This window comes from Sus scrofa, chromosome 2, assembly GCF_000003025.6.
Source record: "Sus scrofa isolate TJ Tabasco breed Duroc chromosome 2, Sscrofa11.1, whole genome shotgun sequence".
Lineage (NCBI taxonomy): Eukaryota > Metazoa > Chordata > Mammalia > Artiodactyla > Suidae > Sus > Sus scrofa.
In genome coordinates this window covers 15,372,451-15,611,289 of record NC_010444.4, presented here as the reverse complement: position 1 = coordinate 15,611,289, position 238,839 = coordinate 15,372,451, and the positions used below count along the sequence as shown (strand labels likewise).

General features: G+C 42.7%; 3 protein-coding genes across 16 annotated transcripts; 1 reads left to right on the top strand and 2 right to left on the bottom strand.

Annotated features, from left to right (window-relative positions):
- C2H11orf49 (chromosome 2 open reading frame, human C11orf49) lies at window positions 4,664-210,140 on the top strand. 3 transcript variants are annotated; one of them, XM_005660916.3, is made up of 9 exons: window positions 4,664-4,814; window positions 50,370-50,472; window positions 101,384-101,514; window positions 184,357-184,441; window positions 201,946-202,031; window positions 204,320-204,515; window positions 205,126-205,235; window positions 207,625-207,688; window positions 207,965-208,692. In XM_005660916.3, exons 1-9 carry the CDS (start codon window positions 4,769-4,771, stop codon window positions 208,137-208,139), a joined length of 996 nt encoding a protein of 331 aa, XP_005660973.1. In that variant the 5' UTR covers window positions 4,664-4,768; the 3' UTR covers window positions 208,140-208,692.
- ARFGAP2 (ADP ribosylation factor GTPase activating protein 2) lies at window positions 210,060-220,743 on the bottom strand. 2 transcript variants are annotated; one of them, XM_013994334.2, is made up of 17 exons: window positions 220,593-220,743; window positions 220,305-220,423; window positions 219,687-219,759; window positions 219,042-219,173; window positions 218,874-218,954; window positions 218,082-218,163; window positions 217,748-217,804; window positions 217,071-217,112; window positions 216,656-216,708; window positions 216,143-216,279; window positions 215,909-216,040; window positions 213,678-213,806; window positions 213,464-213,598; window positions 212,219-212,345; window positions 211,968-212,061; window positions 211,745-211,863; window positions 210,060-211,282 (listed from the first exon to the last, which is right to left on the bottom strand). In XM_013994334.2, the coding sequence occupies exons 1-17, from the start codon at window positions 220,662-220,664 to the stop codon at window positions 211,262-211,264; spliced, it is 1,605 nt and encodes a 534-aa protein (XP_013849788.1). In that variant the 5' UTR covers window positions 220,665-220,743; the 3' UTR covers window positions 210,060-211,261. The 2 variants fall into 2 exon arrangements, with proteins under 2 accessions (XP_013849788.1, NP_001231481.1); NM_001244552.1 differs by lacking the exon at window positions 217,071-217,112 and having other exon boundaries at window positions 220,593-220,687.
- Window positions 221,397-230,993, bottom strand: PACSIN3 (protein kinase C and casein kinase substrate in neurons 3). Of its 11 annotated transcripts, none has more exons than XM_021085224.1 (11): window positions 229,821-229,925; window positions 226,341-226,413; window positions 226,005-226,094; window positions 225,699-225,855; window positions 224,733-224,968; window positions 224,465-224,620; window positions 223,689-223,864; window positions 223,434-223,554; window positions 223,129-223,265; window positions 222,341-222,462; window positions 221,397-221,956 (listed from the first exon to the last, which is right to left on the bottom strand). In XM_021085224.1, the coding sequence occupies exons 3-11, from the start codon at window positions 226,056-226,058 to the stop codon at window positions 221,841-221,843; spliced, it is 1,275 nt and encodes a 424-aa protein (XP_020940883.1). In that variant the 5' UTR covers window positions 226,059-226,094; window positions 226,341-226,413; window positions 229,821-229,925; the 3' UTR covers window positions 221,397-221,840. The 11 variants fall into 11 exon arrangements, with proteins under 11 accessions (XP_020940883.1, XP_020940882.1, XP_013849812.1 ...); XM_021085223.1 differs by having other exon boundaries at window positions 229,704-229,890; XM_013994358.2 differs by lacking the exon at window positions 229,821-229,925 and adding an exon at window positions 229,299-229,419.

The window sequence follows — 238,839 nt, the reverse complement described above, 5'->3', positions numbered from 1 at the left end:
GTGAAGGAATATATATGTCTCCATGTTAATGAATTTTGCTTCATCCTAATAATGGTGAGTTAAGCAATGTTTTCAAAGTAAGAAAGCAATGTGGTTAAGTTTGAATTTTAGAGCAATAAACTCTTGTAACAATGTAGAGGATGGCTTGTAGGAGAAAGAAAATTGACAGTGGAGACTGCAGCTTTTTATCCTAAGATTCTAAAATGTGGGAATTTCCACAGTCTCAGTTTATTTAATGATTCTTAGTAGATTCCCTCTCATCCACCTGAACTAGTTCTCTTAGCTTGTCTACATGCAGGATTGTCTCTGTGTCTTTTGTTGAGTTAGTTGCTTTTTCCCTGGGTATTTAAGAAATGGTGACCTGTTACAGACAGTATTTAGATGTAGGGAGGAGTCATCAATGCTGATTGATTTTTCTTCCTTTTTTCCTTTGGCCGCGCCCATAGCACGCAAAAGTTCCTGGACCAGGGATCAAACCTGAACCACAACAGTGACAATGCCTGATCCCAGGGAACTCCTTTTTTTTTCTTTGATTTTTAAATCTCCTTCCCAATGATGCCTTGCCATTTGTTGGCCTTTTTATTTAATGAGTTTTTGTCATGAATTGGTTCCCATGAATCCTACGGATTGGATGGCTTTCATTTCTAGACTTTCAACCTAAAATGGGGGAAAAGTATAATTAACAGGCATTTATTCTGTGAATTACTATGCATGGTCCTAGAAATATAAAGACAAATGGAAACTCTTCCTTCCAGGAATTCACAGTCTAGTAGGAGAATTCAAATAGGTGTGTGTGTGTGTGTGTGTGTGTGTGTGTGTGTTTGTGTGTGTGGTCTTTTTAGGGCCCCATCCTTGGCATATGGAAGTTCCCAAGCTAAGGGTTGAATCAGAGCTATAGCTGCTGGCCTACGCCACAGCTACAGCAATGCTGGATCTTTAACCCACTGATGAAAAGCCAGGGATGGAACCGAGTCCTCATGGATACTAGTCAGGTTCATTACTGCTGAGCCACAGTGGGAACTCCATTTTTTGTTTGTTTTTAATAACATAAATGTTTATCAAGGTGCATACTCCAGGACAGAGGAGGCACAGCTAATTTTTGTGGGCTACCAAGAAAATTTTTTCCCTGGCAGTTTTCTTGTGGCACAGTGGGTTAAGGATCCAATGTTGTCACCGCAGAACCTCAGGTCAGTGCTGTGGCATGAGCTCCATTCCTGGTCCAGGAGTTTTCACATGCAGCAGGTGCAGCCAAAACAAAACAAAACAAACAAAACAAAAGCCCCAAACTAATAAAAAAAATTCTTCCCTTTTAAACTGTATAAAAGTATAATTCTCAACTCTTTTTTGCAGCATTTGAAAATATAACAAGGTGCAAGTCTGTAATTGTCTTTGAGCGCCAGTTCAAGTTAAACAATGTCCTCTTAACCACTTTCTCACATTAGCTATTCTTAAGTGTCCAAGAGTTTGTGAACATTTCTTTTTCCTTGTAAATTCTCCCAACACTCTGGACTGTTGATCTGTGGCAGTCTAAAATGATTTGTCTGTAAATAGCACTTTTAACTAAACATGTAAATCTCATACAGTGGCATCACACCTCGCTTCTGCTTTGTTCTTATGGAAGATAAGTCTTTTAAGAAGAGCCTAGTAGCTCAGCATGAATTTCATGACCTGCATTTCTTAGTAGCTACTTTGCCTTTAGCATCTTTCTGCTTGATGAGTTGATAAAAGCTTGTCCTAGTTTCTTGAACCTGTTTTGTAGCAATAATTCAGACTGCGTTTTTCTTTCCCTATTGTTTCCTTGAGGTTTAAATCTTTTTGGTACATTTATGTTTGCTTTTCTGTAGTTTTCAATTCCAGGGAGGATTTTCTTCCCTATCAATTTCTTCAAAGGTCCTCTGCAGAGCCAGAGATGTCTATTAATTTTTTCTTTATAATTAGGAATTGTAATCTGATAAATTGATGTCTCAATGTATCCTCTCTTGTATTTTTCCTATTGTTTTGAGTTCAATGTTTCCATTCCTTATGCTGTGGTACTGACTGACACATCTCTTGCCCTCTCCGTTTTGATCAATTTCATATCACTTGCTTAGTTTCAGGATTGTGAGTTGATTTCTGATTTACCTCTTTACCCGGATGGTTATTTGCTTATGTAAAATTCTCAGAAGTATGTAATGGTAATTTAAGAACCCAAAAAGCCCATCTAAATTGAAGGCTGAAAAAAAATTTTTTTTCTTTCCTTAACACTCAGCAGGGACACAGAAATACATGTGATGTGAGCAATTCTTGTGTGTATTTTCCCTTTTAAGACCCAATATTGCGTATGTTTCACCAAAAAACTTCCTCTGCCACGGACAGGTTGCCAAAACCTATTCATGTAATAAATGGCAGAAGAGAAATCTAAAAGTAATGCCTTCTTCTTTTGGGAGAAACAAACGCTATCTGGAAGGTCATCACTTCTGCTTAAAAAACATTTTAAAGATTTTTCAAACCACGCATTGTTTGTTTTCAGGTTAAAATATATGCCTATTACAGAAAAATTTAAGACTGCAGAAAAGTATAAGAAGAAAAATATAAACAGTAATTCCACCACCAGTAAAAGGCTACCTGCTATTTCTGTGCAGCCCCAAATTTTCTTGAAGACTTAGCCAAGCGACCACCTGTCCTTTTCTAAGTGTTCCTCCTCAACAGAGTGTTTAGGACATTAAGAGTGAAAGACTGACTTTAAATATAAGGGCCCTTGGGATTTTTATGGAAGGGCTGGAGTTTAGGAAAAACCTACAAATTGCTCCAGAGATGACATCTTGTTCTTATTTAGCTTTCTTTGAGTCATTAACAGTCGGGCGCCACTGGTGCTGAAACTTATCATTATTATAACCGCAAATGGGTTAATGCCCAAACAAAGCTATATTCTTGGGGCTGGTTCTCAGCTCTACCACACAGACCCCAACAGCAGCACCTTCCAAGTCCCAGGATAATGCTCCACAAATAAGAGGATGTCAAATGTTCAGCCAGGACTCAAAATTCTCTTCTTTTATCTGGGAGCTCCCAGTTGCTGGCAGGGCAGAGCAAAAGGAAAAATAAATAAATAAAAACCAAGCCAGCAAACCCTTAAAAAAGAGGCTGAGTGGTTTAGCGGTCAGACCACTAGCCTGGAGGTTGGGATCACTGAAATCTAGTTCCAGCTCTCCCACTGATTGGCTGGATGATGTTAGACAAGTCATTTTCCTGACATGTTCCTCAGTTTTCCTACTTAGAAGAGGGAGAAGTGCATTAGAGAGTTTTAATAAGAACAAATGAAATGATCTGCAAGTAGCTTCAGGTTGCTTGGGAATAGACTGGAATTGTAATCCTTAATAATTACCCTCCTATTCCTTTATTTATATTACAGGAAAAAGTCAGTCACAGGTGTGAACTCCCATACCTTCAAGTCGCACTGAGGTTTGGGGGGGTAGGAGGCAAGGGTGAAGGAAAAAGGCAAACATTTGAGCAAATCTGCAGGGCTTCACATCAAATACCAAATTAGGAAATTTATTACCTCAAGATAACAAATGCTGCTCTGAGTTTGGCTCTGTCCTTTTATCCTTACCGCATGTAAACTCAGAGTGACTCACAGGAGCCTAGAAATGAGACATTTGTACAGTTTTATGGAAAGGGAGAATTAGGAGGTTAGAAGCTTCTGCTGGAGAAGGCTAAGAATAGACCACTCAGAACACAAAGAGAAGAACCTCCTCTTTCCTTTTCCTCCCAGTGTAGGTGGTCCACTGCTTTCCCAATCATTCCTTTGATAGAATGATTTTTGGGTTTTGTTTTTTTCTTTCTTTCCACAAAACCTCACCTTGTGTGTGGGAGAACTAACGAAAAAAGTGAGGACAGAGTGGCTTTTTTTCTACTAGGTTTGAACTGTGACAAGCGATATACACCACTAAGCTGTTATTGAGAGTGGAGAGGAGCAAAAAGAGAAATATCCGAATGTCTGGGAACTTGAAAACCAATGAATGTTCTCCCCCTCCTAGAGGAAAAGTAAGCAATTAGGGATATGAGAAAAAAAAATTCAAGAGGTGTCCTTGTTTGCGCACTCCATCGTTTCACGAAGATAAATGTCTTCGTAGGGGGAAAAAAAAAGACACTTGGGAAAGGAGTAGAAGTAGAAGGAAGGGCTATAAAGATAAAGAAGAATTTGAGAGGAAATATCAATGAAGTCAAAGAGTATTTAATGAACACTTTCTGGATGCCAAGCCTTGCCATAGGCAGAAAAGTCACAACCTTGACCTCAAGGAGAAGCCAAGGTATATGATGCGAAAGTACTTTGTAGTAAATTAAGATGGTAAATAATAGAGAGAGAAAAATAGGTAAAGGATACTAAATATTTATGGGAATTTAGGGGTGGGATTTATTCTTGTGAATTAGGATAAAAGTCGTATAAAGTAGGAATAGTTATGAAATTCAGAAACTTGGCTGTTTGGAGGGCTGGCAATAATTCTTCGATACCGGGAATTATGATGGTTTCAAACGAACTCTTCACCTCAAATTCTCCTAGAAGCAAAGCCTCAAGAAAGGGACTCCCCGGAAACTACTACCGCCACTAAGCGACCGCTCCCGGAACTGGTGTGGCCAGCTTGGCGTTGCGATACGGAGATTCTTTGCGTGACACCCACTCCGCCTCCCCGCCTCTGCTCCTGCCGCGTGGGTGCCATGGCAACGGAGGGAGCCTGAGACCTGGGTTCCGGAAGCCGGAGAGCTGCAGCTCTGAAGCTATTCTGGTCAAAGGATGCTGAGTCCGGAGCGCCTAGCCCTGCCGGACTACGAGTATCTGGGTAGGCGCTTCCTTCAGCTTTGGGAAGGAAAGACGAGCTGACGAATTAGACTAGGGTCTGGGGAAGAGGCGGGGGCGGGGTCTGAGTTGGAAAGAGTAGGGTGGGCTAGGGAGGGGTGGGGAGGGGGAGGGGACGGTTCAGGGCCTGACCGAGCCAGGCCCAGCGAGGAGGAGAAAACGGCATCTGGGGAGTATATAAGGTCTGAAGTGTACCCGCTGGAGCTCAGGCAATGTGGATTGTTCTCAAAGCAAGACAGGCTGGAGTTGAGAATTGGGGGCCCTTTGGGGGGAATGATTGACTTGCTGCTGGTGGAGTAACCTTGAAACCTTGAAGTGCCAAATCATTCATTCTGTGAGCAATCTGTTATAGCGGCAACTAACAGTTTTGAGCGTTTCTTTTACATTAGGCACCGTGCTAAACATTTTACACGTATTCTTTATTGATTCTTCATAACAGTCCTAGGAGGAAATTGTTTTTCTTCCATTTTGCAGACGGAGAAACTGAGGCTGAAGAGCTAACTTGCACCAATAAGGCCACTCAGCTAGAAAATGGTAGAGCTAGGACCAGAACCTAATATGCTGACTCCTGAGCTTGAGCTCTTGACCAGTAAGACTGTGGCTGTGGTACTTTAGACACACTATAGTACCTTCAGTGTGTAAGGCATTTACTGGGTGAAAAAAGGATATATGTGTGTGTATATTATACACACACACATATCTATAATCTATAATATACATGCGCATACATACATGCACACAATTTTGAAATATTAATAGACTATTTTTAGACTATTAATAGACAGCAATTTTAAGCTTACGGAAAATTGAGCAGATACTAGTATTCCCATATACTCCCCCTCTCTCCCACCCAGTTTCCCCTGTAACATCTGACATTAGTGTAGTACATGTGCTACACTTGATGAACCAATATTGATGCATTATTAACTAAAATCCACAGTTTACATTAGGATTCACTCTGTGTGTTGCACAGTTTTATGGGTTTTGACAAATACACAATGTCACGTATCCACCATATAGTATTATGCAGAATGATTTCACTGCCCTGAAAATCCTCTATGCTCTATTCATCCTTCCCTCTATCCCCCAACCATTGGCAACCACTGATCTTTTTACTGTCTCTAGAATTTTACTTTCCCAGAATGTTATATAGTTGGGGTCTTGCAGTATGTAACCTCATATAGTTGGATTCATATAGTATGTAGCCTTTTCAGACTGACTTTTTAAAATTTATTTATTTTTGGCTGCCCTGCGGCATATGGAGTTCCTGGGCCAGGGATCAGATCCAAGCCACATTTGCAACCTATGCTGCACCTGCGGCAAAATCTGATCCTTAACCCACTGTGCTGGGCCGGTATAGAACCTGCATCCCAGCACTCCACAGACACCGCCTATCCGATGCACCACAGCAGGAACTTCCAGACTGACTTTTTTCACTAAGCAATATGCATTTAAGATCCCTTCATGTCTTTTCCCAGCATGATAGCTCATTTCTTTTTTATCACTGGATAATATTCGCTTGTATGGATATACTATACGCATTTTTTAATGAGAAACAATTCTAGTTTAAAATTTTGAATTAGTAATATGGAAACTGTATTAAAAATATAAAAAGTCTCTTCCAAGCCCTTTCCCCTCGTCTGTCAGTTTCCATCCATCCCCAGCACCCCTTAGTAACCACTAGTACTGGTTTTCTGTATCTTTCTCCAGAGTTTAGTTTAATATGTATATAAGGGTGAACATACTTTTTTCATTTAATATAGCTCACAGTGATTTCTGTGTCAGTAGGGAGCTTTCTCATTCTTTTAAAAAAAATTTTAGCAGAGTTCCTGTCATGGCTCAGTGGTTAACGAACCCGACTAGGATCCATGAGGATGCTGGTTCGATCCCTGGCCTTGCTCAGTGAGTTAAGGATCCAGCATTGCTATGAGCTGTGGTGTAGGTCAAAGATGCAGCGGGGATCCTGCGTTGCAGTGGCTGTGGTGTAGGCCAGCAGCTGTAGCTCCGATTCAACCCCTAGCCTGGGAATCTCCATATGCTGCAGGTGTGGCCCTAAAACAGAAAGAAAAAAAAAATTTAGCTACATACTATTTAAATAATTTATTGGACCAATTCTATGTTGGTAGACATGTTGTTTTTAGCCTTTTGCTGTTATTGAAAGTATCCCCACTGACTAACCTGAAATTTTATTCCATTACTAGTATATCTGCAAGGATAAATTCCACAAAATGAAATTGATGGGTCAGGAATATATGCATTTTAAATACTTATAGATATTGCTGAATTGTCTTTCACAGGGGTTGTACCATTTTACATTGCTGCTAGCAATGTAAGAGAATGCCTGTTTCCCTGTAGTCTTTAAAACAAAATATATCAAACTCAAAGCATCAGATATTTTCAATCTGTTAAGTGACAGTCCCAGGGTAGATTTAATGTGCATTTCTTTTATGAAGTTGAGTATCTTTTCACCAAGTTTATTTGGTTTTTCAAAGGTGTGTGTGTGTGTGTGTGTGTGTGTGTATGTATGTATGTATGTATACACACACACACACACAGAGGGAGAGGGAGAGGGAAAGAGAGAGATTAATTGACCACATCAGCTAATCAATTGAAACAGAATAGTTATATCACAGGTAATTTTGTATCCAATGAATAATAATGTCAGTGTCTAGCAATGCCTAGACTTTGCTAAGGATATTATGTATTTTATCTTATTTATCCAGAACTAACGAATCCATGAAATATTTGAAAAGCCTAATCCATTGTTCAGTTCCTTGGATGTTTGCCTCAAAGGCTTGACATATTTAAATTATATGCCTCAAAGGCTTGACATATTTAATATACTAGTGCTTTGGTGAGTAGAAGTTGGTGGTTCTTCAATAGGTGGCTTTTTGGAGTTCCCATTGTGGCACAGTGGAAACGAATCCGACTAGGAACCACAAGGTTGCTAATTCGATCCCTGGCCTTGCTCAGTGGGTTAAGGATCCGGTGTTGCCGTGAACTGTGGTATAGGTCACAGACACAGCTAGGATCTGGCATTGCTGTGACTCTGACATAGGCCAGCAGCAACATCTCCAATTAGACCCCTAGCCTGGGAGCCTCCATATGCCACAGGTGTGGCCCTAAAAGGACAAAAGACAGAAGAAAAAAAAAAAAAAACCATAGGTGGCTTTTTTCCAGGCAGACTAATTCAGTGGCAGTGTTGACAATAATTTATAAACAGATTCAAGATTTCATGTTGGTTGAAAAAGCTTTAATGTCCAGCTACTTACCTAAAGATTGAACCCTGGACTAGAGCTCCTTCGGGTTATGTTGTATATTTAGGTGTCTTAACTCCTTGTCCTAGTCACCATCTGGACATTCATACTGCCCTAAGCAGGGTCAGTATGAATTGGCTTCTTCATAGTTTGTCAGACCATACAACTCTGCTGAAATGCGTTTGTCTTTAGTTGAGAACAACCCTGCCCATTATAATTTGGTCTCTTTTAGAGGCATGCTGTTGCTGTTTTGAAACATTCACCCTCAGTTTAATGACCACTTAACATTAATCCCCTATAGATTAATTTAATGAAATATTTTATTTTATGATTTGAAAATTTAAATACCTATGGAAGTTTTTTTGGCTTGGCTTGGCTTTTCTGTTTTTTCTTTTTTTGTAAAGTCACTCACATGTCCAGGCCTAGAGAAGAAAATTCATATAGAAGAAAAAAATTGCAGAGAAAGGAAAGCTCTAGGTATTCAGTGCATCAAAAAGTGAAAGTTCACTATCCCTTGGCAAGTATATCTGGAGACCTCTTTAGTAGTCTGGTATAATTACAGGGATACCTATTCAGTGAATATCTATAGATTTTCCTTTCTACCTGCTAGCCAGGGCTTATATTTGCCTTTTTGACCACTAGTAAAGAAAACAATCTTTCATCATGTCGCGTAAACTGATCCATTCCCCTAGGACTTTGTGGATTAGGAACCTGTAATCATGGCCTGGAATGGCTGAGGATCTTAAGATCATCATTACAGAATCAGCGCAATGATGTTCCTTTGTGCATTCGTCAAAATGGAATGACAGAAACTGTGTTAATGCCCAGGCCTGAATAGAGAGAGGAGAGTCTGGTAAGGAGATGAAATAAATATGGAGCCCTTGAAAGGTTTCCAGCATTATGAAAGCTACTTATTGGAAGCTTCTGCCAGAGGCTGAGGTGTGTCTGTGTATCTGGTTGGGTGTGGAGAACTCTCTAGAGCAGAAGGGCAGCCTGTTCTGGTCCCAGGTTTGCAAAACACACCACCTACGTGCTGACCCAAATATAAGCATGAGGGTGCGATATTTATTGCTTTACACCACCCAAATTGGTGATGTACTTGCTTTCACTCATGCTCCAATTTGCCTTTTGTTTCCATGGAAACTGCTTATTCTCACTAACATTGGTCGTGGATTTGCATAATAGATAACACTAGGAAATCAGAGATGGTCTTTTTCCTTTGGAGGCTATACTTTTAGAGGAATCACAATAAATTGGATTTTTTTTAAGCTATAATTTTTGAGTACTTCATATGTGCTTAGCACTGTGCCTTAACTCATTTAATCTTCAAAACCACTATACAAGGTATGTGTTAGTATTAGTCCTATTCAGTAGTTAATATCGGCTCCTCATTTTCCAAATAAGGAAACAGAGGCTTAGGAAGGCTAATTGACTTGTACAAAGTCACATGGGCTATTATGTATAGCAAAGCAGGGATTCAAACCCAGGTTCATCAGTTTCCATGCGTGTTTTTTCCTCTCTACCAAGAAGATAAAAATAAACAAACCAAAATATCTTTTACCTGTGAAGGGCAGTGATCCTTGCTTACCTTCCTCCCGTTAAGAAGGGAGCTCTTAAACAATTCATTAGTTGCAAATAAGTTTCCTAAGAACAGGAATTGTATCTTACTCATCATCATATATCTACCTTTCGTAATATAGACACTTTATACTTGCATATGTGTTAAATTGAATATGAATAGTCTGACCTTAGGGTACCCCAAGTGTGAACAGCTAACAATAATAACGACTTATCAAGCACTTACTATGTACCAGGTAGCATTTTATGTGCTTTACATACAGTAATGCACCTGAAGATAGTTTCAGTTTTTATCTGCATGTCACATATGAGGAAATTGCACTATAAGGTATTAAATAACTAGTTAGTGAGTCCTGGAGGAAGAATTCTTATTCAGTAGAATTCTTATTCTTATTCTCCGGAGTCCATGCTGTTACATTCCATGCTTTGAATACCTTGAGGCAGCTCCAAATATGAGGCTCTAACTATTGCATAGACCTGCATGCGATTCAGGAATAAGATCAGGTGACTCTAAGGGCTTAATTTAACATTTCTGCCAGGAGGGGGCATCCTAGGCACCAGGATGGATCAGAGAGTAGTAAAATTCCAGTTCCCTCTTGCCATTGAACTTGTCTCTTAAAGGCAGGCAAGAAGGAAGATAACTTCCAAGAATAAACCATTTAGGAGAGTTTTAATGACAATTGATGTCCTTGGGATAGCTGTGTGACCTTGAAGAAGTTACTCTACCTCTCTGTGCCTTAGTTTCCTTATCTGTGGATAATAATGGCACTTCACCTCATATGTAGTCTTTTAGAGCAATACCTGGTTGCTGCACTGTATCTAAATTATAAAAAGAGGGTATATAAAGATGAGTAAGATATCTTTCCTTCTAGAGCACCTAGTAGGTGCTCAATAAATAGTAAATGCTATTATTATTACTATACTTTTATAAAAATATGTAGTGCATCTGTGGCAGCTGTAAAATTGTACTTCTCAGATCTATTATGGGAGAGGGGAGAGTAATTGACTCCCAACCCCAGCTCAAAATCCAACACTCTCTTCACACCAAGGTCATACTTCCTGCAGGTTGCTCCAGATGACTGGGTGGGAGCCATTTTATGCAAAATGTGACTTCTCTGATGGTGACTTAGGCTTGAGGACACCCACTGCACTACAGTCTAACACTCTCACTCTCTCTTCTGTCAGTGCACATTGTGATCCATCAGCTGTCCCAGCCTCTTCCAGCTTCCTCCTCATTTTCCTCATGGGCTTTCCCTCCAGTATATCTCTTGCATGTCTGATCCTGTCTTGTCTGCTTCTTGGAGTACCTGGACAAAGACAGCAGCCAACAGTCACTGATAGAGTCCCTTCCAGTCATGAGGTTAATATAGTTTCTTCAGGCCTTGGCAAAAGTTCTGACATATGATTCTGTTGAAGACTGTTAGGTGTTACTGATCTTTTTTTTTTTTTTTCTCATTTGCTGATACCACAGCACGATATTTACTTGTGTTGTTTCCAGACACAATCCTTTCTTTCTTTCTTTTTGGATGAATCCTGATAAGCAAACTTATTCTAATTTGAATATAATTAGTGAACTTTCCAAACCCATGCTAGGAAACATTGCTGTAAGGTAACTGAAATACTCTCGGGACTTTAGAGTACTTGGGTTTTTGCAGAGAGAAAGAAAATATTACAGATGTTACACTGACTTCCTGAATCTTTGGAAACTAGGATTATAACATATAAAAGCTAGTCACTTGAAGGAAGTAATGAACATGTTCACAAAATCATGTCTTTACTTTCTTCTCCCCACTTCACCTTCCTTTCTTTTCTTCCTAATTGTTCCTTTCTTCCTTCCTGAATATCTTCTCTCTATAAAGCAAAGAATGAGTATGAAGTCTCCCTCCCTATAGCAAACTTAGGCCATGGACGGGCGATGGGACATATTCATAAATGACTGTAACACAAAGTGACAGTATAATAAGTGCCATTACAGAACAGGTAAACTGTATGTATGCAGGTATCTTCACGCTTTCCCAGTTTGGTTGGCAGGATCATTAACCCACTGTACCACAGCAGGAACTCTTCATTATTATTTAAGTGACCAGTTTTGTATATTAATCCTAATTCCCAGTGACAGAAAGGTAGTGTTACATCTGTCATATTTCTTTTTATCTTTCTGCAACAACCCAAGCACTCTAAAATCCCAAGAGTATTTCTGTTAACTTTTTTTAAATAGCAATGTTTCCTAGCAGAGGGTTGGGTTTGGAAGGTTCACTAATTATAGTCAAACAAAAATAAGTTTGCTTATGAGAATTCATCCAAAAGCAAAAAAAAAAAAAAGAAAAGAAAAAAATGAAATTGTTGTGGCAGAGGCAGCAGTTCCCTAGGTAGCTCAGTTCTGGGATGTGCCTTTGGGAGTTGTTCCTGGGAGTTCAGACTAGAATCTGTGTCTTTCACCTTTCCAGGGATTCTTTAGTTACTTAATAAATATAATCAGTGTTTTTGTTGGGGGAGAAAGAGCAAGTGGGTTTTAAGACATGTTATTTGTCAACCCTTACCCACCCCCATTTCTCTAAGGTAACTGATTGCAGGTGATGTCAGTGTTATTACAGGGTTTAAAAATAGTTCTGTAAATTTTTTACCTTGCTTATCATTTATATATACAAGTAATCTTAAAATGTTTGCTATAAATACTGTGCAAAAGTTGGGGAAATCTTTTATGTTATACATACCACAATTGCTAAATGAGTAAATTTAAGAAGTTGAATAAAGGTTTTTTTTGTTTTTGTTTTTATTTTTGGCTTTTTGCCTTTTCTAGGGCCACTCCCGCTGGCATATGGAGGTTCCCAGGCTAGGGGTCTAATTGGAGCTGTAGCTGCCGGCCTTTGCCACAGCCACAGCAAGGTGGGATCGGAGCCTTGTCTGCGACCTACACCACAGCTCACGGCAACGCCAGATCCTTAACCCACTGAGTAAGGCCAAGGATCGAACCTGCAACCTCATGGTTCCTAGTCAGATTCGTTAACCGCTGTGCCACAACGGGAACTCCGAAGCTGAGTCAAGTTTTAAAAAGTAATAATATTAGATCAGAAGAGACAAATGCTCCATTAGCTTATCTCTAGTTCGTCATCCTATTTATATCCTTATTAGCCTTTAATATAATTATCTTCTTTATCTGTTTGTGTATTTTGTTATTATCTCTTTCTTACCATAAGGGCAGGCTTATTCTCTCAGTATCTCCAAAATCTAGCACAGTGCTTGCCAAGTTAAGTGCTCAGTTGTTAAATGAGTAGTCTGCTTTAAGTAGCAGAATAGTTTTCTTTGTTTGTTTGTTTTTTAATGGAAGAAAGGAATCCAGACAACATATATTTATTGAATTCCTACTGTATGAGACGCTAGGCGTTTTTTGTTTTTTTTTTTTTCCCTCCTTCCATTGACACAAAAAGGATGACCGATTAAAATCTTTCCTCCAAATTCTGTCCAGGAGTTGGGGATCACTGTTATTTGCATAAATATCACATTTACTAAATGAGTGAATTTAGTTTCTTTGTTGATACTGCATTTTCTTTGTTTTGGTTATCCAACAGTAAGATTTCATTCATTTTTTAAAATGGCGTTTTATGAAGAAAGGAAATTGTATACAATTTGGGGGCATTTCCTTGCAATCCTGTCTTCAGTTGGGTGTTGTAATATACTTTGATGAAGACTGGAATTACCCTTGTCAACTAATCTGCGGGTCCTCTGTGTGGGGAAGCCCTTGCACTACTTCCCTACGGGCCTTAGGAAATAGCTCATTCTATGATTGGAATTTCAAGTCAAAACACATTTATCTGAGCAGAATTTTAATGATTTATCAAAGAGAGGAGGGATTTTCCCAAACACATCTGAACTTACCAAATTACTGATCCCATTAGCTATGTTTTCTCTTAAGCACCTTTCTTTAAACAAAGTCATTACTGCTGAAATCATCCAATGTATTTTTCATAAAAGCTTTTGACTAAGTTTTGTTTGATTAGCAGGAACCCAGTAAAAGTAAATATTGTTTGAGAAGGCACTTTCAGAGCCCTTTCTTTTTCTTCATTGAATTAGCTTTTTAAAAGCGCTATTCTTTGGAGAGAGTAAGAGCCTTTTTCCAGCTGTCCTATTGTGTAGCTCAAGGTCTTGTTAATACTATTATCTGGCCCCGAGATTACAGGTAATTGTGATAAAACACAAGCTTCAGTTTCTGTAATCTCAGACAGAAATCTGTTTGTGCACTGGCCTTCATATCAGGTGTTTGTTAACTTCAGACATCTCTCACCTGGGATAGCCCCACTGGCCTCCAGTAAATAGGTGTAGCTGGCAGGGACAGGGCTACTTTGGAGCCATTGCCCCCCCACCCCCGCCTTTTTAAATAATGTGGCAGAACTCCTCCTATGGCCAGATTATATACACCATGTGCGCTAAAGAGGAAAATTATGTATTTTTAAATGGGCATGCTTGAAACAATAACACTTTTGAATGTGAAATGTACCGAAAGGCCACATGTCTCTGGCTTTGCTTGTCAAATGGAGAGGCTGCCAGAACCTCTCGGCTCCATGGTTCTCATGCCCTAATGTCCTGCAAATTGACACGTAAGTAGGCAACACACAAAGAAGCTCAGCCCATGAGAAAGTGAGTTTGGGCGCTTGGGCTGGCCTCCTTTCTCTCTGTGTGGAGTTCTTTCCAGCTTTGCTTCTTCTGTCCCATCTTAGTTTTTCAGAAAGGAGAGATTAAATGTGTCTGGTATTTCAGCATGTTAACTGTACAGGCAACATGAGGCGAGCACTCAGGCCACTGTTCAGCCTGTCATATGGAAGGAATTGCCTTTCAGGGGAGATTATAATTGTGTATGTAGCCACACAAATGCACATTCTGCCTGGAGGAAAATGAACAGAAGAGGAGGCCTTATGCTGCCACTCAGGTCTCTTTGTTGGAAGGCTGCATAAGAAGCCCTTACATGGCATAGTCAACTCTTCTGGGCTTAATGAGTCATCTTTTTGTGTGATGCCTACTTCAAAAAACAGGAAAAAAAAAAAAAAAAAAAAAAGATTGGGGTGGTTGGGGCGGGAGGCAGGGGGAGAAGAAGTAACACACTCTTCCCCAAGTGAGTTGCTTTTATTGGCCCTGCACCTTTGTCTAAGAGTTTTGTATGTTCCTGATGACATCATTTAGAATGCTAGTGCACAGACAGTAAACAAAAAATAATTTAGCTTTCAGGCAATTTAGAGAAATGATGATAAGCTTTATAAACAGTGAATGTATGAGCTTAAACAACAAGCATGACCCCAGTCCTTTTTGGAATGTGATGCGTTGAAAGATGGCTGTAGAGAAAACTTGAAGCTTGATGCTTTTGAATTACGTACATTTCAGACTTGAGGCCATGGTTTAGTGTTAATCCTTAGCACTATATTCTAGTTAGTGGATAAAATACAGACTACCATGTAAGACATTAAACCCTTTGAGCCATAGCATTTTACCTGTAAGAAAGGAAAAGGCCATATTACCACCTATCTCACAGGAATGTTAGGCGATTGAGAAGATAAACATGTGGAGCTCTTTATAAGGAAGGTATTTTGTAAATAGAAAATGACATTATTATTCTCCTTGACCAAATTTCCCCGACACATGGAGTTGGTAAAAGCTACCTCATAGGGGGTTGAAAGGATGAATTAATTAATACATGTCAAGTATCTTAAAGTAAACTATTTAATGAGACCTAAAATTGTTTTTCTTGGTAGTCTATAGACTACCAAACCTGATATTGAGACATGTGATTAACTTGTAGTCTTCCATGTGCCATCAGTCTTTTGCCTTGTCTCCAAGGACATGCATGGTAGAGGATAGAGAGTAGATGGGTAGAAGAAAACAGGCTAGGTCTTCAGGAAGAATGGCTTTGCCTTTTTCTCTTCAAGGTTATGCCTAGGAATAGTCTTTGGAGTCTTGCTAATCTCTATTGCCGTGTCTGGACATAGGTAGGGACTGTTTTGACCTTTGTTCTTCCAGTAAATATTTGGTTTTGATCTCATGGTTCTAAAGAAGAAACAAAGTTATAAGGAAAAGAAGTGATTGATTTGTCTCACACTGTGAACTTTTCTTATCATATTTCTTAGTAGTTAAGAGAAAATAATTATTATTGAAGGGCCTAACATTGAGTTCCCCAACTGGAAAGTTCTTAAACTCAGCCAAGTATTAAAAACAGCTTTGGTTGTTATCTTTAGAGGAGAATGGACACCAGAAAAGGATTTATATCTTTAAGTGACATAATTATCACTGACATCTCTACTTCCATTTTTGTTGGTATTTTCATAATATTTTAGGCAGTGAAACCTGAGAAGACCCAATCAGGTAATTTTCAAGTTTAAAATCTCACCTTTTGTTTCCATGTATAGTAACATTTGGGTAACTTCACCTCCCAGATTTCATTTTCTATTAGATGACTCCAAATGAGAAATACTATTTCATTTAAATTCTAAACCCTTAGAAGAGATTACTTCTCTCACATTTTTAAAAATACAGAGGTAGTATTTCCACTTCTAAGTGGGTAAGCCCCCCAGATACTCTCTTCAGTGGCAAATATATTCAAGGAGATGTACACGGGATGGCAGATGGGGTCATTCTCATGTTCACTAGGACTGGAGATAGTCAGCAGTCTCATTTAGTCCTTATAAGATATTTGTGATGTTGATACCAGCCTGTCCCCACTGTGCCATGGGGAAACTGAAATTTATGTTATGTAACTTGCCCAAGGTCGCTGAGCTAGTAAATGTGGAGGTGCCACTTGAATGAAGTTTATCTGACTCTAAAGCTTGTATTGTTAGCTACTTGACTTTTAGGTCTGATTTCTCAAGGCCCTCTTTCCTATTCAGTTCATAAGAATTTAAGGGTCAAAACTTAATATTTTAACAGAAATGTCTGCAGAATATCTGATATATTCCTGATATTCTTTGGCATAATAGAACATAATTTAATGTTTTCTTGATGATGGAATGTCATTATTTTAGACATTTGTATTGTACTGTAGATAAGTTATACCATTTACTCATGAGGCGGATATTAAGAAATAGGGACTTAGAGAACTTAAGTAAAATTTCCAGTGTTTATGTCGATAGCAGTTGGTGGATCTGCAATTTGATGCTAGTTCTTCAGATTCCAAATTTGGTGGTTTAGGTGCCTGTTGATGTTAGTTAAATCTGACTTTATAGCTATTAATTAATGACAAGAACTTCCCCCCCCCCCAGTGCTCAAAACTCCCCTCTTTCAGACTAAGGTTTCCTACTAGGTCATTAAGCTGTTGAGATGACTGAGATTTTGTACTTTAGGTGATTTTGTGCCACTAATCTCAGGGGGATGGTTAAGTAGCTAGTATAAAAAATCCACCGTTGTCGCCACCGCCCTCTCCCAGTGCAGTGACTCATATAAGAGAGAACTGTGTTTCTGTTTAACTTAACCCAAGTCCAGGATGTGGAAGGCAGGATCTACTCAAGGAAACCATCATAGGACTTCGGGGTAGCAGGGCAGCTGTGCCCTTTGGAAGACATGGTTTCTGAAGATCCTCAGTTGTAGTAGCTATTTCCAGTCACAGAAAAGAAAGGGGGAAAGATTGAGTCCAGGGCAAACACCTTTTAAACAAGTAAGGCAGATGTTGCAGGGGGAGGGATGGCCTGGGGGTTTGGGATTGGCATATGCACACTGTGGCGACAGGAATGACTGGCCAACAGAGACATACTGTTAACATGGGGAACTCTATCCAGTGTTCTGTGATGGTCTGTGGGGAGGGGAATCTGAAAAGGAATGGATGTTGTGTGTATGCATGACTGGATCACTTTGTTTTTGGGCAGAAATTGTTGCAACATTGTGTATCAACTGTCCTTCAATAAAACTTTAAAAATGGGAAAAAAATAAGTTACAAACATCACTTGTGCTCATATTTCATAGGTGAGAACTTAATATGTAAGGCCCCTGCTAATTACAGAGGAGCCTGGGAATTGTAGTCCAACTAGACAACTGTTTGTAAGAAGAATAGGAGCACATGTTTGGGGGGGCAGGTGCACACAATAATCTGCTGTATCTGGTATGTGCAGTGGAGTGTCTCTTCCACTCAAAGTGGGTTGTGTTTTTGGTAGTGGCTTGCCCTTTTCAGAAGCAAAGCTTGCGAGTCCCCATTGTGGTTTAGTGTGTTAAGAACCCGACTAGTATCCATGAGGACGCAAGTTTGATCCCTGGCCTTGCTCAGTGGCTTAAGGATCTGGCATTGCCGTGAGCTGTGGCATAGGTCCCAGACACGGCTCATATCCCATGTTGCATAGGCCAGCAACTGCAGCTCCCATTCGACCCCTAGCCTGGGAACTTCCATATGCTGTAGGTGTGGCCCTAATAAAGAAAATAAAAGAACCAAAGCTTGGATGTACCAGCTGGTGTTTGACTTGTCCTCCCCACCTCTACCTCTTCAACTACAAAGTAGTTCATCCCTTGTCCCTGTGTCCCTCTTCTCTTCTGCCCTATGGTACTGCTGAGCTTGACTGCTCCCTTGTTAGTATTCTCCCTTTCTCTCTTCCTTTCTGCTTTTTAGGGCCACACCCATGGCATATAGAAGTTCCCAGGCTAGAGGTCGAATCAGAGCTGTAGCTGCCAGCCTATGACACAGCCACAGCAATGTCACATGTGAGCCGTGTCTGCAACCTACACCGCAGCTCACAGCAATGCCAGATCCTTAACCCACTGAGCAAGGCCAGGGATCGAACCCTCAACCTCTTGAATTCTAGTCAGGTGGATTAACCACTGAGCCATGATAGGATGACAGGAACTCCCTTTATTTTTTCTTTCTTAACTCTGTTTCCTGTCATTTCTCTTGTATCACTTCTCTGTCCTTTGTAAACATTTACAACTAATCTGAGTAGTCCTTTTCTGCACTTTAATGAGCACATGCAATGTTAAGGTTTTAGTTCTTTGTTATTGCATTGGTTGCTGGGTGTTGGGATTTACTTTGCTGCCAGATAAAATCTTTTTGAGTGGGAGTTAGAGACCCGTTGTCGGAACCAAGATCTTGTCTCCAGAGAGAGTGTTTTATAATAAATAAAGATATTTATCTTTGTGGACTGAGAGTAGTTGGTAAGAGATTTAGAAGAACAAGGCAAAGGTGGTGCTGCAGAAACTCGGGGAGGAGTGAGTTTCATGATGGAGGGAGTGTTCAGTGATATCAGTGCCTCAGAGAGGTCAAATACGATAAGAGCTGCAAAAGAGATTGTGGCATTAGGTGAGGGGCAGGATGCCAGATTTTCTTTGGATTGAAGAGTAAATGGGAAGGGGGAGGGATCTGAGACCATAGGGAGGCTAGACCTGTTTCCAGAAGTTTGGTGGATTGAGGAAGGAGAAGAGGGGGTGATAGCAAGAGTAGGGAGAGTTTATTGTTGTTTTTAAGTTTTTAGATGGGAAAGACTTAAGGATGTTTATAGGCTGAAGGAAAGAGAGTCATTGTAGAGGAGAGGGGGAAGATGCAGGAGAAGAACAAGACGATTAAATGATGGGTAACTTTTTCAGAAAAGGTGGGAGGGAATTCTGAGATCAAGGACAGAGGTGCAAGGTTGTTTTGGGAGGTGGGAGTCAGGGCCATGTTTGTGCATTAGGCACTGTAGGCATTGTGCTTAATCTATAAACTGCTTTGAGATCATTGAAAACATTTGATACCTAAAACATATTTATTGGCGTTCATATAGTGGCTTAGGGGAAACAAATCTATCATCCATGAGGATGCAGGTTTGATCCCTGGTCTTGCTCAGTGTGTTAAGGATTTGGCATTGCCGTGAGCTGTGGTGTAGGTCACAGATGCGGCTCAGATCTGGCATTGCTGTGGCTGTAGCACAGGCCAATGGCTACAGTTCCAATTCAACCCCTAGCCTGGGAACCTCCATATGCTGCGGGTGGCCCTAAAAAAAGAAAAAAAATTATATAGACCCATAGTGTAATGTTACTTTTATTGTTAGAGTATGGACAAACATTTTGCTATATTTGAAAGCAACTTATAGGTAAGATTTTTCTCAATTAGCTGGAATTCCCAAGTGAGAGATCAGGTCCTAAGACGGTTTTAAAACAACTGTACAAAGGTATATTATTCAGCAGTTACAAAGAAGGAAATCCTACCATTTGCAACAATGTGGATGGACCTTCAGAGCATTTATACACACACACACACACACACACACACACACACACACACACACACATTTTTGCTTTCTAGGGCCGCAGCCACAGTATTTGGAAGTTCCCAGGCTAGGGGTCAAATTGGAGCTACAGCTGCCGGTCTACGCCAGAGCCTCAGCAACGCCAGATCCTTAACCCACTGAGCAAGGCCAGGGATCAAACCCGCAACCTCATGGTTCCTAGTTGGATTCGTATCTGCTGCGCCACAACGGGAACTCCAGAGTGTTATGTTAAGTGAAATTAGAGAAAGACAAATACTGTATGATCTCACTAATGTGTATGTAATATTTAATATGTATCTTTTTAAAATCCTGGACTCATCGATACAGAAAACAGATTGGTGGCTGCCAGAGGGGTAGAGGGTGGAGGGTGGGCAAAATGGGTAAGTGGGAAAAAGGTACAGACTTCCAGTGATACAGTAAATAAGTCCTAGGAATGTAATGTACAGCATAATGACTATAATTAATAATACTATGGTGTATATTTTTAAAGTTGCTAAGAGAGTAGATCTTTAAAGTTCTCACAAGACAAAAAGTTGTAACTATGTGTGATGATGCATGTAAACTTGACTTACTGTGGTGGTCATTTCACAATATATGCAAATGTATTGTGAAACTAATATAATGTTATATGTCAATTATATATCAGTGAAAAAAAAGAAAAAGAAAAAACCCTGACTCTACAAGGAATAATTGTATTTACACAACAGAGACAGAAAGTAAGGATGGCGAAGGACAGAGTTAAGCTTAGAAATGGAGCTGATCCAGCACAAATGAACATCTCCTCAGAAAAGAAAATCATGGACTTGGAGAAGAGATTTGTGGTTGCCTGATGGGAGGGGGAGGGAGTGGGAGGAATCGGGAGCTTGGGCTTATCAGACACAATTTAGAATAGATTTACAAGGAGATCCTGCTGAGTAGCATTGAGAACTTTGTCTAGATACTCATGTTGCAACAGAAGAAAGGGTGGGGGAAAAATATAATTGTAATGTATACATGTAAGGATAACCTGACCCCCTTGCTGTACAGTTAGAAAATAAAAAAAAAAAAAAAAAAAAAGAAATGGAGCTGAAAGTTGCCCTTCTTTACCTGACCACCTTGTCTTTGACGTATGATTCAAGGTTATCTCCTTAGAGTTAGAAAAGCAAAAGTAAAAGGCATAAGATATCAAAGAAAATTTGTGTTGGTTTCTATGGGAAAGAAGAAAGACAGTTTGACTGGAGGCAAGTAGAAGAATTCTGAACAGCATTAAGACATTTGAAGTAAGGATGTGTAATTAGATCCTTTGGGGAAAAAAAGGAAGCAATAAAGAACATTAACAGGAACAAAGTTAACTATGTAAATTGGAGTTCCTGTAGTGGCTCAGTGGCTAACGAACCCTAGTGTCCATGAGGTCGTGGATCCGATCCCTGACCTCACTCAGTAGGTGAAGGATCCGGCATTACTGTGAGCTGTGGTGTAGGCCAGCAGCTACAGCTCTGATTGGACTCCTAGCCTGGGAACCTCCATATGTGCGGGTGTGGCCCTAAAAAGACGAAAAACCCCCAAACAACTATGTAAATTATCCTCATGGATGCTAATTGGGTTCTTAACCCACTGAGCCACAGTGGAAACTCCCTCACCATCTCTTTTGATATTTTTCTGCATATTTTATTTTATTTTTATTTATTTATTTATTTAGGGCCACACCTGCAGCATGTGGAAGTACCCAGGCTAGAGGTCGAATCAGAGCTGTAGGTGCTGGCTTATGCCACAGCCTCAGCAACACCAGATCAAAGCAACCTACACCACGGCTTAACACACTGACAGATCCTTAACACACTGAGTGAGGCCAGGGATCGAACCCATGTCTTCATGGATACTAGTCAGGTTCGTTACCACTGATCCACGACAGGAACTCCTTGCTGCATATTTTAAAATAAACTGCTCTTCTTGATTTTTCAGTCTAAGATGTTACCTAATGATTTCTTATGATGGATTTAGTGCTTTTATACCCTCTAACTTCCCTTCCTCCTAGCCTTCCAATAAAATTATGATTTTTTTTTGGTTAAGTCAATATTCACTGTTTATTATCATGAAGGAAATGGTATGTATACATTAGTCATGTTGTATACTATGATTGCATTTCTCCTTTTTTTCATAGCTGTTTTGTGTGTGTGTGTGTGTGTGTGTGTGTGTGTGTATGTGTGTTTTCTTCTGGAGTTAATCATTGCCTTGTCTTTTGTTTGGTTGGTTTTCTATGGACTTGTCTCTAATTTCTGCCCAAATTCTCCAACCAAAAGGTTAGTCTTCTCTTGGTTCTGCAGACATATCAGGTATTCTCTGAATTTCAGTTGATTTTCTTCAGGATAAGTCTCCTGGAGTACTCCTTCACCAGTTCATTGTCCTGCTTTGCTCCAGTCTGGCCTGGATGCTCTCTAACTCCCTTGTCCCTATCATGGATAGTACTTATCTCTCTCAAGTTATACACTATATTTCCTGAAGTTTCTGTTTTCCTTTTTCCTTATATATGCTTTTTTTTTTTGTTAGGTTGCATCTTTCAGTAGCTTTCTGAGAAAGGGTGCATGCAAAATAAGATTTAGAGCCTTGGAGCTTCTGCTGTGGTGCAGTGGGATCTGATGCGTCTCTGCAGTGCCAGGATGCAGGTTCTATCCAGGGCCTGACTGGCACAGTGGGCTAAAGGATCAGGTGTTGCCAGAGCTCCAGCACGGGTGGCCAAAAAAGGAAAGCGAAAAAGATTTAGAGCCTAATGTGTTTCTTAAAATGTCTTTTTATTACCTTTACACTTGATTCGTAATTTGTGTAGGTATAAAATTCTATGTTGGAGATAATTTTCCCTTAGAATTTTAAAGGTATTTTTATTCTCCCCCCGCCCCCCGCCTTTTCCGCCACCCCTGAGGCATATGGAAGTTCCAGGGCCAGGGATCAAGTCTGACCCACATCTGTGATGTATGCCACAGCTGTGGCAACACCAGATTTTTAATCCTCTGCGCCTGCCAGGGGATTGAACCGGCAAATCCACAGAAAGGAACTGGATCATTAAGTCACTGAACCACAGTGGGAAGTCTATCTCTCTCTTTTTTTTTTTTTTTTTTTTTTTTTTTTTTTGCTATTTCTTTGGGCCGCTTCTGCGGCATATGGAGGTTCCCAGGCTAGGGGTTGAATCGGAGCTGTAGCCACCGGCCTACGCCAGAGCCACAGCAACGCGGGATCCGAGCCGCGTCTGCAACCTACACCACAGCCGCGTCTGCAACCTACACCACAGCTCATGGCAACGCCAGATCATTAACCCACTGAGCAAGGGCAGGGACCGAACCTGCAACCTCATGGTTCCTAGTCGGATTCGTTAACCACTGCGCCACGACGGGAACTCCCCCCATCTCTCTTATTTTTTAGCCTTCCATATTGCTGTTGAGAAGCTGAATGCCATTCTGACTTGTGCTGTTTCATGAAGATGTCCATTGGTGTGGATCATCTTTCTTTCATTGTCTTAACATAATACCCTTTCAGTTTGGATATTTATACCCTTCATTTCTGAGAAGTTTTCTTGAATTGTATTTCTCCTGTCTTGCTCTGGAACTTTTATTCCTCAGACACTGGACCTATGGATTCATGCTCTAATTTTCTTACCTCTCTTTCTTCTTTTCCATATTTTTTTGGTTGTTGTATTTTATGTGAATATGTTTGATCTTTCCAATCCTGTTGAATTCTAAAAATACCTGCTATTTCTATTCAATTTTTTTTCTGAATTCTTGAATACAAGATTTTATCTTGCCTTTCTGAGAATATTCATTGTGATGTTTCTTGTTTTGTGTTTTGGTTTGATTTGGTTGTTGTGTATGTCTCCTGCATTTTTTCTTTTTCTTCTGAGTTTCTTTTTTTCTGTTTGTTATTTTGGATGTGTTTTTCATGTAAGATGCTTTCCTCAGCTTTTGGAGCTTCTTGGTTATCTGTTTAAGTCCTGAGCAGGGTTGGGTCTTACAGATCAGTATGTAGACTTTAATCATCTGGTACCTCTATCTTCAACTGTTCCTCATGTCCCCAAGTTCAAAATCCTAATGATTCAACCTCTTTAATAGAGAATAAACCTTTAATGTCATTTCCAAGTGAAGGAAGAGTAGTAACTTTGCTACATGTTTAGGGAGAGGATCTAGAAATATAATTGGTTCTTATATAGACGCGTCACCCAATTATATTAGTTAGCTTCGGCTACCACAACAAAAGATTATAGACTGCATGACTTAAACCACAGAAATTTATTTTCTTGTGGTACTGGAGGCTCTAAAGTCCAAGGTCAAGGTCTAGCAGGGTTTGGATTCTGGTAATAGCTTTCTTCCTGGCTTATGGACATTCACCTTCTATCCATGTCCTCACATGGCCTTTCTCAGTGTATACATGTATGTGGGGGAGCTTGCTAGCTCTTCTTATAAGTGTCCTCAAAGAGCTCGGAGATCTTCTTATAAGGACACTAATTCTATTATTTCAGGGCCCCACCCTTCTGACCTCATTTAACCTTAATTACTTCTTTACTCAATATAGAACCACACTCTGGGTTAGCGTTTCAACATTTGAATTGGGGGCATGCAAACATTCAGTCCATAACATCAGCTTTATGTTTTTATCGTCATTTATATCCATGCCTTCAGAGGTTCTTATATCTCTAGTTCCTAAGCTCTAGTATTATGTAAGAGGATGGATATATACTAGGAGTGGAATTGCTGGGTCATATGGTAACTTTAACTTTTTGAGGAATTTTTCCAAAGTGGCTGCTCCATTTTATCCACTAGCAATGTATGAGGCCTCTGGTTTCTCATCATTTTGAACACTTGTTGTCTTTTTGATTATAGCCATTCTAGAAGGTGTATAGTAATATTTCATTGAGGTTTTGGCTTACATTTCCCTAATGACTAATGATGTTGAGCATCTTTTCATGTGTTTATTGGCCATTGATATGTCTTCTTTGGGAAAATGTCTATTCAAATGCTTTGGCTATTTTCTTTCTTTCTTTTTTTTGGCCACCCTGTGGCATATGGTGTTCCTGGGCAGTTCCCCAGTCAAGGATCAGATTCAAGAGCTGCTGTTGCGACCCACACTACAGCTGTGGCAATGCCAGGTCCTTAACCCACTGTGCCAAGGCAGAGATCAAACCTGCATCCCAGTGCTCCAGAGGTCCTGCCAATCCCACTGTGCCACAGTGGGAACTCCTGCTTTGCCTATTATCAATTGGTTTGTCTTTTTATTGTTGAATTTTAATAGTTCTTTATATATTCTGTGTATTAGACTCTTATCAGATATATGATTTGCAAATATTTTCTCCCACCATGTGGGATTTCTTTTCACTTTCTTGACAATATCTTTTGGAATACAAAAGTTTTAAATTTTTATGAAGTTCAATATATTTATTTTTTCTTTTGATTCTTATGCTTTAAGTGTTAAACTTAAACTGTTATTTAAACCAAGGTCGCAAAGATTTATACCCATTTTTTATCCTAATAGTTTTATAGTTTCAGATTTTACATGTAGCTCTTTGATCCATTTTGAGTTAATTTTGTATATGGATCCACTTTTGTATGTTGATATCCAGTTTTCCCAACACCCTTTGTTGAAAACACTACCCTTCCCTGTTGAATGGTTTTGGCTCCCTTGCCGAAAATCACTTGACATATATGTAAGGGTTAATTTCTAAGCTCTCTATTCTATTCTACTGGGTTTTTTGGTCTGTCTTATTGCCAGTGCCACAGTGTTTTGATTTCTCTAACTTTTTAGTAAGTTTTGAAATTAGGAAGGGTGACTCCTCCAGTTTTGTTCTTTTTCAAGATTGTTTTGGCTCTTCAGGGTCACTTGAAATTCCATATGATTATTAGAATGGGTTCCTATTTGTTCAGGGTTTAGCTCAACTATCTCCTCCTCCAAGTAGGTCCTTTGGTCCTTTCTGGTTTTTTTTTTTTTTTTTTTGGTCTTTTTGCTTTTTCTCGAGCCGCTCCCATGGCACATGGAGATTCCCAGGCTAGGGGTCTAATCGGAGCTGTAGCCACTGGCCTACACCACAGCCACAGCAACACGGGATCTGAGCCGCATCTGTGACCTACACCACAGCTCATGGCAATGGCGGATCCTTAACCCACTGAGCAAGGCCAGGGATCGAACCTGCAACCTCATGGTTCCTAGTCAGATTCGTTAACCACTGCGAAAGGATCGAACCTGCAACCTCATGGTTCCTAGTCAGATTCGTTAACCACTGCGCCACGAAGGGAACTCCTGATCCTTTCTGTTTAGACTGAGTTTCCTTCTTTATGTACATCTTTACCGTAGTTTTCACTGTATTGTAATTGTCAGTTTGCTTAAGGACAAAGAACATTGTTCTATTTGTTTTTATTTTCCCAGTGCTTAGCATATCCTAAATTTTCCATATAATGTTTCAATGAATGAGTGAGTGAATGAAGCATAAACTAAACAAATAGTATGTTAAATTTAAGTGAATTAAACTATCATCAAAACATAAATAACTAATATTTGTATAGTACTTTATTGTTTATAAAGTACATTTAGGTATATTATTTATCTTGTGAAGAAAGTATGATTAGTATCTCTTTTGATAAATCTGACATAAACAGTGTAAACAATAAGGTTAAATTAAAACATTTAGGAAAAGACTAAATGGGAAAATTTGAGATATATGGATCTTTTGTTAAGTATTTATCATAGACAAGGTACAAAGAAGTTTTTGGTTAATAAGACGCAGAAATTATATATAATGTATCCTCAAGCTATAATGCAATAAAATTAGAGATAATGAAAGTATAAGTTAAAAGTACGTAAACACAAGGATCTGGGAGTGGGGGGGTGGACTTATGGAATATGATAGTTCCCAGGCTAGGAGTTGAATCAGAGCTGCAGCTTCTGGCTCATGCCACAGCCATAGCATCTGTGACCTACACTGCAACTTGCTGCAATGCCAGATGCTTTAACCCACTGAGCAAGGCCAGGCCAGGGACTAAACCTGAATCTTGATGGGTACTAGTCAGATTCTTAACTTGCTGAGCCACAAGGTATTTTTTTAAAATTACTTTCCTTGGAGTTCCTGTTGTGGTGGAGTGGAAACTAATCCAACTGGTATCCATGAGGATGTGGGCTCGATCCCCGGCCTCGCTCTGTGGGTGAGGGATCCAGCATTGCCATGAACTGTGGGATAGGTTGCAGATGCGTCTGGGATCCTTTGTTTCTGTGGTTGTGGCTGAGATTTGATCCCTAGCCTGGGAACTTCCATATGTCATGGGGGTGGCTCTAAAAAGCAAAAAAAAAAAAAAAAAAAAATTACTTTCCTTTATAGCTGGGTAAGGTAATAAATTTGAAAATAAACTAGTTTTTAACCTCAGCACAATTAAAATCTATAGGCATTTACTGAAGCAGTACTTAGAGGAAAATTTATTGATATAAATATTTAAATTAATGAGAAATAAACAGATAATTAAACTTATACTTTACAAGTTTAGAAAAGGAGTGAAATAGAAAACCAAAGAAAATATAAAATAGAATTAAATTATAAAAATAAAATATGCAAATTGGTGATTTTTTTGAGCCTTCAGAAACAAGTAGTTCATAAATTACAAAGTTTGTCATAAACTCGGAAAAAACTGTGGTCTTTCTTTTTTTCTTTCTGTCAGCTTTATCAAGGTGTAATTTACATACAATAAAAATCACCATTATAAGGCTAAAATTTAATAAGCTTTGATATATGTATATATCCATGTAATCATCACCTCAAGTATGATATATAACATTTTCATCATCTGAAAAAGCTTCCTTATACCCTGCTCCTGTGTTGAAGCGCTAATCCCCAATGTGATGGTATTTGAAGGTGGGGCCTTTGGGATAATTAGGTCATGAGGTGGAGCCCTTATCATGGGATTATAAAAAGAGACACAAAAGAGATAATCTCTCTTTTCACCACTCGAGAATGTGGCAAGAAGGCGGCCATCTGCAAACCAGGAAGGCTCTTTGGCAGTATATGCTAAAGCTGAACATACTTTTACCCTGTGGCCTGGTCATTTCCTTCTAAGCACAGACCAACTGAAATGTGGACATAAGTTTACCAAAAGACTTGTGCTAGAGTGCTCGTAGTGACACCATTCCTAATAGGCCCAGACTGGAAACTGAAAAAATGCTGTCAATGAGGAATTGCTAAGTTGCAGTGAATTCAGTAATGGAATATTACACTGCAATGAGAATTAATCAGTAACTGCTGGAATTTCTGTTGCTAAGCAGAAATGAATCTGACTAGTATCTATGAGGACAAAGGTCCAATCCCTGGCCTTGCTCAGGGGATTAAGGATCTGGCATTGCAATGGCTGTGGCATAGGCCAGTGACTACAGCTCTGATTCAACCCATAGCCTGGGAACCTCCATATGCTGCCAGTGTGGCCCTAAAAAGACCAAAAAAAAAAAAAAAAAATCAGTAACTGCTGACAACTGCGTGGATGAACCTCACAAATATAATGTTGAATGAAAGAAGCCACACGCAAAATACTACCCACTGCATGATTTCATATCTTCAAAACAGGGAAAAATAATCTATGTATTTACCCTTGGGAGACCTACAGCTGGAAGGAGGCCCTAGAAGGTTTTCTAGAGTGATTATTGTGAGTGCAAATTCATACTTTTGTGTATATTACTATACTTAAATTCATACTTTTTTTTTTTTTTTTTTTGTCTTTTGTCCTTTTAGGGCTGCACCCACAGCATATGGAGGTTCCCAGGCTAGAGGTCTGATCAGAGCTATAGCTGCTGGTCTACACCAGAGCCATAGCAATGCCAGATCCGAGCTGCATCTATGACCTACACCACAGCTCATGGGAATGCCGGATCCTTAACACACTGATCGAGGCCAGGGATCAAACCTGCAGCCTCATGGTTACTAGTCGGATTCGTTTCTGCTGTGCCACGATGGGAACTGCCAATTCATACTCTTCTGTATACCACTAAAACAAAGTTTTTTAAAAAATTATGTTAGTTTTTAAACTGAAAATAAGCAATAGAATTGAGGTCCCAGAAATAAATGCCAGAGTACATATTTAATTTGTGACAAACTAAGTGTAACAAAATAATGTGAAAAATTCATTAGTTGAGATAATTGGAAGGAATATGGAAGAAATAAATTTAGATTCACACTTCATATGGTGCAGTGAATTTTTGTTGAATTAACATGTTAAAATACTTTTTTTTTTTTTTTTTTGTCTTTTTTGCTATTTCTTGGGCCGCTCCCACGGCATATGGAGGTTCCCAGGCTAGGGGTCGAATCGGAGCTGTAGCCACTGGCCTACACCACAGCTCACGGCAACGCCGGATCGTTAACCCACTGAGCAAGGGCAGGGACTGAACCTGCAACCTCATGGTTCCTAGTTGGATTCGTTAACCACTGCGCCACAATGGGAACTCCTAAAATACTTTTAAAAAATTTAAGTGAAAAATTAGAGTCAGTCCTTATGCCCATCAGTAAGAGAATAAATTATGGTATTTTTATAATAGGTATTACCATGCAAACATTGAAAAGAATGAGGTAGATCAATTAATATGGAAAGACATACATTAAATAGAAAGTGACAAAATAAGTTACAGAATATGTACAATATGGTTCCATTTTGTAAAAAACAAGCTGATGAACATTTGCAAATATATGTATGATCACACATAGAAAGAGTTCTGGAAGGATATAGAGCAATCTGTTAACAGTGAATACTCTGAGAAATTGAATTAAGGCGTGCTTACAAATGAGAAGCCTCACTTTTCATTTTATGCCCTTCTGTGTTGTTCTGTTACATTCATGCATTGCTTTTACAATTACATTTTAAAGTCCATATAAGAGGAACGTTAACCTAATTCAGGTTTACCAGTAATTTAATCTTTGTAAATTAAGATGTTTTTGAGTTAATTAAGACAAAAAGCTTTATATTGAGATGTCGGCAAAGAAATCAATCTTCTTTTCTTGAAGGTGGTATAGTCTCTCTGGAGAGCAATTTGACAGCATATAACAAGAGCCATAAAAATGAGTATATCTTTTGATCCTAAAGCCCTGCTTTGGGAATATATCCTAAGGAAGTAATTCAAAAAAGAAAATAAATTGTACAAAAATGTTTATAGCTACATTATTATTATTATTACTTTGTCTTTTTGTCTCTTTAGGGCTGCACCCACAGCATATGGAGGTTCCCAGGCTAGGGGTCAAATTGGAGCTGTAGCCACTGACCTACGCCATAGCAACAGCACTGCATGATCCGAGCCAAGTCCGAGACCTACATCACAGCTCACGGCAACACCTTAACCCACTGAACAAGGCCAGGGATTGAACCCTCGTCCTCATGGATGCTAGTTGGATTCATTAACTGCTGAGCCACGACAGGAACTCCACTGCATTATTTTTAATAAGATCTGGAAATAACCCAGAAGCAAATTGAGGTAGATAAATACAATGGAATATAATATCACTAAGTAATTCCTAAGAAGACTTTATGATGAGATGAGAGGGACCACAAAGATATATATGTTTTACTTTTTTTTTTTTGTCTTTTTGCCATTTCTTGGGCCGCTCCCACGGCATATGGAGGTTCCCAGGCTAGGGGTCCAATCGGAACTGTAGCTGCCAGCCTACGCAAGAGCCACAGCAACGCTGGATCCGAGCCGCATCTGCAACCTACACCACAGCTCATGGCAACGCCGGATCGTTAACCCACTGAGCAAGGGCAGGGACCGAACCAGCAACCTCATGGTTCCTAGTCGGATTCGCTAACCACTGTGCCACGATGGGAACTCCCGTTTTACTATTTTAAGATAAAAGAATTCCATATTTAAATAATATCTTAAAATGCAATAACAATATTATTGATCTGCTAATATTTATTTATCTTTTTAGGGCTGCACCCGTGGCATATGGAAATTTCTAGGCTAGGGGTTGAATTGGAGCTGCAGCTGCTAGCCTATGCCACAGCCACAGCAATGCCAGATCCAAGCCACGTCTGTGACCTACACCACAGCTCATGGCAACGCCAGATCCTTAACTCACTGAGCGAGGCCAGGGTTCGAATCCACAACCTCATGGTTCCTAGTCGGATTCCTTAACCACTGAGCCACGACAGGAACTCACTGATCTTCTAATTTTTAAAAACTGAATTAAACTAGGTGACCTAGTAAAGTTGCCATCAACTCTTTGCTTTTATAATCTCAAGAAAATTAGATTGAAATTAAAGTTTCTTTTGTCTTCTCCTTCTCTCTCTAGCACCATTCACATCTTTCTCCTTGGTTTAACATTTTCCTTAAATTGGGTCCATTAATGAGGCTCTTGACTGAGTCATTTTGTTTGGAAAAACAAAGTATAAATTCAGAGAGGTAGAAGAGAATGCGGTAATTTCATTCTCCATATCTATTTATATTAAATAGTATAAAAGCAAAATGTTCACTTGTGCTTCGTCAGGTTTCCAAATAGTTCTGGAGAGTAAAGTATCCTTCTCCCCCATAATTTAATGGGGAATTCAGTTGGGGGTTAAATTCCTTGCATAATGCCACAAGGACCAATCTATAAGTCAAGGATTAGAAACCAGGTCTCATATGACAGACCCTCTTGCTTATTAGGCTGTTGAGCCTGGCTGCCTCTTGGGGATGGTAATGCAGGGCTGGAATCAATTCACTATTTAAGAGCTAGACTAAAGGCCAGTTCACCTTTCCTTGAAGAGTTGGATTATTAAACTTTCCAATAAGAGGTTACTGGAAGCAATTGCAGAGGTGTCTCATACCACCAACAGGTGGAACTGGATGGAATCTGACAATGGTTGTCTGAAGAGAAGGGCCCATTAGAAGTTATCCTTCCCATTTGCTACTTCTTACTTCACGTGCAGCCCCTCATTAGTTCATTTTCCTCTCTAGTGCAAAATGCAGGATCAAAGGAAATAGTGCTGTCATCAGCTCTAAAATCGAACAGAATGCTTCCTCTGTTAGCAAATGGAAAAATTTTAAAGTCTTAATGTCAGTTCTGTGAAATACCAAGACATTGATTTGTGGTTGTTATGCAGTCATGGTATTTATGTTCCTATTAATTAATCAGCATTAATCATGGTCTGAATATCTTTAAGAATTATCTCACTGTGATTCAGTGGGATATGTTTACACTCATGAGATTAAAATTCAGGTTTTTGCTCTACCATTTATAGACTGCATGACCTTGGGCAATTTCCTCATTTGTAAAAAGGAGATAATCTCAGCCTTATCTGGCTCCTAGGTTGCAAGGTTTAGTGAGATAATGTATGCGAAAGAATTTAGTAAACTTTGAGGGGCATTACAGATGTTATTGCTCAAGTTATGAAAGTCAGTAAGACTATACCCTGTTTACAACAATGATGCAGCATTGAAGATGACCATACATGTCTTCAGATGCCAGGATGGTGTCTGCAAACAATCTGTCCTATCCTAGCATGCACTGACCTGAAGCATTTACTCACACTCATTGGTCTTCTGATCGGTACATGAATTTCGTCTCTTCATTTTTACTTTTGGGCAAATATTTTTAATGCTAACATTAGATTTGTCTGAATATAACAGAAAAACCTAAAATAACATGGTTTAAGTGAGTTAGAAGATTATTTCTGGAGTTCCTGTCGTGGCTCAGCGGTAATGAACCTGACTAGTATCCATGAGGACCTGGGTTCAGTCCCTGGCCTTGCTAGTGGGTTAAGGATCCAGCATCGCCGTGCACTGTGGTGTGGGTCACAGACACGGCTCAGATCTGGAGTTGCTGTGGCTGTGGTGTAGGCCAGCAGCTGCAGCTCCGATTGGATCCCTAGCCTGGGAATTTCTATATGCTGAGGGTGTGGCCCTGAAAAGACCAAAAAGAAGAAGAAGAAAGATTATTTCTCCTTTGTTGAAAAGAAGTCTGAAGATAGGCAATCCACAGCTGGTACGGAATGCTCCAAGGTGTTATCAGGAACTTGGGTTTTGTCTTTTTAGTCCAGCATCCTAACTGTAGATTCCAACTTTTGCTTCATGATCCATGAGGAACAAAGTAGCTCTTTATTATCCTCTGAGGTAAATAAGGGACATCTTTCAGCCAAATCTATAACATTTAAGTACTTTCTAGAAAACCCACTCAATATTGTGCTTATATTTTTTGGCTTAATCATGTGACCAAAGCCTAGCTGCAAGTGAAGCTGAGAAATATCATCTTTATGCCAGTGGCCATGTACCCAGGTGAAAATTGGAGTATGTTTCTAAGGAGGAAGAAGTTACTGAGGTTAGCAACTAGTAGTCTTTGCCACAGCATTATATAAATTTATGGGTGTTTTCTGTTATAAACTTCATATACACACACACACAGACACCTGACATTCACAAAAGGGATGCCTATTTCATTTTGTTTTGTTTTCTGGGTAAATTAGTGCACTTCAGTTATCCTGTGTTCAGGAATCATGTCGGTGTGATTGATGCCAATTCTAGGAAGGTGACCAATTAAGATCATAAGGCAAAAGATTCTGTGGTATTTTTTCTAGACAGCTTGTTGGGAGTTCCTGCTGTGTCAGTGGGTTAAGGATCCGGCATTGCTGCAGCTCTGGCAAGGTCACAGCTGTGGCTTGGATTTGATTCCTGGCCTGGGAACTTCCATATGCTGTTTGTGGAGCCAAAAAAGAAGAAAACAAAAAGACAGCCAGTTGGCCAGCAGAATGCATTGACTATGTTTGTGCTCAGTACCATGCTTGATGCTGCAAAAGATACATAAAGGTTATAATACAGACTCTTCCTCCTGTATTTTGGTCTTAGTGAATGGAGCCATCGTATTTCCAAATGCCCAAGGAAGGAACCCAGAAATCATCCTGAATTCCCTCCCATCCTTTGCCTCTTGTGTCCAATTACTTATCAACTTCCATTGATTCTTCCTCCTTTTTTTTGACCTGTCATGCCATTGCTACTTCCCTAATTCAGGCCTTTGATATCTTTGGCCTGGACTACTTCAGCCACTGCCCTACTTGTATTTGTACCTCTGATCTTTCTCCCTCCAGTCCTGCCACAGTGTTGCCAGAGTTATCTTTCAGAAATAGTCATCTGATTATCACTCTCTTGCTCAAAATTTTTCAGTGGTTTCCTGAAATCCGTGTTTTTGTTCTTTTTTTCTTTTTTTCTTTTTTGGGGCTGCACTGCACTGCAGGATCCAGGCCATGTCTGCAACCTATACCACAGCTCATAGCAATGCCGGATCCTTAACCCTCTGAGCAATGCCAGGGATTGAACCTGCAACCTCATTGTTCCTAGTTGGATTTGTTTCCGCTGTGCCATGGCAGGAACTCCTGAAATCTGTGTTCTTTATAAGACCCTTTATGATGATGATGCTGACCCGCCTTATCTTAGTAATCCTCAGTTATCTGTAGCTTTTCAGATCTACCATGCTTTTCACATCTTGATGCTTTTACATGTGCTGCTATGTCTATATTAAATATCCCCCTCCACTTGTTCACCTGGAAGATTCTTTCACATCCTTTGAAGCACTTTCTCCCAGATAGATGTAGGCACTCTCTTTTTTACATACCTCCTTTATAACAATTATTTTGCTATATTGTCTTGGTTTAATTTGTATGTCTGCTTCTCCAGTAGATGGTAAATAAACTCCTCAGGGACAAGAACCATCCTTAAGTATTAAATAGTTATTAAACAAATAAAGGAATGTCTTCAACTGTGATTTAGTTGAGGATATCAACAGATGAAGTAAGTGGAACGCTCTAAGTCAGTATGAAATCAAGTGCTATGTAATAAGTAATAGAAGTTCAGAAAAAAAGGATTGCTGGAGATTGGAGGAATTAGGCAAAGAATCAAGGAATATCTCTCCTTAGGGAGATAACTGAAAATTCTAGGGACATATTTTTATACTTGACAGTGTTTTATAAATAAATATTTCTAATGTCAAAACAAAGTACATTATATTTTGAAAACTATAACAAGTAAATTTAAAAGGAGAGAAAAACGAGAAAGGAAAAGCCCTAGGAAATACAAGGAGTATATTGATTTAATTTTGAACCCTCTTATCTATAAATGCTCTTTAGTTCCTTTTACTTTAGCCTTTTCTCATCTCTGAGGAAATCAAAATCCTGTTGTATAAATGTTTTATCAATACTGCTATATCACTTATAAGAATCTACTTTGAAGTGGCAATCTTTTAGAATATGTGTGTACACACACAGTATTAATATATGCTATTATTTATGTATCTGTATATGTAGAGAGAGGGGGAGAGAGGGACTAGGTAACACATTCACAGATTCAAAAAATATATAATAAGGCATACATTGAGAGGAATTTTTCCTACCCTGTCCCGTTTTATCCCTTTTCCCCCCTCTTCGCTCTCTAGACACCTACTTTTATTTCATTCAACCAATTCTCTCTCTCTCTCCCTTTTCTCTTTTTTTCTTTTGGCTGCACCCAAAGCATGCAGAATTTCCGTGGCCAGGGACCAAACCTGTGCCACAGCAGTGACAATGCCAGATCCTTAACTTGCTGCACCACCAGGGAACTCCACAATCAATTCTTTTAAATCCATTGATATGATTATGATTTGGTTCTCCAAGTTGCAATACTGTTGAGTTTTGCCATTTTTTCCCCCTGAAAAATCCTCCTTTTTCTAAAGTACTCTCTTTTCCTACCTCTTATCATAAAAGCATGTAATATTTACTTCATCTGGTTGTCTTCAAGTTGAGGGATCAGTATAATTCAATAATCTGATTATCAGTACTTAAATTATCTCCCAGCCAAGCATTATATTAAAGAAAGGTCATACTTTCTTTATTACACTTATTATAGGACAATCAGTGTAATAAAGAAATTTATAATAGTTTCTGGATTGTACCAGACACTTAAATGTACTATCAGTAGGATAAAAGAAGCCTGGATAATATCATTTGAGTATTCCTTTTAAAAAGTTAGGTCTATTCAGAGAGTATGAAAAAAATATTTCAAAATAATTCAGTTACCATCATGATTTTCCCGTTTTTTTAAAGTTTTACTGAATTATAATTGATTTACAATATGATAATTTATGCTGTATAACAAAGTGATTCAATTATACATATACACATATTTTGCTTCCTTTGTACAAAGCAAAACTTTGGCAATGTGTTTATATATTGAAATATAGGGAATTTTAGGGTCACGTATGATCAAGCCCAAGGACTTGGACCTGAATCAAGAGGGAAAGGAATGAAGAATGACTTCAATTTCCATTATCTTTAAAATGATGGGAGTTCCCGTTGTGGCGCAGTGGTTAACGAATCCGACTAGGAACCATGAGGTTGCGGGTTCGGTCCCTGCCCTTGCTCAGTGGGTTAAGGATCCGGCATTGCCGTGAGCTGTGGTGTAGGTTGCAGACTCGGCTTGGATCCAGAGTTGCTGTGGCTCTGGCGTAGGCCGGTGGCTACAGCTCCGATTCAACCCCTAGCCTGGGAACCTCCATATGCCATGGGAGCGGCCCAAGAAATAGCAAAAAGACAAAAAATAAATAAATAAATAAAATAAAATGATGGGAGTCGAATGATATGGTCTTGAAGTCCTTCTAGTCCTTAAGCTTTTATAATTCAGGAGCAGTGGTAAGAATAGTAATGAAGAGACTGGCTACTGATTCCAAGTTAAATAAAAAGAGAGAGGCTCACGGGACAATCTTATGGCACAGTCCTAAGTGATTTCAAGCCCTGGTGAAGAGGAATAGTGTGTTCAGTGGAAAGTTAAAAGGACAAGGAATTTCTGGGTTGGGACGTGATAGGTCATCATATGAAAGAAAAATGACCATGTGCTTCTGGAAAGAGAGAGTTGGGTTCTGGATATTTTTTAAAACATACAGGCCATGATCCCTTAAGAGAGCTATCGATGAACCTTAGGAGGTTCTTGAATGTTCTAAAATTATACACAACATATTAAGTTATAGCCTTTTTTTCTTTAAGAACATATTTGCAGCTTTAAGTGGACTCTTATCATGACCTAACAAAAAGCCACTCACTCATAAAAACAAATGATAGCGACACCAAATGATTAAAATGGAGAAAGGGTAATAAACTTTGTGGTCACGAAGTGGGTGAATGTGGTCATTGTGATATTTTCCGAGTAAGCTAGGTTTCAACCACAAAAGATACAGAAATAAGGGTTGAGAAAAATGCAAAGAATGGAGAGGAAGTTGCCGTCAGACAGCTTTGAGTCTTGCTTGGCTTGCCGTTATCTGGTGAGTGACCTTGGGCAAGTAAATAAGCTCTGTAAACCTCAGTTTCCTCAGCCGTAAAATGGGGATAAGAATGTCTACCTTAAATGGTGACTATGAAGATTAAATGAGGTACCACACATTGAGCACATAGTACAGGGCTTGGCACATAGTAGGTATTTGGTAAGCTTCTCCCCTCACAAGGTTTTAAGTTTTCTATATTTATTTTAGGGCACTTATTGTGGATTTCACTTGGAAGGGCTGGTCCTCAGTAAGTCCATCTTCTGAGAACTCCTCCGTGATGCTCACCCTCAAGATCATATCTTATTAAGTGGTTAGTCTAGAGGCTCTTTCCAATGAAGATTTGCAAGCTGGGTGTATAAAAGTCACACACTGGACTTGTTGCCTGGCAGCACGTGTCCCTGAGTGGTAGTACATGGCTTGCATTGTAATGTCATCCGTGCTGGGGCCAGCTGGCTGGACATGTACTGCCACATGGGCTAGGGACTCCATTCCTCAACAAAACAGCAGCCAGCACTAGGGTTAACAGAAAATGACAAACCAGGCATGGATGAGGGAGGCGCCAGCAGAGCAGCGGGATGTCCTTTGATTTGCTTCTGTTATTTGCATGTCTTTCTTGTGATGTCTGTGAAATGTTCAGAATGACAAAGTTTTTAAAAGACCTGCTGACTCCGCCTGAAAAATGTGAAAAACCTCCCATTTAGAGACCCATTATGTCCAGCTAGCCTGCATTTTCTATATCTTTTTCTTCATTTTTTATTAATGCAAACATTTGCATGAAGACAGAACCTTTGTTTCTTAAAGAGTTCATCTGCTCCTGCTGCTTACTGGCCCTGCCATGCAAGAGCACAACAGAACCTTTGTTACGCTTTCAGCAAAGCTGTTTATGAACGGTGGCTTACTGAGGACTGCTTCCTGTGCTGTGTGCTTCCATTTTGTCTAAAAGAAAAAAAAGAAAATAGTTCTGAGGAGTGAAAAGAATTTGGACTTTCTTTTATTCAAGCCTTGGATGTTGAAATGACAAGTAGCCCCCAAATTTGTGAGGAACTGGTAATTGCATCGAATGCATTTTTTTCACTTTACCTTGAACATAATGAGGCTCTTAGTCACAATAGAGGGAACAAGTGCTTTCTCACTGGAATAGAGAGAACAGTAAAAAGGCAACAGAAAGAAGGGTTGAGAACAGGACAAAAGTGGCTTCCGTAAGAACGCTAATATTGTAACAGAATGTGTTTTGGTACTTAGTGTTTCCCACCTGGGAGGCACAGTCCTGAAGTGGTTGAGATGAATAAAGGCTAGCGCCACAGTTTATAAATAGTGATGCATTTTACTTATTCATTCAGTAAATATTGGGATGACTGCTCCGTGGAAGACATGGAATGATCCTGAGTGGTATAGGGGATGACAGATAAATGAGTTACGGTACCTATCTGTCTTTAAGGAGTGGAAGTCTAACAAAGGGGTTTAACACATGTGTAACAGAAATAACTCTCTATCAAAGTAGCAAGTGCATTGGAAATATTTAAAATAGGTGTTTAGGGAGTTTAAGAAAAGGAAGATTGCTTCTGGCTGGGAGAGAATCAGGAAAGCTTCCTGTCGAGGTGGCATTTCAGTTGAGCCTGACGGGAAAGGTAGGCTCGGACAGGAGTAATGTGTCAAAAATTATGCGGCTCTGGTAAAATAGATCCAAAACACATTTTTATAGGGTACTTCGGTGTTTTACACCATTAACTTAGACTATATGTTAAGTGTTGGCGTGATTTTTTTCTTTTTCTTTTTAGGGCCGCACCTGCAGCATATGGAAGTTCCAGGCTAGTTAAATCGGAGCTGCAGCTGCCGGCCTACACCACAGCCACAGCAACATTGGAGCCAAACTGCATCTGCTACCTACTTGGCAGCTTGTGGCAATGCCAGATCTTTAACCCACTGAGCAAGGCCAGACATCAAACCTGTGCCCTCATGGACACTATGTGGGGTTCTTTACCTGCACCTGCTGAGCCACAGTGGGAACTCCTGGCATGAATTTTTTGTGTAAACTAAACTAGGTCCTTTCTGTCTAGCCTGTGCTCTTCCAGTCATTCATTGCATATGACTTTTGTGCACTTTGGCCTAGGCCTCTAAGCATTTATAAATATCTATGTTAGCATCCTTTACTTTCATAACAAAAATAGAAACTCAAAGGGATTATTGAGCATTATTACAGCCATATCCCATAAGCAGGGTGTAGACATAGTTCTGAGTGGGATTTGACATGTGAGACTCTCATTTGAAAAAGAATCCCTACCTTCATATAGAAGCAGTATCACTCAGAAGAGAGAGGATTGAAAATGCTCGTGAGTTTTCAGCTGCCTTAAATTAGAACTCTTCTCTCTCTTCCTGTATCTTCTTGCCATTAGATTAAATGAGATCCTGATGCTATTTTCTGAGTTGTTGTGCCAGTTAACTTTTACGAAATAGTTTGAATGTAAAGTGCTAATTAATTGATAAATTATTACATTAGTAACTTGTTGCATTAATATCACTAATCTGTATATTCATAGTTAAATTGCATATTACCAAACATAATTCCTAATGTTTTTCATAATTCATGATGAAAATCTATAAATGCATGGTTTGTCCCAAAAGCTACAACCTTTGATGACTATGTAGCACAATTAATTTTCACTTTATAACATTAATCCTTCCCTGCCTGACATGACATTATGAATGGCACATGATTTGCTCCATGTTTGTCAATTTGTAGTTTTTTTTAAACCCATGATGTTTTCTGGAAAATAGTTTTGTGTTTATGGAGTTGAATTGATAACTATAGTGCTGTGTGAATAACTATTTTTGCAAATTATCATTATGTCAGTTATTACTTGGGTCCTTCACGTGTCCATAGATTGTCACTGTGGGAAATGCAAGTGCTACTTCAGATTTCTCTGCTATTCAGGTAGTACATTTTTTAATGGTCAGCTAGCTGCGTGCTTCAAGTTTGGACCTCTGTAAAAGCCTCCTTAAAAAAAGAAAGAAAATGTGTGTAGCTTCTGCACTTGAAATTGCAAGACTCTAACATACTAATTCTGTATTAGGCGATTCAGGCTAGAAATACTATAGCAGTAAGATTTAAGTAGTTAGCCTTAATTGACATCCCCTCTCCCCCCTGCACCCCCCAAATCACCAGTTTTAGGAAGAAGAAGGGAAGAGGGAAGGATTAATGGTTGACTAGAGTCTGTTTGAATGTCAAGGGACTCAGCTTTGCACAGCTGTTAACTTGTACAATACCTTCCTTGGTTGAGGGAAGTAGACCTTAGTTTTTCATCCTCTCCTTTACATAAAAATCTTTAATCACCTCTTGTTTTCTGGTTGTCACAGGTGATGTTAACATATGTGTAATGCATTGTTTGCTTCTGGCAGATTTTTTAGTATTTGAGTTTGACTAGTTATATAGTAGCACTGTGCTGGTTTGGATGCCCGAATGTAATGTATTAGTTTTGTCTGTTTTATAATTAACTATTAGTGTAAAACATCTTTCCTTAATTTGTAAATTTGTTAAATTTGTTCTTAGAAAATTCTATGTGACATGAGTCATGCTGCATAGCTTTTTTAAGGGCTGTAATATAGTAGAGTGCAGACCAAAGACCTAGGTTCAAATCCTGTCTCTGCTGCTTAGCAGCCCATTAATCTTTAGGTACATGTCTGAGTCTTCCCTTTTTTTCACCTATAAAATGAAAATACAATAACTGTACCCATCTCATAGAATTGTTGTGAGAAGTGAATGAATTATTACTACCCATTAAAAATGTTTAGAATGTGGAGTTCCCGTTGTGGCTCAGTGGTTAATGAACCCGACTAGTATCCATGAGGACCCTGGGTTTGATCCCTGGCCTTTCTCAGTGGGCTGGGGATCCAGTGTTGCTGTGAGCTGTGGTGTAGGTCACAGACGAGGCTCAGATCCCTCGTGGCTGTGGCTGTGGCTGGCAGCTGCAGCTCTGATTAGATCCCCTATTAGACCTCTAGCCTGGGAACCTCCATATGTTGTGGGTGTGGCCCTAAAAGGACAAAAGACAAAAGAGTAAAAAAATAAAATGCTTAGAATGCTGTCTTGCATAGAGAGCTTAATAAATGTTGGTTGTCATTATATTTATAGGTTTGGCTACCATTAAGCAAACCCTGTAGGAGTTCCCGTCGTGGCGCAGCGGAAACAAATCAGACTAGGAACCATGAGGTTGCCAATTTGATCTCTGGCCTCACTCGGTGGGTTCCGGATCCAGCGTTGAGGTGGGCTGTGGTGTGGGTCTCAGATGCGGCTCTGATCTGGCATTGCTGTGGCTGTGGTGTGGGTCTCAGATGTGGCTTGGATCTGGCATTGCTGTGGCTGTGGCGTAGGCCAGCAGCTGCAGCTCCAATTGGACCCCCGGCCTTGGAACCTCCATATGCCGCAGGTGTGGCCCTAGAAAAGACAAAAAAAAAAAAAAAAAACCCTGTAATGATAAAGAGCTATTAAAAGAGGGAGGCCTCCTGCCTTTATATAAAGGGTATTTCTCAGGATGCTGACCTGTAAGTTGTGATTCATTTCCAGTTTTTTTCTGGGGGTCCATAGTTAAACTTGACACACAGCTACTTCATATTCAAAGCTAGTTAGTATTCAGGGATGCTTGATTTTTTTAACACCTTATTCTCTACTGCAAGTTTTAAATTTGTTTTTGTATTATACTGTTAATTGTGAACGCATGCTTTTGGTAAGGGATATAATTAGCTTAAATTAAATATCATACCAGAACAAAAGATAGGATAATAAGTTTACATGCTTGGAGTACAGAAGGCCTTTTGGGACAAGACACAAAACACAAAGGCCACAGATACTTTTTTTTTTTTTTTTTTTTTTTGCTGCTTTAGGGCCACACCTGTGGCATATGGAAGTTCCCAGGCTAGAGGTCAAATTGGAGCTGCAGCTGCCAGCCTACACCACAGCCACAGCAACACAGGATCTGAGCCATGTCTTAGACACCACAGTTCACAGCAATGCTGGATCCTTAACTCACTGAGCAAGGCTAGGAATGGAACCACATCCTCATGGTTACTAGTTGGGTCTGTTAACCACTGAGACATGACAGGAGCTCCCACAAATAAGTACTTTTGACTCTATCAACATTTTAAACTTCTGTGCAGTGGAAGATACCATAAACAAATTAAAAGAAAGCCATTAAGGTAGGTGTCTATATTTTCACATAGATAGAATTAGAAAAAAATAGAAGAAGAAAAAAGACAACCAGAGAGGAAAATGGGCAAAGAACACCAGCAGATTATTCACAGAAGAGAAAATGAAAATAAACTTGAAAATATGAGAGATCAGACATGTGATTGCCAGAGGCAGAGAGTTGGGGGAGAAGGAATAGGGAGAAGGTGGGAGTGGGTGGTGAGGCAGGGTGCAAATTTTTAGGAATCAGATGAATACTAGGTGTGTTAAGTACGGCGTAATGACTGTTAGCACTGCTATATGATATATGGGGAAGTTGTTAAGAGAGTCAATCCCAAGAACTATAAGAGCTCAAGGAGAAATTGTTCTTTTTGTTTTTTCCTTTCTTTTCATTGTACCTATATGAGAAGATGGATGTTAGCTTAACCTACTGTGATAATCATTTCACTCTCTCTATATTTTTTTGTCTTTTTGGGACTGCACCTGCAGCATATGGAAGTTCCCAGGCTAGGGGTCGAATCAGAGCTGCAACTGCTACCCACACCACAGCCATAGCAACTCGGGGCCTGAGACCTACACCACAGCTCACAGCAACGTCAGCAACACCAGACCCTTAACCCACTGATGGAGGCCAGGGATCAAACCCACGTCTTCATGGATACAAGTCAGGTTCATTACTGCTGGGCTACAATGGGAACTCCTTACAATATATGTTAAACCATTATGCTGTATTCTTCAACTTACACAGTGATGTATGTCAGTTATGTCACAAAGATGCATGTATCCTGTGATATGTCAACTCCATTTTGAGACATCTACCTTAGAAAAACTCTTGCACAGTGAAACAAGTACAAGACTGTTCAACCCAGCATAGTTTGCTATAGTGAAAATATAGAAGCAACCTCAATATTTATCAATAGAGAAGTATTTACCATTGGCAAATATTTTGTTCTACATTGTTTTGTAAAACCTCTCCAGAGGTGATTGAGTGAAAAAAGCAAGGGGTCAAAAGTACATGTCATTTAATTAAAAATAAAACCAAGCTCACAAACTGTGTATTTCTATATTTTATAAAGTATGCATACTGAACTGATAACAGGTGTTATCAGTGGGAACTGAGATTGGTCTTTTTTAACTTTTTCTGTATTGTTTGAATCTTTAAAAATAATGTGTAATTATAAATAAACATTTTAAAAAATTTAAAGATCATGGCAATACTTTAACTGTCTGGTTTACCAGTTGGAGCTTCTTTTTTAGCATTAACAATGGAGAGCCAGTAATTCTAGATAACATACAGTGTAAAATGGGACACATTGTAGGTCTTTGGCTTTTTCTTATTTTGTTTTGTTTTGTTTTTGTTTTTTGAGAGCTAGGGTTGTAGTAGAAGGACATGGGCTTTAGAGTCAAATCTTAAGTTTGAATTCTAGCTCAGTCATTTATTAAGACTTTGAGCAGGTTTCCTTAACCTTTCCGAGCTTCAAAACAGTCTGTTACCTCATCGGTTTGTATAATTGTTGCATGTGCTAGTTTTTCTCATTTCCTCATCTCCTTTGGTCAAAGGAAATTGGTCTAGTGTGGTCTAAGATCAAAGATGGTATTGTATGGTTGATAAAATATTTTACTGGAGCATACTGTATCCCTGGATCAGGACATAGCAGTAAAGATGGAGGATGTAAATAATTAATTTTAGAGGACTATTAACTTTTTAAACCATTAAACTCTCTATTTGTACTTGACAAGATCAAATACTATATCGTGTTAGTGATTTATCATGGTATTGAACTTGAAGCTTCTAAACAATTTACATGACAGGTTGTTGGTTAACAGGGTTACTTTTCTTATCTCAGAGAACAGTTTTAATTTAATTCAATATTTATTTGTTTCAGCTAGCATCTGAATTACAAGAGGCTTTAAAAACAAAAACATGTTTCAAAAGGACTCTGGCAAGGGAGGAAAAGTCAGATTTGAAGTTGAATATATGTATATACCCTGCTTTTCACTTGCATTGCTGTCGCTCTAATATCTAGTAATATCACATTTAGTAATTCATGTGAATTTTTATAGTGAAAGTTTTTTATTCTAGTAAGGGACTCTTTGTTAAATAATAATAATAATAATATGAATAAAATGAGTGGTATAACTCATGTAGGTGGCCCCTCAAGCAAAAACTTCCAAATAGAACCCCTAACCATTTAATTACAAAACAAACGGCTAATACTTTGGTGGTATTTATGCTTGGGAAGAGAGTAAAAAGAAAGTTTAAAGGCTGAAATGTGTATTTTCATATGTCTAGTGTTTTATATAGCCCAGGAATCCTTGAAGATAATCTATAAACATCCTTAGATAAGTAGAACTTTAAATAAGTAAGGGTGTTATGGTAGGTTGATCTCTTGGTATTCATTAGTGTTGAAACCCATTGTCTTATGAGTTTTACAATGTCTGGGAGAGATATACAGTAACAACTATAATAATAGCCACAATGATAACATAGTAGCTAATGTTTATTGCATCCTTACTATGTACCAAGCACTACACTAAGATTATTATATACATTATTTTATTTAATCTTCACTGCAACCTTAGCTGATAAGGTACTATTCTCCAATTTTATAGAAAGTTTGGGTAACTTGCTTAAAGTCACATAGTTAATAACTGCCAGAACTATAGAAATTAAATCTAGGTCAGCCTGACTCCAGAGAATTAGTATGTAGCAATAATAAATATGTAATCATTAATATGTTACCTTTTGTATATATCCGATGTTTTCTAAAGAAGTAGTTTATGTTTAGATATATCCTTGGTGATACCCATTTTATAGCAAGAGTGACTGTGATATAAAGAAATTTGAGTAGCAGGAGGTGATTCAACAGAACCAAGTTTCTGATCTGCAGTTGCTTTTATTAACAAGGTTCTCATAAATATCATACAGTGTTTACTGATATTTTACTTAGATTTTTCAGTGCAACATGTTGAAGTTGTAAGTGTTTATCTCAGACTGTGATGCTATCTAAGCAAGTCATGGACTCTTGGACCTTAGTGTGGATTTCAGAACAATGGAGCCTCTTGGTTCATGTTAGAAAACTTAATCCTGGTCTTCTTGTGGAAATCATAGCAAAGCAGAAGAGGAAAAACCAATCTGAAGTGTTTTTCCTTTTCCAAGAGGGCAGCTAAGGTGCCCAGATATCTTTGCCCTCTGGGGATGCAGGTGTGCAATTTTTATTCTTTAATCATTCACCCAAATTAAAGCCTATTCCTATGCATTTAAAAAATAATATAAAATGACACTCCATATTTTATTGCCAGACAAGAGCTTTGAACTTCTGTCTCATTGAAGTTTGATAAAGTGCAAGGATTTTCCAGAGTTGGGTGGTACCCTTAACCACAGAAGGAACATCGTGCTGGTAAGAACCACACGTGAAGGAAACCACCAGGAGCAGAAATTAGAGAGCTCTTCCCACTTGGCTTGTGAGGAACTCTCTGTAGGGAGAACTTCCAACCTCTGTAGACGCGTCTTAGCTCCTTCACTTCACGCACAGATGAAGAGCACCAGGGCTTTCTGTTTCCACTTTGTGAACCAGAGATGAGTGGAGTGGATACTTTGTGATGGAGTGGTTCTTTGTAAGAAACTTTGAAATGTGGGGACAAGTTCTAACTTCACACAAATGCTTATTGGCAGGCATACCTATGCAGGCAGGGACAGGATGCACACACACACTCACATACACTCGTATGAATTCATATGGACACAATTGGACCACATCTCTCAGATGGTTTTACTATCGATGTGCACCCCTGCTTTTGTGCTCTGTGTAAAATGAGGATCAAATTTATTTCTAAAATCGATTATAAAGTGTCAGAGATGAGGCAGTTTGTTATGTAGTGTCAAGAGCATGGGTTCTTGGTAGGAGACACACCTTGTTTTGAGTCTTGGCTTCTCTTACTAGCTGTGTGATCTTGAGCGAGTTACTTCAATTCTATAAATCTCAGTTGTCCCATTTGTAAAATGGAAATGTGATCAAAATATCTATCACAGGATTGTTTTGAAGACTGAATAATGCATGTAAAACAGTTATCACACTCTATGGCACGTGTTGTTCAATAAGTTGCACAGGTGCTTAAAATTGGTAGAGCTGTTAACTATTATTATATGTAATAAATGCTAAACACCTGATTGGTAGGTGAATATTAAACAGGTGTAGTCTTTTTATTTGTTTTCCTTTTTCCTTTTCCCCTCCTTCCACCTTTTTTTGGGGGAGGTACAAAGTCTATTTTCCAGAAAATTCCTCCTCTTTCAGGAAGACAATATTTTGATTCTAACTGCTCTGAAAAACATTTATCTCCTTAAAGGGCTTTCACACTGACTTTTAATTCCTAGAGCTAGAGAGGAGAAGCAGAAATGTTTGCTTCTAGGTAGGGCTCTTTGATTTCTACCATCAAAAAGCAAAACAACCAAAAGAATAAAAAAAATCTTTTTATTTATTTATTTTTTTTATTTTGTTTTTTGTTTTTGTTTTTTGTCTTTTTACTATTTCTTGGGCCTCTCCCGCGGCATATGGAGGTTCCCAGGCTAGGGGTCAAATCGGAGCCGTAGCCACCAGCCTACGCCAGAGCCACAGCAACACAGGATCTGAGCCGCATCTGCAACCTACACCACAGCTCACGGCAACGCCAGATTGTTAACCCACTGAGCAAGGGCAGGGACCGAACCTGCAACCTCATGGTTCCTAGTCAGATTCGTTAACCACTGCGCCACGACGGGAACTCCAGAAGGAATCTTTTTAAGTGGACGGAAGAAGGGAAGGAAAATACAAAGGTGAAAGTTTAGCTGATTTTAATGTTTGGCCATTTTTCCTCCCAATTTTATATATACTTAATTATAAAACAATTGATGCCAGACATTGCCATGGATTATTTCATGACTTCACTCCCAGTTTTGTCTATTTCTTAGAGAAACTGTTTTTCCAGTTGGATGAACTGTTGAAGAAGCACTGGTTTTGTTTTCAGATCTTTTGGGGGTATGGGGGTTGGAGAATATTTGCTGTAACTGATAGCTGTTAGTTTTGGGAAGCAGTCACATTGATAGACTAAGTTATGGAATGTAAACATGTCATTCATCTGTACTTTAGGCTGGTGCAAACGTGATGAAACGATAGGTCACCATTGTCAAATAAAGACTCTCCTGAGTACAGCTTGGGTAGATAAACCTATTTGCTTTATAAAGTCTCACTAGACTACCAGGACTTCAGGAATTTTTTTTTAAGTACCCCTTCTTACAAATTTTAGATAATTTCTCCATATTTTCCTGAGGGCTGAAACTATGAAAGAGACAAATATCCATCTTGGTAGCAACTTTTTAGAATTGCTTTTTTAGCAGGATCTTCATTACTTTGGGTTGCCTTTTTTTTTTTTTTTTTTTTTTTGGTTTGTTTTTAGCTCCAGATGAAAGGTGTTTCTGTTTTTTTTCCTTAAAAAAAAAAAAAAAAAAAAAAAAAGGATGGGAAATGGAAGCACTGAATTAGAAGTTTCTATGCGAAGTGTGCCAGGATACCACTGTGATACCTAAAGACAAAACTCATGGAAGGGGAACAAGCATTTGGTGGGCACCTGCTATAAGAGAAGCTCTGCTATCTTACTAGAGTAAGCCTCCAATAGCCCATTGAGATAGGCTTTTCATAAAATGTAGTGTCAGAGTTCCTGTTGTTGCTCAGCGGTAATGAACCCGACTAGTATCCATGAGGATGGGGGATCAATCCCTGGCCCCACTCAGTGGGTTAAGGATCTGGTGTTGCCTTGAGCTGTGGTGTAGGTCACAGATGAGGCTCAGATCCTGTGCCATTGTGCCTGTGGCGTAGGCCGGAAGCTGAAGATCTGATTTGACCCCTAGCCTGACAGCTTCTATGTGCCACAGGTGCAGCCCTAAAATGAAAAAAAAAAAAAAAAGTAGTATCAAGCAAATCAGGAATTGTGGTTTATGAAAAGTGGTAGTATTATTATCCACATATTACAGTAAGGAAATAGGCTTGCAGAGTAACTTGTTCAAAGTCACACAAGTAGGAATTAGGAAGGCTGAGAATGGAACTCAAATCTCTCAGATCTCCAAAACTTAGGTTCTTAACCAGTGATTCTTAAACTTCAGGATACATAAGAAATATCAAGGGTACCTGTTAAAAATTACTGGGCTCAGAGTTCCCGTCGTGGCGCAGTGGTTAACGAATCCGACTAGGAACCATGAGGTTGCGGGTTCGGTCCCTGTCCTTGCTCAGTGGGTTAAGGATCCGGCGTTGCCATGAGCTGTGGTGTAGGTTGCAGATGCGGCTTGGATCCAGAGTTGCTGTGGCTCTGGTGTAGGCTGGTGGCTACAGCTCCGATTAGACCCCTAGCCTGGGAACCTCCATATGCCACGGGAGCGGCCCAAGAAATAGCAAAAAGACAAAAAAAAAAAAAAATTACTGGGCTCTAATTAGAATTTTAAGATCACTAAGTCTGAGATAGTGTCAGATGATAAATTTGCATTGTAACAGATTTATCAGGTGATTCAGTTCAAGAAGTTAATTAACCATATTTTGAGAAAGAATGAAATTATGATTCTTTTATAAGTTACATGTGGAATATAAAATATGATACAAAGGAACTTATTTACAAAACAGAAACAGCCCCACAGACATAGAAAACAAACTTGCAGTTACCAAAGGGTAAAGGGAGAGAGAGAGAAATTAGGAGTTTGGGATTAACATATACAAACTACTGTATATAAAATAGACAGCATGGTTCTATTGTATAGCACAGGGAACTGTATTCAATATCTTATAATAACCTGTAATGGCAAAGAATATGAAAAAGAATATAGGTATAAAATATTATATATATATATATAAAACTGAATTACTTTTCTGTACATTAGAAACTAACACATTATAAATCAACTATACTTCAATTAGGAAAATAAATAAAGTTTAAAAAATAGATAAGGTAAATTGTTTCTTTCCATACTTGATAAAGAAGAAAACAGGAGTTCCTGTTGTGACACAATGGGATCAGCAGTGTCATGGGAGCACTGGGACGCAGGTTCGATCCCCAGCCTGGCACAGTGGGTTAAGGATCTGGTGTTGCTGCAGCTGTGGCTTGGGTCACAGATGTGGCTCCAATCTGATCTCCGGCCTGGGAACTCCATATGCCTCAGAGCAGCCAAAAAAGAAAAAAGAAAAGAAAACAGGTGAAAATCAAATAAGTATCCAAGATTAAGCTGTCTGAGCAGAGCCATGACTCCAGCCCAGTTCTAATACTCATTACACCCTTTATCCCTTTATTACAAGCCCATGATTGTCACACCTTTACCAGTCACAACAAATGTGGAAAACATGATTTCTGATAAATCAAGCCACACAGATTTCATGCTCTTTATTATTTACCAAAGTTATCACTTACAAACCTTTACTGAAATTTTCATGGTCCTTAAACTTTTTCAGTGGCTTTTTTTTTTTTTTTTTTTTTTTTTTTTTTTTGCCACATCCAAGGCATGCAGAATTTCCCAAGCCAGTGATCAAACCCACACCACAGCAGTGACCAGGGCTGCTGCAGTGACAACACCAGATCCTTAACCCTCTGTGCCACAAGAAAACTCCCAGTGACTTTTTTTTTTAATTAAAGAATTGAGTTTTCTTTGCAATCAAGTCATCCATGTTTCTGGTGTAGAATCACTTTTCCCCTGGGATAAATTTCTGAGACACGCAGAAGTGGAAGAGGATGGAAAGAGATAGGAGATAAGAATGCCCAGGTGCTTCTGCCAAATGATGCTGAAGCACCTCACCCTCATCACTGAAATGAAGAGTGAAGGGTTGATGTTAATACTAACAGCCAGTCAGATGGAGTAGGTCATGTTATATCGTCTCCCATTCTACCCTTTGAGAGTATGTCACTTATTTTGCCAGCAAGTTTTGTTTGCCTATTCCAGTCTACTTCCTATGGCAGAACCAGCATTTTGAGTGACTTTCATGGCCTCCTGCTGGGACTGGGATGATGATTTTTGTTTTGTTTCGTTTTTGGTCTACTTCTCACTCTCTCTTTCTCTCTTGCTTTTTCTTTATTTTTGTAGCCCAGCGACATGTCCTCACATACATGGAAGATGCGGTATGCCAGCTGCTAGAGAACAAGGAAGATATTAGCCAATATGGCATTGCCAGGTTCTTCACTGAATAGTAAGTACGTGAGTGCTTTGCCAGTAGGGCGGGCCCAGAAGAGGCTTTAGGAAGCAGCCAAGATATATGAAAAGTAGAGCAGGGCAATGCTGATTATGTAGTGGCAGTGACTGCTTAGCTTTGGTAGACTGGTTGAGGGCTGCCCAGACATGTTTTGGAACGTGCCTTTGGTGCAGCTAGTTTTGTCCAGTGGTAAGTCTCATGAGTGGACATAACTGCAGAAGCTCGACTGCTGGTTTGAGCTATTAAATCTGTTTCCTTAGGTTCCTCTTATAATTTTTAACTTTTCCCATTATTCGGATAGTCACTCTGATTTCCCTTCGTCATTGTTCCTTTAGTCTATGTTTTTCTTGGCTGATTTTTTTCATGGAAATGCTTCGGATGATATTCCTGTGCAGTTTTCTTTCTACAGGATATTGTGCCAGTCATGTAATGATTTAAGACTATTTCTAGAGGCAGGATACCTTCCATAGATTATATCTTTGAGAAGTTGTACAAATGTAAAATATGCTTGGAATGTGTAAAAGTCAAAGTGATTGTTATTTTCAATTTATTAAAAATGTTTTTTCTGTTTCGTTTTATTTTGTTTTTTGCTTTTTAGGGCCACACCTGCAGCATGTGGAAGCTCCCCTAGCTGCTACAGCTGCTGGCCTGTGCCACAGCCATAGCAATGCAGGATCCGAGCCACATCTGCGACCTATATCACAGCTCACAGCAATGCCAGATCCTGAACCCACTGAGCGAGACCAGGGATCAAACCTGCATCCTCATGGATACCAGTCGGGTTTGTATCTGTTGCACCACAAGGGAAGCTCCTTCACGTTTTATTGAGATGTAATTGACATACAACACTGTGCACATTTAAGCATAGTGATTTGATTTACATGCATCATGAAGTGATTGTCTTTTTTTAGAGCAAGTTTTTTTCCCTTTAATACTCAATTAAATAGATAGTTGTAGGTATAAGTTTTGTATGTACATAAATCTGGCTGAGGTGTTAGTTGGAGGCTGGCTTTCTGGTCCTCCTCATTTTTCTGAGACTCTTTCCCATTTTAAAGTTGACTTTGTCAGGGATAAAGTTTACTAATGACGATGTGTAGTAGGCCAGTGTGGTGCTCAAGAGCTTAATTCCTCTAGGTTTTAGCCCAGAGTTGCTTCAGCTCTCTCTTATGTGTCTTGGATCTCCCATCTAGGACACCACGGGTGCTCAGATCGTCAAATGGCCAGTTCTTATTCATGTCCCTGGTTGAGCTTAATTAACAAATGAGTTTTAATTAATGTTTCCCTGTGGGACCACTGCACATCATGAGGACTCCACCGCCCCCATTAGATCTCTCAGTCACCTGAGAAAACTGTAATCAGCCAGGAGGAGTCTGATCCCTTTTCTTCGGAGCAAACACTCTCATCTAATACCTTCACCTTTATCCCAGCAAATTTCATTACAGCAGATGAATTAAGGAAAAGCATCAGATCAGCCTCTTACCTAAACACTCAGTCCAGACCCCTAAGTCTCTTTCAACTAAGCAAGCTGAGGGTATTTTAGTCATTGGTTTATAGCCATAAGTTGACTAGTCACCTGCGATCTTCCCCAGGGAACTGCCTGATGGCGTTTCAGAGATGTTTCCCATATTGGCTTTATTTTTCCGTAGCTCACAAAACTGAGGTCTAGGTTAGAACCTCTGTCAAAATCTTTCCTAGGTTATCATCAGATGGATTAAATATTCGAGCACAAAACTGAAAGCAAAACTGAATCCTCACCAGCCAAAAGGAAGCCACAGAATTACCAATGGGATCTCCTGAAAGGAAAATCCTCAAATGGGAATCAAAGGTTCTCCAGACAGACAATGTCCAGGGAGCATGCTAAGCGGTTCCAAATTGGCTTCCAAGTCCCACTGAGCCCAGGACCTTAGTCCAAGGGACTCCTTACAAATAGGATCTCCCAAAAAGAAAATTCCCAAATGGGAACCGAAGGTTCCCCAGATGGACAAGATCCAGGGGGCCTCAGAGTGCATGCCAGGGGACTTACCCAGATGCTGGCAGAGGTGTCACAATATCCCAGATGCTACTTTTCTCCTTCCCAAAAAAGTTTCTTGAAGTGGAAAGTTTGGGTTGGCAGCAGAGGGAAAGGAAGGAGATCCCTGCAGGCTGGTGGAGCCTCAGCAGCTGCTAGGGTGGTCCTTGCCTTCCAACCACATTTCCAGCCTAGAGTTCCAACTCCCGAGATGGCCAGTCAGGTCTCTTCGGGGGCCCGGCTCTGTGGCAGGAAACTCTCAGTGATCTGGCCTCCAAAAGAGTCCTCTGTTCACCCAATGGGATACTGGTATGGAGAAAAACTTCAGAGCCTTTGATCAAGCTGAGAGCCCTGAGGGGCCGTCTGCCCATGGCAAATCCCAGACGAGCCCCCAAAATTTGTTGCTGAAGCCTCCGTCTGCTGGTGCCAAATACAAACTCAGAGACAGAATTTTGAGTGAAGGAGGAAAAGATAGCTTTATTGCTTTGCCAGGCAAAGGGGGCCACAGCAGGCCAGTGCTTAAGGACTGTGCCCCCATGAAGTGATTACAATAAGTTTAGTGAACATCTATCATCTCATATAGATACATAATTAAAGAAGTAGAAAAAAATTTTTTTTCTTGTGGAGTTCCCATTGTGGCTCTGCGCGTTAAGAACCCAACTAGTATCTATCAGAATTCAGGTTCAATTCCTGGCCTTGCTCAGTGGGTTAAGTATCAAGTGTTGCTGTGAACTGTGGTGTAGGTCACAGACATGGCTCAGATCTGGTGTTGCCATGGCTGTGGCATAGGCTAGCAGCTGCAGCTACGATTCTACTCCTAGCCTGGGAACTTCCATTAGGTGCAGCCCTAAAAACAAAAAAAAAATTCTTGTGATGAGAACTCTTAGAACTTACTCTTAACAATTTTCATGTATAACATACAGTAATGTTAATTATATTTATCATGTTCTATATTATTATATCCCTAGTATTTATTTGTCTTATAACTGGATGTTTGTACCTTTTGATTGCCGTCATCCAATTGCTCCTGCCCCCTTTCCACTCTGTTAACCCCAAATCTAATTTCTTTCTCTATGAGGTGTTTTTTTGTTTGTTTGTTTCTTGTCTTTTTAGGGCCATACCCATGGCATATGGAAGCTCCCAGACTAGGGGTCAAATTGGAGCTGTAGCTGCCAGCCTACACCACAGCCATAGCAACTTGGGATCCAAGCCACATATGTGACCTACACTGCAGCTCACTGCAACACCAGATCCTTAACCCACTGAGTGAGGCCAGGGATCAAACCCGCTTCCTCATGGATACTAGTCGGGTTCGTTACCGCTGACCCACAACGGGCATCCCCTCTTTTTCTATGAGTTTGTCCTTGAATTATAATTGACCTATAACACTACGCTAGTTCCTGTTACTCAACATAGTGATTAGATATTTCTGTACATTTCACACTGATCACTGCTGTAAATCTCGTTATGATATGTCACCATACAAAGATATTACATAGTTACTGACCATATTCCCTACACTGTACATTTCATACCCTTAACTCATTTATTTTCAACTAGAAGTTTGTACCTTTTGATCTCCCTTACCTATTTCTTTCCTTTTGATATCACAGAACTGTTTTTTAGGCTGATAATTAGTTTGTTTGTTTCTTTTTTTTTTTTTTTTTTTGTCTTTTCTAGGGCCGCTCCTGCAGCATATGGAGGTTCCCAGGCTAGGGGTCTAATCGGAGTTGTTGCCGCCAGCCTACGCCAGAGCCACAGCAACGCAGGATCTGAGCTGTGTCTGTGAGCTACACCACAGCTCACGGCAATGCCGGATCCTTAACCCACTGAGCAAGGCCAGGGATCGAACCCTCAACCTCATGGTTCCTAGTCGGATTCGGATTCGCTAACCACTGAGCCACGATGGGAACTCCTGATAATCGGCTTAAGACACTTCGTTTTTCATGAAAGGATGTGCTAAAGAAATACCAAGCATTATTTTTACTACCAAAATGCCACCACATTTATATAACCCTTTGTGTTCTTTTTTTTTTTTTTCCCCCTGTTTTACTGGAATTCTTCTAAGAAAGGAAGAATAGTTTCTTACAGGCTTCTACTTAAGGTGACTCATGAACTCAAGTCCATCCTCCTTGAAAACAGGTTTGTTTGTTTTTTTTTCCTTTCAAGGCTCCTTGAAGATCAGACTTCTTTTCAGATGGCCTAAATTTGGGTTGCTCTTAGGGGAGTTCTTGACTCTCCTTAGCTCTTTTGCTGAGCTAGAAATCTTGCAAATAAATCTAGATTTCTTATGGATTGGGATTTCAAGTTCCTGGGAAAAAACAAGTTTTCCGGGATCAGAGCTGGTCTCTTCTTCTAGTTTTCTAAAGGAAGGTAAAGTAGAGCAAGGAATCTTTCTTGTTCTCATGGTATAGGCTCGAGCAAATGAGGCAGGCAGGGAATGAAGACTCAGACTGAATAGCCTTGCTTGCTTTTATAGAACTGACAGGCCTAGGGGTCAAGTTTCTAGGCGATTTAATCTGTACCAGCACCCTTGAGGCTCCTTGTCAAGTGAAATATGATTCTTCTGGGGGCAATGCTTCTTTCTGGCTTTTTTCATTTTACTCTACTTCCCTTCCCCCATCTTCTTCATAAGTCTTCCCCTGTTTTAGTGGTTCCTTGAGGGTAGGCATCATTTCTTCTTCATCTTTGTATCCTCGGTGGCTGGTATGATGCTTGGTAGATGATAGATGTTAGGTAAATGTTTGTTGAATATATAGCTGTATATATATCTTAGGTCATTGCCTACTATCTACTCTTATTCTTGATTGTATTACTAATAAGGACTATCTCCTATCTTTTCTCTCTTTTTTGCTGATTCTCTTTGATAAAACTCTATATCCTGCCATTTAAGAAGCTGTATACCATGTATGTAGCACTCCAAAAGTGAACCCCAGAGAGGCTTATAACTGTTTCTGGATGCTGTTGAATGCTATTGACCGTAGCTTTTATCTATCAGTACATTGTTGAAAAAAAAATCATAAGGTTTTCCACAGTGCTGATCGAAATCAAGTGAGCTCTTTCATGCCTCAGGAAACTAAAAATTACATAATGTATGTGAATGGCACATACCTAACACTTCTATAACTCTAAGACATCATACTGGTCCGAGGCAAGTTATTTTAAAGTGAGCTGGCATCAAAGCTCCAAAATCCTTAAAACAAAAGAAAACAAATGACTTGAAAGATGTGGATATATGATCGAATAGGAAGTAGTATTTGGTGGACAAGGAGACTTGAATTGTTAGAAGCTTCTGATTTTCCTTTGATTGTGAATTTAATTTATCTAGTGAAAATCTTTCTTTCTAGGAGTTCCCGTGGTGCTTCAGCGGTAATGAACCTGACTAGAATCTGCGAGGACTTGGGTTCGACCCCTGGCCTTGCTCAGTGGGTTAAGGATCTGGCATTTCCGGGAATTGTGGTGTAGGTCACAGAACAGGTCGGCTCTGGCATTGCTGTGGCTGCGACTTAAGCCAGCAGCTGCAGCTATGATTTGACCTCTAGTCTGAGAACTTCCATATGCTGTGGGTACAACCTTAAAAAGACAAAACAAAACAAAACCCCTTTCTTTCTTAGATCTAAGTTTTGATTGATTTATAGAAGCATAATAAAGTGAAAAGAGCTCTACCCTGGGAAGAAGCAGAGTTCCTTATCCTTATAAGTCCTCACTTTTTAATCTTGGGCAAATCTCTGAAATTTCCTGTGTTTCAGTTGCTTAATCTGTGAAATGGGTATAATAAAGTCTTATGTGCTAATAAAAATAATGTAATAATTATATATTATAAAAAGCAATGTTTTATTAAACTCATACTATGCTTCAACAACTATAATTCTTTGAATTAGTTACTATTATAATCTCTATTTTATAGTGAAGGAAACCAAGACTCAGAAAGGTTAAATTAGCTTCTTTGAGTTCACAAGCTAATAAGTGACAGTTTGAAATCAAGCCCCATCTGCAGTGTTACAAAAGCCTCTATTCTCTATGCCTCCAAATTACTATAATGCCTAATTTTGTTTTGTTTTTATTTTTGTTCTTGGCCACATCCACAACATGTGGAAGTTCCCAGGCTAGGGACCGAACCTGTGCCACAGCAGTGACCCAAGTCATAGCAGTGACAATGCTAGATCCTTAACCCACTGAGCCACCCAGAAACTCTTGTAATTTCTAATGTTGTTGGAGGCCTAACCAGATAATATTCTGAGATCTCTTCTAGCGGTGATTCCTCAATTCTTTGAAATTTCCCTTATGAACTATGTGTCACAAAATTAATCACATAGTCCGGTGACCTCAGTTCATTGACATTGAAATGCTTAGAATTGGCCTGTTTTTTTTGGGGGGGTAGTAATACAATTGAGGCTGTCTCTAAATAATAGGAACCAGAATTTTCAAGAAATATGTTAACTATACACTTTTATCCCTCAGTTTCAAGTTCATACATTGAGATTTTCATATATTTAATGGTGGATGGTTTATCTTTAAACAACGATAAAGACTTGTTTATCTTTACAAAAAGTCTTGTTTTGGGAAGACTTTTTTTGCTGATTTTCTTCTATATGTTGGCTTGCCTTCTCACCTGTGCTGTCACTCCTTGGTTGTTGGTGTTTTCCAACAAATCCGTAATTGTTCCAGCAAATCTGGATAAGCTGTAAAACATGAGTAGCTAAGCTGTACTCTGTGTGTGTCTCTAAGACTGTGAGTTCTTTAGATCATATTCCTCTGGACACCCTTGAAAGAAGGATACTAAATCCCAGAGGATTTTCTTTTATGTTGTATGCAACCTCTACCTCTGAATATTGTCTTTCAACCAGTGGAAGGCAAAAGGAATTAATATTTAAAGGTGCCATTCTAAGAATAGACGGAATGTCAGCACTGGGTCAGGACCTCTGAAGAAGTACATCCAAGAAAATGAGGCTAGAGTAGCTGTAACTTAGAAACCACAGCAGAGTGTGACCAGGTTCTTGTGGTAAAGATAAAATGAGAAATGTGGTTTTTTAAGACATTGGAAAATAATGATGAGAGAAAAACAGGCTGAAATTTGAGAATTCCTATCAGAATTGGGAACCATTCTTCACAGGCTAAATTGATAGTTACCACACTGTGGCATCAGGGAACTTGACCTCCACATACTAATATAGAAAAGAATGATACTCTGTGGTCTTGGTTGGTGGGCCCAGAAGGGCTCCTTTTTTTATGATCAAGTGCCTTGTTTTTGTTTTTTTTAAATGATGATTTTAGCTTCTTCGGGAAGGTTTCATGTTGACTGTTTTGGTTGCAAGTACATACACAGATTACCTTCATTGATGGAGGTTTATTTTAAGCATATGTGAGAATATAAGCCAGTTTTCTTTCATGACTTCATTCATTCAGTAATTATTTCTGAGTACCTACTGTGTGCCTATGTGTACTTGGCTATACAATGATGAATAAGACAAATAAGGTAATTACCCTCATGGATCTAGGGGTTTAGTGGGGGAAATAGACAGTGAACAAGTAAACTAACGATGATGACAATAGCTGATTGTTAATATATACTTGCTACATGTTGGGCATTGTTCTAAGTATATAGCATGTATTATCTCATTTAATTCTCAAAATATCACAAAGTAGAGTATTAATATTATCTTCATTTCATACCTAAGGTAATTCAGGCACACAAAAGTAACATTCCCAAGACTACACAGCTGATAACTGTAACAAGATAAACAAGGAGGAAATAACTAGGATAATGTGATGTGTAGGAAAGGTCCAGGAAGGTCCCTTAGAGGAGATGACATTTGAGGATTTATCCTATGGAATGATTGGCTCATCCCATTCAAGAGCCACTAAGTTAGATCAGGTGACTTAACTTCTCTTTTACCTTTATTACCTAGACTTTCTGTGTCCAGAAAAGATAACTTGATGAATTTAATTTGCTGCTTCTCAGAGTTGAATACCCTTAACAAGCAGTAATCATAGAAAGCCACCTTAAAAGTAATTGGCCTTCTTCATGCACTGCTTTCATATAATAAGTAAAAATAATAAAATAGGAGTTCACTGGTGGCCTACTGGTTATGGACTCCATGTTGTCAGTGCTGTGGCTGGGGTTACTGATGTGGCTCAGGTTCGATCCCTGGCCTGGGAATCTCTGCATGCCTTGGGTGCAGCCATTAAAATTTATAAAAAAATTTAAATTAGTCATAAAAATTATGTTATCTAATATTTAATATGAATATGAGGTGAAAGTATAAGTTTTTAGAAAAAGAATATTAATAATTCCATTTGATACATATTAATTATTAGGATTCCATTGGGAATTTGAATAGTTTTTTTGTTTTTTTTTAACAACTGCACCTATGGCATATGGAAGTTCCCAGGCTAGGGGCTGAATCAGAGCTGCAGCTGCAGGCCTGTGCCACAGCCACAGCAACACTGGATCCAAGCTGCATCTACCACCTGGCAACGCCAGATCCTTAACCCACTGAGCATGGCCAAAGATCAAACAGAGACTGTGTTGGGTCCTTAAAACATTGAGCCACGATGGGAACTCCTGAATACCTTTTTTTTTTTGGCTTTATTAAGGCCACACTCAAGGCATATGGAGGTTCCCAGGCTAGGGGTCAAATTGAAGCTACAGCTGCTGGCCTACAACACAGTCACAGCAGTGCAGGATCCGAGCCACGTCTGTGACCTATACCCCAGCTCACAGCAACACTAGATCCTCAACCCACTGAGTAAGGCCAGGGATCAAACCCACAACCTCATGGTTCCTAGTCAGATTTGTTTCCGCTGTGCCGCGACGGGAACTCCCTGAATACTTTTTAATATACTCTTGTAGTAAAAGGCACTATCATCAAATTCCTTTTTATTGTTTTCATTAGAGTAAGTCTATGAAATGTGAACTTAATTCACTCTTGGAGAAAAAACAATTCCAGTAGTGTATATTGCTAAATCATTTAAAATGTAAGTTTAATGAAAACAATTTATGATTGTAAAATGTGTATTATTTTTTCTTTTTTTTTTAAATAAGTGCTCTAAGCCCTGTGAAGGATGACCCACTTCTATCCTGAGTAATCCAGAACAATTGGTGTGTAAACTTTCCATTCTAAAGTTGGCAGATTTTTTAGGATTATCCACCCCTCAGCATTTAAGTAATGTTGTATTGGGTTCTTCTTGTGCCCATGGTAGCAGAGGAGAAGATTTGGAGCAACAAAAACATCAGAAAACACTAGATTTCCAGGCTCACAGCTCTGAGTGAGGGATGCACTTGAGACTCTCCTGGACCATTTCTGCTCCATGTTTTCCCAACTTGTTGTCGAAAAGAGCGAAAATGTGGTGTGGTGAAGTAATGGTGACTAATCCCATTATAGGCTTCTTCAGAAGGAGTAATGCTTCTCCCAGCCTGCTCCCATTTTTTTTTTTTTTTTTTTTGTCTTTTTGCCGTTTCTTGGGCCACTTCCCACAGCATATGGAGGTTCTCAGGCTAGGAGTCTAATCAGAGCCGTAGCCAGCAGCCTACGCCAGAGCCACAACAACGCTGGATCCAAGCCGTGTCTGCAACCTACACCACAGCTCACGGCAACGCCAGATCCTTAACTCACTGAGCAAGGCCAGGGACCGAACCCGCAACCTCATGGTTCCTAGTCGGATTCGTTAACCACTGCGCCACGACGGGAACTCCCCCATTTTTTTTTTTTCCATAGTTTAGTTCTTAGCTGGAGTTGATACATTGTAATAGAAAATTATTCATTTTTCATTGTCAGCATCTGGATTCTCAGACTCAGATAATTGCTAGGAATAGATTTTGCCATAGCTAAAACAATCCTGTCCTCACTGTCACTGGCCCAGGCACTTCTGTAAAGCCATCACTTGTTAAATGTACAGAGGATCTGGTTCTTTTCTCTATTACCAGAGGTATCCTATAGCAAAAGGACACTAGGGAAACACAGTGGTGAGTTGAAAGCCACCAAAATCTGTTTTGAAACTTAAAAATCCAGGTTCATTGAGGATATAAGAAGCTGCTTATGTGCCTAGAATCCCTCTCGCTCCTTCAGTCCCTTCATGTTTTGATTACAGGAAGCCATCCAGCAGCACTTGACCTGGTAACTGAGGAAGCCATTTCACAGCCCACTGGTCCCCTGACTCGTTTAGAAGTTGGAGTCAGAGGTTATGGAAGTAATAATCGGGCCCAGATTCTCCCTGTCAGGAAAGACCTTACTTCCCCACCCCCACCTGACTGCAAGTTAAGAGAAATTTATCTGTTGCGAAACCATTCAATAAGAGGAAATGAAGGAACTCCCATCCTTGCCTGAAGTATTATCATGACCCAGTGATATTAGTTCTGTTTTCATGGGAGCTGCTTTTACGGCTAGCTAGTATAAACTGGGGGTATAATTCTCCACACTAAAATATTCCCCTCAGAGATATTATTTGATTTATTTTAATCTGTAAATAATATAAAGACTGTTTACTTGGTCCAATCCAAGCCTTGATAGTCCTTCCTATAGCAGCACTCTGATAAGCCCCTGAGTACTCACTCCTCTGGCTAGCAGGCAGACCTGCAAATCTGCAGTAACAGGTAGTTTCCTATTAGCAATGTAAAGTAGCTCATCAGAAGTTAAGAAATTTTAGTTCATCAACAATAGAACAATTTAAATTCATCAGTGCTTTTAATTTCTCCCCTAATTTTCTCAGAACTCTAGAAGATCTCTTGTGCTGGCGGCATAGGCCTGGCACGAGAGCAGGAAAGAATGACACAGCCTGGCACCTTTAACCAGAAGGTCTTTAATGAACTGGGATGGGGGTGGAGGGGAGGAAGGGGAAGGAAGATGGACAGATAGATTCTTGGCAGCCACACAAAGGTTCTTCTTCCCTGAGAAAAGTGAAATGAAAGTCAAATGAAACTTCTGTTATTTTGATTTGCTAAGATGTCTGTCTGTCCTTAGCTTTCAGCCCCATGGCAGGTGCATCTTTGCGGCCAGTGCCCCACAAAACAGATTGTTTCTCAGGATCCCTCCAGAGGGGTTATAGCCAACCAATTCCCTGTCTGAGACCATAGTTGAGATTTCTTTCTTCAACTATTGGATGCAGTTCTGACCAACACAGTGGAAACTGCTTTATGAGAACATGTCTTGAGTATGTACATTTAGGATACTCAGGATTACTCAGTTCTGGGGCTACAACAGTAGGTAATGCCATTTTCAGAGTGGCCATAGAAGCAGCCTTGAGTTTATCCCTTTGTCACTAAATAACATCAACAGCAAAGGTCTTTCTTAAGGCCCTTGTGTTGTATCTTCGAAGTAAAAACCATTGGTAGGGTTGATAGTGCCGATCTCATAGGGTTATTAGGCAAATCTAGTGAAGTAATAGGCGTAAAAGCCTGGCTATATATAATTCATTTTCATTAAGTCTCATTCTCTTTCAGCTCCAATTTTCTGTGATTTTTGCTTCCCTCCTACTTTATGGCTTTTTTTGGAAAGTGATAGTCTTCCTCTTCTTTCTCTTTAAATGATGTCAGAGCTGAAGATCTTGAGGACTTTTCAGTCTCTCTTATTTTCTTCTATTTGCTTACACTGCAGTTTTTGGAGATTAAAGACATTTGATGATTTTCTGCATGACTATTACCCATTTTGTGTTAGCCACTTCACTCATGGCTTAGTTTGTTCAGAGAATAGCCTGAGAAAGCTTTTCTTTTCTTTTCTTTTCTTTTTTTTTCATGTATAAGCTATTTTCTCACTTCCTGTCTATACCCTCTTTCCTCTGGCTGCCAAGATTTTGAAAATTCAAGGTATGATGGCAGGCCTGAGCCAGTTAGGCCTATCCAGCTTGTGTTGTTCCTGCTCTTAGCTCTAGCCGTACAGTGATGTGCTCAAGGTAATGAAAAGCAGACATTCTCTGCTGAGGTCATTGCTCGTCACACTGGCAGCTTGCTCCAGGAAGCTGTTTATCTGTGCTTGCTGAGCCAAGCTCCAGCCTCCAAACAGTTGGAATGTATTGAGAAACCACAGAGCCCAAAGAGAGAATGTTACACAGGCAGTTCCAGGCAGGGAGTGTATATTTACACCACACAAGCTGCAGTTTACATGTGTGGGGATAATTGTTCATCTGCTCATTCTCAGACTTCACCTTCCAGGCAATATATATGCCCTCTCAAGGGGGCTTAACGGAGAAAGCTGCACTGCTCCGTCCAAACTGCCCTAAACATCCACTAACTTGCCATAAGGAATAACAAGTATTATAGAAAATTTGATGTAAAAATTACCTTTTTAAAGTAGTGGGTTTTATTTTTTTTTGTTTGTTTTTTGTTTTTTTTGCCATTTCTAGGGCCGCTCCCACGGCATATGGAGGTTCCCAGGCTAGGGGTTGAATTGGAGCTGTAGCCACCGGCCAATGCCAGAGCTGCAGCAACACCGGATCCGAGCTGCGTCTGCAACCTACACCACAGCTCACGGCAACGCTGGATCCTTAACCCACTGAGCAAGGCCAGGGATCGAACCTGCAACCTCATGGTTCCCAGTCGGATTCATTAACCACTGAGCCACAACGGGAACCCCTTAAGGTAGTGTTTTTCTGAGTCATTTTTTATTGTTTAGAATCTTAAACCATACAGACCCGACGATCTCGAAAGCATCCCAAAACACTGTTCCTTGCATGGCTTTTCCAACTAAATATTTCTCTTCATGTCTTTATCAAAAGCAATTATTATTATAGAGCTTCAAATGCAGCCTCTATCAATAGGAATATAGATATGGTCATGCACCTATAAGGGGATGTAATTTGCTTGAGGAGATAAGGCTTGTTGATAAATCCATTAAATGGCATTAAATTGTGCTCTGAGATCTGAGAGTAAGGTGAAGCAATGGTACTGGAGTAGTTACATCATAGAGGAGTTTGTCTTGACCTATATGGTGGTTAATTTTATGTGTCAACTCATCAGGCTAAGGGGTACCATGTTAGCTGGTAAAATGTTATTTCTAGATGTGTCCCTGAAGGTGTTTTCAGAAGGGATTAGCATTTGAGTCAGTAAACTGAATAAAGAAGATTACTCTCACCAGTGGATATGGGCATCATCTAATCCATTGAGGGCCTGATGAGAACAAAAAGGCTAAGAAAGGTAAATTTGCTCTCTTTGCTTGAGTTGGTGTGTCCATTTTCTCCTGCCCTCAGACATCAGCACTTCTGGTTCTCAGGTCTCCAAACCTGAACTAGAACTTACACCACTAGCCCCTGATTCCTGGGACTTTGGACTCGGACTAGGATTTAAACCACTGGCTTCCCTGGCTCTTAGGCCTTCAGGCTTGGTTGAATTACACCACTGACTTTCCTGGTTCTCCAGATTGCAGATGGCAAATCATGGGACTTCTTGGCCTCCACTATCACAATTCCATAATCACATAGACTAAATCTCCATATATATATATTAGAGAAGCAAAAAGAAAAAATATTTTTATGTGGCACAAAAGCACTGTGGCCTAGTGGTTAAGAACACAGACTTTTGGAAGTTCCCTAGTGGTCTAGAAGTTAAGGATCTGGTGTTGTCACTCTGTGGCTCTGGTCATTGCTGTGGTGTGGGTTCAGTCCCTGGACCAGAAACTTTTGCATGCCACAAATGCAGCCAATAAAAAAAAGAGAACACAGACTTTGGAATCAGATCTATGATCGAGAGCCTGCCACTTAACTAGTATGTGATCTTGGGCAGGTTGCTTAGCCTCATCTATAACATCAGACTCATATAAAAATGTAAAATTCCATGTTGCTTGACTGATAGAAGGATTAAATGTGATAATGAATGTAAAGTTCCTAAGATATACTCAGAGTTGAATAAATGATAGCTACTGCTACTATTGTTCATTCATTCAACTAATATTTACTGAATGCCTTTTTGTTAGTGTTCTAGACACTAGAGGATACAGAAATGACCAAAGCAAAACAGACAAGAAATTTCATCCTTCATAGAGCTTCCATTCTGAAATTAGCTTTCATTTTGAAACATTATTTCACTTCTTTTTCCTTTTTTTAATTTTCTTTTTTTGGGGAGGGGGGTGCATCCACAGCATGTGGAAGTTCCCAGGCTAGGGATTAAATCGGAGTTCCAGCTGCTGGCCTGCCCCATAGCCACAGCAACACTAGATCGGAGCCACTTCTGCAACCTATACCGCAGCTCATGGCAACGCTGGATCCTTTAACCCTCTCAGAGAGGCCAGGGATTGAACCCATGTCCTCATGGATGCTAGTTGGGTTTGTAACCACTGACCCACAGTGGGAACTCCCCACTTCTTTTTCCATTTTAATTATTTTAGACGTGCAAAAACATTGCAAAAAATAATAGAGTTACTATATCTTTTTTACCCAGCTTACATCAATGCTAACATCTTCTCTAACTGTGGTATAATTATGAAAATCAGGGGCTTATTAGTTGAAAACTATTATCTATAGACCTCATTTGAATTTTTACCTTCATTTTTGAAGGGCGATTTTTTTCCTTGTATAAATTCTAGGTTGGCAGTTATTTTCCTTTAGCACTTAGCATGCACCATTCCACCATTCCATTATCTTCTGGTTTGGACTATTTCTGTTGAGAAGTCAGCCATTAGTCTTACTCCTATACCTTTGAAAATAACCTGACCTCTTATAATAATCTCTGGCTACTTTTTGGATATTTGGTCTTTGGTTTTGGGTAGTTTTTCTATGATGTATCTAGGTTTGCTTTTCTTTACAAACTATTTGGGGTTCTTGGTGTTTCTCAAACTTGTAACTTGATGTCTTTATCCGTTTTGGAGAGTTCTCCATTTTTAGCTTTTCAAATTTCCTTCCATTCCACTATCTTCACTCCTTCTGAGATTCTAATTACACAAACATTAGACCTTTTCATGGTATTCTTTTTTTTTTTTTTTTGTCTTTTTATGGCCGCACCCATGGCATATGGAGGTTCCCAGGCCAGCGGGTCGAATCAGAGCTGTAGCTATGGGCCTACACCACGGCCACAGTGATGCAGGATCCTTATTAACCCACTGAGCAAGGCCAGGGATCAAACCTGCATCCTGATGGATGCTAGTCAGATTCGTACTGAGCCATGACGGGAACTCCCTTTTCATGGTATTCTTGCTTATGTACTTTTCAGCATTTTCAACATTTTGTCTTTTGATTCATTCTGAATGTTTTTCTGACTTATTTTGCAGTTCATTAATTCTCTTTTCATTTATGTCTAATTTGCAGTTAAACTCATCTATTGCTTTTTTTTTTTTTTTTTTTTTGCTTTTTAGAGCAGCACCCACAGCATATAGAAGTTCCCAGGCTAGGGGTCGAATCGGAGCTACAGCTGCTGGCCACAGCCACAGCCACAGTAATGCAATATTTGAGCCACATTTGTAACCTACCCCACAACTCACAGTAACATCAGATCCTCAACCCACTGAGCAAGGCCAGGGATCGAACTTGCAACCTCATGGTTCCTAGTCAGATTTGTTTCTATTGTGCCATGATGGGAACTCCATTCTTAATTCCAATTATTATTGCTATTATTATTTCGTATCTTACCTTAGCGCCCCCCCCCTTTTGGCTGAGTCCACAGCACACAGAAGTTCCTGGACCAGGGATCAGATTAAACCTGTGCCACAGCAGTGATAATGCTGGATTCCTAACTACTAGGCCACCAGGGAACTCCTTACCTTGGTACTTTTAATTAGTCTGTTTTAAAAGACAAAAGATGGAAAAAAGAAATTGCAAGTTGGGGAAACTGTGAATGGTTGAAACTTAGTTTGAAAAAACTTTAAGGAGTTCCCGTCGTGGCGCAGTGGTTAACGAATCCAACTAGGAACCATGAGGTTGCGGGTTCAGTCCCTGCCCTTGCTCAGTGGGTTAACGATCCGGTGTTGCCGTGAGCTGTGGTGTAGGTTGCAGACGCGGCTCGGATCCCGCGTTGCTGTGGCTCTGGCGTAGGCCAGTGGCTACAGCTCTGATTTGACCCCTAGCCTGGGAACCTCCATATGCCGCAGGAGCGGCCCAAGAAATAGCAACAACAACAACAACAAAAAGACAAAAGACAAAAAAAAAAAAAGAAAAAACTTTAAGATTTGTTTACTAGTATTTCTCATACTTTTTTTAGTCTTGCCACCCTTGCATCTTCATTTTTTCTTATTTTTATTTCCAGCAGCAAAGAGGATTTTAATTTTTTTATTATGAATTTTGAAATGTTTATTTTAGAAACACATAAAACTAAAATGAGTACTTTATTCTAGCAGCCTACAGAGAAGGAAACAGGAAGCTATATGTTTATAAGTGCACATTTGCATGAGTATTCTTGCCATGATTCTAAGACCCAGAACACCTAGAACAGAGGACATTACATTTTGATTTGAAAAAATATTTAAAAGTTCTTTGGAATTCCCGTCGTGGCGCAGTGGTTAACGAATCCGACTAGGAACCATGAGGTTGCGGGTTCGGTCCCTGCCCTTGCTCAGTGGGTTAACGATCCGGGTTGCCGTGAGCTGTGGTGTAGGTTGCAGACGCGGCTCGGATCCAGAGTTGCTGTGGCTCTGGTGTAGCAGTGGCTACAGCTCCGATTTGACCCCTAGCCTGGGAACCTCCATATGCCGCGAGAGCAGCCCAAAGAAATAGCAAAAAAAAAAAAAAAAAGTTCTTACATGTACAATGTAAATAAATAATATCACTTTTAAAACAAACAAACAAAAAGATCAGTGAAAGTAGTGTGTACCAAACAAAACTATCTTTTACTTTTGAGTCAAACTCTATGCACTGGAAAAAGAAGCCTATACTAGTTTTGGATGTTAAGTGCTTTTAAATTAGCAAGGCTGCAAATTTTGCCAATAAATAGATAAAATTATTATTTGTTAATAAGCTATGAAGTTCACAATAGTACTTTCTATAGTTTATTCCTATAGTTTGTTGTGAAAACCTTATATGGTTAAGATATGGTTTTTTGTTTGTTTTTTAAAGACTTTAAAAGAGCTTGTTTTAGGTTCACAGCAAATTTGAGAGGAACGTAGAGATTTTCCATGTAGAAAATACATGCTCCCCAAAATACAAAACTTCCCTCATGTTAACATCCTCCACCAGAGTGGTACATTTGTTACAACTGATGAACCTACATTTGACACATCATTATCACCCAAAATCCATAGTTTACTTTAGGGTTCACTCTTGGCATTGTACATTCTATGGGTTTGGACAGATATATCCATCATTAGAGTATCATAGAGTATTTTCACTGCTCTAAAAATCCTCTACTCTCCCTGTTTATCCCTCTCTCCCACTCTAGCCCCCAGCAACTACTGATCTTTTTACTGTCTTCATAGTTTTTCCTTTTCCAGAATGTCATATAATTGGAATCATACAGTATGTAGTCTTTTCTGATCATTATATTGTTTAGTTCAAGAATTGCCATTCAGTTCCTTTTTAATGAGCTCTTTACTAAATTTTACTCTTCATTTGCGTGGTTATAAAAAGTCCATCATTTATTATTTGGATTGCCTGTAGGTCTGTGTCTATTATCTTTTTTATCTCTTGGTGATTTCACTCCATTGTCTTTTGTCTTATAGTACACTTTTCCCCCTTTAGTTGAGTGTTGTATATTGTATAGGTGGTATATGGAATATGAAAAACGATAGCAATAACTCTAATGAGGCCTTGAATGATGTTATCTTTCTCGAGGGAAGATTTTACATTTGCTTCTGGCAGATGGCCTGAGCACCAGCAATCCTAGATTACCTCAATCCAATCAGGGGTTGAAATCATTTGAAGCTGGGCTTAAGTATCAGGGAGGCCTGATCTGTTTCCATACATAGCTTTTGATGGTGCCAACCAGAGCCTTAGGGATTTATCAGAGTCCCTCTCCCCAGCCTGGGTGGGTCCTGAACAGTTTTTTGACTGCCAAGTCTTAAGAATCATTTGAAAACTCAAGAACTTAATGTTAATTCAAAACTATTACCTGCTCAGTCTATCAGCTGCCACTTTCATGACTGGCAGTGGCCCTTTGAACTACTTACTAGTGGGTTTAATATTACCCATTTTTTTCTTTTTTGGAAGTTCCTGGGCCAGGGATCAAATCCAAGCCATAGCTACAGTCTATGCCACAGTTGTAGCAATGCTGGATCCTTAACCCACAGCACCAGCCCAGAGATTGAACTCTTGCCACTGCAGAGACAATGCTGGATTCTTAGTCCACTGTGCCACAGTGGGAAATCCAGTATTACCTTATTTTTGAAGTGGTGATGTGTATAAATGATATTGTGAGACATCTGGAACAACTTCAATATGATATAAAAATATTTGAGATGTCTGTTGTTGAAAAAAATCAAGGTACTGCAAATTCTACTGTGTTTACCTTCAAAATTGCAAGAAAAACTAAATTCCAGTTAAAAGTAGTAAAAGTGAAGATGTAATTTTTTCCCTATCCAAGTCCACAGATCCCTGAATTCAATCCATGGACCGTTCTGTTTAGAATTCCTGCCCATGGGGAAAAGTGGCACCAAACACTGGGCTCATGTCTTTGGATTTCTTCAGTTCTCAATTTAGTTTTCCATTCCTTCAGAGATACCCAACTTTCAACTCAGAGTGATTTGTTTGGCATTTATTTCTAGATCTCTAATTACTTGCTTATGTTGCTACTTCTTGATTTTTTCAAATTCAGGCATTATCAGGACTTCCCACTGTGGTGCAGTGGATCAAGAATCCAACTGCAGCGGCTCAGGTTGCTGTGGAGCTATGGGTTCAATCCCTGGCCCAGTGCAGTGGGTTAAAAGGATCTGGCATTGCCACAGCTGGCTCAGATTTGATCTCTGGCCTGGGAATTTCCATATGCTTCAGTCATTAAAAAAAGAAAAAGAGAAAAAAGAAATAAATTAAAATCAAATTCAGGCATTTTCTGTTGATTTCTCCCTGTGTAAGATGTAAACCTAATTCTCTTTAACACCCTTTACCACACATATGTACCTTTACTTACCCCTTCAGCCTCCAAATATACTTGTTTATGTTAAGATTTTTGTTATAGCCATATTCAGTGTTTATATTATATAACCATATAATTTCTATTGACCCATGAACTGTGTTTACAGCCTTCTCGCCCCGGGATTGCCCTTTTTGCTTTCTTGTTTATTTCCTGTAAACTTATCACCAATTAAACCAAATTCTGCCCAGTGAGTAAGTTTCCCTTTAGTAGTGTGCTATTTCTTTTCCATTTGCCCCTCCATATCCACTCTCTACATTTCTCTACCCTGGAGGGCTGATCTCTGTGGACTTTAGTCCATAAACTCTCTTGCCCTGTGGCTTCCATTTGGGTTAAATCCAGTGCGAGGTGCTGGCAGGAGATTGAAGGGCAGGAGGGTGAGATTGGGGTATGTCGTCACTTGTTTCTTTCCCTACCAGTTTTCTGTGTGTTGGGTTGGCTCTGTTCCTGTACTGAAGGTCACAGCTCAAGTTCGATGGTCCCATTCTTTCTGGATTCAAGAAACTGTTTCCTCCACTTGTCTCTTCAGGCCTAGAGATAAAAACAGATCCTAACTTGCTAGCCCTGAGGCAGTCTACTTTCCCTTAACCCTGTTCACAGCTTTGTAAGTATTCCTTTTATTGAAAACTTTTCTCAGCTAACCTTTTTTTTTTTTTTCTTTTTCTTTTTATGGCTGCACCTGCAGCGTATGAAAGTTCCCAGGCTAGGGGTCAAATTGGAGTTGGCAGCTGCTGTCCTACCCCACAGCCACAGCAACACCAGATCCGAGCAAGCTGTATCTGCAATCTATGCATAGCTTTCAGCAACGTCAGATCCTTAATCCAGGAGTTCCTGTCGTGGCGCAGTGGTTAACAAATCCGACTAGGAACCATGAGGTTGTGGGTTCGGTCCCTGCCCTTGCTCAGTGGGTTAAGGATCCGGCGTTGCCGTGAGCTGTGGTGTAGGTCGCAGACGCGGCTCGGATCCCGAGTTGCTGTGGCTCTGGCGTAGGCCGGTGGCTACAGCTCCAATTGGACCCCTAGCCTGGGAACCTGCATATGCCGCGGGAGCGGCCCAAGAAATAGCAACAACAACAAAAAAAAAAGACAAAAAGACAAAAAAAAAAAAAAAAAAAAAAAGATCCTTAATCCACTCCACTCGGTGAGGCCAGGGATTGAACCCGTACCCATATCCGTATCCTCGCAGAGACTATGTCAGGTCCTTAACCTGATGAGCCACAATGGAAACTCCTTTTTAAATGTACTATCTGTTAACTGCCAGATCTCTGACAGAAGCAAGTACATCAATATTTTATGTTTTTGTTCTCTTTGTTTTATCCTTAAAGAAGCCTCCTCGAAGATCTTCTGATATGCTTTGTCTTTATTTTATCTCTACGTCTGTTATAGAGCAGTTATCAGGGATCTCTGGGCTTTCACCATTAACCTTGAGATTGCCTGTCTTCTTTCTTCCTCATTTTTGGTGTAGTGGTTTTAAAAAAGGACCCCTGGAGTTCCCATCGTGGCTCAGTGGAAACAAATCTGACTAGTATCCCCAAGGACACAGGTTTGATCCCTGGCCTCATTCAGTAGGTTAAGGATCCAACGTTGCTGTGAGCTGTGATGTAGGTCAAAGACACAGCTAGAATCCCATGTTGCTGTGGCTGTGGTTTAGGTCGGCAGCTACAGCTCTGATTTGACCCCTAATCTGGGAACCTCCATATGCCACAGGTGTGGTCCTAAAAAGACTAAATAAATAAATAAAAAGGACTCCCTTTCTTTGGCATCCCTGCCTTGGAGAGGTGAGGTCTCTGTCCTTTCCCTTTGAATATGTGATTGAAGTAACACTTTGTGGTGTCCTAAGGCTAGGTCACAAAAGCAATGTAGATTCTATCACTGGGAACTCATTTTCAGGCATTCTGTCTCAGGACCTCTCTTACCAACCAGCCGCCATGCTGTGGAAGCCCAGCCACAAGCCTGGTCTAGGTGCCCAAGATGTGAGTAAAGAAGCCTCCAGATGATTCTATATCCAGCCATTTGCATCAACCCCAGCCATTCAAGCCTTCTTAATTCAGGTCCCAGACATCATGGAGTAGAGGCAGGGCATTTCTGCTGCACTCTGCATAATTCCTGAACCTACTGAATCCACAAGCATAATAAAAAAAATTTTTTTTCGCCACTAAGTTTGGTGTGGTTTGTTAGGTAGCAGTACAAGTCTGGGACAAAATTTATTCCGAGGAGATGCTGAAGTAACAAAAACCTAAAACGTGTCATTGGCCTTGAGATCAGGCAGCAGGCAGAAACAGAAGGACCTGGAGGAGACTGTTAGTGGAAGACTGAAGGGGCCCAAGGAGAACTATCAATGAAGGCCTCAAAGAGAGTGAGGAAAATGTTATTGGAAACTGGAGCTAAGAGGACCCTTGTTACATGGTGACAGTTTGGCGATTCTGTCATCTTTGGTAATGTGAAAAAAATAGGAAATATACCTAGTGAACACAGTGGTCTAACTATGGAGATTGTCTGTCTTTATCTAGCTGCCTACAGTAAAATGTGAGAGAGATGAGCTAAAATGAACTATTTTTTTTTTTTTTTAAGTAGAATTTAGGAGTTCCCATCATGGCGCAGAGGAAACGAATCCAACTAGAAACCCGGTTTTGGGTTTGATCCCTGGCCTCGCTCAGTGGGTTGAGGATCCGGTGTTGCTGTGAGCTGTGGTGTAGGTCGCAGACGTGGCTCAGATCTGGCATTGCTGTGGCTCTGTCATAGGCCGGCGGCTGCAGCTCCTATTGGACCCCTAGCCTGGGAACCTCCATATGCCACAGGTGTGGCCCTAAAAGGACAAAAGGCCAAAAAAAAAAAAAAAGAATTTAGAGGAAATGTAGAGAGTTTGGCCCAAACAGCAAAAAGTACTCAAAGTAAGAAAGTACCTCAGGCTCAATCTTGAGTGCTGTCAGAAAAGTGTGGCCTTAGGATAAAGATGGACTGTTACTTCAAAACCTCAGAAAGATTTTAGGATGGGGCCGCTTAAATTCTTTTATCCCCCAGGTGTTTTGTTTTGTTTTAATTATGGTTGATTTACAATGTTATGCCAATTTCTTTGCCAATACAGCAAAGTGACCCGGTCATGCATATATATATACATTCCTTTTTTTATATTATCTTCCATCATGGCCTGTCCCGAGAGATTGGATATAGTTCCCTGTGCTGTACTGCAGGACCTTTTTGCTTATCCATCCTAAATGTAATAGTTTGCATCTACTAACCCCAAACTCCCAGTCCATTCCACTTCTTCCCCTCTCCCCCTTGGCAACCACAAGTCTATTCTCTATGTCTGTGTGTCTGTTTCTGTTTTGCAGATTTGTGCCATATTTTAGAGTCCACATAAGTAATATCATATGGTATTTGTCCTTCTCTTTCTGACTTCACTTAATATGACAATCTCTATTTATGTCCATATTGCTGCAAATGGCATTATTTCATTCTTTTTTATGTCTGAGTAGTATTCCATATGTATATACACTACCTCTTCTTAATCCATTCATCTGTCAATGGACATTTAGGTTGTTTCCATGTCTTGGCTATTGTGAATAGTGCTACAGTGAACACAAGGGTGTATGTATCTTTTTATAGCTACGTCTATGGCATATGGAAGTCCCTGGACTAGGAATCAAATTGGAGCTGCAGCTGTAGGTAGGCCTACCCCAGCTTGTGGCAATGCCACATCCTTACTTAACCCATTGAGCAAGGCCAGGGATTGGACCCACATCCTCATGGACATTATGTCAGTTCTTAACCCACTGAGCCACAATGGGAACTCTCTACATGTATCTTTTTGAATTACAATTTTGTCTGAATATATGCCCAGAAATGGGATTGATGGATCATGTGGTACTTCTCTATTTAGTTTTCTGAGGAACTTCCGTACTGTTTTTCCATCGTGGTTGTTAAGACTCTTTTAAACAGACAAGAGACTTAAGGATCTTAAGGGTGTTGTGTCATCACAGCCTCATAAGAGAATAGAGAAGGCTTGTCTCAGGGAGATTTGGGTGTATAGCTTTTGTCTGATGAAGTAAATCCCAATGAAGTTAACAGAAAAACCCATGTTTTTATGAGAATTGTATTGGTAGTCTTACCCTAGTTTGGACTAAAGAAGATAGAGGTAATACAAAATAAAAAGTTATCTTTGGACCCCTAGATGTCTATGGCTAGGAAGCAAGCTGAGAAAACTACTCAGCTACAAACTGAAGCTATGTTTCCTGGAAATCAAAGTATGATGCTGAAGATGGAACCAAAAGTCCAGTGTACAGAATTGGAGGTTACAGAAAATCATTACCAGGGAGAAGTACTGGGCCCAAATAAAGGAAATAAGACATGTGCCTGAATGGATTTCAGAATTACAGTGAGCCAGGAAACACTATATTGCCTCCCATTCCCCCTCTTTTTCAATGGAAATCTATTGTTATCCTAGGCTTGTACCACGTACATACTAGGTATATGGCAGTATATAACTTGTCTCCTCAGCTTACAGGTGTTTAGATGAGGAACCAGACTTGAGGAATTGTACCCAAGAAATTGTCCTTGAGGGACGTCATCTGCCCCTGGTTTTGATTTATAAGACAAGATCCTTGAGTTTGGGTTGATATGGAAATGGAATTAGACTTTAGAGGTCTAGGGAAGCAGGGTGTGTTTTGCATTTGGGAGGGATGTATATTGTTGTGGCCAGAGGGGAAACAGTGGAAGATTATATTTTTCTCAAAAATATCACCAATATTTTCTGTCTTACATGTTCTTCTACAAAGTGAACTTGCCACACCCCCAATAAAAGGTGGAGTCTAATTTTTTACAATGATATGCTTTGATGTGCATCTGCATTCATTGTGCCAGGCTCTTAAGGATCCTTTCGGTCTGAGAACTCATGCCTTTCAGTTCTGAGAAATTATCTCCAATTTTTTCTCTTGCCTTCGTTTTCTCTGTTCTTCCAAACATCTTGCCTACTTGCATGTACACGCATAGATACATAGTTTTATATCAGTGGTATCATACTTCCCATGCTGTTTTGTACAGTGAATTTTATTTTTCAGGGTACATAGGCTGTATACCTTTTAAGATTTAGCAAATGATATGACATTTAGTGTTTATCAATTAGCATGGAATTTAAACAATCATTATATATATATATAATCGTATATATGTGTGTGTATATGCATACATACATACACACACACACACACACACACACACACACACAATCTTTAGGCTGTTTCTCACACCTGAAAGTGGCCCATACACCAAATAAAATTTTTTTGTGTCCCAATTTGAACTTCTGAAAATGTGGTCACCATATGCTAAGGCGTGAATTAGACAATGAGCATAGTGTTTGATGTTCTCCATTGCTCTTTTCATTGCTCATCCCTCCCTTCTTACATGATGACCCCATCTGAAGTGAGTCTGCATACTGGAGAGTAGTTTATAATTGCGATATTTTATGGAAACAATTATCTCTAATAACTTTTGTAAAAATAATATGTTTGTTTTGGAATCTTAAGCCTAGTGGTGAGGCAGAAATTTTTCATAGGAATCCAGATTTTTCTTTAATCAGCAAAACCTTTAATTTGCTAAAGATCAGTTTTGTGTCCTGTTGACCGCTCAGTGGAACAGGCAAGTGTTCGAGATCCCTTGTGTTTTCTCTTTGGTCGTAAATTCCATCCAGCTAGCCCATTAATTGCAGTCGGTGGGAATTGGGAAGCTATTCATCTGGCAATTAGCAAAGGGTGGTGGAGGAAAGAAAAATACTTTTCTGATATTTTTGCTTAGGAATGTGGGGGTTCAGAATTTAGACATAAACAGCTAGATTAATGTGTTTAAATACCTTGAATCACTTTTAAATCCGCTCTTGTTTTGTAATATACTAAGATCTTAGATAAAGCTAAAACAGCGGTTGGGAAATTCTGTTCTGGATTTAAGATCCTCCAAAAGCGTCATCCATTAGTGGGCACAGTGTTTGGTGATAGATAAGCAAGTATGGGTTTGCTAATAGAGTGAGAAGTCATGTTCTGTGGTTACCTCTCTGCATCAGAGGCAGTGTGTAGTTTGTAGTAAGAGGTGATTTCTTTGGAGTTCACTGTCTCTGTGTTACAGGGCTTTTTTTTTTTTTTTTTAATTTCATCCTAGAGATAGCAACATTTATTGGCACTAGATGGTACTCATTAGGGTTTAGGATATTGACTTGTTAGTCAAAACAAGGCAGAGGAGTTCCCTGATGGCCTAGCAGTTAATGATTTGGCATTGTCACTGCTGTGGCTCAGATTTGATCCCTGGCCCGAGAACTTCCCCATGCCAGGGATACAGTCATATAAACAAACAAACTAATAAATAAATAAACAATTATTTTTAAAAACAGCAGAAAAAGATTACTTTTGCCAGCTGCATCATTCCTGGGAAGAGCTTACAAACTATTGCCGCTTGTTTTTTGTTGTCGTTGTTAACCCATTAGAAAAACTAACCACTGTATTAGTTCCAGCCAAATCTTTGTCATCACTGATCCTAAAAACCTCCTGGGGACCTAAGAGCACCTGGCCATTCTGAAAGCTCTACGCTCAGTGATTGATGCTCATCTCTGCAGGCTCCCCAAAGCCCTCCTCCCTTTTTCCTGAAGCACCTTCAAGCATTTCTGCTTGGCTACCCACTCTCTTCTATTATATCTCCTCCTCCTGCCTTACTGAATACTGGATTTCCCAGCTCACAACTCTTAAGAAGGAGCTTTATTTTCAGAGTAGAAAGGGGCCCCCATATGTGGCCTATTATATCCATATCAACTTGCTTACCCTTTTCAAACAGCTATTGTCTTTTAATAGGGTCTTGCCTGGCAGGGGGAGTCCTTAATTCCTGCCGTATAAGAATAGGCAGCTTGAGTTACAGCGAACTGTAGTTGGGTACTCTGATCAAAGGCCTCTGTTGTTTTTAGGGTGTTTTTTCTTTTTTTTCCCTTCCCTCTCTCTCTCTTTCTATATCCTAGGCTAATAATTCAGCACAGCAAGGTCATTACTGGCTTTGAATTGAGAGCTGAGAGTGTAAATTACTGACCTAGAATAAAAGAGATCTGGGGGGCTCTCAGGAAAGATAAAGGGATTCCGGCTAGTAAAGTGCAAGCCCAGCAACCTCACTTCTTAACAATATTATTTTTTTTAATCCTCTCTGTCTCCAAAAGTCTTTTCTGGGACAAGGAAAGATCTTCAGCCGGGGAAATTAGGTTAGGAACTGAACAACATCGTCTGAGAATTGTGGCCCAGGTGCTAGCAATTCATGGCGCCTGTGTAGCTGTCCTTTTTGTCTCCCCACCTTGTTAATATTTCACTCCTTCCCCAGCTTGCTCTTTAGCCAGCTTTTGGTCTTTATCACGTAAGTCAAATATATTTGTGATCTTTCAGCTGAAAGATTATATCCCACAAGGGGCTTTCAGACATGTGAAAAACACACCATTTAGCCTCTAAAATATTTTAAAAATATGACATTGTCATTAAAAGCTGCTTCCATTCCATTTATAGTTTGTAAATACTGTTTGTCTACTCCTCACTTATTTTAATGAGAAAAAAAATGTCCCCATTATAAATGGATTTGATCTTTCCTTTACTAATTTTGGGTCTCTTGAAGAAACATCATTTCCATCCCTTCATACTTTGCCAAATTATTGTCTCCATATTACCCTTTTCCACATTACTCTTAAAAGCCAGGCACCATTCATGTCCTCTGGAAATACGACTTTCTGAATTTATAGAATTTTATATTTTTAGAAAGCCCTGAAATCAACTATCATAGATTTCTGCAGAGCAAGTAGTCCTAAATGTGCGAAGCATTGTACAACAGCCATTATTATCACATTAATCTTTGGCAACCTCATATAATAAGCATCATTCTCTTATCGCCATTTTGCAGCAAAAATAACTGAGGCACAAGTGGTTAAGTACCTGGCCAGAGTCACACAGCTAAAGTGATAGGGGAGTTCCCGTCGTGGCGCAGTGGTTAACTAATCCGACTAGGAACCATGAGGTTGCGGGTTCAGTCCGCCCTTGCTCAGTGGGTAAAGGATCGGCGTTGCCGTGAGCTGTGGTGTAGGATGCAGACGCGGCTCGGATCCCTCGTGCTGTGGCTCTGGCGTAGGCTGGTGGCTACAGCTCCGATTAGACCCTAGCCTGGGAACCTCCATATGCTGCAGGGCGGCCCAAGAAATGGCAAAAAACAAAAGAAAAAAAAGTGATAGGATTTTGCCCAGTGCTTCTCAGACTTTTGTGTGTATGTGAATCACTTGGGGATCTTTGTGAAAAGGCAGAATTGGATTTAGTAGTTCTGGGATGGGGCCTCAGATTCTGATTCGAACAGGCTTTAAGTGATCCAGTGTTCCTTGGTTCACACTTTCAGTAGCGAAGTGGAGGTAATTCTTACTTTTAGAACCATCTAAAAATGTTTTGATTATGACTTCCAGTTTCTCATTCCATCAAGCGTTCTGAAAATATGCATACTGGGTACATCCTGGTTAAGATAATGTTACTGCATCATCTTAACAGTATCTTCATTTCTTTATTTTTTATCGTGGTGAAATATATATAACTAAAATTTACCATTTTAACCATTTTTAACTCTACATTTCTGTAAACATTAAGTAGTTCACATTGGGGGTTTTTGTTTGCTGTCACAACTGAGGCATGAGAAAATTCCTTGGCCAGGGATTGAACCCACCCTACAGCATGCTCTGAGCCTCTGCAGGAACAATGCTGCGTCCCTAACCTGCTGCTCCACAAGGGGACTCTGCATTGTTTTGCAACCATCATCAATCTATCCCAGAACTTTTCATCTTCCCAGACTGACTTTGTACCCAGTAACCCTCCTCATTCTTCCTCCCCATGAACACCATCGCTTTCCTATAATTGACTACTCTTTTACATAGAAGTAGTCAATAAGTTGTCTTTTTGTGACTGACTATTAATTAGTGTATGTCTGAGGTCATCCATTCGTATATGTATCAGAATGCCCTCCTGAGTCCTCATGGTTAAGGAATCGACTAGGAACCATGAGGTTGCGGGTTCCATCCCTGCCTTGCTCAGTGGGTTAAAGGATCGGCGTTGCCATGAGCTGTGGTGTAGGTTGCAGACGCGGCTCGGATCCAGCTTGCTGTGCTCTGGCGTAGGCCAGCGCTATAGCTCTGATTGGACCCCTAGCTTGGGAACCTCATATGCCGCGGGGCAGCCCTAGAAAAAGCAAAAGACAAAAAAAAAAAAGAAAAAAAAAAAAGAATTGCCTTCTTTCTGGAGTTCCCTGATGGCTCAGTGAGTTGAAGATCAGGTATTGTCACTGCTATAGTGCCGGTTTGATCCTTAGCCTGAAACTTTTGGATGCCATAAGCTAGGCCAAAAACAACAACAACAAAAAAAGAATTGCCTTCCTTTTTGAGGCTAAATTATATTTGTTGTGTGCATATATCAATTTCTTTATTCATTCACCTGTTGATGGACATTTCACAGTTGCTTCCACTTTTTGGCTATTGTATGTGGTTCGATCCTTGGCCTCACTCAATGGGTCAGGGATCAGTGTTGCAATGAGCTGTGGTGTAGGTCTTAGACGCAGCGTGGATCCTGAGTTGGTTGTGGTTTGGTGTAGGCCAGCAACTATAGCTCTGATTGGACCCTAGCTGGGAACTTACATATGCCGTGAGTGCAGCCCTAAAATGCCAAAAAAAAAAAAAAAAGTGTCGTTTGTTTTTAGAAGATTGGTAGTTGTTAAATCACAAGTAAGAATAGAGAGTATTAATGTTCTAAAATAATCAGTATTAAGAAGGTTATGTCCAGAAAGTTTGTGTGAAGAGTTAAGACTTCATCTGACAAACAGGTGTTCAGGAACAGGGTAGCCCCTGTAAATTTTATGTTGTTTCCTTTAGACTACTCAAGTGAATTCTGATGGCTCAGCAGGTTAACAACCCGCATAGTGTCCATGAGGAGTCAGTTGATCCTGGCCTCGTCAGTGGATTAAGGATCTAGCATTGGCAAACTGCAGTGTAAGTCTCATATGTGGCTGAATCTGCTTTGCTATGGCTGTGGCCTAGGCCAGCAGCTGCAGCTCTAATTCAGCCCCAGCCCAGGAACTTTAGGGCGCAAGCAAGGCCCTAAAAAGAAGAGGAAAAAAAAAAAAGACTTCCTCACTGACACTTTCAGGTTCTTCAGAACTTGGCACCTCTTTCTCTGAAATCATTACCAATAACATATTAGATTCTTATGTGTTTACAGAGTTTGTGCAAAAACTGCCCACTGTCTGGAGTTCTTTCCTCATATCTTTAGAAATAAATCTCTGTGAAATAAGAACAAATCAAATCTGATGAGTTAATAAGAAAATTTGGAGTTCCCATTGTGCTCAGTGGGTTAAGACCAACGTTGTCCATAAGGAAGTGGTTTGATCCTTGCCTCCCTCAGTGGGTTACGATATGGCATTGCACAACTCAGTGTAGGTCAAAGATGCGGCTCAGATCCCAGTTGCTGTGGCTTGGCATAGGCTGGCAGCTGCAGCTCCGATTTACCCATAGACTGGGAACTTCATATGCTCAGGTACAGCCTAAAAGAAGAAAAAAGAATATTTGAAGGGATTTCTAAAGATATCAGGAGAACTGACTTTTTCCATCATGGACCATTGAATCATTAAAGCTACTTAATCACATATGCCTAGAGCTCTGTTATTTTAGGAGTTCCTGGCTAATGCAAGAATTGGAAAGAATGAACTTGAACTTGGAAAGGTAAAGAACACAAAGAGCTTTCACTAAAGTCAGGAAATGAGCATTTAAAAATATGTATGAATTTATCAGTAACTTTAAAAGATAAGTACACATACTACTGAAGAGTTGCATTTATTTTCTAAAAAGTAGACTAACTATGGAAAAAAATAAAAAATAACACAAAGAGATGACTCTGGAAATCATGGTAGTAATGTGACATAAGACATACAAGAGAGTGATAACCCAGAAGAGAATGGAATCAGCAGCTGCAAGTGTGATATTGTGCTCTAACAGAACAAACCTGCATCCCAACACCCCTTCAATTTATTATCATTTTGAATTATGATCATATCCAGGAAGACTTGGCTATGACTAAAGCATTTGTAAGAAGCTTCTTTTTCAACCTAACTCAATCATCTTGAACAAGAACAAAGGGTGGGTGAGAATTACTTGCTGGACTTTGAACAAGGAGTTAAAAATGTGGTCTTCAGTCTTATGGGTGGTAGCAAGGAAAGTATTTTAACATTTAAAGGACCATAGGAGTTCCTGTGGCTCACTCATAAGGAGCTAGTGTTGTCACTGTTATGGCTTTGGTTCCTGATATGAACCCTGGCTCGGGAACTTAGTATCCGGCACAGCAAATAGTAATAATAATGTAGTATAATAAACCATTAAAATAGTGTTGGGGAGTTCCATCATGGGCAGAGGAAACGAATCCATCTAGGAACCATGAAGTTGCGGTTCGCTCCCTGGCCTTGCTCAGTGGGTAAGGATCTGGCATGCTGTGGCTCTGGCACAGGCCAGCGCAATAGCTCTGATTAGACCCTTAGCCTGGGAACCTCCATATACTGTGGACGCGGCCTAAAAAGAAAAGACAAAAAAATAAAATAGTGTCAGGTTTTCAGTGAAATCTGCAGCGATACAATGGGAAATTTGTGGATCCTAGTAAGCAAAAGGGTGATATAAAGAACTAAAAGCCATAGCTGTAGGCAGAAAATAGAATTTTTAATGTCATCTATGTGTACAGAGCTCAGACATGCGATGGGAGGGAAAAAGTAGGGAAATTCATTTTGAGTTGAAAAAGCTAAGAAGTAAATGGACAAGAATTAATGAGAATACAATGGTGATCTGGCAGGAAATAGACAAAACTGTTTGAGCTCTGAAGTAGAGAGTAATCATCTGTGGGATGAAGGCAGGATCTTAGAGGACACTAAGGGCCTTACTGCAGCAGAAAAGTGTAGAAGGAGAGCAGTACAAAAGAATACGAGCTGAAGCTAGAGCTAGAAAGGAAATCCAGTGGAAGTTAGAACTACATAGAAAGTATTGACGTAACACGATGGGATGTGAGACTAAGAAAAACTCCACATTCTAAAGAAGAGCATCTTGTCCAGAAACTTTTCCTGTAAGCCTAGGGAGTTCCCCAGAGAAATCATGAAACACAAGTTTCTTCTAGATTTCAAGTGAAATTAGGCAAGTTCCTGGAAGTTCTGTTAGCAAGAGATCTATTTAGAGGCTTGTAGGAATAGAAAAACTAGAGAATATGGTAATGTGTAAAAAATGTTTTCATACAAAAATTAACATAATATTGCAGAATATTTTGAAGAAAGAGGAAGAATCAATTAGAAGCCAAACAACCCTAATACAGTCAGTAAATACGTTTTTTAAATTTTTATCATTTTCCTTATGCAGACCTCTTTTAATGTAGTTAAAATTACAATGTACAACTATTTTATTTCCTGTTTTCATAGCATATGAAAAGCAATTTCTAAATTGTATGTTGTCTTTTTAATTTAAATTTCTAACATACTTAAAGAGTATTATGTATAATTTCTCCCAGTGCTCTGTGCACTGATTTCCAATCCTGAGGTACATGTATTGCCTGTTTCTCTTGACATGGAGTAAACAACCATATAAAAGAGATGTTCCTTAACAATTAAAACTTCAAGGGTAAGCAGATGTTAATGAATCATCTTGCTTCCATTGATACAAGTAAGTAAGGAGCTGAATGCAAGTGGAGTTTACCACAGTGTGCCAGCCTTCAGCATAAATTTTTGAAATGGAACTTTGAAAAAGGAGTTTGAAATATTTTTAACTCTAGCAGGAGACCTCACTGAAGATAAACAAAGATCCATGGAGGCAGTTTACTTCAGAGAATCAGCACAGAAGTGGACATCCTTGCTTTGTCTCTGCGGAGAATTTGCTTGGTCACCACCTCGCTGGAAATGCTCCTCTTTCCCCTGGCAGCAGCCCAGGTGGGACAAGTGCTCTATTCCACTGCTTAAGATTCCTTTGGGTTTGGTGACAAAAACATTTGGTGATTAAAACCAAGGAAAGAAAAATTCAGATTACTTATCTTCTCGTTGGAGAAGGTTCATAGCTCTCAGGCCTGTGAGGCTGTCTCCTGAATTTTCTCTTCATAAGCAGTAAAATATGATCTCACTGATGTTATGGCCTGAAAACTAGCTCTGCTACTGAGGATTACTCAGTCGGGCAAAAAAAGGAAAAATCTTTTTTATGAATACCAATGCTTAAGGTTTTGAGTGAACCGATAGGCTTCTGACTTAGTTTTTTTTGCTGTCACAGATTAAGAAATTACCACATTGCAGCTCAGTTCTCACAAATTGTTCACCTGTCCCTAGACAGTGACGAAATTGATAGTCCCTGTTGGATTCTTCCTAAATTGGATTTTTTTTTTTTTTTTTTTTTTAGTAAACCAATGATTTTTTTTTTCCTTGCCACAGCCACAGCATACAGAATTCCCAGCCAGGGATCAAACCCACACCACAGCATAACCAAGCCACGGCAGTGACAATGCCAATCCTTAACCTGCTAAGTCACAAGGGAACTCCTGCATTAAACTTTGTGCAGAAATTTTGTACGCTATAAGAAAGAAATGGTGTAAGCAACTTCTGTTCAAATTGTTTTTAAACTGCTCTTGGGGCTCTGCAACATGGGCCAAGCTGATTTCTCATCAGTTAGTATTAACCAATTCTATAGCAGATAGAAATGGAAAGAATACATTTAAGGGTTTAGCTCATCCGAATTTCACAAGGAAGAAAAGAACAAATCCAGGGATCATATATCAGGGACCAAATCATGCCACAGGGAATGTCTTAGGGTTTGGTGAGTTTGCAGAAAAAAGCTATAGAGAGTCCCTGGTGGCTATGATTAGGACTCAGTGCTTCACCCTCAGTTGGTTTGATCCTACGTCTGGAACTGAGATCCAACATCAAGCAACTGGCATGCACAGCCAAAAATAAATAAAAAATAGCAAAAACTCCAGTCTGCTAATTTTGCCAATCCATTAGTGGGAAGTGCCACAGAAGTTTCTTCTCCATCCCTCTATATGGAAATCTTTTTTTCCTTCTGAATCTAGAAGCAATAGAAGGTTACTTTAAATCAGGAGGATCAGGCAGCATCTTGGGAGCACTGGGACATCAGTTCATACTGGCCTGGCCCAGTGGGATAAGGAAGACTGGCTTAGGTCATGAATGCGGCTCAGGTCTGATCCCTGGCCTAGGAACTCCCATATGCTCAGGGCACCAAAGAGAAAAAAAAATCATGATTCTAAGATGTTTAATCTTTTATTTTATTTTTTTCAGAAGCCAACCTTGGTATAGCCATGTGCTGCATTACTGAGTGTGATCTGTTCATATGTTTTGCTTCTTCGGTAGATGTGTTTAGTTTCCTTGCAATAAAGCTCATCTCAATCATCAGAAGAATCCCAATCTAACAGAAGATAGTATACTCTAATGAGCAAGTTTGATTTTAGAAGAAAAAAGATAAGATGGCCTAAGAAGATACCTGCTGCAATCCACTATAACTGTAGGTCAAGCTCATTGGCCGTTTTCCATTTGGAGTAAAAACAGGAGAACTCTGGCACATGAAAATGAACGAATATTTATTGGTCCTTTTGCTCTTGTTATTTCTTTATAGATGAATGCTATGTATAACAAAGCTACATGATACATTATATTTAATCTTTCCTTGGTCGTCCTGAGTTACTGGCCACTTCACAAAGAATTTAAATCAATTCTTACTTTTTGCTTTTAATATCCAAATTAAGGTTTATATGGACTGACATCATAAGCAAATCTTAAACTCTTTAATTTTCGGGAGAAAATAAATATCATAATATAGAATCCTGTGACTTTTTTCTTTATAGACACCTTTGTTATTAAATGAGAAGAGAAATGAATCAGGAACCACACTACTAACAGTTTACAAATGTTCTGATTATAAAATCAGAAAATTTTTTTGTCTTTTTAGGGCAGAACTGCGGCACATGGATTCCCAGGGGGAGTCAAATCAGAGCTACAGCTGCTGGCCTATGCCACAGCCACGCAAACAGATCCAAGCCTCATCTGTACCTACACCACAGCTCGTGGCAACACCAGATTCTTAACCCACTGAGCAAGGCAGGGATCTAACCCACATCTTCATGGATACAGTTTGGTTCGTACTGCTAGCCATATGGAAACTCCTAAAATATTAATTCTTGACATAGTTATGCTGTTTTCTTGAATTACCTAGAGTTAATTATTATTAAGCAAATGGGAAAAAGTGGAATTTAATAATTTATATTTGCTTGTTAAAATGGATTCGAGACATTGTTTCAGTTCATTTTAATAAATTTTATACATTTTAGATAAAAATTATATAATCCATAAATAAAATTTTATCTTGAATATCTGGTTCTTTGCGCCAGAGGATCCAACAGGAGTTCCTAAACTTCTATTCATGACAGCTTAAAAAGAATAATCAGATCCCTATGAACTGACTAAAGAATAACGTATTATGCTACTTTTATGTAAGAGAGAACAGAATAAAATACATGTATCTGCCTTTATTTTAGAAAGTCAACTTATAATGTAGATGAATGATGTAATTAGGGGAGAAAATCACCATTTGGCAAAATCATCATATTTTATTGCTTCTGCAAGAAATTATATAGATGCTGAAAGTAGGTAAATAAAGTTCATTTAAGAATAACATGTATTTCCACAGCCTCAAAGTATCTCCCCTCAAGATATTATAATTACAAAGGAAATTTACAGTGGGTGAGCCTGCAGACACTGCTTTACCTAAATGATCAGAGTTAATATCACCAGTAATAGACTAATCCATAAGCAAGGTCTCTTTATGATGCACTGGAAAACTAGCACACAATACTTTTTGGCAGATTAAACCTGACTCTATCATAGAACATCAGACAAACCTAAATGTGGAGTCAGTGTGTACTCTTAAAAATGCAGGTCACGAAATACAAAATAATCCGAATTTTTCAGATTAAAGAGACTGAAAAGTCTGACAACTGAATTCTCTTTTCCTATAAAGAGACAATTGGTGAAATCTTAATAAATCTGAGATGTTAATAATATATCAATATTAATTTTAGATTTTATTGTTGTATATTACATCAGAGAATTTTTCTTTAGGAAATATATACTGTGTAGGGTGAGGAGCTATGTCTACAACTTACTCTTAAATTCTGATTAATATGTTATATTATGTTACGAGAGATAGAGGTTGAGAAGATAATGTGTGAGAAAATTAGTAAATATTACATTCAGTATCTAGGAAAGGGTATCAAGAATCTTTTGGGATTCCTTCGTGGCTCATGGTAAAACCCAACTAGATTCAGGTAATGTTCATCCCTGCCTCACTCATGGTTAACGATCCGCATTGCATAACTGTGCGTAGGTCGACATGGCTTGATCCCGTGCTGTCTGTGGTGTATGCCAGCAGCTCATCTGCCACCTGCCTGGAACTTCTATATGCTGGGTGCGGCAAGAAAAGCAACAAACAAAACAACAAAAAATATTTTTCTATTTTACTCTTGTTTTGTATTTTTCAAAATAAGTACTCTAAGGAAAAAACTACCATCTTAAGCAGAATAAAATTTTTCAGTGAAGGTGAATCCTGTTTGGAAAATCTATTTGAGCAGGCATATATATCTTATGTATGCCTTTTAAAATATTTTTAGGCTTTTTGTTGGATTTCAGAGTATGCTTGATGACTTTTTTCCCCCCAAGATTGTGGTCCATTTTTTTTTTTAAGTTTTCATTGAAGTGTAGTGACTTACAGTATTATAGTTTCAAGATTACAAAATATAATTCAGTATTTTTATAGATTACACTTCTACAAAGTTATTATAAAATTTATTATATTCCTTGAGTGTGCTTTTACATCCTTGTTAGTTTATTTTATATCCCCAGTAGTTTGTAGCTTTTCCCTTATTTATTTTGCCCATCCTCTCTCCCTTTCCCCTCTGTAACAACAATTTTCTCATATTGATGACTAATAACATTTAAGTTAAATACAATGAAAATAAATAAGGATGTCGTTTTAATACTGGAGAAAGTTGTTTTAGATTTCTGGTCATAATGGCTTGCAGTGTTTGTAATTAGTCCTCCTGTACATTCCAAACACATGGTAACGAAAACAAAATTCTAAAAGAAAAGTTTAAAGGCATAGCCATGTGTAAAATCAATATAAATTCATCTGTGACCAGAACTAAACAAAATCACAATGTTAATGGGCTATAAAACCATAGGCCTCCTACACTCTGGTTCAGAAGCAAATATAAATAACTGAGCACTGATTTCTCATGGAAGAGTAGAGACTCAAAGTGTCACACACAGGCAAAGACTGGAGCCAGACTCTTCCACCTCCACCCTTTAAGGAGAGTGAAAAAAAAAAATTATTACTCTCTGGAATTGGCTATATAAAACCTAGAATACAAAGGAAGCAGATAGCCTTAGTCAGAACTCAGTGTCAGTAACAGTCAGTGACGGTCTCTGTAATATCCCAAATCATTGGAATGGAGCCTTAAGCAATCCAACATAAGACCTATTCTGAACTAGGATAATGTACCCAGGAGAGAATGAGAGAATAAACAAGTGGAGAGAGTAAAGCCTGCCAACTTAAGCTGCGTCTGCACACTGCAGTTCCGAAACATATTAGAAAACAATGCCAAGAGGGAGTGAATAAAACCAACAATTGAAATATATTACTCCAGAGAAAATAAAGCTATTTAATTATTTTAAATTGACTTTGAAATGAATTTATGATCCTCAGAGGGAAAAAAAAAGAAGGAATAGTAATAATTTAAAGAGAGAATATCTCCTGGCTGCTTGCCAGAGAGAGAACAAGAAATAGATAAGTAAGGTCCTACTTCATAGCACAGGGACCATATTCAATATCTTGTAATAACCAATAATGGAAAGAATGTGAAATATATATCTGAATCACTTAGCTGTACACCAGACACTAACACAACAGTATAATCAACTGTATTTCAGTTTTAAAAATAAATAAAATGTTTAAAAACATAAAGAACAAAATGGAGAATATAACAAGCAAAATGCACACACAAAAAAGGAGTTCCTGTCTGACTCAGCAGTTATAAACCTGACTAGCATCCATGAGATGTGGTTCGATCCTGGCCTCGCCAGTGGTAAGATCATCATGTTGAGCTGTGGGTAGACTGAAATAGCACAGATACCCATTGCATGGCTGTGGTTAGCCATTAGCTATGGCTCAGATTTGACCCCCACCTGGAACTTCCATACCCTCAAAAGAAAAAGAAGCAGCAAACACGAGGAGGGAGAAAAGAACAGGCAAAGAAACAAACCATGTAATCTATTAAAGGACCAATTAAAAATCTAGAAATAAAACTTAACGATTTCATCGTGCACAACGGAAACAAATCTGACTAACGTGAGGTGTTATCCCTGCCTCACCATGGGTTAAGATCACATTGCCATGACTGGTGCTAGCACAAAGGCAGCTCGATCTGGTGTTGCTGTGGCTGTGTGTAGCTGGAAACTGTAGCTCTATTAGACCCCTAGCTTGGAACCCTCCATATGCTGTGGTACATCCCTGAGAAAAAAAAAAGAAAGAAAGAAGAATCAACATTGGAGTTACCATCATGACACACCAGAAATGATCTGACTAGGAACTATGAATATGAGTTTGGTTTGATTCCTGGCCTTGCTCATGGTAAGGATCCGTGTCCATGAGCTGTGGTGTAGGTTGCAGATTGCTGATCCAGCATGCTGTTTAGGCCGGCAGCAGTACTCTGATTCGACCCCTGCCTGGAACTCCATATGCCACAGGTCACCCTAAAAAGCAAAAAAAAAAAAAAAAAAAAAAAGTTAATGAATTTAAAAACTGGGAAGAGGAGTTTCTCTGCTAGCTCAGTGAGACAAGGATCCCAAATTCACTGCTGTAGTGCAGGAGTGCAGGTTGATTCCTGCCCAGAACTCTCATGCCTGGTGTAGGAAAAAAAAACAAAACAAAAAAAACCTGAAAGCAATGAGCTGTAGACCTAGACTAATAGAATATTTAATTGCGATAATACTAATATAACACAAAGACAACGAAAACTGTAAGAGAGGTGAAGACATTGAGAGCTACAGTGTACTATCTAATAGAATTAGAAAAAAGATAATAAATGCCAAAAAAGCAATATTAAAAATACTGGATGAAGATTCCAGTATTGACAAAACACATAATTAATTCAGATGAAAGCCAGAGCAATAAACAAAAATAAACCTACCCAATAGACACATTGAAAATCTGCAGAATAATTAATAATAAATAGCTATATGAATGTAAGAATGATTAACTCCATTAAGAAGGCAAAGTTGACTGCTGGCATCTTGACAACAGCAATAGTGCCAGATAATAATGGAGTATATCTTTAAACACTAAGGAGATAATGCAATCTGTATTCCATGTAATCATACTCCAAAGGATAAAATAAAGATATTTTCAGGCTGATGAAAACAAGAATATTTACCATCCACAGGCTTTTGGTAAATACATTCTGTGAAATATCAGAAATTCAAATTCAGAAATCAAAAAAGCTTAGAAATCAAGTTGGTTTTGCTAAGTTTCAGTGGACTCATTTGCAGGCACCTGAACTAGTTATAGACCATTTGGGTCTAATTAATCCTGTTATGTGACTATATGTTCATTGTGAAATTTAATAGGCTTAACTGTGCGCTCCCCATCTGTTTGCGGGTTATATCACATATTTCCAACAGTTGCCTTATAAAATCCAGAAAGTTGTCACTTCTAAAACAGAAGGTTCTGAATTCTCCTGCACAGCAGTTAGATCTGGGGTGTCACTAGGTTAGTCACTACTATGGTCTCATTGATGCTGCCTGGGACTACACCATCTTGGGTGGACATAAACAAACAAACCAGAGAGTCCTGAATCCAGAAGACTATACCATCTTATTTATCTCTAGAACATCCATCCCCCATTTTTATTGAATATAATGACATACAACACTGTAAAGTTAAGTAATAGCATAATGACTTGACATACATATATATTGTGAAATGGACCTTTTTCCTTTCAATTTTTTTTTTTGAGGTATAATTTACATACAACATATATTCATTTCAGTTACACATAATGATTATTTGTATATTTGTAAATGATCACCTAAAAGCTATAATATCCATAACCAAATATATACAGAATTTTTCTTTATGAGAACTTTTATGTATTTTTACTTTTTAAATATTAAATATCATATTATATTTTGCCCTTTTAGGCTATACCCTGTGGCATATAAAGTTCCTGCTAGGGTCAAACTGGAGTGCAGCTGCGGCCTACACCACAGCCACAGCAATCCATATCCAAGCCCGATCTTGACCACACCACACTCACAGCAATGCTGTATCCTTAACCCACTGAGCAAGGCCAGGGATCCACCCTGCATCCTAAGAACTATAGGGTCGTACCGCGAGCCACAGCAAGGATGTCTGAGACTTTTTGATTTACTCCCTTAACAGCTTCATATATGCAATACAGTATCATGCAACTCATGCGTCACCATGGTTAAATAAAATCCCCCATTACTTTTATTATAACTGAAGTTTTACCTTTGACTCTTCTTGCCCATTTGCCCTCCATACTCCCCACCTCTGGCAACCACCAATCTGTTCTCTTTATCTATGAGCTGTTTGCATTGTTTTGATTTTTAATATAAGTGAATCATACAGTATTTCTTTCTCTGACATATTTCATACAAAATGCCCTCATTTCCATCCACGTTATGCAAATGGCAAAATTTCCTCTTTTTTATGGCCTAATAATATTCCTTTGGTACATGTACCACATTTCTCTATCCCTTCATTCCATCAGTAGGCACTTAAATTGCTTCCAATCTTGAATAATATAACTAATGGCGCAATACATGAGGGTACAGATTATTTTTTAAGTAATGTTTTTATTTTCTTCAAAATACCCAGAAGTGGAACTGCTGGATGATATGGTAATTCTATTTTTAATTTTTTGAGGAACCTTCATACTGTTTCTATAATGGCTGCCACCAATTACATCCCACCAACAGTGCAGATCCCCATCAACATGCACAAGTATTCCCTTTCTCACTTCTTTGCCAACACTTTTATTTTCCCTTTTTAAAAAATAGTCATTCCAGCAGTGTGAGGTGATGCTCACTGTGGTTTGATTGCATTTCCCTGATGATTAGTGATGTTGAGCACTTTTCATATAACTGTTGACTATCTGTATACTTCTTGGGAAAATTCTCTTCAGATCTTCTGCCTATTTTTAATCAGATTGGTGTTTTGCTCTTGAGTTTATGAGTTTTTTAAAAAATATAGTTTATATTATCCTTATCAGAATATATTTGAAAATATTTCCCATTTAGTAGACTTTTTATTTTGTTGATTGTTTCCCATACTGTGCAAAAGTTTTTAGTTTGATGTATTCCAGTTTTTTATTTTGGCTCTTGTGCCTTTGCTTTTGGTGTCAAACCCAAAAAATTGAAATGGACCTTTCTTGAAGGATGCACTTTAGCAAGAAATAAACTAAACCAAGAGAAAGAGCAAAGTGCCAGAAACAGTAATAGATGAAACTTGGTTGAAATATTGGTAAACTAATTAACTATCATTTAAAAAGTATAAGTAGAGATAATTAAATGAATCAGGCAAAAATGCAGCGATACACCAGAAATGCGCAGAAAAGAATAAAAAAGATTGTATAATGAAGAATAAAAACCAAGACAATCAAAGACAATAAGAACACAAAAAAGAGACATTAAGAAATGCAGTCCGCGGAGTTATACCCAATCATCGTGGCGCAGTGGGTTACAGCGAATCCGACTAGATCATGAGGTTGCGGGTTAGGTCCCTGCCTTGCTCAGTGGTAACAATCCGCGTTGCCCTAAGCTGGTGTAGTTGCAGACGCAGCTATCCGCGTTGCTCTCTGCTAGCCAGTGGCTACAGCTCCGATACCCCTAGCCTGGAACTCCATAGCCGCGGAGCAGCCAAAGAAATAGCAAAAGACAAAAGAAAAAAAAAAAAAAAAATAAAGAAAGCAGTTCACTTACAATAGCATCTAAAAGAGTTAAGTACTTAGAAATGAACCTAACCAAGGAGGTGAAAGACTTGCACACTGAAGACTATAAAACACTGCTGAATGAAATTAATGAAGAACTAAATAAATGGAAAATATCCATGTCATGGATAGGAAGACTAACATTGTTAAGATGACAGAACTACCCAAAGCAATCTACAGATACAACACAATCCCTATCAGAATTCCAATACTTTTTCGTAGAAATGGAACAGCCAATCCTCAAGTTCATACGAAACTGCAAGGGCCCCAAATAACAAGGACAGTCTTGGAAAGAAGAATAAAGATGGAGGGCTCAAACTGCCCAACTTGAAACGTCATACAAAGCCACAGCAATTAGAACAGTAAAGAACTGGCATAAGGACAGACCTATAGACCACTGAAAGAGAAGAGAGAGCCCTGAAATAAACCTTTACATGTAAGATCAATTGATTTTCACCAAGGGGGCCGAGGCTATCATTCATGGGAAAAGGATTATTCAAAAAGTCTTTCATTAAGTGGTGCTGGGAAAAGTGGATACCCGTCTGCTAAAGGAAGAAGTTGGACCCTTACCTTATACTTAATATAAAAATTAACTTAAAATGCATCAAAGACCTAACTTAAGAGCTTAAAACTATAAAGCTCTTTGAGTAAATCAATTCAGTGTCTCATGACATTTGATTTGGCAATGATGTCATGGATATGACACCAAAAGCACAGAAAACAAAAGAAAAAATAAACTGGACTTCATCAAAATTAAGAACTTTTGTGCATCAAAACATACTATCAAGAAAGTGAGGAGTTCCCGTCATGGCGCAGTGGTTAACAAATCCGACTAGGAACCAGGAGGTTGCGGGTTCGGTCCCTGCCTTGCTCAGTGGGTTAACGATCCGGCTTGCCGTGAGCTGTGGTGTAGGTTGCAGACGCGGCTCGGATCCCGCGCTGCTGTGGCTCTGGCGTAGGCCGGTGGCTACAGCTCCGATTCAACCCCTAGCCTGGAACCTCCATATGCCGCGGGAGCGGCCCAAGAAATAGCAACAACAACAACAAAAGACAAAAAAAAAAAAAAAAAAAAAGAAAGTGAGAAAACAACCAACAGACTGAAGGAACATATTTGCAAATCACCTATCTAGTAAGGGATTTATATCTAGATTATATAAAGATCTCCTACAACTCAACAAGAAAACAACACAATTCCAAAAAAGGGCAAAGACTTAAATAGGTATTTCTCCAAAGAAGATACACAAAGGGCCAATAAGCCATGAAAAGATGTCCAACATCATTAGTCATGAGGGAAATGCAAATCAAAACCACAATGAGATACCACTTCATCCCTGCTGGAAGGACTGCTTTAAAAAAAAAAAAAAAAGAGTTGGGGGAAATCGCAGACATTGGTAAGAATATGGAGAAACTAGAACCCTTGTGCATTATTGGTGAGAGTGTAAAATGATGCAGATACTGTGGAAAACATCTTGACAGTTTCTCAAAATGTTAGACGTAGATAGAACTACTGTATGATACATCAGTTCCATTCCTTGTTATATACCCAAAAGAATTGAAGGAGGGACTTGAACAGATACTATACACCAAGTTCATAGCCACATTTTCACAATAGTCAAAAGGTAGAAACAACTCGTGTGCATTGATAAATGAATGAATAAACAAAATGTGGCATATACATACAATGGGATACTATTCAGCTTTAAAATGGAATAAAATTTTATATGTACCACAGCATGGATGGTCCTTGAAAATGTTATGCTTAGTGCAGTATCCAGAAATAGGACAAATGTTTATGATTCCACTTAAATGAGCTACCTACAATAGGCAAATTCAGAGACAGAAAGTATAATAATAAAGTTACCAGAGTCTGGGAGGAGGACCAAAGGGGGAGGGTTTTTGTTTGTTTGTTTTAATGGATAAAGTTTTTGTTGTGGATGATGAAAAAGTTTGGGCTATAGGTTGATGAGAGTTACACTGAATTGTGAGTATGTTTAATGCCACTGAGTTGTGCACTTACAGTGGTTAAAATGATAAATATTATAAATGGTTAAAATAAGTATTATATCTATTTTACCACAATAAAAAAGTTTTTCATTTTAAAAAGGTACAACTCAAATTCTAGAAAATAATATCAGAAGATGAGAAGAGTGCTGATATGTTATTTAAAGTGTACTTTGGCCCTTGTTTTGGAGAGTGATAAAGATAAGTAATTTGACATTTTAAAAAATGTGTAGCTAACTTTCCTCCATTGTATGTTCTTGCCTCCTTTGTCAAAGATTAGTTGACCATAGGCTTGGGTCTATTTCTGGGCTTTCTATCCTGTTCCATTGATGTATATTTCTGGTTTTGTGCCAGTACTATACTGTTTTGATGATTGTAGCTTTGTAGTATAGTCAGAGGACAGGGCACCTTATTGCTCCAGTTCCATTTTTTCTTTTCAGTATTGCTTTGGCTACTCGAGGTCTTTTGTGTTTCCATACAAATTTTAAAATGTTTTACCTCTTAGAGTAATGACAGTAAAAACAAAAATAAACAGGACTTAATTAAATTTAAAAGTTTCTGCACAGCAAAGGAAACCCTAAACAAAATGAAAAGACAACCCACAGAATGGGAGAAAATCTTTGTAAATGAATCAACTGGCAAGGGATTAATCTCCAAAATTTATAAACACCTTCTGCAGCTCCATACCAAAAAAACAAACAACCCCATCAAAAAATGGGCAGAAGGTCTAAACAGACAATTCTCCAAAGAAGACATATAGATGGCCAAAAAAACACATTAAAAGATGTTCAACATCACTCATTATTAGAGAAATACAAATCATAATCACTATGAGGTACCACCTTATACCAGCCAGAATGGCCATCATTAAAAAGTCTACAAAGAGTAAGTGCTGGAGACAGTGTGGAGAAAAAGGAACCCTATTACACTGTTGGTGGAATTGTAAATTGGTGCAACCACTGTGGAAAACAATATGGAGATTCCTCAGAAAACTAAAAATAGAACTACCATTGGACCCAGCAATCCCACTCCTGGGTATCTGTCCAGAGAAAACCATGACTTGAAAAGACACATGTACTCCAGTGTTCATTGCAGCACTGTATACAATAGCCAAGACATGGAAACAACCTATATGTCCATCGACAGAGGAGTGGATCAGTAAGATGTGGTATATATACACAACGGAATATTACTCAGCCATTAAAAGGAACGAAGTACCAGCATTTTTAACAACATGGATGGACCTAGAAATTATCATGCTAAGTGAAATCAGCCATACAATGAGACACCAGTATCAAATGCTTTCACTGACATATGGAATCTGGAAAAAAGGACAGACTGAACTTCTTTGCAGAACAGATACTGACTCACAGACTTTGAAAACCCTATGGTTTCCAAAGGAGACAGTTTGGGGGGTAGGGGGATACACTGGGGTTACGGTATGGAAATCCTGTAAAACTGGATTGTGATGATCATTTTACAACTATAAATGTAGTAAATTCATTGAGTAATTAAAAATAAATAAATAAAATGTTTTGTTCTAGTTCGTTAAAGAATGTCATTGGTAATTTGATAGGGATTGCATTGAATCTGTAGATTGCCTTAGGTAGTATTGTCATTATGACTATATTGATTCTTCTATGCCAAGAGCATGGTATATCTTTCCATTTGTCTGTGTCATCTTTGATTTCTTTCATCAACACCTTATAGTTTTCAGAGTATAGGTCTTTTGTCTCTTTAGGTAGGTTTATTCCTAGGTATTTTATTCTTTTTGATGTGATAGTAAATGGTATGGTTTCCCTAATTTCTCTTTCTGATCTTTCATTTTTAGTATATAGAAATGTAGTGAATTTCTCATTTGATCCAGCAATCCCATTCCTGGGCATCTATCTAGAGAAAACAATGACTCAAAAAGACACATGTACTCCAGTGTTCATTGCTGCACTATATACATAGCCAAGGCATGGAAACAATTTAAATGCCTATCAATAGAGAAGTGGATAAAGAAAATGTGGTACATATACACAGTGGAATACTATACAGCCATTAAAAGGAAAGAAATAATGGCTTTTGAAGTAATGTGTATGGACCTAGAAATTATTATGCTAAATAAAGTCAGTCAGCCAATGAGACACCAACATCATATGCTATCATTTACATGTGGAATTTAAGAAAAGGACACAGTGAACTGTGCAGAACAGATACTGACTCACAGACTTTGAAAAACTTATGGTTTCCAAATGAGACAGGTTGTGGGGTGGAGAGGTCCACTGAGGATTTAGGATGGAAATGCTATGAAATTTGGTTGTGATGATCATTGTAAAACTATAAATGTAATAAAATTCATTGAGGAATAAAAAAAGAAAAAAAAGAAATGTAGTCAATTTCTGTGTATGACTTTGTATCCTGCAACTATACCAAATTCATTGATGAATTCTAACAGTTTCCTGGTAGTGTCTTTAGGATTTTCTAGGTATAGTAAGTATCATGTCATCGGCAAACAGTAATAGTTTTACTTCTTTTCCAATTTGGATTCCTGTTATTTCTTTTTCTTCTCTGATTGCCATGGCTAGGACTTCCAGAACTATGTTGAATAACATGTGGATATCCTTGTCTTGTTCCTGATCTTAGCGAAAATGCTTGAAGTTTTTCCACCATTGAGAATGATGTTAGCTGTGGGTTTGTCATAAATGGCTTTTATTATATTGAGGAAGTTCCCCCCATGTCTACTCTCTGGAGAGTTTTTATCAGAAACTGGTGTTGGGGAGTTCCCGTTGTGGCGCAGTGGTTAACGAGTCCGACTAGGAACCATGAGGTTTCGGGTTCGATCCCTGCCCTTGCTCAGTGGGTTAACGATCCGGCGTTGCCGTGAGCTGTGGTGTAGGTTGCAGACACGGCTCGGATCCTGCGTTGCTGTGGCTCTGGCGTAGGCTGGCGGCTGCAGCTCCGATTGGACCCCTAGCCTTGGGAACCTCCATATGCCGCGGGAGCGGCCTAAGAAATAGCAGCAATAACAACAACAACAACAACAACAAAAGACAAAAGACAAAAAAAAAAAAAGAAACTGGTGTTGGATTTTGTCAAAGGCTTTTTCTGCATCTATTAAGATGATCATATGGATTTTATTTTTCAGTTTGTTGATGTGGTGTATCACATTGATAGATTTGAATATATTGAAGAATCCTTGGATCCCTAGGATAAATCCTACTTGATCATAGTGTATAATCTTTTTAATATATATTTGTATGCAGTTTGCTAATGTTTTGTTGAGGATTTTTGCATCATGGGCCCTTCTGTATAGCACAGGGACTGTATCTAGTCTCTTGGGTAAGAACTTGATGGAAAAAGAAAAAAAATGGGTGTATATGGGTGGCTGGGTCATTTTGATACACAGCGGAAATTGAAGGAACTATAAATCAACTATATTTTGATGCACAGCGGAAATTGAAGGAACTGTAAATCAACTATAAAGTATATTGTAAATCAACTATACTTTAATTTAAAAAAAGAAAAGAGGAGTTCCCATCGTGGCTTAGCAGAAGCGAATCTGACTAGCATCCATGAGGATGTGGGTTCAATCCCTGGCCTTGCCCAGTGGGTCAGAGATCTGGCTTTGCTGTGAGCTCTGGTGTAGGCCAGCGGCTACAGCTCCAATCCAACCAATAGCCTGGGAACTTCCATAAGCCACAAGCGAGGCCCTAAGAAGATTTTAAAAATGAAAAGAAAAGAAAAAAAAGAAAAAGAAAAAAATATGTAGCTGAATACGTATGTTACATTTAAGAGAAATACTAAAGGATTATAGAGTCTGTCATAGCTTCCAAACAAATGAGAGGGGAATAGTTTTCAAAAACTGTATCAACATACTAAAAAATAGGAAAAGAAAAAAAAGTCAAAATAAGATGGCAGAAGTTAATTAAATATATAAAGAGCTGGAGTTCCCGTCGTGGCGCAGTGGTTAACGAATCCGACTAGGAACCATGAGCTTGCGGGTTCGATCCCTGGCCTTGCTCAGTGGGTTAAAGGATCCGGCGTTGCCGTGAGCTGTGGTGTAGGTTGCAGACGCGGCTCGGATCCAGAGTTGCTGTGGCTCTGGCGTAGGCTGGTGGCTACAGCTCCGATTCGACCCCTAGCCTGGGAATCTCCATATGCCGTAGGAGCAGCCCAAGAAATAGCAAAAAGACAAAAAATAAAAAAATAAAAATAAATAAATAAATAAAAAGCTTACTAAAATACAGAGAATGTAAGCTTGGGTAAAAAAGAAAATCCAGCTATATACTAAAGAGAAATATTCAAGACAAAATTCCAAAAAGATTGAAATTTAAAGCATAAAGATATGCCAAGCAAATGGTAATCAAAGAAAGATTGCGCTATTACAATACTAATATCAGACCCAAGTCCTGGACTTTTCAAAAGGTCATAAAATATAGACTTTGAGTATCACTTGTAAATCCTGATACTTTCTACCTGGTATTACTCATCTCTTTTTCTTCTTTCTAAATCAACTCCCACAGATATTTATGGAGCAGTATCTACTATGTTTTAGATAAGCAGTATCTACTATGTTTTAGATAAGATAATATAAAAGATGGTACAACCCAATTGCTTATAGAGTCTAATAGAGAAAATAAGCCCAGTGAGTCTAAAATAAGCCAGAAAATTGGGAGTACTATTAGAAAGTTGTAAGTGAGGTATCATGGGAATTGGCTATGGCAGATGGAATCAGGAAAAGACTCCTGCAGTACATGGTATTTGAGATGGTCCTAAAAGATTGGATAGAATATTTCTTTATTTTATTTATTTAATATTTTATTTATTTATTTTGTCTTTTTAGGGCCTCACTCGTGGCATATGGAAATTCCCAGGCTAGGGGTCAAATCGGAGCTACAGCTGCCAACATACACCGCAGCCACAGAAACTTGGGATCCCAGCCGCATCTGCAACCTACACCACAGCTCATGGCAAACACCGGATCCTCAACCCACTGAGTGAGGCCAGAGATCAAACCTGCATCCTAATGGATACTAGTCGGGTTCATTATTGCCGAGCCACGATGGGAGCTCCAAAGACTGAATAGAACTTTAAGAGATGGAGGTAGGAAAAAGATATTTCAGGTCTAAGAGAGTAAAGCTTTGAATAATTTTGCATTTTCTGCTCTTTCCTTGCAGCCATCTTATCTGGAAGAATTTCACTAGTTACATTAAGATAGTCTGTTAATTCTTTAAGAGAGTGATTATGATCTCCATACTGAACAGCTGCCACCCTAATCGGACGCTTCTAATTATTTTATTTTTAATTAAATGTGAATTTTATTGGTATGAATTATCTAAAGGCAGTAGTGTAAATACAATTATAAATCTTATATTCAGGATTTCCTATTGTGGCTCATCAGGTTAAGAACCTAACATAGTGTCCATGAGGATATAAGTTCAATCCCCAGCCTCACTCAGTGGGTTAAGGATCTGACGTTGCCACAAGCTGTGACATAGGTTGCAGATGCGGCTTGGATCCAGCATTGTTGTGGCTGTGGCACAGGCCTGCAGCTGCAGCTCCAATTTGACCCCTAGCCTGGGAACTTCCATACACGGCAGGTGTGGCTATAAAAAGAAAAAAATCTTTTTATATTCAATATTATATGCCTTTATCCTATTAGTTTGTTGTATAAAATTCCTATTTTATAAATTTTTGTGTATATTCTTACTTATATGTACAGTGAGGCTCAACTAGATTCTCCAATGTATAAATCATTCCCTAGTTTAATAAAAGATATTTTAAAAAGCTACACTGCAGATATAATTTTACTAGTATTAATTCCTTTACAGCCCAAACCATGACCTAGACACCAATTTTTTTCCCTTGGAGGGTATAAAGCACATTTTGGGACTAATTCTTTGCTGAGTAGCTTCATAAATTTAGGCTAGAATGTTATCATTTTAGACTTCATTTGCTATAAATGTAGCCTGCTCCATTTACCTGTAACAGCTCATTTGCTTTATTTTTCATTTTCCTGTACTTAAGACAACAGCACTGCAAACTACATGGTTAACACTTTCCTTGCTTTTTAAAAATCTCTCTTCTAACCTAATTCTTTCCCAGATATGTCCTCATACTTCCTCATAGTGTCTTAGAAGTAGATTTTGGAGTTGCCTGGTAGCGCATCGGGTTAAGGATCCAGCATTGTCACTGCCATGGCGGCAGGTTACTGCTGTGACTCTACCCCTGGGTTGGGAACTTCTGCATGCCTTGGGCACGACCAAAGCAAAAACAAAATTGGACTTCTTTGCTAGTTTTCCATGGTGGAAGAAGGGTATATAATTTGCTTTTTTATACAAACATTGTTAGTATTAACAGCAAGAGGCTAATTTTATCATAAATGATAATATATGCTGTGTTAAAGGCGGGTTAGACACTTCCCTCTGAACTTGGTCAGGGAAAAGGAAAATGGATTAGATGGCTCCTGAAATTTTTTCCTGTTCAGTTCAGAGGTTCAGAATTTTTTCCCTCTTTAAATGGTAAACAAATAAAAAGTGGCATTTGGAATTATCACTTTCCCTCTCTTGCTTTCCATCTTCAGTTTAATGTCTGCTTCTCCACAAAGATTAACATACTTTCCACTCATGATTTACTTGTCAGGGACTCTAGGAGTTTTCTGGAACCAGAAGTCTGCCTTTGGTAGTGATGATTTACTGGATAATTGCCTATTCTTTGGTGGATTTTCCATTTTTAGATTACAACAGGCTCTACAGCCTTTCTTTCTTTGGCAGAAGAACCCAAAGGCAATGGAGTATATTTTTTCCCCTTCCCCAGCCCAACTTAAACAATGACTCACTTGGGCCCTAGGGCTTTGCTTGATATTTTCATTCAGGGGCCACTTTCTACCCTTGTTTTTCACTTTTCTTTTTTTTTGTAAGATTTTTATTTTTTATATTATAGTTGATTTACAAAATGTTCTGTCAATTTTTGCTGTACAGCAAAGTGACCCAGTCATATGTGTATATATATATATATATATATATATATATATATATATATATATACAGTCATGTGTACATACATATACATTCTTTTTCTCACATCATCCTCCATCATGTTCTATTACAAGTGACCAGATACAGCTCCCTGTGCTATACAGCAGGATCTCATTGCCTACCACTCTAAATGCAATCATTTGCATCTACTAACTCCAAACTCCCAGTTTATCCCTCTCCCTCCCCCTCAGCAATACCCGTGTTTTTCTTATTTGCCTTTAGTGTCTGTCTGGAACCTTTAATATCTTTTGGCACATGGATTTTCCTCTAAAGTTACTGTCAGAGAGGTATACAACACTACCCTCAAACTGGAACAGACAATCCAATTATGTCTCCATAAGCAATGTTGTTCTTAAGGCAGCTAGAATACAAAGAGTATCTTTAAGGAACTTTAACTCCAAATAGGTTAGAGGGAGAAATATTCTCCGAAAAGATATAAGTGCCAGTGTCAAACAGCTAAAGACAAAAATTTCCCTCTATATGTGATGCTCTAGTAACTGGTTAAAACTTCCTTAGTGTGTGTGTGTGTGTGTTTGTGTGTGTGTGTGTATATATAAAACTAAGGAAGTTTTATATATATAGTGGGAAACACTCAGAGGAATTGGATTCCAAGAGTTTTCAAAGGGATATAGTTATGTGAAGAGAATTCCTCATAGGAATTGGACTTTATCTAAGACTTTTCTCCTTTTGGATGGTGGTTCTGTATATTCTTGATTTTTTTATTCTAATCCCAGCTTTCTATAACTATCCATCTAATGATTATTTCTTGATTTTTTTCTTTGCAGTTTCAACAGTGTATGTCAGGGAACTCACATTCTCTTTCGGGAATTCAGCTTCATCCAAGCCACCCCTCACAATAGGGCATCATTCTTACGGGCCTTTTGGAGATGCTTCCGAACTGTGGGCAAAAATGGTGGTAAGTCTTCCCAAATTTGTTTCTTGACTTCCTTTATTCATTCCAAACTTCTTTCTTTTACTCAATATAAATACTATTTGAGTGCATGCTGTTCAAGGCTCTAGGAAGACCTTACTTTCAAAGAGCGGTCTGTCTTGCGTGAGAGATACTACCATCAGTATTCCTGATAATACTTATTAAGATCCATGTGTGGTTCTAAGCACTTTATGTGTAGTAATGCAATTAATAGTCACAACATCCCTGTGGTAGATACTATAATTCCAGTTTTATAATAAATGAAACTGAGGATCAGTTTGCATATTGTTGGTTCAACATCTTGATTATAAAAAGGAAAATATTAAGAAAAACACTGATCAAAAGTGTCTATTGAGATTTTATTTTGGTGAGATGAAGAGTAAAAGACCCTATTGAGAGATTATTTTTTAAAAATGGCACTAGATTCTGATATTCAGAATACTAAAATAGATTAAATTGTTCCAGAATTTTCCGATCTAGACTGTCTTTGCTCACATCTGTTTTCAAGGTCCTGTTCTTATACCCACTTTCATATTTTGTGGTTTTCCAAATAAATATTAAATACCTTTCAGACAGTTTTTATAAAATCCTAACTTAAAGTAGGGGAAGCCTAAGCTATTTCCTCATTCACACAACAGATATTTCTGGTAGGTTTGCTGTGTGCTGGTGCTAATGTTATAGTAAGTGAATGGATATGCTCCCTGCTTTCATTGAATTTGCAAGATCCCCACCCTTCTATAATTGATGCTACTGCTACTTTATATACAGCTACTGAAACTTCTTAGCTAAAACTCCTTCTACCTGGTTTCTTATTAGATCATTTCGCTATTGTAAGAAATAAGGTAAGTATTGTTGCACCCATCTTATAAATAATGAAATTGTGTAACTTGCAGAAGGATCGCACAGTGGATTGGTAGCAAAGTTGGAAATAGAACCCAGATTTACTAATATACTATTTCTATCATTGGTGTGTAATTCTGGGGAGCATTTATCTCAGTTACACTATTGTGCAGCTGTACTGAGAATAACAGCATCATCTTCCTTACAAAATATATGACTAGCATGTGAAAATTAATATGAACTCAATTTTAAGTGAACTAGCTCAGAAAAACAATTTCATTGGTCTCCACATAAACAAAACTGGGATCTGTGAATGTATAGGTGAATTTTGTACTATTTCATCAGAACCTATCTTTCCTAATCCTTTCTCTGTCCCTTTATCAGTCAGCAAATACTTATTGATATTTGCTGTATTGAAGGATTGTGCATACAGCTAGAGCTGCTTTCTGTGAAATACCACATGGAGATAACTATGGAAAACAGTCTTCAGATATCCTTAATTCTTTTCCCGACTTAGAAGTGGGGCCTCTTCAATAATTTATTTACTATCATAAGGGATCCATATAGCAGCCGACTCTAAGCAGATGTGGTTTTCTTTATCTCTCTTATAGCAGCTGCCAGTGATTCATCCAGCTGCTGAGAAGAAGCAGCTCCAAGTTTTCCCTGTCTCTCCTGTGCCATGGACAGGATCTAGATTTTTATGCTGGATACTTATTATAATGCTTCTTAATCAGTCTCTGATTTCTTAAGACCAGATGCAACATTTGTATCTAGGTGATCCTAAAATCTTTTGTTAAATAGTTTTAATATATTCTTAGTTTCTTCCAGGAAACATTAGACCATCTCTCTGTCCCAGAATGTGTCAGTCCCCAATTTTAATCCAGAATGAGCAAAAACACTCAGAGGCAAGGCTCCAAAGGAAAGTATTTATTAAGCCTCATTTTCTCAGTTAGAATGCCAAGTACCAGACTCTACTCAGTGGAGCTGCCGTTATATTGTTCTCCTACAGATAGCTTCCTTAGAACATCATGTACATATTTTAGCATTATCAAGAGGAAACTAACTCTTCTGGGAGGTCGCAAAAGAAGAGCAGAGTTCCAATATAACATGTCTAAAAGTAAGGCCACCTGTAGAAAACTAAGGACCTGATCCCTTCTGGCAAGAAATAGTTTATTCCAGTTTCTAGCAAGCACAGAGATGCAGTGTCATTTTGCATGACTGAGTATTGAATGATGCTGATTTCCTTATGTCTCAATTTCAAATAACCTCAAGAAGATTAAAGTGACTTTAGACTCTTGGAAGCAAAAAGATCTATTCACATGTAATAAGCCTTTAAAATTCAACTTCTCACTTTTGTATTTCTTTCAGTACAGAAAAATTAATCTAAATTTTCCAAGTCTGGCAAAGATTGAAATTCCCTTGAAGTAAATCTTTACTTCTCTTCAGGGATATTGGCTCAAAAGAGCTTTTGTCCACAGTCTATTTTCACAATTTATGAATTTAGTTTTAAACTTTGTGCTATTTCCAATGAATATGTATATTCCATTTAATAAAATAATGAAAGGTATGTCTTCTGCCTATGAAGAAGTACCCACCAAGGGAATTGTCCTCCTGCTGTAAACAACTAGAATATCAGACAAAGTATCTGAAACAACTGTTTCAGACGTTGGACCAACAGTAATGTGGAACCCTGTCCCTGAGAGGCAGTTGCCAAAGTGACAGTACAGGGAGATCATGAAAGAGCTTGGCAGTCTTCCTGAGTTGAGGAGGCAGAAACTGGGGTTTAGGGAGGCCAGGGTGGCCAGTATTTGCAGGGCCAAGTACTAGAGAGAAGGGTGTTGTTGACTTAGCTCAGGAGAACTACAAGGAGGTATTTGAGTCTTTGGCTACGAACTCTGCACATGTGTGGGTTGGAAAAAGAACCGCCAGGAAAGAGTAGGCCAGACAATTCCTGGAGTGTTCACAGGGCGAGTTCACAGTTCTACCAGCTGGAGTGGAGAAACCTCAAAATACACAGGGCATTGGATAGAGTCCTCAGCAGCTTAAGACAGACTGATCTGCAGGTAACTGCATACCAGAACAAAATTGGTACTCCTAAAGAAATTCGACAAAATCCAACACTCAGTAACATAAAATTCACAAAATCTGGCATCCAACTGAAAATTAGGAAGCAGGAGTTCCCGTCGTGGTGCAGCAGAAACAAATCCGATGAGGAACCATGAGGTTTCAGGTTCGATCCCTGCCCTCGTTCAGTGGGTTAAGGATCCAGCATTGCCGTGAGCTGTGGTGTAGGTCGCAGACATGGCTCAGATCTGGCGTTGCTGTGGCTGTGGCGTAGGCTGGCAGCTATAGCTCCAATTAGACCCCTAGCCTGGAAACCTCCATATTCTGCAGATGTGGCCCTCAAAAAAAGAAAGAAAGGAAGAAAGGAAGAAAAGAAAGAAGGAAAGAGAGACTGAAAATTAGGAAGCAGGGAAGAAAGAAAGAGAGAGAGAAAGAAAGAAAGAAAGAAAGAAAGAAAGAAAGAAAGAAAGAAAGAAAGAAAGAAAGAAAGAAAGAAAGAAAGGAAAGAAAGGAAAGAGAGACTGAAAATTAGGAAGCAGGAAGATATGACCAGAAGAAAAAAAATCAATCAATTTTCAATGCTTCTGAAACACTGACTCAGAAATAACAGAGATGAAAAAGGAGAAATCTCAACGGATACTGCAGAATTACAAAAAAAACAAGAGAATACTATGAACAATTATATGCTAACAAATTTGACAACCTAGAAAAAATGCACAACTTTCTAGAGACATACAGACTGCCAAAACTGAATCAAGAAGAAAAAGATCAATTTAACAGCAAATAAACAAAATAAGAAATGACAGAGATGAGGGAATTAGCTAATAAGGATCTTTAAACAGTTATTTTCGGTAATATAAATATGCTCAAGTATGTAAAGGAAAATGTGAATAGGAGATAAATGGAAGATATTAGAAATATCCAAATGAAATTTCTAGACATAGACATATAATATCAGAAATGAAAATAATGATAATAATAGCAGTTAATATTTATTAAGTGTTTCCTATGTAAATTATCTCATTTTTCTTCACAGCAGTCCTTCGTATTAGGTAGATGCTTTTATTATCTCCTTTGCACAAAAAATGAAACTGAGATTTAGAAACTTAAATAACTGAAAAAAAAAAAAAAAAAGAGACGAATAACTGGTCTAGGTCACACAACTAGTAAATGACAAAGCCAATGCCAAGGAACCCAGAGAGTTGACTAGAGACAGTATTATGTTTTCAATGTGTTCTTCATCAAATGGTTATGATGCTGAAAATACAAATACGTTAATGCCAGTGCTTGCCTTCAAGGAGCTCACATTCTAGGAAAAGAAACAGTAACCTAGAAGTGGTTTCCATAGAGTATATGTGATTAGTAAAGCCATGTATAAGATTTATTGATAGCACAAGGGAAGAAATAGTTCCTCCTGCAGAAGGTGAGGAAGGCTATAAAGAAGTAAAGACAATTAGAGTGGCTCTGGGAATAGTAGAAAGCTGTTAAGCAAAGGAGGAGTACATTCTAAAAAGAAAAAACAAGATTTTTTGAAAGTATGATGACGTGAAACAACATGGTTCCTTTGAGAAATAGTAAGAAATACCATGTGGCAACAGAAAATGATGCTAAATGCTTATTTTGTGCCAGCCACCAAGCAAAATGCTATACATGTACTCATTTATTTAGTCCATACAACAAACATGAGCTGGTGTGATTTTTATCCTATTTTATATGTGAAGAAAGTGAGAAAGAGGTTAGGCCATATAGTTAATAAGTAGCACAGCTTATGTTCAAACATAAGTCTTCACAAAGGCCACATTCTTACCAGCTCTGCTGGACTGACTGAATGGGTGCTACCCCAGATAACAAAGGGCTTTGCGTGCTCCAAAGAGTTTATCCCACAGTCAGTAGAATCTTATCAATTTGTGTGGTATTTTTTCATATGACATTGGCACAATCATAGAAAAGAGTGGAAGGCAGGCAGTAAGACTGAAACCAGAGACCAGAGAGGAGACAATTGCCATCAAACAGGAAGTGGCCATGGAGATAAAAAACTGTTTAAGGAGTTGGTTTGACAGGACTTGCTGATTGATTGAGTATAGGGTGTGGGAGAGAAGAGTCAAAAATGAGTTCCAGAAGCTAAAATATTTCCAATTTTATCCCTCCCCTCCTTTTTTCCTTTCCTTTTTTTTTTTTTTTTTCTTTCACCTTTTATGTTTTTCTGTGAATTTACTGTAGTCTTGTCTTCATAGTCTAGGTATAGTCATCCATTCAATAAAATTACGCATCAGCTATAGGGGTCAAGCAGTGAGTGAGTTAGAAATTCTTGCTCTTATGAAGTTTGTGATCTGATAATCAGAGATGGGGGGATCCCTGCTTTTTATTTTACTTTATTTTTGGCTGCACCCCTGGCATGTGGAAGTTCTTGGGCCAAGGATCAAACCCAAGCCACAGTCATGACCTGTGCCACAGCTGCAGCAACACCCCATCCTTAACCCACTGGGCCACAAGGGAACTTCCAGAAAATCCCTGCTTTTAAAAAGTTCACATTTTAGGAATCAGGGAATTGCAGTGGGTATGTATGATCAGATGATGAAAACCTCTTTATTTCTAAAATATCAAATGTTGGAGTTCCTGCTCTGACACAGTGGGTTAAAAATCTAACTGCAGGAGTTCCCGTCGTGGCGCAGTGGTTAACGAATCCGACTAGGAACCATGAGGTTGCGGGTTCGGTCCCTGCCCTTGCTCAGTGGGTTAACGATCCAGCGTTGCCGTTGCCGTGAGCTGTGGTGTAGGTTGCAGATGCGGCTCGGATCCCATGTTGCTGTGGCTCTGGTGTAGGCCGGTGGCTGCAGCTCCAATTGGACCCCTAGCCTGGGAACCTCCATGTGCCGCGGGAACGGCCCAAGAAATAGCTAAAAAAAAAAAAAAAAAAAAAGACAAAAAAAAAAAATCTAACTGCAGTGACTCTGTGGTCGCTGCGGAGGCATGGGATCGCTCTCCAGCCCCGTGCAGTGGGTTAAAGGATCTAGGGTTGCCACGGCTGCAGCATAGTTTACCGCTGCAGCTCGGATTCATTCCTTGGCCCTGGAACTTCCATATGCCACGGGTGCAGATATATATATATCTCGAATGTTATGGTGGGTGAAGTGCTCTCAAGAGAAAATCCAGACATTTTAGGCTGAATAAAGCTTTTGGTCTGACTTCTCTGTGTAATTGCCGCAAACTTCCACTTGATTTTGCTTGTCACTAATCCTCATCCTCATCACTAAAAACCATTCTGTGAGGATTAATGGTGCTTACTGCAGGAGTGGGGTGGCTGTCTGGTTTGAAATGTTAAAGAGCAGTGTTACTTTTGTAATTTTTTAAACAAACAAACAAAAACCCTTGGGTGGGATCTCTTCACTCCTGAGGCCTCCTCTTCACTTGATCGCACCAGTGCCTCACCTCTTATCATTTTCCCTGGAAACCCCATGTGGTCATTAAATAACCTTCAACCTCAAGTTCCTGTTTTCTTGGCTCCCATTTTACCTGTTTCTTCTCTATCCCTAATTTTCTCTTCTTTTTCACTTTTGTGTCCTTCATCAGAACCTTTTCTCCAGAAAGAACATTGGCAATTGATGTCCCCTCAAATCTGTCCCCTCTGTACCTCCAATAACTTTAATCTTTCCCTCTACTTAATTTCCCCTTTTTTCTATTTCAGTTATTTGGGGCTGTCACACATGTCACACAAGCATTCCTGGAATGCTTTTGTCACCACCTCCTCTCCCATCCAACTCTCCTCACCCTCCATACATAATGCCCTGAGGTTGCTGACCTCTCTTTATCCTTTTAGGTCTTATTTAAAGGTCAGCTCCTTAAAGGGGGCTTCTCTATGACCCTTCCTCATCTGAATTAGATCCCTTCATTAGTCTTTTTCAAATCATCCTGAAATTTTTGATCATCATTTATTGTAGTTTCTGATTAAATATTTTTTGAATAGCTCTTTACTTCATGTCCATTTCCCTTATTAAATTATAAGCTTTTTGAGGGCAAGAACCTTGTTTTGCCAATAACTATTCCTAGCACCTAACATATGTAAATAATTTTTTGTCATCTAATATAAAGGCTCACCATTTCCCAATCACAACACAGAGGCTAGATTATTGAATGGATTATATTATCATCTCCTTTATTAGAGGGTAGTGGTGCTTTTGAAAATCTGCTTTAACACTAACTTTTCAATATTGTGTAGGAGCCTTGATTAAAATAATAATATCTACCACTTACTATCTACTATATGCAAGGCACTAAACTTCATGATCCATTCAAAGCTATATTATTTTAAATGACACCTAATTAAAATAATATTTAGGAGTTCCCGTCGTGGCTCAGTGGTTAAAGAATCCAACTAGGAACCATGAGGTTTCAGGTTCGATCCCTGGCCTCTCTCAGTGGATTAAGGATCTGGCGTTGCCATGAGCTGTGGTGTAGGTTGCAGACGCGGCTCGGATCCCGTATTGCTGTGGCTCTGGTATAGGCCGGCAGCTATAGCTCCAAATTGACCCCTAGCCTGGAAACCTCCATATGCCACAGGTGCAGCCCTAGAAAAGACAAAAAGACAAAAATAATAATAATATTCAATAAATACTCACTAGTGCTTCTAAACAGGGATTAGAAAGATTTAGATCGTGATCTGTACAAGGACTTTAAACACTGGTGAGTACTTCTTTTCCTTCTGTAAAAGAAGCATAAAGCTATGAGAGAGATCACGGACTAGTGGTCAGCTGACTACACGTGCCTTGGCCTGCAGATATGTTTTCTTTGGTTTGCAGTGTTTAAAATACATGTTTTAAATTAGATGTCAACCTTTAACATAATAATCTCAATTCAATTTCACTTAGAAATGGAAAATCCTCCCAATGCCATGACCACATTCCAACAGGGAGACGGTTCACCAGGGCGGTGGTGCAGCTGCTCCCTTTAGACAGGACGTGTAGCCTCAGATTTACCACCATCCCCAGCTGCCTTGCTTCACCTGCTTACGTTTCCTGCCTGGCCCCTGTAGGCATTTGAGTCTGCTAGCATTACTAGAACTTCTTGCTCCATTTATAATCACTTGAAAGGTAGAGTTACACTCTTAAATGAGAACAAGGAATCAGGATCTTATTCCTCAACTAGATTCTCTTTCTCTTTCTCCTTGTTATCATGTTATTTCAAAAAAATTTATAATTGGAAGGGACCTTAGAAGTCATATCATCTTGGAACTAGGTCTAGAGGTTTTTTACTATACTCTCTCTCTCTTTTTTGTCTGCTCCTGCAGCATTCAGAAGTTCCCGGGCCAGGAACTGAACCTGCACCAAACAGTGATCCCAGCCAATGCAGTGACAACACCAGATCCTTAACCCACTGTGCCATGAGAGAATCCTTAATATTCTGGTTTTTTTAATAGTAAAATGGACATACCATAAAATTTACCATTTTTAACCATTTTAAGTGAATAGTTTAGTCGTATTACCTGTGTATTCACATTGTTGTGAAACTATTACCACCCTCCATCTCTTTTTTCTTTTTCTCAAACTGAAACATTTACCCATTAAAAAATAATTCCCATGTCTCCCTTGTCCATCCACTGGTAACTACAGTTTTACTTTCTGTCTTTAGGTGTTTGACTGTTTCAGGTACCACATGTAAATGGAATTATACGATATTTATCTTGTGTCTGGCTTATTCCACCAAGCATGATATTTTTACAGTTCATTCATGTTGTAGTGTATATCAGAATTTCTTTCCATTCAAGGTCTGAACAATATTCCATTGTATGCAGATTTTTTTTATCCATTCATTTAGCAGTGGACAGTTGGGTTGTTTCTACCTTTTATGAAGAGTGGGGCCACAAATGTGGGTATCAAGTATCCATTTGAGTCCCTGTCTTTGATTTTCAGGTATGTACTTAGGAGCAAAATTTTTGGGTGGTATGATAATTCTATGTTTAACTTATTTATTTATTTATTTAGTTAGTTAGTTAGTTAGACCATACCCAGAGCATGTGGAAGTTCCTGGGCCGGGGATCGAACCCACACCACAGCAGTGACCTCACCTGCTGCAGTCACAACACCAGATCCTTAACCCACTGTGCCACACAGGAACTCATATGTTTAACTTTTTAAAGAATTGCCATACTCTTTTCAACAGTGACTGCACCATTTTACGTTGTCACCAGCAACTCACAATTTCTCCAGATCGTCACTAACATTTGGTATTTCCTGTTATTTTGATAACAGGCATCCGAATTGTGTTAAGTGGTATCTCATTGTGGGTTTGACTTGCATTTTCCTAATAATTAATAATGTTGGACATTGTGCTTATCAGCCATTTGTACATCTTCTTTGGAGAAATATCTATTTAAGTCCTTTGCCCTTTTTCTTTTTTTCTTTTTTTTTTTTTTTTTTTGTCTTTTTCTTTTTTTTTTTTTTTAGGGCCACACCTGCAGCATATGGAAGTTCCCAGGCTAGGGGTCAAATCGGAGCTACAGCTGCGTGCCTACACCACAGCCACAGCAATGCCAGATCCAAGCCAAGCCTGTGACCTACACCACATCTCATGGCAATGCCGGATCCTTAACCCACTGTGCAAGGCCAGGGATAGAACCTGCATCCTCATGGTTCCTAGTCAGATTCGTTAACGCTGTGCCATGACAGGAACTCCCCTTTGCCCTTTTTTGTATTGTCTTATTTCTTTTTGTTGTTGTTGAGTTTTAGGAGATCTTTATGTAATCTGGATATAAATCTTTTATTAGGTACATGATTTGCAAATATGTTCTTTCATTCTGTAGGTTGTCTTCTCACTTTCTTGGTAGTATCCTTTGATGCACAAAAGTTCTTAACTTTTTTTTTTTTTTGTCTTTTTGTCTTTTCTGGGGCTTCACCTGCGGCATACGGAGGTTCCCAGGCTAGGGGTCCAATCAGAGCTGTAACTGCCGGCCTACGCCAGAGCCACAGCAACACAGGATCCCAGCCGCCTCTTCGACCTACATGACAGCTCATGGCAACACCAGATCCTTAACCCACTGAGCAAGGCCAGGGATCAAACCTGCAACCTCATGGTTCCTAGTCGGATTCTTTAACCACTGAGCCACGACAGGAACTCCAAAAATTCTTAATTTTGATGAAGTCCAGTTTATCTGTTTTTTCTTTTGTTTTCTGTGCTTTTGGTGTCATATCCATGACATCGTTGCCAGATGATAAAGACACTGAATTGTTTTCCTCTAAGAGTTTTATAGTTTTAAGCTCTTAAGTTTAGGTCTTTGATGCATTTTAAGTTAATTTTTATATTAAGTATAAGGTAAGGGTCCAACTTCTTCCTTTAGCAGACGGGTATCCACTTTTCCCAGCACCACTTAATGAAAGACTTTTTGAATAATCCTTTTCCCAATGAATGATAGCCTCGGCCCCCTTGGTGAAAAATCAATTGATCTTACATGTAAAGGTTTATTTCAGGGCTCTCTCTTCTCTTTCAGTGGTCTATAGGTCTGTCCTTATGCCAGTTCTTTACTGTTCTAATTGCTGTGGCTTTGTATGACGTTTCAAAGTTGGGCAGTTTGAGCCCTCCATCTTTATTCTTCTTTCCAAGACTGTCCTTGTTATTTGGGGCCCCTGGCAGTTTCGTATGAACTTGAGGATTGGCTGTTCCATTTCTACGAAAAAAGCTATTGGAATTCTGATAGGGATTGTGTTGTATCTGTAGATTGCTTTGGGTAGTTCTGTCATCTTAACAATGTTAAGTCTTCCTATCCATGAACATGGAATGTCTTTCCATTTATTTAGGTCTTCTTTAATTTCATTCAGCAGTGTTTTATAGTTTTCAGTGTACAAGTATTCTCTTCCTTGGTTAGATTTATCCCTAAATATTGTATACTTTTCATGCTATTATAAATGGTACTGTTTTTCTTAGTTTCTTTTTACATTTCTCATTGCTGGTTGATGGTAATGGAATTGATTTTTGTATATTTGTTTTGTAGCCTGCATCTTTGAAAGCTTACATATTAGCTGTAACAGTTTATATGTTTGTGTATCTGTGTAATCTTTTTTTTTTTTTTTTTTTTTTTTTGTCTTTTTTTGTCTGTTGTTGTTGTTGCTATTACTTGGGCCGCTCCAGCGGCATATGGAGATTCCCAGGCTAGGGGTTGAATCGGAGCTGTAGCCACCGGCCTACGCCAGAGGCACAGCAACGCAGGATCCGAGCCGCGTCTGCAACCTACACCACAGCTTGCGGCAACGCCGGATCGTTAACCCACTGAGCAAGGGCAGGGACCGAACCCGCAACCTCATGGTTCCTAGTCGGATTCGTTAACCACTGCGCCACGACGGGAACTCCTATCTGTGTAATCTTTAGGGTTTTGTATCTGGAAGATCATGTCATCTTCAAATAGAGATAGATTTACCTTTTCCTTTCCAATTTGGATGCCTTTTTATTTCTTTTTTCTTGCCTAATTGTTTGGTTAGAACTTCCTGTCCTATTTAGAGAAGAAGTGGCAAAAAAGTAGGTATCTTTGTCTTATTCCTGATTTGGAGGAAAAAAGATTTCCAATATTTGGTTTTAAGATAAACATATGTCAAGAAAATTGTGATTCACATGGATAAGTAGCTGCAAATACTAGCAGACTTATTTTTAGCATCTTGACATCCAGTCAAAAAAATTTTTGTTATATTGATCCAAAAAAGAAGTGATAGTAAATTTTTGTGTCAAAGCTGAGTTACTATCCTACCTGACAGTTGCTCACATTCCTAACTGATGAGTAATCACTTAAGAAAAATCAATGAACATGGAGTTCCCGTCTAGGCTCAGTGGTTAACGAATCCGACTAGGAACCATGAGGTTGAGGGTTCGATTCCTGGCCTTGCTCAGTGGGTTAAGGATCCGATGTTGCTGTGAGCTGAGGTGTAGGTCACAGGCGGGTCTTGGATCTTGTGTGGCTGTGACTGTGGTGTAGGCCGGCAGCTGTAGCTCTGATTCGACCTCTAGCATGGGAACCTCCATATGCCATGGGTGCAGCCCTAAAAAAAAAAGAAAAAAGAAAAAAAGAAAAATCAATGAACAGTTTATCCTGTAACATCTAATATGAGTTGTTCAGTGGCATTATTTCTAAAAAGACCAGATTCCTCAGGGGATGCTATGGATGAATTGTGTTCCTTCAAATTCATAGGTTGAAGCCCTAACCCCTAAGGTGGCTGTTTGTAGGTAGGGCCTATAGGGATGTAATTAAGATTAAATGAGGTCATAAGGGCAGGGCCCTTCTCCAATAGGATTATTGTGCTTATAAGAAGAGACATCAGAGAGCCTTCCCCGTCTCCTCTCTCTGCCATGTGAGGGCACGGGTAAGAAGGTGGCCTTTTACAACCAAGGAGAGATTATTCCTCACCAGACACTGACCCTGCTGACTCCTTGATCTTGGACTTCTAGTCTCTAGAACTGTAAGAAAATAAATTTCTGTTTTTTAAGCCACCCAGTCTTTGGTATTTTGTTATAGGCACTCTAAGCAGACTAATACAGAGACCATCTTTTTACTCACAGTTTCAGCACAGAAAAATTAATTTTATTTTGTATGTTGAGTCCAAACTGTATTTTGATTCATCACTAACATTTTATCTGAAGTCGTAAGTATAGCAGTGTTGTAAGCCTAAATTGAGCTGTTCATTTTATCTAAAATATCAGTAAGATTTCCAAGTTGTTAAACTTATATTTAATGGATATACTTAAGGAAGAAATAATAGTAATTTTCTTACATTTGACTATTACATGACAACTGCCTTATGTCAGAAAACTTTAGTATTATTTTTAAAGAATAAACTGGAATTCCCATTGTGGCTCAGCGATAACAAACCCAACTACTGTCCATGATGATGCAGGTTCACTCCCTGGACTCACTCAGTGGGTTAAGGATCCAGGTTGCTGTGAGCTGTGGTGTAAGTCACAGGCGCATCTTGGACCCCGCATTGCTGTGGCTGTGGCATAGGCCGGCAGCTACAGCTCCGATTAGACCCCTAGCCTGGGAACTTCCATATGCTGTGGGTGCAGCCCTAAAAGGGCCAAAAAATGAATACATGAAAGCAAAGAAAAGAACAAACTCTGGTGTCTCTATTGATATGTCTGCAAATAACTCTGAAAGATCTGTGATTTAAAAGCCTCATCCTAATAAAATTAACAGTATCAATTTGTTTGACATTATCCAATAGTGTCTTGAAAATGTTTGCGTAATTTTAACTGCTATTGCTTATCTACACAACATCTGATGACATTTTAAGGCCTTGTGTTTTATGTGATCCACTACTCCATAAATTTTTTTCTGCCATTACTTTTCCAGTCCCAGTACAAAAATGACTACATTTTTTACTGCTTCGTTAAAATCTTAATACTTAAAGATTTCTATTTTATACTTAGCAAGCCACTTTATAAAATAATACATCTACTTTGTTTCATTCCATAACCACATCATATAGAAACAAGTAAAAGGAGAGGTTGATAACATCTGTACTCTCATCCAATAGAGTTAAAAGACTTTAGGAGTTCCTATTGTGGCACAGTGGGTTAAGAATCCAGCCATAGCAGTTCAGGTCACTGTGGAGGCATGGGTTTGATCCTTGGACTGGCACAATGGGTTAAAGGATCCAGCATGGCTGGATGGGTCACATAGATCATGGGTCAAAGTTGTGGCTTGGATTCAGTGTCTTGCCTGGGAACTTCCATCTGCTACAGGTGCAGCCAAAAATAAAAGAACAGAAAGATTTTAGATTTTATGTAATCACGGCCTTAATGCCAATATAGTCCTAGATTAAAAAGAAAAACAATAAGAGCATATAAAAGGCTTCTTAAGCAAGTATACATTTTCAAGTGCAAATATATATTTGTGGAGCAAGAAAAGCTCCATGATGAGTTACCCTGAGAGCACAGGTTGGTAGTATCTATGTGTTAAAATTTACTGTTATATATTCAGTATATGTTTCATTTTTCTTATAAACTTTAGGTAAAGGTATCTTTTTAATAAGAAAAGTGTTACTATTAAATATTGCAGAATCTTGGGAGTTCCCATCGTGGCTCAGTGGTTAACGAATCTGACTAGGAACCATGAGGTTGCGGGTTCAATCCCTGGCCTTGCTCAGTGGGTTAAGGATCCGGTGTTGCCATGAGCTGTGGTGTAGGTCGCAGACGCAGCTCAGATCTGGCATTGCTGTGGCTGTGGTGTAGGCCAGCAGCAACAGCTCCAATTACACCCCTAGCCTGGGAACCTCCATGTGCCGCGGGTGCAACCCTAAAAAGACAAAAAAGAAAAAACAAAAAAACCTACTGATGTACTTCAGCCCTTTCCCTACCACATAGGTATACAATTGAAGCCTGTCTCCCAAAGGGTCTTCTAACTCCCACAAAGTGCTCTTGCCCTAATGCTAAATGAACATAAATGTATTTTATATCATTTATTCTCTGAGATCAATGTATAATTTCCCAGCCCGAAATATAATCACAGTAGTTAAGACATAAGAGTGTATTGCAATTGTCTGTAATTTTTTTATCTTCTTTAAGTGTTTCAACAGATGGAGGAAAGTTTCTTTAATTTTAAGTTCCACTTTACCTGTCTTCAGGAGAAAAAATTAAGTTGTTTCCATCTTTTGTTTAAAATAAAAACTCAGTATATGTGACTGGGTCACCTTGCTGTACAGTAGAAAATTGACAGAACACTATAAACCAGCTATGATGGAAAAAATAAAAATCATTAAAAAAATAAAAACTCAATTATTCTTATTACTGAGGGAAGTACAGTACTTGCTTTAGTGCATATTTCATGCTTTGAAGGACATAATAAGCAGAATATGGAAGTTCTTTGAAAAATACAACCAAGGGTTTTTAAAACGTTAGGCTGAAGTGAGACTTCACCATGAGATGTTATTAAACCCATTCTCTAAAGCAGATCTATTCCAAAACAGAATGGTATCTCTTAGGCTTCTGAGATCTCTTGCTCTCAGGATTTGGTTAGAAACAAAAAGTAAACGACTAAATCATACACTGTGAGTCAAAATAAAACCACCTTAGGTTAAAGATGTCAGTTTAATAAACCATACTCAAATTTGGTTGTTTTGGTGGGTTTTAAGCTGGAAGTATATAAAAGCAGTGTAAGTAGTGCTGAAAATTTAATCTTTTCCAGTTTTGTTTTGCTTGGCATAACCTGCTCTTCATTCCCACTGCTGCCACCTGACCCTAATTTAGAACCCTAACTAAACACATCAGAGAGGTTGTCAAAAAGGCAGATTCCTTGATCCCATCTCCAGCCTACTGAATCAAAGTCAGTGGGGGAGGGACCGGGGAATTTATTTTTTAATAAGCATTTCAGGTGATTCTTAAAATCACTCAAGTGTGGGAAATATTGAATAACTTCCTAAATTTTTTCATTTGCTCCAATTCTCGCTCCACATCAGCAGTTTTCAACCTTGGTGGCATATCAGTTTCACCTAAGGAGCTTTTAAAAACTATTGACGCCCACGGAGTTCCCGTCGTGGCGCAGCAGAAACAAATCTGACTGGGAACCATGAGATTGTAGGTTAGATCCCTGCCCTCGTTCAGTGGGTTAAGGATCCAGTATTGCCGTGAGCTGTGGTGTAGGTTGCGGACGAGGCTTGGATCTGGCGTGGCTGTGGCTGTGGTGTAGGCCAGCAGCTGTAGCTCCGATTAGACCCCTAGCCTGGGAACTTCCATATGCTGCGAGTACGGCCCTAGAAAAGATAAAAAAAGACAAAAAAAAAAAAAACTTACTGATGCCTGGGCCCCATCCCAGACCAATTTAATCAGACTCTTATGAGTTGGGACCTATGCTTTTTTAAAATATTTTAAGTTTTTAAGTAAAAATTTTTATTGCTGTATAACAGAGAAATGTAAACTAGTAAATGTACAGCTTAATGGATTTCTACAAAATAAACATTCTCATGTAATATCCATCCAGATAAAGACAGAGAACATTACCAGCACCCCAGATGCCTCTCCCAGGTTCCTTTCTAGGCATGAATCCCCTCTGGGGTCACCACTAATCTAATTTTTATCACCATAAACTAGATATGCTTGATCTTGAGCTTCATGTAGCTAGAATCATAGAGCTTGTATTATTCAGTGTCTGGCTTCTTTTGCTCAACATTATATTTCTGATTTGTTGTTGGGTTTAGCTATTCTTTGTTCTTTTTTATTCCTTTACAGAATTCCATCTTACGTATAAACCACAGTTTATTTATCCGTTCTACAGTAGGTGGCATTTGGGTTGTTTTCAGTTTCAAGCTAGTACAAACAGCGTTGCTATAAACATACTTTTAGAAGTCTCTTGGTGTATAGATTTCTGTTAGGTATGTACTTAGGAGTGGAATTGCTGGGAAGGTGTATGTTCAGCTTTAGCACATATTCCCACATTTCCAAAATGACTGTACCATTTTCCATACTGAACTGCAGTTTATAAGAGTTTCTGTTGCTCTGGAACTTTTTGTGGGGCCCATGCATTTTAAAAGCTCTGCAGGTGATTCTGATACTCATTGAGGCTTGAGAACTATTGCCAAGACCTTATAAATATCATTCTCTAAACACAGTCCTAGGCTTGTCACCCTTGCTTAGAACATCAGTGGTTCTGTGTTGCCTACTTATGAAATAGGAATTCCATTACCTGGCACTTAGGCCACTCATGATCTAACCTCAGACTTTCCAACCACTGCTTTCCTCCTCAAGCTGACACTCTCACCACAAAAAGTCATTCACTTTCCCCAGACACTCCTTTTGCTCTCACCTCGCACACCTTTGTTTTTACTTTTCTGTCTGTAGAACTTTCTCACAACTGTCACATTCCTGCCCACCTTCAAGTAAACCCAGCTCAAGTAACACATCTCCAAGTCCTCGTAACTCCCACTTCCTCCCGTCCTCACCCTCCCTTACCTCCATTCAAAAGGGACCTCTCTTAGGGCACTTATTCCATCATATTTGTATTTAGATTTAGTTATTGTGTCTTTCCCACCTAAAGAGAAAGACTAAATTGGGTACAGCTGTATAACCATGGCCCCCGTTGCTGTTTCTAGGCCTTAGTCTTCTCATCTGTAAAATGGTGTGTACTACTTCAACATTGTGGAAACTAAATAAGATAACGGGCTAAAGCACTTAGTTATCTTGGCACGTAATAACTGCTTCATCAATGTCAGTTGTCTGTGTCATTGTGATAAGTATCACTGTTCGTTCCCTCAAGGGTGGGAACAGCAGAGTTTGTCTCTGAAGCCCTATTCAGTGCTTTTGCTTATTGTGATGCTCAGTAGATGCTGGGAAAATAAATTCATGAATGCCTGCTGGATGACTGGATGGGCCATGCTTATTTATAGTCCATTTCCAGTAAGTTCAGCCTGTCTTGGAAAGAGCAGTCAAATTTCAATTTAACCATCAGAGATAGACAGAAAGTAGAGTTTCTAATAGAAACTTTAAAACCTATATTAAAAAGCTAAATCCCCAGTTTAACCATACAACAGCTGCTCTCCTTCTGCTGCCAGGAAATAGAGAAAACCCTCCAAGAGCTATTTGCTGTTTGTTTGTTCATCTTCTGATAAACATGCCGTGACTTGGGCAGAGCACACACTTCCCCTGCAGGCAAGCATGGGTCTGGGAAGTTGCAAGTAGCAGCAATGAGGAAAAAATCCCCCACTCTGTGGGAGAGGTTCCTACAGGGACTCAGCTGAACCCATTTGCAGCTTTACTGAGTTATTTACCAAGATGAAGGGACTGGGTGTGGCTGGTCTGAGATTCCTCCTAGGAAGTCACTTCCAGAATCTCCTTGATTTCCTCACCCTTCATCTTTGTTCTCTGGCTTTGGTGCAGGGGTGCAGGGAGTCGCACCCAGTTGGCTGTTCCCAGCACACTGAATTCTTTGAAGCTGGCTGTTGCAGCCAAGGATTCCCTGCCCTGTTCCTTTCCCCTTGCCCTGATTTAAAAAACAGTTTGGAAAATTCTCATCTGGCATGGAGATTGATGAGAAGAAACTTTTGGGGTTGCTTGCTATTTTTCTATATATGTAAGACCAAAAAGGACCTTTAGAGCTTTAAATTATCATTTCTCAAAAATCCAATATTGATAGATTGAGCATAAATTATACAAAGTAGGCTGTGCCATCACCTCTCTCATTTAAAGGAATTTTATTTTATTTTTTGCTTTTTAGGGCTGCACCCATAGCATATGGAGGTTCCCAGGCTAGGGGTCGAGTTGGAGCTGCGGCTACAGCTACTGGCCTATACCACAGCCCCAGCAGCACAGAATCTGAGCCACGTCCACGACCTACGCCACAGCTCATGGCAACACTGGATCCTTAACCCACTGAGCAAGGCCAGGGATTGAACCTGCAACCTCATGGTTCCTAGTCGGATTCGTTAACCACTGAGCCACAACGGGAACTCCTAAAGGTATTTTAATGCTAAGAGGCCATACAGGTTAGACAAAACTGAATACCAGGGAGTATTTATTGCCTCTGTCACTTGTAGGAGGAATATAAGAAAGAATGTATTAGATAAAAGAAAAAAAATGTATTAGCTGATTGAAACTTCAGAAGAGATGTGTCACAAAATGTGCAAAGACCAATGTGGAGTCCACAAAAATGTTTACCAGGTGACCAATCTCTTTTAAAATATTAACAAATAAATTAATTTAATCATGATGACGAAAGAATTAGTAGTCTGAAAAATATATAATTCCAGGGTTTGAAACCTTATTTGTCATGCAAATTGGTTAGTAATTCCTTGGAAGCGCATTTCTGCTTTTAAAATAACAGTTAACTTAGGGAAGCAATGGTGGACAGGGAAGTATACAATTTTAGGTAGACACTGAAAACCTACGTTTATTGTCTCAAGTAGCAGAATCATAGGATGGTATAATACCATATATAATACCATATAATACCATAGATATAGGTATCTATATCTATAGATATAGATATAGTTTTTTTTTTGTTTGTTTTTTTTTTTTTTTTTTTTTTTTTGCTTTTTAGGGCCATACCTGCAGCATATGAAAGTTCCCTGGCTAGGAGTTGAATCAGTTGAATCAGACCTGCAGCTGCTGCCTTACGCCACAGCCGCAGCAACATGGGATCTGAGCCATGTCTGCAGCCTACACCACAGCTCATGGCAACGCTGGATCCTTAACGCACCAAGCAAGGCCAGGAATCAAACCCACATCCTTGTGGATACTAGTCGGGGTCGTTTCTGCTGAGCCACAAAGGGAACTCCCCCATTTATATAAAATTATATATTTTTATGTCTATATGTATTTATACACCTATTAGATGCTTAGAGATTTACCAAAATATTAGTAGTGATTTTTTCTCAATGCTGGGATTTTACTTTTTTTCACACTTTTTTATATAGTTTGAGTTTTTTATAATGGCCATGTAACATTTTTATACTCACAATAAAAATAAAATTATTTGGGGGAGTTCCCAATATGGCTCAGCAGGTTGCCAACCCACCTAGTATCCATGAGGATGTAGTTCCGTCCCTAGCCTCGCTCAGCAGGTTAAGAATCTGTCCTTGCTGTGAGCTGTGGTGCAGGTTGCAGACGAGGCTCAGATCCCATGTTGCTGTGGCTACTATGGCTGTGGCTGGCTATGGGTCCAAAGTGGTACTAGGAGTTATGAGGAATACGAAAGAAGGTTATGGCCTGGCCACCAAGATGTCTACATTCCAGCCGGGAAGACAACTAAAGGGTGATAAAGTTTAGAGTGTAGTCAGGTGACAGGTTATAAAGGCTACCAGGAAGAGGAGAGGTCACATAGAAGTTTTCATTGAAGAGAGGAGGCTCAGGTTGGACCTTGAAAATTGGATAGAATTTGGCAAGGAGGAGAGAAGAGGACACTTTAGGCAGCTTGAACTCTGAAGCGACAATACTGGAGCTTGAAAAAAAAGTAAGGAAACCAGCTTATGTAGAGTCATAAGCAAATACGATTTGTGGTAGAGAAATTTGCTTGATTGCCAAGTTTATTCCTTAAGATAGCTTTATTTTGATACACTGGAAATTATATTTTAGTATACTTGAGCATTTTAAAAAGGAGATCCTAGAAAAGTAGTTATTCTGGAGTTCCTGGTGTGGCTCAGTGGTCACAAACCCCACTAGCATCCATGAGAATGCAGGTATGATCCTTGGCCTCGCTCAGTAGGTTAAGGATCCGGCATTGCCATGAGCTGCAGTGTAGGTCGCAGACACAGCTCGGATCCTGGATCCTGCGATGCTGTGGCTGAGACATAGGGCATCTGCTATAGCTCCGATTAAACCCCTAGCCTGGGAATTTCCATATGCTGTGGGTACGGCCCTAAAAAAATGAAAAAAGAGGCAGGAAGGAAGGAAAGAAGAAGGAAGGATGATAGTTACTCTGAATATTTACTCTAAAGTGATATAAAAACCGTGACTGCTATGAACATTGCATTATTTTAGTGTATTAAGGATGGAGGACCCCAGTACATGTTCTATAATCCTGTCATCTTGATCCATATCTCAATTCAGTCAGTGGCTTTTTGTATAGGCTTTTTATTTGTGATCAGTATGTTCTTACACCTTTATTCTATTAAAAATCAAAAAGTAGGGCATGAAGAATGGAGCCAAAACAAAAACAAATGTTTGTTTTTTAAAAAGAGGAGTTCCCACCGTGGCTCAGCATTAATGAACCCAACTAGTATCCATGAAAACACAGGTTCGATCCCTGGCCTCACTCAGTGGGTTAAGATTCAGCATTGCCAAGAGCGATGGTGTAGGTCGTAGATGTGGCTTAGCTTCCGTGTTGCTGTGGCTGTAGTGTTGGCTGGCAGCTGTAGCTGTGATTCTGTCCCTAGCCTGGGGACTTCGATATGCCACAAATACAGCCCTAAAAAGCAAAAAAAAAAAAAGAAGGAAAAGAAAAGAAAAATGCCCTTTGTTTTTTAGAAGATTGGTAGCTGGTTAAGGAAAGAAAAAAAAAAGATATTAGATTTGAGACTTTTCAAATAACTCAGTGAGGATTTGCTTTTAGTGGTTACATGGTTAACGTGATTGCATTAAATGTGTAGTACACGCCCTAAATACTATGGCCATGTAACCTACACTTACCATGCAAAACGAGTCTTTCAGAAAACCATATAATTGAAATTTTAAATACAAAATGTCAACTATAAAGCTTTTCTATTTGAATTCATGTACTTTTAAGTACTTTCAATGTTCAAAGCACTGTGCTAGGTGATGAAAGGTATGCAGAGAACACATTCATTCATCTATTCATTCACTCAGCAGTGTTTGTTGAGTGTGTCCTCTGTGCCAGGTATTATTTTAGGTCCTGGAACTAAAAGGATAGGGGGAGATTGTTCTGTTTTTAAGGAGCTCATAGTCTAGTTGGAGAGAAAATGGACATGTAAATAAACAGTTATAGACCACCGGTAGACAGTGTCAGGTCAAATACGTGTCTTTATTTGCACTCTGTACATAGAACACACTAAATTTATAATAAGGGAGGGGGGGTAGATATAAAGCCAAAAAGACAAAGAGAAGGAGAGAAGAGATGACAGTAAATGGTAGGTGTCAACTAAATTTTAGAAGGTGGATAGCAGGTGCATAAGTAGGAACTGATTTAGCGTAGAAAGCTGATGACTAACTTACATAAGAGAAAGGTATCAGTTTGTGCCACAGAAGTGTAGAATTGTTCAGGAATTGAAGGTGTCAGGTATTCTGAAATGAGGGGTGTGAGGAGAGCTGAAAATAGGAGGATTTGTTGAAAGTCTCTATAAGGAGCAGTTAGATCCCCAGATCCTCTTCTTCATGGTAAGCATCAGGTCACTCCCCTTAACCCAGGAGAAGGTTAGAGAAACTAAACCGAAGGAACTTTCAGCTCAGGAATACCAAGTTCAGGAATTCCCGGGTGATACAGCAAGGTAAGGATCCAGCATTGTCACTGCTTTGGCTCAGGTCACTGCTGTGGCACGGGTTCAATCCCTGGCCCAGGAACTTCCACATGCTTTGGGCATGACCAAAAATTTAAAGAAAGAATACAAGTTCAGAGCAGAGGTAAGATGGCCTCATGAAAGCAAGCAGAATAAGCCAGTATCTATGCGGTGTATGTTGATACCTCATTCCCCTCCCTTCCCTTGCTTAGCTCTCAGAATGCTCGCTGCCAAACAGATACCTAGCGTCTGGAATATCTTCTGGAGCAATTGAAGAAGCCCCAGAAAAGGTCCCTACAGTTCTGACATTTAGAGTTCCACTGTGAAATGGCCAGGTTTTAACCTGTTTATTCTACAGTAAAGCTTAATTTCAACAAGCTCCATCCATTCAGAAAACCAGCTTTTTTACATCTCATATTCAAGGATCACCAGGCATTTGGAGGAAGTCTTTAACATGATAGCCAGAAATTGAGACCAAACAAACAGAGCAGGGGAGGGTGGGATTCAGAAGAAGCAGTGGCAATACAAGGAGCAGAAGAAAACTTTAAGAAAGCCATCATTAATATCCTCATGGAAAAAAGAGAAGATATTGTATCCATTAAATAAGACTAGCCTGCCATATATGTGTGTTTGTGTGTGTATAAAGAAAAAAAGAGTTCTTGGAAATTAAAAATATAGTAGCATAAATTAAAATTAAAAAGAAGGGGGAGTTCCCATCGTGGCACAGTGGTTAACGAATCCGACTAGGAACCATGAGGTTGCGGGTTCGGTCCCTGTGCTTGCTCAGAGGGTTAAGGATCTGGCGTTGCCGTGAGCTGTGGTGTAGGTTGCAGATGCGGCTCGGATCCCGCGTTGCTGTGGCTCTGGTGTAGGCCAGCAGCTACAGCTCCGATTGGACCCCTAGCCTGAGAACCTCCATATGCCGCAGGAGCGGCCCAAAGAAATAGCAAAAAGACAAAACAAAAAAAAACAAAAAAAAACAGAAGGGCTAAAAGGTAAAGTTGGGACAAAACTTTCCTTAAAAAAGACACATGCACCCGCATGTTCATTGCAGCACTATTCACAATAGCCAAGACATGGAAACAACCCGAATGTCCATCGACAGACGATTGGATTAGGAAGATGTGGTATATATACACAATGGAATACTACTCAGCCATAAAAAAGAGTGGCATAATGCCATTTGCAGCAACATGGATGGAACTAGAGACTCTCATACTGAGTGAAATGTCAGAAAGACAAAGACAAATACTGTATGATATCACTCATAACTGGAATCTAATATACAGCACAAATGAACATTTCCACAGAAAAGAAAATAATAGACTTGGAGAATAGAATTTCGGCTGCCTGGGGGGAGGGGGAGGGAGTGGGGGGGATTGGGAGTTTGGAGTTAACGGATGCAAACTATTGCTCTTTGAATGGATTTACAATGAGATCTTGCTGTGTAGCATTGAGGACTATGTCTAGATAGTCATATCGCAACACAACACTGGGAGGAAAAAGTATGTATACATGTATGTGTAACTTGGTCCCCATGCTGTACAGTGAAAAAATAAAAATAAAAAAATTAATAAATAAAATTTACAAGATGAAAAAAAGGTAAAGTTGGGGAAATTGCCCAGAAGAGTTAAAGAAATAGTAAATAAGAGAAAAATATAAGAAAATTAGAGGCCTAGTCCAGAAATATAACATCTGAAAAACTGGACTTCCAGAAAGAGAGAATAAAGGAGTTAGGATGCCATCAGGCTTTCTTAACAGCAACACTGGAAGCTAAAAATCAGTACAGCAATAGAGCAATGTTTCAGAATTCTAAGGGAAAGTTATTTCCAACCTAGAATTTTGTACCAAACCAAACTATTAGTCAACTATGAGATTTTTAGAAAATCATATACAGATTTTTCTGTATGTGATTTTTCTATAAAATCTATATAGATTTTTAGAAAAGCAAGAGCTTGTAAATTTTAACTCCCATGTAGCTTTTCTGACAGAACTACTGGAGGATACGTTTCACCCCCAAAATTGGACTAAATCTTTTTTTTTTTTTGTCTTTTTGTTGTTGCTATTTCTTGGGCTGCTCCCACGGCATATGGAGGTTCCCAGGCTAGGGGTCCAATCGGAGCTGTAGCCACCAGCCTACGCCAGAGCCACAGCAACGCGGGATCCGAGCCACGTCTGCAATCTACACCACAGCTCACGGCAACACCGGATCGTTAACCCACTGAGCAAGGGCAGGGACCGAACCCGCAACCTCATGGTTCCTAGTCGGATTCGTTAACCACTGCACCACGACGGGAACTCCTGGACTAAATCTTAAAGATGAAATTATGGGACCCAGAAACAAGGGCTCCAACACGGGCAAGAAGTAAAGAGTGTTCTTAGGATGATAATGACGGATAGTCCCAGGACAACCATTTCTGCAGGAGCACTAGAAAGCAAGCAGTTCAGACAGACTGCAGTGGCACAAAGCTCCAGGAAGAATGTCTTCAAGAAAATTTAAAAATAGAATCAATAAAACTGTTGTGGTCAATTACATTCAGTTAGAGAATTAGAGATTAATACTTGGAAACTCCAAGCAAGCCAAGAGAGAGGTAATTCCAAGAAAAACAAAGTTGTATAAGAAAGAAAATATAATAACAATATACTTTGTGGGTTGACTGTGAATATTTATGTAGTATAAAACTATAAATACTGAATATTTTAAGCTAAAATTGGTACTATTTCTATATTAGAAAGATGGATGGGAAATGAGTGTGGGCGGTAAAAAAGATAATCTGTCGTCTTCAACTAAGAGTCCAAAGATAATGTCTAAAATTTAAAAATCAAGAAATAGCAGCATAAGCATTTTATTAAAAAATGAAAAGTAAACAACAGAAGACACAGTGAATTTAAGTGGAGCTGGTTGAAAGAGTTGCTACTGTAGCTTGGTTTGGAATCAATTGAGTTTGAAAAGCCAATGAACCTTTCAAATGAACTTCTCCAGAAGGGATTCAAGACTGATAAATGGGCTGAAAGTGGAAATATAGTCAGAAATTAAACCACGTGAATGGATGAGATCACCAAGGAATGATAATGTAGTGAGAGAGGATAAGGCAGAACTTTGGGGAACGCTTCTGTTTAAAGAGTGAGAGAAGGAAAAAGAATCAGGGAAGAACAGTCAGAATATAGAAAGAAAAATAACATAATAGGCCATTACAGAAGTTAAAGGAGGAGCGTTTCAAGAAAAGGATAGGCAACAGCATCAGTTGTCACAGGTAGACAACTAAGAAAATGTCCTTTGAATCTTTGATGATTGGAAGATCATAAGTTTCAAGAGAACACTTTTAGTTGAGTAATGGAAGCAACATGGAAGGGGTTACTGATGGATGAAGGGGTGGTGAGAAAGAGGAGGTAATGAATAAAGCACACTCTTCTGAGAAATTTAGTTTTGAAAAACAAAGGGAGAAGAAAGTAGCTTTAGTAAGTAGACTATGAAAGGTTTTTTTTAGATTAAGGGATATGTGAATAGATAGCAAGGACTTAATATTAGGAGAAGGCATGGTTAAAGATTAAAGGCAAGATGCAAGTGTAAATTGACAGAACAATGTAAATAAACTATAATTAGAAAAAGTATAAGGGTGATAGTCAACAGAGCGAGATTCCAGAGAGAATGTGGACTCAAGAGAAAGGAAAGACAGAGTTCCCGTCGTGGCGTGGCAGAAACGAATCCGACTAGGAACCATGAGGATGCAGGTTCGATCCCTGGCCTCACTCAGTGGGTTAAGGATCCGGCATAGCCATGAGCTGTGGTGTAGGTCACAGATGTAGCTCACATCTGGCATTTCTGCATCTTTGGCGTAGGCTGGCAGCTGTAACTCCGATTTGACCCCAAGCCTGGGAACCTCCACATGCCACGGGTGCAGCCCTAAAAAGCATAAAGAGAGAGAGAGAGAGAGAGAGAGAGAGAGAGAGAAAAGCTTTCTTTCTTTGAGAGAGGGAAGGAAGAGGTGAGGATAAGTGAAGACAGAAATATGAAGGTTTAGAGGAAGGAAATTGAAGGATTAAAAAATCAGATGGCTTCGATCTTCTCAACAGAATAGGTTATCTGCTTAGAGTTGGGGCTTGGGGCAAAGGGTTAGTTTGGAAATTTGAGAATGGAAACTGTCTAGGGCAGCTGTTGTAAGGAATGCAGTGCAAAGTTAAAAGGAGATGACCGAAAGGACTGCCCAGTAGCCATCCAGTTGATGTTAGAGTGTATGAATTTGTAATAAAGCCAATCAGTATGGTTTCTGGACTTCCTCCAAGAATGCTGTATTTCTAAAAGTCATCATCTTGGCCACGGAAGGGTTTCCTTAGAGTGTTTTAGGAGACATCCCAAGGTTGAAAAACTAGAAAATTCTTGCTCATGGAGAGTTAATGCTCAGGAGTACGGAAGAGCAGGTTTGCTTGTGGGATACTTCCTCCCGTGGATCAGTCAGAGATCTTGTGGGGAGAATCATGGGCAACAAGAAAGAAATATGTTTAAGAGACTTAAGAAAAGCAAAGCAGTTTGGTCTCAAAAAGATCTATAGCTGCACAGACACAAATATAGACACAAATCTGAGGGTGGGAGCGTGTTGGAGAACATCTGGATTCAGATAAAAGAAATGCAGAAGAGAAGTGACTTCACTGTGGGATTACACTGTAGACTACCTAGCCAGATGGAAGCAGATAAAGCATTCTTGATGTAGGTCATAAAACTGGCCTAAGTCAAGAGAACAGTGCGACAGGGATTTCAAACATCAAGACTTAAGTTCCAAGTCACATTCAGCCAAAAAGCAGTGTGCTTGATTAATTCATTTTTTCCTGTTTATGTTTTTCTAATCACTAAAGAAATACTTGCTTATTATAGAAATGTAGTAGTACAGCAAAATATAATGAAGAGAAAAATAACTACTTTAAACCCCCTACTGACAGTACTCATCATTAGTATATTCGCTAATTGTTTATAGTATTTTTCTTGGCTTAAACAATAGAAATTTACGTTCTCACAGTCTGGAGGCTAGGAGTCCAAATCAAGATGCCAGTGGCTTTGATTTCTCCTGAGGCCTCTCTCCTTTGTCTAATATTTTTTATACATTGTTGTTTGTAGCAGACATTGAGCTAACTAATGTATAATCTGTTGTTTTTTAACATAGAAGCTTTTCCTCATTTCTGTTTCTCCTACATCTCATATATATCTTCATATAGATCTGAAATTCTTTTTAAACTTTAAATCTTGGAGTTTCCGTCGTTGTGGCTCAGCAGAAACAAACATGACTAGTATCCATGAGGATGCAGGATAGATCTCTGACCTCGCTCAGTGGGTTAAGGATCCGGCGTTGCTGTGAGCTGTGTTGCAGGTCGCAGATGGGGCTTGGATCTGGCGTTGCTATGGCTGTGGCGTAGGCCAGCAGCTACAGCTCCAATTCGACCCCCAGCCTGGGAACCTCCGTATGCCACAGGTTCAGCCCTAAATAAATAAATAAATAAATTTTAAACCTTTGGTTTGCCTTCATGTTACATTCATCTCTCAGAAGGAGGAAATATGAGATAGAAGTTCTAGATATAACTATAAAAAAAAAGGTTCACTATTGTTTGCTATCATTATTGCTATCTTCTCTGAAGATACCAGTCAATACTATTAGGGGAAAAAAATGAGAGAGAAAAATTTTTGAATAGGAAAAATTACATTATTTGAGGGTCATATGATTATTTACTTACCTGGAAAGCCCAAGGCAATCAAACTGAAATCTATTATAAGCATTATGAAAATTCAGCAAGGTGGTTGGACAAAAACTACTAAAACTAATAATTTACTTTAAAATAATAAAATAGCCTTTAGGAGTTCTCTGGGTGCCTAGTGGTTAATGATTCAGTGTTGTCACTGCTGTGGCACAGGTTGAATCTCTGGCCCAGGAGCTTCCACATGCTATGGGAGTGGCCAAAAATAACAATAATAATAACCTTTATATATTCAAGCAAGAAAAAAAGTCCCTTTTCTTTCCTTTCTTTTCTTTCCTTTTTTTTTTTTTTTTTCTTTTAGGGCCTTTCTTGCGGCCTATGGAAGTTCCCAGGCTAGGGGTTGAGTCAGAGCTATAACTGCCAGCCTACACCACGGCCACAGCAACCAGCAACGCCAGATCAGAGCCACATCTGCGACCTACACCACAGCTCATGGCAATGCCGGATCTTTTAACCCACTGAGTGAGGCCATGGATCGAATCTGCATCCTCATGTATACTAGTCAGGTTCATAACCCTCTGAGCCACAACGGGAACTTCATAAAGTCCCTTTTCATAGCAAAATAAGGTAAAATACCTAGGAATAAACCTTACAAGAATATGCAAGAGCTGTATGAAGAAAGCCTTAAACACTACTGAAAAACACTAAAGAAGACTTGGGCCTATGGAAAGGCATACTTTCTTCTTAGAAAGGAAGACTAAAAATCATAAAGCTGTCAGTGCTCCCTAATTTAACTTATAATTACCATGATCTTAGAAAAAAATACCAAGAGGATTTAATTTTGTTTGTTTGCTTATGTTTTGTGAGACATGCTGATTGCAAAGCTTTTAAGAAAAACTAAATAGACTAAAATAACTAGGAATATCCTGAGAGAGGTCTAGCTCTATGGATATTACAAGGCTATAATAATTCTACTAACAATAACTAACCCAAAACACTTACTATGTACCAGGCACTGTTTTAAGCACTTTAGATATAATAATTCAGTTAATCCTTACAGCAGCCCATTGAGATTAACTTGCTCAAACTCAGGGTTAATAAGTGGCAGAGGCTGAATTTAAACTCAGGTACTCCGCCTCCAGTGTACATGCTCTTCATCCCCACGCCATACAAACATTCTTTACTAGCACATGAATAGATAGGTAAAAATCAGTGGACCAGAATGAGAAGCCCAGACATTGACCCACATACGAAAATGGAGTTAACTTATGTTGGTGGAGGGAGGACATTTTAAATCAATGAGCACAACTGATAGCCATCTTTTAAAAAATAAAGTTGGATTCCTTCCTCACACCTTACATGAAAATAAATAAGACGTAGGTCAAAAATTTCAGCGTAAAACAATGAAACCGTGAACATACTCAGAGTAACCACAGGAAAATGTTTTTATAGTTTAAGGGAAAGAAAAGCCTTTCTAAATATGACAAAAAAAATCAAAGCCAATAAAGAAAAGATTGACATATTTCATTGGATGAAAAGGATGAAAAATCTGCTTGACAAAAAAAATTATGTAAATAAGGGTAAAAGATTAACTGCAAAGAAGGAGAAATATTTGCAACTTATGTCACAGGTGAAGGACTAATTTTCCTTACATAGAGTTCCTAAAAATTAATAATAAAAATAATAAAAGCTAAAAAATAATAAACTAATAAATAATATAAATACGGAAAACTCAGTGGAAAGTTGAATGAAGGAAACGAACAGAAAATTCACCGAAAAGGATTATATAAATGGTTCTTAAAATTTTTCAAATAACAGCTGGATTCACATGCCATACAATTCACTTAAAGCTCATTCAGTGTTTCCTAATATATTCACAGAGTTGCGCAACCATCACCACAATCAATTTTAGAACATTTTCGTCACCCACTCCCCATCCCAAAGAAAACCTATACTCAGCAGTAACTCTAATTACTAATTACTTACCCCCACCCTTTCACCATTCATCCAGCCACTCAGAGCCCTAGGCCACCACTTGTCTACTTTCTATCTCTATGGATTTTCCTATTCTGGATATTTCATATAGATGGAATCATATAATATGTGGGCTTCTGCGTCTGGTTTCTTTCACTTAGAATAATGTTTTCAGTATTCATCCATGTAGCATGTGTCACAGCCGTACCTTTTTCTCTTTCATGGCCAAATAATACTTCATCGTATCTCTATACAATGGCTATTTACCTACTCATCTAAATGATAGACACTTAGATTGTTTCTACTTTTTGGCTATTACAACTAATACTGCTATGAACATTTGTGTAGAAGTTTTTGTGTGGACATATGTTTTCATTTCTCTTGGGTATATACTTAGGAGTAGATGCTGGTTCATATGGTAATTCTATGTTTAACTTTTTGAGGAACTGTCTGCCTGCCTGCCAAAGTGACTGCACCATTTTGCATTCCCACCAGTAATGCATGAGTGTTGCAATTTCTCCACATTCTTTTCCACACAAGTCTTTTTTTTTGGCCATGCCCATGGCATGTGGAAGTTCCTGGGCCTGGGATAAAACCCATACCACAGGAGCAACCCAAGCCACAGTAACAACGCCAGATCCTTAACTTCCCACTAGTCTTTTTTTTTTTTTTTAATAAAGCTGATATTCAATATTGTGTTATTTTCAGATGTACTATGTAGTGATTTGACATTTGCATACATTATGAAGTAAGCACCATGATTAGTCTAGTAATCATCTGACCCCATACAAAGTTATTACAATATTATCAACCGTATTCCTTATGCTATATGTTGTATCCTTGTGACTGATTTATTTTATAACTAGAGGTTTGTACCTCTTAATCCACTTCACCTATTTTGTCCCCCCACCTTCCCGGCTTCTGTGTCTAGGAGGCTATTTGTTCTCTGTGTCTGTGAGACTGCTTTCATTTTGTTTTGTTTGCTTTTTTTTTTTTTTTTTAGATTCCACATGTAAGTGAGATCATGTAGTATTTTCTTTCTCTTTCTAACTTATGTCACTTAGCATAATACCCTGTAGAAATCTTGCAAATGGCAAGATTTCTTTTTTATGGCTGCATAATATCCCATTATATATCTATATCACACCTTCTTTATCCATTCGTCTGTCAATAGACACTTGGGTTGCTTCCATATTTGGCTATTGTAAATAATGCTGTGGTGAACGTTAGTATGTATATATGTTTCTTTAATTAGTACTTTTGTTTTTTTCAGGTAATTACCCAGAAGTGAAATTGATGGATCATATGCTAGTTCCATTTTTAATATTTTGAGGAACCTCCCCACTGTTTTCCATGGTGGTTGCACCAAATGTATAGTCCCACCAACAGTGCACAAGGGTTCCCTTTTCTCCACATCTTCGCCCGCACTTGTTATTTGTTGTCTTTTTGATGATAGCAATTCTGACAGGAGTGAGATGATATCTCATTGTGGGTTTTAGTTGCATTTCCCTGATGGTTAGTGATGTTGTATATCTTTTCATCTGTCTGTTGGCCATTTGTATGTCTTTTTTGGAAAAATATCTTTCTGGGTCTTCTGTCCATTTTTTAATTGGATTATTTGGTTTTTTTGCTATTGAATTGTATGAGTTCCCCATATATATTGAATATTAACCCTTTATCAGATCTGTGAGTCACAAATATTTCTCCCACTCTGTAGGCTATCTTTCCATTTTATTGTTTCTTTTGCTGTGCAGAAGATTTTTAGTTTAATGTAGTCCCTCTTGTTTATTTCTGCTTTTGTTGCTTGTGCTTTTGGTGTCGTATATCCAAAAATTTGTCACCCAGACCAAAATCAAGGAACTTTCCCCTTATACCTTCTTCTAGATGTTTTATAGTTTCAGATCTTACATTAGTCTTTGACCCATTTTGAGTTAATTTTCTTGTGCATGGTGTAAAATAGGGGTCCAGTTTCATTATTTTGCATGTGGGTGTCCAGTTTTCCCAGCACTCTTTATTGAAGAGACTATTCTTTCTTGACTTTCTTGTCAAATATTAATTAACCATATCGGAGTTCCCGTCGTGGCGCAGTGGTTAACGAATCCAACTAGGAACCATGAGGTTGCGGGTTCGATCCCTGCCCTTGCTCAGTGGGTCAAGGTTCCGGCGTTGCCGTGAGCTGTGGTGTAGGTCACAGACGCGGCTCAGATCCTGCGTTGCTGTGGCTCTGGCGTAGGCTGGCAGCTACAGCTCCGATTCGACCCCTAGCCCAGGAACCTCCATATGCCGCAGGAGCGGCCCAAGAAATGGCAAAAAGACAAAAAAAAAAAAAAAAAAAATTAACCATATATATGTGTGTTTATTCTGGCTCCTGATTTTGTTCCATTGCTCTACATGTCTGTTATTATGGCATTAACATACTGTTTTGATTACTTCAGATTTGTAATATAGTTTGTGATCAGGAAATGTGATGCCTCCTACTTTGTTTTGACTTCTCAAGATTGCTTTAGCTCTTCAGGGTGTTTTATGGTTTCATATAAATTTTAGGATTGTTTTTTCTACTTTGAAAAATGCCATTGTAGTTTTTATATATTGACTCTATGTATGACTTCGAGTAATACGAACATTTTAACATTATTAATTCTTCCAGTTGGTGAACATGGTCATCTTTGCATTTGTTTGTGTCTTCAGTTTCTTTCATCAAAGTGTTACAGTTTTCCATGTACAGATCTTTCACCTCTTTGATTAGATTTATTCCTGGAGTTCCCGTCGAGGCGCAGTGGTTAGAGAATCCGACTAGGAACCATGAGGTTGCGGGTTCGGTCCCTGCCCTTGCTCAGTGGGTTAACGATCCGGCGTTGCCGTGAGCTGTGGTGTAGATTGCAGACGCGGCTCGGATCCCGCGTTGCTGTGGCTCTGGCGTAGGCTGGTGGCTACAGCTCCCATTCAACCCCTAGCCTGGGAACCTCCATATGCCGCGGGAGCGACCCAAGAAATAGCAAAAAAAAAAAAAGACAAAAAAAAAATTTTATTCCTAAGTATTTTATTGTTTTTGATGCTATTGTGAAAGAGATTAGTTCTTTTTCAGATAGTTTGTTGTTAGTGTATAAAAATGCAACTGATTTTTGTATGTTGATTTTGTGTCCTGCAACTTTACTGGATTGATTTTTATTAGCTCTAATGGTTTTTTGGATTAGATTGGAGTTTCTAGGATTTTCTATGCATAAGATCTTATCATCTGCAAACGGAGACAGTTTTACTTCTTCCTTTCGTATTTGGATGTCTTTTATTTCTTTTTCTTACCGAATTGCTCTGGCTAGAACTTCCAGTACTATGTTGAATAGAGATGGTGAGAATATTCTGTGGTTATCTTGTTCCTGAACTTAGAGGGAGAACTTTCAACCTTTCACCACAGAATATGACACTAACAGTGGACCTGTCATATACAGCCTTTAGTTTGTTGAGGTACATTCCTCTATATCCATTTTGTTCAGAATTTTTAGTTGTGAAAGGACGCTGAATTTTGTGGATATGGATATATGTTTTTATTTCTCTTGCGTAAATACCTAAGGGTAGAATTGCTGACAAACTGTTCTCCAAATTGGTTGTACTGTTTTACATTCCTATCAGCAATGTCTAAAAATTCCAGGGGTTACACACCCTTGCTAACATTTGGTATTGTTAATCTTTTTTTCCCCAGCTTTGACATATAATTGTCATATAACATTGTGTAAATATAAGGTGTACAGTGTGATGATTTGATATATGTATATATGTGAAATTATTACAATAATAAGGTTATTTTTTTAAATGGATTGCTTCACAAATTTGCATATTATCCTTGCACAGGGACCAGTCTCTGTATTGTGTCAATTTTAATATATGTACTTCTAAAGCAAGCACAGTCTTTTTAATTTTAGCCTTTCTAATGTGTATGAAATAGACTTTCTAGTATCTCATTGTGGTTTTAATTTGCATTTTCCTGATGACTAATGATGTTGAACACTTTTCTGTTGCTTATTGACCATTCCCCTTGTGAAATGCCTCATTGAATCTTTCACCCATTTTTAAGCGGGTTGTTTGTTTTAATCATTGAGCAGCAGTTCTTTATATACTCTGGTTGCAAGTCAGATATGTATATTTCAAATATTCTTTGGCTTGTTTATTTTCTTAGCAGAGTCTTTTATTGAGCAGAAGTTTTAAAAGTCCATTTTATCAATTTTTTTAACCATAATTTAGTGCCTTCTGGGTCCACTCTAAAGTACTATGTTGTACTCAGTTTATAACAATATTACTTACATTTTCTTCCAAAAGCATTAGAAATTTAGCTTTTATGTTTAGGTTTATAATCCATCTTGAATTAATTTTTCTGTGTGGTTTGAAGTTGAGGTTGGGTTTGGGGGATTTTTTTTCCCATGTGGATAGCTAGTTGTTTGTTCCAGCACCATTCTTTGAAAGACTTTACTTTTCCCACTTAATTGTTTTGGTTCCTTTGTAAAAGAAGTCAGTTGACTATATAAGTGTGGGTGTATTTCTGGATTTTCTGTTTTGTTCCACTGATCTATTTGTTGAGTTTTAGTCTTAATTACTTTAGCTTTATAGAACGGTAGTGTATGCCTTTCAACTTTTGTTTTTTGCAAAATTGTTTTGGTCATTAGAAGTCTCTTGCACTTAAGGAGTTCCCGTCGTGGCGCAGTGGTTGACGAATCCGACTAGGAACCATGAGGTTGTGGGTTCGATCCCTGCCCTTGCTCAGTGGGTTAACGATCCGGCGTTGCCGTGAGCTGTGGTGTAGGTTGCAGACGCGGCTCGGATCCCGCGTTGCTGTGGCTCTGGCATAGGCCGGTGGCTACAGCTCCAATTTGACCCCAAGCCTGGGAACCTCCATATGCCGCGGGAGCGGCCCAAGAAACAGCAACAACAACAACAAAAGACAAAAAAAAAAAAGACAAAAAAAAAAAAAGAAGTCTCTTGCACTTAAATATAACTTTTAGAATACACTTCTCAGTCTACCAAAAAAGCCCAATAAGAATTTGATTGAGATATAAAGAATTTATAGGTCAATTTGGGGAGAGTTGTCATCTTTGCAATATTGAATCTTCCAAACCATGAACATCGTAAATTTTTTTAGATCTTCTTTAATTTCTCTAATCAATACTTTACAGTGTTTATTTATTTTTTTATTTTTTTTATTTTTATTTTTTTGGTCTTTTTGCTATTTCTTGGGCCGCTCCCGTGGCATATGGAGGTTCCCAGGCTAGGGGTCCAATCGGAGCTGTAGCCACCGGCCTACGCCAGAGCCACAGCAACGCGGGATCCGAGCCACATCTGCAACCTACACCATAGCTCATGGCAACGCCGGATCGTTAACCCACTGAGCAAGGGCAGGGATCGAACCCGCAACCTCATGGTTCCTAGTCGGATTCGTTAACCACTGCGCCACGACGGGAACTCCTACAGTGTTTAATATACAGATCTTACATATTTTATTAAATTTACCTCTAAATATTTCATGTTTTATGCTACTGTTTAAATACTATTATTTTAAAAATTTCTTTTCTTTTTTTTTTTTTTTTTTTTTGTCTTTTTTGCTATTTCTTTGGGCCGCTCCCGCGGCATATGTAGGTTCCCAGGCTAGGGGTCCAGTCGGAGCTGTAGCCACCGGCCTACGCCAGAGCCACAGCAACGCGGGATCCGAGCCGCGTCTGCAACCTACACCACAGCTCAAGGCAATGCCGGATCGTTAACCCACTGAGCAAGGGCAGGGACCGAACCCGCAACCTCATGGTTCCTAGTCGGATTTGTTAACCACTGCGCCATGACGGGAACTCCCAAAAATTTCTTTTCTTTACTAACTTTTCGTTGCAAGAACATAGAAATATAATTGCTTTTTGTATATTCCTTATATCCTATGACTTTTCTAAATTCACTTATTGGTTCTCATAGGGTTTTTTTTTTTTTTTTTTTTTTTTTTTTTTTTTTTTGGTAGATTCCTTAGACTCTTCTTGCTGCAAAATCATGTCATATGCAAATTAGAGACAGTTTTACTTCTTCTTTTCCAGTCTTGGTGGGTTATTTTTCTTTTTCTTTCTTTGTTGTACAGAGTGGGATCTCATTACAATGTTAAATAGAAGTGGTGAGAGCAAATATTTTGCTTTGTTTCCAACCTAAAAGGAAATTTTTCAATATTTGAAGTTAAATATGAGGTTTTTCCTGGATATTCTTCATTAGGTTGAAGAAGTTTACATTTGTTTTTTGCTTTTTAGGGCCGTACCTGTGGCATATAGAGGTTCCCAGGCTAGGGGTCGAATCAGAGCTGCAGCTGCTGGCCTACGACACCACAGCAATGCCAGATCTGAGTGCCATCTGAGACATACACCACAGCTCACTGCAACCCTCGACCCACTGAGCAAGGCCAGGGATTAAACCCCTGTCCTCATGGATACTAGTTGGGTTTGTTACCTCTGGACCACCACAGGAACTCCCTTTTGAACTTTTAAATAAGGTTTAATGTGCTTCTTATAAGCTCTTTTCCTAGCACTTTTTATACATATATTTGCTTAAATTCTGTCTTTCTCATCAGACTCCTGGCTTCATAAGAGCATTTATCTGTCTTGCTTGCCCTGTGTTCCCAGCATCTAGCAGTGCCTCATTCAGAGTATAGTTGTCCCTGAACACATGGGTTTGAACTGTGAAGATCCACTCATACAAGGATTTTTTTCAATAAATACATTAAAAAGTTGGGGGGGGGATTTGTGACAATTTGAAAAAACTCACAAATGGACTGTACAGCCTAGAAATATCTCAAAAATCAAGAAAAAGTTAGGTTTATCATGAATGTATAAAATAAAGTAGATGGTAGTCTATTTTATCACATACTACCATACAAGTAGTCAGATCTACTATGTAAAGCTAAAATTTATAAGAACTTACACACACACACAGACTATACATGGTATCATTCACAGTCTAGAGTGTGAAGAGATGTGAAGATGCACTATTAAGTCATACCTGCATAAAATTAACTGTAGTGCATACTGTACTACAGGAATAATTTTGTAGCCACCTTCCGTTGCTGTTGCAGTGAACTCAAGCATCCTGAGTATCCACTTAAAATGTGGACACTAATCATCTCCACATAGGCAGTTCATATCTCCAATACTGCGTATCACAGTAAAAAGTGATCTCTTGTAGATCTCACATATTTTTCATCAGGTTTAGTGCAACACTGTAAATGAATAACATTGTAGGACCCATAGGAATGCCTCTAGTGATGCTGGAAGTGCTCCCAAGAAGCAGAGAAAAGTCATGACATGACAAGAAAACGTTGAATTGCTTGATATGTACCATAGATTGAGGTCTTCAGCTTCAACTGCCCTCCATTTCAAGATAAGTGAATCCAGTGTAAAGATTATAGGAAGGAAGCGAGGAATTGAGGGAGGGAGGAAGGAAAAAGAAATAAAGAAGAAAGGGAAATCTGTAGTCATCGCTGCAGCCAGGTCAGCAGGTGCAAAAACCTTGCACTCTTGTGAAATAGTGAATACTGTGCTTTTTATCTCATTGAAAATGCAGCTTTTATGTGGGTATGGAATTGCCATAAGAAAGGCATACCTGGAGTTCCTGTCATGGCACAGTGGAAACGAATCCGATGGAACCACGAAGTTGAAGGTTTGATCCCTGGCCTTGCTCAGTGGGTTAGGGATCCAGTGTTGCCCTGAGCTGTGATGTAGGTTGCAGACGCGGCACAGATCTGCTGTGGCTGTGGTGTAGGCCGGCAACTATAGCTCCTATTTGACCCCTAGCCTGGAACCTCCATATGCCGTGGGTGTGGTCCTAAAAAGAAAAAAAGAGAGAGAGAGAGAGAGAAAGACATACTCTTGGACTCTTATACGATTCAAGAAAAAGCGAAGTCGTTATATGACAACTTAAAACAAAAGAAAAGTGAAGGATCTAAAGCTGGAGAATTTGATGCCAGCAAAGGACAGTTTGATAATTTTAGGAGGTTTGGCTTTAAAAATACCAAGGTAACAAGAGAAGCAGCTTCTGTCCACCAAGAGTCACCAAACAAGTTCCCAGACACTATAAAGAAAATCATTGAGGGAGTTCCCTTGTTGCTGAGCAGGTTAAGGATCCCACATTATCACTTCAGTGGCTCATATCACTATGGTGCAGGTTCGATCCCTAGTCCAGGAACTTCCACATGGCTGTGAAGGTGGCCAAAAAGTCTTGAGGAGAAAGGGTATATGCTTGTACAGGTTTTTAATGCAGATGAAAGTGCCCTATCCTGGCGGGGGGGGGAGCCATAAAGGACATTTATTAGTAAGGAAGAGGAGTGAGCACCAGAATTTAAGGCAGGAAGAGATTGGCTAACTCCACTGTTTTTTGCAAATGCAGTTGGATGTATGATCAGGACTATCCTTATCTATCTATAAAGCTACTAAATCCCAGACCTTGAAGGGAAGAGATAAACACCAGCTACCAGTCTTTTGGTTGTACAACAAAAAGGTCTGGACAATGAGAGCCCTTTTTCTGGATTGGTTTCATCGAGTTTTGTCCCTAAAATCAGGAAGTACCTTTCCAATAAGAGACTACCTTTTATAAGTCCTTTTGATATTGGTCAGTGTTGCTGACCACCAGAACCTCATGAGTTTGACGCTGAAGGCAACACTGAAGGCAATAAAGGCATCAAAGTGGTCTCTTTGCCTCCGAAAGTAATGCCTCTATTTCAGCATCTAGATCAGGGGATAATAGGGACCTTTAAGGTTCCTCACACACTCTACTCCATGGAAAGGCTTGTCAACACCATGAAAGAGGACCCAGACAGAGAGACCATCATGAAAGTCTGTGAGGATTATACCAGTGAAGACGCTGTTGTAGTTATAGAAAAAGCTATGAAAGCCATTAAGCCTGAAACAATAAATTCCTGCTGGAGAGAAAACTGTGTCCAGATGTTGTACATGACATCACAGGATTTACGACAGAGCCAATCAAGGAGCTAATAAAAGAGATTGTGGATATGGCAAAAAAAAAGGCGGGGGGGGAGTTGGGAGTTGGTGGTGAAGAGTTTCAAGATATGGATTGGATCTTGAAGAAATTCAAGAGCTAATAAACACCACACCAGAGGAATTAATGGAAGATAACTTGGTGGAAACGAGTGCTTCCAAACCAACGCCAGACAAAGAAGAAGAAGTAGAAGAGGCAGCGCCAGAAAACAAATTGACATTAGACAGTCTGGCAGAAGGGTTCCAATTATTCAGGATCACTTTTGACTTCTTTTATGTCATGGACCCTCCTATGATACCAGCACTGAAACTAAAGCAAACAGTGAAAGAAGGATTAGTACCATTTAGAAACATTTTTAGAAAAATGAAAAAACAAAAAAGTGGGACAGACATTGCAATGTATTTCTATAAAGTAACACCCAGTGCACCTGCCTCTTCCAGCCTCTCCTCCAGTTCCTCCTCCTCTGCTACCTCTGAGACAGGAAGACCAACCCCTCCTCCTCCTCCTCAGCCTATTCAACGTGAAGACCTTGATATGGTACTTCCACCTAATGAAGAGTAAAGAATCAGCAGGCCATACAGTTAATAAATATATCTGTTGTGTGTGTATATGGTTGTCTTTGTGTGAAAATCTATTAACTGTATGATAGGAACTGTATCAGATGTTTTTGTGTCATCATCATTACCAACTAAGTATTCATCATATAGAACACTGTGTGCAAGACTGGTATCCAAGTGGATAGCTTATCCTTACATAGGCATAAGATAAGTGATATTTAATATAAAGTTAAGAATGTGTAGGAGTTCCCGTCGTGGCGCAGTGGTTAACAAATCCGACTAGGAACCATGAGGTTGCGGGTCCGGTCCCTGCCCTTGCTCAGTGGGTTGACTATCCGGCGTTGCCGTGAGCTGTGGTGTGGGTTGCAGATGCGGCTCGGATCCCGCGTTGCTATGGCTCTGGCGTAGGCCAGGGGCTACAGCTCCGATTGGACCCCTAGCCTGGGAACCTCCATATGCCGCGGGAGCGGCCCAAAGAAATAGCAAAAAAAAAAAAAAAAAAAAAAAGAATGTGCTAGTTTTCTTACTGTTTGATAACTTGGCTTTCAAAGAATTACATTACCATGTAGTATACCTCTGTCTCTAATTTGAGAAACTTTATATCCTCCTATCATCACAGGTAAGCATTTTTTAATGCGGTAATGTTTCTAGTACTTTATTATGAGTATGACTATAATAATTAATGCCATAAAATATTATAATGATTCATTCATTTGCATATAGGCTAGGCTACTCTAGAGAATTGTACCAACTATACCGGGCTACCATAGAGCCATCATATTGCTGCTTCTTCATTATCAGTACATGAATCATTATACTCGTAAATAAATATGAATTTCAAAAAACAAATAAATATGAATTTATTTTTCACATTATCTTTTCATTTTTGATGTCTGGTGTTAGTAATACATATAACATCTACACCATTTTGTGTCATATAAGACAATACTGATGTAGGTACTGACAGATGATTCACTTGTAAACAAACTATGTAAAGTTGGGGTACCAGTAGACACAGTACAGTACTGTAAATGTGTTTTTTCTTCCTTACGATTTTCTTAATGTTTTCTTTTCTCCATCTTAATTCATTGTAAGAATACAGCATATAATAATATAACACAAAATGTAAATACCTATGTTTGTGTTTAATGCATGCAAGAATTCTTCAAATTTTAACTGTGTAGTACACCAACTTTTCTTTCTGAGTGTCCTGCTCTCCTTTCCACATAGAAATGGGCCACAGCTAAGACTGACGGGGAAGCCCCAGTCTACAGCAAGGATAAGAAGACTTGCTAGTTCACATACCTTCCCTGAGGGCAAGGCCTAACCGGGGGAGGGGGTGTAAATCAGCAAACAAAAAAGTGTATCAACAAAGGGCTCAATTAAGCAGGAGAGTTGATGTTTATAGCAAGGAGTTAGAAACAAGAATTAATAAGGCTAAATCACTGGGTAATCTAGATTTCCTCTGTTTATAAATACATATGGATACATAGTATCCATCATTAGGCTCAAGGATTATCTAATGTTCACTGTAATCAAAGGCATAAGAGCTCTTGAACTCCAGGTGGACAGAGTAATTTAATGGGCCACTTTGGTAAGATAAGATCATTAAATTGAAGATATTGTCACACCCTAAACTGGTTAATGTACTAGTCTTTTGGTTTGCATTAAACATTAGAGAGATGCTTAGGCTAGGCTAGTATCTGACATGGTCGAACTCTCCCTAGCAACTCACCAGAGTAGCAATCAGGCTTCTAAGATGTTCAGAACATAGTCACCAATTTGAAAGTAAGTGAAAATGGTCCCTGAAGAGCCAGTGTTTACAGGATTTATATGTATATCTTTGTAGGAAAGGCAGAAAGTCTCCCAAGAGTTTGACAGGGAATCTGTTCACTTATTAATGAATAACCTTCAAGTATGGATGAGGGCAGCAGCTGCAGATAAAAAAGTAGTGAGGGGGAGGGGTCTAAATCTAAAATGGTACCTTAGCCACACACTGACAGTTGTGACAAATGTTATCAGAAAAGAGAATTACTAGAGATCCAAATAGTGAAGAGAAAATCTATATTAAAAACAAACAAGAGAAAATCCATATTAAAAATAAACAGTATTTTAAGGTCATTTACTATGTAGGGGACATGTAAATGGCTTTATTAATCTTTTTCTACTTTTTTATCTGCCGCTGCTGACCTCATCCATACTTGAAAGTTATGCATTTATAAGTGAACAGATTCCCTGTCAAACTCTTGGGAGACTTTCTGCCTTTCCTACAAAGATACACATATAAATCCTGTAAACACTGGCTCTTCAGGGATCATTTTCACTTACTTTCAAATTGGTGACTATGTTCTGAACATCTTAGAAGTCTGATTGCTACCCTGGTGAGTTGCTAGGGAGAGTTCGACCATGTCAGATACTAGCCCCTAGCCTAAGCATCTCTCTAATGTTTAATGCAAACCAAAAGACTAGTAAATTATCTTTCTATTTGGCCAGGGCAATTAGCAATTAGTCATAATGTTGAGCTAGAGTTGATAAAAGGTTACTTATGTTCATTATCATCTTTTTAATAAGCCAAGAAAGTTCTGTGATACAGTGTAGAGGTAAGATATGGTTAAATTTTTAAAAATACTTTTTTTTACATTTAAATAAGCTTAACATATAGACTTATAGAGAATGCAAATAGAAGAAAGGGTCACTAGAAGCATCTGGAAAAACTGTGTACTGGTTAGCATCATGAGGGTTGTGTAGCCTGTTCTGTGAGTAATAGAATAATTATAATAATACCTGTCATTTAATGAGCACTTACTATGCGTCAGGAACTATGTTAAATCTTTCCATGCAAAAAAAGTATTGAACCTTCTCAAGCACCATTTGAGCATTATTATTATCTCCATTTTAAAAATGATGAAATTGAGGCGTAGCAGTTAAATAGCATATGCAACCTTGTTAACTGGTAAAGGGCAGAGCCCAGAATCAGACTGAGGTCTGAGTACCTCCATTTGGGTTTACCAGCTCAGTCTAAGTGTTTTATGTTGATGAAGAGGAATGATATTGTACCTTCTGACTTATTTTCAAAGAGTAAGTAAAGGTCTCTTCCTTTAGTTCCTACTTATGAATACATGTGACCCTTTATTTTCTCTCACTCTGTGGTGGGCTGAATAATGGCACCCAAAGATATCCAGATTCTAATCCCTGGAACCTGTGAATGGTATCTTATATGGTAAGAAGAACTTTGCAAATATGATTAGGTTAAATTTCTTGAGATAGGGGAGATTATCCTGGATTATCCAGATAGATCCTAAGTGTAATCACAAGTGTCCTTATAAGAGGTAGACTGGGGGAGATTTGATGACAAGAAAAAGGCAACATGAAAGCCAGAAGCAGTGGAGGGGGGAAGGTGGTGTGATGCGTGGCTACAAGCCAAGAAATGAAGACAGCCGAAGGAGTAGATTCTCCCCAAACCTCCAGAAGGAACCAGGCCTGCTGACACCTTGATATTAGCCTTGTTAAAACTTACTCTGGTCTGTGGTCTCAAGAACTATAAGAGAATAAATTTCAGTAGTTTCAGGCCACCAAGTTTGTGGTAATTTGTTATGGAAGCTATAAGAATCTAATATACACCCCCACATTACTGCCTGCGTGTTTTATTTTCTTCATACCTTGTCCTTATAGTTTTCCTACACTTGGTAAATAGTTTATACTTTCCTGGATTCAGTTGTAAAGTGCGTGAATAAAAGCGTTATTTCAGATCAAGTTTAAGGAGGAGTGTTGAGAGGTTAACTAAGCTACTCCGTGCTGTTGCTGCCTTGGCTCCATTTTGTTTGGCCCACAGAGACTGTAAGATGATACCAGCCCCTTCATGCAAGCTCATGCCCTTGTGTTCAGCAGTCTGCTCTGCCTCCCAGGGCTTTCACTTTGTACATCCCTTATGTAAGACCCCAGTGGGGAGTTTCCACTGTGATTCAGTGGGTTAAGAAATCAAGCTAGTCTCCATTAGGATGCGGGTTCAATCCCTGGCCCCACTCAGTGGGTTAAGGATCCAGCATTGCCAAAAACTGTGGCTTAGGCTACATATGCACTCAGATCCAGGGATGCCTTGGATCCATGGCCGTGGCGTAGACCTGCAACTGATTTGACTCAGGTGCAGCCGTTAGAAAAAAAAAAAAAAAAAAAAAGACCCTAGTGGGAGCTTACCAAAAGCCCACTCTTTTGGTTTGAATTGGCCAATCTGGCCTTAGTTTAGGAACCCCAAAGTTCTCCACCCACAGACTCTAATAAAGGCTTGCCCTGGGTCCTGTAACTCTGTTAGCACTGTGCCTTGACCTACCCCTGTGGCCCCCTTGAGGTATGCTTTGTGCTTCCTCTAGGACCTGTCCATAGTAAACATCTCTCTTTCAGTTTCTCTTGTTATCTGTTGTTGAACAAGACTCACCATCTAGTATCCTATGCTATACTTAACAAATGTTTATTTAACAAAGTCGTATTAACAAAGTCGTAACAGAGAGATATTTTATTTCGACAGAATATCCTCTTCTATGGCTATCCCATATCCCAGCCTTTCCTATGGTTGTAATAGAAAAGGGAAAGTGATGCCACCAAGTGTTGCTGTATGTATAATGAAAGGAAATCTTTTCAGGATGAGGCATCAGCATATTTATGGAAAAATGCTGAATAACAAGAATCAAACCAATTAATCATGTCCCACATCTTGCACTGGAGATACCATAGATTTCCCCTTCACCCACCACTCTTCATTTAAAAAATTTTCAAACCCATAAGAAAGTTATGAGAGTAACTTGGATTCACCAGATGCTAAATTTGTTGCATTTGCACACAATAGGTACATAGGTAGTTAGGGAGATAGATAGATAGATAGGTATTTGAAACTAAGTTACAAGGATCATGATATTTAACCCCTGCATGGTTAATCTCCTAAAAGTAAGAAAGAACACGCTCCTTAGTGTCACTATCTCATTTAAGGAAATGAGCAGTCGGAGTTCCCGTCGTGGTGCAGTGGTTAACGAATCCGACTAGGAACCATGAGGTTGCTGGTTCGGTCCCTGCCCTTGCTCAGTGAGTTAACGATCCGGCGTTGCCGTGAGCTGTGGTGTAGGTTGCAGACTCGGCTCAGATCCCATGTTGCTGTGGCTCTGGCGTAGGCCAGTGGCTACAGCTCCGATTTGACCCCTAGCTTGGGAACCTCCATATGCCGTGGGAGCGGCCCAAAGAAATAGCAAAAAAAAAGAAAATGAGCAGTAATTCCATAACATAATCTAACATCCAGTGCAAACTACAGTTTCCCCAGTATGTATGTGTATGTATGTGTATGTATATTTTCTTTTTATGGTCTCACCCCTGACATATGGAAGTTCCCAGGCCAGGAGTCAAATCAGAACTGCAGCTGAGGCCTGTGCCACAGCCATGGCAACACCAGATCCGAGCAGCAGCTGCATGACCTATGCTTCAGCTTGTCATAATGCTGGATCCTTAACCTACTGAGAGAGGTCAGGGAGTGCATCCTTAGGGAGACAACGTTGGGTCCTTGACCCACTGAGCCGCAACAGACACTCCTCAGATATATTTAATACATGTTTATTTTCTGATCCACATATTGTTCTTGATAGTATCTCTTTAGTTTCATTTAATCTGCAACAAACACTGAACTATTTTGTTTTTCATGACGTGTTTTTCTTGTGTTTTGCCTGACTCTCCCTGCACTCTCATCTGAACTCCATAGGGGCAAGAACTTGGGTCCCTTTTGTTCACTGCTGTATCCTCAGCATTGACAATGGGGCTTGGCACTTATTAAGACTTAGTAAATATTTGTTGAATGAATAGATGCGTGAATGAATAATACAAGTAAAATGAGTGTCATGAACGGTGATTTAGAGAATGCCAAGGAGGCTAAGAATCTAATCTGTTGTGGTTTGTGTATTAACTCTTACCTCTGGGTTTCAGGGATATGTGTTCCAGAAACAGGATCATTTTACAAATCAAATGGGAAAATGTAAATATAATAAATATAAATTAAAATCGAGTTTAAAAAATACCAGAGTTGGAGTTTCCATCATGGCTTAGCGGTTAACACACCTGACTGGCATCCATGAGGATGCAGGTTCGATCCCTGGAGTTGCTCGATAGGTTAAGGATCCAGTGTTGCTGTGAGCTGTGGTGTAGGTTGCAGACGTGGCTCGGATCCCAGGTTGCTGTGGCTGTATTATAGGCCGTCGGCTGCAACTCCAGTTCAACCCTTAGCCTGGGAACCAAGGGTGTGGCCCTAAAAAGACAAAAGCCAAAAAAAAAAAAAAAAAAAAAAACAAATGAAAAAAATTAATCAAGAAAAAGAGGCATAATGACATGCAAATTAACAGTAGGACTGCAAGACACTTAAATTGAGTATTGGGCAACAGGATGATATGACTGTCACAAAGCTAAGTTAGCCTTAGAGTAAAGCAAAAATAACAGAAGCCACAAGGAGAAGGTGATTGTTTTGCTCTATTTATTCATTCTTTCATTCAGCAAGTATTTGTTACTGTATGCCAGGCACTAGTTTATAGATTCTTGGAGGATAACTTTTTTAACCATGCAATAATAATAATCCTTTTAGAATAAAGGAAGGTAATTATCACAGAAATAAAACTATTGTATTATTTGGAGATATTTTTATTTTATTGACTTAAAGTTGCTTCTTTTGAGCTCATCACTCTTCTCAGAAAAATTACTTTCTGGCAGGGAAATGGCCTACAGATGGCATAGTCAAAACCAGGTGCAGTTATCATTGCATCTTGTTCCTGAAAGAACTTTCCCACGATTGTTTAGTTCATCCTGAAGAACCTTTTGTGACACTTAAAAATCACTGAGGGGAGGAGTTCCCGTCGTGGCGCAGCGGAAATGAATCCAACTAGAAACCGCGAGGTTGTGGGTTTGATCCCTCGCCTCGCTCCGTGGGTTAAGGATCTGGCATTGCCTTGAGCTGTGGTGTAGGTCGCAGACGCGGCTCAGATGTGATGGTGCTGTGGCTGTGGTGTTAAGTCAGCAGCTGTAACTCCAATTCAACCCCTAGCCTGGGAACCTTCATATGCTGCTCCTGTGGCCCTAAAAAGCAAAAAATAGAAAAAGATAAAAATCACTGAGGGGAGAAAAAGGGACTGGGCTGGGTCAGTTTTTTAAAGGATGTAAGGGGTCCTTGTTTCAGGTGCCAGTATTAGACAGGATTTCATCTATGAACTTTGTCCTCTTGTCAAACTCCAGTTTCCACAGGTTTCCGTTTTCCTTTGCTCTCCAGTCAAAAGGAAAAATGCTCACATGATTATTAAGAAAACTGGAGCAGTAAATTGTTTGAGAGACCTGAAACACCCTTTTTTTCTTCCCTTCGAAGCCTTAAATAATACTTGCTTCATTGAAGCTTACAGATTACTAAAAGCGGACCTGCCAGAGGGATGTGATATATGTTTTAACTTCCGATAGAAAAAAAAAAGAATATCAAACTAATCTTTGAATCATGTAGAATTTTTTCTTTCCTAATTTTAGTGTTTTGTAACATTCCTGCACCTTTTCGCTACCTGCCATACACAAAACTCCAGTATTTTTCTTGAGCCACAAATGAACCTGGTGTCACCTCTAACAACTGTGTATTGCTAGTCTTTTTCAAATATGTTATTATTTAATTACCCCTGTTCCTTGTAGAGCAACTCCCAAGGACTGGTGTCCTGGAAAAACTAAAATAACACAGTGGAAGAGCAGTAGTTATATGGAAATCAAGAGTGCCATTGCAAGCCTGAATTTTTTGCATCTTTGTGGCTTCAGTTTAGAGTAAATGTAGATGGACAGAGGCCAAGGTGTCTCAAATTTGACCCTTAGTTTTGCAAAAAAACTATATAAAAACTAAGGATACCCTATTTCCTGTTACTTACAGAAAAAGAAACATAAAAGGGCCAGACTAACAAAAAAAGGAAATAACATTTGTGGAGTTGTTTTTTTTTAATTAAAGTATAGTTTATTCACAGTGTTGTGCCAGTTTCTGCTGTACAGGAAAGGAAATAACATTTGTTGAGGGCCTGCAATGAGGTAGGCATTGTGACAGGCATTTTTTTTAAGTTATAATTCATACAGCATCACGTGTGGTCCTCATCACGACCTGCAAGGTATTATTGCCCTATTACAGACAAGGACACCGAGGCTCACAAGCAATTGGTTCACGGCCTTACAATAAGTAGTGGAGAAGAGATTCTAAGCATTCTATCTGGCTTCAAAGTTATGCTCTTTCCACCACTTCTTCCTACTTCTCTAACCAATCCTCCTCAGTGTCTTTAAAAAGTTACTCTTCCTCTGTCTTTGTCTTAACTGCTGGTGTGTCTCAGGGTTCCATCCTTGGCTCATTACTTTCCTCACCACGCATAGTTACTTAGTCTGGTCTCCTTTGACTTTTCCTACTACCTTAGGCAAATGACTTCTAAATCTGTCTTTCTCACCTTGAACTCCCCGAGCATCAGACACACACATCCAGTGTCCTGTTAACCTCGTTCATCTCTACCAATATGTTTAAGTCACCTCATTTTCAATATGCAGAAACACAATTCCTCCCCCTCATCCTTGAATCTGCCTCTCCTCTTGGGTCCCCCATATCAGTTCCCAAAGTTATACTCTATCAGACTAGATTCCTCTTTCCCCTTCCCCATGTAGGCAGTCAGTTAAAAAGTCCCACTGTTCTCATCTTCAGAATAGTTTTTGAATTCCTGACCTTTCCTCTTTATTTCTGTCATCATTGCTGCTGTTCTTGCTTAAAGCTTTGCGGTCTGTCTCATGTATTTTGCTCCCTTTTTGGACCACACCCACAGTATGTGGAAGTTCCCAGGTCAGGGATGGAACCTGCCCCACAGCAGTAACCAGAGCCACAGCAGTAGCAACATGGGATCTTTAACCCTCTGAGTACCAGGGAATGCTATTATTTTGCTCCCTTTGTTCTCTATACAAAGAAAATCTGATGGTGCTGCTACTATTCTTCTTTTACTTAGAACCATTTAAAGGTACCCGCATCATCTATGGAATGACTCACATAAGACTTTTTTTTTTTTTTTTGTCTTTTTAGGGCCAAACCCAAGGCATATGGAGGTTCCCAGGCTAGGGGTCGAATTGGTGCTGTAGCTGCTGGCCTGCACCACAGCCACAGCAACACCAGGTCCATCCCTCATCTGCGACCTACACCACAGCAAATGGCAATGCCGGATCCTTAAACAGAGCGAGGCCAGGGATCAAACCTGTGTCCTCATGGATTCTAGTCAGGTTTGTTTCCACTGAGCCATGACAGGAATGCCAAGACTTTCTGTGACCTGATTTCTGCCTCCCTTTTCAGCCTCACTTCCATTAACTCCTTGCCTGGAAATATGCTCTCCAGTTATACTGAACTCCCCTCATCTCACAGTTGTCTCCCATCAGGATGCCTTTGTTGAGGCTCTGCCTGTCACACTGCCACCCCATCTTTTCACCTGGGTAAACCTCCTATCAGTATTCATCTCAGGTGCATCTTCTCCAGAACACCTTCCCTCAGTAGTCCTCTACCTCAGCCCACCATGGAGGCTGAACCCTGTCCTGCATGTCCCTAAGCTCCATGTCATTACATTACCAACATGTTTTGAAATCAGTTATCTTGTCCTTTAGACTTTAAGTTCTTTGGGCACAAAGACCGTAACTTCCTGAGTTTTGTGATCCTAGTGCCTACCCAGGTACAGAGAAGGCTCTTAATAACTTTAACCTTAATTAAGTAACAGCATACTATCTCTCAAAAATGACTTCTATAAGGGAGGCTCAAACCATACCCTTCTCTATGTAAAATAGGTCTGACAACTATTAAAACACAAGGACATCAACCATTAAAAAAAAAAAGCACCTGATTTAGGAGTTCTTGTTGTGGCTTAGTGGAAATGAATCTGACTAGGAACCATGAGGTTGTGGGTTTGATCCCTGGCCTCACCCAGTGGGTTAAGAATCCAGTGTTGCCATGAGCTGTGGTGTAGGTCACAGACGTGGCTCTGATCCCACGTTGCTGTGGCTGTGGCGTAGGTTGGTGGCTACAGCTCTGATTAGACCCCTAGACTGGGGACCTCCCTATGCTGCAGGTGAAGCCCTTAAAAAAAAGAAGAAGAACAGTGGTTTTCAGGGGCTGGGGGGATGGGTATTGTTTAACTGAGTATAGAATTTCAGTTTTGCAAGATGAGAAGACCTGGAGATAGACGGTGGTGATAGTTGCATAACAATGTGAATGTACCTAATACCACTGAATTATTTACTTAAAAATGGTTATGGTGGTAAATTTTTTGTTATGTGTATTTATTACCACCATAAAGAGCAGTTAAGGATTTGGTGTTGTTACTGATTTGGCTCAGGTTTAGTCCCTGGCTCAGGAACTTCTGCATGCCATAAGCATGGCCACAAAAAAAAAAAAAAAAAAAGATTGAAGATCCCTTTATATGGATATTTTAAATTTATTTTTTATTTTTTGGCTCTGCCATCATCATGCAGAAGTTCCTGGGCCAGGAATCAAACTCCAGCCATAGCTGTAAACCAGAGCCCCAACAGTGACAACACAGTATCCTTAACCCACTGGGCCACAAGGAAACTCCTATGTGGATATTTTTTAAAACAAGACAGGTCATTTTTAATTGTGGTAAAATATACATAATAAATTTATCATTTTAACCACTGATAAGCATACAATTCAGTGCCATTAAGATATATTCAAAATGTTGTGCACCCAAATAGAAACAGACCCACAGACCTCGAAAACAAATTTATGGTTACCAAAGGGGAAAGTGGTGGGGAGAGATGGATTGGGAGTTTAAGATTGGCCTATGGGAGTTCCCGTCGTGGCGCAGTGGTTAACGAATCCGACTAGGAACCATGAGGTTGCGGGTTCGGTCCCTGCCCTTGCTCAGTGGGTTAAGGATCTGGCGTTGCCATGAGCTGTGGTGTGGGTTGCAGACGCGGCTCGGATCCTGTGTTGCTGTGGCTCTGGCGTAGGCCGGTGGCTCCAGCTCCGATTTGACCCCTAGCCTGGGAACTTCCATATGCCACGGGAGCGGCCAAAGAAATAAGCAACAACAAAAGACAAAAGACAAAAAAAAAAAAAAAAAAAAAGATTGGCCTATGTATATGAAATGGTCAGTGGTCAACAAGGACCTGCTGTATAGCACAGGGAACTCTAACTCAATATTCTATGAAAGAATCTGTAAAAAAGATTCTATAAAAAAATGGATATGGGGAAAGAATCTATAAAAAAAATGGATATGTGGAGTTCCTGTCATGGCTCAGCAGAAATGAATCTGACTAGTTAGTATCCATGAGGATGCAGGTCGATCCCTGGCCTTGGTCAGTGGGTTAAGGATCCGGCCTTGCTGTGAGCTGTGGTGTAGGTCACAGACACAGCTGTGGCTGTGGTGTAAGCCAGCGGCCACAGCACCAATTGGACCCCTAGCCTAGGAACCTCCTTATGCCACAGGTGCAGCCCTAAAAGACAAAAAAAAAAAAAAAAAAAGCAGGAGATATGTGTATATGATTCACTGAATCACTCTGTTGTAAAGCAGAAATTATCACAACATTGCAAACCAATTGTACTTCAGTAAAACTTTAAAAAATGGGAGATAATGTTGTGCAACCACCACCGCTCTCCATCTCCAGAACTTTTTCATCATCCCAAACTGGAACTCTTTACCCATTAAACAATAACTCCCTCCTTCTCCCTAGCCCACCCTCAGCCCCTAGTAACCTCTTTTGTTCCTTCTTTTTCAGTGAATTTGCTTCTTCTAGATACCTCATAAAAAGTGGACAGATTATTTATTTTTAACCTAAATTTAATTGCTTTTTTGCCTGGAAGCATGAGTCTGGGTAGAGAGAAGCAAGCATTAATAGGGCGCCTTGACATGACAAGCCAAGGTCGCATTCAGATTTATTGGATTTATCTCAAGCAATTGAATATTATATTTATAAATTTTGATTTCATGAAATCATAGTTTCTTTTTATCCTAATTATTTTTATCACGACCTATGTGTAGTCTCTTCCTTCAAGATGGTTGCTTATTAATTGGTGGTATTTTACCTGATTTTCTCATAAAAAATTAATAAATGTCTTTTTAAAAAGTCCTTTTTCAATTACATCATTCTAAGATTTTTCTGCAATATCAAGGCCCAGCAGAAAAAAAAAAAGATTACTATTAAGGAGTTCCCATCGTGGCGCAGTGGTTAACGAATCCGACTAAGAACCATGAGGTTGCGGGTTAGGGTCCCTGGCCTTGCTCAGTGGGTTAAAGGATCTGGCGTTGCCGTGAGCTGTGGTGTAGGTTGCAGGCGCGGCTCAGATCCCACGTTGCTGTGGCTCTGGCGTAGGCTGGTGGCTACAGCTCCGATTGGACCCCTAGCCTGGGAACCTCCATATGCCGCAGGAGCAGCCCAAGAAATGGCAAAAAGACAAAAAAAAAAAAAAAAAAAAAGATTACTATTAAAATGATTCCAGGAGTTCCTGTTGAGTCTCAGGGGTCAACAAACCCGACTAGTACCTATGAGGACACAGGTTCAATCCCTGGCCTCGCTCAGTGGGTTGAGGATATGGCATTGCCATGATCTGCTGTGTAGGTCACAGATGTGGCTAGAATCTGGTGTTGCTATGGCTGTGGTGTAGGTCGGCATCTGTACCTCCCATTCGACCCCAAGCCTGGGAACTTCCATGTGCTGGAGGTTCAGCCCTAAAAAAAGGACCCCCCCCAAAAAAAAAGGATTCCAAAGATCAGAAACAGAGAAATAGGACTTTCTAAACTTTTTATAAAAGGCACCTACTTCACGCTATCACAGATTTGATATTTCAGGTCATCCTGTCCACAAGATTTATACTTGAGTGTGACCCTATTGGCTTCTTCTAGATGTCCCAATGAAGCAAAGGCCATCTTCTGTGCTCAGCATACTGCTTTGGGGAGAAAGTCTCTTCATCTTGTCCAGAGCAGGACTTCCAACATTTGTGCCAGAGGCCTAGGAAAAAACCACAGCTGGAATATAGGGCAAAGAAAATGATCATTTTATTTTAACTGTATTCCTCAAACTTTTAAGATCAACTATCTTGTGATGTACAACTTTCACTGTCTGACAGTCCAATCTATAGTAACCAATTTGCGCATTTTGTGCAAAACTATGGAACTGTGGAACTACCTACTAATTGCTTAAACCTTGCATCATAAAATCGTTTCTGATATCTGCTCCCTATGGTTGGACCATTGTATCATACTAAATCATTGGGAATTCCTGTCGTGGCTCAGTGGAAACGAATCCGACTAGTATCCATCAGGACGGGAGTTCAATCCCCAGCCTCACTCAGTGGGTTGGGGATCCAGCATTGCCATTAGCTGTGGTTATAGGTCAAAGATGTGGCTTGGATCTGGCGTTGCTGTGGCTGTGGTATAGGCCAGCGGCTGTAGCTCCAATTCAACCCCTAGCCTGGGAACCTCCATGTGCCATGGGTGCCACCCTAAAAAGCGAGAAGAAAAAAAAAATTGTTGGTCTAAGGTCTTCCTACCCATTCCCATTCTCCATTAAAAAAAAAAAAAAAATTCCTACTTTTTTTTTTTTTTTAGGGCTGCACCTGCGTCACATGGAGGTTCCCAGGCTAGGGGTCAAATTGGAGCACAGCTGCTGGCCTACACCACAGCCATAGCAACGTGGGATCCAAGCAGTATCTGCAACCTACACCACAGCTCACGGCAATGCCGGATCCTTAACCCACTGAGCAAGGCCAGGGATCGAACCGCAACCTCATGGTTCCTAGTTGGATTCGTTTCTGCTGAGCTACAATGGGAACTCCAAAAATTCCAACTTCTAATTCTCAAACTTCTAAGGGCTCTTCTGATAACCTGCATCTATCACTGTTTGAAGTTGACCCATGGATTCTTTAATGCTCCTTGTGACTTTGAGCACATTATTTCTTAAGCACTTAACTTTCCACACCACTGTTCACTGAGCATAAAACCAGGATAATAATACCACCTGTAGAAAAGGGGATTGGTGTGTCCGTGGGTCTGTTTCCTTACTTATACCTGGATGAGAAAATGCCGTCTTACTCTTCCTTGTGAATTCTCCCTTTGGTCCCTGGCCTGAATGAAGAATTACTCTTCTTAGCAGCATCCGTGGCTGCCACGAAGAACTTTACCCCCATTACCTCTGAAGTGGTAGAGCAGAGTCTTTGCTGAGTGCTTGGAGGATCTGGCACCGTGGCAAATCCTAGGATTCCCCACCCACTTCTTTTCCTAAAGTTGTATTCAGACTTACACGGATATGCAGAGGAGACATCCTTCCTACAAAAAAAGCTTGCCTTTCCTCCCCAGCTGTGGGGAAGATTGTGAAGGGGAAGTGGGAACTAGGCATAACATTGGCAAATGTTTTTGAGCACTTCGGATAAAAATGTTTGATAAGTACAGTCTTGTTTTTATTGCCTTATTATGCTGCTCATTGAAGAATGTGTTTTCTTTGGTCACCAGCCAATGAAAAAAGTCAGCCTTTTCCTGAATCTAGGATTGTTTCTTTAACTAGTTATGTCTTAGAACAGCAATAGACAAATGCTGAAATTAACAAATCAAGATTGGCCCTGGGTCATTGCCCTTTCCAATTCATTGATAGCTGCTGCAACCAACTCAAGAACCGGTTTCCAGTGGGGCTTTTTCTCTCCTCACTCCAAGTTGGAGTATTTTCAGTTTGGTTCCTTTGTTCTGATAGCCAAGATTTTAAAAAGTCTTGCCCCTCCCCCGTTTGTTCCTGTTTAATAGCATCCAGTAGGAAATAATTTTTCATGTAAATGCCTCTTCTGTAACAGAAGAGTCACTTTTGAGACTTCCATACTTTGTATCTTCTAGTTTCTATAGTCCAATATAGTTTATAGTTCAATTCAGTTATATAGTTTCATTGTTTTTTGAGGCAAAATGTGAAGTTTTGGGTCTTTTGTTTTTTGGGTTTTTTGCCTTCTCTCAAGTTTGCTTCTGGTTTACAGCGAAAGTGGCTAGCGTAACTTTTCTGTATCGGAAGCTAGTTGAGCTAAATGTATATTCTACTCTGAAATTCTCCCTAATATGTTTGCATTGATCTAGGGTGTATCTTTTGACTCTGAGCATTCTGAGTTAAAGTTAAAGCCTTTAACCCATCATTAGCTCATTTCTTCAAACTAAAAGGAAGGAAGCTTTAAGGGCAATGTGAAGGACAAAGGTCACACATGAAGGCAAATTTATTAGAGATAATGTTATTCAATGTCATACTAGGTTCCTAACCGATATCCGATATTACAGAATATCCTTCCATGAAGTTCTTTGTTTTGTTTTTAATAGAGTCTGGTAATGAGAAATGAAGTACATACAGATCTGCTTGAAGGTGTGAGATGGACTTTATCTCTTGGAGTCACTTACTCTTTAGAACAAATAAGTTGATATTGTTCTGAGGGAATTTTAATACTGATTTAACTAGGAGAATTCAAATGAGCCTGAGTCAACTGTACAGAGAAGAGCCCTTTTGTTTATTTCTTTCTTTATCTTTTTCTTACTGCTTACTTTGCTTTCTAGGGCCCCACATGCGGCATATGAAAGTTCCTAGGCTAGGGGTCAAATCAGAGCTGCAGCTGCTGGCCTACACCACAGCCACAGCAATGCGGGATCTGACTGTGTCTGTGACTTAGACCACAGTGAGGCCAGGGATCAAACCTGCATCCTCATGGATACTGGTCAGGTTCATAACCCGCTGAGCCACAAGGGGAACTTCGAGAGCCCTTTTAGATAGTACTTTTTATTTGGTTTACCAGCCTCTAATTCCCACTCATTTATGGCGAGTTTCAAGTATGGATAGTTCTAAGATGTGATCAGTTTCCATGACTGCTAAATAAAATATGAATTTCTCATGTTACTTGAAGACTCCGTGTAGGAATTCTTGATTTGAGTCTTTGTGTCTTCTGAGGCACATCGCTTGGTTTACTCTGTCTCATCTGAACCCTACAAAGATGATGATATTCATCTAAGAAAAAAACTTGTGTACCTCCCTACCTAAGCCATTTGCTTATAAAATAGAACCTTTGGGACAATAGCCAGAGTTCTGTTCCTCTCTCCCCATCGGTCAGTTCTTACCTGTTACCATCTTCTTTTGCTTTTCTGCTGTCAGATGGAGAAAGGGGCTTCTCAGAAGCAGAACCACCTTTATAAACTTTGCCGTGATTCTAGATTAAAGTAGGAACCAAAGGATATAAGGTCTAGAAATCCTCAGAGTGACCTTATATGACAGGCAGGATATTTATATGAAGAAATGTTAGTCCCTGTGACCTAAATTAAGTTACCTAATTTCTCAATGTCGTCTTTTCTCTGCTTGTAAAAGGGGAATAGCAATACCAATCACTATCTTCCTCTGGAGTTTGGGAGAAATGTAATGAGATAAAGAACTTAATTCTACTCTTACAAGGGAACATATTGTTGACTTTTAGGAGAGTGAACTATTTGGGGGTCCCTAGGGACATGATAATCTATTACCTCTCCAACACTCAGACAGAACTATTGTAAAAAGCTAACGCACAGCCTAAAAGTAAGCTATTTATTCTGTGGCTAGATCAGGTCCAGTGTGAAAAAATGATTTTGATCTCTTCTTTGGAAGAACTATCACTAAACAGGCACAAAGATATCCTTTTTTCTTTCTTTCTTTTTTGAAATCAGAACAGAGGTGTAATTGTGTTTGATGATTCACTTTGGGAAAATGTTGGGTTAATCCTGGAAATATTAAATCAGATGACATACTTTTTTTAAATGTCTCTAGAGGAGTTCCCATTGTAGCTCACAGGTTAAGAGCCCAACATAGTATCCATGAGGATGTGGGTTCGATCCCTGGCCTCTCTCAGTGGACCCAGCGTTGCCACAGCTGTAGTTTAGCTCATAAACATGGTTCAGATCCCGAGTGGCTGTGGCTGTGGCTGTGGCCAGCAGCTGCAGCTCCAGTTTAACCCCTAGCTTGGGAATTTCCATATGCCGTAGTTGCAGCCCTAAAAAGAAAAAAAGAACTTTTTGAAATAAAATAAAATGTTTCTAGAACATGCATTCTCAATGGGAGCAATAGGGCCCTGAAGGGGGAAAATATTGATTCTTTGGGAGGCAAAAAAAGTGAAACTTACAATGGTTTGTGGCCCTCCACTAAAAATAAAGACATACAGTATAACTATGATATTAAAATTTCAGAGTTCACGTTGTGGCTCACGAAAATGAGTCTGACTGGTATCCATGAGGACACAGGTTCAATCCCTGGCCTCTCTCAGTGGGTTAAGGATCAGGCATTGCCATGAGCTGTGGTGTAGGTCGAAGATGTGGCTCACACCTGGTGTTGCTGTGGCTGTGGTGTAGGCCAGCAGCTACGGCTCTGATTCCACCCCTAGCCTGGGAACCTCCATATACCTTGGGTGTGGTCCTAAAAAAAAAATTTCATGGGGCAGAGGGCAATTGGAAAAAATATATAAAAAGCTGAGGTGTGGAGTTCCGGTTGTGGCTCAGTGGCTAACAAACCCAACTAGTAACCATGAGATCGTGGGTGTGATTCCTGGCCTTGCTCAGTGGGTTAAGGATCCTGCATTGCCGTGAGCTGTGGTGTAGGTCACAGACGGGGCTCGGATCCCACGTTGCTGTCGCTGTGGTATAGGCCAGCGGCTACAGCTCCGATTCTACCCCTAGCCTAGGAACCTCCACATGCCTCGGGTGCAGTCCTAAAAAGACAAAAGACAAAAAAAAAAAAAAAAAAAAAAAAAAGCTGAGTGTATTTTAAGAGGTTGGGGAACACTGCTGATAGATCAGGCATCCATCTAGTGTCAGTTACTCCTGTGGACGTTTTTTGTCCCTGAGCACAGGTGAGCTGCACATTGTCAGGCTGAATGTGAATTGCTATGATGCCTTCAGTCCAACAGGAGCTGAGTTCACAGCAGACTTGAAAGCGATTAAATCCATACCCTCAGGGATAATGATCTCACACACACAACTCAAACACAAAATCTACCCTTTTAGAACCAATACTTTGTACTTAAATGTGGTTAAATCTTTAAGGTAAAAGATTCCTTTTTTCTCCTGCCTCTTTAGCCTCACAGAAAGGCACATCAAGGGTAGGAATGATCTTCAAAGTGCTTCACAGAAAAAGTCAGATTGAGAGAAAAGAGAGGGTGTGGACCCCGCAGGCAGGAAGGAAATAATTGTCTAAATAGTAATGTAAAGTGCAAAGGAGTGAAGACAAGAAATATAATGGGAATTGGCATTTAGTGTTTAGGAAAGTTTAAGTTTGATGTTGCTGCTGATATAAATTAATAAACATTTACATATCTGTCCATCCCCCTCATATGTGTTATACAGCCTTTCATAACTTTTGAATGGATGGGACAACTCAAAATTGACTTGCCACACACCGTGAAATTTCAAAGAGGACTTGTGCTCTGTTAGGCTCAGCAGCCCTGAAACAATAGAAAGACCATATTTTTTAGTATATTTTCCCCCAGTCTCTGACTCTTCCTTGTTTAATCATTCCTATTCTTTGACAAATATAACATAACCATAACTTGGAAGAAAGAAAAACAGTGATTTTTTTCCCCCCTGCTGACCCATTTCACAGTGCTGTTCTGGACAATGAGTACTCTTTCTCCAAGCTAAGCCTTTACTAAGCATTCAATGCTATGGGCATTAAACTGCTTTACAGAAATCTACCCCAACCCCCTGTTTATTGATTTCCTTCAGATCTTAGAAGAAAAGTGAAATGAATCGGAGCGAGGCCTTCCAGCCCCCTGAGTGTCAGGGGGCCCACTCATCTCCACTCCCAGCCCAGTTCCCAAACCTAGCATATTGTCCCTTTCATAGTTCCTCAGATCCCGGCCCTTCAGCTTCTTTTTGTTACCCACTGGGTGGGTGTAACCAAACCTCAGTCACACCGTAGCCCCAGCAGCTGGGCTTCTCTCTCTCTCCCATCACATTGCAGACATTCTTTTCACATCATTTTGTCCTCTCTACTGCATTCCCTCCATCTGGCATCATTCCTTCTGTGCAAACTTCTGTTTCAAGGGACAGGAGTTTGCCAAGGAGATGCTGGCAGAGAGGGTCCAGTTCTCTCCTTTCTATCTGAAGAGCCCAGTGTCACTCATTAGCATATGAGAAGAATGGTTGTAAATAAACATCAAATGAGGTTAACGAGCTGCAGCTCATCAATATTAATGAAGTCCACCTCACAGCCTTGGAGTGAGGTACTGATGGCTCTGGTCACAAGAAGCAGTTGCATAAGGCCCCCAGTTGCAGGGCAGGAAGGGTTAGATTCAGCCTGCTGGAATGTTTGTCATTTTACAACCCCAGGAATGCTGCAGAGAAAGGCTGTCTGATACCAGATCTGTGCTTGCAAGGCCCCTCTCGTGTTCAGAATACATCTGTCTGTCTCAACAGGTGGAAGCCTAGAGGAAGAAGGCTGTATCTGCTCAGCCAGACTCTGGGGTGGGAAAACGCCAGGTCAGTCTGCAGTTCTCAGGTCCAAAAGGAGGTCCCCTGAATACTAGCCCTTTCATCAGTAACCTCATGGAACTCAAACTCTTATTGCCAATGTACTGAGGGAGGATCTGGAGACCTTCTAAGCCCAGCCCAGTAAAGAGATGAAGAAATTCTGTTTCACATAGCCCATGTGCCAGCTACCAGTTTTGTCCCTCCACAGAGCCATCTCTGATTCCTATGACTGTATTTAGAACTTTCAAAGAGTATTAAGTTCAGCTACCATTTCTTGAGCACCTACTGTGTCCCAGGCATTGCACTAAACATTTTTCTTTTTTTCTTTTTTTGTCTTTTTTGCCTTTTCTAGGGCCACTCCGGAGGCATATGGAGGTTCCCAGGCTAGGGGTCTAATCGGAGCTGTAGACAACAGCCCATGCCACAGCCACAGCAATGCAGGATCCGAGCCTCGTCTGTGACCTACACCACAGCTCACGGCAACGCTGGATGCTTAACCCACTGAGCAAGGCCAGGGATCAAACCCGCAACCTCATGGTTCCTAGTTGGATTCGTTAACCACTGCGCCACAATGGGAACTCCTAAACATTTTTCATGTGTTATATAATCTGCATACTATTCCCATGAGGGTGGTTCCCATTTCATAGGTGAGGAAATTGAAGCTCACTGATTTTAAGCAACATGTCTAAGATCACACATAGCAAGTGACAGACCTAGATCTGTCTGCCTGCAAGGCTGAGGCTAATCTCTGCATTCTCTGGCATCTCAAAGTCAGTCATCGAAAGTGTGTGAGCTTCTGTGCTGTGCCTTCTCTTTTGTCTCCAGTTCAACAGACTAAACACAAAGTAGTTCTCTGAACATGGAATCAGAGGACTTCAGAATTAATTTTTTAAAATCAAAGCACTTCTTTGAAATTATTTTTAGAAAGGAAACTTTCACTAGATGTGTTTTCCTTTGTGTATAAATTTGAGGTCAGTGGGGTATATACTTCGAGGTTGTGTGTGTATGTGTGTGTGTTGGGTAGCAGTGATAACTGATTTATCCAGCTCACCAGGCCAGGTCCTTTTATCATTAAGCACACACCTTGCATGAGGTCAGTGACTCTGGAACACAAAGAAGCCGCCTGGTTCTCAGGGCAGATTTGAGCCTGTGATCCTAGCCTCAATTACACTGTTTCAACAATTGAACTCTGGTTTATTACTTAACGTTCATACTATGTTTCTTTATCTATGATTTCCATGGGGTGGGAAGGAGAACTTGATGCTTCATCAAATGGTTGTTATCACAAAAGTTGCACCTGATTGTTTTTAAAGAACTCATAGTGAAAGGGCCTGAGAGTGAAACAGCCACTTATCTTTCTTCTCCTTTCCTCCTTGAAAACTCAGGGTCCTTACTTGGTAATTTTTACTTCGGCAGAACGCCCAGGAATGTTTCCACAGAATGGCACCCAAAGCCCACCCATGCAGGAGCCTTCCTGCCACCAAGGTAACCAAGACTGGGAAGCAATTGAAACTGGGCCTTCCTTTCCCAGGCCTGTGGCTGTCAACTTGGCTCAGAAAGAGGCAGACTGATGACTTTGTCTCCTCACCCAGTCACACTACCACACAGTTCTCGTTTGAGCCTGAAGTCACATGGTTCCACTGCTTATGGCCAAACAAGGATGTGCTGTTTCCAGTTCTTTGCACCCCGGGTTTGGCCTGGGCATCCTCACTCGAAACCATCAGGGCCCCCAAACCTGAAGCTTTTCCAGGAACACGTTGCAGGCAGCAGTGGAGAGGGGGAGGGGGGGCAGTGCCGTGGAGCCTCGGATGGTGTGCCGTCGGGATGTTTGCAAGAGCCAAGGGGTTAGTTCATCGCTGCTTTGTATACTCAGGCACACCAGAAAACTCAGATTAATAGGCTGTTTATTCTTCAGCATGTTCCTTGAATCAAAGGCTCTGGATGGTATTATTAAAGAGTGTTTGTGAGAGCGCCCTGGAACACTCCTCCTGGGCTCCGCTCACTGAAGAGGAACGATTGAGTCCTTTCATTTCCTGGGCAGCGTCCCTCACGCTCACTGCTCGCTGTAGTATAAAGGTCTGCAGAAGCTTTGTTAAAAACAGAATCTTTTGTTCCGTCTCTATGAGGTCCCATTACCTCCAGCACCTTGGTCTGCTAGAGTTTAATCATTTCATGTGCTTGTCTTTGAGCAACCTGAACCTGATGAATGCAGCCTGCTTTATCTCAGGGAGTTTTTTGGTTTGGGGTTTCTGGGGATTTTGAGTTGTCTCTGTTTGGCACCAGTCCTCTGTTTGGGCAGTATTGTCATCTATTTTTTCATGGTTATTTAAAGGAATTTTGCCATGGGGAGCAGGGGATGGGGGAGGAAACATCCTCCTGAACCCTATTCTGTGAAGCAAATGAAGATTTTTTCGCTCTTGGAAGATTCCCCTGAAATGTAATGAAGTTTGTTCAGACCTTGGAATTGAAACACATTGATTATGAAAGAGTTACTTCCACCACCACCCTGCGGAGTAGACATCTATATGGGAGAAGGTTAAAAAATTAGGAGGGAACCTGCTTCTCCACTCCCCCTCCCAACTCTTTCAGCAGCAGCCTGCTATCACTTGAGTGGTCACTGTACCCTGTTCCCTCGGGCAGTCATACATTTCCTGTGGCCTGGAAAATGTTGTCTTTCAGGTCTTATACAACTTATGTGTACATGCACACATGCAATCACAACACAAGCACAACTCTTGAAGGCATGCCTTTAACAGAGGCATCCCGTACCTTGCAAAGGTGCCCAAAGCTCACTAGCCACTATAGACAGTACAAACACTCAGCACATTGTGGGCGCCCAGATCTATCAAACAAACCTAGTACAAATCATGAGCAATAGTTCTGAATCTGGCACAACCCTTAATTACCATAGCCAGAGGCCAGAAAATGGACTTGGGGTCATAGATCTGGGGTTAGAACTCTAGAAACCATCTGGCACCCATAGCTCAAGATTCCGCCAGGGAGGTGCTCCTTGGAGGGAGTCCTTGGAGCAGTGCACCTTGGAGCAGCGGGAGTCCTCTCATCTGGATGAGAATTGTCCCCTCACTTCCCTCCAAAACCAGCACAGCTGTGTGCATGAGCACTATTTGCCATGTATACACTGAGATCAAGATATATATACACACCCTGGCGTCCCGCCTGATTCCTTCCATGAAGGCCATCTGTTTATCCAGTTCCAAATCCCAGAAGGCAGTCACCAAAAAGTAAATAGTGAGAGGGACAGTTTTTTTTTTTTCTTTCTTTCCTTCTAGATAAACATGTTCCAATGAACAAAACAGATTTTGCAAACACATTCCATCTAGTAAATCTTACCTAACAGCTGTGTGAGAAGGGATTGGAGGAGAGAAGGATGAGGCCTGGGGGGTCTCAGGACTTGATTAAGAAAATTAGAAAGCTTACAAATCCACAAGGCAGGGGCAGTTCGGTGCTCTTCACTTCTTGTTAGATGGAAATTGGCTTCTTGCCTTCATTGTATCCTTTCATCCCAGACCTGGGATCTGTGATGGGCTCGCCTAAGATAAGATTTGGCTGCACATGTCAGCTTCTTCAGTTGAAAACCAAAGTATCAAAACTTTGTGGACCATGTCCTACCTTCTGACTATACCCTCTTCCTCTTGCACCCACCCTGCCATCATCCACGTGAGCCGTAGTGCTCCCCCGGAGTCAGACTATGGAGTATTGCTCTAGAGCAGCCCATCTGGCCCATGTCTGCTTGGAAATGAGGGACTGAGCTTAGATGGAGAACTTGGATTCTGAAGATCAGGGACAAGCACAAGACATTGACCTTTTGCCTCAGAGGCGGCTGGATATTTGTGTGTCTCTGTTCATGTTGAGTTGGCTCAGTGTACCATTCAGGAGTTTTTGGGTTTTTTTTTTCAATGTTCTCCTCTCTCCTCATTTGCGGGTCAGATGCTTTGGATAATCCAGTGGAATTCTCTCTGCTTCACTGCTGGTTGCTGCCAGACGCAGAGTGCTAAATCCTGTCAGTTGGTGACTTGAAATGATGATGTGTGAAACAGTGCTGCGATTTTGGACATCCTGCGCTCATTCGCACAAACTGCTTTGCCAATTAACCAGAGTAGTGAAATGCAGCAACAAAGGTGGGGGGGAAAGCAGTTTCTACAGCCTTTGCCTTATCTTTCCTCTGGGATCGGAGTCCCCACTTTGGCTCCCAACCCTCCCCTAATGCCAGTGTATCTCCAGTAATCGATAAGCCTTGGAATCCTGTTTGGTTCAATATCATTCCTTTCCCAGGCCTCATGGAGCAATTTCTTTAACAAATTGTAACATGCCAGAGAGAGAGAGAAATAGCATTTGTCTGCAGAATGGGAATGGGAACAAAACACTTCTACTGCTGGTTCCTGTCTCCTGGGCTGTGCGTGTGCTCTCCTCTCTTCCCTGATTGCATGCCTGGCTCCTTCTCATCTGGTTAGGCCCCAGCCCAGATGATACCTTCCCAGAGAGCTTATCCTTGACCCTGCCATCTAGGGTCTCACTTTCCATCACTCCACAACACACCACCCTGTCTTACTTATGTCATCACTCTTACAAGTATTTCATTTATCTAGCTCTTCACCCACACACACATACTAGAATATAAATTCCATGAAAATAGGGATTTTTGTCTTATCCATTGTTATTCTGCAGAGCCTAGCAGGGCCCCTGGAACACAGTTGGCACTTAATATTTATTAACTGAATAAATAGATAGGAATGTAGCAATTAAGAACTACCAAAGCAAGTATAACTTTGCTCTCAGTGTTGTAGGACTTAACGTACAGGGAGACAGGACCCCGAGGCCTTTTTGCAAGGAAGCAGCGTTTATTCATGCTGGCACTGGCTCAGCGGATTCATATCCAAAGGCTGAGCCCCGAACTCAGCGGGGCGCTGTCTTACATACCCTCCGTTATTTTTTTCTTTGACACTTTGGTCCCTTTGTCTCCCTTATAAGGTAACATACATTCTGTAAATTCTGGTTGGATGGTCTATGCTACAAAATTGCACATGGATACAGATCATGTCATACAGCCACAAAGTTGCGCATGCGTGGGCAGATGCTGATTGTGCACATAGTGGTCCCTTTGTTCTGGGAGGGCCCCTACCACATGAGGAGATGGTAAGGCAGATCAACAAATAGTTTGAGGAATGGACTCAAAATACAAGGTTTTTCATATTGGTTTTCGTAATGGCTTTAATTCCAAACCAAAAGCATTGAGTCAAAGATCACATAAAATGAGTTGCTCTTCACTTCTGACTCAGACCAGGCTGCTCCCTGTTGAGTAGGTTGGGTCAGGGTCATGGGGACCAAGTACCACACTCTTCCTTGCCAGGCTGGCAAAATAAAGCCACAAAAGATGCCCACTTCCAGATTTCCACTGGACCGTGCCTGGCTTAGCTTTCCTGAGGGCAGGTGCCAGAAGAAACTGGCACAACAATTTAAAGCAGTTTAAAGCCCAGCCTGGGTATCTTTATGCAGCCTTTGTTACACTCTTGCCTGCCTCCAGTTCCCAAAGCGACCGCATTCCTCATCACAGCTCCGGGGCCCTGCCTGCAGCTCTTGCCGTCATGAGAGCCCTGGAGGGTGGGTGCCTTAGCTCTGGCCTGCCCAGCTGTGAAACAGTAGGACGAGAGAATGAGTCCTTTGAGCCAGGCAGCCACGTGGCTCTCATCTCCTCAGAAGTCCTTTGCCTGAATGAGAAGTGTTAGCTTCTCAGACGCTATCCTTTGTCTTGTCGAGGCAAGATCAGTGCCTCGTGTCAGAAGAGAGACATTCAAGATGAAAGAGCCTCCTCCACCAGGAAACAGGATAGTTTTTTCTGAATCTCTTAATTTGTTTTTCCCCCCATACAAGTGCATTCATGTTGCTGGGCTCCCTGGCTTACTCTCCAGCAGTTTGTAGTCATTATTCTCATGACTTTGTGGTCTTATTGACATTAGAATATGTTTCACTTGCTGTAGGTGATGCTTCCACGCTCCACTGCTTTTCCTCAGACGTTACCAACGACTCTTCTGTTGGTTTCAGCATTGAGCCAAGCCCACCCTATCCACACCCCACGGCTTCCCCTTTTATTGATACTTTGTTGACTTTGTGTGTCTGTTAGTTCAGTTTTCTGAGCACCTGCAGAAAATTAACCATCTCTACTTGCTGCGGGGGAATCACCCAGGTCTTTGATCTGTTTGATTTCTGTACTTCTGGAAATGTTGAAGGACTCTGTGGCCCCACCAAAGTACATAAAAGGTACTATAGTCCCTGTAGCCTGACCTTCCAGAGTAGCTCTGCTTAGGGACCAGAAGATATTAATGCAAATACAGATGTTGATACCATCCATTAAATGTTTGCTATGTACCAGATCCTGTTCTAAGCGCTTAACGTGACTATCTTATTTAATCCTTACTTGTCAGCCTAAATGGCCATATATGAACTGGCCCCAGTTATTTCTCTAACTTCATCCTTTTGTCCTTTCCCCTTTGTTCTCTTAGATGCAGATACGCTGGCTTCTATGCTGTTCCTTTTACCCAATAGGCATGTGGCCTTTGCAGTGGCTCTTCCTTCTGCCTGAAATGCTCTTCCCTCAGATGTCTGCCTAGGTTACTGTTTAACTTGCGCTAAATCTTTGCGTAGGTGTTACCTGTCCATGAAATCTGACTAGACTTCTTCCTATAAAACGATGCCAACCTCACACTCCCTGTCCAACGTGCTCTATTCTGTTCTTTCTAGTGAACTTATCGATAACTTAACTATACAGTTATTTATTGCTTATCATTTATTATCTGCCTTCTCCAATACAGAGGAAACTTCTTGAGGGTAAAGAGCTTGTCTATTTGTTCGCTAATGTATACTGAGCACCTAAAAAACAGTATCTGGCAAATAGTAGATGTTCTCTAATTCCTGGTGAATGAATGAACTTTGTCCCTTCAAAAACCCTGTGAGATCGATGTTTTTATTATTTCCATTTTATTTCAATTATTCTGCTTTCTTTTTTAGGGCTGCACCTGAGGCATATGGAAGTTCCCAGGCTAGGGATTGAATTGAAGCTGCAGCTGCCGACCTACACCACAGCCACAGCAATGCCAGATCCTTAACCCACTGAAGGAGGCCAGGGATCGAACCCACAACCTCATTGTTCCTAGTCAGATTCATTTCCACTGCGCCATGACGGGAACTCCATTTTATTTCCGTTTTAAAGATGATGGAATTGAAGCTCAAAGAATTTAAGTAACTCACATGCCCCAGGTCACCCAGCTATTAAGTAGTGGAGCTGGGATCTGAACCCGGGATTAATTAACTCCAAAGGATGTGCTTTCAAGCACCAGGTCAATAGTTTTCAAACTTTGATACACGTAAAAGTCACCTGAGCTATTTAGGGTTTCTTTTAAGTTTTTTTTTTTTTTTAATTGAGTTACTTCACACATCCTGACCCCAAGGATTCTGATTCTGATTCTGTAGGTCTAGGATACAGATGATGCATGAACCATACTTGGAGATACATTGGGACAGACTGCATTGCCTTTAAGGGTTTCAGATCTGTATAAGGAAACACAGAGATAAAATCCACTGAGCATTTTCTGAGTGCCTACTATGTACCAGACCCTGTGGCATATAAAAGCAAGTGAGATAGAGTCCTCACTCTCAAAACTCAATCTGTTGGTGGTCACGGAGCAAACAGACACATATATCATTAATAAACCATAGAGTACTTAAAAGCGCATGAGTTACATTCAGGCAGGCTCATGATTCAAATCCTGAATCGCAAATGACTTAACCTCCCTGCCTCTGCAAGTAAAATAAGAACAACAATATTTACCTAATAGGACGGTTGTGAGGGATTGAATGAGGTAATGGGTGTATAGGACTCAGGAAGGTAACTTAAAAACAGGTAACCAGCACCAGGAGGCAGTGGATAAGAAGTGATAAATAAGTGGCTTAGAAACAGTAAATATGGAAAAACTCAGAAGAGTTTTACATCCTACAGTTTTATAGTTAGGGTTCTAAAAATTTTTGTGGTTTTTAAATATAATTTGGAAATCTTTTCAAAATATATTTAAATATACATATAATACTATTCCTTGCATTCATAAATAGAACGTAGCATCGAAATAGATACTTATGGGAGTTTCCGTTGTGGCACAGCAGAAACAAATCCGACTACTATCCATGAGGATGCAGATTCGCTTCCTGGCCTCGCTCAGTGGGTCAAGGATCCGGTGTTGCCATGAGCTTATTGTTACTGGTGGTGCACACCGCAAATGCGGCTCAGATCTGGCATTGCTGTGGCTGTGGCATAGGCCAGCAGCTGTAGCTCCAATTCAACCCCTGGTCTGGAAACTTCCATATGCCGTGGGTGCAGCCCTAAACAGCAAATAAATAAATAGGTACTTATGAACACAAACTATGTTATTATTACTAGAAAACACTGCTACTGTCAGAGCTTATTGAAGTGTACCCTAAATGCATTGATCGTATTTTAAATATTTTTCCCACTTCTCCATCATGTGTCTTTAATGCTGCTAATGCCTACTATCTCACTGCTATCTTTTCCTCTGCCTTTTTTAGTTCCTTTTCCCTTTCCAGGTCACTGTCTAGTCTGTATTGGGCTTAGAAACTGGATGGCCAAGCTTATTAAAACTATTGAGTATAATCAGTTTCTCAGAAGCCTGCAAGTTAACCACATAATCTTTAGTGTGTGAACTTTGTGACACCTTTTTTGCCGACTTGGAGGCTTACTGGCATTTAGATAGTTGAGATTACCTATTAAGTTTTAAACACATGAGATATTATTGTGTAGGGTACAGACACCTGGAAAGTCCATTTTCATTGTTCTCAGCACTGGAAGTTAGTCCATTTTGTAGCTCCATAATTTAAAAGAGCCTTGAGAATCACAAGATCATAGATCTGGCCTTTTGCTCTCAAGTAGGTAACTGATTGTTATCTCCATTTTATAGAGAAACTGAGGCCTGAGGAGTAAGCAGCTTGCTCGAGTGAGGTAGTCTGGCAAAGCCCAGGCAGGGTTCCAAGTCTCTTGAGCCTCCCTTCTGCTCAGTCATTCTGTTCCCAGGAGGAAACAGAGAAACATCTTAGGCTGTGGAAAGGAAGAAAGGCCATCAAGAACTATGATTAAAGAAAAATAGGAGTGCCTGTCGTAGCTCAGCGGTTGGCGAACCCAACTAACATCCATGAGGATGAAGGTTCAATCCCTGGCCTCGCTCAGTGGGTTAAGGATCTAGCATTGCTGTGGCTGTGGTGTAGGCAGGTGGCTCAGTTCTGATTGGACCCCTAGCCTGGGAACCTCCATATGCCGCACATGCAGCCCTAAAAGACACACACACACACACACACACACACACACACACACACACACACACACACACACACAAAGAAAAGGAAGATAAAGTCTGGTTAGTATTGTAATGAATCAGTTTTTTTGTTTGTTTGTTTGTTTTGTCTTTTTGCTATTTCTTGGGCCGCTCCCGAGGCATATGGAGGTTCCCAGGCTAGGGGTCCAATTGGAGCCGTAACCACCGGCCTACACCAGAGCCACAGCTACGTGGGATCCAAGCCGCGTCTGCAACCTACACCACAGCTCACGGCAACGCCGGATCGTTAACCCACTGAGCAAGGGCAGGGATGGAACCCGCAACCTCATGGTTCCTAGTCAGATTCGTTAACCACTGCGCCACGACGGGAACTCCTGTAATGAATCAGTTTTAGCCCTCACTTTAATGAGTGTTTTTCCTCCCACCCCTGCCCTCATTTGAAGGATGTATAAACTTATAGTGCCGCACGGGCCTGAACTACAAACATATATAAAAAAGGGCTGGAGTTCCCATTGTGGCTCAGCGGTTAACGAATCTGACTAGCATCCATGAGCACACAGGTTCAATCCCTGGCCTTGCTCAGTGGGTTAAGGATTCGGCATTACTGTGAGGCATGGTGTAGGTTGCAGACATGGCTCAGATCCTGCATTGCTGTGGCTGTGGCATAGGCCAGCGGCTACAGCTCTGATTTGACCCCTCGCCTGGGAACCTCCATATGCCACAGGCGCAGCCCTAAAAAAAAGCAAATAAAATAAAAAAGAAAGAAAGGGCCAAAGGGTGTTATAGTAAGATCCAGAGGCAGATAGAGGATTTTAAAAGATGATTATCAGCTTTACAAACTCTTTTCTTTACAGACAAAGCAAGGTGATTAGAGAGGGCAGAGAGAGCCACTAAGAATGAGAGCCGTGGATGTAGGTTTCTGAAGGAAGGTGCAGAGCTGACAGTTTCTCTGCGTGGCTGGCTGGCCTTCTTGCTTGCTTTGACAGCTTTACTGAAATATAACTTACATACCATTAATCTGGGTGGCTTTTATGAAGTAAATTTTCTTCTTCTGATTGCAAGAAAACACAGATCACTTGTAATCCCCAAACCCAGAGCTAACCACCATTGTTAACACTTTGATGTATTCCATTCTTTTACCCATGCAAATTTATGTCCTTTATTTTCCTTTAAAGCAAAGATAGGATCATACTGAATACAATTTTTATTTTGCTCTCTCCTCTCAAATATCATAAGGTCATCTAGTTTCTTTCTTTTCATTTTCAAACTCATTTAGTCGGATGAATCAAATCTTTATTGTAAATGCTTCCAGAGAGCAATTCTCCATCTGAGGTTGAAAACTCAGATGCCAGACAGGTAATGTAAGCAGCACAGGTGTTATTCAGCGGGATGCATCAGGGATCATGGCCAACCGACAAGGCATCCTCTGCCTCAGCTCTGGCTGATCGTGGCCATGCAGCCACAGGAATGGCCTTTTTTACAAAATGTTTAAAAAGAGCTATCTGAAATCTAGATTGTATTGTGGGAAATGTCTTGATTTTTTTTTTAATGTTTTAGCTCAAAAATTTAAAAATACAGTTCAAGCCAAACAAAACCTCTCTGCCAGCCATATTTTGTCTCTGTGAGTGTGAAGACCTTCACAAGATTATTTCACTTAATCAAGGAAGCCTTTCTCCCCCCAACAATTATTTATTGAAAACCAACAGTGAATAAAAGAATCAAAATCTGGAGTTCTGTTGTGGCGCAGCAGGTTAAGGATCCAGCACTGTTACCGTAGCAGCTCAGGTGGCAGCTGTGGCACAGGTTTGATCTCTGACCCAGGAACTTCCGCATGCCTCGGGCGCAGCCAAAAAAAAAAAAAAAGAATCAAAATCTTTGTCTTCTTGGAGCTTACATTCTTTTAGGGATATAAATAAAATAGCATTGTATTCTAGTAGGTAATATATATAGTAGATCAAAAATATATAGTAGATCAAATAGTAATAAGTACTATGGAGAAAAATAAAGCAGGAAAATGACATGAGGAGTAGGGGGGGAGTTGCTATCTTAAACACTTAAGGCCAGAGAGGCTTTACCAGGATGATGCCATTGGAAGAGAGATCTGAAGGAGGTCAGAGCAATACAGAGTAGGGACAGCAGCTGCAAAAGCCCAAGACTAGCTCATGCTTTTCATCTTTACAGAACAACAAAGCCAGTGTAGTTGGACTGGTCTGAGCAAGGGGTGGGTAGAAGGAGATGCAGTTAGGGCAGCAGCAAGAGCCCCCACTGTGTGGAATCTGAGAAGGAAGAAGTATTATCCCATTCTATAGATGAGAAAACTGGAGCTCAAAGAATTTTGCCTATGCCACATAGCTAGGAAATAACAGGCATTTTGATCACAGGCCTGTATTAATTCCAAATCTCATGTTCTTAGTTATTGTGTGTGCTACCTAAAAAGACAAAGGCAGTTTCATAGCTTCCCCACTCTTATAGCAAACTATGTCCTACCTATTCTTTGTGCTACTGCCTTAGCTAGAATTAAAATTAAAAAATTCTAAAATGTTAGACCCAAATAGAACCCTGAGGATTTTTTGAAACCAAAATGTTTGTACCACTTTTTTTTTATAGTTCTGGATGGTCTTGCTTTTTTTTTTTTTTTTTTTTTTTTTTTGCTTGTTAGGGGTCGCACCCACGGCATTTGGAAGTTCCCAAGCTAGGGGTCAAATTGGAGCTACAGCTGCCAGGCTACACCACAGCCACAGCAACGCTGGATCCGAGCCAAATCTGCGACCTATACCACAGCCCACGGCCACGCCAGATCCCCGACCCACTGAGGGAGGCCAGGGATCAAACCCAAATCCTCATGGATACTGGTCTGATTTGTTTCCACTGTGCCACAATGGGAACTCCCTGCTGTCTTCCCACTGCTCATACTTTTGTTTGTTTTCTTAATTTTTTAAATGCGTTATACGTGAATATGACAAAATTCAAAAGGTATAAATCTTACATACTTTAAAATACATTCAACTTATATCAGTGCCAATCATTTATATGTGAGGCATGACAGAGGAAGAAACTGAGGTATAAAGGCCACCCATCAATGAGCAAACCAATATCTTATCCAAACTGCCATAAGTGAGACCAGACTTTGTCTTTTAGAATACTTATGCCCAAAAGAAATTGGGTGAGTTCAGCCTTTGATGCCGCCAGGGTGTTTTTTATCTTTTTCCTTCCTTTTGTGTGCCTGCCAGTCCCACTGAAAGATAGGGATCCGGGTTTAGAAAGCCTAACCTTTGTGTCATTTCCCAGGATGGAGAGCCACTAGCATTTGGTTCACATTTTTATTAAAGTAAGATGAGTGATTCACTCACATTACAGGCAAAGGATCTTCTACCAGGAAAACCATACTTTGAAAAACAAAGCTGATGGCTTTAAGGAACAGAAACTGCTAACATCAATTTCCTTTCCCATCCAGTCCCAAAAAAGTCAGACACTCTCTGTCTCTAGCTGCCTCTTTCCCTTACCCACACGTATACATATAATTATAGATATGGTACATTATATATGCCCACAAAACACAAAATAGCAGGAAAGACAAAGGTGGCTTCATCTGAAGAAATGTATATGTTTATCTACATCCAACCCTCTCTCTGGTTCTTGCTGGTTTTGTTCCTGAAGTCTATTTTTTTAGTTGATGGGTAGCCATAAATCCATCACCATTGGTGGAAGTTAGTGGATTCTGACAAGAGAACAGGCTGCGGTCTTTATAAATACGCCTACATGCTGGCAACAGCCTTCCCCTCCTCACACAATCATTGAGAACCAGGGAACTTAGATTGTTTTTATTTTTAGTCTGTCCTGCTCTCCCCCGTGAGTAACCGTTAGCCACTGCTTCTTATATTTATTTAGAAAAGAAGGAAAATGCATTTTAAGCAAAACAAATGCATAATCTGTTCCACTTCTTATTTATTCTATGGCTACTTTGGATAGTGGAAAGCCCAGAGAAATAATAACTTCTACTGGTTTTTGTTTTCTGTGGCTTACTTTCTCAGACAACTCCTCATCAGACAATTTTGCTGGTAGATTATAAAACTCTATCCCAACTATCAGCCTCATTTTAAATTGGAAAGGAAGAAGGTAGTTGGGAGGATTTTTTTTATGTACATTATATATACTTTTCTCTGGCTAATCTGTCTAATCCTGTTAAAACTGCAGATACAGGCTTAAAATGACTTAAAATGTTTATTGCTTTTGTTATCCCTTCCCTATTTTCTTATAGAGATTGGCAGCAAGTCGCCTAAAATAGACAGCCTCTGTCAGTTTGTTTAGGGGGCAGCAGGGAAGCTGGGAGCCAGATAGACTACATCTGACCTTGGAACCAGCCTAAGAGAAGGATGATAGAGGTGGAAGAGCTCATGGCAGCTCTCAATAGTAACTGTAACTGCAATAATAGCATTTGCAGCTAACATTTACTGCCGTCTCCCTATGGAGTTCTCTATGCCAGGTGTTTTTTATCCATAGAAGAAATAAAAGCAGGCCAAGTTCCCAGGGTCCCAGAGACCATATGGCAAGAAAGAAAAGGACATCGCCAGAGAACTGTGTAGTAGAAAGAGGCCTGGCCCTGGGCTGGGGAGCCTTGATTTGATCCTGGCTCTACCATGTACTTGGTGATTTTATCCCCTGCTGGGGCTCATCTTCCTTGTCAATAAAGATGGGAATAATACCATTTTCCTCTCTCTGCCCCACAAGGTCCTTACAGGGATCAAAAATGATAATGCCTGTGAAAACGGTTTACGTAATTATATAGTCTCTCTCTGTATGTATGTATGACCCACCATTACTTTTTAGTAGTGAGAAGATAGAAGGTTGGCGGCACACTGACTATCAAGGAAGGAAAGCTGTGTGCACCTGCCTTCAGGCAGGAAGTCTGTTATTCACTCATCAATAAGAACAAAGGCAAGATAAAATAATTAAGAGATAAGGAGTAAGATTGTCTTAGCCACCCACTGGCTGGAGCTGAAGAACTTCAATGAATCGTGCCTTTTGTTATGCAGGTGCCATCCCACCTGTGTGCCTCAGATGCAGGCAAGGAATAACAAGAGTGGGTACTGTTTACTGAAGGCTTTCATTTCTAATTGGCCTGCCCAATGTCATGGAGCTAGTTGGCTTAAGAACCAGGATTTGGATCCTGGTTGGCTGATTCAGGAGCCAGCGCTCTTACCCATGCCCTGAATAAGACCCACTTAGGGGTCAGTGCCAGTGGCTTTCACACAATCCTCTGTGGGGCTCAGAGTTTTAAAGCCATGCCTCGGGCCTTCCTTCCCAAGCTGCCTCATTCCCACACCTCTACTCTGGGTGAAGTTTATTAAGGACAAAGCTGGGCAAGAAAAGCTTTATTTTTAATCTATGTGATACATTGATTCCTTACAAGATTTCCATTTTTAGAAAGTCTATCTCTTTAAAACTTTTGTTCAGCCCTCACGTACCACAGCATCCTTATTTTATAGGTGAGAAAATGGAAGTCCAGAAAACCTGTGGTCAGAATCATGTAATTAGTTCTTTACAGAACTCAGACCAAGTTCTTTTCTCTATATTAGGACATGTCTTTGTGGAAGAACAGACTTTTCTCCCCCAAAAAACAACACGAAAACCCTCATTATGGCCGTAAAACCCATATAAGGGAATTTAAACTACTGCCTGTTTTTCAAAGATCAAATGAGGCATTGAAGATACGTCACCCTTGAGAGGGCAGGATGTTTCCTCTCACCTTCACTTACCTTGAAGAGGGAATGAAGTTCCTTTTCCAGCTCTTGTGCCTGTTTGTCTGTTTCTGTTCTGTTAAGATCAGGAGTGGGTCACAGGAGTTTGTGACAGTACTTGCTTCTTCCTGGATGAAAATGACACCTTGGCTCTGAAGTCTCTGTTTCAAAGGACACACCCTGTGCTCATGTCTCTAAACAAAAATGAGAAGCAGCAAACACCTGAGAGAGCTGGACTAGTTGGTCTCTGGGTGGGAACGTGAATGGTGGTGCAATGCTAGTCTTGAAAGAACTTCCTAGACGGGCTACTCAGCCCTTTGGGAGCCTCTGATGGTGCCAAGATCCTGCTCCACATTCTGGTGTCCAAAGCTGCCTCCATTTCGTCAACAAACTTTCAGGAGACTGCGCCTGTGCAGAGTAGCCCTGTTGCTTCTAGGGGGACCTTCTTTTCTCCTGGCTGGTTCCTCCTTCCACAGCTCCTTGTGCTCCCCACCCCAGCCAAGTGCAGCCTGTTGTGTTCCGTGTCAGCAGTGCTGTCTGATGCAGTGCCCGCCCCAGCACAAACCTTGCCTTGGTCCTCCGACTCTCAACACCCCATCATGAAGAAGAGAGGGCAAGACCCCAGGGTCCGACACAGCTTAGAGGATTCTTAGACATCAGCCCAGCCCTCGGGCTCAGGTCCACAGTGGTGGCTCAGGATGGCCACAGTTAGCCCAAGACCTGATCAGATTGCCGTGATGTGCCACACATAATCCCCGAGGAAGAATTTTCAGGCCCTGATTAGAAATGTTCACATTTTTTTAATCTTTGTATGATATAAAGAGTTCCTGGAGAGTTTCTTTTGTTTATTCTAAACTTTGCCATGAAATTGTTACTGTCTGACTTAATACCTTGCCTATAACATATATATTAGTCAAAAAGAAATAGTCATGGAGTTCCCTTGTGGCGAAGCGGGTTAAGGATCCGGCATTGTCACTGTAGTGACTCAGGTCACTGCTATGGCGCGGGTTTGATCCCTGGCCTGGGAACTTCCACATGCCACAGGCATGATCAAAAAAATAATAATAATAATCACTTGATGTTGGGCTTAGTCATAGCAAAATATAAACACTAAAGAGTCTGGCTTTCTGCCCCTGTTTGAACCTACCACACATACTCTGGGGAGTAATGAGTTGGCAAAGGATAGTGTTAATAATGGCCTAAGTACTTTACCCCGCAGGTGTCATTAGAAACCATTGCTTCTCATTCCTTTTGTAAAATCATTTCCCTTTCAGTAAATAATTATCATTTCCCTCCATTTACCATATAAAATCCAGTTGTTCTTTCAAAGAAGATAAAATGTAAGCACACAGCCTGCAGTTTTGCTTGACAGGAGCATGGCCCTAGGATGTTAGCAGCCCTCCTGTGACTCGTGGTACCTGGTGCTTTGTGGAGAGTGAAGCTGTCCGAAGTCTTGCCTCCTTCTTCTCCCCTCCCCCACCTCACTCCCTTCCCCCTCCTTGCAGAGTAGCCCTGAGCTATTTACTCAGCTGTGGACTGGTACCAAAGCCTCAGTGCCCCGGGGAAAGGAAGGGGTGGTATGGTCATGCCCTGAATTATCCGTGTCCTTCCGAGCATCTCTTGGCAAAGCAGCCTGGCTGAGGGTGAGTGTCCTTTGGAAAAAGCCTTCACAACCCCTGCCTAAAAGAACATAAAAACAATTGTAGCTGAAAATTGGAGAGTCCACTCCTGGGCTGTGGTGTTCTCTGGCCTCTGTGGTAGTTCCTATTGAGATCATGCAGCCAACCAACTAGAGGTTGTCCAGTCCTCTGGGATTCCCCGTGGCTTGGTAGCATTTCATTATCTCCGGCTCTCGTCCCAGCACTAGCTCACCCAGCCCTCGGCATGTAGGCACTCAGGCAAGTGAATTCAGGCTAAGCCCCAGTTCATCCTCCATACTTTGGGAGCTCAAAACCCCTGATTCAGGCTTTGGGAACAACTTCTCTGAGGAAGGGACAAAGAGATGGCCCTCCTTCCTTCCACCGGGCATTCCTCCGCAAGTCTCCTTTAGTGACACCACTCTGACCCTGGAAAAGGCATTATTTCCCAAGAAAAGCAGGCGGCATCTACAGCCACAACACAGCCACAGTTCTGAGCAAGTGTGTGGACACACATGGTGGTCTGTGAGGAGGAGGTAGAGATGACTAAGCAGCCCCGTGGAGCTTTAGAAACCGGCATTTCCACATTAAGAAGGCAGACCAGATGTAGAAAAGACAAGAGAAGAGCTTCGGTCCTCCTTTTCTGAGAAAGGAGGAAGTGAGAATGACTTAACCCTTGAATATATTGGGCATCAGTAATTTCTGACTAGATTCATTTTCTTAGGCTAAATAATCTCATCTGTCACTCTCTAGGAATGGAGGGGAGATAACCAGCAAAAGAATATTTTGAGTCAGGGTTGATTTTTTTTTGTGTGTGTGTGTGTCTTTTTGCCATTTCTTGGGCCGCTCCCAAGGCATATGGGGGTCCCAGGCTAGGGGTCGAATCAGAGCTGTAGCCACCGGCGTACACCAGAGCCACAGCAACAAGGGATCCGAGCCACATCTGCGACCTAACCCCACAGCTCACGGCAATGCCGGATCCTTAACCCACTGAGCAAGGCCAGGGACTGAACCCGCAACCTCATGGTTCCTAGTCGGATTTGTTAATCACTGAGCCACGACGGGAACTCCAGGGTTGATAATCTTGAAAACACCAGTATTCATGCTAGAATTGTAACAGTAGTAAAGTAAATTACTGGGAAGTAAACCCTAGGCTGCTTCTAATTTTCATGATAAAATTGGTGATATATTACAGTGAAAACAGTCAAGCTGATTGGCTTGAGCAGTTGATAAGAAAGTACTAGGAGTCAGCAAGGCCATGAAAGTCATTACACCTGCAGTGATTGATTTGTTCGCTGAGGATGGTGGTACCTACCAAACAGGACAGTTTCCATTTTTAGCACTTTACAGCTCCTGGCATCCCCTCACCCTGCCCTAAATTCATAGTCATTGCCTCCTGGGCCTGGAGATTTCCCATCTCTGTGTTCACGGAGTGACCAGAAACTCCTTCCTCTGAATTTTCATCTGGGTCACTGTAGTGCAGCTCTTTATTCATTCATCCCTACTATGTGCCAGGCATTGTGTTGAGGGCTTTAGTTAAATCCAAAGATGCCTTAATGATAGGACTTCAAGTCTTAATCAGTTGATAATTTTTAAATAAATCTCCCATTTATTAAGCATTCTGCTAATTTTTCAGAAAAGTGCCTTATACACAGATCACCTTATTTGCGTCTTACAACAATCTCATTGGGTGGGTGCTATGGTTAGTCCCATTTCTAAGATGAGGAAACTAAGGTTCAGAGAAGTGGTGTAACTGTCCAAGTCATACTGGTGGTAAGTAGTGGAGCCAGGTTTTGAAGCCAGATGGTCTGATTGCAGAGTCTGGGCTTTGCACTAACGCAACTGCCCTGCCCAGTTTAATGCAGCCCACCTGGAGAGTATCTGCGTGTTAACTTAGATATAAGTCTGTCAGTCTCCTGGCCTGCACAAGCCTCTCATCCAAGGTCAGGTCTCCCCCGAACCAGCCAGATCCCACCTGCAGTAGAACCTGCAGGAACGTTGGAGGCAGACAGGCTCACGTCTGAATCTCAGTCCTCCCTCCTGTGACTGTTTCCTTCAGAAACTAATTAACTTTAAAGAAACTCTAGGCTCTTTATTTCTTTTTTTTTTTTTTTTTTTTTTTTTTTTTGGTCTTTTTGTCTTTGTTGTTGTTGTTGCTATTTCTTGGGCCGCTCCCACGGCATATGGAGGTTCCCAGGCTAGGGGTTGAATCGGAGCTGTAGCCACTGGCCTACGCCAGAGCCACAGCAACGTGGGATCCGAGCCACTTCTGCAACCTACACCACAGCTCACGGCAACGCCAGATCCTTAACCCACTGAGCAAGGGCAGGGACCGAACCCACAACCTCATGGTTCCTAGTCGGATTCATTAACCACTGCGCCACGACGGGAACTCCTTTATTTCTAAAATACTAATAGCAAATACTAATGGAGCACTTATGATGGGCCACTGTTCTCAGTAGTTTACATTAATTCACAACAACTCTATGATGCTAATATCATTGTTAGCCCCACTTTATAGCCCCACTTTATAAAACTGAGGCACAGAGCACTTAAAGGTCAGGTAATTTAAAATCAGTGTCAAAGCTCAGATTTGGACCCAGGCAATCTAACGCTGAAGTCCATGCTCTGAGCCACAGTGCTATACTGTGCTGCCTCCCGAGATGAGAGGATCAAGGGTGTAGAAACCTCTGGTCCAGAACCAGGCACACAGTCAATGGGACTATTACAAGGTTTAGAATAGGAAAGTATCACAACTCTGACCACCCACAAAAAGAGAAGCACCAATTTGTGGGAAGTGTAGTGATTTTGATCTTACACCAAAGTCGTCTTATGTCTTTGCCTTTGAACTTTCAGGACCTCCTGGCTGCAGCTTTCCTAATTGTGGGGGGAATCCTTTAGAGAAGGCGTCTGTTGGTACACACCACAACCTTCCCTGCACCTGCCAGGATGTAGCACACCGGCAGGTGGGTGGGGTGGGGAAATGGCGGCATAGCCACCAGCACAGGTGTCCTCGTCCCCCCTTCCATGGCCTCCGGCCCAGCACAGGCTGTGGTGCTGGAGCTGCAGTCTTTCCTGTTGACGGTAATTAGAACCTTTCAGACTCAATTTCGTCCATGAAAGAAATCCCAATTCACTTGAATTGTCTCCTTGATCCAGTTCACCTGGAGCTATTTAGTTCCTGCATTTTGTTTGGAGGGGTGAACAAGCTTTTAAGCCTACACACACTACAGTCGATAAGATCAAGGTGCTTGAAAATGTTAGTTGGGTAAACTTTGGAGCCAGACTGCCAGAGTTTGGATTCCAGTTCCACCAGTTAAGCATACATGATCTGAGTTCGTGTGTCTGTGAAGCAGAGATAACCACAGTGAAGATTAGATGAGATGGCACAAGGAAACCCTTGGAAGAACAGTGTCTGGCCCATAGTAAGTGCTCAACAAATGTTAACTGTTAGCATTATTATCATTATTAAGCCCATCCAGCCCTTAGGCCCCCTTCCTTTCCCTTACCCCCAGCCTAAGATCTTGCTCTGGAAAGCAAAGTCCCTTTCCTGGCCCCCAGGCTCTGGACCCTTCTCTCCTCACTCACCAGATGATTTCATCTCACTAAGCCTCCATGTCCTTATCTGTCAAATGGGGCTGGAAACTTCTTGAGGTTGTCAGGAAGGTTAGGTGAGCCAATTCAAAGCCTGAGACAGAGCTCAGCCACTAGTCAGTCTCACAGCTGTTATTCCTGAAGCATGAGGGCCGCCTGGAAGGCAGATCTTCGAGAGAGCTCTTAGAGCTAAAAGGCCCAAAATAGGCAGGAGTGTTTGGGGTTAACCAATGCCTGAGTGTAAGCCTCAGGAGCCGGGGAGACCGCTGGCTCTCATTGCTGTAACGCTGCACCAAGACAGAGCGGGCATCCAGTGAATGCTTACTGCAGAAGGGTAACCAAAAATGGGTTCGGCTCAAGCAAACTGTCAGAAGTGTCAAGGCAGACCAATCCTGGGTGTTTAAGCATTTAAACTCAGAAAGAAATACCTTCCTCCTTGCTCTCCTCCCTTTGCCCTCAGGATTTAAAAACAAACCCCCAGTAGCTTCAGTTGTTTGGTGTTAATATGTTCTAGACATTCTGCTTAGCACTTTATAGACATCATCTCTTTTAATCTTGACTTCAACCCTGGAAGGTAGGTATCATCATTCCCCTTTTACCAATGAGAAACTGAGATTTAGAGAGGTTGAGCAATTTGCCCAAGGTTGCCTACCTGGGCAATTGGAGAGCCAAGATTTGAAGAAGATTTTGTCTCTCTGCCTGAGGGACAGTAGGAGGACAACTCGCATTTGCTCATCAACGTTCTGATTTTAGAACAAGTCTTACCACTCACCATTCTCCCAAATACCCACTGTACAACCCAGGAGTGTCTTCCTGTAACAGATGCCTCTCCCTTGAAATCATCTGGCCTTGGTATTGTCTCACCTCTGCTTTAATAGAAGTAGAACTGCTGTCTTCCAGTTAAGGAGGCCAGACTTGTTTAGTTGACAGCACTTTTATTATCTCTTTATCTGTCTTCCTCACTTTACATTTGGGAAAGTCAAGTTCCAGAAGTGGTGAACAGGGGAGTTCCCACTGTGGCTCAGTGGGTTACAAACATGACTAGTATCCATGAGGATGTGGGTTCGATCCCTGGCCTCAATTAGTGGGTTAAGGATCCAACCTTGCCACAGGCTGTGGTGTAGGTTGCAGATGAGGCTCGGATCCCATGTGATTGTGACTGTGCCTGTGGTGTAGGCCAGCAGCTGCAGCTTCAATTTGACCCCTAGCCCAGGAACTTCCATATGCCATAGGTACTGCCCTAAAAAAGAAAAGAAAAAAAAAAAGTGGAAAAAAAAAAAAGGTGGTAGGAGTTCCCGTCGTGGCGCAGTGGTTAACGAATCCGACTAGGAACCATGAGGTTGCGGGTTCGGTCCCTGCCCTTGCTCAGTGGGTTAAGGATCCGGCGTTGCCGTGAGCTGTGGTGTAGGTTGCAGATGTGGCTCGGATCCCGCGTTGCTGTGGCTCTGGTGTAGGCCGGTGGCTGCAGCTCCGATTCAACGCCTAGCCTGGGAACCTCCATATGCCATGGGAGCGGCCCAAGAAATAGCAACAACAACAACAACAACAAAAAAGACAAAAAGACAAAAAAAAAAAAAAAGGTGGTAAACAGTATGTATTCTGTTTTTCTGACATATTTAGTATTTCTAAGAACCATTATTCCATTGAAGAAACGTAAAATTATTTTGGTAAGTCATTCTTTTGTCCTTAGAAAGCAAGTATTTGAAGTACATGAGTTAGAAAATCAAGAACCTAAGGAAAGGAGTTCCCACTGTGGCGCAACAGGATCTGCAGCATTTCTTGAGCCCTGGGATGTAGGTTCGATCCCTGGCCCTGCGCAGTGATCACAACTGCAGCTCAGATCTGATCCCTGGCCCATGAAATCCATATGTGGTGGGGACAGCCAAAAAAGAAAAAGATAAAAAAAAAAAAAAAAAAAAGGAACCTAAAGAGAGCTGAGGATCTAGAAACCAGGTGGCTGAGACTGATTCCCATTATTGTCTTTGTTGATTAAATGTGGGGTTCATGCAACTCACTCTCTCTCTCTCTCTCTCAGCTTCTCATCTTCCTTCACCCTGTGTGTCTTCCCAAGGACATCTTGTAGATAATTTGAGGGAATGAATATGAATAACTGAGAAATACTCTGATCCCCTAAGAATGGTATCAGATCCATCCGCAGAAGCTTAACCTAGAAAAGCATTCTTGATTCAAAGATAGAACTTCCCCTTGTTTAGGGAGTTCCCATCATGGCTCAGTGGTTAACGAATCTGACTAGGAACCATGAAGTTGCGAGTTCGATCCCTGGCCTCGCTCAGTGGGTTAAGGATCCGGTGTTGCCATGAGCTGTGGTGTAGGTTGCAGACGTGGCTCAGATCTTGTGTTGCTGTGGCTGTGATATAGGCCGGCAGCTACAGCTCTAATTGGACCCCTAGCCTGGGAACCTCCATATGCCTCGGGAGCGGCCCAAGAAATGGCAAAAAGACAAAAAAAAAAAAAAAAAAAAAAGAAGAAGAAGAAGAAGAACTTCCCCTTGTTTAATTCCGTCAGAACTCATTCCTCTCTATACGGGGAGTTCTGGAGGGAGAATAAAGTGGGGGACACATTCAATTCTGTGGCTTTTCTCCCTTCCTTTCCTGTCCCTCGCCCCAAGTCTGTGAGACCACGTGTGGCTGTCACTCCTTCCCTTGAAGAATAAAACCTCCTCCTAGGCTGTGCTGGAGGTCAGGCGAGCGAGGAGGGGGAAAGTGCACACCCCACTGTGGCCAAGGCAAGGCCACAAAAGCCATCTTGATCCTTTGACCTACATTGACACTGAGTCTGTTGCTTTGGTGTCCTTGACTTTGGCAGTGTGGTTAGTCTAACTCTATGCCCCCACCTTGAGTTGAGCTTTGATGAAAAAGTAGTAGGAACCCAGGCCTGTCCCTGGCGATTTGGGGTTTTTGTCTTGGAAAAGCATCAACCAAACTCGCAGGAGCAGGAGATGCGGATTCCTGTGGCTTGAGCTAACTTAGGTCCAAAGAAACCAAGGGCCTGTGATCATCATCTTTGTTCCCCAAATGCAGCCCTGCCCTCTGGATCCCCTTCCCTCACTCAGACTCCCAGTTAGCAGGGCTTCCAGGTTGCTTGATCTGCTTTCCACGCCCTTCCATGTTCCAACAGCTTTGGGTATGGGATACTTGCGGACTGCAGCAGCCTGACTGATCTAAAATCTTTTGGCTTTGGTGCACGCAGTGACAAGGCAACTTTTAAGCGTCAGTGTCTTTCCTCTCCCTTGGCATTCTATAAACCTCCCTGCAATTTACCTCTCTGGATTTTCCCCTGGGCCACAGAGCCTAGTACTGGCTCATCTCTCCCAAAGCACTACTTCTGTTATCAGGAGTCATTTGGCTGCCTTGAGTGTATATCTTGGACTCTCAACTTGGCTTCTTATGATAACATGACTGGATTTGTGTGTAGCATCCCAAAGAAGCCAGCCTGCACAATAGTGGATGACAGGGTCATTAGGTCTGTGGGTTGCTCTGCCGTATTCTCCTCCTCCATATGTTGTAAGACTGCATTTGCCTTAGTACTGCTTCCAGATATTCTGTGGATGGTCTTTGGGCATGTTGCGGTACATGTTACCATGCCAGAGAATTTCGGCAAATTTAGCCAGTTTTGAAATGACTCATTCTTTTGGGGTTTCATACACAAGGAAAACCAAGCTAAGAAGGCTAATAAAGGTACCCCTCTAACGCCCCTTTCTCACCTGACCATCTTTCAAACCTGTGACACTCCTTTGCCCAAAATGTTATAGCTTGACGCCTTCCCATCCAGGAAAAACTTTGTAGAAATATTAATCTTAAAATCTCACCCTTGGAGGATTAGTGGCTAACACAGCCTTAACACTGATGCACCTTTAAAAGAGCAGCTTTACCAAGAGTAAGCCTCAAACCCGTGAAACAACCAAAAAGACAACAGTGGCTTCAAATGTGCTCCTCTCCATCTCCACTCCAGATCTGCTGACCATGAAGGAATATCACTGCTTGCTGCAATTGCTGTGCCCGGATTTCCCGCTGGAGCTCACCCAGAAAGCGGCCAGGTATGTCTCCCAGGCTCTGCAAGGCATCGCAGCCCCCTCTTTGGCCCGGGATTCTTAGAGAAACCTGAAATGTGTACAGACAAACACACCATTAGAGGCAGATAAAACTGATGTGGAAGACGCTGGCATCTGGAGAGGGGTCTATTTGGGATTTGCCCAAAAACGTAATACTCACTTTCCACATTTCCAAAAAGAAGCCAAGTGATCCTTGGTGGTTTCTGTGGGGAGACTTAGGATCTGCAGATAGAGTTGGGGTGGGGGTGAAATGAAGAGGCAAACACACACACACACACACACACACACACACACACACACACACACACACACACACACACACAGAAATATCCCTAGAGGATATTCTGAGAAAATGTGGGGCAAGCGTGGGTAGCGACTCGTGATAGAGGGAGTTGAGGTTAGAGATTGGAAAGCATGAAGGTGATAAAGCCCAACTGAGGGAGGGATAAATTGTATTATTTATGTTAAAAGGTTTTCAAGATGAGCCCAGAACCAGGAAGACTTGGAAGAAATAGTTAGAACCCTCTAATTTCTGTGTTTGGTTTCACAGTCATTCACATTTTTTAACCAAATGAGGTCGTTGGGCTATGCCTCAGTTAACTTTTACTTATTTAACTGAAAATCTGAGCTAAGGCAGCAAATGGAAGTGTAACAAAAATCTTGTTTTCTGAAACATGCTAGAACAGCAGATTTTTAGGAAAATACTCTGTATTGTATTGTACGTGACAGATACGTGTCATTAGACATTTCTCCAGATCAACAGAACGTACACCACCAAGAGGGAACCGTAATGTAAACTGTGGCATTTGGGTGATGTAGTGTCAGTGTAGGCTCACCGATGGTAACAAAGGTATCACTTTGGTGGGGCATGTTGATAATGGGGGGCTCTGCACCTTTCTCTTAACTTCACTGTGAACCTAAAACTACTCTAAAAGAGTAAAGCCTTAATAATAATTTTTTTAAACTCCCAGCTTCCCTAAGTCAATCAATCAAGTATATTCACAGAGTAGAATTGACCAGTGAAGAAGGAGGGGGGTTGGGGCACCAACTCACTGTGCGATCAAAAATCTGAGTATAACTTTAGAGTCCACTCTCCACACCACAGTCCCTCCATATACACAGTTCCAGATCCGCAGGTTTGGCATCCGCGGGTTTAACTAACTACGGATCACGTATTTGCTATTGAAAAAAAATCTACATATAAGTGGACCTGTGCAGTTGAAACCCAGGTTGTTCAGATGTCAGTGTATATTCATGTCCCCCCATCACCACAGTCAATTATAAAGCATTTTAATTACCCTAAAAAAGAAAACCATTACTCTTCAGTCCCTCCCCCATCCTCTCAAGCCCTAGGCAACCACTTTTTGTCTCTATAAACTTGCATATTCTGGACATTTAAAATAAATGAGGAGGCAGCAGTCGTGGCTCAGCGGTAATGAACCTGACTAGTATCCATGAGGATGCGGGTTCAATCCTTGGCCTTGCTCAGTGGGTTAAGGATCCAGTTTTGCCGTGAACTGTGGTGTAGGTCACAGATGCAGCTTGGATCCTGTGTTGCTGTGGCTGTGGTGTAAGCCAGCAGCTGTGGCTCCAATTTGACCCCTAGTCTGGGAACCTCCATATGCCGCAGGTGTGGCCCTAAAAAAAAAAGAAAAAGAAATAAATAAAACATTTTTTAAAAAGCAAAAACAAAAAGATACATGAACCCCAATGTTCATTGCAGCACTATTTACAATAGCCAAGACATGGAAACAACCTAAATGTCCATCCTCGGAGGAGTGGATCAAGAAGATGTGGTAGGAGTTCCCTGGTGGCCTAGCAATTAAGGAATTTGGTATTGTCACTGCTGTGGCTCGGGTTCAGCACCTAGCCCAGAACTTCCACATGCCGTGGGCTCAGGCAAAAAGAAAAAAAAATGTGGTACATATATTCAGTGGAATATTACTCAGCCCTTAAAAAAAGAAATAATGCCATTTGCAGCAACATGGTTGACCTAGAGATTATCATACTAAGTTGTAATTCAAAGACAAATATCATATGCTATCGCTTATATGTGTAACCTAATAAAAATGATACAAAAGAACTTATTTACGAAATAGAAACAGTTGGAAATCAAACTTACGGTTACCAAAGGGGAAATGGGAAGGGGGGATAAATTTGGAGTTTGGGATTAACATATACACACTACTACGTATAAAATAGACAACCAACAAGGACCTGCTACATAATGGCACAGGGAAATCTACTCAATATTCTCTAATAACTTACATGAAGAAACAATCTGAAAAAGAATGGATGTCTGTATGTGTAGAACTGATTCACTTTGCTGGACACCTGAACCTAACACAACATTTTAAGTCAACTATCCTCCAATAAAATTTTAAAAAGAAGGAGAAGAAGAAAAGAGTCCTTTGGGTCTTGATCCCAGCCTGCCACCACTTTGTGACTGGCCACCTTGGTTTCAATCACTCCACAGTAGCCCACATCCTCGTTTCCCATTCCTGAAAAGTAGGCAGTGAACCTTCTGTAAGATTTTCTACCCCAACAGCCCCGTTTTTCCTTTGCCCCATCTCCCAGACCCTTCCAGACAGTCTGTTGTATGTAAGCACCACAAGATTCAGGTAAGAAGGAATCGAATCCTCTAAAATCCACAGACCCTTACAATCATTGATACCAAGGAGTGACATTCCCATAGCTGTGGCAGAAGCTCACCGCTCCTCACCCAGAGGCCTACTGTTGGAGAGAAACTTCAGACGTTCCATTTGAGGAGGAGACAGCATGGTAGCCAGTCCAGCCGGTAGCAGGGAATGTGAGGGAATTACAGAAATGCCAGTGTAAACAGCAGAAGGGCCCATGGTGAGCCCCGGGATACTGGCTGCAAAATTAGAGACGAATTCAGGACCCGGGCTTCTGCGTCGACCCCACCTCCCCAGTACCACTCTTTCCCACTCCACTCTAGCTGGAGTGTGTGTGGAAATTGTGTCCATCCCAGAAAGTGCGCACACACACACACACACACACACACACACACCCCGATTGTCTAAGCTGTTCTCATCATGTCCTGAAGGTCAGGATCCCAGCTTCCTCATACACAAGCCCAGGCTTTGGACCAGAATTGCAAATGGGGGTGGTTAGGCCTCCAAGGCCGTTCCTATGACTAGAAGAGGCACTGCCCTCTCCCATGTCACTGCTGGGCTAACTTTATTCATGGCCCTGAGGTCTAGGGACAGGCTGCAGAAGGAGGCTCTGTCTCTGATGATGTGTGCATCAAAGAATGTAGTCCACAGGCAGCTGTAGACCAGAGCCTGCTCAGGGGCAGGGAAGCCCCACATGCACCTGACTTATGTGCTGCAGGCACCATGGCCAGGGCCTCGAGCAGCAGGTGTGAGCTGGAGACACAGGAAAGAAAAGAGCAGACTCCATGACCCCACAGCCAGAGAGCCCCTCCACCTCACACACTGCTGCAGTGGTGGGAGTTCTCACATGGTTCTATCCCTAAACAGTCACCATAGCATCCCTGTATCCATCCTGCATGGAGGCTTTCCTGAAGGTTAAGAGCATTCAACCAGAGCTGAACTTCTTGAGTTCAAATCCTGTTTCCACAATGTACCAGCGTATGCCCTCGGGAAAGTTACTTAATTGCTTTGAGCTTCAGTTTCCTCATTTGTAAAGTGAGAATAATCATAGTTGTAATCACTGAAGAAGCATGTGATGTGCTTAAAACAATACCTGGCACAGAGCAAACGCTCATTGTTAGAAGCAGTGGTATCACCCTTGACCTATAAGAGCACAGGTATCATGGGGTTAGGCAGACCAAGATGTACACGCCACCTGTGCTCTATTAACTCGATCACCTTGAGGATCTCTCCTAACTTCTCTAAGTCTTGTTCCAATATCTATAAAATGGGGCTAATAATAATAACCAACTCATAGGGTAACTGTAAGATTTCAACCAAAAAAACATATGTAAGTTGCTTAACACATTATAGACATTCAGTAAATACTTTCTTGGCGTTCCTACTGTGGCTCAACTGGATCAGTGGTGTCTCTGGATTTCGATCCCCAACCTGGCACAGTGGGTTGAGGATCTGGCATTGTGGCTCAGATCTGGTCCCTGGCCCAGGAATTCCATATGCTGCGGGGCAGCCAAAAGAGAAAAAAAAAAAATAGTTTCTTGCTGTTAAACTAATGTTGGTATTATTATTATTATTACCAGATTCTTTTTTAATAAGTGAGAAGTTCCTGGGTTCCCTAAGGAAGTGTTTCCTGGCCTTTTTTTCTCTTCACAACACTCAGAAAATAATATATAACAAAAAGTAGGGTAGGGACAGGCTCTTGCCGCCTCCCAGCTGAGCCAGGGGGACCATCACACCTGTAACGCATTCAAGGCCAGATGACACAGGGTTGGGAAGCTGCTCTCCAGGGGCAAAGATTTAAAGCAGTGGTTCTCCAGCTTGAGTGCTCATCAGAGTCATCTGCAGGAACTTGTTCGACTTCATGTAGCCCAGCCCCATCCTCAGAGGTCAGTGGGTCTGGGGTGGGGCTCAAGAATTCACATTTCCTTGGAGTTCCCGTCGTGGCGCAGTGGTTAACGAATCCGACTAGGAACCATGAGGTTGCGGGTTTGGTCCCTGCCCTTGCTCAATGGGTTAACGATCCCGCGTTGCCGTGAGCTGTGGTGTAGGTTGCAGAAGTGGCTCGTATCCCGCGTTGCTGTGGCTCTGGCGTAGGCCAGTGGCTGCAGCTCCGATTAGACCCCTAGCCTGGGAACCTCCATATGCCGCGGGAGCGGCCCAAAGAAATAGCAAAAAGACCAAAAAAAAAAAAAAAAAAAAAAAAAAAAAAAAAAAAAAAGGAAAAGAAAAAAAAATAAAATAAAAAAAATAAAAGAAACACCCTTAAAAAAAAAAAAAAAAAGAATTCACATTTCCCACAGGTCCTCAGGTGATGTTCGTGGTCTGGAACCACACTTTGAGAACCGCTGCTTTGGAGCATTGCCTACCAATCTCATTCAGGCATTTTAATATTGATTGTATTAAAAGGAATTGCATTTCCTTCTCTTGTCCTCTGAAACACTATTTAACTCACTTCTCCCTCACTGAAAGCCAGATTTCCTGGTGAGTAATATATGTTTAATAGGAAAAGCTCTTTTATCGTGGTTATATGCTGAGTACATATTACGTGCTTGGAAAGCACGTAAATGCTAAGATAGCAGTTTTAGGCATAACAATTCGTCCTCCTTTAAGAGTGTTGTTTTCCAGCTGGTCCCTGTGTCACTAAGATGGGATGACCCAATGGTGTTGGACTCAGATACTGGAGCCAGATAGCCCTGGATTCAGATCTCGCCTCCTTCACTCACAAGCTTGTGACCTTAGCAACTCCTCTGAGACTCAGTTTCTTCCTCTTCTTTTTTGCTTTTTAGGGCCGCAGAATATGGAGGTTCCCGGGCTAGGGGTTGAATCAGAGCTGCTGCCTCCAGTCTACGCCACAGCCACAACAGTGCCAGATCCAAGCCACATCTGCGACCTACACCATAGCTCACGTCAATGTCAGATCCGTAACCCACTGAATGAGGGCAGGGATTGAACCCAAATCTTCATGAGTACTAGTCGGGTTCATTTCTGCTAAGCCACAAAGGGAACTCCGAGTTTCTTCATCTTTAAAGTGGAAATAATAATAGCACCTGTCACAGTTCCCTTGTGGCACAGCAAGCTAAGGGTCTGGCATTGTCACTACAGCAGCTCAGGTCACTGCTTTGGCGCAGGTTCAATCCCTGGCCCAGAAACTTCTTTTTTTTTGTCTTTTTTTTTTTTTTTTGTCTTTTTTTTTTGTTGTTGTTGTTGTTGCTATTTCTTGGGCCACTCCCGCGGCATATGGAGGTTCCCAGGCTAGGGGTTGAATCGGAGCTGTAGCCACCGGCCTACGCCAGAGCCACAGCAACTCGGGATCCGAGCCGCGTCTGCAACCTACACCACAGCTCACGGCAACACCGGATCGTTAACCCACTGAGCAAGGGCAGGGACCGAACCCGCAATCTCATGGTTCCTAGTCGGATTCGTTAACCACTGCGCCACGACGGGAACTCCAGGCCCAGAAACTTCTGCATGCTGTGGGCATGGCCAAAAGAAATAAATAATGGCACCTGTCTCATAGAGTTGCTTTTAGGATTAAATGAGATAAGGCATGTAAAATACCTGTCACAACCCCCTCAGAAAATATTACCTATTATAATTAATAACTGGGGAGTGATACTTCATCCTATATTCATTTTTCACATTTTTACTGAGCACCAACTATCTGCCAGACCTCATACCATGCCCTGAGGATATAGTTTCATGCTTTCTTGGTGTCTTTCTTTACACCTCTCCACTCACTGCAGTATCCTTCTGCATAGTCTCCTTCCCAGATCTGATCTACCATGAGGCAGTTCTGTTGCCCCAAAAGATCTTTCACCTAAACAGACTATCCCCTCCTTCCCCATTCTTTCATTTACCAAATATTTACTGAGGACCTGCTATGTGCCAGTCATTATGCTTGTGGAGGAGCTATGACAGGGAGCAAAACAAATGTTATTCCACCCCTTGAAGAACTTACAAAATTACAGAGCAGCAGACTTAAAATAAATGAAGAACTGGGTGCTGTAGGGATGTAAAAACATGATACCCACCCTAACCTGGGGAATCATGAAAAGCTTTTACAAATAAGGCAGAGAGGTTGAGTCTGGGACCTGAAGGATTAGTGAGAGATGAACTTTCTCTATCAACTTCTTATGTTATAAGGCCATCATAATTAAGATGGTATGGTACTAGGGTAAGAACAGACAAATGGGTCACACTAGACAGGCCAGAAGAGAACCTTGCATTTATAAAAGCATGATATTTGTAAAAAGGTAGTATTGTGGAGCAGTGGGGAAAAGGATGATTCAGTCAGTAGTGGTGGGGAAATTGTTTATCCATATAGGATAAAATAAAATTAAATCCCTACTTCAGATCCCTACTTCAGAAGTCAATTTCATATAGATAACAGACCTAAGTATAAAATGCAAAACTGCCCCTGCCCTTGTGGAGCTGACATTCTAGAGACAGGGGAATCATCTGCTAGGAAGCTCAAATTCCCTCATGGCAAATTGTAGCCTGGCCACAACAGTGCAAGTGCTGAACCCTACCCCAACAGACCACTGGAGAATTAAGATGAAAATTTTCTATGCAACAAAAGATACTATAAACAAAGTTGAAAGACAAGCCAGAGACTAGAAAAAGATATTTTCTGTGTATTTAACTAACAACCGAATAGTCTGCAAGATTTTTCATTCTCAGTAATTGTTTCAGTAATTGTTTATGAAGAACTCCTAGATGAAGAGAGTTCCTGCTGTGGCTCAGCGGTAATGAACCCGACCAGTATCCCTAAGGACACAGGCTGGATCCCTGCCCCGCTAGTGGGTTAAGGACCAGCATTACCGTGAGCTGAGGTGTAGTTTGCAGACGTGGCTTGGATCCTGAGCTGCAGTGGCTATGGGACAGGCCAGCAGCTGCAGCTCCGATTTGACCCCTAACCTGGGAACTTCCATATGCAGTGGATGTGGCCCTAAAAAGAAAAGAAAAAGATAAAGAGTCTCAGTAGCAAGTAGCCCAAAGTTACAGGTAGATAATACATAGTTGGGCATAGTTTTGTGGCCAAACTCACCAGTAATCAGGGAAATGCCAATTAAATTGAGATACCACTGCACACCCATCCAATTGGCAAAAATTTCAAAGAGATAATACAAGCATTAGTGAGCATGTGGAATAGTGGGAACTCTCATAAACTGCTGTTGGGAGTGTAAATTGGTATAATCACTTCAAAGCAATTTGGGCAAATCTTGAAAAATTCAGGAGGTGTGCCTGGTTATAAGGAAACATGCAGCATTGTTTATAATAGCTATCAGTAGAACACTCTCCCTGCCCCTGTGCAGTAGAAAGGACAGTGTGTTTTCTCCTTTCTGTGGGATTCTGTACAGCAGCTCACATGGATACAGGGAGATAAATATATCCATCAACACTGGCACATCTCATGGAGTTCCTGTCGTGGCACAACAGAAAAAAATCTCACTAGGAACCATGAGGTTGCAGGTTCAATCCCTGGTCTTGCTCAGATCTGGCGTTGCCATGAGCTGAGGTGTAGGTCACAGATGTGGCTTGAATCCCGCGCTGCTGTGGCTATGGCGTGGGCTGGCAGCTGTAGCTCCGATTCAGACCCCAGCCTGAGAACCTCCGTATGCTTCAGGTGCGGCCCTAAAAACCAAAAAAAAAAAAAGCAAAACTGAGAAGGAAAAAAAAAAAAGTTGCCTGGTGGCTTAGTGGGTTGGGGATCCTGCATTGTCACTGCAGTGGCTCTGGTTACTACTGTGGCGCAGGTTCAATCCCTGGCCTGGGAACTTCTGCATGCCTCGGGCACATCCAAAGAATAATAATGATAAATAATTCTTGGCCACACCCGCGGCATATGGAAGTTGCCAGGCAAACCTGCAGCACTGCAGAGACAACAAGGATCCTGATAACAGGAACTCCAATAAATAATTAAAAAAAAAAAAAAAAAAAGGAAAGGGTGGCTAGGATTTAAGGAAGAAGCAGTGAGAGAGAAGGCTGACTAGGGAAAATAAAAAGCCTGGCCTCCAAGGACGTAAGGGAACTGCTTAGGGAGGAGCCATCAGGCCTGGAGTTTGAGGAATTGGGGGCTGGGAGAGGAAAGGATGCCTCACAGGCCTTGCACTGGGTTTGGGTTTATCCAAAGAGCAAGGGACTGTTCGCCCCCAGCTTTAAGGCTTCTTGGGAAAGACCCGGGGCACCTCTGTGGACCATGTCTTAACGTCGAGGCCATGAGTGAGAACACAACTACACTCTGGCCACCTCCTGCACGTGCCGTCAAGGTTTCCCTTGACCCTTCCTTGGGATTGCCCCTCTTCTGGACTGTGTTGGAAGCACCCTTGTGTCATACAAGCTGCTCCAAGTCCAGGCCCTCAAAGCAGCATCGAGGGTCCAGGTCGTGGCTCTCCTGGGGCTCCAGCCTGCACCCCCAGCGTGCAACAAACCCACCTACCCTGTGGTGCCTAAGAAGCTGGGTCCAGAGAGAGAGGGCAGCAACCACTACGATGACAACTTAGTATTCGTAAGGGTCACTCTGCCAGTGCTGTACATCTATCATTGCATTTTCTTCTCATATTAATCCTATGAGGTAAGATCAGTGGATTACTTTGCTGAGAACACAGAGGTTCAGAGACTTGACTGGGGTTTTAAGCTGGAAGCAAAAGAGCTGTGATTCAAACACAGGTCTCTCTGACTTTAATCACGTTTCCTTGGCTACCTGCAGCGGCTCTGTGCTCTCTAGCGGCAATAACACCTTCCTGCTGGTGGCGCTGTCCCTTCTCCCACTCAGGGTGTTTGCTAAGTGTAGCGCAATAGGCCCCCAGGAGGGTTGGAAGTGTCTTCCCTGCGGGTGCCCTGGGAAACCAAACAGACTTGGGGACACACTTGAGCGGCCCCCATGTGCCACACTGCTCAGATGACCTCCTCAAAGAAGAGCAGTTATAGAAGGAGGCCCTTCTTTCCGGCCCTGGCTGAGGCCTGGCTTCCCTCGAATGGACTTGAAACGGGATAGCTGGCTTCCGCCTGCAAGCCTCTGCCTGGCTGGATGCTGGCAACACTCACTTCCCCTGGGCTATATTTTTATTTGCTATTTTGAGCTCTTCCACCACCTGAAACCAGCTAGAATATACTTATTGGTAGCAGCTAACACTTATTTTGAGTGATTTTGTATGCTAGTATATAACAATAGGACAGGCACGGCATGGCACTGTATTGAATCCTCACAAGACTTCTGTGAAATAGGAACTATAATTATCTCTTTACAGATGAGGAAACTGAAACTTGGAAAGAAAACATACCTTGCCCAAGAAAAAGGTAACTTGGCCAGTGAGTGCCAGAGCTAGGCTTTGATCCCAGTCTGCTTACCTAGAACAGCAAAAAAATAAAATAAAATAAAGTGTACAGCTTGTGCCACTAGACCACAGATACTGACCCTTAAGGGTGAATAGGAAGTTGGCAAGTCATCAGGTTTGGCTGAAAGCTGTTGCTTCCTTGGCACCCACTTCCCTCCCAGCCAGCCAGCCCAGCCCAGCTGTTGGAAGTCAGCATCGGGGAGAACACAGCCAGCCCCCTCAGGATTAGCACAGACCCAGCCAGGTGCTCTTTCTCCATTCCCATCGCTGCCCTGGGCTCCGCCCTCCACGTGGTTCTACTCAGAGCCAGCCTGAACTCGAGTGCCTTTACTCCCCCCCAGAGGCCCTCTCTCAAGCGCTGAGGCCTGGCCTGCAAGGATCCCTCCATGATCCAATGGATTTGTACGGACTCCCGTTGGCAGCAGCTCAGTGCTGGCTCCACTTCAAAGCAGGAGCGGCCGTCTCCTCCAGGTGTCAGAAGCGGCTGGCACGTTAGCAGAAGGCCTCTGGCAGGAAGGGGTGTTGAGCCAACTGCCATCAACTGGAAAACGGCACATGTGGATGACCTTGTCTTCAAGAAACTCCTCTTGAGCCCTGGGTCGGGGGGGAGCAAGTTGGAGTTCAGGGCGAGGGAGCCATCGGTGGGTTGGAGGGCCTACAACCTGGGATTGTCCCTGTCACCAAAGGCAAAGGCAGATCTGTAGCCTCCTTCCAGCCTTTCCCCACAGTTTTGCCAAGACTCCAACACCAGATGCCCAGAACTTTTATGTCAGAGCATTAGTTTGGAGATGGACAGTGCAGCATGTGGTGTTTCTAAAAGCACCTTTTTGTAAGTTTTTCAGACTTTTCTGCAGCCACAGTCCTCTGAACAGCAAACTTTTCCTCCTCCAGAGCCATATTAGCAGGAGAAGCCGTTTGTTCTGTCTGCCCTCAGGATGGCACTCTGTCAGAGCTAGAAGCAGCTCTTGCAGACTTTGGGGATGTATTCTGCTTGAATGTCTCCAGCAACAAGCAGCTCGCTGCTTCACAAAGCAGCCGTCATCCCAGAGCTGGGCATCTTGAAAAAGCCATCCAGAGCTGCACTCTAGATCTCTGTGATATCTCCCTCGGGGACAGCCCTTCAGTGGTCAGGCCTCGGCCTTACTTCCTCCTTTGTCCTCCCTTCCAGGCTAAAGGGTCTAAAGGCAGTCATTTGCCTGATATCCTGGTGTGCAGACTCTATACCCTGACCCCCTATTCCGTGATTCGGGTTTATTCTCTCAAATGGACTGTCCAGAGCTGAACGTAGTGTCAGATCACCTTGCCAGTGGAAGATGAAAGGGTACTGTGACCCGTCTCAGTCACGTGTTTGTGTTTTCCTTCATTCAGCAAGTATTTACCAAGCACTCCCTGTGTGCCCTGCACCACGCCGGCGCCTGAGTCAGGCCGCATGCAGGGAGACAGCAGTGTGTCCCTTGATGGGTTTTCTAGTCTGGGGCGAAGGCAGACAGAACTGTGTGAGGAGGCCGCAGAGAACTGCACAGGCCCACCCTCACCTGAGACAGGGAGGGCCTCCCAAAGAGGTGCCCTGTGGCTGCTCCCTGAAGAGCAAGTGGGCATCAGGCAAGCAGGTGGGGAGAGGGCCATGGGGGCGGGAGCATTGTCATGGGCGGGGTGGCTCGTCTGAGGGGCAGCAGGAAGGAAGAACTGAAGGATCTGTGCCTGGAATGGAGTGAGGGACACTGCCTGTGGCCTCCAGTGAGTCTAGAGAGGTGAGCAGAGGCAGAGGGCAGATCATGCAGCTCATAAGCCAGGATAAGGATGGGAGACTTTGCTCCAAGGCCAATGAGAAGCCCATGAAGGATTTTAAGGAGAGGCGTAAAATGGCCAAATTCGCAATTTTTAAAAGATCTTTCTGCCCACAATATGGACATTCAAAGAGTCAAGAGTGTTGTTTAGTGGTCCAGGAAAAAGAGGTGGAGGTGGGCATCAGATGGGGCCATGGAAGTGGAATGAAGTAAATTCAAGAGAAATGTCCAGAATGGGGTCGATAGGACTTGGCGACTGACTGATGTGGGGCAGGCAAGGGAGGCAGTTTCCAGGGTGTCAGGAGGAAGGACTCCCAGGTTTCTGGCTGAACAGAGAAGTGTTGCTGTTAACGACAGCTGAGATCCAATTGGCTTTTCTGGCAGCCAACGTCGCTGCTTGCAATCAAGAAAACCTCTGATCCTGTGCATACGTGCTGCTGGGATCTGGCCACTTGTCCCTCAGAAAGAAAGCCCCTGCCACCATCTGCTTCCCCCAACTAGCCTGCTTGTCCCTCCTGACCAATAAGTCTCAGCCCACCAAGGAGCGGGGGTTAAAACCAGAGCGCACGCAGGGCTGCCCTGCTCCCACAGAGATGGGTCTCCTGCCCTCTGATGGCTGTGCCTTCACTCGTCCCTGGCTGCCCATCTTAAAAGAGGGTAATGAATTCCCTGGTGGCCGAGCACTCAAGGACTCGGCCTTGTCACTGCTGCGGCTCGGGTTACTGCTGTGGCTCAGGTTCAGTCCCTGGCTTGGGGACTTTTGTATGCTGCAGGCGCAGCCAAAAAAAAGAAAAAGCAAAAAACAAAGTGCGAATGTTCATAGTCAAGAACTGCTCCTGGTAGAAAGCTGCAGACCAGTTCTGAGGCTGGAAGGGCGGGCCCCATTCATAGCTGTCTGTAGCTGAGAATGGAAGATGCTATGGCAATTGGCTCGGAAGCCCTGGTGTGGCAGGGCCTGTCTCAGGAGCATGCTGATTAGCAAGAATTACAACTTCAGGAATTAGGCGATGGCGGTGATTGCACAACTTTGTGAATATACTAAAAAAAACACTTTTAAAGGGTGAATTTGTAATATTTTAATTATATTGCGATACAGATCTTCCTCGATTTACAATGGGCTTATGTCCTGATAAACCTAACCTATTGTAAATTGAAAATATGAAAAGTCAAAAATGCAGTTAATACGCCTAACCTACCAAAGATCATAGCTTAGCCCGGCCTACCTTAAATGTGCTCAGAACACTTACACATAAAGCTGATTATCTAACATAAAGCTAATTTTATAATAAAGTGTTGAATATCTCATGTACTTGATTGGTCGTTGTACTGAAAGTGAAAAACAGGACGGCTGTCTGTGTTCACCCTTGTGATCCCGTGACTGACTGGGAGCTGCGGCTGCTGCTGCCCAGCATCACAAGAGAGTGTGCACTGTGACAGCTAGGCCAGGAGGCCAGGAACAGATCAAGATTCCTTTTTTTTTTTCCTGGCCAAGCCTGCGGCATGTGGAAGTTCCCGGGCCAGGGCAGTGGCCTAAGCCACTGCAGTGACAAGACTGGATCCTTAACCCACTGAGCCACAAGGGAACTCCAATCAAGATTCAAAATTCACTTCTACAGCTCAATACCAAAAAAACAAACAACCCTATCAAAAAATGGGCAGAAGATCTAAAAAGACAATTTTCCAAAGAAGACATACGATGGCCAAAATGCACATGAAAAGATGTTCAACATTACTGATTATTAGAGAAATGCAAGTAAAACCACTACGGGGTACCACCTTACACTGACCAAAATGGCCATCATCAAAAACTCTACAAACAGTAAATGCTGGAGAGGGTGTGAAGCAAAAGGAACCCTATTACACTGTTGGCGGGAATGTAAATTGGTATAACCACTATGGAAAACAGTATGGAGATTCCTCAGAAAACTAAAAATAGAATTACTGGCGTTCCCGTCGTGGTGCAGCAGAAACAAATCCGACTAGGAACCATGAGATTTCGGGTTTGATCCCTGGCCTCACTCAGTGGGTTAAGGATCTGGCATTGCCATGAGCTGTGGTCGCAGATGCGGCTTGGATTCCAGGTTGCTGTGGCTGTGGCGTAGGCCAGCAGCTGTACCTCCGATTTGACCCCTAGCCTGGGAACCTCCGCATGCCACTAGTGCGGCCCTAAGAAAAAAAAAATAGAACTACCATTTGATCCAGCAATCCCACTCCTGGGCATCTATCCAGAGGAAACCATGACTTGAAAAGATACATGTACTCCAATGTTCATTGCAGCACTATATACAATAGCCAAGGCATGGAAACATCCTAGATGTCCATCAACAGAGGAGTGGATAAAGAAGATGTGGTACATATACACAATGGAATATTACTCAGCCATTGAAAGGAAAGAAATAACAGTATTTGCAGCAACATGGATGGACCTAGAAATTATGCTAAGTGAAGTCAGTCAGTCAGTCAGTTAGACACCGACGTCAAATGCTATCATTTACATGTGGAATCTAAAAAAAAGGACGCAATTGGAGTTCCCGTCGTGACGCAGTGGAAACGAACCCAACTAGGAACCGTGAGGTTGAGGGTTCAATCTCTGGCCTTGCTCAGTGGATTAAGGATCCAGTATTGCTGTGAGCTGTGGCACAGGTCGCAGACAAAGCTCGGATCTGGTGTTGCTGTGGCTGTGGCAAAGGCCAGCAGCTACAACTCTGATTCAACCCCTAGCCTAGGAACCTCCATATGCTGTGGGTGTGGCCCTAAAAAGACAAAAAAAAAATAAAAAATAAATAAAAATAAAAAATAAAGGACACAATGAACTTCTTTGCAGAACAGATACTGACTCACAGACTTTGGAAAACTTATGGTTTCCAAATGAGACAGGTTGGGGGGTGGGGGGATGCGTTGGAGGTTTGGGATGGAAATGCTATAAAATTTGGTTGTGATGATCGTTGTACAGTTATAAATGTAATAAAATTCATTGAGTAATTAAAAAAAGATTCAAAATTCAAAGTATGATTCCTACCGATATCACTTTAACGCTATTATAAAGTCAAAAAACCTAAGTCAAACCATCATTAAGTTAGGGACCGTGTGTGTAAAATAAATGAATAAATAGGAAAGAGAGAACTAGAAAATGGAAGTAAGTGCTATAAACAGGAGCACTGGGTCCCAGGTTGATGATAAACAAGAGGAGCCAAGTAAAGTCTTCAAAGGCTCTGGTTCCCCTTGGTGGTTTCCTGCTTAGGGATGTTCTCAGCCCGGCTCTCCTCCCTAGTAATTAACTTCAGGCCATTCGGGGTTTTAGCTGTCCTGGGAGTAGGGCAGGAAGGAACAGTCACTGCCTTCTCTCCTCTGGGGCCTTTTCCTTCCCTGCTGAGCCTAGGAAGAACTGCCTTTGAGGTGCTGATGGCACTTCCTCCCTGGGGCTCTGGGAGAGCCCCCTCTTCCTTCCAGTTTGGGTGTCTCTGTTATGCCAGCCCCCTCTACCTGCCCTCTCTGTACCCCTTTTGCCTCTCCCTCCACCTCTCCATCCAGATATCAGAATCTGGGCTTTGTGCCCTTTCTCTTCCTTTTTGCCTGCCTGGGTTCTCCTCAGATGATGAGAAACACTGTCACTACTTGGCCTATGGCGCAATGCTTGGTCCCAGGAGCCTCTGATGGAGGGGTTGGGGCGCCCTCCTGTGGCCATTGTCAGCATTGCTTTTTCTCATTCTGGCCTTAAATTTTTATCCAATTGGAATTTTAATATTATATTCTGGTAGCATTTTTCCTTCCCCAAGAGATACATGAGAAACAGTTATGGCATTAAGATATAAGTGAAGAGGAATAAGATAAAGTTATGCAGCTAAAAAACTAAGAAATAAAATATTAGTGTTTACTTATATGTGGAATCTAAAATATGGCACAAATGAACCTATCTGCAAACCAAAAAAAGACAGAGTACAGTCTTGTGGTTGCTAAGAGGGAGAAGGGAGGGAGTGGGGTGGACTGAGAGTTTGGGGTTAATAGTCACAAACTATTACATTTAGAATGGTTAAACAAGATCCTACTGTATACCCAGTCTCTTGTTACAGATTATGATGGGAGATAACATAAGAAAGGGAGTATGTGTATATGTGTGACCTGGTCACTTTTCTGTACAGTAGAAATTGGCACAACCTTGTAAATCAAATGTATTTTTTTAAAGGGGGAATAAAGTTAGTGTTTATATTCTGTACCTTTATCTTAAAAGAGGCAACGAAAGAGTTCCCATTATGGTGTAGCGGAAACGAATCCAACTAGTATACATGAGGATGCAGGTTCGGTCCCAGGTCCTGCACAGTGGGTCGGGAATCCAGCATTGCCATGAGCTGTGGTGTAGGTCGCAGAGGCAGCTTGGGTCCCATGTTGCAGTGGCTGTAGCGTAGGCCAGCAGCTGCAGCTCCAATTCAACCCCTGCCCCGGGAATTCCCATATGCCACAGGTGTGGTTGTAAGAAGGAATAAAAAGAAAAAAAAAAAAAAACCTTTCACCTGTAAAATGGGAATAATCACAAGACCTGCCTCCTAGGATTGTTGTGGGATAAAATCTAATTGACAGAGGTTAAATACCTTGTGCAGTGCCTGCCATGAAGTAAGTACTCAGTAAATAGTGCCTGTTTCTATTGTTATAATGATTACAACTGAAGACTAGATGTAGGGACCATTGCGCCCCTCGGGGAGATCTGACACAGGGCCAGCTGCCTTGCACCATCCCAGGGACACCACTCACACTACATTCTCTCTAAAGTCCCTTCTCCAGAGGTAAGCAATGCCTGCTCTCTCTGGAGCTGCTGAACCCATTGCCAGTCTGGGGACTCTCTGACCCAGGGAGGTGGAGAGAGAGAAAAATACAAGAAAGAAAGAAAAAAAAAAAAAAAGATTTTTTATAGGAAAGATAGGGCCCAGTCAGAAACAGCTCCCCATCAGTACATGAGTTTGGCACCCTGCCTGGCACATGGATAGAGCCCCGCAAGTGCTCAGGTCCTTCTCTTCCCGTCCTCTCTCCGATGAGGCCCTGAGCAGAGTGTGAACATGGCCTTGGTCTGATCCCTGCAGTTGTCACATGCTTTTCTTCTGTGGCAGTGGAGGGGGAGCACTAGAGAGAGGAGAAACTGAGAGGTGGTCAGCCTGTGAGAGGAAGCGCGGAGGAGCGCTGATTGTGGCAATGGCAGTAGCTACAGATGGGCGTGTTCTCTGACCCTCTCAAGTGCAGACCCCAAACTGTACCCTCTCCCCTTCCTGCCATCTGTGTCCCAGGACGGAGGTGCCTGTAGCTGTTCTGGGCCTTGGTAACTTATTAAATCTCAGTGCCTCTTGCCAAGACCCTTTAAACCTCTTGGCTGTTCTTTTTGCCTTTTCTGATCAGCTGTATTTATTCTGAACTAAATGGTCCTCACTGCAGGATGAAAGGATTTACTGCTTAAGGATATGAAAAGAAATCTTGGCTGCATTACAATTGCGCCCTCTCCATGCTCCCTCCACTAGCTGGTGCCACAGAGACTGAAGTGGGCCTGCCCTTGGTACAGTGTAGTCAGTTCAGTTGGTGGCAGAGCCCAGTTGACGGAGAAGTGAGGTGACTGGGAGGAGCTTGTTTGGGGGAGCCATCTCCCCAGTGTCTCGCTGTCCCAAGGGAGACTGGAGCCCAGGAACGGCTCACTCCACCGTCTCCCCCCGCCCACATTCTCTCATATTTTCTCTCTCTTTCCCCCTCAGGATTGTGCTCATGGATGATGCCATGGACTGCTTGATGTCTTTTTCAGATTTCCTTCTTGCCTTCCAGATCCAGTTTTACTACTCAGGTGAGAGTCTCCCAGGGGCCCCAGGGCTCCTGTCCGGACCGCGTTCCCTCTCCCGCCCCGCTGCCCTTTCCATCTGTGTGGCACCCGCGCGTCTCCTCTCCTCCCTTGGCGGTGTGCTTCACCACTGGTCACTAGCAGGATGTCTAGTTCTCAAGGGTGGTCGCAAGGTTCATCTGCAGAGCCAACGCCTCCCAGACAGAAAACCACAGTGCTTCCAGCCAGAGCACAACAAGTCAGTTTAAGTGATCATGACAGTAAGAATGACAACATTACACACTGTTGTAACAACACCTGATAAATTCACTATTTATGGAAGACTTACGAAGTGCCAGGCATGGCGCTAAGCACCTTAATCCTTACCACAGCCCTGAGAGGTAGGTCCTTTAAGAGAGAAGCTTACAGAGCTAAGCTGCCAGAGGCGCAGAGCTCAGGAGTGGCAGAGCACAGACCTGAACAGAGGGCCCGCTCCACAGCCAGTGCCCTGGGCCACTCAGCTGTCTGACTGTGATCCGAGGTCTCTCCCTGGCCCTGATTCATGTGTGCAAGCATGCATTTTACCACCCACACAGCTTTTAATAAGCACCCACCAGCCCCATTTCACACCCCCACTCTGTTCCCCAGTGCTCGCCAGCTGTGCCCCTAAATCCCTTCTGGGATCAGGTGGAATAAAAATAGATGAATAAATGCCAGTGCCCACCAGCTCACACACGGCAGCATCAAATGGAATGCTGGATTTAGAAATCGCTGACTCTGTCCATAAACAAACTTGTTTAAAACAGGCTCTTCCAGGAGTTCCCGTCGTGGCTCGGCAGTAATGACCCCGACTAAGATCCATGAGGATGTGGGTTGTATCCCTAGCCTCTCTCAGTGGGTTAAGGATCTGGTGTGGCCGTGAGCTGTGGTGTAGGTCAAAGACGAGGCTCGGATCCCCCTTCGTTGGCTGTGGCCTAGGTCGGCAGCTGTAGCTCTGATTCGACCCCTACCCTGGGAATTTCCATATGCCACACGCGGGTGCGGCCCTAAAAAAAAAACAAAACAGCCTCTTCCAGTAAACAGAAGCCTGTCCTTGGAGCCTGGACATGGCCCTCCTGCCAAGTGGTGGCCCCAGCCAGCCCTGGCTTCACCCAGGCGCCACATTCTGTTTTCTTGATGGCGGCCGCAGGGCCTGGGCAGGCAGGGGCTGGAGCCTGGGGTCTCGCCACCTGCTCTTAGCAGCTCCGGACGTCTGCTTCCCATTCCTCTGAAGCTCTGGGGCCCTAGAGAAGAAGCAGCCGTGTGTGCCGAGAACCTTTTCCTTTCACTGTCCCCCGGGCTCTCTACTCGCACCCCTCCCAGGCATGGGCGGCAGCCTGGGGCCTGAGCACACAATCCTTCGGCCGCGCATCAGCGGAGAGATGGCACTGCTTACCTACAAGGGCTCAGCTACCAACGTTTGAAAATAGTTTCAACGGTTTAATGAATTTGCAACTAACAAGCTCTTGCGCACTGGTGTTCCAGCCTGCTTTCTTGAGTGACAGGTGGCCTCACAAGATGGGGCTTACCAGCAGGAGCGTGTACACTTTCACTCTGTTAAAAATGTTAGGCCTTCCTGTTGGGAGTTTCCATAGTGGTTCAGTGTTAATGAACCCGACTAGGATCCATGAAGACGCAGGTTCGATCCCTGGCCTCACTCAGGGGGTTAAGGATCCAGCGTTGCCGTGAGCTGTGGTGTGGGTCACAGATGTGGTTTGGATCCTTCATTGCTGTGGCTGTGATGTAGGCCAACAGCTGTAGCTCTGATTCGACCCCTAGCCTGGGAACCTCCATACGCCGCAGGTGTAGCCCTAAAAAGAAAAAAGAAAAAAAAAAAAGCTAAAAATGTTAAAGATATTTATAGCCTTTATGTTCCAAGTACAGCCCCAGGTGCTGGGGCAGGGGGGCTGACAAGGCATGATCCAGGTGTTTGTGCAAGATCTCCCATCCCAGCAAGGAGGCAGACTAAACAGACAAGCCCTCCTTGGACGAGCACTGCAGAGGAGTACAGGGCGCATGAAAGCATGTACTAGGGGTCTCACCTGGTCTAGGGACAACTGCCAGAGAAGGGGACATTAGAGCTGAAACACCTTAGTGTCATCTCACATGCATGTGGTGCTCGCACGAGGCCGAGGAGCCCCTGCTTGCAGGACGCTGTGGGCTGAGGACTGAGGCTGGTGTGGAACCGAGCTAGCTCACAGGGAGGGGAGGACACAGTGAGGGGACCGAGTGTGACCTCCCCAACCTGACCTGTGCCCCTCCACCCCTGGTGCCAGAATTCCTGGAGAGCGTGGCTGCCATCTACCAGGACCTGCTGTCAGGCAAGAACCCCAATACGGTGATTGTGCCCACGTCATCCAGCGGGCAGCACCGCCAGCGGCCTGCCTTGGGCGAGGCCAGCACGTTGGAGGGTGTGGAGGCGTCGCTGTTCTGCCAGTGCCTGGAAAACTTGTGTGACCGGCACAAGTACAGGTGAGAAATGGACACACAGACCCACCTCAGCTCTGGGGACCGCGGGCCCGGGAACAGATATCTGGCAGACTGTTCTGACTGGCCCAGGGCTTCTAGGGCCTTCGATGGTCAGAGTATAAATTAGAACAGCGCCCTTTGCCCAGGTCCAGGCTTTTGATGGAGAGGCTTCCGGGGTGGCTCACTTAGGCAGGGTTGCTTTCCTGTGGCCAAGACCAGCCATAGATGACCAGCTTGGCCCCCTTCTCCTTGCCAGGAGATAGACTGGTCTTAACTTTGTTGAGAGAAGGAAAAATCATTCACTGTGTGTAGGACAAAGTCCCCTTGGGGACCAAGCAGCCAGTTTTGGCCTCCTCCTAGAGGAGGCATCGCCTAGTGCCCTTTCCCCACCCCTACTGGTGAAGCACCAGCTAGTGAACATGCCAGCCTTTCTGTCCACAGTCAAGGCCCTGCTCCTGGAGACCTGCCATGCTCCTGGGGTCTTAGGGCTCCCAGGGCAGGCAGGTCCCTCGGTCTTGGCTCTGGGCATTCTCCTAAGCCTGCAGATTTGGGTGAAAAGATAGCACCTAGACCCACCAGCCTTTGAATCTGGCGTCTGTATTCTCCCTTCTAGCTGCCCACCCCCAGCACTTGTCAAAGAGGTCCTAAGCAACGTTCAGAGACTGACCTTCTATGGATTCCTCGTGGCTCTCTCAAAGCATCATGGGATTAACCAAGCCCTAGGTAAGCCAGTGCTAGCTATGGCCAGCCTCTCCTGCCCCCAGTGCAAAACCATGTAGGAGCTGGGCCCAGGTGGTAGACTTAGTCCTTCCAAGGAGGAGGGGGCTTGTCTGCCTCAACTTCTCGGGGCAAACTCTGGGGCCTAGGAAACTAGGACATAATTAACACAAACGGTGCCCTCTGAGGCCTCTCACACTCCCTCGGTAAAGGAAGCCTTCCCTCCCCGCGGCCCCCACTCCCCCGCCAGGTCCTGCCCCAGCATGACAGCCTCTCCACAGCAGAGGCATGCCCAGCCCCTCCCTTAGACTCCCCAGTTCTGCCTTGGGGAGTGGCCTGCAGGTTGGGCACATACAGGGCTCTTTAATCAGTGGCTCTGGAGCTTATGTATCAAAGAGAACTGAATCCCATTTGTATACAAGACAAAGGTGTGTCTGGGGAGACCTTTTATTCCCATCTAGAAAAAAACCTTATTAGTCTGAAAGGGAGAGAAAAAAAAAAGGGTGTGGCTAGAGTCCTGCTCTGGCCCTGTTTTTCCTGTCCATCATTTGGTCCTCACTGGTTGGCCTTCCCCACCCGATCCTCTTCCCCCTCCCACACCCTCTGCCCTCCAGGGGAGGAGCCACAGAACTTGAGGCCCTCTGGCTCAAGAAGTCTCCAGGTGTGCTCGAGATCCCAGGCTCCTGAGTCTCAAAGAAGACTTTCGCCAGTTGAGGGAATGGGGTCAAGAGATGCAAGCTGAACATTTGTTAAATGCCAGCCTCACCAGACCAAGTCCTGGGCCAGATGCTTTGGCTCTTACAGGACAGAGAGCCTGCTCTGGGTGCACGGGAGCACAAACCCCAGCAAGACTGATGGAGGGGCCCGTGCACGTCGCACAGGCCTGGGAACCCTTCAACTGAGCGAGGGGGTATCCAAGGTCACCAACTGGAGGAAGAATACAAAGGAGGCAAATAGGAGGCAGAAGTCAAGAGTTGAGGGGGCAGGGAGTGGGGATTTGCTTAGGTTCTCTTTCACACTCCTGGGTGACTGACCCTCCCTTCCTGTCCACCCGTCACCCACTAGAGCCTTTAAAAAGGACAGTCATTCATTTAAGTATTTTTATAGAGCACTGATGCTGGGCAGGTGGGACATGGGAAGAAGTATATGGTATGGCCTCTGCCCTTACCTGCATCTCCAGGGTATGGAAGAGAGACCTGAGATACCCCAGGGGCAGCCAGCAGTCAGCAGTCAGGTGTGCAGAGGGGTTGTCCTGCTCCCTTAGCCCTCAAAGGAACCCCCCGCAATGCATACACACAGACACACACACACTACGTTGGACACAGTTTAAAAAGCACTAACTTAGAACAAAAGGGGCTCTGGGGCATCATGTGAAAAAGTCAGGAGTTGAACTAGAGCCAGATGGGTAACCTTAAGACTGAGGCTTGTTAGGAGTTCCTTTCAGGCTCAGTGGGTTAAGGATCTGGCATTGTCACTGCAGCAGCTTGGGTTGCAGCTGTGGCGCAGGTTTGATCCCTGGGCCGGGAACTTCCACGTTCCCAGACATGGCCAAAAAAAAAAAAGATTGAGTCTTTCTAGAGTCCAGCATTGTTAACTGCCACCCACATCTAGCTTATGCCCATCAGCAAGCTCTTTCTCTAACAATTTGCTTGCAAGAATCTGTGCAAACTTCAGCTTTACCTTCCCTCCCACTGTTAACAGCTCTAGGCAGCATCCTAGACCCTCCCCTCTCACCTTTCCCCAGTATCCAAGAATGACTTTCCTTGGTTTGTGGCTGCAGAAACCAACTCAAAGAGATTTGTGGCAGCGAAGGGACAGGCCCCTCCTAGCAGCCTCCAGCCACACAAAGCAGAGTTTGGTCTGATCCTGATCCAGCCTTCTCTTCTCACCCCAGGATCCTCCCTGAAGGAGCTGAGGCAGCATTTCTGACCACCTCTCCAAAGCGGGGTCACCCAGACTTGGAGGCACAAAATTAGATTATTTCTGGTCTTTGGAGCCTGGGCCATATTCTGTGTCTCTGGCTCCCTTTCAGCTGAGTACGTAGAGCCTCAAGAAAGAACCAAATCCTCAGCACTGGCTCATAAGCCACCATCTAGCCTTGGAAGGGGATCATCCTGTTTGTGCAATGACCTTGGGGTTTGGGGATGTCTCGCAGCTGTGGTCGGGGAGGGTAGGCGGTGGGTTCACTCAGTTTTTCCAGCAGTACCCAGGACTTCCCATGGAAGTGCTCTGAAACTTCTCTTTCCCAGATCTTTCTATCAGCCCTCCAGGGTCAGCAGAATAGGGAGACAGGAAGATGAGGGGCACAGAGGCAGCTGCTAGGCTTGGGGCTGTCTGACTGAAGCCTGGCTAAAGGACCCTCGGATTACATTTGTGTCCCCTAATTACCTCCTAGGAGCTTTGCCTGACAAAGGGGACCTGATGCACGACCCAGCTATGGATGCGGAGCTGGAACGCCTGTAAGTGTCAGGTGGGAAGATAGGTGCTGCCCCCTTGTGGGGGCCAGACCTCAGTTAGCCATGGCAGTGCCCTGGCACGGGTCACACCGCGCTTGTCCCTAACACCCCCCTCGGTCAGGAAAGGGTTTGGGGGCCAGCAGAGGCCTGAGGTATCCTCTCTTTGAGTCCTTTGGGAACCCAGCCCACGGTTTCATCCTCATGCAAGAGTGAGTGCGGAGGTCCTGGTCTCTGGACAGGAGGCACCTCCCTGCCCTCCGGGCTTCTTCCCTCCTTCAGGCTGGCGCAGATCCCAGGCCTGGTCAACCCGGTCACTGCCGGTCCAGAGGCCAGCTGCCTGCCTTCCCGGCCCCCTCCCCGGGTTGGCTCCCCCTGGAGACCCCTCCATCATGCCCGCAAGGTGGATGCAGAGAGCGATGGCTCCACTGAAGAGACAGATGAGTCTGAGACTTGAGGAATCTGAAGGGTCTTGTCTCCCAAGCCCAGCACCCTGCTCCCCCAACAGCCCTTGGAACGCCCGCAGCCTTCTCTCCTAGCCCTGTACCATGCTGCCCTCTGCTGGTCAAAGGCTAAGTAATGGCCCCAGCCCAGGGACCGGCCAGAGGGGTTCTGATCATCAGCCAGGCTGAGCAGTGACCCTAAGTTAACAGGCTCCTCTCCCTGGCCCTGTCAGCCTTTCATCAGGCCACATGCTGACAGAAGATTGAGCTGAGGCCAATGGAATGGTGACTTGGCCTTAGCCTTTTGATGGTCATCCCTGTGTAAGGGTCATCTCCTCAGAGCAACTCCAAGGAGACCATGCAGGACCTTGCATGGTCAAGGGTGGCACCCAGTGATGCAGATATTAGGAGGACACAGCAGTGGTGGCCTTCTTTTCTGCTGGAATAATAGCCACCAGCCGTAAGATGGAGAAGGGTGGGCAAGACAATTGCAAAAACTGTTTTCAGTTCGCCTCTGTGTCTAATAGTTCAATGTGTGAAATGAATAAAGTCCCTTGTGTCTGGTAAGTGGTGAGTCTAAAACCACTAGTCCGAAGGGTGAAGGGGAAGGGCGAGTTTGAGTTTTCAGTGCCGAGTCCCAGCTTTTTCTGGCAGGACTGGGAAGTAGGGGCCAGAGGACCACTCAAGCCTGGACACCTGCCTCAGATAATGAGCAAAGAAGGTCTTACATCCCGCACACGACCTCAACCTTTCAAGGGAAAGGCGCTCACAGCTGGAATGGACCTTGAGAAAACAAGCTCAGATGGTTCAAGGCCAAGTTCCCATAAATTGAGAGACTCTAGCCACAAAGGGTTAGCACTGCAGAGCCTTCCAGCCAGTTTCATTAAACATTTTCCAAGCACCTGCTCAGGGTTAGGGCAGTGGGGATGCAGCTGTGAACAAGACAGGCCAAGCAGTACCAGCTTCCACCCAAGACCGGAGGAAGATGAGGCGGGGTCTTCAAGTTGCTTGAACTGGGCAGGGATCCTCCAGAAAAGGAAGCACACCCAGGGCCCCAAGCAGAGCGACCTGCTTCCTCTGAGCCGCTGGGCATACCCATTTTCCTGTGCTCATCCCTGCCCAGACCAGCCCCTGGACAGTCCCGCAGCACCGGGCCAGGGCTGGCAGTTCCAGGCCCTGTGGTGAGCACTCAGACCCAGTCTCCTCCAGCTTCCAGCCAATAGAGAGCAGTTGAAAAACCTTGGCATTCGTCAGTCACCTGGGGAGCTTGTTTACAATGACAAGCTCCAGCTTGAGGTGGGGGCACAGAAATCTGGTTTATGAACACTTCCTGCTCCCCCAAGCCTGGGAAGCCCAGATCCACACTCTGGAAATCACTGGCTTAGAGCCCCATGGCTCCCCCAACCCATCGTTTCTAATCAACCATCTCCCAAGCCAGTGGTTTACCTTAAGGTGGCACAGAGATGTTCCAGGAGCCCCAAGCCAGGGGATTATACACACACATACACACATACTTTCTTCCTGGATTCAGAAGATTTAAAAGGGTTCCATTAAGGTCTGTGTATTCTCATTTTTAAACTCCACTGAGACACTCATCCCCAGCCAAGCCTACTGCTGGGATAAGGCACGGGGCTGCTGAAGCTGCTGGCCTGCCTGCAGCCATACAGCTCAGTGCGTGAGTTAAAGGGCCAACTAACACCCACTCTTTCCTCCGCGTGCAACAGGGTGCTGAGGTTGAGGCTGCACCGGACCTCGCGGCAGCACAGGGCGGAGGAGCCAGGGGCCTTTGGCTTTCACAGAAGAGACAAGCCGGAGGCCCCGGAGAGAGTGCCCCCAGCTTCGGCACCGACACCCTGCCTGTATCGGTGGGAGCCCAGAGAGTGAAGCGAGGGGCCTGCACTGGGCAGGGAGGCAGGATCCAGAGAGGACACTACTTCACTCAGACCAACAGAGGCCCAGGGCCCCATCAGGGCTTTATTTGACACTACTTTGTTTCAATACAAACAGTCCAGAAAGAAAGTCACATCCCTTCAGGGGAGAGGGTGGTGGGGACAGTGGTCTGTGCTGCTTGGGAGCCCAATCCTCAGCCCACCAGGGGTGGGGTGGGTCCAGGCTGCCGGCACGGCAGGGAAGATGGCACCAAGGATGGCACAGTGCGTGGCCTGGGGGGTAAGACCTGCAGCTCTGTAGGCGCCCCAGGCTCTCGGGTTGGGTGCTGTCCAGGGCCCCCTAAAACCAAGATGATGCCGAGGAAGAAAGGTGAGCCCCGGGAGCCTGTTTCTGTCCCTCACATCCTCTCTTCCTGAGCCAGCATTATGCTCACAGCATCCAGAGCAGAGTATGGGGCACATGAGACCTTTCATGGCCACCAAGCAGGGGGAGAAGGGACAGAGGCTCAGGAGGGGACAGAGGGTTCTGTGGTCCACGATGGATAGTATAGGAGGACTCAGAGACACCCAGAAGGAGAGAGACCCCTCCAGGTGATCACTGTAAAAAGGGGCCGTGGGACAGCAAGAGACCACTTGGGCCTCCAGTCTGATCCCGTTAGGTACCAGGTGAAGGTTCTAGCCCTTAGTGAGGCCCAGACGAAGGTCCTTCCCCTCCCCTGTCCTCTCCCGGAGCAGCAACGGCAGCAGCAAGTCCAGGGCCTGCCTCCCCCAGGGGCCGGTGTGCAGCAGAACTTTCTAGACCTCCCTGCTGGTTTCAGAGGACGGGGGCCAAACCCCCAGACGGCCTGGAAGGATCCTAGAGCCAGCAAAAAGCCTTACTCTTTTTACTGCCCCAATTTGGGGAAGAGCTAGACCCAGAATCAGCCATCCTGAGGGGACTCCCTCCCCTCACTCCCAGCGCGGCAGGACAGGTGAGCAGCAGCTTTGGGGCAGGAGTGGAAGAACGAGAACCTAGCACACAGGGGTGGAGGTGTGAGGGAGGAGAATAAGGGCTCAGTCTCCAGGCAGAGGTCAGGGGCTGGTACCCGCCCATCCCTCACCCGAGATCCTCAAAGGCCACCCCACTCACACACCACATGTAAAAAAGAACCATTCCTCCCCAGCTTCCACGAGGCAAGCATCCCAGGCCTGGGAATCATGAGGTTTTTGCTGCTGTCAACACCATACGTCTGAGCCATGACCCTGGATCAGTAGGAACCATAGCGATCCTAGGGGTGGAGGAAGAAAAAACAAAGTCAGAGTCTCTAACCTGCAGCAGCTCCCAGACTCAGTACCCTCCCCCCACACAGCCCAGGGGACTAGGGTACTGGGGGGAGGGGCAGGCGCAGGAATCTCACCCTGGCAGAGGTGGTTTTCTATTTTATTGTGACCCAGGAAAGGGTTGTGGCCAGATCCCAACGGGGAAGGCCTGCCTGACCTCACAGAAGCTGGGGAGGGAGGAGAACAGTGCAGACGAGAGCGGGGGAAATAGTGTAGACACAGCATCGCCTTAGGGAGAGGCCCAGCCCCAGCACCAAGCTCAAAGAAAGGAAGCTGCCCCTTCAGGAAAAGAGCAGGCTCTGTGGGGCTAAGGGCTAGCTACCCTGTAGCTACGGATGCGGTGGAGAAGGCCAGCTTCTAAGCACTACTCTTTAGCTCCCCCACACCAGGTCTCGTAGCCCCAGCCTCACCTGCAAAGAATTCATCACACCATTGGCCAGCACAGCCATCTTCCCGGCCACAGACTTGACACCCTGCTTAAACTGGGCAATGTCAGCCGTGGGCAGCACATTCCCCAGAGATACGCTACCTGGAAAAGCAAGGGGAGGGGTGACCTGGAGCCTGGCATTGACAGGGCCCTCCGGCTCCGCTCGCAGGCCTCGCTAGGTGCCTACCACAGTGCCGGGGCCCTACCTGCTCCATGAGCTCCATCCATGTCCCCAAAGAGGTCTGAAGAGCTGATGGCACTGCTGCCTGAGAGCTGCTGTAGCCGAGATCTGGCTTCATACTGTGGTGAAAAAAAGGCACGGCCTGGGGACCTCCAGGCCAACAACCCAAGAACTCAAAACAGATCTAGCCACACTGGTGCTGAAGCCCACAACAGCAGGGAAGAAGCTCCACTTCCACCTGCTGCCTCCAGACTCAGAGCAGACAACTCTACTTACCTCAGAATCTACCTCCCGCCCAAAGAACATGTCAGATGAGATGGCTTTGGCTCCTGCAAATTTCTGCCGTGCCTCACTCGACTCAAGGCCTGAGCTCCGGCTTTCCACTTCCCTCCGGTTTGTGACCCTGAGGGGTGAAGATGAAACAACAGCTCCACCTCTTCCCACTGCTATCGGGGAACAGTATCACTCCAGTTATTACTATCCCATTACTACCAGAGAACAAAAAAAGCACCAGCGGCCTCCTGGGGATGCTCACCATGGCCCCACCTGACTACGGCTCTGGGACTCAGAGGCCCTCATTTCTCCAGGCTGAAGCCAAGGCACAGAGGGCTTATGTTACCTCTACTGGGCAGCATGGAAAGAGGGCTTGGAGGGGCCTAGGCTTCTGCCCCAAACCACTAGGGTGATCAGATGCCTCGGTCTGCCTGGATTTAGATCTACTCTCCTGGTGTAATTATTAGTACCACCCTTTTACTCTCAAAAGCACCCCAGCGTGTGTGGAAAGGTACATGGTCACCTCCACCTGGCGTGGACACACAGACACGGAGCTAGTAGGTGTTTTATGTTTCATTACCTTTAACCCTTCAGGCAGCCCTGTGAAGTTATTGCCTATGTCCCCATTTTACAAATGGATTATCAGATAATTTATCAGTTAAGCATTACCCAGATTAACATGGAATATGCTTTTTTAAAAGTATTAGATGAGGGCCAGGACACACAAGCCCTGGGAGATCAGAACTGAAGGTTAAATTTAGGCTCTTCCCACCAAAGAAATGACCCTCAGGCAAAAGAGGCTACTAGGCCTTCTGCGATGGCAGTACAGTTCAAATCAAAGCCTGATTCCTACACTCTCTAATCTGGGAGCACAAGCCACATGTGGCTATTTGGGGTTTTTTTTGTTTGTTTTTTGCTTTTTAGGGCCACACTTGCAGCATGTGGAGGTTCCCAGGCTAGGGGTCTAATCGGAGCTACAGCTGCCAGCCTACACCACAGCAATACCAGAAACGAGCCGAATCTGTGACCCACACTATAGCTCATGGTAACATCAGATCCTTAACCCACTGAGCATGGTCAGGGATCGAACCTGCAACCTCATGGTTCCTATTTGTTTCCGCTGTGCCATGACAGGAATTCCCACATGTGGGTATTTCAACTAAACGCTCAGTTCCTCGGTTAACACCAGACGAGAACGTGGCCCCATCACAGAGTCCTACTGGATGGCACTGCCCTAGAGAAACCTACCTTTCTGAAATGGGCCGGATGCTTGAGATGGTCACTTCTGGCTCCTTCTCCTCCATCCTGTCCATACCCCAGGCAGCATCTGCATCCCAGCGGGAACCAAAACTCTCCCCCAGGGAAAAGGGGTTGTCCTTGTACCTAGGGAGACAGTAGAGTCGCTCAGAGAATCTTGATGAGGAACATGGTGGCCAAGACTGCATCCCAACAATAGCCTTACTTTGGGGGTCCAGAGGCGAAAGTACCAACATCGTCGAACAAGTCCAGCTGCGAGCGGGAGGATTTTGCACTCACTGGGGTTTCCTGCTCGATCACCTGCATCTCAGACAGCACCGAGTGGGAAACAGAGCTGTGGAGCAAAGCCAAGCCGGAGCAGGAGAGCAAGGGTGAACATCAGTGTCACCACACAAGAGAAGATGCCCAGCTGCTGGCAGAAACCTGCGTTCTCCTTCACGGGGCACCACCCAGAACCTTCTTCCCCGACCTGGGCCCAGGGCTGGGGGAGACCTAGCAGGGAGTATGGAAACTGTGCTGAACTGGAGCACACCTCCCCTGTCCACACAGCAGCTGTGTTTTCCTAAAGGAGGGTGGCCCTGTTGTAATTTTAATGATAACGTGCACCAGGTAATAGTGTTTTCTGTCCTCAACTTGCTGCACCATAAGCTATATCCTTCACCCCAACTGACACATACGAACAAAAAAGGAAAATAAGACAAGTGCCCCAAAACCAGGGAAAGAAGTTCAAATGCATCAAAAGATGAGATGTTTCCTTCTATTTTATTTTTTTTTTTTGGCCACACTTATGACATGTAGAGTTCCTGAGCCAAGGATCAAACCTATGCCATGGCAGTGATCCAAGCCACTCCAGTGACAACACCAGATCCCAAACTGCTACGCCACCAGGAACTCCCAAAGGATGAGTTCTTAATTATCCCATCTTTTTTTATTTTTTTTTGTCTTTTTGTCTTTTCTAGGGCCACACCCGCGGCATATGAAAGTCCCCAGGCTAGGGGTCTAATTGGAGCTGTAGTTACTGGCCTACACCACACACAGCAACACCAGATCCCAGCCACATCTGCGACCTACACCACAGCTCATGGCAATGCCAGATCCTTAACCCACTGAGCAAGGCCAGGGATCGAACCTAAAATCTCATGGTTCCTAGTTGGATTTGTTAACCACTGAGCCAAGACAGGAACTCCCCATCTTTTTTTTTTTCCCCTGTCTTTTCTAGGGCCACACCTGCAGCACATGGAGGTTCCCAGGCTAGGGGTCCAATCGGAGCTATAGCTGCCGGCCTACACCAGAGCCACAGCAACATGGGATCCGACCCTCGTTTGCAACCTACACCACAGCTCATGGCAATGCCAGATCCTTAACCCACTGAGCAAGGCCAGGGATTGAACCCGCAACCTCATGGTTCCTAGTCAGATTCGTTAACCACTGTGCCACAACGGGAACTCCCCATTTTTTTTTTTTTTTTTTTTAAAGAAGAAAACATTTGAGTTCCCTGATGCCCTAGTGGTCTAGTCGTTAGAACTCAGTGCTTTCACCACTGCAGCTGGAGTTCAATCCTTGGCCTGGAAACTGAGATCCCACATCAAGCGGCTACGCGTCATGGTCAAAAACAAAAAAAAGTAGAATTTGGCCTTATGCACTAAGGCCTTATGCTATTTGGTTTCCCAGTGAGAAGAGGTGTTGAATTTGGCAGATAGGACCAATTCATGATGCTTCTCTCTCCTCCCATGTCAAGTTCCACAGAGGCATTTCAAGGATTATTTTCATTTAAATAAATTCATTAAAAAGTATTTATAGGAGCTCCCGTCGTGGCGCAGTGGTTAACAAATCCAACTAGGAATGATGAGGTTGCGGGTTCCATCCCTGGCCTCACTCAGTGAGTTAAGGATCCGGTGTGTCCATGAGCTATGGTGTAGGTCACAGAAGTGGCTTGTATCTTGCATTGCAGTGGCTGTGGCCAGCAGCTGTAGCTCCAATTCAGCCCCTAGCCTGGGAACCTCCATATGCCATGGGTGCAGTCCTAAAAAAAAAAAAAAAAAAAAAAAAAGAAACATTGCCTTAGGGAATTCCTGGTGACCTAGCAGGTTAAGGATCCAACATTGCCATGACGTAGGTTCGATCCCTAACCCGAACTTCTGCACAGGCATGGCCAAAAAAGAAAAAAAGGGGAAAAAAAAAGAAAAAACACCACCCTAGTCCTCTTAGACAAGGCAGAAGAATACCTGATCCTATGTTTCATTCATTCAACAAATACTTATGGAGCACATACCTGCTATGTGCCAAGCACTGTGCCAGGCCCTTTAAGACAATAAACAAGGTCACCTGTTCAGCCTTGGAGGAAGACTAAACCTAGAAGCCCAAACTGCTAAGAACCTGCAGTGGTTCCCAGGAGAACAATGGCATTTTCCTGCCCCCCCCTCAGCTGAGCCTCACCTTCGGGACACCAAGCCCATGCCCAGCCTCTCTGCCTGCTCTCGCTTCTTCCCTTCCAGATTCTGTAGCTTCTTCTCCTCCTTCTTACGGTCAATCTGGAGCTCCTGGTAGGCCAGACGCATGGAGGCAACCCTTAGATGGAACAAATGTTGTCAGAGGCTGGTACCCAACCTGACCTGCCCTATCTGCCCACCCAATCCTGCAGGAGCCGGGGCCCCTCTGGCAAACACTCACATGGACTCCTCAGCCTGCTTCTTGGCATCAGCTGCCTGCTGCTCACGGAGCTTCTCGGCTACCTGTGCCTGCCGCTCAATCTCACTGAAACTCTGGCTGCTCACCTTCTGGGCCCCTAGGCCTTTCTTGGCACCCAGCTGGGAGGAGAATCATGTGACAAGGGATTTGCCAACCACAATGTCCTCTGTCCCCTCCCTGGCATGGAAACACCCACAAGGAAAGGGTTCCTTAAAGTTTAGTGTAAAAAAATTGGAGCCCAGTCAGCACGGTGGAAAGAACAAAACAGTGGTTCTATGGGGCCGTGCACGAGGTGGCTCACACAGCCCCAGCAGAGGCCTCAGGACAATCTCACCGGCTCCTCCCAGGAGCCCCCTGAAGACAGGCGTCCTGACAGCTCTTTGACAGAAAAGATGCCCAAGTCATACAGCCAGTAAGTGGTCGGGTCAAAGGGAAAACCCAAGCAGTCTACCTTCAGGTCCTGACCGCTCTGTCATACTGCCTCTCCCCACCTACCCCTTTCTTAGCTGCCGCTGGCTTCTTCTTGCCAATGAGGGAGGTTTTCAGTTCTGTGTGAGAAAGAGGGTGGGGTGTGAGCAGAAACAAAGGAAGGTCAAAGGCAGCAGCTCAGTGCACACCATGCAGCTTCCTGGCAAGAGCTTCTACAAAGAACAGCTTCAGGCAGGGGAAGGCACAGCTGCCGCCACCGGCTCCACCAATGGTATCAGGATGTCCAAGCCAAGACAGGTAAGGTTAGGGGAGGTTACTGACTCTCAGCAGATAGACACGAGAATCTGGCCCAGAAGCACCAGAGACAAAGTCCCTGACCCAACACGAAGACTGCCAGGCAGGGGCAGTGCCAAACACCAGCCTGGACACCTAGAGCAGAGAACCAGCGAGCAAGGGGCTGGGTTCCCTGAGCAGCCATTACCTCTGGCAGGAAGAGTCCCTTTAGGTGACAGATACATGGACTCTGGAGAGAAACAGACTTGTGGCTAACAGGACGTCCCACCCCAGAGCCTCCATATTGCTCCCAAGCCCAGAGGCCTTCAGAGAGCCTCATTCCAGAGCAGGCCCTGCCAACCCCCTCACGCGGTCAGTCTGAAGGTCTACTGCTGGCTTTCTGCCCCAACCCCGAGGGCCAATAGAATAAACAAGGTCAGCAAATGGACTGTTCACCCCGAACTAAGTCTGAAAGACATTAAGGAAAGAGCAGAAAAGAGCTGAGGGGCCAGTGACTGGCTGAGAAAGGACAATGTTGCCTCCAACCATTAATAACTCAGAGCTGTCCCTCCATCCCAGAAAATGGACCAGACAGGCCAAGTCTGCCTCAGCCCCCAGCCTCATGCTGGCCTAACCCAGCCCCACGACCAGAGGCAGACCCCAGGCCTGGGACACCAGCCACCCAGGTTCATCTATGCAAAGGGCCTGCTCTAAAGTCCTTGCAGCCGATGTTGCAGCCATGACTTCAATCCCAGGCCCCACTGCAGAGATCAGATGCTCGGTCTTCAGGAACCTCAGTCCACATGACCGGACAGCAGATCTGAAAAGAATCCCCGAGGCCCACCCTCTCCCAGGTACCCCACACCTGCCAGCTGGCATACTGACCCAGAGAGGCTTTGGGTGAGGTGCCAAGCAGGTCCATGTTGGGGCCGTGCTCTGGTTCTGCGGATGCAATGGTGGAAATTAGGTGTAAGGCTCAAACCTTCCTACAGCCTTCTCTTAAGGGAACTGATGGGACAACTGTAGGGGCGCTGGCTTTCCTCAGCTTTCTGACAGAAAGGAATGCCCATCACATCCTCCAAGGGAGTGAAATGAATCCCCGCCCACCCAGAGATGTAGGAGACCCCTCACTCCCATCCCCTCAGCCAGGTGTCCCATTCTTAGCCCCAAGTCCTTTGCCGGGACCAGGGCCCATGGTTGGAATCTGGGCTGTACTCACGTGCCAGGCCACTGCTCTCTGCAGATGGGGCTGGCTGCTGGGTCTCAGACAGATCAGTAGCTGGTGCACTCCAGGCAGGGGGCTGAAAAGGTCAGATGACAGAAGCCTTGATGAGCCATTCCTGCTGGCGAGGAGTGCCAAATACCTTGTGGGTACATAATCTGATTCCAAGCCCACAAGGAAAGGAGACTGGAGGTTATCAAGTAAAATTACATTTGCTATTCACCCCTCCACTATTTACTTAGAGCCAGAACCCACTCCCCTAGTTTAATAACAATCAACAACCATCACCAGGTGTCAGGCACAAGTCTAAGGGTTTTTTGCATATAAATACGTTTAGTTATCACAACAAACTTTTTGAGGTAGATACATTCTCCATCGGAGAGAATGAGCTTTTGACAGGTTAGATGTCTTAGCCACAACCCTAGAAATGCAGATGCAGAGAAGCAGAGATTCAAATGGAGTCTGACTTCAGCACCCAGCAGAGGGGAAAGCTTCTCCCAGGGGTGGGCTGCTGGGGAGGGAAGCCTTTCAATGCCCCATCCACAGTGCCTCTGTCACAGGAGTAGAATTCAGGAAAAGGTGTTTGGGCTCCTGATACCTCCTGGGCCTTTAAGAAGCTTCTCCTCAGCACCCCAGTTTATAGGGGTCTGTTCCCAGGGAGGGGAGAAGGGAACACCTGGATCCACCCAGCTGTGGGCCCCGGACATTCCCCATCTGAGGTATGACACCAAGGTGAATGGACTCCATCTGTCAGGAACAACTATGAAAACATTCCTCGTGGGCACTCACTTGAGTGTGTTCGGAGAAGAAATCAGAGTCCTTCTTCTCTGGGGAGTGGCTGGGAGCACTACTCATATTGTCTATCCAAAGCTAGAAAGGAGAAAACACCCTTGAAACCCAAGGTTCTGAATATTCCCAGTCACCTCATGTCCCCAGCCTGGGGGAACAGGCACTTACATCAGTGCCATGCCTAGCCAGGGCCGCACTCCCCAGCTGCCGGATCTTTTCCCGGTACATCTGGGCAGCTCTGCTATTATATTTGGTGTTGGCATCATTGGCTGTGCATCCATGTTGGCGGAAGAAAGCTGTCTGGAGAGCAAAGAGAAGAGAACGTGCTACAGTTGATTCAGCCCAGAGCAAAAGAGGCAGTCCCTCCTAACAGCCTGATACTATTTCTACAGGATGATACACCCTATTGACACCAAGAGTTTTTCATCAAGTTTCTCAGAAACTCCTGCAAAAAACCACAGTCTCGAACCTCTGAGATGAATGATGGAAGCCCAGCCCTCACTCAACTTTGCCTGAGGACAGCATGCTGTACCCACTCTGCCCATCCTTCATCCAGGCCCCCAAGACCGTGATGACTGCGAAGGCCCCAACTCCCTTGGCCTTGCCCCAAGAATGTCTGTCCAGCTCGGTTTAAAACCAAAGCCCCTTTGTGAAGAACAGGGATACATTTCCAAGTTTAGAGAGTAGGGTACAGTGTTGCCATAGACCAGAGATTTCTCCTAACTGAAACTGAGAGAGCCTTCAAGAAGTCACTGTAGAGTCAGTACTCAGGCAGAAGAATGGGGGTGGGAGGATGGTAAGAAGGAGCTTTACCGCATTGGCATTCCCGCCGACCTGCATACACCTCAGCTGGAACCAGTTCCAGTTGGAATCCAACTCTGTGGACCTGTGTGCAAGGGCTGCGTGTCACCTACCAGCAGGTTCCAGGAGACGCTTCCCTGGCAGACCCACACCTGTCATTTGGCCTCGGGCTGCAGCAAGCGCCCAGGAAATATTCATCAGCCGCCACCGTGTTTCCTCCATTCTACCCTATCCATGAAAGCCTTGCTCTACATCCATCTAGTCAGATGGCTACCAATTATTTTCCAGATGGAAAGGAGGTCAAATTCTCAAGCACTCAAGCCTGGACTCGACCTTCCCCTTAAGCACAGCCACAGTCTGGCTCCAATGTATCAGCAACAAGATCAATGCAGATAACTCTTCCCTGAAACTGACGCTCGGAATGTCAATTCTGACTGTCAGGAAAGAAAGGAGTTTTGACCCACATGCGGAGTCGAACCGGCTGCGTGGTAAGGGGCCCACACTGGCTGTTTCCACTCATGAGAGGATCGCAAATACCGAACTCAGGGCGATCCAAGTTCAAGCAGCCACTCTCCCCCGATGAACCCCGGGCGGCAGGGTGGAAGCACAGCGGCCGCGAAAAGACCCTACCTGATGAAGCTGAGATGGACGCCCAGGGAGCGATGCACCCCGGAGCAATCAATGCACAAGAAAACACCATACGTGATGCTAGCCCAACTCGGATTCTTGGCGCCACAGTCAAAACAGGCCTGCGTGAAAAAGGCGATGAGCGAATGGTCAGGGGCCCCAGGTCCAGGCCGAGCGCTGACACCCCGGGAAGACAGTCCACGCCCTCCCTCTCCCTCCCTCAGGCGCCAAGGGAACCAGGGGAGTCCCTCTCGGCCAGTGCCTGGCCCTGCCCGCCTCCCACTCACGCACCTTGTTGGTTGGAATTGCGCGAAGCCTCTTAAAAAGAGTTTGGATCTCTGTCTTGCTCGGCTCGGCCGCCATTTTCTCTCCTTCCCAGATTCCAGCGCGAGCGACGGGTCGCGTCACAGGCCAATCCGCGGCCGCGAACGCGGGTCAGCGGGTGGGGCTCAGCGGGGGCCGGCCGGCCTAGGGGCGGGGTGATTTGTCCGGATCCCGACCAATGGGCGGTCGGTGGAGCAGGAGCCGAACCATCAGCGGCCTGGGCTCGGCGGCAGTCGCTCGAATCCACGCCACGCCGCGCCGGGGCCAATCCGCAGTCGGGGCGGGGCGACGGCTCGCCCGCAGGCCCAAACGTCGCCGCAGAGGCGCCCGCAGGTCCGGTCTTCTCCAGAAGGTGGAGCCATCTCTCAGGAGCGTGGGCTGCGAGACGGGGAAGCCGGCCTCTTCTCGGGCCAGATCCCAAAGAGTGAGTGATGATTAACAGTCCTACCAAGCACTCCTGGGCCTGCCGCCCTGAACGGGAAGGTAAACTGACTGGGCTCCCGCCCCGCTCAGAACTCCTCACCCAGCCTCCAGTCGTGGTCGGCTCGCATCTAGCCCTATCTCGAGTCCCTTCCGCCCCAGGTTAGGGTCCCAAATCCAAGTTAGGGTCCCAAGTCCAGAGCAGGTACCAAGTTGACAACCTTTGCCCAACCCCCACCCCCATAATATACTTCAGGCCCACGACCTCTCCTCAGTGCCTGGCTCCAGATGCCCTCGGTGGCCTGGCGGCGGAGGGGCGGGGGGTAACAAAGACGCACACAAGCCTGACAGTGTTTTGTTTTTCTTCCAAGTTTATTTTTTCCAAGTTTAATACACACTAGAAGCCACAAAAGAGTGCTGCTAGCCCAGAACTACACTCACCCCAAGCGCGCCCCAGGAAGCTCAAAACACAGACTGGGCACTGGGTCCACAACTCCTGGGGAGACCAGGGTATTCCTGGGGAGGCCCAGGCACCCCTGAGCCCTTTTGTTACCTCCTGACCTTCCCACCTTCCCCTCAGTCCAGACTCAGTTGGCCCTTCCCTACCAGTCCCTTCCTAGAGGCAGGCCCCTTTGCTCCTGGGAGTCTCAAGACTTCCTCTCTCCTGAAAGGGACAGAGGGCCACCAGGGGCAGCATGGTTCAGGGCCCTCAAGTCCAGCTGCCCAGACAAGCTAGGCTCAGACTGAAAGGGGTGGTGGGGGTGGAGAAACATGTAGAAGGGCTGTAAGGGCAGGTCAGGCCCCCACACACTCAACGTAGTTGGCAGGGTACAGGCCAATCCGGCCACTCTGCAGCTGGCCCTGGCACCAGCCCTGCTCATCCTCCTCGCTCATCTTCAGCAGCTCCTCCCCTGCGGAAAGGGGGATTGGTCACTGGCAACTGTCCTAGCCCAGCCCCAGCCCTACAATTGGGTCAAGGACTTGGGGGGAGGGGGAGAACCCAGCTGGAAGAGACTTGGCTCAGGCAGAGAGAGGTCAAAGTCAGCCCCCCCACCCCCACCCTGCATGCAGCAGTCAGGCCCCAGCTGGTGACTTTGAGAGGCAGGTGAGGCTCAGAGCAGACACTGACTCCTGGAAGCTGCACCCAGGGCAGCCTTGAGAGTCAGAGAATTAGCACTTGAGAGTTGGGTATCTAGCTTCCCTTTTCCACCCTCCTGCTCAGGCTAGTAAAGGGGCAGGGGTTGGGGTAGAGGGGCTGAAGTCTGAAAAGAACCAGGAAAGGGGCTGCAGGGTACCTGCTCGGAAGCTCAGCTCATCGGCTTCCTGGCCCGCGTAGTCATAGAGTGCCCGCACCCGGACCCCAGTGGCAGCCTTCCGGGGGTTGTCCTCGTCTGACCACTCCTCATCCTGCCTGCCACTAGAGAGGGGAGGACAAGGAGGCAGGCTCAGGGCCCAAGGAACACTTTGAGCAACAGAGCCGAGGACTCAGGGCTAAAGGCTCCTCCCCTGGGGAGACATGTGGGGAAGACCTACAGATTCTAGTCTGAGTCTAGTCTGCCACACGTGCCTGTGACTCAGGCGCACTTCCTACCACACAGAGTTGACATGAGCAGTTGATGAGTGGGGGCATGGGAAACGCCTGGCAAATCTAAACCACCATGAAAACTGGCATCATTACAATACATGAGTAGGTCCTAAGGTCCCTGGCATCAATTTTCAACCCGGAGTTCCCGTCGTGGGTCAGTGGTTAATGAATCTGACTAGGAACCATGAGGTTGCGGATTCGATCCTTGCCCTTGCTCAGTGGGTTAAGGATCCGGTGTTGCCGTGAGATGTGGTGTAGGTGGCAGATGCGGCTCAGATTCCATGTTGCTGTGGGTGTGGCGTAGGCCGGCGGCTACAGCTCCAATTCGACCCCTAGCCTAGGAACCTCCATATGCCGCCGGTGCAGCCCTAGAAAAGACAAAAAAAAATTTTCAACCCACTTCAGGTGTGAAGGGAATGGAAGGAAGGAGACAGAGGAGGGAGGGCTGAGCAGGGGGCAGAGCCGTGTCCTTCCCACAGCCCAGATCCTGGCTCTCACCCTGGGGACCCTGGGGCCTGGGGTGGGGGTGCAGCACCATCTCTTGTGGGCACGATGCTGGTCAGAGTAACCTCATCAGGGCTCCGGCCACCCTTCTCCTTCCGGCTGATTGTCCTCTGTGTATCCAAGGACCACTCCTACGGGGACAGTTCCTAGAGTCAGGCTGGGCTGCAGGCTGTGGTAGCAGGGCCATCCAGATCACCTTCACCTCCTTCATGCCAAGCCCCAGCCTCCCTCCCGAGGTCCAGGCTGAGCCTAGTGGGAGCCCACCCCACCTCCCAGCCCCGCCTGTCTGAAACACGCACCTCAAACTGTGGCCAGTTCATGGCCATGCCCGGCCCGTGGGTGCTGCGCCACCAGCGCAGATCCTCTTCATCACTGGCTGCCTCGATGCCCTGATGCAGGTCTCGATGGAGTTCGTGGAACCTGAGTCCCAGGCACAGCCTCAGCTGGGAAGCCCTGGGCCTCTGTGCCCCTCCATCTCATTCAGCCAGAGCCCAGGAGAGATGGAGGAGACCCAGCATCATGTCCGATCTCCACGCCCACCCCGCGGGCCATACCTCTCGCTGCTGGAAAGGTCCAAGTGCTGGTGTAAGGTGAGCAGCATATCCTTAAAAAAGAGAAGCCGCTGGCGCTCGGCAGCCTGGCAGGTCTCGAAGGCCTGTTCCATGTCCTCCATGTAGCGCGGGGTGTAGCGATGCAGTTCCGCTAGTGTCTGCTCATAGTGCGTTTTCATCTGGGTGGGAGACGAGGGAATCTGGTAAGGACAGGACTTCCTTCCACTCAGGATTCTGCTAGTATTTACTGAGCACCTGCCATGGGCTAGACTCTAGACTAGCCACCAGGGTCCCAAAACCCAGCTCCTGCCCTCTAGGACCCCAGCAGCCCAATAAGGGAGGTGACATTCCAGAACAGCAGCTTTAGGAGTCTGCTGGAGAGTGAGACAAGGTCAGCCTATGGGGAGCAGTAGGAGAAATCAGAAAAGGCTTCCTGGAGGAGGTGAAAATGGAGCAGCACCTCAGAGGACAGGGAGGATCTGGATGTGCAGGGCTGGAGGAAGGGCGCTCTGGCAGAGCAGGTGACATGAGAACCTGTCCCAAGTGGGACCCGGTGAAAGGAAAGGAGCTGGGAAGGGCTCCACAACTGCTAAAATTATACCAGTGCCCCAAACTGCTCGTTTCTTTCCTGAGTAAAGCACCATCTTTCTCAGGTTCTTCCTTTAAATGACAATCTGGAGAGAAGGTGGCAGGTGAGGATGAGAGCAGTTAGAGGCTGGGGACTGGAAAGGGGTTCAGGAAGCCCCTGACCTAGGCTGGTCCCGTCCCACGGCCTGTACCTTCTCGGCCTCCCTGGAGCAGCGTTCCACCCGTTCCTGCAGCTTCCGAAGCTGCTCCTGGGAGATGGCACTGTCTGCCTTCGCGTGGCTCTCCCGCGTCTGAGCTGTCTTCTCCTCCTTCCGGGCCGTGTGGTAGCTCTTCTTGGAAGCCTCGACCTGGCACACACAGGGACCACTCTGTACCCTGCACGCCATGCCCTGGTGCCCTATAGCCCCGGGCTGACCCAGGAAGGGGCAGGCCTCTGCTGCCCATCCCTCACAGGCTCACCTCCTTCAGCCTCTTTAGCCAGGGCTTCTGGGCCTTGCGGAAGCCGTCCTCGGCTGCCCGGCTCTCTCGGAAGCCACCCAGCACAGGCCGGTGAAAGGCCCCCCGCTGCCAGGCACGCACCCGCTCGCTGTCCTGGCCCTGCAGCTTCTCCCGCACCTCCAAGTGCAGTGCGCTCAGCCGCTCAGCCGCCGTGAAGAAGGCATGCCAGGCCTTCTCCAGCGTGCCATACTGGGGACCTGCAGGGAGGGATGGGGCTTGGGCTGGGCCAAGGATGCCACCTGCACTGAGGCCACCCCTTCTGGCTGGGTGCTGCTTACGGAGTGGGGGTGCAAAGATGAACGGCGATGTCAGTCACTGCTCACTGAATACCTACTCTGTGCCTGGACACACGAGCTCTCACTGAATCCTTGCCTCATCCACTATTGTGAAGACAGTGTCACGAGCAACACTGAACAAGCAAAAAAAGTGGCCCAGAGAAGTGAACTGCCCAAAGCAATACAGCTACGTGAAGCTGGATTCAAACCTAGGTCTGTGACAGAGACTGGTATACTCTGTTCTCTCCAAGGGAAGAACTAGTGTCTGTCCCCAAGGAAGGCAGTTTATCTGGAGAGAAAGATTCCAAACTCCTGAGTCAGAAGGCCTGGGCTAAAGCTTAACTCTTCATAGCTGTGTGACTTCAAGCAAATCATTTAGCCTCTCTGAACTACCACATTCTCCTCTAGAAAATGGGTAGAACAGGGTAATTTCCATCACAGCATTGTTAGAAATACCAAAATAATCATGACCATACTTTACAAACACTAACGGCACAACTGTGAATGAGAAGAAGGATCTTCCCTCTTTAAAGAGAGGGCAGGACGTAGAAGCCTCAAAATGTCCACAAGAGGTGCAAAAACAAGCTGCCTCACCTGGTCTCCCTACCCTCTGCAGCCCACTTCTCCCAATGAGACCTGGGCACCAGCTCACCCTTCTCCACGGCGCCCCTCCACTTGCGGGCCCAGTCAGCCAGCTGCTGGGCATAGGCCTTCTCGATGCGGGCACGCTCCTGGAAGCAGCTGACCAGGTCCCCGCACAGCCGGTGCCCATCCTCCACCCGCTGCACCGTCCGCCTATAGTTGCCAGCCTGGGGCGGAGAGAAGGGTGGTGTCCCCAGGCCGAGGCCCCCTCCACGGCTGGGGCTGACAGCTCGGCTCCTCCCCTGGACAGGTGGCTGGGCCCAGAGAGTGCTGAGCGTTTTGGTGCCACCCCCAAACCTGGGACCCGGCTGCTCACCTCCCAGAAACTACCCTCTATGGCCTCCCCTCCAGCGTCTTCCTCTGGAGCCATGGCGTCCCCGCAGCACGGAATGGTGGCGGATTGTGGCTGTGGAGGGCAGAGGGGTAAATGGAAGAGCCAGACACACATTTAGGGGACTAGGAAAAGACGCTATCCTATCCCTGGGGTTTGTCCTGACTGCCATCCCACCACCCAAGGAACGGTCAAGATCTAGGACTTAGCAGGCAGGGTCTGGAAGTCCCCAGGAGGGGCCAGAGTTGGGACAAGGATGGTAGTTTCAAAGCTCCTCCTGTCGCCCTGGGTCTGCCCTCCCCACTACCTCATTCCATGTACCTGAGGCCTAGAGAGCACTTCAGGGACCTGGGTGTCCAACTCTCAAAGCTGCCACTCAGCTTCTGCCTTGAAGCTAACGAGCAAAGCAGGGGGTGAGGGTGGGGCCGGCAGCGTCCAGGGCGGTGCCCTGCTCCCCCGATATAGCAACTGCTGTCAGAAGTGCCAGATTCCAGCCAGGAGAATGCCAGGCGGGTCACACGGTCCAGCCAGGGATTACATGGCAGGCGGGGGTGGGTAGTGGGCAGAGGGCCCCACTGCCTCAACCACAGATGAGAGGACACCTGCCCAAACCAGGGCCCCTGTGGCCACTCCTGGAATAAGGCAACCCTTTACCAGACCAGGCCAAGTCAGAGGGTGCCTGGCCATACCCCAGTAGCTCCCTTTGCTGGGAAGGGCAGACTGGGACCCAGGAGACCTGAGTCTTATCTTGGCCATGAAGCTTGAACAAATGCATTTTACTGTCCTCTCCTAAGAGGCCTCAGCTCCCTCCTAAGATGGAAATTCCACCTCTGGGTCTGCTTCTGTGCCAGGGCTGGTGTGAGACTCAAACCAGTCAATGAACAAGAAATGTGTGAGGCCCCACAGTCACAAGGGACACCTCCTGCTCCACAGCATCCACTGAGGTCCCACAGGGATCCGTAAATAATGAGTAACTCAGCCCTGCCCTCAAAAAGCCCAGAGGAGGAGGAGTCGGACAGGTGATCAGCCAGTTACATGCAGGCATGAATGTGCCTCAGAATTAGAGGGCAAGACAGATTCCAACCACAGAATCAGCGCCCCCCCCCCAAGGGGCTAGAGGACACAGAGGCACGCAGCCACTCCCCTTCTGTCTCTGGGCAGGGTCTCAGCTGTCCCCAGCATCAATTTAAGCCCTTAGAAGGAAATCTCTTCCTCCTCTGAGCAAGCCCCAGGGACACTGCCAGGCCCAGGAGGACTGTGCTTGTTGCCCCCAAAGCAGGGCTCTAAGAGTATTTCCCAGACTGATGCACCCCCTCCCCATCCTTCAAAATTCATAGTAAGGCCTCCTCCATTCCTCCATCCCCAGCTCCCACCCCATTCTCATATCCCATGGGGTTGTGACTACAGGACAGGATCTGTCCCCAGTCACTCACAGAGACTTCCTGAGGGTCCAGCTTGTGTTTCTTCAGGAACTAGAATTAGTAGTTTAATGAAAAAGCAAATGACCTCCATCTGAAGACCAGGGAAACCTGCTGGCTGTGCAGCTTTGAGAAAGCATGGCCTGAGTGGGCTTCCACCCCTCAACTAACAGGAGGAAGAGCTGGGCCTACAGTGGAGGGGCCTGTGCACAGAGCAGGAGAGGGGCAGAGCAGCTGGCCCCACCAGGGTCCTCTTCACTTCTCCTTGCTTCTCCTTGAGTCCATCCTATTTAGCCAGAAAGGAATTGCCAACCAGATGGAGAGAAAGAGAGCTGCAGCTGTAAATCCCAGGGCTGTCCCAGTCAGGCATCAGGGGCCTGGGCCCCCTGCTCGTTCCAGCCTCCGTGCTCCCCGGAGAGCTGCCCCCCACTGGTTCCCTCTCTCTGGCCCCAGAACAGAGCAAGCTGTGTGTGCAGGGCTGGCACTGCTCCCTTCAGCCTCCCAGAGCAAACACCAGCCCAAGCCGCAGGCAGAGCCAGGCCTCACTGCCCTGCCAGATCTAGCAGCTGAAGTGGGCCTTGTGCCTTGCCCCTGCTGAGGAGGGCCAGCACCTTGTACCTCCTGACCCCAGCAGAAACCCAGATTGGTCCCCAGGACACACTCCTACAGGCAAGAGCTCAGAATGCAGATAATGAGCCTTCCCAACCCAGGGAGCGTGCACCTATTGGGCTGAGACAAGTCTGATGGGGCTTGGCTGGGTCTCCTCACAGCTTCCTGAGCCAAGGTAGGGAATCTCCGGGTTCTGGGAAGAACCTACTCTTACTTACTGAGCCCCCATCCTTTCCAGAAGCGGGGAGGGGGGGCATGCCCCTGGGAGGGAGAACTGCTGTCCTGCCCTGCCCTGCCCTGCCCATCCTCTGTCCTGACTCACAGGCTGCGCCCAGGGACCTCAGCAGCCCTCTCGGCAGCCCCCCCGTTCGGACTGCAGCCCTGGAATTTGAAGGCACAGGAGGGGGCGGTCCACTGGTCCAGAGAGGGGCACTTAGGTAGAATCAGCAGCCGGAGAGAAGCGGGAGGCTGGGGGAGGGGGTGGCGCGGGGAAGGAGGAGGAGGCAGGGCCAGGGAGGGGCATAACAAAGGGGCACTTTTGGAAACCCGACCTGCCGCCTGAGGTGCCTGCTCCCTGATGACGCACTCCAAACCCGGAGCCCTCACACCAAACCACCCAGCCCAAGGGCTGCCGGTCTCTGGCCCCAACCCTCATGGACGGCACCCTTCCACCAGCCTCTCTGGCGGCCGGCGCCGCACAACTCGCAGCCCAAGGAACCCACGCGGAGCGGTCGGGCCAGGCCTAGCCATGGAGACTCCAGGACTAATTGGCCAAACTTGTTGAACTTGGCCTCGGCGGGGGTGGAGCCAGCCGGTCACCGCTCAGCGGAGGGGGCGCACCCTGCCTTGGCCGGCGCCGCCGTGTACTCCAGATGGTGGCCAGGGACAGCGGCCCCAGGAATTTGAGCTCTTTGCAAAGAACGAGGGGTCTCTAGGGATCAAGGTCCCTCCTGGGGTCCCAGGGCGATTTGGGGGCTTTTAGGGACCCCAGGAGATGGTGTGGCCTGCCAACCCCGACGCCTCCCTCCCCCTGGCAGGTCTGGGAAATTGTCGGGTGCGCTGCGCCGCAGATGAGGCACCCTGTCGGCTCAGCGGCAGCTCTTGCAGTCTTCCCGCAGGGCGCGGCGGCCGGGGGCTCCCCCGGCGGGAGTCGGTCCCATTGCAAACTTTCGGAGCGGGAGGAGGAGAGGGCGGGCTCGAGCAGCAGCTCCTGCCGCCGCCTCCCCACGGTCCCCGCCCGGGCAGCACTCACCGCGTCCTCCCTGGGCGCCTCGGCGGGTGGGGGTCTGGCCACGCTCCTGCCCGAGTCCTGCGGCTCCCAGGCCGGGGCCACCGCCTCCCGGAGTGCGCCGGGCCCTCCCCCGGGAAGCCCAGCCCCCGGCCCCGCCCTCTCCTCGGCTCTGCTGCCCCAACCCCACCGGCTAGCGGCGGGGGCGCAGGAGCTGCCTGCATCGCGGCTCCAGGGGCGCGGGCCTTGGGGTCTTGGGTCCCGAATGAGGGCCGACTCTCCTGGGTGGTGCCTCGGCGCTATAGGGAGTCAGATTTCGGCTTTGCCCCTCCCAGGCCTCCTCAGAGCCTGGGAGACCAGTGGAAGCGGGAAGGGATGGGGCCTGCACCGGCTCCCTTTGGAGGGAGGTCTGGGGCTACACTGCCTTACTCTTTTTGCTGAGCACAGCTTTCTTAGTTAGAAATTAGCTCCGACGAGGCTCATAACCATCCTCTTGCAAGCATTAGGGCTCCCGTTGAATAGATGCAGAAAGTGAGGCTCAGAGACCTCAGAGCTGTAGTCAGGCAGGTCCGGGACTCCAAAGACCCCTTCCTTGCACAGCCCTCCTTGCCAGTCTGGGGGCCCATTCTGAGGACTAGGTCTGACTTCGGTGGGGGTGGGGCAGAAAGGCTTGAGCTCCTCCCCCTCCGCGTTATTCCCAGATAGTGTATCACGATTCTTTTTTTTTTAACTCAATGAATCTTATTACATTTATAGTTCACCACAACGATCATCACAACCCAATTACGATTCATTCTTAAACCCCTTCGCCCTTCCATCCCCTTTGTCAGCTACCAAAGGTTTGGTAGATCTTTCCAGAATGCCCCGATACCACCCCCCACACTGAATAAATCCCTTCTTCCTCACCCCCTTGCCCCCCACCCCGAGACATTTCGGAGCCTATCCGTCGGTTATTTATATCCACTGGAGCGGTCCAAGAATGTTCCGAGGCTGACCTAACCGCCACCTGCTCGACCGCCTCTCCCTTCCCGCTCCCTCTAGGGCTGGGGGACCCGCGGCGCTGCCCTCCGTCTGGCAGCAGAAAGGGGGCGCAGGTCGCCGGAATCCGACGCCTGGGCCGCTCCGGGAGTCCGAGCGGCCCAAGTTGCTGGGGGTTGCAAACCCTCCCGCGTGCTCTGAGGAGCGCCTCCCCAGAGGACAGAGCGGCGCTCTGGGAGGCCAAGAGCCATGCTGTTCTCCCCGCAGCACGTACTCTTCGTCCCCACCCGCTGCAGCCCCACCCCCGCCCCCACTCCTTGAGGAGTGTGAGTATGAGAGCACAGATTTTCAAACGGCAGCTTTAAAAATAGCAAAATTATGTAGTTTCTAAATCCCGGAGGAATCACGTTCGCGTTCTTTGGGCAGATAAATCTGCTCATAAAATGGAAAGGGGGCCTAAAGAGAATGAATGGGAGTAATTTCAGGTGGTAATTTTAGCTGCTGAGGGCTGACTTCTCCGCAGTCCTTGTGGGAGGGTGCAATCGTCAGCTGGGCACCTGAGACAGCTGCGCAATCGTACCTGAGTAGTGGATCCTTGCCTTGGCGCTCACAGGGTGTGTACGCAGCAGAACGTAGCTTCTGAAACAAGTTTCAACACCCACTCTCTCTGTTGGGACTTGGACAAGTCCTTTTTCCTCCATATCTGTTTCTACCTCTGTGAAACATGACGGGTGACTGGGCTGACCTCCCAAATGGGCATGTGCCCCAGCTAATTAATGATTGTAAAACAACTAACTGCAAATCAGAGGAGCTGAGGTAATAGCTAATGACAGCCATAAGGTTCTGTATTATTCAAAATCAGTTAACATCCCACCTAGTGCCTGGGGGCCTCTAGGCACCTGGACAGAAAGTGTGAAAACACAAGAATGAAGTTAATTACAGGAGCCACCTATTAAAACCCTATTAAAAATAAAGGCTGCAAGCCAGGCTTTGGGATCTGAGGAAGCTAGGTCACAGAGAGACTCAGAAAACAGGGCTGTTCATCAGACCACAAGAGGGAATGCTAGTGGAAAACATCTGGCTTCCCCTGGGTTCAGATCTGGAGGCAGCAAGCAGAAATGTTGCAGCTGATCTTAATTGCCTCTAAAGTACTGCAGGGAGAAAAAATAAACCAAAACCCAGGGATACTAAGCTGCTTCAAGGGTGAAAGGAGACAGAGCTAACCTTGGAAAGCCAACCCCTGCCAGTGCTGCCCCAGGGCTCATATGTCTGTGCTCTGTGGCCAGAGCCCCTACACATTCACAGGGCTCCACCGTGAGGTACACAACTTGAACAGAGTTTAAGATGAGATGCCCGAGGTCAGAGACTAAGCGGACAGAAACCCAGAGACGCAGCTTGGCTCAGGGCACCAGGCGGCAGATTGGTCCAAAGCCCAAGTTCACAACACTCACAGACTCACCTTGACTTTCTGGAATGTCCTAACCACAGTACCTTCATTATTTATTTATGCCTTCATTCATCCAGTCAAGAAAACATTTGAATTTTGGCTTTATGCTTAGCCGTATGCTGGGTGTTGGGAATACAAAGACCAATAAGGCAGAGCCATAAGTTTATGATAATGAGATAATATGGACAGGAAGTACTATGGGAAAACAGAAGCAGAAGAGACCACCTTTCACTGAGTGATGACACTTGACTGGTCTTGATGAACAGGAATGAGTCATGTGCAGAGGCATTCTAGGCGGGAGCACTAGGGTGTGCCAAGCCCCAGAGGTGTTAGCTTATGACTTGGTGACCCAGCAATTCCACTTTTTGGTATCTACCCTAGACAAACATGTACAAGTGCAGAAAAAGGTACAGGGAAATTTGTGTATAGTATTTTTTTGCAATAAGGGAAAAACTGCAAACAGATGTCAATCAAGAGGGCAATGGTTGAATAATCCTAAAGTTCACTCATGCTGTGGGTTGCTCTGCAACATTTAAAGCACAGTGTAGATAGAGATGTGGAGGGTTGGGGGGGTATTTTTGGCTTTTAAGGGCTCACCCGAGACATATGGAGGTTCCCAGGCTAGGGGTCGAATTGGAGCTGTAGTGGCTGGCCTACACCATAGCCACAGCAGCACAGGATCCGAGACACGTCTGCAACCTACAACACAGCTCACAGCAACACAGGATCCTTAACCCACTGAGCAAGGCCAGGGATGGAACCTTTGTCCTCATGGATGCTCGTCAGATTCATTTCCGCTGAACCACAACAAGAACTCTCAAGTTGTTTTCTTATATGAAGATCCCCAAGACACTATTGAATAAAAAAAAGCAAAGTTGCAGAACACTCAAAATATTCAGAGAATACACACCAAACTGATCATGGTGATTCTCTCTAGTGGCAACAGTTTGGGGCAGTTCCAGACTAAAATATCTAGAATACTGAGCTCAGGATGGAGTGAAGGCACATGGGAGCTGAGGCTGGAAAGATGGGATGGGATTGAATGGTGAAGATTTTCGAGACGGGCTAAGGAGTTTAGACTTTATACTATAGGCAGTGAGAAATGTGAATGGCAGTGACTCCATCTTTTAAAAGTTATCCTTTGAAAAGGTAACTCTGGCAGCCCTTCGAAGTGTAGATTAGAGCAGGCAGAGGGCTGCAGGAAGGGCTTATCTCCTCGGAGGGCTGCCATTTCTCTCCAGGGCCTCTGGACATTGCCCCAGCATTCCAGGCAGGCAGCTGAGTAAAGTATTCTGATTTAACAGCTATGTTTTTAAGAGCTCAGGCAACCCCAGGTGTAAAAACTGGTCTGAGTTTTTGAGAAGGGTTAACTTCAGTGGGAGGAGCTGTTTCTGGATTGGAACGCAGGAAGAACAGCAGATGGATGGCATTAGAGTGAAAATGTGTGGCAGGTTTCAGAGTGGGGCCTGTAGAGAAAGCTTCTCCAGGGTCAGGAATTTGCCCCGAGCATATTCTTTGGAAGGTACTGTTGCATAGTCCATGCTTCAGCTCCATAGGCAAGGGGTCTGCTCAGGAAGCCGGCTCTGGTTCATCGGGGCCCCAAAGTCCACGGGGGACCTCCTTTTTTCTGAAACGGGAGTTCCAGTGGAGGATCCACTAATTTAGCTGACGTTCAGGGAACACCCGGTATGCCAGACACAATGCTGGGTATTTGGTTCAGTGCCAACAAAGCAGACATGGTCCCAGACTCCATGGAGTTTTCCACTAATATCAAATAAAGGCCTGAATACATAATTACAAGTTGTGATGTGTTTCAAAGAGGGGGAGAAAAGATACAGTATTATGAGAGAATAATAACAGGAGGAGCATAATTTCAATTGGGGCCTCGGGGGTCAGAGAAGACCTTTCTTAGGAAGTTTAAGTTTCTCTACCCCTAAAGGCCCAAAAGTCCCCAAAGACGAATGGAAGTTAGCCAGGTAAAGAGAAAACCTAGAAAACAGCATCCAGGGGAGTTCCCATGTGGCTCAGCAGGTCAAGACCCTGACTAATATCCATGAGGATGCGGGTTCAATCCCTAGCCTTGCTCAGTGGGTTAAGGATCCAGTGTTGCCGCAAGCTGCAGCAAAGGTTGCAGATCTGGCATTGCTGTGGCTGTGGTGTAGGCTAGCAGCTGCAGCTCCGATTTGACCCAATTTGACCCCTAGACTGGACACTTCCATATGCCGCAGGTGTGGCCCTAAAAGGAAAAAAAAAGAAAAGAAGACAGCATCCACGCAGAAGGAGAGATGTGTGCAAAGGCCCTGAAATGAGAACTTGACCTGGGAAAGAAGCGTAGAGTGGGCAGGGTGTGGTGAATGAGAGGGTGAGAGGTCCAGGGTGAGGTAAGAGGGGCAGTGTCTGGCAGCACCCAGACACTGCAGGCTTTGTTTTATTCTGAGTGCAGAATTTAATCTGAGGAAGGACCTGTATGTCTTTCTGGATGTTGTGTGAGGAACAGATTAGAGCAGGGAAACAGCAAACTGTAGCTTGGATAGCCCACAAGCTAAGAATGGTTTTTACATTGTTAAATGGTTGAAAAGTACCAGGAGTTCCCTTGCAGTGCAGCAGGTTAAGGATCCCAAGTTGTCACTGAGCAGCTCAGGTTGCTGCTGTGGCATGGGTTCGATCCCTGGCAGGGGAACTTTCACCTGCTACGGGCATGGCAAAAAAAAAAAAGTTTAATAGTTGAGAATCAAAAGAAGAAGAACACTTTGTGATACTTGAAGGTTATGTTGAATTCAAATTTCAGTGTCAATAATTTCAATTATTTAATTAAATTAATTTTTTTTTGTCTTTTGTCTTTTTAGGGCCGCACCTGCGGCATATGGAGGTTCCCAGACTAGAGGTCTAATCGGAGCTGTAGCCACCGGCCTACGCCAGAGCCACAGCAATGCCGGATCCGAGCGGCGTTTGTGACCTACACCACAGCTCACAGCAACACTGGATCCTTAGCCCACTGAGCAAGGCCAGGGATCGAACCTCATCGTTTCTAGTCGGATTCCTTAACCACTGAGCCACAATGGGAACTTCTGAAATTAAATTTTTTGATAAAGTTTTATTGGCACAGAGCCTGCTTATTTGCTTACAAATTGTCTCCAGCTGCTTTGGCACTACAGTGGCAGAGTTGAGTGGTTGTCATGGAAACTCCACAAAGCCTAAAATATTTACTGTCAAGCCCATTATGCAAAAATTTTCCCAACTCCTAGATTAGAGGGAGACCAGCTAGGAGGTTACGGAAGTCATCAGCTGTGGGATGACAAGGGCTTGTTCTAGGTGGTGGCCGTGGAGGTGCTCAGTGCAGGGACCGATGTATCGGGGTTGGGGGGGGGGAGAATAGGTACAACTTTCTTAAGTGTGGATGATAAATTTGAAAATGACTCCCTCCTTTGATCTTGGATTGGACTCACAGTAGGACATTAATGGAGTGCTTGGCAAAACTTGAATAAAGTTTGCTGATTAGATAATATTGTCATTAGTGTTCATTTCCTCATCTTGCTCACTATATAGTGGTTATTTACCATACAACATTTGGGAAATTAGGAAAGAATATATTTAAATTCTTTGTAACCTTTTTGTAATCCTTTGTTAAGTCTGAAATTATTTCAAAATGAGAAGTCAGGATAAAAAACAGCTTTAAAACAAAGTAAAAATGACCCCCTAGAGCTCCCTTCATGGCTCAGTGGTTAATGAACCCAACTAGGATCCATGAGGATGCCAGTTCAATCCCTGGTCTTGCTCAGGGTGTTAAGGATCCGGCATTGCCATGAGCTGTGGCGTAGGTCACAGACATGGCTCAGATCCCGAGTTGCTGTGGCTGTGGCGTAGGCTGGCAACTATGGCTCCAATTCAACCCCTGGCCTGGGAACGTCCACATGCCAAGGGTATGGCCCTAAAAAGCAAAAAAAAAATGACCTCTGGTTTTCAACTTCAGTAACTACACAGACGTGTCATTTACTGGGATGGGGAAAATGTGAAAGAGGCTGACGAGGGGAAGATCCAAACCTCACTTAGGACAAGTTAGGTTTGAGATGTTGATGTGACGTCCAAGTGGATGTGTCCAGAAGTCAGGGCCAGGCATGAAGAGTCTGAGACCTGGGAGAAGGTGCAGAAACCATGCAGCTCAACCTGGAATGGGGGCTCTGTGCCTGAGGTGAGGCTGGAGGGGGAACATGGGCGCACACGCATAAGGAGTGTCTGTGGAATCACAGGCATCTGGCTCAGCACGCGGTCACCTCAGTATCAATAATAACTCTGTCCACTTGGACTTACTCTTCCCAGTTTACAAAGGAGGACGGAGACTTAGAGAGCTGCAGACTCCTCCAGGACACAGCTAGGAAGTGAGAATGTGACCAGGGAGTGATTTTCCTGCCTGGTAAAACTGAGCACCCACGGCAGAGACTGGGTATGCTAGCTTTCCAGGGCGGCTCCAACAATTCCAACAAACTGGTAGCTTAAGACAATCGACATTTCTTCTCTTACAGTTCTGGAGGCCAGAAATCTGAAACCAAAGTGTAGGCAGGTCCACACCCCCTCCCCAGACTCTGGGGATTGAGAATCTTTCCTCGCCTTTCTCCTGGCATCTGTTGGCTGCTGGCAATCTGGTGGCACTTTGGCATCCCTTGGTTTACAGCTTTTTCACTCTAGTCTCTGCTTCTATCTTCACATCATCTTCTGTGTGTCTGTTTCTGTGTCATCTCCCTCTGCCTTACTCTTATCAGGGTACTCACCACTGGATGTACAGTCTAATCAGATAATCCAAGATAATCTCCTTATTTTAAAACCCTTAGAGTTCCCGTCCCGGTGCAGCGGAAACAAATCCGACTAGGAACCATGAGGTTGCAGGTTCGATCCCTGGCCTCACTCAGTGGGTTAACGATCCCGTGTTGCTGTGGCTGTGGCGTAGGCTGGCAGCTGTACTCCAATTTGACCCCTAGCCTGGGAACGTCCATATGCTGCAGGTGTGGCCCTAAAAGAGACAAAAAGACAAAAGAATAAAATAAAAATTAAAAAACCACAAAAAATAAAACCCTCAACTACATCTGCAAAGACCCTTTTACTAAAGAAGGTATCATTCACAGGTGCTGGAGATTAGGATATAGACATATCTCTTCAGGGGCCATCCATCATTCAAGCCACCACACGAGGCTAGAAGGGGCTACAGCTGTTAGCCTTGGAAATCTAGTAAAATACTTCTTGAGCTTAAAAAGCAGGCTGTCTTTCAGCGTCTTTCTTCATCCAGTTTCACAAATGCCCCTCTTTGCGAAATGGATCGGGGCCTAAATGCTGCCCGCACAAGTGTGGCTTGTTTCTTCCAGACTGCCTATAATTATGACAACATGCTCATATTCTGGGGCCTTTTGACACAGGGATAGGCAAGCACAAAGGGGGGTTACAGTAAGTGTGTCTGCAATCATGCTCACCCGCAGTTTAGAGTACTGGGGAGGATGTGTGTGAATCTGTGCCAAGAAATACCCCCTCCTCGAGGCTGCTGGCTTCACCTGCAGGAACCACAGCTACCCGGGCAGCTCACCACCTTCCTCAACAGGGAGAGTGGTAGCTGAGGTTCCTTGGGCAAGTGTTGAGTCACATGCTGCTGGACTTACAGTGTCCTAATAACAGGACATTGGCTCCTAGGGACCGGAGCCAAAACAAGGCAGTGGAGAGGGGAGTGGGAAAAGGGGAAAGTGGAAGGATGTAAATGCAGTTCGCCCGTGACTCATCGCTCGCTCATGCATAGGGAACTGGCTTGGCTGTAACACAGAGAGAACCTTTTTTTATTTCTGCCACCTGGGATTTTTGCGGTCCTTGGAAGAGATCTTTTGGGTGAAAACAGTGAGGAGAAGGCATTGCCAGAACTCAAAACCCTGGTTTCTGATTTTTGGTCCCCGCTCTTTCCAGGATGGCTCTATGACTGTTGAGAACTCTTGAGAACAGCTTCTTCACCACCTTTATCAAACCTTATCAGTAAATAACATGCTGCCAGGAGATTATATAACAACTTCTATTTGTAGAACACTTTACAGTTTGCAAAGCACTTTCACGTATTATTTCAGCAGTCTGGCAATTGCCCTGCAACTCTGGCTGCTTAGAGAAGTTTCCTGGCATCCAGCACTGTTGGTATTTCATGTCAGGACACTGATTCAATATGTGGATGGTGCCTCCCGCCCCCACAGCAGAGACAGAAGGTGGGGTTTGGGGGTATTTACACAGCTGTCTGACACTTCCAAAGCTACGCAAAATTATAATTTTGAAAAATGGACACTGTTCCCAGAGTCATACTTTCATTTTGCATTATTACAAATATATTCATTTTGGGGCATTTAAGTATGTATTGGAGGTGCCAAGCAGCAAGGACTCTGAATGCTGTATTCAGTCTGTTTCCAACCCTTTAGGAAGAATTTAAACTTCAGCTCCTTGAGGCCATCATTTATAAACCACTGGATGCAGTAACTGTGTGTGGGAAGCCTGCACACACCATCCGTGTGGATTACGGATGGTTTTGCAGACTCAGCAGTGTTTGGATCCATAGACAGCTTGATCAGAATCAGAGTCATGTATCAGCCTGCAACAAGAAAACAATTCCTACTAGATGGAAACTTCCCACAGGGAGGCCAGAGTTGAAGGCAATCACTAGTTTCTGCTGCTTTAATAGCAGATTTTAAAACTGGAAAGGATCTGCGAGACCACCTCCTCTCTCCCCTTCATTTTATGAGGAGGAAACTAAGGCATAGAGAAATGAGATGGTGACTCCAGGATCAGAGTCTGAGTACAGTGCTCTTTCCACCATGCTATATTATTTGTTCCAGAAAACACCTAAGCCACATTTTGTTTTGCAGATCAAAGAAATTGGCATTATTTAGGGTCATGCTCACGGTCTACTCAGCTTCCAGTGTGAACACGAGACCTTGATTTGCTATCACCAGCAGCTTTTGAATGAATTGCCTTGTGACGCTTTATGTCAAAAGTAGCATTACAGATAGAATAAAAACAGCTATAAATAGGGTTTCATGCACATCCTCTCCATGGCGTGAAACCAGAGCAATCCTGTACCGTTCGCCTCATTATCAGATCAGCAGTATCAAAAAAATATGTATTGAAGTT

What these genes read in the sequence shown, in the direction of transcription:
- C2H11orf49 (XM_005660916.3), top strand. Translation starts at nt 4,769, where the DNA reads ATGCTGAGTCCGGAGCGCCTAGCCCTGCCGGACTACGAGTATCTGG. An exon ending in GCCGGACTACGAGTATCTGG is followed by an intron (nt 4,815 to 50,369) that starts GTAGGCGCTTCC and finishes TTATTTTTGTAG; the next exon opens with CCCAGCGACATGTCCTCACA. An exon ending in GATCCAGTTTTACTACTCAG is followed by an intron (nt 202,032 to 204,319) that starts GTGAGAGTCTCC and finishes CCCTGGTGCCAG; the next exon opens with AATTCCTGGAGAGCGTGGCT.
- ARFGAP2 (XM_013994334.2), bottom strand. Translation starts at nt 220,664, where the DNA reads ATGGCGGCCGAGCCGAGCAAGACAGAGATCCAAACTCTTTTTAAGAGG. An exon ending in AGAGAGCAGTGGCCTGGCAC is followed by an intron (nt 217,805 to 218,081) that starts GTGAGTACAGCC and finishes TTGCATCCGCAG; the next exon opens with AACCAGAGCACGGCCCCAAC. An exon ending in GGCGGGAGGTAGATTCTGAG is followed by an intron (nt 212,062 to 212,218) that starts GTAAGTAGAGTT and finishes TTTTCACCACAG; the next exon opens with TATGAAGCCAGATCTCGGCT.
- PACSIN3 (XM_021085228.1), bottom strand. Translation starts at nt 226,058, where the DNA reads ATGGCTCCAGAGGAAGACGCTGGAGGGGAGGCCATAGAGGGTAGTTTC. An exon ending in GAGGGGCGCCGTGGAGAAGG is followed by an intron (nt 224,969 to 225,698) that starts GTGAGCTGGTGC and finishes CCCTCCCTGCAG; the next exon opens with GTCCCCAGTATGGCACGCTG. An exon ending in GCTCCAGGGAGGCCGAGAAG is followed by an intron (nt 223,865 to 224,464) that starts GTACAGGCCGTG and finishes TCTCCCACCCAG; the next exon opens with ATGAAAACGCACTATGAGCA.